The sequence below is a fragment of the Rattus norvegicus genome, chromosome 4, assembly GCF_021556685.1.
Source record: "Rattus norvegicus strain SHRSP/BbbUtx chromosome 4, alternate assembly SHRSP_T2T, whole genome shotgun sequence".
NCBI classification, from domain to species: Eukaryota; Metazoa; Chordata; class Mammalia; order Rodentia; family Muridae; genus Rattus; species Rattus norvegicus.
In genome coordinates this window covers 147,310,973-147,526,641 of record NC_141537.1, presented here as the reverse complement: position 1 = coordinate 147,526,641, position 215,669 = coordinate 147,310,973, and the positions used below count along the sequence as shown (strand labels likewise).

The window sequence follows — 215,669 nt, the reverse complement described above, 5'->3', positions numbered from 1 at the left end:
CAGTTCTAGAGGATCTGCTGCTCTCATCTGGCCTCCTCAGGAACTGCATGCACATGATGCACACGCACGCCTGTACTTATGCACGCCTTCAGGGAAAATGCCTGTACTTATAAAATTAAACAAAAAATAAATGATCTTTTAAACAAAAAAGAAAAAACAATATCTCTTCTTGCCAAGAAAGAAATCAGGGGACGATTAGAAATTCAAGACCAGCCACAGGACCCAGCCTTAAAAAGCAAAGGAAAAAGAAAAGAAAAAAAGAAAAGCAAAGCAAAGCAAAAGAGAACTGGAGTGATATCGTAAGTGGTTAAGAGTACTTACTGGCTGCTCTTCCAGAGGGCCCAGGTTTGGTTCCCAGCACTCACGTGGTAGTGTCTGTAGTCCCAGTTCCAGTCTATTTGATGCCTTCTTCTGGTCTCTGAGAGCATGTAGCACACAGACGTATGTGCCTGCAGATTCTCAAACACAGAAAATAAGAATAAATAAGTCGTAAAAACAAACAGAAGAAAGGGGACAATATTTTTGTTTTAGCTCATCCTGTTCATTGGTCTGAGTGATTTATAAATAAAAGACATTTATTTCTCATTATGTTGGAAGCCGGAACATGCAAGCCATCAGGAGATCTGGTGGGGGCTTGCTGTCCGGTCTATAGATGGCACCTTGTTGCTTTGTCTTCGTGAGGTAGAAGGGACCAAGGGGCTCCCTCTGGATCATTTACTATAAAACCAGCCCTATTGTTTGTGTGAAGTCCTCACAAGTCAGTCAGTTCCCAAAGGCCTCAACTCTTTATGTGTTTGCAGGACACCGGTCTTACTACATAGCCATGGCTGGAACTCACTGTATAGACCAGGTAGCCTTGAACACACAGATATCTGCCTGCCTCTGCCTCTGCCTCTGCCTCTGCCTCTGCCTCTGCCTCTGCCTCTGCCTCTGCCTCTGCCTCTGCCTCTGCCTCTGCCTCTGCCTCTGCCTCTGCCTCTGCCTCTGCCTCTGCCTCTGCCTCTGCCTCTGCCTCTGCCTCTGCCTCTGCCTCTGCCTCTGCCTCTGCCTCTGCCTGACATGTTAGTGTTTAAAGGCATATGGAACACACCTGAGTATGTTGAGTTTTTTTTTTTAAATATCATCATTGTAGGAAAACAATCAGACTCAAGCAAGATCTATGGAGTTTGTCACAGGATGCGTAGTGGGGTCAGTGTTAGGAATACAAACTGTGTAATTCATCATACCTAATGGAGAAAACGTATGGCTCTCTCAAGACTCTCCATAACAACATCACTTACAAAGCTCGCAGGACGTTAGAAACAGAGGAACACTCCCAGCAAGATAACTGTCGTTAGGAAGGAATAAAATCTTACATCTAACCTACTTCTTTGTGGTTATGTACATGCTAGGCACAGTTCTACCAATGCCATCACACTTAATGGCAAAATACTGAAAAATCTGAGCCAGATATGGTGTAATTCTAGCATTTGTGAGGCCAAGGCTATGGGAAATAAGTTTGAGGCTAGCCTGGGCTCTATATCCTGAAGCTGTTTCAAAACCAAAGCAAATACCCTGGACAATACAGACATATACTTTCTCCACTCTTACTCAGCATTATAATGGAACATTTAAATCTCTCCCCCAGGGTCAGCATGATGGCTCGTGGGTAAAGGAGCTTGCTGTATAAGCCTGACGACCTGAGTTCAATTCCTTGAAGTCACATAAAGATGGAAGGAAGAAGTCCTTTGACTTCTCCACATGTGCTGTGAGAAGCAAGTGCACTTCTGTGCACACATACTTCATCCTAGAGCTCCAGGCTGGAGCAGGAGGGTATTGAGTGTGAGGGCTGCCTGGGCTGCACAGCAAATCCCTGCCACCAATAAACAAAAGAAATGAAAAAATAATGGTAATAATAGTAATAATAATTTAAAAACCCAACAACTTCTCCAAAACAAACAACAGACATCCTCGAACTTGAAATAATATACAAAACCCTACTAGGTTTACTAAGTCATTTTACGAGGTCACAGGATACACAGCCAATTTAAAACAATGCATTTGGAGTTGGGGATTTGGCTTAGTGGTAGAGCGCTTGCCTAGCAAGCGCAAGGCCCTGGGTTCGGTCCCCAGCTCCGGAAAAAAAAATGCATTTATTACACTCAATGCACAATTGGAAATCACCGAGCACGGTGTAGTACCACTTGCAATATTGCAAAACGAAGCCATGAAGCAGATGTGACTGTCATAAACACTGGCAAGGTTGGTGTTCGGAAGAACAAAACACAGATCAGAGAAATCACAGCAGACGAAGACTGTGAGAGATGAGTATGCTTATGGATTAGAAGACTCGATACTGTTAAGTAAGGCAGGAGCCACCCCTGGATGTGATCTATAGATTAAGCGCGAGCCATTCGGAAATCCACTAGGAATGCTAGGAGAAACCAGTGATTTCTCAGAATTATGTAGGGAAGAGGACCAAAATGACTTTAAATTTTCATTACGTTAAAAAGTGTGTGTGTGTGTGTGTGTGTGTGTGTGTGTGTGTGTGTGTGTGTGTGTTGTGCTAATAGCATCCATGGAGAAGTCAGAGGACACCTTCTTGTGGGAGTTCGTTTTTCACCGTGTGGGCCCTGGATTGATCTCAGGTTGGCAGACTGTAAGAACCTTTACCCATTCCTCTGGCCCCAAAATGAGTTTTTAAAGAAACAGATTTAGAGAAGCCAGGCTTCCTGATATCAAGTCTCACTGCAGAACCACACTGGTCAAGGGGGAGTGACATTGGGAAAGTATGAATCAAGTTGATCACCACAAGGGAAGTGAGGTGGCTGATGGCTGCACAGCAGAGGTGGACCCGGAGAGATCACTACAAGTTTGAGGCCAACACGCTCTACACATTGAGTTCAGTCAGGCAGGACTACCCATGAGATCTGAAACAAAACAGCAAACAAACGAATTCATCAATGGAACAAAATAACCTACAGATAAAGATTCAAATATATGAGAAAAATTATGTTGATTTTGTTGTATGTGTATTGAGACAGGGGTGTCACTGTGTGATCCACACTGCCCTGGAATGGTTACAGCCCCTAAATTGGCCTGTAACTGGGGGTAGTAATCCTTCTGTTTTTCTGGAGATTATAGGTGTTAGCCAACACGTCCAACTGCGTTTCTTTCTTCTTCTTTTTTTTCTTTCAGTTTTGCGTGTTTTGTGTGTTTTTGTTACTGTCTTTTTGAAACAGGACCTCATATAGCCCAGGCTATACTCCAACTCTCAATGTAGCTGAGAGTCGAGGAACCCCTGATCCTCCCTTTTTACTTCTTAATTGCTGGGATTACAGATGTGAGCCTTTGCGCCTGACTCAAAAAAGTTTTAAAAAAATCTGTATTTTGAACTAATTTATATATAATAAAGTTCATGGAAGTAAAATACACAATTGAATGTTTTTACGTTCACATAGTTGTACAACTGTCCCCAGGTTAGCATACTTCCAACACCCGAAAAAGAAGCCATGTGGCCACCAGCAGGCCACTCCTCTCTCCCACCCCATCCCCAGGTAATCCCTCACCCACTTTCTGTCTCTGGAAAGTCTCTCAGCTTGATGCATCATCACGGAAGTGGGGTCCCAGAACGCTGTCTTTTGTGACTGGTTTCTGTCCCTTAGCTCACTGTTCTCACAATCCCTCCATTTCAGAGTGTAGTAACATTTCGTTCCTTTTTATCGTTTAGATATTGTTCTCTTGAGTGACTACATACATTTATTTTTTCCACTTTAGAAATATCATGAATAGTGCTGTATAGACTATTATATGAGTTGGGGTAGACATTTTTTTCTAAGAAAAGTTTCTTTCCTATTTGTGGTCACATGTGCACGTGCACACCCGCGCTTGTCACGTGTGTCTTACACATGTGAGTCCGGTAAAGGGGAGAAGAGAGCCAGATCCCCGGAAGCTAGGGTTGCAGGTGGTCATGAGCTGCCCAGTGTGGGTGCTGGAAACCTGACTCGGGTCCCCTTCAGAAGCAGGAAGTGCTCGTTAAGTACAGGGCTGCCTCTTCAGACCCAGGGATTTATTCACTTTGTAGTCTGGGCCTCGCTCTGCTCCCTAGGCTTCCTCAAACTTGAAATCCTGCCTCTACCCGTCATATGCTGGGGTCACAGGTGCGTGCCACCACACATGGCTTTTTTATTTTTGACAAAGGTATAATGACTATCCAAAAAAACGATTGTCTTTCTAACAAACTGTCCACAGTCACCACATACGCAAAGGGATGAATATCGAGGGGCGGGGGGGGGGGGGAGCTCAGTTGGCTGAGTGCTTGTCTGCCATTCCTGAAGCCCTGGGTTCAAGCCCCAGTACCGCATAAACAGGATGGTGGTGCACCGCTCTAATCCAAGCACACAGGGAGGTGGAAACAGGAGGATCAGAATTCAAGATCACTGTGAACTTCATCATAAGAAAAAATTAACTCAATGTGTATTATGGAGGCTTAATGTACAGAGTAAAACAAAATTTCTGGAAGAAAATGTAACATTGATCAGGCAAAATTTTCTTTTCTTTTTTTTTTTTCCAAAGGTTCCTATACACTTTATTTTTCTCATTTACTATTTTTTTTTCTTTTTTCTTTTTTTCGGAGCTGGGGACCAAACCCAGGGCCTTGCGCTTGCTAGGCAAGCGCTCTACCACTGAGCTAAATCCCCAACCCCTTCTCATTTACTATTAACTGTACTTTTTTTCTCTTTTTTTCTTTATTAACTTGAGTATTTCTTATTTACATTCCGATTGTTATTCCCTTACCCGGTTTCCGGGCCAACATCCCCCTAACCCCTTCCCCTCCCCTTTTACATGGGTGTTCCCCTCCCCATCCTCCCCCCATTTCCTCCCTCCCCCCAACAATCACGTTCACTGGGGGTTCAGTCTTGGTAGGACCAAGGGGTTCCCCTTCCACTGGTGCTCTTACTAGGCTATTCATTGCTACCTTTGAGGTCAGAGTCCAGGGTCAGTCCATGTATAGTCTTTAGGTAGTGACTTAGTCCCTGGAAGCTCTGGTTGCTTGGCATTGTTGTTCATATGGGGTCTCGAGCCTCTTCATGTTCTTCCAGTCCTTTCTCTGATTCCTTCAACGGGAGTCCCGTTCTCAGTTCAGTGGTTTGCTGCTGGCATTCGCCTATGTATTTGCCGTGTTCTGGCTGTGTCTCTCAGGAGAGATCTACATCCGGTTCCTGTCGGCCTGCACTTCTTTGCTTCATCCATCTTGTCTAATTGGGTGGCTGTATATGTATGGGCCACATGTGGGGCAGGCTCTGAATGGGTGTTCCTTTTGTGTCTGTTTTAATCTTTGCCTCTCTATTCCCTGCTAAGGGTATTCTTGTTCCCCTTTTAAAGAATGAGTGAAGCATTCACATTTTGATCATCCGTCTTGAGTTTCATTTGTTCTGTGCATCTAGGGTAATTCAAGCATTTGGGCTAATAGCCACTTATCAATGAGTGCATACCATTGTTTTTCTGTGATTGGGTTACCTCACTCAGGATGATATTTTCCAGTTCCAACCATTTGCCTATGAATTTCATAAAGTCATTGTTTTTGATAGCTGAGTAATATTCCACTGTGTAGATGTACCACATTTTCTGTATCCATTCCTCTGTTGAAGGGCATCTGGGTTCTTTTTTTTTTTTTTTTTTTGGTTCTTTTTTTCGGAGCTGGGGACCGAACCCAGGGCCTTGCGCTTCCTAGGTAAGCGCTCTACCACTGAGCTAAATCCCCAGTCCGGGCATCTGGGTTCTTTCCAGCTTCTGGCTATTATAAATAAGGCTGCGATGAACATAGTGGAGCATGTGTCTTTTTTATATGTTGGGGCATCTTTTGGGTATATGCCCAAGAGAGGTATAGCTGGATCCTCAGGTAGTTCAATGTCCAATTTTCTGAGGAACCTCCAGACTGATTTCCAGAGTGGTTGTAACAGTCCAGGCAAAATTTTCTTAAATATTGAGTCTGGATGGAAAGACAAAAACTAAGGGGACATGAGAGGGGAAAACTGCTCACGCTAGGGTTCTGCCTCACCGACCGAGTGAGATTCGAGAAACTAAAGCACAACTGACAACTCCAGGGTTAATGTCTGCTTTCCTAAGGACATCAACAAGAGTGTTTGAAACAACAGCTGGGGGGCTGGGGATTTAGCTCAGTGGTTAGAGCGCTTACCTAGGAAGCGCAAGGCCCTGGGTTCGGTCCCCAGCTCCGAAAAAAAGAACAAAAAAACAAACAAACAAAAAAAAAAAACAGCTGGATTGCGCTTGCTTAGGGGTCAGGATATCTGTGCCCATGAGCATCCCTAACTCTGGACAGCAAACCTTGAACCTCGAACCTCAGAAAACCACTCCACAACTTCACTAGACAGGAATTCTCTAAGAGGAACAAGTGAGCCAGGTTATCTGCTTTTACCTAAAGCTTAACCTGGTTAGTAGTCAAACCCTGTTCAACAGTAAGTACATCCTTTGAATCCTCTGGTCAAGGTGATATAAAGCCACAAAATCATAAATATAAATATGTATGCATATATGTTAAAGATGCACGATAAAGATGCATTGGTGGGGCTCTGTCTTGAGAAGTCTACACTCATTTCTTGGATTGTACTGTAATTTTTCTAAGCATGTCTGTCTCTGTCTTTGTGTCTCTGTGTCTCTCTGCCTCTGTGTCTCTGACTGACTCTGTCTCTGACTGTCTCTGTCTCTCTCTGTATCTATCTGTCTGTCTGTCTGTCAGTCTCTGCTTTCATTTTCCCTTATCTAGTGAATGCACTGACTGTTTCACTCTGACTCATCCTAAAATTCTTTTGGGCAGCATTGCCAAGGGTCTGGATTACTTGAATGGAGGGCCTTAAGAAGGAAAATCCCCAAGGCTGTCTGTGGCAAGATTCCTTACCATTACTGACAGATAATATATACTTAAAAATGTAATCAGTAAAAAAACAATATGTCAAATGGGAATTCATGAAAAGAAAGAACTTTTGCCTTTTTCAAAAGACACTGCTAAGCTATAGAGCAGCTCATGGTTTACACACGCCTATAATCCCCTACACTCAGGAAACTGAGGCAGGACCTTCAAGGCGGCCTGGGGTGAGACCCTATCTTATATGACAAATGGGACCAGTGAGACAGGTCCATGGGTAAAGACACTTACCACATCAATCTGATGATCTGAATTCGACCTCTAGGTTCCACAGTGGACAGAGAGAACTGAGTACTAAAATTAACCTCTCACCTCTATGAGTGTACCCTGGCCCACACAGCCGATGATGATGATGATGGTGGTGGTAATGATGGTGATGGTGGTGGTGGTGATGGTGATGGTGGTGGTGGTGATGATGATGGCAGTGGTGGTAGTGATAGTCAATTAAAACAAAATGACAAAAAGGAGATTGAAAAGATGAGTCACCAGTTGGGAAGCAATATTTACTACGTAAATGTAACAGAGAGGTCCCAACATTTCACACTAAGGGCATGTTGGTAAAGTAGAGCCCTGAGTTAAAGTCCCAGTGTCCATGCTTAAGAAACCAGGCATGCAGTCAGTCCTGCAGATCCAAAGCTGCAGGATCGTCATGACACAGGCAATGGCAAGGTATCCCAGAGGAGTCCCGGAGAGGATCCAGTATTGATAGTGTAGCAGAAGCAGAGGCCTTGAACCAGACTAACAATTCGTTCCAATGAACATTTGCAAGTAAAGATGTGTGTACTGTGGGACACACTGGGACACATTACAGCTTCCATAGCAAGATTTTGGGGGAGAGGTTTGCAAGTGTGGAGGGCAGATACAAAAGGATGGGGAGATGAGTGGAATTGAGGTGCATGATGTGAAATTCACAAAAATTTAAAAGTTAAAAGAAAAAAAAAGGAAAAGAAGCAATGTAAGGTAATGTGTTTGTAAACCCAGCCCTGAGGGTAGACACCCACAGATCCCTGGGGCAGATCCTTGGCTGGCCAGCCTAGACTTCTTGGTGAGTCTCGGGTTCCAGGGAAAGACTGTCTCAATAGACAAAGCAGACAACGCATACAGAATGACACTTAGAAGGGAAGGAGAGGGGAGAGAGTTAGGTCAGACATGGTGCTGTGGCTTTAATGCCAGCACTTTAGAGAAAGGCAGCTGGATCTTAGTGATTTTTGAGGTCAGCCTGTTTTACATAGTTAGCTCCAGGCTAATCAGTGAGATTTTTGTCTCATAAACAAAAAACAAAAAAACAAAAAAAGGAAAGGAGATTCCATTTCTAAATTGAAACCATAGTAGAATACACACTCAAAACCAAAGTGAAAAAAAAAAAACCACCCTTAATTGTGCCTGTAACTCTTGCTCTTGAGATAGTGGAGGCTAAAGAATCAGGGGTTCAAAGTTATCCTCTGCTAAATACAATGCTCAAGACTATTCTGGGCTACATGAAACCTTGTCTCAAAATCCTTCAGAAACCAATCAACCAGCCAGCCAGCCAGCCAGCCAGCCAATCAAACAAGTATCCTCATGCTTGGCACACACACACACACACACACACACACACACACACACACACACACACACACAAACCAATGAAGATGTGGAACAACTAGAACTTTCTGTTTCTGGTGGGGATACAAAATTGTATATCGATTGATTGATAGATGGATTGATCAAGACAGGGTCTTGCTATGTAGCCAAAGTTGACCTCAGACTCGTGATGTAGCCCAGGCTGGCCTCAAATTCTGTCAATACTCCTATGGTGATGTTTAGATTGTTTACACTAAAAACAGCCCAAATATCCCTCAAACGGCACACGGAGAAATAAACGAATCCATCCAAACAGTGCATCACTCATCTGCAGTCAAAATGGACCAACCACCCATGCACTCAGCAGTGTTGAACTGCAAGATTCCCAGTGACTCCATAAGGTACAGACTGGCATTTGCTAAGTATGTGACATTGTTTAAAGGGAACAATTAGGGCTGGAGGGATAGCTCAGTGGTTAAGAAAACTTGCTGATCTTCCAGAGGAACCGAGTTCAATCCCCAGCACCCACGTGGTGGCTCACAGCTGTCTGTAACTTTAATCTTAGGGTGTCTGGCACCCTCTTCTGATCTCTGTAGGCTCACACGTGGTGCTCATAGACACACTCAGGCACACACATCTACACATAAATATTAAAACAATAATAAAAGGTAAAACTCTATGAGCCACAGAGACGGTTGAGCAGATGACCTGAGTCCAACCCCCAGTACCCACATGGTGTAGGCAACAGCTGACAGCTGGATGTTGTCCACATATGCAGCACGTCTCTGGCAGCACTACTACAAATAAATAAATGTAGTAAAAAATAAAAGACAAAACACACCAAAGAGGAAAAAACAAATAAATGGCTGCCTGGGGCTCAAAGTGAGATGACGATCCAACATGGAAGGGACAGCAGGGAATTCTGGGAGCAGTGGAAATGTTCTGTCTATGAGAGTGGTTACACAGCTGCATGTTTTTGTCACTACTGAAAGACATGTGTGTTAAGTACCTAACTCTTAATAAACTTGGATTTAAAATATTGTGCTTAAAGGGCCTTAGATAGAAACACAACTAAAAAAATACACAAACGACCATAACAATGGCATAGTGTGTTCCAAACTAAAACCCTCTCCACTGTTTCTGTGTAGGTGGAGTAGAGACAGCCTAGTTTATTTTAGCTATTCTGTTAACGATGCATGTTTTAAAATGTAAGGATAAACAAAAAAGGGTAGAGATAAAATAAAGGCATCTCTTGCTCACCACCACCAATCTGCTATAGAAATCGAAACAGAGGGAAGCAGGGTTCTCACTGTCTCTGTTTTTGAGACAGAGTCTCATACAATCCAGGCTGGTCTCAAATTTGCTGAAGCTGTTCTTGAGTTTCTCATCTTCTTCCCAAGTGCTGGGATGGCAGTTGTGTTTGACCATGGGTGGGGAGTTCCCATCGATTTTGTTATTGTTTTGTTTGAGACAGGTTCTTGCTTTATATCCCAGACTGTTTTGAAACCCCATGACAAGCTTTAATCCATATTTTTTTTTCTTTCTTTTTTTCGGAGCTGGGGACTGAACCCAGGGCCTTGCTGCGCCCTACCACTGAGCCAAATCCCCAACCCCCTAGTCCATATTTTTTAAAAAGAAAAACAACAAAGTGAAACGCATTGACATCAAAAACCAATTTCCTAAAACACAAACAAAATACAATTCAACATCAGTATCTATGTGACAATTTAAAAAGTGTTTAAGTTTCTTAACTCAAAACGGTTTGGTACTGGCATAGGATGAACACAGATACGAAAGCAAGTAGGCCTTGAAGTTGGGATCCAGGTTGTGTTCCAACCTATGATGTGTAAGATGTTCCTCCTAGGGTTAAAACATTCCACCTTGCAGGAAGCTCCTTGAACTGGAAGCTAAACAACACAGAACAACTTCAGGAAGTCCCTGAAACTGAACAGGTTCGTCACACCCCTCTCTGACTGAGTAAGCAATAAAAGCTGAATCCCTCTCAGATGAAAGGGAGCTGGGCTGCAAGGAGACTCTTAGGCTGAGCTGCCAATACGACTCAGACAAGCTGGGCTACAATGAAAGCTCTGAACCCCAACAGCTCCCTGGAGGGGCAGAAAACAGCTTAGTTGGCTGGAAGAGGTTTAGACAAACTGAAACACCCCAGAAGGACACTCTCCAAACTGCTAAGGTGTCTGCAGTGTGCTTCTGGTTTCCCAGCTTTCTGAGTTGTCACTAGTGCTGGGGTGGGCTTTGATGATGTGGCTGTCTTTTAGTCATTTTTGCTGCATCAAGTAACCCCTTATCTATATTCCTATAACTAACCCCAATAAAATTCACTGGTTCACTAGGGTGGACTTTGATGGCATCTGTACTTTGGTCAGTAGTGGGCTCACTATCTGGGGTGAGCACATGTGTGTCTTGTGTCTCTCCAGGGAATGTTTTGTCCACAACAAAATGCTAAGTCATTGCTGTAAGTTATTGTCCCCTATGTTTAGTTTGTTTTTGAGACAGGGGCTCACCATGTAGCCTGGATGGCCTGAAACTCACTATGTATACCAAGCTGACCTTAACTCATAGAGATTCACCTGCCTCTGCCTCCCTAGTCCTGAGATTAAAAAGGCTTGTGCCAACACCTGGCTTCCCATTCCTTTCTGACTTGAGACAAAAAACTTGCTGAGTTGCCCAGGCTGGTCTTGAACTTGTGATCCTCACCTCAGCCTTAAATAGCCAGTCTGCATGGTATAGCAGGCTTAGTAAATCAGCTGACTTGTAACAAGATGCTAAAACCTCTGGAGAAAGGAAAGGCTTAGTTTAAAGTTGTTAGAAAACCTAGATCTCTGAAAAGATTGAACTGAGCGGGCCCTCGCTTTATACTATTCTGTTATTTACGTTCATCTTAGCCAGAGGCCAGGAAGTGATTGCTGCTTATTTTTTTTTTCTTTTTTCTTTTTTTCGGAGCTGGGGACCGAACCCAGGGCCTTGTGCTTGCTAGGCAAGCGCTCTACCACTGAGCTAAATCCTCAACCCCTGCTGCTTATTTTTTAGTGAAGCTTTTAAAAAAAGATTTGTTTTCATTTTTCTTCTCATTTCTTCTTTTTCTGTTAAATGTAAGTACACTGTCACTGTCTTCAGACACACCAGAAGAGGACATCAGATCCCATTACAGATGGATGTGAGTCACCATGTGGTTGCTGGGAATTGAACTCAGGACCTCTGGAAGAGCAGTCAGTGCTCTTAACCACAGAGCCATCTCTCCAGCCCTCATTTTATCTTAGACTATCTTATTACTTTATCTAATCTTAAAGTGGTATTTTAGGGGCGGCTTGGGAGATGTATCTCAGGGCCTCACTATGCTCACCACTGTGCTACACCTAGCCAACACTAGACTTGATTTCATCACTTCCTAAATTCTATCTGTCTTCCCAACTCTGGTAACTAAAAAGTCTAGGTGATATGAAATCCTGTTTATTTGATTTTAGTTTTTAGTGTGTGTGTGTGTGTGTGTGTGTGTGTGTGTGTGTGTGTGTGTGAAAGAGAGAGAGAGAGAGAGAGAGAGAGAGAGAGAGAGAGAGAGAGAGAGAGAGACCTCAGAGGCCAGAAGAGGACATCAGATCCTCTGGAGCTAGAATTACAGGTAAGCTGCCCTCTGTGGGTTCTGGGAACTGAACTTGGATCCTCTGTGTCTTAATTAGGATTATTATTGCTGTGATGAAACACCATGACTAAAAGCGACTCCGGGAGGAAAGGGTTTATTTGGCTTACTCTGTGACATCACTGTTCATCAATGTGGTGCTATGAATAAGAATCTCCCTCATAGCATACATTTGAAAACTTAGTCACCAGAAGATACCACTATTCAAAAGGATTAGGAGGTGTGGTCTTGGAGGAAGTGTGTCACTGGGGGTTGGGGGAGGGCTTTGAGGTTTCAAAAACCCATGCCAAACCCAGAGTCTCTCCCTTCCTCTCCCCTTTCTTTTCCCCCTCCCTCCTCCTCTCCCTCCCCCGCCCCCCCATGGATCAGGATGTAGCTCTCAGCCATTTCTCCAATGCTTACTTGCATGCTGCCATGCTCTCCCTTATAATGATATTGGACTAATCTCTAAACTGTAATCAAGCCTCCAATGACATGTTTTCTTTTATAAGAGTTGCCTTGGTCATGGTGTCTCTTCAACAATAAAACAGTGACTAAGACAATCATTGAAGGAAATCTGGACAGTAACTCAAGCAGGACAGGAACCTAGAGGCAGGAACTGCTAAAGAGGCCATGGAAGAATGCTGCTTACTAGCTTGCTCTTCTAGGCTTACTCAGTCTGCTTTCTTGTAGAACTCAGGACCACAAGCCCAGGGATGGGCTAAGCCTTCCCATAATAATCACTAGTTAATCACTAATTAAGAAAATGTCCTGGGGTTGGGGATTTAGCTCAGTGGTAGAGTGCTTGCCTAGCAACCGCAAGGCCCTGGGTTCGGTCCCCAGCTCCGAAAAAAAGAAAAAAGAAAAAGAAAAAAAAAAAAAGAAAATGTCCTACAGGCTGGCACACAGCCTGGTCTTATGGAGGCATTTTCTCTATTGAGGTTCCCTCTTCTCAGATGACTCTAGCTGTGTCAAGTTGACATAGATCCAGCCAGCACATTCTGTTACAGCAGAATATATTCTTAACCATGGAGCCATCTCTTCTGCCTCTTGCTTATTTTATTTCATAAATGTATGTGATGGTTTGAATGATAATGGCTCCCAGGGATTCATATGGTTTGAATGCTTGGTCTCCAGTTAGCGGAACTGTTTGGGAAGGATTAGGGGGTGTGGCCTTATTGGAGGAGTTGTAGCTTGTTGGAGAAGGTATGTCAGTAAAGGTGTGCTTTTCTCTTTCTCTCTGCCTGCTGCCTGCAGATGAGCATGTAAAGCTCTCAGCTACTGCTCCAGCACCATAGCTGTGTGCTTCCTGCCATGGTGATCACTGAAACTTCTAAACTGTAAGCAAACCAACTAAATGCTCCTCATGCTCAGTGAATCATAAAGACAATGCTATTAGTCAGGGTTCTCCAGAGAAACAGAATTGATAGAATAATTATCTATATTAAAGGGGGATTTATTAGATTGCCTTACTGTTTGGGTAGTTAATCAATGGCTGCCTTCGCCAGACAGGTTAACATCACAATAGCTGTCAGTCTTTGAGGCTGGATGCCTTAGCATTCCCAATTTGGTATTGACAATGGAGGGTGACTGGAGAGCCACTGGTCTTTAGTTTCTCATAGAAGATTGAAGAAGCTTGGCTCTGGTGTCAGTGATGGCGGCAGTGGCAGCAGCAGTGTGGATGAATACTATATCAATGGAAAAATCAAGTAGGCAAAAAGCAAATGATTTTCTTCCTCTGACCTCAGCATCTAAGGTTGGCACCATGAGGTGCCTTCCACATTTGGATAGCTCGTCCCACTTCCAGTGACCTGGTCAAGCAAAGTCCTTACAGATTCCAGAGACATGTCTCTTAGTCAATTCCAGATGCAGGCAAGCTGATCACCAAGACCAGCAATCAAAATGCCCCACCTCCTGTCTTCCTTCCTCTCTTCTTTATGTTTGTTTGCTTTAAGATAAATTCTCACTATATGGCTCAGGCTGTCTTCAAACATAGCTATTCTCCTGTCTTAATCTCCCAAGTGCTGGGATCATAGGTGTGCACCACCAGCCAAGGCTGGAATTTTTTTTTTAAGGCTGGAATTTTTAAAAACTAATTTATACTGTGGTCTTGGCCAGTCACCTGTTAGGTCTTTTAATTTGCCTGTGTATATTTATTTAATTTTGAGATAAGGTCTCAAAGTGTAGTTTCAGAGCCACTATGTAGGCCAAGCTGGCCTTAAACTTACAGAACATTTACCTGCCTCTGCCTTCCAAGTGCTGGGATTAAAGGCTTATGCCACTATGCTCACCTAGATTGTGTGTCTTAGCAGAAATCAACTTTCTTGCAGTTTCCTGAGGCCTCTCTGCTTATCCTTTTTGCTATGTCCTCATGTGCTGGTCTCTTGGTCTAAGTCAGTGGTTTTCAGCCTGTGGATAATGACCCCTTTGCCAAATGACCCTTTCACAGTGGCCACCTAAGACCATCTGCAGGTCAAATATTTATATTACGATTCACAACAATAACACAATTACAGTATGAAGCAGCAATGAAAATAATGTTATGGTTGGGCATCACCACAACATGAGGAACTGCATTAAAGGGCTGAAGCATAAGGAAGGTTGAGAACCACTGGTCTAAGTTCTGTCTGTGTCCTAACTTTTTTTGTAAGGATGCCAGTTACCAGATGTCCATACCGTGTAACTCATTTTCCCATGTCTCCTCAAGCCCTATCTGCAACTACAGTTACATCGCCAAGAGTTAGAACTTTAACATAGGGGCAGTGTGACAGAATTCAGCTCATTACGTGATGTCAAGGGCTTATTATAGGTATTAAATGGAACAGTACCAGTAAAGGTGGGGGACCTGGGTAGTAATAAGTCTAAGTGTGCACTTAGACAGGATACAGAGCTTTCTTGACTGGGATAGTGACTGGGTGAATCTGGGGACCTTCTGTTCTAGGTACTTCTCCACCCTGGTCCTTGCCTTATGGTCTCTTGACTTGATCTTTTTCTTTCCTCATTCCTTTTCTTTGTGTGTGTGTGTGTGTGTGTGTGTGTGTGTGTGTGTGCATGTGTGCGTGTGTGTGTGTGCGTGCGTGCGTGCGTGCGTGCGTGTGTGTGTGTGTGCGTGCGTGTGTGTGTGTGCGTGCGTGTGTGTGTGTGTGCGTGCGTGCGTGTGTGTGTGTGTGTGTGGTGTGTATGTGGTATGTGTGTGTGTGGTGTGTATGGATTGGCTTGTTACGTAGTTCAAGATAAACTTGACCTCCTGATCTTTCTGCCTTCATCTCCCAAGTGCTAGGGTTAAACGCATGTACCCTGATACTTAGTGGGCACATTCCTGGCTTCTCTGCCTGCTGCTGCTGCTGCTGCTGCTGCTGCTGCTGCTGCTGCTGCTGCTGCTGCTGCTGCTGCTGCCTGTCTGCCTTTGCAACCTCCCCATCCTCCTGCTTGCCCCTCGTGGTAATAAATCTCCTTTATGTTGAGAATTTGGTGTCTGCGTGTGTTCCTCCATTACAGAGGGAACCCAGGTCTCATGAACACCAGGAAAACACTCCACTGAACCACACCCACAGCCTTATAAATAGTGAGGCTCCTGTCATATTGCTGGTGACGTTGTCTTCCTCCTACCCCAGCCTCTGGAGCACTGGCATTGCAGGTACACACCACCATATTCCTTCCATCCTTGTTCTTTCTTGGTCCCCATGAGATGCTCTTCCATGAAGGGATCTCGCGGTAATTCTCTGCAACTGCTCTAAGTTCGACCTTTAAGATGGGACACATCCTGTCCCGTGCCCTTACAGCTCAGCAAAGTGCATCTCCAAGGCTCCTGCTGTATCTCTTCTTTGGAGATGTCATTTATTATTAAAATTTAATGATAATCACTTGTATTTATAGCCCTTTCTCCATTTACAAAGCTCTTTTCTATCCATTATCTCTTTTAATCCTCCCAGCATCTGTGAGGAGGAGGAAGTGTGTTTTTCTCTACTTTACAAATGAAGAAAATAAGACTCTCAAGAGTAACATCAGAACTTGGTGGGCTGAGGCAGGGGGATTGCTATAGTTGGAGACCTGCCAGGACTGCCTAGTAAAACCCAGACTAAAAGCAGCAGCAGCAGCAGCAGCAGCAGCAGCAGCAGCAGCAGCAGCAGCAGCAGCAGCAACAGCAGTAGCAGCAGCAAAAAGTCTGGGAGGAGTGCATACCTGTAGTCATGGCATTTGTGAGGCAGGAGGATCCCATCGAGTTCAATACCAACCTGGGAAATGTAGTGTTTATTTTCTGAGCCATACAGATCATATGTGGCAGAATTTGGCCTCACATTCTGGCCTTTTGGTTTTGAGTAGCTCATGTATTAGATATTCTTCTATTAAAACATCAAACAAAAGCCCACTGAAGCTGGTTAATGCATGCCTGCAATCCCAGCACTTGGAAGGTGGAGGCAGGAGGATCAGAAGTCTGAAGTCATCTTCAGTTACATCTTGAGTTCGATGCCAGCCTGGGTTACAGGAAACCCTGTCTCAGCAAATAATTAAATCAATATATAAGCTCCTGCTATCTCTTTTGGAGGAACGCAGATGAATTATTTAAGACTATTTAGATTGGAAACAACAACAGAACATAAGAGAAATTGGCTTCAGCACAAACCAAATTTACTGGCTTGCCCCAGGATTAACCTGGGAGCTGGGTGAGAAAGACTCTGTGGGACCAAAGCACCACTGTCAAAGAAGTGTGGACAGAACTTCACAGAGAGCCTCTGCTTTACAGAGAGAAACCACGACCCAGCCCTGCATGAACTCAGGGAACCTTTTGATGTCCTTTGGTTCTGGATGGCTCAGCTTGGCTCAGCGGGCTAGGAAGAGAATAATTAAAGACAAAGTGGGGAACAGAGCAGGGAGTAGCTTGGAAAGCACTCAAACCGGGAGCATCTGCAGCAGGACCCCTCTGTCCTCTCCTTCCTACATCCTCCCTCTCCTCTTGACTCCAGTACCCCTCGTGGAAGTGCCACACTTCAGGGGCCTCATCCCTGCTTATTAGATGGGCGAGTAAGTTCATGACAGGTTGACAGGGCAGTGCTCTCCTTCCATGGCACGTCAGTGTTCTTCCTAGGTTTGTATTCCCATCTGTAAAGTGGGAAGAGGGACTGAAGGAGATTCCTTGCCCTGCCCCTCCCGCTCATGCTTCTAGGACCACAGGATCCTCCGCAGGTGGAAAGGAAGGATCCTTCAAAGAGGGGAAAGAGAAACCAAACTCATGCCTGTACTCTGGCCCTAGGGATGGTGAATCCACATGGAGCTGAATCATTCTCTTTCTTTATAATTTGGGATTCAAAACACCTCTTTCTTATAAAGACATTAGGAGAGATGGCTCAGTGGTTAAACTGCTCTTCCAGAGGTCCTGAGTTCAAATCCCAGCAACCACATGATGGCTCACAACCATCTGTAATGAGAGCTCTCTTCTGGTGTGTCTGAAGACAGCTACAGTGTACTTATATATAATAAATAAATAAACCTTATGAAAACATTAAACAACAACAACCCCACCCTGTTACCACCGTTTCTTAAAAGTTGAAAATGCTGGTGTGGCATGTAGCTCTGTTAGTAGAAAGCTCTCCTAGTTTGATCTCCAGCACTGCACAGAGCAAGCGTGTTGGTGAACGCCTGTGATTTCAGCTCTTGAAAGTGGAAGCAGGAGGATTCCTGCATGTTCAAGGCTAACCTGCTCTAACATAGTGAGTTCCAGGCCAGCTAGAACTACTTAGCAAGGCCCTGTGTGAACGCACTCTCCCCAAAATGAGGCAGACTTTTACAAAATATATAATCAGAAAAAAAACCAAAAACCCAATAAAATGGGGCATAATTTGTCCACTTTACAGATGAGGAAACAGGTCCTGATAGCTCAAGTTCAAGGTTAGTGTTAGTTTGTCTGGGTTTCAAAGGCTAAGAAAAGACATGAGTCAAGCTGCCTCCCAAGAGTGTCCCTGGGGCGTTCTTTGGCCTAATCACCACCCTTGACTTTGAGGCTTTGTTGTTTAGATCTTCGAGATTTGCAAACTTCATGGCTTGCATGGGTTTGGGCACGGGGTGGGGGGCATGTAAAGAGAAAAAACCAACTTGTCAACCCCTTTCCCTCCTGTTTTTGGTACTCAGCCTGGGTCTTGTTCCCTGGCCCGATCTCCTTGTGCTGTGGGCCAAGGAATCCCCAAGGCTGGCGTGGGGTGTTAACAGTTTAGGAGTTTCCCTCTCCCAGGGGGGTGTTGACAGTTTCCTAGGAGACTCTGGAAACCTTCAAAGCCTCTAAGACGCAAAGGCGTGGAGGCAGAATGGAGAGACTGGAGGCATTGTCATAGATGGTAGGTGGTAATCTGGAATCAAGAGATTGAGTTCAACGCCTATCAAATAATACTCGTTTGATCCCTTCCCCCATTTCCACGGGCTTTGTGGGGGAGCTGGAACCCCACAACTCAGGCTGGTGAAAAGGAGTCCCAGTAGTCAGGAGGCCTGAAGTTGGGGCTGAGGTAGGGGCTGTGGCTCTGGCTGAGGGACCTCAGGGTCACCGTGCCTGACTGTATCTCTGGCTGTCAGGACCTGGAGGGTCCCTTCCCCTCCTCCTCCCCGTTCCATTCCCCTCAGTTCTTTACGCCGGCGCGGGAACGCGCCCCGGCCGCGCCGCGCCAGTGCACGGGAGCGCGCGCCTCGGCGCGGGAGCGCGTCCGGGAGAGCCGGAGCAAGATGGAGGCCGCGCAGAGGACGCCGCCTGAGCCACGGCAACCGCTGTCAGGAGCATCGAGCCCCGGAGCTTGAGCCCTGCCGGTCCCGGATCAGCCGCCCCGACTCGGCCCAGGTTGGTCTTCCCGCATCCCTTCTCCGCGGCCGCAGCCTCAGCGCGCGTCCGGCCTGGGCGCGGGGCAGCCACCCCCAAGCTTTGGCCCTACCCGGGGCCCAAGCCGCTCCCCCGCGCCCCGCACGGCCCCTGCCCACTGCCCGCCCCTCCAGGCCCAGACTGCCCGCTGGCCTCGATCGCTTGTTCCCTTGGCCTGGAAAGCCACTCTTCCCAGCCCTGGCCCGCCAATCCTACACAACCCCCAACCCCCATCAGCCGACATTCAGCACCGGCTTCTAAGGAGCACCCCCCAATCCCCGCCACGAGTGTAGACCCTGCAGTGTCAGCCCCCGATTCCACACTAGCCTCATCTTGATTCTAACACTTAACCCTGGGTACCAGCTCCTGTCTCCTGCCTGGCCCTACTGTAACCTTCCTCATGCCCTCAGTACCAGCCCCTGACAACCTCCTCTTCCTTATAGAGAAGCATCTATCCGCGTCGAGATCCCCTTTAGACACCCAGTCCCAGACCCTCTACCCCTAATAACAGCTCCAATATGCCCTTCCCAGTTCCCTCTATTCCGTGTCTGTTAATGCTTCAGTATTGATCTCATCTTTCATTACATCTCCCCACGTCCCCTTCTTAATCCAGCACCAGTTCCCAAGCCCCCTCTTGAACTCCCCCACGAGCACTTTCTGGGACCCCCCTACTTCCAGCTCCCATGTCCTCATCCCAGCCCCCCCAACTTTATCATGACTCCTTCTCAGACCCCCCAATAGGAGGCCTTTAAGTCGCCACCCCAACACTGTCATGACCCCCTCCTAGCTCCCCAGTCAGCCCCCAGGTCTCCAGCTCCGCCTCAGGCCCCGCCCTTGTGAGTTCCTTGACTCAGGGCTGCTTCTCGCGTGCGTCCCCAGCTCCCGCCCCGCATCCCGGTGGTCAGTCCTGGGCCGGCGGCCCCCTGTCAGCCGCCGCCGCCGGCCCCGCCCCCGGGCACCATGCTGCCCTCGCAGGAGGCCTCCAAGCTCTACCATGAGCACTACATGCGGAACTCGCGGGCCATCGGCGTGCTGTGGGCCATCTTCACCATCTGCTTCGCCATCATCAACGTGGTGGTCTTCATCCAGCCCTACTGGGTAGGCGACAGCGTGAGCACTCCCAAGCCTGGCTACTTCGGCCTCTTCCACTACTGCGTGGGCAGCGGGCTAGCGGGCCGCGAGCTCACCTGCCGGGGTTCTTTCACCGACTTCAGCACCATCCCGTCCAGCGCCTTCAAGGCGGCCGCCTTCTTCGTGTTGCTTTCCATGGTGCTGATTCTCGGCTGCATCACCTGCTTCGCTCTTTTCTTCTTCTGCAACACCGCCACTGTCTACAAGATCTGCGCCTGGATGCAGCTCCTGGCAGGTAGGGGAGGAGTGGGCTCAGGACCCTCAGCAAAGACGCTAGAGATCTTTCTTGGAAGAGTCAGAGCTAGATCCCTCTTCTCTGTGCTGAGACACTCACTTCCTGGCCAGCCCTCAGCAGCTATTGGGGAGAACATTCAACAACATAGAGCCACCTTAGGGCAGGGGACAATCCTTAGAATTGGCATTTGGGTCCGTCATCTTGGAAGTGCAGGGTCATCTGATGGATTAGCATTATGCTCGTGTTTTGGGGTGGGGGGGTCTCTGTTTGCTGCCTCTGAAGAGGACAATTTTTTTCCTGAGTGAGGGCGTACTATAAGTGTGATCAATTCCTGTTATGCTGAGGGAGGGTGTGTGTGTGTGATGCAGAAATCGGGGACTTGACAGGTTTGTCTTGGACCTTGAGCTCACTGACATTATTGACTCTTTTGAGGTTTCGTTTCTCATCTGTAAAATAATGCAGAGGAGAAACCCTGTCTTGAGAGTGGTGAGGCTAACTGTGGTGTTGGTACTGGGAAGATGTGTGTGGAAAGCTTGCAACATAAGCCTCTGAAAAGAAGGTTTCCATCCTTTCAAATGTACCCCTGACCCTTATTCAGGAAGGGTTCCGTGCCACAGTCAATGGCGATGAGTCCTTAGAAACCTCTGAACTGTGTGGCTGGGATGGTTATCTTCCCCTAAGGCTCAGGGACAGGCCTTTTGGGAATGAGAAATGCTGAGACAGTTTCCCCTGATCCATTACAGCCCTGTGTCCCCACCCACTCTTCGATCGCAGTCACATTTTGAAAACTCAGCAACCTGGGCATTTGCCTAATTGCAGGAAAGGAAAAGAGAGTTAGGCAGGGCAAAGTGAAGCCTGGGGATGGCAGGGTGGAGAAGATGGGTAGAGGATAGGGGAATGTTTAAAGCCTTCCAAGGCTGGGAAAGAAAAGGGAAGGCTTGATAGTGTGCATTAGAGATGCTTCTTTGCAGTAAGCACTTCCGGTCATTCAACAAGTGTTCAGCCTTCCAAAGGGGGCCCCCAAAGGAAAGGTGATTTTCAAGCAATCCCAATGCAGGGAGTCTTGTAGGGGCTTGGCTCTGTGTGCTCACCTGAGCCTCTCCATTGGAAAGAGATCTCCATCTTTTCAAGGAAGAATGTGAGTTTTTCAAAAGGGCTGGAAGTCACTCAAGGTCAACACAGTAGTGATCAAACTAAGACTGGTCACTTGGGCTGAAGGCCAGGTGTGGAGTCAAGCCCAGGAAGCTAATTTGCTTCTTCAAGTGGACTCTTACAAATGTAGGGAGGAATTTCTGTCCTGCCAGGGCATGTCCAAGGTCTGAAGATGGCTGATTGGAAGAAGGTAGTGAATATTCAGATATGGACATTGTTCTTTTCAAAAAGATTTCTTTTTATTTTTAATTATGTGTATATGTGTGGGGTAGTGATAAGGTACTTTCAAAGGCAGTTGAGTGTGGAGGCCAGAAGAGGGCCTTGGATCCTATGGAGCAGGAGTTACAAGTAGTTGTTAGGTGCCTGATATGAGTCCTGGGAACTGTGTTCAGGTCCTCTGAAAGAGCAGCTAGCATTCTTAAGCGTGGAGCGGTCTCTCCAGCCCTCAGATGTGGACTTGTCCTAATGGGACTCTTTAAGAACCATTGAAAAGAACAGAGAAAGAGAAATGGAGTGGGGATATTGTTCCGTGTTTCCCAGTGGTGCGTAGAGGTGACGCCGTGTGTTTCCTTTGTATTCTGTCCTGAAGGCAAGCTGGAAAGATATATGCTCATCTCGAAACCCAACTCATCAACTTTTATTTGGACCATGTGGATGGGGTGCTGACTGCTTGGCCCCCCAGTTCTCTGTAATCCGTGTGAGATTTCATGTTGGGATTTGATGGGCAGTCCGACGGTGCAGTCACTGAAATTCAGCAATCTTGGTGGTCACCGCCTTTAAACTCCACCTTCATTTCCCCGTTTCAGAGAGGCGATTGACCACAGACACGCGGAAGACTTACTCAAAGCCACCCCAGTATCTAGGGAATAAATACAGTCTATGGTCAGGTTTTGTTGGTGGTTGCTTGTTTGGTTGGTTGGTCGTTTGGTTTTGGCTTCCTGGTTCAAAAGCTCTTCCTTTCCTAAGGACTGAAGGAGGCAGCTGGCAGAGGTGATTGCATTTTCCTCAGAGATTTCTGGGTTCTCCAGATAAGTGACTGATACACATTGTTTAACCAAGTGGCATTAGGACACAGGCCAGCTTTGGACTGCAAGGCATGGGTTAAAAATGTCTCAACTTACAGTCTTTTCACTTGTTCATGCCGTTTACTTGGATCTTCATGCGTGCATGTGAGTGTGTGTGTGTGAGTGTGTGTGTGAGTGTGTGTGTGAGTGTGTGTGAGTGTGTGTGTGAGAGTGTGTGAGTGTGTGTGAGTGTGTGAGAGTGTGTGAGTGTGTGAGTGAGAGTGTGTGTGTGAGTGTGTGTGAGTGTGTGAGAGTGTGCGTGTGAGTGTGTGAGTGTGTGTGAGAGTGTGTGAGTGTGTGTGAGTGTGTGCGTGTGTGTGTGAGTGTGTGAGAGTGTGTGAGTGTGTGAGTGAGAGTGTGTGTGAGTGTGTGAGTAGTGTGTGTGAGTGTGTGTGTATGAGAGTGTGTGTGAGTGTGTGTGAGTGTGTGTGAGTGTGTGTGAGAGTGTGTGTGAGTGTGTGTGAGTGTGTGTGAGTGTGCGTGTGTGTGAGTGTGTGTGAGTGTGTGAGAGTGTGTGTGAGTGTGTGTGTGTGTGAGTGTGTGTGAGTGTGTGTGAGTGTGTGCGTGTGTGTGAGTGTGTGAGTGTGTGAGAGTGTGTGTGAGTGTGTGTGAGTGTGTGAGTGTGTGTGAGTGTGTGTGAGTGTGTGTGAGTGTGTGTGTGAGTATGTGTGAGTGTGTGTGTGTGTGTGTGTGTGTGTGTGTGTGTGTGTGTTGTGCTGCATGCATGGAAGTCAGAAGACAACCTGCAGGAGTTGGTTCTCTTTTCCCATCTCATGAGGCAACAGTTGGTTGGGCTTTGCGTTTTAAGGTCTGGTGGCAAGTGCTTTTATCCATTGAGCCATCTTGCCGACCTCCCTCATGGTCTTAAATAAGGCTTTTCAGTTTTAATCCCAGTTCTTCTCATCTGGGGCTGAGGGACAGTCAGTTGGTTGGGAGTGTATCTTTCAGCCTGTAGGACTCCTGCAAACAATTCTTTGTCTGAGATCACTATGCTCAGAAAATGAGCCATCACCCAAATTGACAGCCTAGGATCAAAAGCCTTGTTTGTTATTTTTTTTTCTTTTGCCTTGTTTGTCATATAGGAATTAGAGCACCTGTCACTTGATTCTTGTTCCTCTGGACTACCTCACCCCAAACATTTTGAAGAACACCTTCTCATTGGGACAGTACAGATCTCTCCCTTTCTCTCTCTCTCTCTCTCTCTCTCTCTCTCTCTCTCTCTCTCTCTCTCTCTCTCTCTCTCCCTCCCTCCCTCCCTCCCGCCCTTCCTCCCTCCCTCCCCATCTCTCTGAAACAGGGCCTCACTACTTAGCCAAGGCTGTCCTAGAACTCACTATGTTGACCAGGCTGGCCTCAAACTCACAGGCACCTGGTGTCATCTTGCCTCTCAAGTTCTTGGATAAAAGGTGTGAGCCACCATGCCTGGCTATGTTTTGTTCTTATTTCTTACCTATTCTGTTATCATCTTGTGTACAATGCTACAATGATGGGTGTCTTAGTCACTGTTCTAATGCTGTGAGAGACACCATGGTCGATGTAACTCTTCTAAAAGAAAGCATTTAATTGAGGGCTTGCTTACAGTTTCAGAGGTCAGTCCATTAGCATCGCAGTGGGGAGCATGGTGGCACACATGACAGGTGTGGCACTGGAGAATTGAGCACTACATCCTGATCTGTAGGCAGAAAGAGAGAGACTGAGTCTGGCATGTACTTTTGAAAACTCAAAGCTCACTCCCAACAACATGCTTCCCTCAACAAGGCCGCACTTTCCAATCCTTCTAATCCTTTGAAATAGTATCACTCACCGGACTAAGCATTCAAATACAACCACCTATGGGGACCATTCTATTCACACCACCATAATGGGGTACACAGGCTATGCCTGACTGTATCAGTGTTTCATTAACGAGTGAAAACCCAGACTTCCTCTTGGATTAGTTTGACTAAAGTTGAGTTCTTCACATCCCTCCCTGTCTCTTCTGTCTATGGTTACTGATCTCTAGTCTGCCTCTTGTGTGTCTGATCTGTCTGTCACTGTTGCCTGTGTTTGTCCTGTGTCTTGAATCTGTGCCTGTGTGTGTCCCTCACAAAGGGCTTTGCTCTATAGTTATTGAATAGCATGAAAAATATGGTATGGGGAGAATGAGAAAATCTTTATGGAAATCCTAACAGTGTTTTAGAAGGGAAAACCTCAGCTGCTTGAGAATAGCGCTAGATACTGCAAACTGATGTGATCAACCTATATTTACATGTGGCTTCCAACATCCATGAGATATTTATTGTATAAATGTCAACTGTTGACTGCATTCAGCAAATGATTACCACAACACATACATATGTGTGCATGCATACAATATTCTAGGTAGTAGCATATAAGAGTATACAACTTAAGATTAAATCTATGTATATTAGCCTAGGTTATAACATCTGGTTGCATGGGAAATCCAAGATATAGTAAGATTGGTTAAATTGTTCTTTTTTTGAATAATTTATTTTACATTCCAGATTTATTCCCCTCCCTGTCCACCCTCTGACTGTTCCACATCTCATACCTCCGCCCCTACTCCCGTTTCCACTAGGATGTCCCCACTCCCTTCCCTCCACCCGACCACACCTCTAAACTCCCTGGGCCCTTCAGTCTCTTGAGGGTGCGTCCTCCCTGACCGAACCCAGACCCAGGAGTCCTCTGCTGTATATGTGTTGGGGGCCTCATCTCAGCTGGTGAATGCTGCCTGGTTGGTGATCAGTGTTTAAGAGATCTCGGGGGTCCAGGTTAATTGAGACTGCTGGTCCTCCTACAGGGTCGCCCTCCTCCTCAGCTCCCTCCAGCTTTTCCCTAATCTAACCAGAGGGGTCAGCAGCTTCTGTTCATTGGTTGGGTGCACGTATCTGCATCTGAGTCTTTCAGCTGCTTACATTGTTCTTTTAAAGGCAGTTTAACCATAAACCAGAGCACACAGTTGGACAGCAGGTTAAGTACACAGTCTCAAATAATCTCAAGACGTATTATTGGCTCAGCTGCAAGGTCCCAATAAAGTTTTGTCCTTTCGTGGTCCAGAGAGACTTTCAGAAAAATGTACAACCACATCTGACACCAAGAATCTTAAGCCTATGACACGCAGTCCTTGCTCTTGGGAAGCTGACTTTCTACTTGGGTCTCGATATTGTCAGCAGCCCTGGAGTGCTGGGAAACAGAAACTCAGCTCAGACCACCAGAATCAAATGAGATAAGCAGCATTGGGTTTATTGTCTCATGCGATTTGAGAGTCGGGAGTTTCTGACTTCATAGTGGCTCCAGATCTTCAGGTGACAACAGAGGGACCCGCCTCTATCCCTTGGTTGCGCTGGCTCATTTAAAAACCCATTACCTCTTCCTTTTCATTTTCAATTTTATTTATTTTTATTTTATGTGCATTGGTGTTTTGCCTGCATGTATGTCTGTGTGAGGGAGTCAGAGCCCCTGGATACAGAGAGTTTGGAGCTGTAATATAGGTGCTGGGAATTGAACCCAGGTCCCCTGGTGGAGCAGCTAATGCTCCTAACCATTGAGCCATCTCTTCACCCTAGACCACTGCCTCTTAAAGGTGAAAAATAAAGTTACCAGTGGCTCCGACATAGCTTAAGCTTAGCAACGACTGTGGAAAATGAATGCCAACAGCCAAATGTGGTGGCACACATCTTAAATCCCAGCACTGGGGAGAGAGATAAAGGCAGTAGGATCTCTGTGAGTTTGAGGCTATCTAGTCTACATAGTGAGTTCTAGGGCAGCCAGGGATACAAAGAGAAACCCTGTCTCAAACATACACACACACACACACACACACACACACACACACACACAATGATGGCAGCTGAATCCTGTCAGCCCAACTCCTGCCGGGTAGCTGCCTCCTAATGAATCAGGGTGACTTTCCTTGTCCAAGAGCCAAATGTCCCTATCCCTGCAACACGAATCAATAGTGAGAAAGGCGAGTCCCCACACAGACTGTAAAAGAGGGAGTAAGATGACCACATACAGGTGTGCCCAACCCCTGGGGACTCTGATATGTTCTGAACTGCAAATGTAGATACTCAGTTGTCAAGGGTGGCTGTGGTTTCTCTGGGGATCAAGACTGGAGATGGTTGGTGGTGCAGGGTGTGGGCGAGCTCAGTCTGAATAGAGGAGCCACCTCTGATGTGTGTCGTATCTCTATTAGAGCAACAGATTCGAGATGGACAGATGAGTCCGCAGAGTGCCGGGCAGGGGAATTTGGACTTGAATGAGTGCTTAGAAGTTACTGTGACTGTTACAACTGCTCAAAAAACTATTAGCTTTGAGTGGTAGCCCAGGACTGTGATCCCAGAACAGGGTCAGCCTCATCTACATAGTGACTTAGAAGCCAACAGGGGCTACATGAGATCTGTCTCAAAAAGAAAAAAAAAAGTTAGCATATTCTAAGACTTCACCCAGCTAGTGACCGTGTGCTTAAAAGCCGTCTGTCCCAGGTCATAGATGTGCTGGGTCACGGAACCATTATTGTGATTCAGTCCTCCTACCTGAATTCAGAGGACAACTTTATGGAGGATTCTCCTCCTATCCCTTCGTGCCTTCTGGAGACAGCTCAGCTCCCCAGTTTGGAGGCAAGTGATCTCCCCCAGCCGTCTCATCTCCCAGTTTCTATGTCTTCACACTGTTGCCCCATCCTTGTGTTGCAGTGACTTGTCCAACCTCACACGTCTAGTCCAGAGGGGAAGCTGAGTCTCTGTGTGAGTACTAATGAGTCCAGAACCTTCTGTTGCTCAGCCGGAACAAGGGAGATGAATTCACAGTTGATGGTCGAGAACTGTAAGAGTCAGAAATGGGGCTGAGGATATATACCTGCAGGAAACATAGGAGACCCAAGCTGCAGCCTGGCTGGGGGCTGCGGGAGGAGCTAGTGTGTGGTGGCACATGCCAGCACCCGACAGACCTGAGGCAAGAGGATGGTGAGTTGGAGGACAATTTGGGGTACACTGTGGGACCCTATGTAAACGAAGCAGAAGAGCTGGGAATCTCTCTTCATCACTGCCCATCTACCACGCACGAGGCCTTGGGCTCAACCCCCTGGTGCCTCAGATATAATGAAATAGAAGAATGAGCGGATACTTCCCAGCTATGTGGTCTCAGACAAGTGGGTTTGCTCTCTAAATCTGGCTCCTTGTCTGCTTCCAAGGATGACAGAAAAGGTGGAACAATGGTTTCAAATGTGGCGCCCTGTATGTGGTCGGCACTTGAGACAGTCTGAGGGAAGCCGTTTGTGAAGGCTTTGCTGCTGAATTTGAACTCATTGCGATGACCACGAGACTTGAGAAGTCATCAGCCATCAGCAGAAGGGGAAAATTGTTGGCTTGCCTCACTCCCTTATGAATGGAGGAGGATGCCCAGAGAGAAGGAACAGCTGAATGGTCACACAGTGGGAACCTAGGCTTCTCTGTCCCCAGAAGGAAAAGGAGCCTGGCCCTGGTTCAGCCATTCGTGAGTGTGTGCCCGTGTCAGGCTTCACCTGGTGTGCAGAGACTGGCAGGAGAGGCGGAAGCTGAGTGCTAGCTTGTGCCATGCAGAGGCGAGCAGCTTCAAGCTGTGGCTATCACCAGGTCCTAGGCTGTGGGATCAGAGGTCACAGGAGTTGCCGTAACAGGAACTGAAGACATGCACTGTGTCCCTTTCCACCTCCTTTGGCTCAGGTTGCCTTTGGGAATGAATGATTTAATTATTTAGATAGGCTTTTGCTAGGGAGCCCCAGTTATAATTTAGCTCACAGTGATCCTCCTGCCTCAGCCTCTCTAGAGGTGGGAATACAGGCCCACATTATCACATCTGGATAAGCTTTAGACTTTATTCATACAGTTAAATTTAGCTGTTTAGTTACATTGAAAACACATTGATACACAAAATTTAGGAATCTTTAGTTACATTGCTAGCACATCTAGCATATGGGACTCCCTCCTTCTCTCTCTCTCTCTTTCTCTCTCTCTTTCTCTCTCTCTCTCTCTCTCTCTCTCTCTCTCTCTCTCTCTCTCTCTTTCTCTCTCTCTCTCTCTCCCTCTCCCCCTCCCCCTCTCCCTCTCCCTCTTTCTCTTCCCTAACTTCCTCTGTACATCGCTCTGCTGGGCTCTGGGAATGCTGGGTAACAGACCTTGCTCAGCGTCTTAGAGCTCAAAAGATGAAAGGGGTCTCCTACGGCACCCACATGAAGTGACCGGGTCACAGAGGTGCTCTAGGGTGCACAGCTAAGGACAGATGCACCTGCAGGCAGAATACTCATATAGGTTACATACGAAAACAAAACAATTCTTTACGTTTTTAGAAAAGTAGAGTAGACATTCACCCTTTCCCAGCTTCCAACACTTACATGACCAGTGCCTTAGGAGCCTGCAGCCAGAGCTTGAGCTGATGTTGTTGCGATGTCTCCCCAACAGGGGGCGTTATTCTTTAAGAGGCCCTTAGGTATTTAAACTGCTCCGGGATTAGAGTAGTTGATGATGAGGAAGCACGTGGAATGGAAAGTAAGGGGAAGAGATGACAGCAAGAGGCTTTCAGAAAAATAACCCAGCCTTGTCCACTGCACCCCCAGCCCAGCTCTGACTGCTTCTCCGTGCCTAAGTAACACAATGGGAGCCTCGGGCTGGAAGGCTGCACTCAGAATACAGTAGGTGCCTAATAAGTGCCTATTGCTTTGCTGTTGTTTTGGTTTTGGTACTTTTTATTTTTGAGATAACATCTTACTATATAGGCCTTCTGAAGTGAACCTCGTGGCAACCCTCCTGTCTTAGCCTTTCAAGTGCTGGGAGTATAGGCACAAGCCACCATGTCCCCACAAGTGTCCCATTGAAAGCATAAGTGAAGGATGGTGTCTAGGTCCTTACTCACTCTACCAGCCAGCTCCTTGGGAGGGAGCAGACACCTGGTGCTGAATTCTGATCAGCATAGTGGTTATGAGTTAGGATTGTTCCCATCGTTTTCTGAGTTTCCTTTCATATACGATGAGCAGACTCACAGAGTCTGGGTTGGTTTGTACTGCAGAAGCAGGATGTCACGTGGGGAATCTGCAATGAACAGAAGTTAATTTATTTTGGTTTGTTCAGACAGACTTTTGCTATGTAATCCAGGCTGGCCTCAAACTCATGGATATCCTGTGTCTGCCTCCTGAGTTCTGAGATCATGGACATATTATGTTTGTATATATTTATTTGTTCGTTTATTTACTTATATCTCAGGTAGCCCAGGCTGGCCTCAAATTCACTGCATAGCTGAGGGTAGCTTTGAACTCCTGCTTTCCCCTTTTCTCCTCTCCAAGCACTACAATTACAGGTGTGTGCTACCTTGTCTGGATAACATGGTTCCCCACCCCCTTGTTTTCCTGGTGATCATGGCTGTTTTCATGAAGCCATTTGTGAAAGTGTATATGTGTACGGTGTTAGAGATTGAGCCAGAACCTCACCCATGCTAGGCAAGCATGTTCTACTACTGAGCTATGTGCCCTGCTGGTTAATGGTTCTCGAGGCTGGACAGTGCAAGGCTGAGGAGCTGGTGATCTGGTAAGGGCTTGCATGCTGCTTGGTCACACTCAGAAGGCGTTACAGGGCTGGGAGCAGAGGGCACTGACTTCTGTGGGGATCTGCTTCTGCGGCAAGGGCCTGACGCTTCTGAAAGGTGCCCCACCTCTTTCCACATTGCCAATCAATTTTAAAATCCATGAGTCTGGGAAACATGCTTAAACTGTAACAAATAGGAGCCTTTGGAAGGTTGTTGTGGGCGCTGCTTTAGGACGCGCTTGTGATTGTTAATAGTTGCTCTGTGACCCGTGGTCGAATCCTTTTGCCACCAAAGCTCTGTGCTAGAGAAGAAGAGGAAGTGAAAGGTTGGAGGGGGATCTTTCCAATAACCTTCAGGGTCCAGCCTTGGAGCTGAGGCCTTACTTACAGGCCTCAGCAATCACTTTTAGGAGTAGGAGTGAGCAGGGCCTGGCATGGGTTTACGAAGCTCAGGGAGGATGAACTGTCTGAAGGCTTCCTAGGAGACAGGAGCTGAAAAACTGAAGTGAAAGGGAATGTCCAGGAGGCGGAAGGGAGAGAAACCCATTTGGGAGACCACTGGGTTTGTCTGTGGGCTGAGGCTAAGGCAGGTGCAAAGCTTTCTTTGTGGGTGGCCAAGCCTCTGAAGTAACATTCACAGAGGATACAAGAGGAGGGCTGTGTTTCTGGCAGAGAAAGATGAACTCCTCTCGGGGAAATGTTGATTTATGGGGCCCTAGGAGATGCATAAGGGGGAGAATCCAATAATGGCTCCATGTTTGGGTCTGGAGTAAGTCAAAGCTGAAGACCCGAAGTATCATCGCGTGAGTCTCAGTGTGAACAGAATTGCCCAGGGACAAGGTGCGGAAGGAGAGGAACATCTCAGGACACCGACCATCATAGAGCAGGCAGCAGAGAAGCCAGGGAAGGCGGCTAAGTGAGCAATAGCGGGCAGGTAGCAAGTGGGAAGCTGAGGCAGGGGCACAGGAGGCTGTTCGGGAGGGCGGAGGCATCAGCGTTACCTGGGATGGGCCGAGAACACTGGGACTTGTCCGTGTCCGTGCCCGTGTCAGTGATCGGACCCTGGCCGGTGGATGCCTAGCAAGTGCTCCACCGCTGTGGATCTTCAATCCTGAAAAGCCTGCACTCCATGGAAGTGACCTTCAAAACAAAGAAGGAGGCTGGGCATTTGCCTGTTATCCTTACTACTCAGGTCTGAGACAGGAGGATCATGACTTCAAAATGAGGAGAAATAAAGGAAAAGCTGAGGGAGTCTCTTTGTGGTAGACTTGCCTTATACTGAGGTGTGTGTGTGTGTGTGTGTGTGTGTGTGTGTGTGTGTGTGTGTGCATGTACACACACACAGGTGATAGGTGTCATCTTATTTTTTTTTTTTTTTTGAGACCAGGTATCTCGTTGGGACCAGGGCTCTCCACTTAGTCTAGGCTAGCTCACCAGAGAGCCTCAGAATCTCTCCTTCTGTTTCCCCAGCACTGGGATTCCAAGTACATCACTGCCAGACTCTTTAAAAGGTTCATTTTTTTTTTGTTCTTTTATTTAAAAAAAATAAATAGCAAGGGCACAGAGAGGAAAGTGGCAGACAGAGTAGGTATGAGTCTTGCAACCTCAGCAAGCACGCTGGGTGCCAGTGGCCTGAGTGTGCCAATTAAGACCATCATCAGAATGGGTGAAAACAACTGACTCACCTGTGCGCTGTCTGCTGAGAACCCACTTCAGCCCTAAAGAAACATGGGTCAGCAGTGAATATACGAGAACAGGCTTCCGTATCTGCAGTAACAGCAGTGGGGAGGTGGAGGCAGGAGGACTAGGAGTTTAGGGTCCTCCTTGGCTACATAGTGAGTTTGAGGCCAGCCTATGCTACATGAGTGAGACCTTGTTTTAAAACAAGAAGAAAAGAAAAGGAAAGAAGTCCAGCTGCCAGAGAGTCACTCCAAACACAGCGGACGCAGCAGGAGCATCGATCACGCCATCCAATAGCGGCTGGGGCCTAGTGCATTCGCCAGCCACAGGGAACACGTTTTCCTCAAGCTCCCATGGAACAGTCACCATAGCAGCCCTCGTTCCGGACTCAAAGCCATAGAGTTACAGAAGCTAGAAACCACACTGCGTCTGCCCTCAGAACAAAACCGACGTAAGCCAGAAGTAGCAGAAAGAAAGATGGAAGACTTGATCGCGTTCCGATATCAGAGAAATCTCGAATTTTTTTTTAAAGATGGGGGAATCTTACTGTACAGTCCAGGCTAGCCTTCTAGAACTTGCTAAATAGACCAGGCTAACCTGAAACTCACAGATGGTCATTTCTATCAAGGAACATGTAGATCGATACCAGCAGACAAATCACAAGAGTTCGGAAATGTTTGTAATTACATGGAAACACAACAGGATTTGTGAGCAGAAGAGCTAATAGGGAAAGTTGTAGCACTGACTGTAAACATTAGAAAAGAAACAAAGATCAATCCATATTGCAGTGCTGGGGATTGAACCTAGGGACTTGCACTTGCTAAACAGCTCTACTCCTGAGCTTCGTGCGTAGTCTCACATTTTGTTGTTGTTGTTTTTGTTCCTTTGCTTGTTTCATGGTTTTTCAAGATAGAGTTTCTCTGTGTAGCCCTGGCTGTCCTGGAACTCATCCTGTAGATCAGGCTGTCGTCGAACTCAGAGATCCGCCTGCCTCTGCCTCCCCAGTGCTAGGATTAAAGGCATACGGCATTACTGCCCAGCTTAAAAAAATTTTAAGCCACTCATTCAAGCCTCTATATCAATAAACTAGAAACAGGAAATCAAATTGAATTAATGATATTTTAGGGTGTGGAAATGCTGTGATTCATATGAGTTCCCTTGTAATAGATGTGTTCACACCTGTGTTGTAAAGACAGCTATGCGGTCAACCGATTGTATGTACTTTTTCCTATGCAAATACAGGGGAGAACTATGTACAAAAGCAGGGAGGAAGAGAGTAGGTTAGAGAGGAAAAAATTTCCAGCTTCTCTTGCAGCTAGATGTGGCTTCAAGAAAACAGATATAAATAGATTTAGGGGTAAGCATGTTCAAAAGCGGGAACACAGTATTGATATTGGTTACCACTCGCCCACCTTGTAACCTTGAGAAGTAGATACCACCATTTTTAGGATCATAAAACAGAGTTTCAGAGAGGTGAAGGGACTTCCCCAGTGACATACAGTTGAAAGTTTGTTAATAAACAAAAATGGCCAAGTGGTGGTGGCATATGCCTTTTTTTTTAAAGATTTATTCATTTATTATATATAAGTACACTGTAGCTGTCTTCAGACACACCAGAAGAGGGCATCAGATCTCTTTACAGATGGTTGTGAGCCACCATGTGGTTGCTGGGAATTGAACTCAGGACCTCTGGAAGAGTAGTCGGGTGCTCTTAACTGCTGAGCCATCTCTCCAGCCCTGGCACATCCTTTAATATAGGCATTTGGGAGGTGGAGGCAGGAGAATCTCTGTGAGTTTGAGGCCAGCCTGGTCTACAGAGTTAATTCCAGGGTAGCCAGGGCTGCACGCGCACACACACACACACACACACACACACACACACACACACACACACACACATCTTCAATCTTGAAAAATCAATAAACAAGTAGAAATGATTAAAATTAAAAGAAACAGTATTACATCTATTAGAACTAGATTTGCATGCAATTGGAAAACCCTAAATAATTATGGTTTAGTAATCTAAGCTTTTTAGTCTTTCTTTAGGAAGTTTTTTTATTTTTTAAAAAATGTTTAAATTTAATTTTATATTTTTGAAGATTTATTTTTATTCATGTATGTGTGTGTGTCTGTATGTGGTGTCCACAGAGACTAGGAGACAACATCCAATCCATGAAGCTCCTGTGATCTAGTGGGTGGAGGCTAGGGATGAAACTAAGCATCCAACAGCAGTCTGCAGGCTGAAGGTTGAGAACTCTTGCCGCAGGCTTGCCCTGCGTCTGTATCAGATTCAGGAGCAGCTGAGGTTCCAACCAGCATCTGACTTCTGAAAGAGGCTCACAGTCCACAGACCTCAGTGACCTCATCCGGCAGGTGTGAGTGCTGAAGCCTGTCTTGTCTGTGGTATGCCATCCCCATACTTGAGACGCTTGGGTGAGGCCGACTTATTCTGGTCCCCTCTCTCCCTCCAGACCCAAGAAAACCCATCTCAGCCTGGCTTTTCTGGAGTGGTTTGGCCTCTGGTTCTCTCCCCTTTCTAGAGAAGTCCCTGAGGCCCCATAGCCATCATCTGGAGCTCTACAGAGCCAAGGAGGTAGGGAGGCTGTCTCAGCGCTCTTCACCTTCCCCTGATGCTTCTGTCTCTGCTCCCAGTCTATTTCCTTTGAGACAGTCCTTCATATACATGACAACCAGTGAGTGACTTGATTTTTACGCCTCCTTTCATGCTGAAGATAGACATCATGCCTGCTTCTGTCTATGACACACTGCTCCTGTGGGCACAGTATGGGGTCAAGGATCCCAGAAATTTACTTGTGAGATGTTCAAGGGGAGAGGCAGAGACAGAGGCAGACAGGCAGGCAGAGGGGCAGAGGGGCAGAGGGGCAGAGGGGCAGAGGGGCAGAGGGGCAGAGGGGCAGAGGGGCAGAGGCAGAGGGAGAGAACACAGGATGAGGGGACAGATACAGAGATGGAAGATAAAAGAAGGAATAGAAAGGTCAAATGTCAAAAAAAAAGAAAGGTCAAATGTCAACTAAAAGAGAGAAAGGAGAGTTGAAGCTCAGACTTGAGCACAATGGGGGAAGGGGAGGGACAGGGGAGAGAGGGAAGGAAAAGAGCAAAAGCAGAGAAAAAGAGGGAAAGAGAGACCCAGCGGAGAAAAATGAGAGAAAAGTGTGTGTGTGTGTGTGTGTGTGTGTGTGTGTGTGTGTGTGTGTGTGTGTGTGTAGAGAGAGACAGAGAGGGAGGGAGGGAGGGAGAGAGCACTCGAAAGCGCAGGGAAGACAATCTTACTGAGGTCTCTACCCGTGCTGGAAAGGCGGAGGAAGCTAGAGCTCTGGGATACAGAACTGGTTTCCATGGAGATGAGGAAGCACCGGGAGCGAGGGAAAGCAGACTGCAGTGAGGCCAGCCACTCTGGCACCTAGGGAGAGAAGGGCGGGGAAGTAACTGAAGGGATGGTGTGTTTGTCCCCTGCCAGCTTCTAATCCCATTGCTGCCTTTGACCGGGGATGAGGAGACAAATCAAGGGCATCTAGGGAGAAAGACATCCAAGTCTCCTCCTCCTTTCCTCCTCTTACTCCTCCCCTCTCCATGTCAATGACAGAGCGCCTTAAGGTTTAGTCCCATGCTTACCTTTTGCTTTCCACAATTCCAAATTTAAATGCCTATGGGTGCCTGAAACTTCCAGGGTTAATCTCTGGCTCCTGTTCACCCCTCCCTGGGTGGGGTGGGGGGTTCTGCATTTGCTTCTCTATCTGTGCACCAAGGCACCTCTTCAGACTTTAATTCCCTAGCTCTCATGGCTTGGTTCTGCTGCAAAGCTGGAGATTTCTTTTATGCCCGACCATCACAGTGGGGGGTCCTGTCTCTGAGACTGAAGGCAGCCCTGGTAGAATGAGAGATTGATGGCAGTGCTGTTGGGGACATTACATCAGGCACGGAGGATGGGTGTGGGATGGAATCCAACTTGCAGAACTCTGGAGAGGGAGGAGGGGCTTAGGGAGCACTCTCGTACTGGAGATGGGGGAAGGAGTGTCAAGCCCTCCCCCCTCTCCTGTTGTGGGGACTGGATGGGCCACATATAGTGAACAGAATTGAGACAACCAAGTTAACATCACCTACTATCCAGGTTAAGCTCTTGGGTCTGGAGGAGTCAAGGGCCACCCAGCCCAAAAAGCTCTGTGCAAGCTGCAGACCTAATACTGGAGTGAGACTGAGCTGACCAAGTGTTTTCAGTTGCCTATTGAACCTGGTCCCTCCGATCGGCTTGCTATGGGGTCCTGTGTCACTCATAGACAACCCCGGTTACCAAAGGAATGAGATGATTGGTTCAGACTTGCCCCGCCCCCTCCCAGCCTAAGCTGCTGTTGGGAGAGTTTGGTAGTTTAACACAAGTGAGTAGATTGGATGAAGGAACTATTTTTGCAGGGCCATCCTGGCCTGCCCTCTCTACCTTTTCCTATCTCACCTGAAACCTACTGAATTGTTTCCTTATTTGTGTAATTATTATTCCTGTTATGACTAGGGGTTTTATTTTGTTTGTTTGCTGTTTTCTTTTTTTTTTTTTTTTGAGATGGTGTCATGTTGGCTAAATTGGCTTTGTAACTGTGTAGATGAAGATGATCTTGATTTATTGTATTTTATGTGTATACATGTTTTTCCTGAGTGCGTGTATGTGTACCGTGTGTGTGCAGTTCCTACAGAGGCCAGAAGAGGGTGTCTGGAACTGCTGTAATAGACAGTTGTGAACTGCCTTGTGGGTGCTGGGAACTGAACCCAGATCCTCTGCAAGGTCAGCAACTGCTTGTTATGACTAGTTTTGATATGAACAGTTAACATTATATGGAAGTTACTGTGCAAAACATTTTGAGGCCACCTGACATCTTTACAATCATTTGATAATACTCTTAACCACCCACATTTTACAGATTTGGAAACTGAGGCACAAAGATAAAGGAATTGAGGCTCACAAATCTAGCAGAGAGCTGGGCCAATATTTGAATCCTTAACTCTATACTGCAACCTTTCTCTCGCCTATGTAAGCTCAATGAGACACAGATCCAAGAGACTCCCTGAGCTCTGCTCTAGTGCCCGGCACACAGTAGGCCCTCAGCAAAGATTGAACAAGTTGGCACTTTGCTAAATGTCTCTAAAGCACCATGGCTCCCATTCTAAGAAAGCATAAGCCGGGCACCTCCCATCTCCCAGCCACAACTAGAGGTGGAGAATCTATGGGCTAGCCCTGCTCTTTTCCTCTGTTTGCCTAGCATCTTTGAATGAATGCGAAGTGTCAATGAACCCCTGTTGAATGAATAACAAAATTAAAACCAAAAACCAAAGACAAACTCATAAAAACTGAAGTGATGAGGACAGGGGAAAGTAAGAGGAACCAGAGACTGTCAGGGAGCGTAGCCTGGCATTGATATTTTCATATTCCCTTAAAGGCAGGGTGAATAAAGAGAGATCGAGGGTTCCAGTTTCTGCTTCTTTTGGGCCAACGTCTCTCTCCCAATGCATGAAAAGTAGTTACCACGCATTCAGATTGCTAGATGGGGCTGGGAGACTTCTCAGGACTCAGCCCCCACCCCACCCTCTCACTTCTAGGGAGTAATAATGCTTTCTCTTTCCTCCCAACTTGACCTCCATGTGGGTCCGGCTCCCGATGCCCAGCCCTGTGCCTCGTCTTGGGCTGCATGATCTTCCCTGATGGCTGGGATGCTGAGACCATCCGGGACATGTGCGGGGCCAAGACGGGGAAGTACTCCCTGGGGGACTGTTCGGTGCGCTGGGCGTACATTCTGGCCATTATCGGCATCCTCAACGCGCTCATCCTGTCCTTCCTCGCCTTCGTGCTGGGCAACCGGCAGACGGACCTGCTGCAGGAGGAGCTCAAACAGGAGAACAAAGGCAAGTGTGTGGACCAGAGGGCAAGGCCTGCTGCGGGGCAGGGAAAGACTTCTGCAGATGAAATAAAAGGAGTGAAGCAAAAATTACACACAGGGAGCTGGAGCGATAACTTGGCCATTCAGAGCACTGGCTGCTCTTCTAGAGGACCTGGGCTGATTCTCAACATACACATGAGGTCACAGGACCATCTTTAAGTCTAGTTCTACGGGATTGAACGTCGTCTTCTGGTCTCCCCTAGCACTGTACACACAGTGCACATAAATACACTCAAGCACCCATACACTTAAAATTTTAAAAAACGATTTTAAAAAGTTGTACACAGAGGCCATTAAGATGATTCAACAGTGAAAAGCATGATACCAAGCTCCGTGATCGGTGATCAGAGTTTGATCCCCAAGACCCTCATGGTGGAAGGAGATCCTGGAAAACTATCCTCTGGCTTACACACGCATGCATGCACGCACGCCGGGGTGGGGGGACAGAGAGACAGAAAGACAGAGAGAGACAGAGAGGCTTGCATGCGCTCAGGCATGCACGCATGTGCACTGAGACCCTGAAAATAATTAGCGAACAGAGGCTGAGGTTCAAAGGTTGTGGGTTCTCACCATCCCATGCCCCACACTGTGAAGTGAGGGGATAGAGGTGACTGAGAAACGGCACTCGGAGAGAGAAGAGGCAAGTTCAGAAGTGACGGAGCAGTGTGTTTCTTAAGCTCCAAACCAAGCAGAACTAAGGGATGCATGGCTTTAAACAAAAATTTAAAACATGGAAATGGGACCTTATTCCATACCAGGCTGGCTTGAACTTGACAGCGCTCCTCCTGCCTCAGCCTCCTACGTGTTTAGATTACAGGATAGAGCCACCATTCCCAGCACATTTTGTCGTTCTTTAGACAACATCTCACATACTCTGAGCTGGTGCTCAACTCACCAATATAACCAAAGATAACCTTACATTTCCTGTATGCTCACACTTTCAAGTACTCAGGTTATCAACCTATACCAACACAACAGGTATATACATGTATATATATATATATATATATATATATATATATATATATAAAATTTGTTCTTATATGAAATATAATGCTCCTTTAAATATATAATATATTTACGTATATTAAATTTATTTAATATCTACTTAATAATATATTTAAATTTTAACCAATGTATTTAAAATATATTAAAAACAAAGAAACAATGCAGCTGGAGTGAAAGCTCAGTAGTGAAAAGCACTTGTGGTTCTTCTAGAGGACCTAGGTTTGGTACCCAGCATTCAGGTTGAGCATCTCACAACTGCCTGTTGACTCTAGACCCTCTTCTGGCTTCCACAGGCATCTGTGTGAACATGCTAATACAGAGATACACACATGAATAAAAATCAATAATAATATTTTTGAGAAAGAAATGATAAATACAGAAGCTAGGAGGGTGGCCCTCCGGGATGGGGTCTGCAGGGGCGGAATCTAAGGCACGAGACTGGGACTCGTAGCATATGCAAATATCAGCGGCTGCAGCTTTGAATTGTACCATTCACAAAATTATTACGCCCTGCTGTGTAGCTGGTGTATTCCATATCACGTATATCAAGTAACAGTAAAATACAACAAAGAGATAATTTAGGGCCAATGATTTAGATAATCAAGATGGATTACAGGAGAGAGCCACCATTCCCAACACATTTTGTTGGTTTTATTGTTGTTATAAAACCCTGATAACTGAGTTTGCGTTTGATGCCTAGACCCCTTTGTGGAAGGAGAGACCCAAACCCACGGCTGTACTCCGATCTCACACACCCTCACGCTCACACGCAAATATAAACAATACATTTCATTTAATTAAAAAAATTTTCAGTCATACATACCTGCATAATCCCTGTTTTCTCTCACTGGCTTAGGAGGATTATGAGTTCAAGGCCAGCCTGAGCCACATAACAAGATCCTGTCTCAAAACAATAAGAAACAATTTACACAGAAAGCCCGAATCTCAGTGGTAACTGCGTTTAGCAGATTGGCACCCACACGTGTCATCTCACAGGTCAAATGGCGGATGATTTCATTCTCCTGTTAGGGAAGGTCTGAGGTTTCCTGATGTCGCTACAGTGAACGTCTTTCTTCTACCTCCACACACACATTCACAAGTTTATTTTGTTGGGAGGCTTCAGAAATAAAATATAATGACAGTGCCACATAATCTCCAAAGAGCTGAGTCCAAGCAGAGTCTCCTGACCCTGATGCCGGCCTACCCTTAGTGCTGAGAGAGGCATCGTAGTGGATGTTTGTGCTGTATGGGCACAGCGTCTCAGAGCAGTGGTTTCCATGGTTCAATCTATGTTTTAGCTTGTCCATTCCTTATAGTCATTTCTTAGGGTCTCTGTTCACCACACAATGGGCTTTAGTAATAACATACGTAGCTGTGTATCTACTCGTCTGGCCAGAGACCTCAGTGTTGTCTTGAAGTCTTGGATGGTGAGCACAGATTAGAGTGGAAGAGAGTGAAGCCTAGAAATCTCATGACCTCGCGTTTCAGTTTCCCATAAAACCAGGGTGACGAGAACAGATGTCTCTCAGGGCTGTCACATTGAGGAGAAAGTTTGTGTATGCAAATCGGCCAGAAGGGGCTGGCCCTTGGGGGATGCTCGAAGCTGTCAGTTCTCACAGGCTTCTGCAGGCAGGCATTATCGCTTTACAGATGATAAAAGGGTGGGACAGGGGAAGGTGCTCAGATGGAGGGAGAGCTTGCTCCAAGTTCTCGAAGTAGTGAAGTTAGGGATTGAATGCAGGTTCGAGTCCAGAATCAGGGTTCTACTCCACGGTCACACTACCTATCTCACAGTCCATCGAGGCCAGAGGTTTTCTGCCCCCTTTTATTACAGTCCTGGGACATTCCTCTGCTAATCGGACCTTAAAAGCTCCTACAGATCCCTCCCACCCTGTAGGTTCTTTGGTCTAGATTTGAGGTCAGGACCTACCCCCTGGTGGCAACTTCCAGAAGTGCAAGGCTAAGCCTATGCAGGTTCTCTGATGCTACTCTGGCAATGGGTAGGTAAAACTCTCAGTGGATGGGCTCATTCAGTGTCTTTCTCCTGTTTCCAGGTGGTTTCCTCACAAGTTCATCTACTTTAAAGACATGGCTCTGCTGTGTAGACTAGGATACACTGGAACTCACTATGTAGCCCAGGCTGTCTCCAAACCTGTGACAAGCTTTCTGCCTCACGCAGCCTCTTGAATGTTAAGATTAAGATGGGAGCCAATTTTCCCTGCTCACTGTTAAAATGATACGGGAGGCCAATCATGGCGGTCCATACCCATAAGCTTGGTACTCTGAAGGCAAAGGCAGGAGAATCAGGAGATCAGGGCTGGCCTCCGCTATCTTGTAAGTTCAAAGCCAGTCTAGGTTACAAGAGACTTAAAAACAACCCCTCTGTGCCCTGCCCCCCCCAAACCTACCCACACTAGTCTGGGACTCCAGCCATCTGCAGTCTTAACTGCTGTATGACGGTGGACAAGCCAAAGTACAAGCTAAACTAAGCCACTAGCATTTGCTGTGTGCCAAGTACTTATATGGCATCTCCTTTGACCCTTCAGAACAAACAGCCCTGTGAAGTGGGAGATCGTCTTTAATTTACATGTGACAGCTCACAGGTTACATGGTGTGCTCAAGGCTGACCTGCCAGCTAACGACTTGGTTGTAGTCACTTCCTGTTCATTTCTGTTTTGGGGAGTGGCTGAGGGGGCAGCTGTGACCTCAGAGGCTCTAATGTGTTTCTCTCTCTCTCTCTCTCTCTCTCTCTCTCTCTCTCTCTCTCTCTCTCTCTCTCTCTCTCTCCCCTTCCTTCCCTCCCTTCCTCCCACAGATTTTGTGGGCACTACAGTAAGTTCCGTGCTGCGGCCAGGAGGTGATGTCTCCGGTTGGGGAGTCCTACCATGCCCTGTTGCTCACACACAGGGACCCTGAAAGCCCGGGTTGTAGTTCCGGAGTTGGCCTGACCTCAGCATATCCTGTCTGCTGCCCTCTCATTCCTGCGTTCACGCTCCAGACCCACATCTCGAACCAACTGCACACGGACCTCCGGGCTCTGAAGAGAGGCAGGGGCTGGGTGGCAGCCTAGCAGAAGGCAGAGGCCCTTGAAATCCGGAGAGAGCCCGATTCTGGCCCTGCCTCCGTTGGACCTAGTGGAGCCTGGGTCGCCCTATCTGGTCCCGCGGTTTCCTTCCCTCCTGTGTAGACTAGCTGGAGGTCCCCGAGGAGACCCAGGGAAAGGAGGCTCTGCAGTGCAAGCTCCTTGGACCCCTTCAATCTGGAGGACTGGCTGCCGCGTCCTTGCCTGTCAGTCCTCATCTCCTAAAGAGACTTACTCAAGACACTGCCCCAGGAGGGCCAGACTCTTTCCTACTTTATTTTTATTTGCTGATGATGGTCCCACCACATCTGCCACAAAGCTCCAGGTGCCACCAGGCCCCAATGGGGCCTCCTCTGCCTCCCTCCTTCAAGTCTGCACCCAGGTCTCAAAGGAATCTGAGCCGTGCTGAGGGAGAAAAGATAGGGTCTTCCTTCCCGCTGGTAGTCCCTCATCACCTCAGAGTCTGAGGGGGAGACACGGGCTCTGAAGGCTGTGGGAGGAGGCAGCGGCTGGAGTTTGCCAACGTCCCAGCCTGGGCTTGGCCCGGCCTCTTCCCTACAGGGCTATCTCCTCAAGCCTGGCCTGTTTTGTACAGCATAGACTTCTCAGGCCCGTTGTCAGGGTTGGTGGCTGTGGAGAGGGGGCACAGAGGTGGGGACTTAGGGGATAGCCCTCTCCTTCTCATGCTTCCTACACCCTGGACATCTGCCAAGGGCAGAGACTGTCTTGCGTCTTTGATACTTTTCTGCCTAACTTGAACTTGCAGATCACCTCTGAACAGGGTACCCTTGTCCCCACCCCAGGCCCTGTTACCCCGTCCCTGCCTCTTTCTCCTCTTTGCCCACTTCTCGCCTTGCGATAAGCCCAGGGTCTGCAACCTCATGGGCAGTGCTTGGAGCTGAGGTAGGTGTGTGTGAGCGTGTGTGTGTGTGTGTGTGTGTGTGTGTGTGTGTGTGTGTGTGTGTCTGTGCGCGCGCGCGCGTGACTGTGTGCATGACTGTGTGCGTGTGCTTGTTTGTGTGTGTGTGTGTGTGTGTGTGTGTGTGTGTGTGTGTGTGTGTATGTGTTAGGGAAGGGCAGATGAGAAGATAGATCTCTCTTCCTCTCCTGCTGTGGGGGGCTACTCCCTCCCCCTTAGCAGAGAGAAAATGAGGGAGATTCCAGGTGGTTTTTTTTGTTGTTATTGTTGTTTTTTTTTTTTATTTTGTTGTTGTAGTTTTTGACCATCCTTGGTTACCTTATGGATCTGGTGGCAGAGCCATCTAATCATAGACAAGCCTTCAGTCCCCAGTGGAGGACCAGCAGACTAGCTTCATCGAACACAACGTCTCCTAGGACACGGCCTGCTGCCTGGTCCTTGTGTCGAGGAATGTGTGCCTCATATAGGCTGTACAGGAGGCTTCTCACTTCCGTGTGTTACGTGGGCCTCAGCCAGAGTGGAAGAGTGGCTAGTCCATGAGCTTGCTGTCCTTGTGTTCATTTTCATAGAACTTGGAGCTGAGTTAGGATTCCTGAGCAAGACCCACGGCCTAAGGTTGCCCCAGCAGGGCCCTAACTGGAATCTGATGTTGGTTCCTGGCAGAATTCCTGACATTTGGAACTTTCCAGATCCTATTTCCACATTTTCTCCTCTCCCCTCCCAAGCCTTGGCCACTGCCCTTGTATTCCCTAACCCTTGTCCCAACCTGGTCACTTCCTGGAGCCACAGTACTGGAGTCGTCTTCAGCAGGCAGCCAGGAGACTGGGAATGGGCAGGAGGGTAGGGGAAATTTGTCTGAAGAAGAAGGGAGTCAGTTCCTCAGCTTCAAACTGGAGGAGAGGGTTCAGGTAGTGACAAAAGGAGCAGGAGTGGGTGAGTGACTGGGAACTGGGCAGGGGCAAAGCCGGAGAAGGAAAGATGAGACAGGAGACATGGAAAGGGAGGGATGGTGGGAGAGAGAGAGAGAGAGAGAGAGAGAGAGAGAGAGGGAGCGCAGTGATGGAGAAGGAGAAATGAAGAACTGGAATGGGGTTTTCATGCATGGGCAGCCTGGGAAGTGGGAAATGGAGGTGTAATTCACACTAAGCAAGAACAAAACAAAGAGAATAAGGAAGGTAGTGGGGGGTGTGAAGAAATGCTGGGGTTTGGGGAGGGCAGCCCCATGTGTGTGCTTAGAGTCTGTTTTCCTAAGGGCAGCTGCTGCCTAAGGGGTCCCTTGTGCTTTGCCAGACGGGCTAGAATTGACCCCTCGGAGGCAGAGTGGCTGTAAGTCTGTGGCAGCTCTGATCCTTTGGAGAGGACTGTGTGTGTATAAGGGACCAGGCAGGCCAGGCTGTGTTAGAAGGGGGCTAATCAAGATGAGGAGGCAGAGAGACATGAGTTCCTTTTGGGGAGTAGTCACCCAGTGTTCTTGCCACCCTCCAGCCAACCAGTTGCTGCCCAGCGGTTCAGTGTGGAGTTTCAGGCTGGTGGGCTGAAGTCTGCAGTCTGCAGGAGCCCTAGGGTAGTGGGGGTGGGGGGTGGGGGGTGGAGAGGAGAGGTAGGGATGGGGACCAAAGTGTGCCTGGAAAACTTAGAAGTGTTAGGGATAGAGAAAATGAATGCTTCAGCCAAGAACTCAGGTGACGTTCCAACTGACCTCCTGGCAGATGACATGGTACAGTGAGGGCCAGTGAGCTGGCATTAGTCTTTGGGAAAGGATAGGTTGTGGAGATGAACATCTCCATTTCAGATCATCAACTAAGAGCTTCCTGAATGGGTGTCTGAAAATCCTCAGCCATTTGTGACTGGATGGGGAGGCTGCTGTCTGCTGTTACCGGATTTCTTTGCTCCTGGTAGAATGGAGGAAGCAGTTATAACTTCTGTGGGGTCCGGCCTCTGCTCCAGAGCACTGTTTAGACTGGTCCTTGGGGCTGTGGGAAGTAGAACGCTGCCCCCCAAGGACCAGAGCTATGGAGGAAAGCCGCCCCGAAAGCAGGAGGATGTGGGGGAAGATTACATTCTTCTGGGGCCTGCAAGAGCCAAGATGGTGGCTTGCAGATGGGGCTGTAGGATAAGGACAGGAAGCTTCTACAAGTTGAGTCCCTCTTGAGCACAGAGGGGCTAGTCCTCCTCCAGCCTCTGGTATGAACCGAAAAGGGAAACCCCCTTCCTGGAAGGGGTGGGCTCCTGGCACAAGGGGCTTCTGGGTCCTTGTCTGGCTCAGAACTTTCGGGTGGAGCAAGAGTCTTCCCGAGAGGTGAACCGGAGCCTGCAGCCCTCCCAGGACTCTGACTGGTCGTCCTCCAAGGACCTGTGCTGTGTGTTAGGGTAGTTCGGTGTTGTCTGCACCCCACTAGTTCTGTCTGAACGCGTCCTTGATGTTCACTGTCCAATTCGGTAACATTTCTTTTGGTCCCACCCCCTTCTGCTGCTGCTGGATTTGAGCTTCAGTGCAGGTGGAATGATGTTCAAATAAAGACACAATTTATATCACCCGTGCTGGCTGCTGCTCCTGAATCATGACCCAGGGCCTCATGGGTGGGATACAGTCTAACCCTTCATGTGAATGGTTGTATATTCATGGAGTGCTAATGTTCAGTGTGACTTAATGACAGTTTCTGTTACCATGGCATTAAGAAAATAAAACAAAACAAACAACAACAACAGCAACAGCAACAAACCTTTGGGCCTGGTGATACATAGAGCTCAGAAGACTGAAGCAGGAGGATTGTAAATTCGTGGCCATACTAGACTACATGAAGAGATCTAGTCTCAAGAAAGAAAAAGTGTCTGGGTATTTCCAAAGCATGACTGTGGCCCATGTTTCGAGCAGGAGCCTGAGTCCTGTCTGCATGTTCACTTTCAGCACCATCTTTCCTCAAGCATCTCTCACAGCCATGGTATTGGGACTGGAGGGATGGCTCAGCAGCGACAGACAAGGGCTTCTCTTCTCAAGGACCTGGGTTCAATTCCCAGCATCTAGGAGCATCTGCAACTCTAGCTCTAGGAGATCTGATAGCCTCCCTCTTCCAGTCTCCATGGGCACCAGGCATGTATGTAATATCAGCACATACATACATGCAGACAAAATGCCTTTGCACATTAAAAAAAAAAAAAAAGGCCAGACATGGTAGCACAGGCCTTTAATCCCAATACTTAGGAGGGAGGAGCGTGGTCTGTGAGTTTGGCAATAACCTGGCCTATGTTTCCAGTTCCAGACCAGCCAGGGCTATATAGCGAGATTATGGTGTGAGAGGGAGAGAAAGAGGAGGAGAGGGAGAGGGGGAGACCCAATAAATTAATAAATTAATTAATTAAAAGTATCTCATAGCCTGAGGTGGCTGCTGGTGCTCCAGTCCCTTGGTCTATGAGCCATTTGAAGCCGCCTGGAAATGCCACAGAACTGAGTCACCTGGCACATGTGATTGAAAGAGGCTGGAAACATGAACTGTTGCCAACGCAAGTGAAATCAGGGTTCTGTGACACGGCAAAAGGAGACACCAGCAGTCTGTGAACACTCTTGGTGACACAGTCTTGATTCTGCATACAGGACACTGACCATGGTCACAGTGCTCCACTCTTTAGTGAGGACTTGGGGCAGCCAGAATACTTCTTTCTAGAATAATACTTACACAAAGGGAAGAAAATCTAAGTCCACACTGAAGAGATGAGAATACCAACATTTACCACATTAAGTGGATGGTAAGGTGATTGGGGAACATGGGCAAGAGGCACAGTGACCAAATATTGCACACAAAGACTTGTCCTAAAAGTGCATCTGGATGTAGAGATGAACTGTCAAAATATGCAGGCTCTGATAAATGCTGACTTTTTGTCGGTGCTCTTAGGGGAGGTACCTAACATGGCTTCTGGTGGAATGTGTGCATCAGGATGGACGCTTACTGTGTGGAAACTCGAGTCAGGCAGGCCACAATGGAAAAGAAACCACTTGAGTGACAGGTAAGTGCATTATATCCCTGGGAGACTGAAAGCAGTGTGGGGAAGGTGAAGCACAAAATGTGATGTGTGGAAGGGTCAGAGATGAAGCTGGGGGTCAACAAAGGTCTGAAAAAGCTCAGAGTTAAGAGTAATGGAAGATTGCTTAATTATCTGGGGGAAGGTAGACCAGGGTCTACCCTGGCTGGCCTGAAACTTACTGTTTGGACCAGGCTAACTGGGAACCCAGAGGTCTGTTTGCCTCTGTCTCCCAAGTATAGAAATTAAAGGTGTACACCACCACCCCTGACAGGAATTGTTTGTCTTTTTGAGACACGGTCCTGGTGTGTAGTTCTGGCTTGACTGAACTCAGAGCAATCTTCTGACCTGAGTTGGTGAGTGCTGGAGTACAGTCGAATGCCACTGTGTCCGTTACATTTCTCTCACTGTCATACCAATGTGACCAAGGTAACTTGTAGAAGGAAGAGTTTATTTGAGGCCTCTGGCTCCAGAAGGTTGGAATACATGACGTCAGAGCAGAGCAGGTGGAGGAACCTGGGGCAGTTTCTAAGAGCTTAGAGCTTAGACTGCAAGCTGGACACAACACACTAGGAGTGACAGGACTTTTTGGAAATCTTTAAACCCCACCTCCAGTGACATACTCTGTCATCGAGGCCACAGCTCCTCCAAACAGGGACCAAGTATTCAAATACTGATGACTTAGAGGAGCCAGCTTTACCCAAACCACCACCGCTGCCTGCCATGACCAGAAGCATCTTAAACAGGGCTCACATTGTCAGGAAGGTTACTTTGGTGTGGTGATAATGAATGGGGCCAAAGGCAGTATTTTGGGAGGCTGGAGAGTTGGCTCAGTGGTTAAGAGCACTGGCTGATTCTCCAGAGGACCCAGGTTCAATTCTCAGTACCCACATGGCGACTCACAACTGTCTATAATTCCAGATCCAGGGCATCTGACAGACATACATGCAGGCAAAACACAAATGCACGTAAAAATAAATACAAATTTGAAAAAATAAAAATAATTTAAAAAAAGAGGACAGTTTTTGGATTGAGAGATGGCTCTGTAGGTAAAAGTGTCTACTGTTAAGCCCAATGACCTGAGTTGGATCCCTAGGACTCATATAGCACAAGGAGAGAACCAACTCCCAAAGGTTGTCATGTGATCTTCACCTGTGTACCGACCGTGGCTATGCCCTCCCCTAGATATAGATAGATAGATGTAAAAAAAATTATAAAATATGGAATGCTTCACAAATCTGTGTGTCATACTTGCACAGACATCATGCTGCTCTCTACATTGCTTCAAGTTTAGTAGATGTGCAGTCAAAGTTTGGATGACACAATTTAAAGAGGATAAGAGAGAGCTAGGCACCTGGGGTTAAGTGAGGTCAAGGCAGTAGATCTGGGAGAGGGAGGGAGTTCATGCTCTGGAGTGGAGCTGAGGACACTTGGCAACTTGTTTTGAGATAAAAGATAACAGTGTCAGTGACATTGAGAAAGACAAGGAGTTTGAAAAAAAATTTTTTTGAGGGACTAGAAAGATTTGCTAAGATGTCAGGAGACTTGTCTGACTAGTTGGTATGTGGGAGGCTCCCTTGACAGATTCAGGCCATGGGCAGCAGCACACAGGTCATAGTGGCAACCAGAGGTGTAGATGGGTCTACCCAAGGTGACTGCACAATGTAGAGAGAGCTGTCAGGGGAGGACAGAAGCTGCCTGGTGCAAAGACTGGTCAGAGGAAGAGATGCTCACAGAGAGAACAGAAGCATGCTAATTCATGAAGAACCCCAAGTGTACTGCTGTGGAAACCAGAGATGAGCAGAGAGGTCCAGCATTAAGGGGCTGGTGATGAGACCACCAGTGAGTTGGTAGAAGCGTTGGGGACAGTCAACGAGAGATTTTTTTCAGGGCAAGAGCAGTTGGGCCTGGCAGAGGAAGAACTGAGTGCTTCATGTTCTGCTACATAGACCCATGACCCAGTCAGGGATGAGGACCAGCTTTTTACCAGGAGGATGCAACAGGGTCTCTAAATCTGTGGGTGTTTTCAAAGCTCACAGGTGTGAGGAGGACTGTGAAAGGGGCCAGCTCTGTAGGAGTGGAAACCAGCCCAGAGTGCAGAGGTGGGGGCTGAAAAGAGGTCCTTTTGGGTTAGAGTTGGATCCCTGGCCTGATGAAGTCTATTTTCTTAGTGAAGCAAGAGGCTGGGATAGCAGTGGAGGTTAGAAATGGATGCTCAAGTAGCTAAGTCTGAGACAAGGTCTGGCAGGTGGCCATGGATCTGCCATAGTCCCAACTAACAGGTAGGAAGGCCAAGAAGGGAGCAGGTCTGCCCTGAGATCCAGAGTGGGTGTTAGACAAAGAGGGCCTGGAAAGAGGCTCATGGGAGGGGAAAATGGAGGAACGAAGACTCTCTCTCTCTCTCTCTCTCTCTCTCTCTCTCTCTCTCTCTCTCCCCTTCTCCCCCCCCCCGTGTGTGTGTGTGTGTGTGTGTGTGTGTGTGTGTGTGTGTGTGTGTGTGTGTGTGTGTTGTAAACTTTTTCAGGACAGGATTTCTGTCCTGTAACAGCCTTGGCAGTCCTGAACTTGCTCTGTAGACCAGGCTAGCCTAGAACTAACAGAGATCTGCCGAAAGGTGTGCACTATCACCACCCGGGGACTGAGGTTTCTGTGAAACAGAAGGAAGGACAAGAAGATTGTGAGGACAGACCCTAGATGGTCATCAAATATTCCCAGGAAAACTTTGAGAGGAACCTGTAAACAGTTTCCCCCAGTTGGCCTGGAGGGCAAGGCACTACAAAGCAGTCTAAGGATGTGAAGGCTTGCTAGAGAATGAAAAAAATAAGGTGATGAAAGGGTCTAGAGCAGGGATTCTCAACCTGTGGGTCAAGGACCCCTTTGAGTTAAAGGACTTTTTCACAGGGGTCACATAAGACCTTTGGAAAGCACAAATATTTACATTATGATTCATAACAGTAGCAAAATTACAATTATGAAGTAGCAATAAAAATAATTTATCACGGGGGGGTCACTACAAATGAAATATTGCATTAAAGGGTCGCACAGCACTAGGAAGGTTGAGAATCACTACGCTAAAGGAAGTAGTAAAAGACCCAGAGCCTCGGGAGGGAGGGTATTTTAATCTTGTGGACAAGATGCAACTGTCTGGGAAATTTAATGAGAACCTCGACACAACCAGATGAGAGGGATTAAGTAGTTATTTAAATGGCCTATAAGGATGAGGTGGTGTGTGTCTTGCAATCCTATCTCTTCCCACAAGGGAGGTAGAGGCAGGAGAATCATGAGTTCAAGGTCATCCTTGGCTAGGAGGAAGGATGAAGGAAGTAAGCCTCACCTACATGAGACCTACCTCTCCCTTCACACACACACACACACACACACACACACACACACACACACACACACACATACCACCCACACCACACACACACACCACACACACCACCCACACACACACACCACCCACACCACACACAGACACACCACACACACACACACACCACCCACATCACACACCACACACACACACACACACACCACCCACACCACACACACCACACACACCACACACACACACACACACGAGTGTGCGCACACACGCATGCACGCACAGTCTTCAGTGGAAGTGAGATCCTAATAAAGCCAATGGGTGAGATGAAGGGGGTAAGGTTTATCTATAAAGGAGAAGGGTGTTCTGAAAACATAGCAGAAAGGCCGTGAGAGAGTGACACGGGAGAAGTGGCTGCAGGGCAAGAATGGCGTGGGGAGCCAAGATAAAAAGCACACATTCACTGTGGGAGGTCAGTCCTGTGGTGAGACACATGAACGAGGGTAGGTTGATGTTGGCTGCTGCAGCCTTAATGGACAGATTCTGACTGCAGGATTTACTGTGTGGACTGGAATGTCTTCAAATTCATTCACTCACTCAACAAAGCACTTAATGAACATCCACCCTGGTCAGGCGTCTAGGCTATACATAACACTTGTGTGTTCATCAATCACCTCACACCAATTCCTAGTGCCTGTCACTAATTAAGCATTACAGAGATACAGCATAAAACAGACGTACAAGTTAATGAGTTATAATATAACCTTCAAAACACCATCAAAGAGAATCCTGTTAGACACCCCAGAAAAGGTTGGGTACAGATAGCCACCAACTTCTTTGTGCTGTTCAAGAACGAACGGCCTCAGCATTTTCTTCAGAGTGACTGTGGCTTGACTTGTACGGTAATCGCTTCCCCAGTATTTATGTTTCCTGTTTATGCTTCAACCAAAACTCTGAAAAATACAGCTTGTCCCTTTTAGAAATGAACTATCTTCCTCTACTTATGAGACCAAGTATCCAAAGTGGTCTTTGGCTGGCTTCCCTCTTGCTGGGTAATTCCTCTTACGTTTCAAAAAATATTGATAACGTGTGTTAATACCTTTGTGAGTTTCTGTGCACAAAGTGTATGTAAGAGCACCAAGATGCTGGAAGAGGGTGTCAGATGCCCTGGGGCTGGAGTGACAGGCATTGAGACACCATGTGGGTGCTGGAACTGATTCCAGGTCCTTTGGAAGAGCAGTAAGTGCTCTGAATTGTTGGGCCATTTCTCCAGGCCTGATTTTTACTTTTGTCTGTCTGCTTGGTTGGTTGGTTGGTTGGTTGGTTGCTTTTTTGAAAAAGCCAGGTATGGCTATGGTGTTCTGGTTGGCCGAGAGCTCTCTGTGCAGATTAGGTAGGTGTATTATTGGCAGTGATTTTACTGCCTTTGCTTGCCAACTGCTAAGATGATGGTGTTCAGTAGTATGTGAAGATTCTCTTGCTGAGTAGTTCGTTGCGTTTTGCCTTTTTGAAATTTCAGGCACATTGGTACCTGAACATCGATGCTTAGTCAAACTCAAACGTGTCATGTGTTTTACATTTTTTATTCTGTGTGTTTAGGTGTTTGGCTGCATGTATGTTTGTGCACCACGTGTATGTCTGGTGTCCACATACGCCAGAACTTCAGATCCCCTGGAACTGGAGTTTACAGATGGTTGTGAGCCACAATGTGGTGCTGGGAATCAAACCCGGGTCCTCTGGGATAGTAGCCAGTGCTCTCAACCATTGAGCCATCCCTCTAACTGCTGATATCCACATTTTAATGACTTCTCGATAGATTTTTCTTTTGAATCAAAAGATTATATAAATTCTGTTGTCAACATCTGCTGATACTTATTGTTAAGATCTTAAGTTCATCATGGGAATATTTCCATGAAGGAGAGCTTATACATTCTTGTAACTGCTGACATCTTCTGTACCAGTTTCAAAAACCTAAGGCTAGAAGATGATTAGAGATGGCTCAGTGGTTAGAAGATGACTAGAGGGATTGCTCAGTAGTTAGAAGATGACTAGAGGGACTGCTCAGTGGTTAGAAGATGACTAGAGGATCGCTCAGTGGTTAGAGGATGACTAGAGGGATGGCTCAGTGGTTAGAAGATGACTAGAGGGATTGCTCAGTGGTTAGAGGATGACTAGAGGGATGGCTCAGTGGTTAGAGGATGACTAGAGGGATGGCTCAGTGGTTAGAGGATGACTAGAGGGATGGCTCAGTGGTTAGAGGATGACTAGAGGGATGGCTCAGTGGTTAGAGGATGACTAGAGGGATTGCTCAGTGGTTAGAAGAGGACTAGAGGGATTGCTCAGTGGTTAGAAGAGGACTAGAGGGATTGCTCAGTGGTTAGAGGATGACTAGAGGGATTGCTCATTGGTTAGAAGATGACTAGAGGGATTGCTCATTGGTTAGAAGATGACTAGAGGGATTGCTCATTGGTTAGAGGATGACTAGAGGGATGGCTCAGTGGTTAGAGGATGACTAGAGGGATGGCTCAGTGGTTAGAGGATGACTAGAGGGATTGCTCAGTGGTTAGAGGATGACTAGAGGGATTGCTCAGTGGTTTAGAGTCCTCACTCACTACTCTACTGAAGGACTTGAGTTCAGTTCCTAGCTCCCACATGCCACCTCACAACTGTGGTTCTCAACCTTCCTAATGCTGAGACCCTTTAATACAGTTTTTTATGTTGTTATAACACCTAATCCTAAAATTATTTCATTGCTACTTCATAACTATAATTTTGCTACTGTTACGAATCATAATGTAAATATCTGATATGCAGGATATTGAATATATAATCTGCCAAAAGGCTCATGATCCACAGGTTGAGAACCTCTGGTCTACAGTCTAGGCTGGTCTCAAATTCAGTGATCCTCTTGTCTCAAGTGCTGGTGTAAGGAAGGCAGTCTGCCTCAGGATGTCCTGATATTGGTTTTCTGGGATTAAATCTACTAAGTATCTGTTCTAGTTTGCTTTCTGTTGCTGTGATGAAACACCATGACCAAAGCAATGCAGGGGGAAAGGGTTTATTTCAGCTTTTACTTTACAATTCATCACCTGGAGAAGCCAGGCAGGAACAGTAGCAGAGACCACACAGGAGTGCCACTGACTGGCTTAGCTAGTTTCTGACATAGCTTAGGCCAAGGGACCTAGGTATGATATAGCTCTCAGTAGGTGGGCCCTCCCACATCAATCAGTGTCTTAGGGTTTTATTGCTGTGAAGAGACACCTCTTATAAAGGAAAACATTTTAATTGAGGCTGGCTTATAGTTCCAGAGGTTTAGTTCTTTATTATCATGGAGGGAAATGTTGCAGCATGCAGGCAGACATGGTGCTAGAGAAGGTATATAGTTCTACATCTTGATCTGAAGGCAGGAGGGTGACTGAAACATTGGGTGTAGTTTGAGCATAGGAGACCTCAAAGTCCGTCCCCACAGTGACACACTTCCTCCAACAATGCCACATCTACTCTAAGAAGATCTTACCTCCTAATAGTGCCATTTCCTACAGGCCAAGCATTCAAGCACATGAATCTATGGGGCGGGGCATTCCTATTCAAACGACCACATTCCATTTCTTGGCCCACATAGGCTTGAAGCCATAACACAATGAAAAATTCATTTAGTCCAACGTCAAAAGTTCCATAGACTCAACAATTTTTAAAGTCCAAAGTTCAAAGTCTATTTTAAGATTCATGCAATCTATTATCTGTAACCCCCTATTAAACAAGAATAAGGAAATACTGGATCAAAGCAAGACTGAAAACTAGTTGGACAACTCCAAACTCTTCATCCACATCTGATGTCAAAATGTTCCTCAGCTCTCCAACTCCTTTCAGCTTTGTTGACTGAAACACACTTCATCTCGGGCTGGTTCCACTCCAGAGTTTTCCTCAGCAGGTATGCCATGGCTCTGGCATTTCTAACATCTTAGGGTCTCTGAGGCAGCCCAGGTTTAACTTTCACTTCATGCCATGGCCTCCCTAGGCTTCCATGCAGGGGCACCCCTGCCATACAACTGGCTTCAGTAACTTTCCTGTTTTGCTGCTGGCTGAGGCTGGAGCATGGCCCCCTTGTTCAATTCCATCTTCACCAGATTTCTGGTTTCCTTCACTGCCTAAGGTTGGGTATTCTGGAACTTCCTCTGTAGACCAGGCTGACCTTGAACTCAACAGATCTGCACTCTGTCTCCTGAGTGCTGGGATTAAAAGTGTGCAGTATCACACCTGCACCTAACCTTTCTTCAATCCTTTGACACAGATTGGAAGTTTAGCTGGGTGGGGCTTGTCCTGGTCACCACTCCCTTTATTCAACATCTAGCTTTTCTTTAATCTACTTATCTCTTTGAACACAGGATTTAGCCACATTCTTCCTGATGCCTTTTTCATTATAGTCTTTATAAACACGACTGCTTATAACCACAGGCTGTTTTGAAATCTCTACTGCCAAGGTAAAGCAGCTACATTTTTCAACAAAATATCACTGGGGCTGGAGAGATGGCTCAGCGGTTAAGAGCGCCCGACTGCTCTTCCAGAGGTCATGAGTTCAATTCCCAGCAACCACATGGTGGCTCACAACCATCTGTAAAGAGATCTGATGCCCTCTTCTGGTGTATCTGAAGACAGCTACAGTGTACTTATATATAATAAATAAATAAATCTTTAAAAAAAAATATCACAAGAATGGTCTCTAGCCAACATACTAAAATTCTTGTCCTCTGAAACTTGACTCAAGCCACACAGTTCAAATCACCCTCAGCATCATTGTTTTCTATGTTCCTACTAGGATGGCTGGCTGAGCCTCACTTAAAACATTCAACTGCTTTTCTTCTCTCTTTCTTTTCTTCCTTCCTTCCTTAAAAAGATTTATTTTGTGTATGTGAGAACACTGTTGCTGTCTTCAAACACACCAGAACAGGGCATCAGATCCCATTACAGATGAGGTTGTGAGCCACCATGTGGTTGCTGGGAACTGAACTCAGGACCTGTAAAAGAGCAGTCAATGCTCTTGACCACTGAACCACCTCTCCAACTCAACTGCTTTTTCTTAATTTCTTTCTTTCTTTTTTCTTTTTTTAAGATTTATTTATTTATTATATATACACTATTCTGCTGGAATACAAGCCCATAGGCCAGAAGAGGGCACCAAGATCACATTACAGGTGGTTGTGAGCTACCATGTGGTTGCTGGGAATTGAACTCAGGACCTTTTGAACAATAAGTGCTCTCAACCACTGAGCTATCTCTCCAGCCCTCAATTGCTTTTCTAATCCACAGTCCTGAAGTCTACATCCCTCAAAACGGAGGCATGGTCAAGCCTACCCTGGTATCAAATTGTCTTGTTTTGGGTTTTATTGCCACACCATGGCATGGCAACTCTATAAAGGAAGTATTTTAATTGAGGCTGGCTTATACTTTCAGAGGATTAGTCCATAATTATCAAGGCGGGAAACATGATATCATGCAGGCAGATATAGTGTTAGAGGAGTTGAGAGTTCTACATCCTGATCCAAAGGCAGGAGAAAAATACAGTGTGCCACACTGGGTGTAGCTTGAGCATAGGAGACTAACAAAGCCCACCCCACAGCAACATACTTCTTTCAACAAGGCCACACCTACTCCAACAAGGCCATACCTCATAATAGCGCCACTCCCTAGGGGCCAAGCATTCAAACAGCTGAGTCATAGACAAGGAGGCCATACCCATTCAAACCACCACTATCAGCCATCAAGGAAATGTCCAATAGACCATGCCCACAGGTCAGTCTGATAGTGGCAACTCCTCAGCTAAGGCTCCCTCTTCTCAGGTGACTCTAGTGTGTTAAAGTTGACAAAAATTAATCACGTATGTATTTTTTCCTAATTTGTAGCTTCAATTATCTTAGGACAGTTTTCTTCAATGGCAGCTTTTGTTGTTCTAGCGTCTCTTTGGTGCTTCTGTTCAAATGCCCAGGACACATACAATGGTATCTGTGCTAGCTATCGTTAGTACTGTCATTTAAACAAGCTTTATTTAAAGCAGTTTTAAATTCGTGGCGAAGACGATGGGAAATGGTCCTCATATTCCTAACCCAATGCAGAGCCATCCCCATCAGAGAGCTTCCTGAACAGATGTGGTGGTTGGAATATGCTTGGCTCAGGGAGTGGCCCTATTAGGAAGTGTGGCAATGTTGGAAGAAGTGTGTCACTGTTGGGGTGGGCTTTGGAGTTCTCATCCTATACTCAGGCTCTACCCATTTTGGAAGAAAGCTTGCTCCTAGCTGCCTGAGGATGCCAGTCTTTCCTGGCTGTCTTCGGATCAAAACGCAGAGCTCTCAGCTCCTTTTCCAGCACTATGTCTGCCTGTAGGCTGCCAGACTTCCTGCCATGATGATAATGGACTAAACCTCTGAATTGTAAGCCAGCCCTGATTAAATGTTTGTCTTTATAAGAGTTATTTTGGCCATGGTGTCACTTCACAGCTGGAAACCCTAACTAAGATAACAGGACTACTCAGCTCACGTGCTATGACTGATAAGCCTACACTAACCTTTTATTATTACATGAAGTCAACAGTTCACGTTAGGACTTCATGTCTTACATCCCATGAATATTGAGAAAGGTATGACACATATCCACTTGTGCATCAAACAAACAGTTTCACTTCCCCCAAACTACTCTCATCTCTCCCTGTCTCTCAACACCTCATCTTTTCACTGCCAATGCACCTTTCCCAGAATATCATAGATGGAACCGGACACTGTAGCTTTTCAGATTAGCTTCTTTCACACAGTAAAATCCCAGCCCTTGGGAGCAGAAGCAGGTGGATCTCTGAGTTCAAGGCCAGCCTGGTCTACAGAATGAGTTCCAGGATATCCAGGGCTTTATAGAGAAACCAGTCTTGAAAAACAAACACATTTAAGGATCTTCTCTGCATATGACTTCTAACAGATCATGTCTTCTTCCTGGAACTTGAGGTATGATTAAGAAACTACATATTCTAAATATGTTTTACATACATATACAGTCTGAGAGTTAACACATTCATCACATTTCTTATTTTATTTTTGTGGTGAGAACATTCTAAGTCCCCTCCCTAAAACAAATTCCAAGCCTCCATTTGTATACTGGGTCTGGATAACCTACTTATATTGTCTGTTGACCTCTGGCAACCACCCTTCTGCTTCTGACTTTGACTTTTAGACTCCACATGTAAGTGAACTCATGCAATGTTTGTCTGTGGCTGGCTTTTTTCACTTAACACGCTGTTCTAATAGGTAGGATTTCCGATTTGAAAGACTGAACATTGCTATGATCCCTTTCTCTTTTGTATAGACCTTCACCTAGCCAACTTTATTATGTTCTTTCTGATGCAAATGGAAATTTTATTTCTTCTGTGGGTTAAGTTACTGTGTAGAAATGTAACTTATGGGCTGGAAAGATGGCTCAGTGGTTAAGAGCACTGACTGTTCTTCCAGAGGTTCTGAGTTCAAATCCCAACAATCAAATGGTAGCTCACAACCATCTATAATGGAATCTGATGCCCTCTTCTGGTATGCCTGAAGACAGCAACAGTGTACTCATATAAATAAAATAATCTTTTTTTTTTTCTTTCTTTTTTTCTTTTATTTTTTTCGGAGCTGGGGACCGAACCCAGGGCCTTGTGCCCTACCACTGAGCTAAATCCCCAACCCCTAAATAAAATAATCGTAAAAGAAAACGTAACTTATTTTTGTAAGTTGGTTTGTTTTTGTTTAGACAGGGTCTCATGTAGCCCAGGCTTGCCTCAAACTTGCTTTGTAGCTCAGGATCACTGTGAACTGCTTCCCTCTCCCAATTTTTGGATCACAGGCTCATATAACTTTGATTTTGTATCTTTTTTTTTTTTTTTTTTTTTTTTTGGGAGCTGGGGATCGAACCCAGGGCCTCGCGCTTCCTAGGCAAGCGCTCTACCACTGAGCTAAATCCCCAACCCCTTGATTTTGTATCTTATTACTTCATTGTATTTGTAAATCTTGACACCAGGCTGGAGAGATGGCTCAGGAGTTAAGAGCACTGACTGCTCTTCCAGAGGTCCTGAGTTCAAATACCAGCAACCACATGGTGGCTCACAACCATCTGTAATGAGAACTGATGCCCACTTCTGGTGTGTCTTAAGACAGCTACAGTGTACTTACATGTAATAAATAAATAAATCTTAAAAAAAAAGATTTAAAAAAAAACCCAAAAAACCTGACACCATTTTGTTGAATCTTTAGAGGTTTCTGTATATAAGGTCAGATCACCCTCTCTGCACCAATATGTAGTCCAGGTTGGCCCACAACTCAAGATCCTTCTCACTTAGCCTTCCAAGTGCTCAGATTATGAGTGTTTATTGGTGTGCTTATGTTGAGCATAACATAAACCCCACTTGATTGGGATGCATTATTATTCTACTAATATACTGAATCCAGCTTGCAAACGCCTCACTTGGTATGGGAAGATGATGCATTTTCCAGGAAATTGACATAATTACAAAGTAAATGCCCTCCAGAAACGAGCCTGTGTTAGCCTCCCTGGGATTTATTTTTCTTAGTTATTCTGTATGTGCACAGTGGTACTTCATGGCTTTAGTTTCCAAGTCTCTCAGGATGTATGCTGAACACCTTTCCATACATGTTACTTGCCATGTGCATATACAGTGTTTGTTCCGATCTTTTGCCTGTTTTAGTTTTGTTTTTCGAGACAGGGTTTCTCTGTATAGACCTGGCTGTCCTGGAACTCACTTCTTAGACCAGGCTGACCTCAAACCCAGTGATCTGCCTGTCTCTGCCTCCCCAAGTGCGGGAAATAAAGGTGTGCACCACCACTGCCTGGCTTATCTTTGCCTGTTTTTAAAGAGGAATGCTTTTTCCCTGTTTGGTTTAGGTTTCTTTGTTCATTTTGGATTAACAGCCCTTTATCAGATAGCTTTTGCAATTCTATTTTCCCATAGTTCCTGGACAATGTCTGCTTCAGAGAACATGTTTTGTGAAGTCCATCTTGACAGTCATTTTTTTCATGGTTCACATCACTTACTGATTTAAAGCTACCTTCAGATTGGAGAGATGGTTTAGTGAGTTTAGGCACTTGCTGCCTACTCTGATGATCTCAGGTCAATCCTTGGGATCCACACGGTGGAAGGAGGGAACCGACTTTTGCCAACTCATCTTCTGACCTCCACATGTGCACAGCGGACATACATGGACATACATGTGTGCACACACACAGCAGAGAGAAATGTGGAAAATAGCCACAGTTATGTAAGGTTTCCCGATCTCGTTTCCACCTCTGCAGTGTGAGCTTTGCAGGTGTGCGCCCCCATACCCAGCTCTCCTCTTTTTTAGATTGATGCAGTTATCGCAGAACCATTTGGTGAGACAACTGTCTCTTCTTTGCTTTACATCTTTTTAAAGGTCAGACGAGCACACTCGTGATGACTTCTGGCTTCTGTCCTGTTCAGTGATCAATCTGCCAACTGTTTCATACTAACTCATACCAACGAACGCCATCATTTTTATAGGTGATAAAGTTAGGTCGTAGATGGCCAGAAATAACCTGCCAGAGCCTAACTTAGACTGCACTGATTAATCTATAGGATAGAAAAACTGCCATCTCCACCACACTCTGCCACTCTACCACTGTACACAAAACACCTTATCCCGCCAGTACATGAATTCTTTGATTTCTTTACCCATATCTTATGATCCCATGGATCTTCTATCTCCTAGTCGGACTTCTACCTACACATTTAATTTTATAAAAGAATGTAATTTAAGTGTATAGGTGATATTCTCCAAGACCTTCAGTGAAGTTCTTGAAGTTACAGATGATACTGGATATCCAGATGCTCCTCAAGTTAGGAGAGCTTAACTTAGGGCTTTAACTTCACAACATTAAACAACTATCCCATTCTTCATTTTCAGATGGCATTAAATTACACTAGGCAGGGGTTGGGGATGTAGCTCAGTGGTAGAGTGCTTGCCTAGCAAGCGCAAGGCCCTGGGTTCGGTCCCCAGCTCTGAAAAAAAGAAAAAAGAAAAAAAATTACACTAGGCATCTGACACTTAAGGCTAATGTGAACATCCTGAGAAGGGCTATGGTAGGTTAGGGTGACCTATGATGATCATTTGGTTAAGGGTATTAATAACATTTGACTTACACTACTTTCAACTTATATGTATGGGAAATTTCCCTGCATACTCTTTCTGTGTACTGCAGACTTGAAATACCCACAGAGGCCAGAAGAGGACGTCAGACTGCCTGGGAGTTACAAATGGTTACGTGTCGCTGCCCAAGTGCTAAGAATTGAACTGGGGTCCCTTAGAAGAGAAGTGCTCTTAACCTCTGAGCTGTTACTCCTTTTAATAGGAGTTAAGTTTGCTTACACTTGGAGAAAGGAGGCATGATATGACAAGATTTCCTCTCAAATTTGGGGGTACTCTCCTTTTTGGAATGTGTGTAAAGAACTTATAAAATATACAGCCTAAAAATCTGAGTAGTGGGAAAGCCAGCAGTCGGGTGATTTCTAGTAACAGTTTGGGCCCACAGTTTTCACATTTTCCTTGGTAGCAGTAAAATTTCAAAAAAAAAAAAAAAAAAAAAAAAAAAAAAAAAAAAAAAAGATGGATCTTTCTAAATTTTAATTTAAAAATTAGAAATGTGGGTTGGGGATTTAGCTCAGTGGTAGAGCGCTTGCCTAGCGAGCGCAAGGCCCTGGGTTCGGTCCCCAGTTCCGAAAAAAAAAAAAAAGAAAAAAAAAAAAAAACCAAAACAAACAAACAAAAAATTAGAAATGTGAATCCTCATTACATGTTACTAAAATGTCCATGATGACCGATGACATGGGCAGTAGGGCTAGGCCAGTGTTAGGAATGTGTGTGGCTCCACCATGAGACTAGTTTACACCATTAATATTGCTCAGCTTTGGGACTGGAGAGATGGCTCAGCCAATAAGAGCCCAGGCTGCTCTTGAGGATCAGAGTTCAATTCCAAACACACACATGGTAGCTCACAACTGTCTGTAACTCCAGTTCTAAGTGATCCTGTCCTCTTTTGGTCAGCACACACAGAACAGGGACACACGCTCACACATGCATGCAGATATTTAAAGCTCAGCTTCAACTTTTACCATGAGAAACAGGGCATCCGGTAACACAGGTGGCACTCGATAACAGCAGATACACCAATTGCCAATAAGAAGAGAACTGTTCTACCTTCTGATTTTGCATACAGAAGGTAAGCTGTCAGTGATTAAGTAAAAACACCTTTCATGTCTGTTAGGAAACACATTTATTCACAACAGAAGCCATGAAGCATGCCTCAACACTGCATTTCAGGTCTCATTTTCACCTTCCAGGGTCTGGCCTGATTCTTTCACAAAATTATGATAAATGCTACAATGAACGCTTGTTTTAAAGAGAGAACAATAACTTATTTTCCTCTTACCTGTGAGGCAGAATTAAGTGGTGGATTGTGACAGGTTATTTTATATATTCCTTGAACATCCACTCCAAGATACCCTAGGAATCCTTAGCTTCTAAGTACTTTAGGAACAATACGGTTACCATGTTTGAATATCTTACACATCAAAACACAGCTGGTTAGAGGCACTGAGTAAACTTCTGCCAATCAAATCCACTGCCAATTTCCTGCTGTGTAACTGCAATTTACACAGCAGTACCTGATTTCAGGTATTTCTTTATCTCTAGCACTGACATCTTAACAGGTGAGGGTTCTCTAGAGTATCAGGGTTATAGAATGAACCTCTTATAGAAAGAAAGGGAATTTATTAAAATGACTTACGGATAAAGTCCAGCTAACCCAACAGAAAGTCCAAGAATCCAGTAGTTGCACACTCCACATGGCTGGATGTCTCAGCAGGTCTTCAGTGTACCCTGGACTCTTGAAGAAGTAGGCTCTAGTGTCAGTCAAAGAATGGATCTGCTAGCAAGGCAAGGGCAAGTAGGCAAAGAACAAAGCTACCTTCTTCTATATCCTTACAAGCTTCTGGCAGAATGTATTGCTTGTATTAAAGATTAAAGGTATGTCTTCCTGCCTTAAGTTCCAGATTAAAGACATGCCAATTAAAAGGTGTTCCTTCCTACCTCAAAGATCTGGATTAGAAGTAGATATTCCTTCTTCAAAATAAAAGCCTCTCACAAGTGTGCCCTCCAATTTTGGATTTAGATAATCCCAGATGTAGCTAGGCTGACAACCAAGACTAGCCATCACAACAGCCACTGCACTGTTCGCTCAGATTGCTGCTATTGTCTGGAAACTGTTTTCTCAGTCTATTACTTTTTCCCTTGACAGGATCAAGACAATCTTAGCGAGTCACTGTAAGAAAACAACAACCAGGGTTGGGGATTTAGCTCAGTGGTAGAGCGCTTGCCTAGCAAGCACAAGGTCCTGGGTTCGGTCCCCAGCTCCAGGAAAAAAAAAAAAAAAAAAAAAAACAACCAGTAAAACATACTGGTAGATCATGCCACTTCTCCCCACTGCTGGGAATATGGACCCTCATTTAGGGGACCATAAGCTACAATCTACAAACCACATCTGATTTGCCACATACCTGTTTCTAGAAGTGCTGGTCACATACTGTTTACAGTTCCCAAGAGCTGAGTAAGGTAACAAATACCACGGCTTCCCCCATCTGCTCTAGTCCACCAGTAACTGGACTTTCAGCCAGCCCCTTTGCAGCTCCATCTCAATCTAACCTTCCCTGATGGAGCTTACATTTTCTGAAGGAAGTGGCATTACTAGAGTCCCCCACTCCCCAGACAGTAAGGTCTCAAGTTTCAGTGTCAACTCCTTGGAGACTTTTCCTGACCTAACAAATAAGCATGGCCCTTTCAACCACAGTGACCTGTCCAGAAAACACTGAGGTGGTTTCTTTCTTTCTTTCTTTTTTTGGTTTTTTTTCGGAGCTGGGGACCGAACCCAGGGCCTTGCACTTCCTAGGCAAGCGCTCTACCACTGAGCTAAATCCCCAACCCCACTGAGGTGGTTTCTAATGGGGAGAAAGTACATACCTTAAATCACCTAGTTTTTTGGCTCTGTAGTGTGACATTGTGGTTTACAAGTGTGTTGTAGGCCTCACAGATAGCTATCCCAGGATACATGTAGCACGCAGGGGCTTGGACGATCCTAGCTTTGTTAGCACCATCTAATAGCACCAGTCAGTAGCCAGAATGCTTTCCTTTCTTCTATTTGGCCTAAGCACGGTCCTGACCAAGGTCACAGAGCTGCTTCCCAGCCAGTTTCACCTGGTATTATTGGCCTTGATACTTACCATTGAAGACAAGTGTTGTTTCTTTTTCATGCAGGCTCAGTGTCAGGGGATTGCTTGTTTGTCCTGGGGTGCTTTTCCAAGGTATTTGGGGGTGCTTCAGTGTCTTGGGCTGCTGAGAGGCAGGTGACAGTTGGTGACAGTTGGCTTATTTAGACTGGGGTGTCCTCCAGTGATATGCACTTAGTTCCAAAGCTGCTGTTGGGGTTTGGAAAGAGTGGGTACTTCCACCTAATGCTTTTGGTGTCACCATGGGTAAAAACAAGTGTAATAAACTCGAAGTGTATATTAAAATTACACACTAGTGTTTCTCTCTCCCCTACACATAAGTTCTAGGAGAGAAAAGATCTTGCTTTGTTCAGACACATTTCCATTTTAATCAGCATGATATCCCTTTACCACGAATAATGGCTGGCATTGCCTTTAAATGAGAAACACCAATGTATAGCTGCTGAGTAAATTACAAACACCAGGACACTATTTCAAGTCAAGTCAGCTTCCAGAGGTGTGTTCTAACAGTGCAGGTTTGCATCAACACTGGCCTGGTGTCAATCACAGATGGCCAGAGGAGGGAAGACAAGTCGGGATTTCTGGTCCCATTCTAGGCAGAACTCCACTAACAGCAACCCAGGACAAGGATCCACCCTGTCTTTGGTCAGGAAAGGTTAAAGCAGGGAAAGTGATGTTGCAGAACTGAACAAATACATTCTTAACATTATGATGATTATGGTTAAGAATTTTATTATCAAAATTATTACATCTCTTGTGAAAGTTCAAATGTTACAGCAAGGTGTAAACACTCCACTTGAGGAAGAAGCGGTGCTCCTTCCCTTCCAAGAGCCCCCCTCCCCCCACCCTCCCCCCCAGAGGTCTGGTCTTGACAGCACCCTGCCCACACAGAGTGGCTGGGGTCTCTGCACGTGCCAGGCAGGGTGAGGGCCGCCTGCCCGCTGGCCTCTCCCTTCGGCTTTTAGCCAATGGGAGAATGCAAACCCCAGCCCAAATGGAGAGACATTTACATACGTTTTATATAATATACAAAGAAACCGGCATCCCAGGCAACATGATTTCCACTCCCAATGCTCTCCCAGACTGATGGGTTTGTAGGGAAAACAACAAAAAAGTACTATGCTGAAGGTTCAGCATTAAAAACAAATAAAAACAAATAAAACCAAAACAAAAAAAAATTCTCCCCTCATTTGAGCAAACACCTGATTTCAATTTTGAAAAGTGAAATTTTGTAACAGTCACACACAAAGAGAGAAGACTGTGCATATGATAGTTGTAGGTCAGGGCAGAAAGAAGGAGATGAAAGAGTCTAGGGAATGGGAAAGAAAACAATTAGAGGTAAGGAGGGAGACTCACAGTATATCTTGTCCAAAAGAAGTACGGTCCACTGCAGCACCAGGGATCACACTGTCATACACTCACTACCCTACCATGGTTATAGCTGAATACAAAATTAGATAAATAAAAACACGCCAGGTATTACAGTAAACAAGTGAAAGAAATAAGCTGGCAACCATATGGAATTTAAAAAGATTGTGTACCCCACCTGGGCTGGCTTCAGGGCTCCTCCAGGGGTGTACAACAGGCACAATGCACTGATGGGGAGAAGCCAGTCTGCTCTTTGTCTCTCATACAGAACAGTGTTAGGGGTATGGGTGACTTGTTAACTCTCTCACCTGCCCACTGTCATATAAGCATCCCCCATAGAAACGTGGGGCAGGCCCCACACACAATCACAGCCCTGTCGGTGCCACTCCGCAACCCTATCTGTCCCATTCTTACCCTGCAGTCATGAGTGCATGCTTTTCAGTCATGGAGGCCATCCTGCTCTTAGGACAGCAACTCCTGATTAACTGGGAATAGGAAAACTAAAATCCAAAGATTACCCAGACCACTGGATGCTTCCTAAAGTGGCCTGCCTCACTTCTCTACTTACTTCACAGGGTAATCACTAAGCTGTGAAACAACTTGGAAAGGAGGAGTGGATGGTAACAGCTGGAGCCCAGTCCATCCCAAATCTGCTCCCAAATACCCAGGAGCTCCTCCTCTCAGAGAGCCAGGCAAGCCTCAGTCAGAGTAGGCACCCAGCATTCCTCACCCTGCCCATTTCCTGGTGGCTATAAGACAAAGGTAGGGCACACTCCAGGTGGACACACCTTGACCATGCATCTGCTTTAGGAATGGTTGTCTCACAGTGGACATTTACATACCTACCTTTTTTTTTCTTAAGTGCATAAAACCCTAACACTACTCGGATGGCTTGGGGCTTTAAGATTGGCTCTTCCCACTTTTTTCTTTTGAAAAGAAAAAAAAATTATTATTTTTTTTTATTGAAAAAGATGTCCTTACTGCACAAGTGACTACAGGCTACAGGCAAGGATGGGAGACATAGGCTTCAACACAAGTCATTGCACTTAGAACCGTCGTTACTAACCGAAACACCATCTGCTTGTTAACAATGTACCCTTAACAGCAGGGAGAAACTTCTTCATAGTCTCTGCTTCAGACAAGATTTACATCTTTCTCCAAGGCCAGAGGCCAGTCATGACCACAAGTCTCATTTCTTGCTGACCAGACCCATTCCTCTGGCACCTTGTACCCCTCTTCCCCAGCAATATGCTCGGCCTTGATTCCAGAGGCAGCTGGAAGGAAGCAGCTATGGGCCCATTAAGTTCAGTTTGCCCATATCCAGAAGCCCTAGGAAAGTCCTGTCTGAGTCTTGACTCCTGACCCTTGCAATGGCTGGAGTCGGTACTGGTGTACACCCCCACTCCCACGATGTGGGTAGTGCTGTGAACTGGAAACCGCAGATACCCTGGAGGCCTGGTAGGCAGCTGACTGCCCAGCACTGGGCAGACTGATAGTCCGTAAGTCTGATGGCAATGACGACCTAGAGTTCTGAGGAAAGGAGGTGGAACTCAGAGTTCCTGTGCTGGACTGAGAAACCGAGTCTGAGGTCGGTGAGTCTGAGGGGCCCTGTGGGGTAGGGCTAGCAGCACTCGAAGAACAGCTCCTCCTTGGAAGATTGCTGCCAGTGCTGTTTCCAGAATGCGGCTGGCTGCTGTAATACCCTGGAGTCCCCGTAAATGGGGCCAACGAGTCTGTAGACACAGGGTGGGCAGGGCTGGGGTAGGACGTGGAAGAGAGGGATGATTCCGAAGAACCATGAGAGGGAGGGTTTCCAGGTCTCAGTGCAGTAGTTCGATAACTGTATCCTGGAGATTGGGTGGGATGTCCTCTAAAGGGGGATGAACTCTGCTGAAGGAGGCTTTGTGATTCTGTCCTCGGACTGTCACACTGCAGGAGCTTAACAGAGTTGGGAGGAAAGCATAAGGAGGTTAACTCTGTCCCTTCAATAACTTGAAGTGCTCGTAACATTCTACTTTGACTCTGAACATTAGCATGTATGTGCTGTAACAGTAACATGGAGGAGAGAGGATAACCAGTAGGAAAACATTCTTTCCTTCCACTGTGTGGGTTCTGGGGATTAAACTCAGGTCATCAGGCTTGATAGCAACTGCCTTTACTCACTGAGCCATCTCATTAGCCCGCTCCTCCCCCCAAACATTTTAATGGGTACCAGAAGCAGTACCAAATGGCAGTCTCTGATTAACGCATTTGCTTTACTGAGATCCCTGAGGTAAGCAGATGACTTACAGGGCTGCACTACGCACATGTTAGCAGCTGACAGTGTTATCACGACTATGCACACAGCATCTAAACTCCACAGGCACTTCTCTCTCTAGAGCCCAGAAGTTTCTTGACTTACCTGGTAGCTATATCTGGATGGGCTGTAAACAGTTGCTCCTTTAGAGAGTGCTGAGCTTAATGGCTCTGGGCCTTCTCCATCTGCAGGGTCTGGAAGGCATTACAAGAGTTAACTTGACTTCTTAGAATACATAGGAAATATATATCATTCAGTCAAATCATCAATACATGCTGATCTCTGTGAAAAAATGAGCGCAGCATGCCAGAAGGGCAAAGTAAGTGGTTAATTATGCGCTAAATTTTAAATGCCTCATCTTATTCTCGTCTCCTTCTTTCTCTTCATCCTTCATGAAGGTGGAGCTCCGCAACATTGGAGATGAGAGTTACAGAAAAGTATCCCTTGGGAAGAGAGCAGACAAAGAGCAAGCAATGCTAGATCTCGTGTATACTGTAGCCCAAAGAGTAAGACTGAACTGGAAGCTAGCATAAAGCAGAACCCAAGTATGTCAGAAACTGATTCACTTTATCCCAACATTTGCTGTGAACTGCAGACCTTCGCTCACCTGACTCTTTCTCTGTGATGTTGCTCTCCCACGTGGGAGATGGCTCTCCCTTTTGGGCAACTCTCACACTGCTTCGAAGAACCTTAGGGATGCTACCTCCTTCTCGGAGTCGTTCAACTGATGTAGGAACCATCCTGCAAAGGTACCAGAGTGTAAGTTTAAGCCACGGGAATAGAGGGTCAAGAGTCTGAAACAAACAACCATGATAAACATGGTGCAGCACAGACTCTTAAACCATCCTCACATTATTTTCTTCAGGACCTACTGAAAACAAGGCATTACCTCTGCTTCAAACGAGGTAATGTGTACAAGGAGGGGCAGTGAGAAAGCAATCTGGGAAAAGTAGAATAAAGATATTAACTTCTTTTAAACTCTCTTTGAATGTGAAATTCTTCCTCTGAAGACTTTTAGACTTTAGGATTTTTAGAGATTAATAAATATAATACTTTGGGACCTGTGTCGTCTTCCCCAGGGTCACTGTAAGATCCCATGCTCAAGGATCCCTGGAGCTTACTGGCTCTGGATTAATCAATGAGCTCCAGGTTCAGTGAGAGATCCTGTCTCATAAAATAAGGTGGGCTTGAGGCTCCAAATGTATAGCTATCCCACCTCTGAAAAAAGAACAGAACGAGTGCTGTACCCTTAGCTGTGATACATATGTATAATCCTAGCACTCAGAAAGCAGAGGCAGGTGGATCAAAGAGTTCAAGGCCAGTCTGGGCTACAGAGACCTTGCTTCAAAAATTACAAAAGAAAAAACAAAGCAAAACTATCTCATTCAATCCTGAGAACTTGTCATGAATATTGCTGATTTTTCATATCTTCTAAACGAGACAAGTCTTTTCAGAGCATCTTGCTGCTCTGTATATACTAGCAGCATGGGACAGTTCCTTTTGAATTAGAGGAGCCTAGACTTGGCAAGATGGTTCAGTGGTAAAGGTCAAGTCTAAAGATCCGAGTTCAACCTCCAGAACCAACATAGTGGCAGGGAAGAACAGATTCCTTTGAGTGTTCTCAACCTCCATATGCATGTATGAGTGACAAAGGGCGGGGGTGGTGGTGGTGAGGCTAATTTGACTGGACTGTTTACTTACCTTTCATCTAAATTAAACAGCATATGGACACTCAAAACCTCACAGTTCAGTAAGACTCTGAAGGGTGAGAATGTGGTTTATACTAACTAGCTGAACAGGACAGATTGCCTGCCTGTCTCAGATAAGTGCTCCAGAAGTTTTAGGTAAAACTGGAAATGAATGTATACCTGAATTTAATTATAAATTAAATTATAATTAAATATAAACTTACCATCTACTGCTGATGTTTTCTTGAGGTCTGCAGTGAGAGGAAGAAGTGCCCCTGGAATCTGATGGGCTTACCGCCTCCAAATGTGATGTAGAGGAATGAGATGGGGAAAACTTTTTGTGAGGGGATGAGGGGGTTCGGGCTGAGGATCCCTGCACACCATGGGCACCAGTGTCAGAAACAGAATTACTGCTGCCTTGCCCAGCTCCTGAAGACTTGCTTTTGCTCTGTGAAGAGTCACTTCCCCCACCAGAATTCTCCTTAGCTTCTTGTTTCCTTTTGCGGTACTCTAGCAAGGACACCTAGATGGGAAAAACAAACAGTATCATTTGGCTTACGACCAAAAGAAAAGATGGAGTCCAGGGTAAAGCAGTAGCAAGACATGCAAACAAAGCAGGCATCAACTATGACAACCTTTAATGTATTTTAAAACTCTCTGTCTGCGCATGCTGAATGCAGGTGCCTGAGTTGGAATACTCCCAGAGTTAGAGATACAGGCAACTGTGAACCATCTGATGTGGGTATTGGGAACCGAACTCTGATCCTCTGTATCAGCAGTATGTCCTCTTAATTACTGAGGGGTCTTTCCAGTCCATATAGAACAACCTTTTTCAGGTATAAAAAGGATCTGAGCAGTGCTACAGATTTAAGCCAATCAGAAAGTAGTGAGGACAAAAGAATATTCTAAACGTTATTTTTGAACAACAGTGCTCAAACAGAGTATATCATTTTACTTTCTTCAGAGAAACTTGTGAGATTACTATGGGGGCATCTATAAGAAGTAGGGAAGAAAAACAGAATGCTTTTGTATCCTGGAAAAAAGTTCTTGTCCTTAGAAACACATACTCCATCAAGAACAAACAAAAATAAACCACAATAAATAAGGTTCCACCAAGAAGAAAAAGCCAGTATTTCAGGGTTCTTCATAATATTCAAATTTTGAAGACATACAATGGGATTTAAGACTATCTGTATTACCTATAAGGGAATAGAGGTATTAAAGAACTAAAAAAAGAAGAAATTATTTTTGTTGATATACTCCAGCAACGCGTTTATAACCTGGAAATTTTTTCCCAATCCTCAAACCACCTTCTAATATATAATATAGTTTATAATATCTAATATAATTTTTTTCCTGCTATCACAAAAGATCCTTTTCCTATCCATTCACTACTGTATTCTATTGCCAATTAAACCTATTGTAGAACCTTGTTTTTTGGGTAATCTGTAGATTATATTATTCATTCCTTTTTGTGAGACAGGATCTTTGTAGCTCAGGCAGGCATTGGACTTAGGATCTTCCTACCCCAGTCTCCCAGGTCCTGATATCACAGGTATATGATATCAGATATCTGCTTTAGCTAAAATTAGCTTTAATTAAAATTTAATTAAAAAACAAAACCCACTTATTAATTATATGTAGGTCAAAGGACAACCTGGGGAAATGGTGCTTCCCTCTTACTGTGTGTCTTTGGGATCAAACTCAGCTTTCTCAGGCTTGAGAGTATGACCTTATTCACCCACATGTCCGTGCTTCCAGAGGGGGAAGAGGACGTGGGCTGCCCCACAGCTGGAGTGTTTGGTGTTTGTGAGCTGCCGCACATAGGTGTTAGGTCATGGCAGAGCAGTACGTGCTCTTACATGCAGAGCATCTCTCCAGACATCCAGTCCTTAGCTTTTTTTTTTTGTTAACATCTAGTACAAAAATCTGGCATATCACAGGTGCCCAAATATTTTAGAAATATTTCAGAAACAAATTCTAACTTCACCAAATAAAACCAGAAATGAAAATTGTATTTGTCATGTTATGTATTTTCAGTTAGTAACTGTTCTCTTAATCACTGAGGGGTCTTTCCAGTTACTTTTCACATGTAAGGTTTTGAGCCCCCATCATCATCCCTATTGTGTGATAGCGTTTCCTTTCCTATCCAAGGTGCTTTTAATTTGTGCCTAAGTGTAAAATATCACAAAAACAGCAGTAAATAATTTTGTGTGTGCATTTTTACATATAATCTTGGAGAACTTAATAAACTTGGATGATGAACATTGTGCAATTGAAATAAAGTCACAAGCCTCTATTTCAATGAGTATATAACTAGTTTCTCTGTGAAACTGTCAATACACAGTATACTCAGCCTTGGTAAGTCCTAACAATAAATACATCCAAGTCGCTATGAATTGAACCCAAAATAGTCCCCAAACAATAATATGTAAGGGATGGGCGGGGGGGGGGGGGAGAGTAGAGGGAAGCAGCTGTTAGGTTTTGTGATTTTTAGAAGAGGCATTAGAGGAAGCATTACTTACAAGCCTCAGGCCATGACAAGCTCTCTAAGGCCTGATCTACCCCACTGCTCTCTGCACCTGCTTCCTGGTTCTCCCTGGTATTCTAGCTGTAGTCAACTGTCAGTACCCATCTGCATCCCAGTGCAATGTCACAGACTGACTGTACAGTAACATCTTCCTCTAGATCTGTTGGCTGATTCCTACTCACTGTTTGCAATGTGGTTAAACCTGCCTGCCACCTCTCAATTTCTTTCCCTCAAATAAGCTAAATAAAAGACTTCCTGTTTATTCTTTAAACTATCCTTGTTAAGATGTGAACAACTCCTTTGGAGCAACTACCACTATTGTAATTCAGAATTTACTAATGGTATTTTCTAGTGATTCTGCTCTATTAGAGGCAATCTAATCTAGCATTTAATATTAACAACTAGATCGTGTAACATGGAATTAGAATCAGGATAGTACCCTTGCTCCTTTGTTTATTTGCTGTTGTTCAACAAGTTATTTAACTAGCTTTAGTTTTCTCATGTGCAAGATGGGAAATCCCCTAATTGTACAACCACTGTGATTACAAAATGAATTACTGAAACAAAACATGGGTTCTTATGTGGCTTGTGTTGGCAGGCACCCATGAAGGCCAGAGAGAGTATCAGATCCCCTGGAGCTGAAGTTACAAGCAGTGGTAAACCACCTCACAGGTGCTGGAAACTCAACTTGAGTCTTTTGGAAGAACAGTACATGCTCTTAACTGCTGACCCAGCTCTTTAGCATCTGGCATAGAACTTCTCAATCCTCCTGTCTCAACTTCACAAATGGGTGTGGGGACTACAGATGTGAAGAACTACATCTGTCTGAGAAAATACATCTGATGGTCTTAAAGCTATGTCCAAACTGAGTTCTATGATTAACACATCTTTCAGTATTCTTCTAGTGTGCTAGCCTTTCAGTTGCATACAACAGTTACGTAAAATTTGCTGTGTTTAAAAAGCCTGGGATGGCTTTAGTTTTCTGATCCCACTTGAACCTCCAGAATGCTAGGTTCATAGACATGTGCCCTAGGCCAGGTTGGGTATTTGCTGTACTTATATTTGGGAGGCTGGAGATGGAGACGGAGGTCTTACTCATGCTACACAAGTACTCTTTACTGACTACACTTCAGTCCTGCCGGCTACTCACAACACTTACCAGTTATACTAATAGAGTCTACTCAATTGATAAAGGCTGTGGCTGCCAAGACCGATGACTTGAGTTCAATCCCAGGACCCACATGGTAGAAGCAAAGAATTGATTCCCACAAGTAATCTTCTGACTTCTATATATCTGCCTTTGGCATGGTCATGCCCCCCACTGCCATAAACCAAAGAAGTAAATGTAATTAAATAAAAGAACTAATTTTCACAGGTCATAGCAAAGAGTAGGACAAGTGTTATGCACTGGGGCTTAGAAAGTTCTGAATTATCTGACTAATATTCTTTAAAAGAATAACATGAATACTTACCTTTTTCCTTTGTGGTGGGTTCTGAGGAGCAGATGGGACTCCTTCACAGGTCCTTTCACCACCAGGTGACATGGATCCCCGAGAGAGGTCTTTCATAAAGCCATGTTCATATCTGCTAGAAAAGCCTTCTGCAGGGGAACAATATCCTCCATCTAAATGTAAAGGCTTCCTGTCCCCCACCAAGGGAGACCCTCTATATAGTCCATCTGCTCGAGGCATAGCATTCAAAGGGGAGTAGGCGTACATCAAATTGAACTCTGTCCTAAACGCCTGGTCTGAGTTTCTCAGCAAGGTCTGAGGACCATCTCCACTCCTGCTTGGGAAGCCAGCCTCGGAGGTGGGAGCAACGGAGGGATGAGAAGTCAGGTCAGGATGACTGCAGTTGAGCAGGGAAGGCCTATCACCGCAGCTGTGAGTGCTGGAGTCTGGGTATCCCACTTTTGTCAAATCTAGGTCTTTTCGGTGACAAAGCTGAAAGAATAAAAATCAACAGAGATATGGGACGTGGTAGAAAAGAAAATGGGCATCAGGCAACTGTGCAAATATGGCTACTCTGTTCAGCCTCCACCAGGCTACTAGTCATCTGACAGCATTCTTGGGGGCTCGTAGTGTAGCTAGGGGGCATATCTGAGCGCCAAGCATAAACGCTACAGAAAGGACTTAAGTTGCTGGCTTCTGATGTTATATATTATTAAATTAGTGTCAATGGAAGGTGTGAGGGAAGGTGGAGAAAAGCAGGAGGTAGTTGAACAGCAAAGCATTCTCGGTAGGAGTAGCATTAAAGGTTGCAACCAATCCATTTCTCATTCACTTTTACCTTGAATTATATTTCTCATGGAACTTTCTGTCCTCTGCTATCTATCAATCTATCAAAGAACTGCTAAAGCCTACCGATGAAAAACACAGCAAAGGCTGAAATGCACCAGTGACAATAAAGCCCACCTACTACTGCTTATCCATATCACTTAACACCAAGATTTCCTCTACTAACCAGATCAATTGCCTAAAAAGACAGCTTACATATTTACACCCAACAAGGCACTCCAGAAGAAATGAAGGAAAGCCAAAGAGAGTTTGATTCCCTGAAGAATCTGCTCCTCTATCCCAAAGTCCAAACAGCTGGTCATATACAGAGCTGTCAGGTGAGCCCCAATAATAAATGGCTAACACGATACTGAGACAGTGCCTACTAAAGTCCAGGTTCCTTGTTAGCAGGCAGACGTTATTCATTATGTTAACAATGCTCTCATGCACACAGAATCTACATCCTTTGAAGATTCTCTTCGTTAATGAAACTCTTCAGCCATTCCTTCCCCCAAATGATGACAAAAGCAACCCCACAACATATACACAGCTACTCAATTTCCCATGGTCCTTTTTTACATAAGATTTACTCCACTTGCTATGAATGAGTGGCCGCCCTCCAGCCCAGTACACCCATTCACTCAGATTCCCAGTCCCCCCCCCCCCCGCCCCAATTCAGGAGCGGTCTCACGCACTCTCTCAGCTTGCATGTATGACTGAGATAGTATGGTAACTAGCTCAGGTGATAGGGACTTAGGCCTAAGTGCAGGGGAACCCTCAGGGGAAGATTATGTTCTAGGATGGAAAAAGCATCTTGTTATTTATCTTCTTTGGGTCAAGGAGCAAAATAGAAAACAAAGGCAAGCAAGGCTGTTAGCCACATGTTTTTGGGAGGGGGTTGGGAGTGAGGGTGGTTAAGACTGCATAGGGTAAACATTTAACTGCAGAAAGCATATCCACAGACATAGTGATTAGCTAAATGCTTCTTGGTGTCCTGGAAAGGACTTAAGGAAAACTGGTTATGAAGTTTCATGCTGTAAGTTGAACACCTCAAGAAGAACTCAGCAAAGAGGTGAAATGTTAGTGTTAAACTTTTTTCCATTTTAGAGGGCTTACAGTGTTTCCTACGGTGGGGTGCATACCCTACTCCTTATTCTTCCTAAAGGAACTCTGTTTCTTCACCTCATACTCCCTCTGATTATAGTCTTTCTTCATTCTCTTACTAGTTTCAGGCCTATCTAGAGGTATACCTGGGAACTAAGAGGAGAGAGATGGCCAGTTCCTTTAAGTGACAGTTATTCACCTGCACACATCTAGCAGAGTTAAAATCTATTGTACTTTAGGAACCACAAAACAAACAAACAAAAAAACCCCATAGCCTCCCACCCCACCATCATGCATATGTATATTTCTTCTGTGATTTACACAGGACAGGACCTTTAGCTGAGGCAATACCTCTCTAACACATGGGAACTGGAGAGTGAGCTCTTGATAAGATGGTGTGAAGGGCCACAAGAAAGTGATGATAGCAGCTATGACAAGGATTCAGGGTACCAGGCACCAGGGAAAGGGAGGGCTCTCAATGTACAGACTATCAACAATTGTGGCCCAGAAAGCAAACATGGGTGGGCTATGTTATGATAGGATATATGGAGCTGTTTCAGCAAAACAAGGTTTGGACAGTAATGTTTTTCAATGGGGAGTGTGCTGGGTATACAAAGCACTGAGCTCCTGTTTTCCATCTTTTTCTAGATTCTTTCCCCTCATTGTCTTTGACTGTGTACCTCCATCCCCTCAGTTCGAGATACGAACATGTTTCCTACTCAAAAGTTTTTTCCTCTCCATTTGAAGCTGGTTTTACTTTTGACACTTTTTGATATTTCACTGTCACTTTATTTTTCGAAACATTTTTTTGAAATACTATATTAACTTTAGGTGTATAGGCGGTCTGCCTGCCTGTATGCTTGTGTATCACATGCACACAATGCCAGGAAAGGTCAGAAGAGGGCATTAAATCCCCAGAGATGGGAGTAACAGATAGCTGTGAGGAACCATGTGGGTGTTCTGAGAATTAAAAATTGGGTCCTCTGGAACAACAAACAGTGCTCTTTGACCCACTCAAGTCGGGTGCTGGCTATGGAACTCTGGTATTCTGCAAGAGCAGCATAAGCTCTTGACTGTTCAGCTATCTTTAGCCCCTTGTTTTCATGTGTAGAAATTACATTCAGGCTTGGCAAGCAGTGCCTTTACTGCTGAGTTAGCCTGCCTCCTGGTATTTTAACATTATGCTTAGACTGAGAGTCACTAAACCCATGTTCTCTATCTTAAAATATCTTTTATTTACATGCCATTTATAGTTTTTAATAAAGAATCAAAAATGACACAGAAATATGATAATTTACCTAGAAAAACCAAATGTAACCAGGATGACATTTTTCCACTCAAAGGTTTTCTCTTCAGTAAGTTAATACTGGACTGAGTTAGAAGTAGAGCAGCACATTTTTCTGCTTTTCAGGTGCTGCTAGTGCCTTTAGAACCCAGGTGTTGTTAATCCTTACACAGTCATAAAAGTCTTAAGAGAAGTGTGATCTGTTAGATATTCAACTTTATCAAAGTGAAAGTCAGAGGTTTAGTGGGTAGATCAGGTCCTCTTCCCCCACAAATATCCATTTAATTAAAGCAACATGCAAACGAGTTTTAAAAACACATGCATTAAATTCACACCTGCCACTCGAACTTAAATATCAAAGTGGCTAAGTATAACAATTTTAGAAACAGCTAATACATATATTTCTAATGTAATCCAAGCATTTAATGTGTGTTACCAGTCTCTAGTCTACCTCAGTCCTAATACATTATAACAGGGAGGGGGAAAAATCACCTGGAGTAGGAAAACAAAATGAGGAGCAGCAGCTGATGTGAGCCCACTGTGCAGTCTGAGCTCCCAGGCTTGTGAAATCAAGTGGTACCACAGGCACCCGAACACCTCTTTTGACCAACACAAATAATAAAGATAAAGATCCTGTATGCTTACTACCTATGATTGTTGAGTGAAGGACGAAATGCAAAAAGAAAGCTGAAGAGATCATGGCAGTACTGCTGCTATTCTGGCAAGAACAGGGGCTGCCAAGACAAGAGGTTACCAGCTATCAGCCCACAGTGACTCTAGGTTAATGGGTTTTCATAGAGATGAAGGCAGACAGTTACAAACACCTGAAATGATATATTTGAAATGAAGAGGCATAAACAATGATTTTCATATCAATCACCCCAACAACAAAACCCCAATCACCTCAAACTGCAGAGGAGTGTTGGAACGACTAGCAGTAGTAAGAGATGTGATTGGTGAGAACATGAGGCTGTATCCATTTCGACACTCCTCTTCTCCTGGGTGAGTCTGGCCAGGTGTGGTCAGCTGGGGACTCTTTGAGCCTGAGCTGGGTGGGGGTGGTGTAACTGGAGACAGAGGCCGAAGCAACTTGGTGATATTCTGCTCCATCAGATAGCGAGACTTCCATTTCTTTAATGGGCTCAATAAGTCTGTGAAACACAAAGCTTGAATGAGAGCTGAATCATATCGTACCGGAAGGCTAGGTAGCAAAGGCACTAACCTCTAACCTGCAATGGATCCTACGCCTCACCCCTTTACACAATCTCTGCTAATTAAGTCAAAAGTCTAAATATACTTTTTTGGGGGTGGGACTAGGCGTGAGGTTTTTGAGATAAGGTCTTGCTGTGTAGCCCTGGCTGTCCTGTAACTTGCTTTGTAGATCAGACTGGCCTCTAACTCAGAGATCCGCCGGCCTTTGCCTGGATTATAGGCATTTGTCGCTACTGTCTGGCTGCCTAAACAAACTTCTAAGCACTACCATGAATATAGCTTATGGAGCATTTCGTGTCCCAGAGAACCTCCACGTGAATACAGACAATTTTAATGGTCAATGCCAATGTCAATCTTTTGGAGTGAAATATAAGTTTTCTTCCACTGCATTTTAGAGAATCTTAAACTTGTGCTATGTTGTTAAACCCACTCTCTATTTACTTCTACACTATCACCTGCAAGGTTGCCATACTTATATTGTCTTTTCATATTTATGGATGTACTCTTGCAGCAGCTCTTACAGCAAACACAACTGAGTAGGAGACACACATGATCTGTTATCCTTATCTAACTCCCAGTGTTCAAGTGCTGAACAAACACTAGGAGCTAGAAAAGAAAATGCTTTCTATTAAAAACTTTCCGGGGCTGGGGATTTAGCTCAGTGGTAGAGCGCTTACCTAGGAAGTGCAAGGCCCTGGGTTCGGTCCCCAGCTCCGAAAAAAAAGAACCAAAAAAAAACAAAAAAAAACAAAAAACAACAACAAAAAAAAAACAACAAAAAAACAAAAAAACTTTCCAACTATTTAAAAAAAAAAGTCCTTCTGATTAGGCTGACTCTGTATTCTTAGGTCCATTTAAAAAAGCAAGTTACTAAAGTTAAGTGACCATATTTTATGTACTGTCACTTTTTTAAGTGGACCTTCAGGATAAAACAAACCTAAGAGAAAAAATATATTTTTGACTAAAAGTGAGCAGTTACAGTTAAAAGATCATTTACTTAGTAGTATGTACTATATATGTACTACATGGCAAAGTTATCTATGTAATGCTCATTACACTTAAAGAGCTTTGAGAAAACATGCAGAATGTTTAATATAGGCTTCTTATTGGTATGATTAAGCTTGATTATAACCCTACCACTTTTGAGGCAGAGACAAGATTATCTCAAATTCTAGACCAGCCTGAGATACATAGGAGAGACCCTGCCTTAAAAAAAAAAAAAAGGCTCAAGTAGTTACAAGGAAGAGGCCTTTTGAGATGCTCTGACAAGTAAAGGTGCCTGCTATGCAATTCTGGAGCCCACATGAAGGTAGAAGATAACTGACTTCCAAAAATTGTCTTCTGAAGTCTACATGCATAGCGTGGCCCCTCAGGAATGACGATGAACACATAAATATCCTTCAAAGTAGGTAAAGTGAGATACAGTGTCGAAGGACTGTAGTGCTAGGGTGGCTGAAATAGAAACACTGCTCAAGACCAAGAGCTGAAGGCAAGCCTGGGCCTGAACAACACTATGATTCCATTTCTTAGAAAATAAAACAAGAACATCACTGTTTAGGTGATGCTTACTAGGCCTTGTATGGTGTGCTTGCTATAAAAATCCAGCATCTGTTACTATCATCACCCTGAACAAAGATGAAGACTGATGCATATAGAGACACTAAGCACATGGTAGCACCTGGTCCATGGTCCCAGCCTCATATGGTGCCAGGGATCAAATCTGGGACATCCTATACCTTAGACAAGCACTTTTATCAATAGACTTTCATCTCTAGTCATTCTGTAAACAGTATTAATAAGAGAATGTTAAATTGTAGCACCATGGCTTGGTGGAAACACTGATAATCATGATGAGGGATATGCTTGAGAAGATTCCTCTGGTGACAGTGTCAGTATGTGACTACAAGTGCAAAACTACTGGAGTTAGGAAAGTAGCCAATATAGAGGTGTGAGGTACTGAGTATGCTTAAATGGACAGAATTTTTTTCTTGTTTCTTAAGATTTTTCATTTCCCTATATTAAAAGAATACTTTTCCTCTTGGTCTTTATAGCATGTGTTGTTTTATCCTTTTTTAAAGGTGTTTAGGTACAAAAAACAAAACAAAAAACAAAAAACCAAATACCAAAACCACAAGCATGTAATTCAAGACTAATCTGCACAATAATTTTTAAGCATTTCTAAGGACTTCAAACCCAACCTTTAAGAACTCTGTACTGAGGGTTCAACAATGTAACTGCTAAATACATGTTATGATGAAGATTACCGTAGGAAAATTAGGGGAAACCACTACACAAATGAATGTGATATATATTTGATGATATTTGACAAACATTTAAGATGCTACACTCAACAAGCCCAATGACTGCCTAAATTTGTAGGTCAGCTGTCTTTGCTATTTGTTTTCCTTTTTGTTGTACAGTTGTCAAATATGTATTAACACACACACACACACACACACACACACACACACTCTCACTCTCTATTTTTTTAAAACCCTGCTTCAACACTTCCCAAGATTATGCAAGCATTTAAAGCCATACTACCCATTAATTAAAATGATTTTCTACAAATTTCTGTTAGTGAATAAAATTTTCTAAGTCTCTTTCTTTGGTGGTGGCATGTTTTTAAAATAGGGTCTTACTATTGTAAACGGAGCTGACCTTGAAGTGGCTGTGTAATTCAGACTGGCTTCAAACTAGTATCCTTCTGTCTTTGCCTTCGGAAAGTTGGACTCATGCCTGATTTATGAATACCCTTTAAAAATGGGTATGTGACATTAATTTCACCAAAATTTAACCTGTGTTGTATCATTAAGTATTTTCCCTTACTGCAACTGTTAAGTCTAACTATGACAAAAAACTGTGCTCTACTTATTTTTTTTTCTTTCTTTTTTTGGGAGCTGGGGACCGAACCCAGGGCCCTGTGCTTGCTAGGCAAGCGCTCTACCACTGAGCTAAATCCCCAACCTACTTATTTGTTTTGTTATTTGTTAGGACAACTACAGGGCTTTCAGTGTCTTTTTTTTTAAAGAATCACTTGAAGGTGGGAGTTAAACAAGCTTGAGAACGTTGAGTTTGAATCACCAATACTCATATATGAAAGGCCAGATATAGCTGCATTTTTGCCTGTAACTCTAGTGCCTGGGGTGGGCGATGGCTGGGTGCCAACCTAATGGAGGTTCAGTGAGACAGTGTTTCAAAAGAACAGCATGAAGAACAAAGCACCTGATCGTGTCCTCTGATCTGCGTGCACGCACACACCCACATTTATATATGCTCACTACCTCTGTATTTAGTGTGAATGATTTGCAATGTCCAGCTTACACTGTATGCTGGTCTTTAGAGTTATAAAAATAAAGATGTGGACTATAAAAAAAATAAATTGACCTTTTCAGTTTCTTCTTTCTGTAAAGTGGCTTTTCTAAGTGTTTCTCTGTGTAGCCTCGGTTATCCTGGAACTCACTTTGTAGACCAGGCTGGCTGCTGCCTCCCAAGTCCTAGGATTAAAAACCTGTGCTACCACTGTTGGCTAGTTTGTTTTTAAAATTTACTGAGGCTGGAGAGATGGCAGTGGTTAAGAGCATTGTCTACTGTTACAGAAGAACCAGGTTCAGGTGCCAGCACCCACATGGCAGTCCAGAGTCAACTATAACTCCAGTTTTAGGAAATCTAATGCTCTTCTGAACAACATGGGCACCAAGAAAACACGTGGTACACATACATATGTATAGACCAAACACTCATATATAAAAATTGAATCTAAATTTTTTTATTGTTTTAATTTTTTTTAGTTGAATTAATCTAACTACAATTTTGCATTTCTATCCTTGAACTATGAAAATACCACCTACTGGTCTATCACTTTTAGATAAACCAGTAGTTTTTAAAAATATTTTTTTTGTGCGTGCATGCATGCATGCGTGCGTGTGTGCGTGCGTGCATATGGATACATACAGGCTAAGTCATGTACTTGGAAGTCAAAGAACAACTTGGGGAGTTGATTTTCTCCTTCACCATGTGGGTCTCAAGGATTGAGCCCGGGTGTAAAGTGTGGCAGGAGGCTCCCACTCACTTTTTTTCTTTTTTTTTGTGGGCTCACAATATAAAGCCCAAACTGGTCTGTAAATCAGTGTTTGTATTTTGTGTTTGAGACAGGTCTCTAACTATGGCAATTCTCCTGCCAATCTCCCAAGTTTTGGGACTGTATATACAAAGCACCAATACTATCTTCTTTGAGGGTTGAAGAGAGGGACAACCATACATGCTGGGTAAGCACTCTAACACTTAGCTATATATCTTCTCTAATTTATACTTAAGGGAAAAAATGTGTGCATGTGTATGGCCATAGGATGACTTTTTGGAGTCGGTGCACTCCTTGCTGGAACAGGGCCCCTACTGCACAGTATATTCCAAGCTTGGCTTGCCCTGTGTTCTTCTGGCACATTCACCTGTCTCCACAAGCTCATCTTGCCACAGCAGTTCTCACATTAGTTGTACTTCACTGCATCCTGCTTTTTACATGGTTCTGGAATATGAATTCAGGTCCCCAGGCTTCAGTAGCAAGCACTTTCACTCACTGAGCCATCGCCCTGATCCCCTAAATTATACTTAAACTCTTAAGGAAGAAGTACATACAATTAACTTTAGGGCATTGATTTCGACTCCACCTTTCTAGTAGCAAATACCAATTAGCCTTTTTCCTTTGAAAATCTTTTGCAATTGAACAACTCTAATTCTCCTTCACTGATTTAAAATGAATCACATTTTCCCCACTAGACTATTATTACACTTTTTTTTTTGGTCCTTGTATATTTTAGTAAAATACTACTGAGCTACAATGCCCTCCTCCTAGCTTATTCCTCTTAGTTTTTAAAGATACAAGCCTTGTTTCTGAAAGTTATTCTATTTGCTATACAATACGTAACCAACATTAACACATACACTTTTTGGTGAGACAGGGTCTTGCAATGTTGCCTAGGTTGACCTCAAACTTGTATTTTTCTTTCTCAGTCTCTCTAGTACTAGACTGCAGGCACATACCACATCTACTGATGTTGATATTTTGTCTTTTTAAAAAACCTCTAAAACCAGAACTTTGTTGATATAATTGGGGGAGAGCACCCTCATGATTTCTTTCAGTTATTTAAGCTTTGATACCTTGCCCATATCTGAGAAACTTAAGGTTTCCAGTGTTCTCCACTATTTTTTTTTTTTTTTTGGTTCTTTTTTTCGGAGCTGGGGACCGAACCCAGGGCCTTGTGCTTCCTAGGTAAGCGCTCTACCACTGAGCTAAATCCCCAGCCCCCACTTTTTATTACTATAGTGAATAGGACATATTTCTTCATTTGTCCATCTTAATGTTGTAATAAAATGTTTACACACTGGTCCCAGCCAATTTTCTCAGCTTTTCTAGGAATCTAACTGTATTAACTGCATATGATAACAGCCACCCCTCTTTACTAGTACTTATACCTCCTTTGCGTTTGGAAGAGAGAAATATGCTTATAGCTAAAAATTCTAGAATGTCAAATAATAAAACAGTAGAGCAACTTGATAATTCACACATATATTTTAAAATTTGGTAGTGTGTACATGTGGGCAAATCTATGTGTGTGTGGGAGTGTATAGCTACATGTGGAAGCCAGAGGACATTAGATGTCTTCTGCTACTGTTTACACTTTGTACCTAGAGAAACTCTCCTACTGATATGAACCTCACTGTTTTGGCTAGCCAGCAAGCTCTGGAAATCTACCTGTTTCTGCTCCCCAAATGTGGTAATTATAGGAATACGCATCCATGCCTGGTTTTTTATATGGATTCTAGGAATTTAATCTGTTCAAGCATAAGATTCTTAGGCTTACATAGAAAGTATTCTTAAGCACTGAGCCATCTTCGTAGCTTTGATAGATTACTTCTGTACCCCTCTGAGACAGGGTTTCTATGTGTAGCCCTGGCTGTTCAAGAACTTGTTCTGGAACCCAGGTTGGCCTCTTTCTAGAGATCCGCCTGCCTCTGTCCTATGTGCTATGATTGAAGGCATATACGACCAAGCAAAGCTTGAGAGCGCATCTTAAAGATTAGTTTTCATAATGAATATAGCTGGCAAATGTTTTAAGATAAATTCATTAAAAAATTAAAACTCAGAACACAGCCATCCTAAGTACAAGATGCTTTTCAATAAAAAGTAGTACAATAAAAAAAATTCATTAAAAAATTATAAACATTTTATTATCAAATTCATGAGTGGCTATGTTACACTGCTCTCTCCATTTCAAATGTTAAAAAACAATTATCAAGCCGACTTTTCTGAGAGAATTGGTCACATATATTATCCTTTAATTTCCTTGAAGTTTCAAGAAGATAAGTAAATCTAATTTACTCTCCTTTTTTGTGGTCTTAAATCAGTTTGATAAAACAAAGGTAAACTATTTAAAAAATTGTAGACCCAGAGATCAAACCAAGGGTTTTTCTCATGGTTGGCAAGTATTATCATTGAGCAACAACCTCAAATCAATAATGCAAATTAAAAGGGCCTATGAGATGACTCAGAAAGTGAAGACTTGCTGCTAAGGCTGATTACTTAAGTTCAATCCTCAAGACCAACAAGTTCTGCCAGTTATCCTCTAAAACCTGCATGATTATCAAGTATATACAAGTACATGGGGAAGCACGTGTGTGCATGCACACACATACACCAAGTCAGGGTAAACTATCAAGATCGTGTATATGAAACACAGATCAAATAACAATTTCTTATTACTCTTTCATCAATTGGAGTTCTGGCTTTTAAAAAAAGTATATAATTTGCAACTATTAGTAATTATAAATATTTTTGCACCTAAATATTTGGTTTCTATATCTTGTATAACATCTAGAATTAGTGAGCTCAGGATTATATTTTTAAAGCACATGATGAATCTGAATAGACAGTTGGAATATTGTTATATCGTTTTTTACTGAAAATGTTTTTCTTACTATATTAACTCAAACACAGCATGATCAGAGAAACAAGAGTTAGTACTAATTGAATTAAGGTATTGGGTGGTGGCACATGCAGTCAGGAGAGTGAGGCAGGAAAAAGGCAAACTTGAAGCCTGCCAGGATTACATAGTGAAACCCTACCTCAAAATATAAATACAAAACACACCCAAAACCACCAACCACCAAAACATAAAGAAATCTAAAAATTTTAAGAAAAAGTATTTGAGTTCACTTAGAATTTGCATTGGCAAAAACCCAATTACTTTACAATCTCCCAAGTAATTAAAAACTTTTCTTTTTAGAAAGTAATTTTCTTTTTAGAGCGATATAGCATGTCCCTATTTCAAAGCCTAGTCTAGCTGTTCTGTTCCATGTTCTCATATGCCATGATAATTTAGCCACTAGTCCCACAGGAAAGCTAAGGGTATATTTTCAGCAATGTACTTTATTCCTCTCTTCGAAGTTTTATTTTAAAAACTTTAGATAAACTTAGAATCAAAATTTTAAAGATGGCTCTAGGAAACCATAGGAAAGAATATGGATGTATACTAGTCATTCTTTCTATTACTGAACACAGAATTTCCTTTATGCTCAAACTTGCAAAGTACTTCTTAGTATCATAGTTTGTATCATGTATCCAAGTATGGCTATTCCCAGGTAGTTTCTTTGCTTTGTTAAATTTGAGGATGACAAAAACCTGTCTTCATTCATTTTCTTAACTATTTCTTAAGTATTTAAGGGGTATTTACTTCTTTTTTTTTTTAAAGATTTATTCATTTTATTATAAATAAGTACACTGTAGCTGTCTTCAGATACACCTTGGATCTCTTTACGATGGTTGTGAGCCACCATGTGGTTGCTGGGAATTGAACTCAGGACCTCTGGAAGAGTAGTCGGGTACTCTTAACCGCTGAGCCACCTCTCCAGCCCGGGGTATTTACTTCTAACCAAGGATTTTATTTAACTGTTATTAGTTTTGAAATTTTCAGTTGATTATTAAGGTATTTCTAGGGATATATGCATGTTATTTACAAACGAACATCCCATCTCTTTGTCGTGACTTCTTATTTTTATTCAATTTTAGCTTTTAACAACCTTTGACATTTTCTTTTGAGATAACCTTACTATACATTCCAGGCTGGCCTGAAAGCCAAGATTTTTCATCAGTCTTGATTACTGGTATTACACATTAAGTGCAATTACACCAGTGTAAGAATTTAACATTTTTAATCTAGGTGGTTCATATGTGACAAGAAAGAGTATTTTATGAAGAATGACAGCAGTAATTAAGATTATGGATCTGCTATTGAACTAAGCACTCAGTTTATAGTGATGCTTAAGGGCAAGGTGTTTTCGGACAATGTTTCTCACTGCTTGCTAGAGAGAATAGAAATGTCATAAAGGTTGATGACTAACAGTGCTAGTTTAATTCCATTGAGGGTAAGTAACAAAGACAACTTCTCTCTGAGTGTGATAGCCAGGACATGTAGTCTGTTCTCCAAGATCAACTACATACATGTGCAACACACCCACTAGCTAGAGGAAGGCACACATAATAGTCCAATTCAGCTACTCTAGTTACACTCTAAAAGCTGTCAGTAAGTTGACACAAAGGAAAGCTTCCTCAAAATTTTTATTAAATTAAACCTGAATGAATGTCTTATTAGGTGAACAGATTAAAATCGAGATGAAAGTAGAATTGTAATATAAAGCAATTACTTACAAAATTCTTTTTTTTTTTTTTCCTTTTTTCTATTTTTCGGAGCTGGGGACCGAACCCAGGGCCTTGCGCTTGCTAGGCAAGCACTCTACCACTGAGCTAAATCCCCAACCCCTACAAAATTCTTTTAAATCCAACTTCATAATAATTACTCAGCAAGTCAACAAATGATGTTTTAAAAAACAAAAACAAAAACCTATAATCCCCTTATCACACAATGCAAAAAACCAAAGCAAAATGCTGAGGTATTACGTTAGCTGTAGCCTTAACGTGAGGTTTAGTAACTAATCTGTGTAGGTAAATTTTTTGTTGTTTCCTATTGAGACAGGGTCTTGCTTTTTACCCCACGCTGGCCTTGGACTTGAGCAATTCTTTTGTCTTATTTTGTCTTCCAAGTACTAGTATTCAAAATATCACCACACCTAGCTATAGCATTTCTGGATTACACAATATTCAGAAAATTGATCTGATTTTGAGTACCAGGGAGGATGTTTGGTATCAGCCTAGATTAAACAGAAAAACACTGTCTAATAAGCAAACAAACAAATAGGAGATCATAAGTCAATATACCAATGCTTTCAGCTATAAGCCTGCAATAGAACACTGTAGAAGACAATGGATCAGACCCCTTTTTTTTCAAAGTCATTTGGCTCATGTCCTTATGATTTAAAGACATGTTTGAAATCTCAGAAGTTTTATAGTTCTGGTAGGCAAGTTCTTTTGAAAAAACAAAATAACAATTTCTCAATGATGCCATTATTTCCAGCCCCTTTAGTCCCACCCAACAAACCACTTAAAATTTCCATTTGCTCCCCCTGAAGATTAGTGTTCCACCACTTTCTACTGTCTCCCCTTATAAATACAAATAAATATTTCCTAAACTTACTACGTTAAACGTATCTAACCTTTTTTATAACCATTTCTGTTGTTATCTGTATACTGTCTAGATCCTTCTTTGTCGTCCTGGGAAAACTGATCCCTGACTCGAGATCTTTCTCTTCCTCTGTAAAGACAGATGTAAATTAACTATTTAGAGAAAACACTATTTCTTTTTATATTATAGAACCAACACTGAAAATTTTACTGTGAACCTCAAATGATGACTGTTCATGTCAAGTTTAGAAAAGGATCACATACATACCTGCATTATCTTTACAGATACTAGAAGAATTACTATTCTCATTACTTTGGTATAGGTGCTGTGTTCTAGTCTCTTGGGGCACAGATGATGTCTGAGTCATCCCTTCTTCCAAAGCTTGCTTTATCCAGCGCTATGGGAGGTGGGGAGGGAAGAGAAGAAGAGAAACCCAGAGAATTTTCAATAACCATTTAAAAGACACCTATTTTCAGTGCACTAACCATATTGTTACACATTAATTGGTGAGAAATACAATACAAATACATTCACACAGTTTCATAGTGGTTCTGGACAGGGAGGATCCTCTCCATGCAACCAAGGTGGGCTTTGGTTGCTCTTTCCTTTCTCTTTAATGAAGATTAATTTTGAAATAGTGTCATGTAACGTAGGCTGGCCTCAAACTTCCTAAGTAGCTAAAGATGACCTTTAACTCATGATGCTTCGGCTCCACCTTCTGGGCTAAGATTATAGGCTTCTACCACAATACTAAGTTTATGCATGTGGTAATAGGGATTGGACCAAGGGAGACCCTCTACCAAGTTACAGTCCCCACAATCAAGTCAGTTTTTTCTACTAGGCAAAACTCTCACAGCTGTGGGTTTCTATCAACCAATAAAAAAAAAAAAGTATTTATTCAACTTTCTACACTGCCTAGGATAGTATAATTGCTGAAGATAGGCTGGTACTTTAATGATAATCTGTATATGAGCTTCTTTGCCCCCTGACTAGTTTGTACAAATAATGCCCCAGTAACTACAAATCACTGAGGAGGGAAGGGAAAAAAAAAGCTCTGAATAAAAAAGTGGAAGAAGGTTTTAAAGAATTCTTTCCACTTACTTTTTTTAGTAGCTAATATGTAAGCTAGATGGATGAGAAATAAAAAATTAAAGTCAGAAGAAAGCTTACAAAAACTATGGGGTAAGATTAGGTATTCTGTGGGTAAGGAAATTTATTCTGTGATTTTGTCTTTTTAATATACACAGTTGTAAGTTGCTCACCATTCTGTGGCTCTCCTGTCCTGACATAAGACAGATCCAATTTTGATAAACATTAATTTCAGCCAGACTGTCTCCAAATAGGAAAAGGTGAACTAGTATAATTTTATACCTTTAGAGAACATAACATAGGTCAGTAAATATTCTCCTCAACAGAGTAGTTATAGAAGATCTGTGGATAGTGGTTGATTAGAACCTGGGAAAACTCCAAGGAAACTTTACTATGAAAAATTCTCTATCATGTAAATATCTTTGTGGTTTACTAAGTTCACGAAAAAAGTAAACAGAGGTAAGTGGACACACACACACACACACACACACACACACACACACACACACACACACACATATTCAGAATCACTTGAATCACATTAATATTCTAGGACATGACAAGATGTCTAAAAAGCCAAGACCAAGAGTGATAGGTTCTTTTTTTTTTTTTGGTTCTTTTTTTCGGAGCCGGGGACCGAACCCAGGGCCTTGTGCTTCCTAGGTAAGCGCTCTACCACTGAGCTATAATCCCCAGCCCCGATATGTTCTTTATAGAGTCCCAACACACAGGTTATCAGAAGCACAGACCCTTAGGATGCACAGGAATATGCAAATATTAAATTTTATATTATATACAGTTTATTTTAAATTTATTTTTCGATTCAGAGCAGACAGGAACTCAAATCTGAGATCCCTATGTTTTCCTCAAGAAAAGGAAAAGAAAAAAGAAAAAAAAAGAGAAAATGTTACTAAAAAATATTTTCAGTGTAAGAAAGTCATATGAGTTTATATTTTAGATCTTAAAGACTAGGAAAAAAGGGAGCTTATATAAAACTAGATGGGACATTGAGAAGTAAGATGTCACCAGTCTTGTCTCTAAGGCTAAACAAAGCCAAATCAAGTAACCCTTTGTCAGTGTCCTCTTGATTTTTTATAATATTTAGGATTTATAAATATGGAACATTTTCTTCCTATGGATAAAAGATTACTTTCAAATTTTTATTCTATTCTGTTCACCTATGAAAATTCTATCTAGAATAACTAAAGTCTGAAAACAATTCTGTTTTCTGTAAAATATACTGAAGTGGAAAGGAGGTCCAAAGACAGGTAAGGCATGTTTGAAAAGGGGAGAGAACAGTGAAATAACAAAGTTTTGGAATGTAAAGACCTAGTTTGAAACCTGCTTTCCCAATTACTAGAGATGCCTTACTTTGGGCAATTTTCTGAACCCATTTCTGGTCCTGAGACTAAAAGACTAGGTTTAAACACTATAGCAAATGATCTCAAATATGCAAAGAAACCTTGTAGCATAGCACTGTAAAACTTTCTCAATGATTCAAGTGGCTCTGAATATATTTACCCACTCACTAATTTTTTACAGTATGTTTATGTTTAAAGAACAAATGATAACAACCTTTCAAAGGTAAATAAAACAATGCACACCATGGTAATTTTCTAAGGAATCTTGGATACCAAATGGTCTTTACATATGTCCAAATGACTTTATACAGAACAAAAAAGGACACTGAAGGCTCACATGTTTATTACAAAAGAAACACAATGAAGACAAAAAGAAAGTGTGTATATACTTTCCTACCTACCTGTTTGTCTCTCTGTCTGCCTATCTCAAACTTAACTGAATGTAGACAATCCTTAGGAGATTAATAAATGTCCTTGCAAATGAATAATCTGGGTACAAACATACAGATACGAACTTGTCCTATACTGCTTTTAACTTATGAAATGTTTAAAGATATTATGAAACAGAAGGTCTATTAGAAAGAATATATATTATTCTCTGGAGAGATGGCTCAGTGGTTTAGAGTGCAGTTGCTCTTGCAGGGGACCTAGGTTTAGTTACTAACACTCACATAGAGGACACGTGAAACTCCAACTCAACTCTGGCCCCTGGAATTTACCAGGCATGCATTGTGGCACACTTACATATATTCAGGGAAAATACCTACACACAAGAAAAAATTGATTCAGATTTCTAGCTTAAAAACAAAGCTTAGCCTGCCCAGAAAAAGATTATGTTGTATAATATAATCTGGTTTTTTTCTCCTAAGAAATATTAAAAAAGCAATTTAAACTGAATTCCAATGTAAATAACGGTAAGATGATCTTATGAGGCTGCCCTCAAACTTCTGATCCTTCTACCCCCACCTCTCCCAAGGGCAGGACAAGAAATCTGCACCATAACTACTGGGAACGGTATGGAAATACTCTTCCAACTGAGCCACATCACTGGTCATAACGAATAATTTCAAGATTAATTTTAATGAAGCAGCCTTGCTACGATAGTCTTTTTCTAAAAACAGTGAGTATACAGAGCTGAAGCTATAGCTTATTGATAAAGTGCTTGTCCAGCTTGTAGAAAAACCATGGCTGGATATCTAACCCTGCTTTAAAAAAAAGAAAATGGTGTGGGAGATAACTAAGGATGAGATTGGTCAGTCTTGAAGAATGCAATATGGAATTCAGTTAAATTCAATTTCTTTCTGTTTGTTGCCAATGGAGACACTACAAATATAACTGCCAAGTGTGTGGTTTATGGCTTTAATCCCAGCATCCAAGAAACAGAGGCAGGCAGATCTCCACGGAGTCTGAAATCAGTTTATTTTACATATATTTATAGACAAGCCAGGATTATTTTGATACTTTAAAAGTAAGTAAACAAGCAAAATACAAAACATAGCCAGGTAACAGGAACTCAAAGACAAAAGAACAGTAGGTAAAACGTTTGTTGCAAAGCCTGATAACCTCAATTTGATATAAAGGGGGAGACAATGGACTCCAGACTTACTCTCTGACATCCCTATGAGAACCACCTCCCTATACATAGTAATGAAACAGCAAAAACAAAAGCTCAAACAAAAAGATTTTCTATGTAAGTTATACTTTTAAACAAGTCTGTTTGCTTGGATATCTGCTAGTTGGAAAAGCAGAAAAGGAACAAAAAGATTGAAATCCTGCATAATTACCAATAAGGCATTTCAAAAGTTAGTTTAACCCTAAAAGTTAGTGTGTGCACTCTGTGTGTGTGCTTGGTTTTTCATGCAGGTCAGAAGAACCCATCAAATCTCCTGGAACTGGGATTACATACAGGCAGTTGTGAGCAGTAAGTGTTCTATCTAAAGTAATGAGGCATCTCTCCAAAACCCCTACTAACTCTTCTTAGACTCAAGAATATATTTTACAATCTGATAAAAGTAGATTTTACTACCTTCATAAAAATGCTTTACTGACTATCTACATCCCAATATTCTTTTTCCATTCTTTCTTATTCCTCTCTCACTCACTCTAATCTTCCTTTTTTTTTGTAATGAGCATGACTGTACTTATTTATTTTAAACTTAATAAGCATAGTTTCTATTAGGGCTGTCTGACCAGTGCCCGTTAATACTGAAGAATATAATAAACTGAGTTTATAGCCTTAGGGAAAGAGAGGGTCCTTCTTTTCTAATTTTCAACACTCCTCATAAAAGCAGTTAGGATTCTTCCATTACTTAAAAAAATATTACATTTTAAGAAATCATTATTTTGTGGAGGACTGCATATTTCATGTTTGTGTGGATGATAAAGGACAATTATATGAACAGGTCTTCTCCTTTCACTTTTACATGGGTTCTAGGATGAAATTCAGGGAGCTAGGCTTGTATGACAAGTATTTGTCATTTAGCCATCATATCAGCTTTCTATTTTACTCCTCCTGAAGAACTAAACAGTGTTTAGCTAGTCTGTAGGTAGACTGGGTCTGTTCTGCCATTCTAGATTTAGGGAGTTCTATCATGTTCCATAGCCAGTAAATCATGTTTTGTTTGGATTTTGCAGCCTAGGCTGTCAGCACAATACCCCCTTGCCTTAGCACACGTGACTACTATACCTGGTTATCATGGGTAATAGTGTTTTTGTACAACACACCATTTTCCTTTCCCGATAAACTCTTTGAGACCCCAGAGTGGTATAATAAATGAATTCCCTAGAGACCCAACTCCCCTTCGTTACCTAGACAAAATTCCTACAGTGATCAGATTTTTCAAAAACTTCGTATTGTTGTTACTTATGCCACCAAGTTACTTGATGTTACCGTATCATCCAACATTCCTTTGATAAGGACCTTGTAGTCAAATTTCTCAGAAAAATCTTCTACTGGGAGTTTTTCCCATACAAACTGAGTGGGTGAATTACTTTGTAGGATGTGCCATTTAGGCTTCTGCGCTTCCCTCATGCAGACTCCTGTTTTCTTCCTCCCCTTCCATACCCCATGCCATTCTGCTGATCCTTCATATTCCTGTCCCCAAGAAATAACTTATGTTCTTGGGGAAAGAAAAAAAAAATCTTTTAAGTTTGGAGGAACTAGGGAAGACCTGCTGGAGTTGAGACTGCATCACATCAAATAAGCTAAGGCAACATCCTCGTGTGTGACGGCAGCAGAGAGCATGGCAGACGCTGAGGGGGCAGCCTGAATCCAGATCTGAGGATTAGAGAAAAGGGGGTTCTAGGGAAAAAGAATTGTGCCCTGTATTTCTAAAATCACTAAAAAGCACTACAGGCTTAAAGTACAATCAATTTCCTAAACACCCTTGGAACATATGTACAAATGTGGGAATTAATAAAGTACATTCCCCAAAACAACTACCAAACACTACTGGTGCTAGACTCAAAACAATAATAACTAGAGTCCCAGAAAGGCAGGGAATGAGAGTCTAACCCATTGTTTTGAACCAAGTAACAGCAATTATAAGGTAATTTTTTTTTTGGTCTAAACTCCTTTAAGAAGTAATAGTAATTGATTACTTAGTTTCAACCAAAATCTTATCAATTTTTACGATTATCACCGTTCTCTAAATATTTGGGGCCCATCATCATACAATAGTGACAAATAGCCATGCTTTTAGTATCATAAAAGCACATGCAAAAGACATCCCCCCCATCGATTGCCTTGTGCTCTCAGTCAGTTAGTAACTTGAAAAGCTTCTAGGTATGGCCAGGTAAACAGTCACAAGTTTGAGCACCACAAATGCAGTATACATTCCAACTTGACCATAGTGGCTCCTGCAGAGTCTACTTCCATGTTTAACAACACAATACAAACTCACAAAGTTATCTAGAGATGCATGAATATCTAGACAATTATGTAAAATTTAACTATAAGCATCCTATAGTAATAAACATTTCCATCATGGGCAGGTGCAGGTACACACACACACACACACACACACACACACACACACACACACACACACACACACAGAGAGAGAGAGAGAGAGAGAGAGAGAGAGAGAGAGAGAGAGAGAGAGAGAGAGTGTGTGTGAGTGCAGACAAACACATACCTTCTTACAGGAGCTGAATGTGCCATCAGGCAGAAGGGGCCTTCGACGCCTCTCAGGCATAAAGGGTGAGCCAAAGCGAATGTAGTGTTTGGGGGTCGTACAAATTAATGGGGAATGAATAAGACCCGGTAGCATGTTCAGGGTTGTTGCCAATACAGTTGGGTCAGTGGTGATACGCAAAGGACACTCGACAGGGCATTCTTGCTTCTCTGCCTTGTCATTTAACCATTCTGTAACTAGATACTAAAGGTTTAAAAAACAAAACAAAACAAAACCCATTAATTATCACTGCATTTGTAACAGCTGCCAGAAGCAGTAGTGTAGTCCACAAATCAAACCCCAACTAAAAATTAGAAGAGATACAGCAACCATAGTGAAGATGAGTTGAGCATTCAGAGTGTTAGGGTATCTTTCCTTTATCTTTCCCATGCTCACGACAGAAAGAATACTTTATCAGTGATTTACGTTCTGTCTAAAATCAAGTGAACAAAAAGTAAGTAATATGGTTTCAGCTTTTAGTATAAACAACTTTTATCTAGAAATGTTTAATCTCATAATTCTAAGATTACTACTTCTCTGCGGATTACAGGCTCTCTTGCTTTACCATGATATCCTTACCGTATGAAATTTATATTGTCAACTTACCTTTTTGGTTTTGGGGTATTTAGATGCAGCACGATTGACATGGGATCCAGTAACTGATACCACAGTTGGGTCAGACCCTGTTAACGGTCTGCTCTCTCCTGAACTGTCTATATTTCCAGCTTCAGGAAGAGTTACTGAGTTGTTACTTCCTCCTTCTTCCAAGGCAGCTTGTGCGAGCTCTGCCTGTTGTGCGTTGGCCTGCTTCTGACGTTTTAGTCTTTGGGCTGAACTGGTCCGGTACCGAGAAATTCTACTCTTCGGTCGGGGTCTAGAAGGCTTAGCTGGAGGTGGTTTGGGGACTGGCTTTTCTGCCGCTACATCCTGTAACAATATCAAGGCCAAATGTTTACTAGAGACTTCTCTTCTACTTTAAAGACAGATCTCCCAGGCTGGCCTCTAGCTTACAATCCTCTTGCCTTAGCTTGCTGAGTTCTAGGATTAGACAAGATACCTCTCACCCAACATCAGGAATGTCTTACCTGTTTCTTACTTTTCTATCAATTTAAAGCATTCTAAATGATAATGGTGAGGGGATTTTCAATTAATCCTCAAGGCTGGAAAGATGAATCACCAATTAACACCACTCCACAAACTCTCTAACCAGTTTTAGTTTTAGATGGGGATCCAATCCCATCTTCTGGCCTCAGTGGGTAACAGGCACATACATAGTTCACATACATACATGTAACGGTTCACACATAAATATAAAAATAAATAAATATGAACTAGGCACTGTGTCGCATATCTTTAACCTTAGTACTCAGGAGGCAGAGGCACATAGACCTCTGTTAAGTTAAGGCCAGTCTGGTCTATAAAGTCAAGTTTCAGGCCAAGCGGGGATATATACAAAGACCCTGTCACAAAACAAAATTATTTTTTAAAAAATGTAATGTGTAAGTGCAAAATTTTATAAACTTTATCTTTATTACCTAAACAGACCAAAGATAAACAGCTGGCTTAGTTAACTTCTAATAGACATCTATAAAATAAAAATAGCTCAAAAGTCAGTTAAAGCTAGGTACCTATTATTAAGGTTCTTAGGGAAGACAATTCTTGTTTCTTTTCTTTTTTTCAGAGCTGGGGACTGAACCCAAGGCCTTGTGCTTGCTAGGCAAGCGCTCTCTTGTTTCTTTTCTACACCCAGAGGTTCTACGTTAAACTCTAGTCATTGCTAGGTCAGGGAAGAAACAGATAATCTTATCCTGAGAAGCCCCTGGAAGGTTAGGCATGTACCTGAGCTATTCAGAGATTCTGTGAGAGAAACCCAAAGATTTGCTTTCTCCCCTTAGAAATGGAGACTGAGCTAGGCAAAGTCTTTATGTTCAGTATGCATTCTCCCAAACCAACGGATTCCATGAACTTATAACAGTGCTTATCTAGGAGACACTTAGGTGCTAAGGGACTTTGTCATTCAAATGTTGACTTCACCTGTCTCTTTGCGTCCCACAAATCAGCTGCTGAGATCAAAATAGCTTATTCTGATACAAAGCAATGTTGAAAATACTAAAGTCTACCATTCCAAAAAAAAAAAAAAAAAAAAAAAAGACAACTGACATTAGAGAACACAAGACTTTTAAGAGTTTTTCCTCTTACCCCAGCATGGGAAGACCGCCGAGTATTCACACCAGTGCTCTGTGGGATGCTTGGGATGGCAATGTTTGTAACAGGGTTGTTAACTTCTGACTCGGGGGCTGCAGTTTTTGTCTCTTCTCCAACTCCTATCTCTGAACTGCTAGTAGTAATCTCTACGTCTGAGTTGCTCTGCTCTACAGGCTGATCCCGCCGTTTCTTTCTCTTCTCTAAAGTTTCAAAAGCATGCATGATGGCTTCAACCTTCCTATCTTCCCGAGTCTAGGCGGAAGAAGTATTAAAGACAACAACAAAAAGGGCATCAACCAGAAGCTATTTCAGAAGTAACATTAGTGGGGTTTACAAGAACTTATTCGAAGTATTTTTAAGACAGCATATGTATCACTAAACTTTAAGACAAAAATTTTAAAATTGTTTAAAATATAGAAAATGGTTGTAAAAGAAAGTAAATTTAAAAACTAAACATTTAAAAATAGGTGAGCTACACATGTTTTAGTGAATACAGTAACTATAACCAATTTCTGTCCTACTTTCAGAGTTGGAAAGCAGAGTAATTTGTCATTAAACTTCTTGTAAGCACAATTAAGAAATGTCTTTAAACAATCTAACAAAAAAATTACTATAGTTTGGATATGGACTGTGCCTCAAAGGCTTATGTTCAGTTAAAAGCTCAGAACTCAAGTGGTAAGAGCTACTGGGAGGCTGTGGAGACCCAGGAAGTGCACCTTATTGGAGGAAGCAAGTCCCTGGATGTCATGGGAGAGCGTATTCCAGCTTTGGCTTTTTTTTTTTTTTTTTTTTTACTTTTTTTTTGACTTTTTTTCCTCTCAGCTTCCCAGTAGCAAAGACATAAGCAAGTTTTCTTTGCAGTGGACTCCTACTTGCTCCCAAAACAATGAAGCCAACAGACTTGGATCTGTGAAACCTGAGCACAGGCAAACTTGGCCTCCTTTAAGTTGCTTTTCTTAGGCATTTCTGTCACAGGGATAGAGGGCTAACAATGCTGATACTCTTCCTATTCTCCCAGTAATTTGGGACCGAAGTCAAGACCTTGTGCATGCTGTACAACTATGCTATCAGCAACTTCGCTTGATTTTTAGTTTTTAAATATAAAAACAGAAAGCAAGAAACTTTGGACTTCATCAGCAAGTTTTAGGGAAATGCAACTGTTAGAGAAGGAAGTATCTTAAAGTCACTAACAGATAGTTATCATAAACTACTGTATGCATGCCTACATGTAGAAAAAGAAAAACTATAATGAGACCTACTTTGTGGTGAAATCTCAGAGTTAGAAAAAGTACAGAAACAGCTACTGGGTGGTACTTACCCTTCTGCTATGAGCTGAGTTCTCCTGGTCGTCTGTGGCCTCTTCTTTTTCTTCTTCCGGTTTTTCTTCTGGATTGTCAACTTCCTTTAAGACATAAACACTATTAGATCATATTCAAACTCTAAGCAGCAGCAATCTGCTTTATTCTGGCATCACTACCTCCCCATTCCTTTCTATGCTCTACGCTGGGAATTAAACCCAGACCCTTATACATACTAAGCAAGTGGTCTATGAGCGAAAGGATGCTTTAGTTTTGTTTGTATGTTTCTTGAGATAGGGACTTATATTGCCTAAGCTAGCCTCAAATTCATAATCACCCAGCCTCAGCCTTACAGATGCCAGGATTATGTGTGTGCATCACCATACCAGGCCCTAAAAGAACGTTTTTTGATATTATTACTTTTCTTTTTGAATTAGGTCTCATGTTGTTCTTTTTTCTTTTCGTTCATTCATTCCTTCCTTCTTTCTTTTCGTTCATTCATTCCTTCCTTCCTATCAAAATTCGTCTTTCAGCACAGGTTAGAACTCTTAGAACTCACAGAGATCCACATGCCTCCGTCTCTTGAATGCTGGAGTACTGTGCTACTATACCCTGGCTTTGTTCATGGTGATGTATGTAATAGCAGTGAATGTTTTAGCACAGCTCTCTAATACAACACATGGGATCAGACCATCCTGACTTGGCCAGGGAGATTACCTCATGCTCACTGGATACAGTTACTTTTTCTGGAACTTCTTGTGGTTGTGGGTCATGATTCTCTTCTGGAACCTCATTTTGCTGCTCCATCTCCAGCTCTTTCCGCCGTGCTTTTCTACGTCTGGTCTCTGCTCCAATGGTGGGAAAGCTAGGAGGTGGGAGTGGCAATTCTGCAGCATTGGGATTTCTTTTCTGTATGGGGCAATTCCGGTTTCCCTTGTGACAAGCACAGTCCACTTTGTAATTACTGTGCCAAAGAAACAACCAAAACTATGTCAGTATTCTTGAAAACAGAATATTATGGCATATTAACTATATACTTTATTGAAACACTGGTATAAGTTTCTCTGATGTTATTGACTAAATTAGATTTGGTATGATACTTTCAAAAAATATCCAGTTTTCCTGTATATCTCTACCTATAGCTTATGTACAGAATTGGAAAGAAAACAAACCACACTAAATCAGTTCTCCCTACTGCTTTTATTTTTCTTTCGGAGACAGGGTCTAGTTGGCCTGGAATGCCCTATGTAGACCAAAAGTGACCTCAAACTCACACAGATCCACATGCTTCTGCCTCCCATGTGCTAGAATTACATAGATTCTAGGTAAAAAAATATAGATCGAAGGCAAAAAAAAAAAGAAAGAAAAAGAAAAGAAAAGTGGGTGGGGCAAGAATTGGAAACAAATTAAAATCTTAATAAGGCCATCATGCTGGTAAAAATCTCTGAGGTCTTACCAATTACTATATTCATAATCAAATGCAATGGTGACTTCAGCATCCTTGGTGATAGCAGATACAGCATAGATACACAGGTGAATCATCCCATCTGCAATCATGTGTCTCACCTGTATGAACAAGACATTATGTTTGTCTTCAAAACCAAACTCAAGTTTTCCATAAATGGGAAAAGTGTGACCCCAGTAATTTCTGCCTCTTTTGAACAGTCTGCTATTTTATTACCTCTATCATTTCATGATAGCGCACTGATGAACAATTAGACTTCTTCGAAACATAAAAATCTAATGATATCAGAAATCAGGGTGAAACTATTATTTTTTATCTTAAAGGTATATGCATTCTTCAAAAGAATTAAAAATTCCTTAGCCTGCAAATCTTACTGCACTCTCTGTGAATACACCGACTAATGAATTTTAGAAATGTTCACAACTCTTTCCCACAACAGCAAAGAAAAATGGCTTAGCTGGACTTAACAACTATTACTACAAGTAATTTTTATTTTATTCCAGTCCAACTGATAGACTTCCTATTTAGTCTGTTTTACTTAATAGATATTAACTTGCTGTTTTTCATTTCTGTCGTCTTTAAAGAAAATCTATTTCTTGTCTTTATCCCATCTCCATATGGCACCACACTTCTGTTTTTTCATCTCTGCATTTAATACAACTATTAGCTACAGACCTTCATCTGGGTGGAGTTTTCAGATTGTTTCTTCAGTATATGTGTCCTTTGGTGGTTCCATTGAAAGGGAAGTTGTTAAAGATAGCTTACCTCTGCATTTGGTGTACAAGATCTTCTGATGAACCGAGCATCATTACCGAAAGTACGAGCATCGACACACATCTCTACACCATTGAATTTTGAGTAGAAGAGCACAAAGGGATATGGTCTAGGGATATAATTAAAATTCCTGTAATTCTCAACACACACAAAAGAGCCACCCCATGACTACAAATGTGATACATATGCTGACTCAATAAGGAACAGTCATTTGTAATACCTAAGCTAGGAAACACCAGACTTGTCTGCTTTTCATTAATGAATAAGCACAACGCAAGGAATACTGGGCATGGAAAGGAGACATCACCAGTGTATACACTATGTGTTCTGCAGATTTATTTGCCCTTTTGTACCAACAGCAAACAGACAAGAGTTTATGAATGACTCGGCAGCCAGAACCATGCAAGCCCTCAATGCTCAATGAATGATGTTCTTACTTTTTGAAGAAATGCCCATTGACCTCAAATTGTTGTCGTAACATGACTTTCCCACGATATTCTATTATAAGAGTGTCCAAAGCCAAATCTCTTGCAGCCCTCAGGATTTTCCGGTGCTTTTGAACACGGGTGACTCTTCCCAGCTGTAACTGAATAAAAACAGAGTGTTAACATTAAAGAATAGCAAGAGCAGTGTGGTAAACATTTACAGTGTTTCATAAGTGTTGGAAAAGATACCAACATTTTCTTTCAGGTTTTATCAGTGTGTTATGAAGCTTGGAGATCATTCTGACATAAGCTGAAGTTTCCAAAAAACACGGTCTAACTCGGGACCCCAGAGAAGGCAGACTAAAGAAGAACTTAAGATGTCAGTGGAGCTGTGTCTACATTATGCATTTATAGCTTTCTCTAAATCTTTACAATTCTTCATTTCTCAAACATGTTCCTAGACTTGTTACATGTTACTATAACTTGATTTTGGTCAAAGGTGATCCAGGAAGGTAGTTAATTTTTTATTTGGTAAGGAATAATAATTTTGTCCCATTCTGGTTCTTTCGGTATTAAAGTAATTTTAATCTCTTAGTGCCTTTAATGCTTTAGTTCTTACCTGCATTTGGGAACCAATTACTGTATTATTACAGGCCAGTTCAGTTTTATTAATAGTGTCTAAAATAGCAGGTTTGCCCACAAATTCCTTGTTTGAATGGAGATGTTGTTCAAGGGCATTCTGTACATCCGCACTGTACTGATTAGTGAAAGCTTCTTCATATTGATCAGTCCATAGTCTTATCCGATTTTCCCAGCCCTCAGTGGTATTTTCATCTAAATTCTGTGCTTCAGAGGGAGAATTCTGTAGAGAACAATGATCAACTGAATTAGTAAGAGATCACTCATGATCACGGGAGGCAGCATAAACAAGATTCTTATTTTTACTTGAACAGTTGGTTTAGTGTGAGAGCAATGGACTAAGATCAGGGGTTTTGGCTTGCATTATCAATAAACTGTGAGGTCTTGGACACTGTCAAATAAGAAAATCATCTGCCTGTTTATAAAGTGAGAAAATAATTTAGTCAGTCTCTTCATCGATTACTAGTTTCATGACCATTTTCAGTAATAAAATCAATCTATCAAGATTGACATCAAACTCCTTGGGGGGTATCATAAAAAGACAAAAAGAATTTTAAGTTGTCATAGCACATAAAATTTCAAAATAGACTAATATTCATCCGTGTTGTATAGCAGTACAAATGATTTGTCTTTGTATTAATTAGGAGAACGAGTCACCTATTATTTCTAATAGCAATACCTAGTTTACAGTCTTATCACCCACAGGGAAAGTCACCATTTGGAATCATTATCAAATAGACTGAATAATGTTCCATCATTCTATGTAAATTGCCACAGAATTACTTATCCAAATGTACTGAAGAAATACTGGTTTACTTTTACCTGTTCACTCACCTTGCTGGCCCAAAACACTAGCTAAGAGTTGTGTCTTGTAGGAAAGCTCTTCATTTTGAGATTAAAAATCCAAATGCTATTTTCTATATATTTCTATAGCTACTACCTGTATCTTTATGAAAGTTCTCCTTCAATCTGATGACAAAATTTATAACCCAACTTAAAAATTTTAAGATAATTAAAGCCCTTTTTTCTGATTTAAATTTTAAGGTTCCTACAAGGCTGTGTTGAAATTGTAAGCAAAATGAACGTGTATATAAACGTCTCTGAGAGAAACAGATGGCTTTCTAAAGGTTTTGAAAGTTGAGCTAGTTACAGTATTAGTTGATAGCAGAAAAACAAACAAACAAACAAACAAAACAAAGAGGGCCTTAGAGTTGAGGTCTACAGTTAGTCCCCAAATTCTATGAAAGGTCCTTCTTGGTAAATAAAATGAAATGAAATAAGCAGCTAAAATACATGTGGCAGGGGCTGGGGATTTAGCTCAGTGGTAGAGTGCTTACCTAGGAAGTGCAAGGCCCTGGGTTCGGTCCCCAGCTCCGAAGGGGGGGAAAAAAAATACATGTGGCAACTTCTAGATCTATCTCATTAAAGAACCTCTACATAAGAGATCAAACTTTCAAATTTCAGGTAATGTCACTTGACACTAATGACAACCTCAACTGGTGCTCCAACTAAATACAAAGTAATTCTAATAAGTTGATCCTAACTCAAGGATGTAATAGCCCACTTAAGAGATTTAGGGATATGAACACTTAAAAGAACCAAACTATAATTCAAACTGAAGCTCTTAAATCTTAAAACTTTTAGGAGGTATGTCGTGAACTTATTCATGGCAGAACAAAAGAAGATACAAGAAAGGACAACCAAAGAACCTTTCCTTTAATTTATTAAACCAACCAGTACAACAAAACCCAGCCAGTATCTGAAAAGTACAATAGTTTTCCAAACATATACACAGATACACACACATACAAACACATCCACAAGGCACTCCAATCCTACTATTTGATAAGCAGCACTACATAAATCTCCACCAAGAAAAGCCAAAAAATGCCAAGAAAAATAGTGCTTTTTCAAGAAGACTACCACACATTAACAACACCAATTTCCTACTAAAGAGTTATCCTTTCAATTGGTGAGTCAAAGTCAAAGTTGTCAAGGAGAGTTTACAAGGGAGCCTGGCTCATCACCAGAAAATTCTCCCTCCAGAGGTTGAGTCCAATCACTGGAATAAAATACACTAGCCTCATTTTGTTTTAAAAAACTGTGACTTACCCTCCACACCACCACAATGAAACAGAAATGTGAAAATACGTCATAAAATAGACAAGAACGTCCACTCTGGAGAAAAGCTTTGAGAAAACTGAATGGCAACATTACAACCTTGTGAAAAGCAGACTCCAAGATTTCCAGACCATCAATGTCAGAAAGAAGCCAACCAAAATGCAAGATCAAATGTAAAATGCAGCATCAGGAAAGGTTACCCCTTACCTTCATCCGTAAGGACTTCCGGGATCCCTCTCGAAATGCCTATCCCAAAGAGGAAAACAAGTAGAACAAAACAAAACTTGGTACCAAGAATGACAGTCATACCCATGTGACTAAAACTAAGGCACTAACCAGTATTCTATCCTGCCTCATTTTCTGTGAAACTCATACAACTGTAAACCTCAAACCATGGTCAAGAAAAAGGCACAGTTCAAAGGCTCATGAACACCAACATGAATTCCAATACTTTTATGGAACTAGACAATTAATAGGTAAGAACATGCACTACTTATATACTATACAAACTGCTGACACTGAGCAGAAAGTTATTACAATCCTTAAATTGCAGATTATCAGTTTTGAAATTAAGAAGGAGACAAAAGACCAATCCCCTTTATAAAGGGTGAGCAAGTGACCTAGCAGCAACCAAGTTGCTGTGATGGGGAAGAAAGGAAAGACAAATGTTTCTATCTAAGAGTACAGAAAAGTGACCAAGACAATAAGGAAACCTAGACCATTCAAGATAAATTTCCTCATGTTTTGTAGTTGTTTTGTCTAGATACAGGACAATCAATCAGCCCAATGACATGGGTCACCCATGTAACCAAGACAAGATTGCTTTGTGGCAAAGAAGTAGGGAGATGCTGGAAAGATAGTGGAAGACTAGATTTGAGGTTGCATCTCATGAGATTGTACCAGGAAGGGCTGGCATTCCATACCTGGGATGGTGGTTGAAGTAGAAGAAACTGAGCCTGTGGTGATGGTTACGTAGATTAGAAGAGAGTTTGATCTGTTTGTACATAATATTGATCAGCTGATTTTTTGAAAGTAGAAAAAAGTGGCCAAACACTGGCATCAAATTTCTTCAAAGAATTTTAGTGTATTTGTGCTCGAATCAAATGTTTGAGCTACTTCAGAATACTTCCATTCAAGGTTTGTTTTATACTGCATACCTTGATCTTCTTCGTCTTTGGTGCTGCACGACCCTTTTCTGGACTCTTTTTCCGCTTCTTGGGTTTGGTTCTTCTAACAGTTAAGGTGATGCTTGTAGGTGTGTGCTGTGTTGCTGTGTACAACACAGTGGAAGGAGAAAGCTCCTCATCCCAGCTTTCTGTTGCACTGCTATCCCCACCTGAACAAAGATGATTACACAGTTCAGGCACTAACATCGCCTTCTACACGTCTCACATCTGGTAAGTCATTAATTCTACATAGATCCCTAGACCCCCACCCTTTTCTGAAAACAAAGATTTGTTGTTGTTGGCATGAAGTTTCTAAGATTTATTCTATTCTGTATTCCATCTATTTTCCCCCCCTTCAAATTAGTCTCCACATTCTGCTGTCTTTAAATGGGTAACTTAACAAAAATAAGTAAATAAATAAATAAATAAATAATTTACAGTCAAAATGTGGGTTTAACCCACCTTCTGCTCACCTGATATGTTGTCCTGCTTCCGCCGATGAAGTCTAATAACCTTCCCCCTGCTCATTCCCCTAAAGAGGGAAAATAAACTTAAAGTAGTCCTTCCAGCAGCATGCAGCATATCACATCATACATGGGAGAAGTGTCTCTGCAGATACTACCCCTCCCTCCCACCTACCAAATGTTTCCAGGACATTAAATTTCATATCAAATTCAATAGCTTTAACATCAATCTCTCATTCCTTGTTGTCAGCAATTCTCACCTAGTGCAGAGAATTCGAGCCAAGGAGCACTAAGGAATCATCTACATTAACAAACACAAGAAAGAATACTTTGAGCTTTTCCCTACTGATAAGAAACCCTAATCCCAGCAACCCAGGTTTGAATTTAGATGAAACAGGATCTTACCTGCACTTGTCACAGTTGAGAAGGAAGCCATCCTGAGAAAGACCACAAGGACACCAGGTAGGAACAGTCTCTCCTTCAGAGTTCGGGCTGTCTCCACAGCGTTCCTCTACGGGCGACGGCAGGCCATTCAGGTCAGAACGAGGGATGATCGTCTGGACAGGGGGAGAAGCAGGAGGTGTCGGAGGAGGAGGGGCTCCGTAATTATGATCCTGAAAATAAGATTTTTTAAATCAACAGTGTCCAAACACTGGCCCCTCTCTCCCCTAAAGTATGGTACATATGGAAAGAAAGAAGAAAGTAGTACCCTTCGTTTTTTGGCTTCAACCAGGAAAGTGATAAAACAAAATGCCAAGGTCAACTGGGACATAAAAACAAGAACAATGATGCAGGGCTAGACGTCCGCTGGAGGCAGGGAAGTGCAAAAGGGGCAACTTCGTCATGCTGCATATAAACATTTCAAGAAAGTCACAATGTATAAGAATGGATTACACTCCAGGAAGATCACTGCTCTGGAGAGAAACAAGTGCATACTCACAGCATAAGGCAGTCCTCGACACCCATGCCTCTGAGTGGTCCCATAATTATGAGTGGAGTACAGGCTCTTCTCATTAACTGCTGGACTAGCCTCCACAGATTCAGGGCTGCACAAAGGCGAAAAGCAACGCATGATAGCATAACACCTACTCTTCTCTTAAACTAGCAGTTCACTTCCCATTCTAATCCCTTCTCTTTCCACAACCACCAGCCACTAGAATAAGAACTTAGTGAAAATCTGTTTAACATAACTAAGCCTATAAATAAGAGTGTTATTGAATGTGGATTTGTGTGTAACATGAAGCCAGTATAGGCAGATGTCTCAAGGCAGGCACCTGGGATACAAGGTGTCCCTAATGACAAACACAAACGTACCAGCAGAGCGGGGAGTTTCCCCTAGAGAAGCCACTCTGGGCTGGTTTAGACTCAGAACTATTCTTCTTAATTGGATCTCTTAATACTTCCATGAAACCTCACATGACATTTGCAGTGAGTGAGATGATGAAAGTGCCTTCTGCACTGCCCCAGGGACCAGGCCCTCTTCCATTCACTACCAAGACAGGATACCCTGAAGAAAGTACAGGCAAAAACAATGGCATCTTATATTTATCACACCTCTCATCTTGATGAACCACCAAATACCTTTTCACATATTAGAATTTCTCATCCACCAAGGACATGCAAGCATATTCAAGGACACAATTGTTAACAGCTGCATGATAATAACATAGAACTTCAAAATAAAACTGGATTTGGGAGTTAAATTTGTTTCATACTAGATACTAACTGTGATTACCATTATGAATCATCTATAATTTGGGTCTATATGTATTGATTCATGTAATATCTGTAATTATCAAACATGATCACCCCCTTTTTATAGAGGGAAGTGAAGCTGAGGTGGTGAGATTACATGATTTTTCTAAGTATGTATGCTTATAGAGTCAGGATTTAAAACAAAGACATCTCTGACTCAAAGCCTCCTCCTTTCCCATTATGCACTGCTTGAAAACAAGGTTAACACTCTATCTGTATACTGTATTTGAGGCCTTTAGGCCCAGGAACTCTCTCTTTTTTATTTTTATATTCAAGGTCATAAATTTAACATAAGTTTTACTTGATTAAAGAAAAAGGCATCCATAGCCAAGGATGAAATAGGTTTTTTCCTTGTTTCTTTACTTCAACTTTTGTTATCTGGTTCAGTTTTATGGACTTTTGAAGAATACATAAGGAATATAATTGTATGACTTGGCAGAAGTGAGAATGTTTTGTCTGTAATGTACATCAATCAGAAAAAAGATTCACCCATTAGCAACACCAATGGTCAGTGTTAACACAACTCTATAGAGATCACAGGGTTTTGGCGAATCAAATAATTCAGTTTGTTCCAAATAACCACCTTCCTGCTTCAAGATATACAAAACACACACACCAAGCAGGAGTACACCGTGCAGTTCAATGTAGCACATGAATGCTAAGTAAGGGAAGAAAGGAGACTGAGATGTGTATTGAACTCACCTAGTTATGGTCCACAACTGTGAGAAGGGGTCTTACTAACAACAGCAAAGGTCATTTCTAGGTGAGGAACTCAGACAGAGGAAAGTGTTCTCTGTTAGTGAGGTGCATGCACTTTAGTAATTGACAGGGTCTTCAAAATGGGAATTGGCAGTGGGGGTGGCTGGAAGGGCAATATATCAAGAATGCAGGTCAGTATTCTTGAGAAAAGGATGATCTGAACATGGGTCACTGAGGCAATTGGCTGAGTATTAGGAAACAGGTAGGGTTTCCTAAAATGAAACCAAAGGCAGACAAGCATTAATAAAATGAAGGTAGAATTTAGTTTTTATGATGGACAGTTAAAAGAAAATAATGGATTTATACACTGTTATTGACTATGTATGTTACTAGATAAGTAATTCAAAGGGCTGTACATAGTTTTATGTAGGGGATTTTATACCATTAAACACATGGGGTGAAATAAGAAAGTTGTTTATTAGAAATGAAGTTTTTTTGTGGGACAGGAAAAATAAAAGTTGCATGAAATAAAAGATGGCCATGGAGATGGAGCTATGCTGATTATATCTTACCCATCTCCAAACTGGGTAAATATGAACATATGCACTTCATGTGCAAGTCTAGGGAATAAAAATAAAACGTACATTGTGGGGTTAACAGGCCATCCTATTGCTCAGTAGTATGCAGTCAACTTCAAGCACAGCCATTTAAAATATTGTTATGCACACCTAATCTAAAATTTAAACATATTTTTAATGAGGAACTTTACAATGTCTACATGAGTTAGAAATTATACATTGATTTTTATGTGTATTTTAAAACACTGATTAAAATTTTACAGTATAGGATATGGGGAGGTAGCTCAGTGCTTATCCAGTCTGTTTGAGGACCTGGGTTCAAGCCTCAGGACCGCAAAAAACAACAAACAAAAAAGGAAGTATTAGGACTGCATGTCTTTATTAGACAACCATTTTATGCAAATGATTATATCCTTCTTTTGACTAAAATGATTTAAGAGTTGGGCATACATAGAGAAATTTGGCTCATAATAGATATATCCCATCAATTATGTGCAACGAACAATACTCAGCCTGACATTATAAGGGCATCTCTTCGAAAATAACTGGTATTTGGTCATCCAAGAGATGCAAAGATCTTTTTGTGGTTATTGTTATATCTACAAGTTTTCCTACAAGTAACTTTGTGCATGTATATAATTGCAAAATGTTAACAATCAAGAGTTAAAAATTTTATGAGGCAAGGTATAGGTTCTTCCTTGGTTAGATATGTTGCCCTGAATACCACATTTCATCTTGAGAGTTCTTGGAACAACGGTTAGGCATGATGAAGGACAAATATCATTAATAATTAGTAACAGACTAGCATATAAGCTAAATGATTGACCCTTTGTAAAACTAATCAACAAGAAATGTGAAATTGGTTGTTGAGCATAGTTATGAGAATTTTGTCTGGAGATACTGAATGAGAACCCTTAGAAAGTTCAAGGACACAGCACTGCAGTCATACTATAGGCTAGACTACGTTCATTCTTGAATTGCTCCTTGATTCCCCAGATCATATGTGCAGTTGTTATACTTGGAGGAAATTATCTGTTTAAAAATAACTGCTTTAGATCTTTTCCTTACCTACCAATTCCAAACGTACTCATTTAACCTCTTTACTTCTTATAAATAATAATGCTGTCTACTTATACATCATTTGTTAACACTGTAGTAGGTTATTTATGACTTTATAAAGACCTATAACCACTATACAATTGAGCTGGCTATCCAATAACACAGCAAGAGTTTTAAGCACTTTATTTTAGAGAAAAATTACACAATTGGAAGTCTCAGCTAATAGTATTTAACTAAATCTTGTTGGCATGCAAAAATCATAACCAAAACCAAACCACAAAAAAAAAAAAAACAACAAAAAACAAAAAAAGAAAACCAAAATAAAACCCCCCAAATGACAGCAACAAAGTAACAACAACAACAAAAAATCCTCTACAATAAAGAAAGACAACTAGTCATTCCTATACCCTCCCTCCTCCCATTGTTTTATGGGAATAAGCTTGAAAATGACTTTAAATTCCAGACTACCCCAGAATACCATATATTACTTCCCAGGGTAGTTTAATGTCTTCCTCTTTAAGGAACACAATAAAAGTCAACAGTAGGTAGCTTTATAAAGAGAGATACATGCTCTTTAATAATATCCTCAGTTTTAAGGAAACCACTATTAACAAGGGACGCCATTCAACCCAGAATTCTGGAACAGTCGCTTTGCTTTGCTGAAGGGGAAAGAATTCCCAGGGACTGAAAATGGCAAGAGAAACGGGAATTAGAGCAACACCCACCTCACTCAAGAAGTGGCTGTGGGATCAAGAGTCTGAACTGGACCTGAACATATTCAAAACACCAGGATTTTTCCAGCCCAGACCCTAATCCCTGGTACTGCCTGGAATAGACTTGGCTTCTGGGGGTGTGCTGCCCCCTAGGCCCCTTGGGTCTCTTTCGCTGGACTTTCACATCCTGGTGTAGTGCCACTTCGTCTTGAAAGGTAGGGGGCTTCCACTTCCTTTCTGTAAGCAAGGAAGATTGGGTACAAGGGAGGTAAAAGGACAAGAGGGGGGAATCTGTGAGCGGGGGCAATCTTGGACAACTTAAAAGAGAAGGGATACAAAAGGCTAAAAAATTTTAAACCGAGTAATATATAAAATTGTATAATGAAGGCCTACCTTCATTGTCATTTGGCATTTAAATTCTTCAAAGAACTGAGTCTATTTAAGGGATTGGGCCTTTCGACAAATTCTGAATTCCTAATGCTGCTCTTAGCTGAAAAAACAAATTTGGTACCACTGACTTTGAAGGTCCTCTTTCTAGGCAACGAATATTGTAAAAATAGATGATACAGCTCTCCACGTCTTCTACCCCAGAATGAGCTGGTTAAAAGCAGCCTGCCCATATAAAGTTTCAGCCCCTTTACTCTAGAATAATGGCAAGTACATAGGAAGAGGCCTTCAAAGAAAATCAGTCTGAAAGAAAACCTATCTCTTTTCATCAGAATAATTAACTCTTTAGAAGGAGGTGGTAACACCCACTTCATTTCAATCTTCCCCGCCCATAAAACAAAGGAAAATGTAATCACTGCTTTGCAACTTTGATTCTATTTACCCAGAAATCCCTCCTTAAAAGCTCCTTTCCTCCCCCTTCTAATTCCTTTGTCCCTCCAACTGGGGGTGGGGGGAGGGCAAGCCTAATGTTTTCTGAAGTGGGATAGGTTTTAAGAAAATATTACATATAGTTTATGACCTGCCCGGAAGAAATCCATCCTCACACAAGCTTGCAGCAATCCTATTATCTAGGAAATAGCACTTACTCTGATCCAGCAGCCATATCTGAGTACGATGTATCTGGTGTGGTGACTCCCAGAGGGATTGCAATGCTCATGACGTCCAAGACAGCAGAGGGTAGGAATCACGGGGTCCAATTAATGGAGACTGACCACTCAAAGAGTGGGGGTGAACTGCAGAGCCTCAGCCAACATGTTACGGACATGAGGAATCCTGCCACAGAAAATGAAAATATCCACTGACCAGAGAATTTTTTAAATTTATCTTAAATGCTGTTAAGGTGTTTTGTACTGTTAGAATAACAATTTTTGTGTTTGTGGTATCTCTGCACAGTGTGTATGCTTGAGAGTATTCATGTATGCACATGGAAAACCACAAGAGGATTCTGGCTGTCTTCCTCTAAGGCTCTCAAATCTTATTCCCTTGAGACAGGGTCTCTCATTGAACTGCAAAATCACCGTTTTGGCTGGGTTAGCAGGCTGGCCAGTAAGCTTGTAGGATCCACTTGTAGTATCTATGCCCACCAGTACTGGTTAGAGGTATGTGAAGCCACAGCCTCCTGTCTTCTTACATGGATGTTAGAGATTTGAATTCAGGTCCTCATAGTTGTACAAGTACTATTTATATTGTAAGCCATCTCTTTAGCTCCCTTAATAAAGTTAAAAAAAATTAAATCTAGGCTTACTATGTATTCTAATTTAACTAATGTTCTACAAAGGAGATTAGTAAAAAGTTACACTTACTTTTAAATTTCTATTTTCATTATTCTTTTTTCTGCCAAAGTGAAAATAGTCTGTGACTGGCTCACTAAAAACCACATGATCCTCACTCTATCTGTTCAGCAGATATACTTTTCCAGTAGTCTACGATATACCAAACAAATTTTTTAAGATTTAGGATGGTTATCAGAAGTATCCGAGAACTACTATTCTGTAATAGTTTCATTTAAACTTCTTCCAGGAAACCAATGAGCATAGTTGAATCAACACTCAGTTATTCCTTCTAATGTAAACCTGGTAGAAGATATCAATTGTTATACTCTGACTTGTTAAAAATCTGTTTTATTTGCATGTTGTACATTTTAAATGTACACAGTGCCCACAGAGGCCAGAAGAGGGCACTCAGAATGGAGTTTCAGACAGTTTTAAGCTGGTATGTGGGTGCTAGGTATTGAAACCAAGGTCCTGTAGATGAACAGCCCCTGTTTTTAATTTAATGCTGAGCCATTTCTCCAGCCCCTCTCTGACTTCTTTTAAATAGTCTTAACTATTAACTAATCTTAGAGATCATGTAATTATCTAAAACCCATAATTGTGCAGTAATATACACTGATAGATATGAATAAAAACAGAAATGAGAGGCTGGAGAGATGGTTCAGTGGAGAGCACTGGTTGCTCTTTCACAGGCCCTGAGTTCAATTCCCAGCAACCACATGGTGGCTCGTAGCAATCTGTATAATGGAATTTGAAGCCGCCTTTTTTTTTTTTTTTCCTTCTTTTTTCTTTTTTTCAGAGCTGGGAACCGAACCCAGGGCCTTGCACTTGCTAGTTAAGCGCTCTACCACTGAGCTAAATCCCCAACCCCTGAAGCCTTCTTCTGACATGCAGATAATACATGCAGATAGAGCAGCCATACATAAAATAAACAAATCTTTAAGAAAAAAACATAAAAGAGGGGGTGGAGAGAAGAAGCTAAGCATGTGTGGGTATAGAGGACATACAGAAATTTGTACCTCCTGCTCAATTGTTGTGACTTAATGACTTTAAAAGAATGTACTTTTTCTCTCTGAAAGGTAACTAAAATACTAAAGAACATTGCATGACAAAGATTATTTTGCATAAAAAAGCAGTGAATATACTTTGATTTGGTAACCATAAACTGGCATTGTTTAGGAAGAAAAAAACCAGTGAGTAGTAAATATGGGGAAAAAGCAGAATAAGACATTAGGAGGTAAAAAAGCAGTATCTGCATGATTCACATTAGTGGTTTCATATTAATGTAAAAAGAGCTATAAAAATGTATGTGTTTAGAAGTCAATAAAGGCAAAGGTCTAGACTAAAAAGGCTCTGGTAATTGATTTATTAATTTATTCAACAGTAGAAAGTCATCGGCCAGGCGGTGGTGGTGGTGACATAAGCCTTTGATCCAAGCACATAGTGGGAGAGGTGGGGGATCTCTTGAGTACAAGGCTAGCCTGGTGTACATGGTAAGCTCCCAGGACAGCCAGAGCTACCCAGAGAAACCCTGTCTCTAAAACTCAAAACGGAAAGAAGTCAAATAATTACCAATACTATTAAAAAATAGTTAAATAAAACAAAAAGTAGATGATTCCTAAATCAATTAGGAATTAATGAAAATTTTAAAGTTACTGATGAGACATGAATTTCATTTTGATAAATGACACTTTAATGTGGCAAAAGAAAACTAATTCTGAATGGTCAATTAGTCCAAAATTAAGACCACATAAAGGTATTACTTTTGCACCACTAGTTGAGAAAGCTACCACAGCAATAAATGAAAGCAGTTTTCTGTAGGACCTGGGCCTCTTCAAACAGGGTATGGCAAAATACCTGTTCTCATCAACTCAGGGTGACACTGTTAAGACTAAAAACTAAAATGAAGTCAATTTTCCTATCAACTTGACGTAATTTATGATCAGTGTGACTGCTGTACTTGCTGTCATTGAACCAACTTGCAAATAAATATCCATCCCCTCTTAAGTAGCTAAACAAGAATTCTCAAAGAACACCCAAACAATTGGGTAAATGACAAAAAATCTGCAAGTGGCAAAGCAAAGAGAACACCTACACATAAACCCAAAGAGCACATAGACGGGCACAACCTCTAATTTTAGTTAGACAATTTGCATTAAGAAAAGTCTGAAAGTTGTTTGACCTGATAAACACCGGAATCTATCAGATAACTTATGACTAATCAAAAGAATTCAAGTCATTCAAATCAAATCAAACCAGAAAAGGCCTTAAAATTATTCAACACTATTAATAATTTTTTGCTATTGCCACCACCAACATATATTCATAAAAATAAGTATTACCCATCTAACTGCCTATCATCTACAGACATACATACCTGAGCCTGATAGTTAATTTTTTCTCTCTGATAGTAACTTGAAAAATGATACATTACAAGGCAAAGATGAAAAGGTTACTTCAGGTAGTATCTCCTCTCAAAAATGAATAAATTATTTCTATATTACCTTATAAAATCCTAACACAATAGCTAGGCACACACCCAGTAATCCCAGCATTCAATAGACCAATGCAGAAGGCTCAAGAAAGGCAAGCCTGGACTATACAGTGAGACACTGTCTCAAATGCAGTGGTGAGATATTACACCAGCCATCTGAACAGTTGATACACAGCTTTAAGAAACATCAAGAAATTAGCCTATTAATTTTTCTTCATAAATTCTTTTCCCTCTTATCAAGTGTACTGCTGCTACTATTCTGACAAAGTCGATTTTAATAGGCCAACTTGATCATGTTGTCCTAAATCATAATGGAGTTTCTTTTTTTAATGTCTGTCTGTTTTTGATGGTCTTAACTTAATGTACATTTGTACACCAGAAAAGGACACCAGCTCCTATGAGGCTGTAGTTATAGATGATTGTGGGTGCTAGGAATTAAACTTAGGACTTTTGGAAGAACAGCCAGGGTTCTTAACTGCTAGGTTATCTCTCCAGCCCCATGACAAGGTTTCCTAATTCAAATTTTGATAATAACAAAATTCTTTTTATACAGTTCCTTCATTGAAAAAATGATGTGAAAATGTAGCTATTTAAATGATAAAGAACCTTTACTACATTATCTATATACAATCTTTTATTATATCTTATGTAAGAAAACATTTAGTTGGGTTTAATCAAGCTTATAGCTAGAGTAGCTATTAATTTAGTCTCCTAACTTGCAGATGTGTAAGAACTGTGTCTAGAAAAAAATAATTTCAAAAATATAATTTACTCCATTACTTAAATTCTTTTCACCAGAACACAAACCATGGCAGAGATTAAAAAAAAAAAAAAAAAGACCTTTTTTTTTTTAACCCCAAAGCTGTAGTTCCAAGGCTAAATATAAATACTATGCCTGACGTATCAAGAAGGATCAAGAAATGTTTACTGAGTAAACTCATCATGGTAACCAAATTCAACATTTACTAAAATTCAAAATACAACAAATGAAAAGGATTTGGGGCAGTCACCTTTGAGATCTCCCCAATTATATGCCAGTAGCTCTGAAACCCGAGAAAAGTCTGAAACACAACTTAATATATGAAGAAATATTGATATGCTCAAAAAGTGGAATGTTATAGATTAATAATTTTATTTCTGTATTGCCTTGTTAATCACCCTACTTTCCATTTAGAACTAAGCTTACCCCTTTAACTTGCATGCACCATTGCACACAAAATAACTAAGGGCAGGAAGAAAATAGCCTTGGTTTCCAAGTTGATGAGATACTGCCCTTCTCTTCCCTTCAATCAAAACTGTTTTCCGGGGGAATCCCAAGTTTTTCTGTCTTTCCTGGGGGTTCTTTACTCACCAATTCCAACCTCAGTAACTTTTGGGTTTTTTTTTTTTTTTTGGGAAATCGCTATAGCCTTGGCTCGCCTTCCCAAGTGCGATAATAATAGGCATACACCACCACATTCCAGTTTTACTTTGGACAAAAGGGTCTAGAAAAACACTAAATTATGACTCCTTCCTTTTCCCTCATTTCATTCCTGATAAAAAGTGGGGGCCAGGGGATCAGTTCTACCTGTGGTCAATTCCATCAACTTACTATATCCCCAAAAAGGAAGGAAAATAGGTAACCTATTAGATTTGGGGGAAAGAAGAGGAAGAAAGGAAGAGGTAGGTAATCAGTATTTCTTAAATTCATGTTTTCTTCACAAAGTCAAATATAGTACTGACCAAAATGAGCTTTCAATAACCAAAATAATAACAGGTCATAAACATGGACAGAGAGTTGTTCACGAGTCACCAATTATTAGAGGGCATGCCCTTTACATTTATGTTTTTTGTGTGTATGTGTTTCTCATTTTGAAAAATCTAGAAGACAAAGTAGTCTTTAGAAAAATACTCTCAAAAGTATACTCAAAATTTTAAAAAAAGGTTTGAAGGTAACAGTAAAAGGAAGAAATAAAATAGCCAAGTCTTCAGCAGCAGCAAGTAAGAGAAAAGACAGGCAAAATAATAGTATAGTTTCACATCAATTAACAATCCACCAGATCTACAGAATACTGAATCCACAAACAAACCCAGCCTGTCTTCCAATACTAAGTACTCTTTTGAGAGTTACCATTTATTTGTAGTTTCTGGACTTTTAAGAGATTTCAGAAGATATGTTATCAGACAGGTGAGGCGGAAGCAGCTGGGAGACAAGAGTCCAATAAACAGCCAATCCAATGAAAGAAACACACAAGTCTGCTTTAGCAATCCTGTGAAGAGGACTGGCAGGAAGAAGAGTGCTGCTTTAGAAAGAGAACCAGGCCTCATACGCTTCAGACAGTCTTTGTACTGAGGCTGTGGACCTTGGCCACTCTCCCAGAGATGATGCAATCCTGACTGAACAAGATCTGCTGCCAGACAAGAGATTGTTAGCAGCCTTTGCAGACAGCAACTCCGCCAAGAAGCAATCTCTGAGCAGCTCCCCATAAACCACCAGAATGTCAAATTTCTTCAATTTCAGTCTCTGATAAAATAAAAGGAATATTCCTACCACATACATCCCAAGCAAGCCCCTTTGCTAGAATGCCCTGTCTTACCTTGCTTTTCATTTAACTATGTTTATAATAACCACCACTCATAATTACATTTAAAATGAAACACCAAAAATATTTTTACTTTTAACAGAATTCTCTAGACATATTAACAATAAAACCTTTACAGTAAAAATTTATACTTATCTTCCTCAGTTTCCTATGAAAAACCAGGGATACCAAAGTCTCTTGTATAAAAACTGCCATGAAATCTGATCCACAATTATGAGTCAAAAAACTAAAGATAAATATTTAGGCTAATCTAGGGCCAGAGAGGTAAATTTTGTATTTCTGAAATTACATGGAACTCAGTACATAAAATGATGTCATCTAGTAGATAAAAAAGAAAACCTACTACTGCTTAGGTCAAGATAAAAGTTAAACAATGTATCTTTACAATGCCTCCTTTTCTAAGGGGCAGCATGACTTCAGATCTTACTAGAGTTAATGATTATAATCTTCCTTAGGTATTAGGTTTCTCATATATCAGACTGTTCTTACCTTGTTAAAAACCTTGTTAGTGAACTCCAACAAGAAGCCTCAAACCAAATTTCCTTTTAAAACCACCACCCTTAAACTAGGACGTAACTCAAAACTCAGGTATCCTACACATTTTTACCTGAAAACATTATGCTCAACCCTGTATTTACATGATTACATAATGAAAATTAACATGTCCAGCACAACTCTGAAAATTCTTTAGTAAATAAGTTAATGAGTAATTTAACTGAGCTAAGAGAGAAAATTTGTTCAAACAGAGACTGGGGGTGAAATCTGGTAGGATGCTTTGGTACCACCCAGCCCTAGCCTTGCACAAACTTGGCATAGCATTACAGGGCTATAATCCCAGGGCTTTGGTGGTAGAATTATCAGAAGTTCTAGGTTATGCTGGGTTACATATAGAAAATTTTGGGCAAATCTGGGATATGTGAGTCTTAGCTTAAAAAAAAATTACCTTCAGAAAAATTGCAAAGGGGTTGGGAAAAAAATAGTAATTTTATGATTTGATCTTTCAATCTGCTTATCTAAAATACTGTACATATAAGTTGAATCTTTTTTTAAATCATTTTTTCTTATGACTATAAAATTTAAAATGGGGGGTTTAAAGGGTGGGACTGGGAGGAGAGAGGGGAGGGGAGTGAAAGTAAATAAATGAAAAACATTTTTTTAATAGACTGGGAACTATTATGAGGTCTTTAAAATGTAGCTTCACTCTCCCATCAATTAACAATCCACCAGATCTAAAAAATACTGGATCCACTGACAAACCCAGCTTGTCCTCAACAACTTCTATTTTCTACGTTATACCTATACTTTATACTTCATTTAAACACACACACACACACACACACACACACACACACACACACAAAACACTTACTTCAAAATGCAAGTTGTTTTTTTTTACCAATAACCAGTTTTCTGCCGAACTCATGTACCATCTGAATTATATATGTATCCATTTCTAGCCAATACCCAACTATCCCAAGGGAAAAACCCAGCAATACCATACATAACATATTACTTTTTTTTTTTTTACCATGGGAGAAAAGGATACTAGGAAAAATGATTACATAAGGAGCTAGAACTTTTGTGATATAGCCCATAATTTAGTTCAATGACTTCAGAAACACTGTATTACACAAATGACTTCTAAAGTTATCAAAATAAAATACTCATTTTCTTTATTCCTGCTTTAAATTTCTGTGAATCCTGACATGGTCCCGACTAGCTTGGGATGCTCAAGCCAGGCCCAGTGTTTCATTATTTCTTCCTGCTGCCTATAAAGGCGGATGAAGAAGTTTCACCTCCTTCTCCAGCACTATGTCTGTTTATAGACTGCCATGCTTCCTGCCATGATGATAATGGACTAAACCTCTGAACTGTTAGCCAGTCCCAACTAAATGCCTTCCTGTCATTTATATAATGTCTCAAGTAGGTCCAACAGAAAGAAGATTGTCCTGCTCCTGATAACTCCAAGATACACATGGAGAAGAATCTGCAGCAGGATGTTTATGAAGCTTTTAGAATTAGGTAAGAATCTATAAAGAAAGAAGTGCTATCACTAATAACCTGGATGTGGCTAAAAATAGCTTTCACTTTTCCCAAACACCCAAAAAACGAAGGAAGAGGAAATGTGAAAAACATGACAAAGAAGTAAACAACTCCACAATAAAACCCAAACCGAAAAAACCCAAAAGGTACAGGTTGGGTGTGATGGTAAAAACTTCTAATCTCAGTCCTTGAAAGGAAATCTCTGTGAGTTCCAGGTCAACCTGGGCACACAGCGAGACCCTGTCTCAAAACAAAAACTAACAAACCGAACAGTAACAGGGAGAGAAAGGATAAATATTACATTAGTATTTAAGAATATTCAGAGATCTTGTAAAAAGTCCACCTAATTTAGACAATAGTATGTTGGGGTTAACTCTGAAGATAGGGAATACAGGCAAAAGATCCAGGAGTTGTAGAAAAAGAGAGAAACAGATTGGCATAAACTGAAATATGTGACTTAACAATTCAAGCCAAGATAAAATTTCCTTTTCATCTAACTCTTCTTTACCCTCTGGTTTCTTTAACTAAATTTACATTAATTATCTCCAGGGGATTCTGGATCTATAGTCAATGTCTGTAAAGCTTTGCTTACTATGAAGCAATTTAAGACCAATTAAAAAGAAATTCCTATTTATAATGGCTATGATAAAGGTCAAGCTGCATGTGGCAGTAGGAGAGGATAGGAAAAGAAGTTGGGTTAAGACCATATACCATGACAACAGATCTAAATAATGACCTTAAATTAGTAAGATTTTAAGAATCAGTATTTTATTCATTCTTTGGCATAAGGAAAAAAATTAATAGAATGCTGTTCATTGCACACTCATCGAGCCAAGGTTTAGAAGCCTTAGAGAAAGGTCTGAAGGCCTAAATTACGGAAAAATAACTTCTCAAATACTGGAAACTTTGGTTTTGGGATTCAAGAATACTTTGATCTGGGTGTCAAATATGACCCAATTATTAGGATCTATGGACTTCTACGTGTTAATGGGTAGGCCAGGTTTCAGCAGGGCAGTCAAAAAAGACTGCATTAGGGACACAGAATCAGCAAAGACCAAGTCACATGCAGTCACGTGCTGGTTCCAGCAGAAGTAAAATAAGATTATCCTGCTTGACAAATAAATTTTTTTCAGATAGCTAATAAAATCTTCTGAAAGAAATGGGGGAGGGGGCGTGTTAAAGGAAAATGTAAGGTTTCTAATAACCGAATAGGGATCTTTTCCTCAAGGAATTTAGATTCTATATGCAAGACTTCTGAGCCGAGCATGGTGGTACATGCCTTTAATATGAGGAGTCAGGAGGTAGAATCAGGTAAAAATCTCTGAGTTTGAGATCAGTCTGGTCTATACATCAGAGTTCCAAGTTAGCCAAAAGTTATATAGTAGGACCCCATCAAATCTCAATGCAGGCCAACTAGAATCGCCTACACAGTTGAGGATGGGATTGTCCTGCCTGGCAAATACATTTTATTAAAAAAGCCAATAAAATTTTCTCAGAAAAATGAAAAAAAAAATCAAGACTTCTGAGGTTCTGTCCTACTGTGCTCTTACAATCAGACGATACTTAAGCATTCTTTCTTACCAGAAATGTACTTTAATAGGCAGGAGAATCTCACACTTATGCTCTCCTCTTTCTAACAAATTCAGACCTTTTAGATTTTCAAACTCTGAAAGTTTACATTTTCTAAATAGTTATTTACACATACCATGAAGCATACATCATGAACACATGCTCAGATGTGCAATTATGAGTATGCAGATCAGAGGACAACTGACACCTGAAGTTATCATTATCAGTCCTTGATTTAGGTAGGGTCTCCTGTTCACTGCTGTGTATACATGCTGACAGGACTACATACTTCTGGTGATTCCCCTCTCTCTGCCTCTCTTATTATGGGCTGGGATAACAGACTGAACTGTGTCCAGCTTTGCATGGGTTTGCTCAAAATCAGCCCTCATGCTTGTAAGGCAAGTACCTTTAACCACTGAGACACTGCCAAGACTTTATCACTTTACAGACAAAACTATAATTTCAAAAAGATTAACTTAAGTACAGCTGAGTGGTTGAGTGCTTGCCTACCATTTAATAAACTCTGGGCTATATGATTAACAATGAAATGCAGGAAATTTACTCACAAAAAAGTCACACATATAGCAGAAAAGAAAATTAAGATTTTAATGTATAGCATTTATTAAACTAATTACTTTGGATAGCAATATCTAAATGAAAAGTGTGTTTTATTTACCAGCACTACACAAGTTCAGAATAAGACTCCCAGCTTTTTTGTATTATGCAGATTTACCTTGAGTTTTGTATTATGCAGATTTCCCACTTTTCTCTTTATTTATCATTGACAACAATCACTAATATAAACACAAAAGCTATCTGAAGGTGTGTTTTCCATCTTAGGTACTCGACAGGCTGATTTCAAACTCCAATCCACCTGCCTCTACCTCCTGCATGCTAATATAGGCGTGTACCAAAACACCCAGAGTTTTATATGGTGGTAGGAATCAAAGCTAAGGCTTTGTACATGGTAGATACGCACTGTTACTAACTAGCTGCATTATCAGCCTGCCCTGAAGCTGCTGCTTTTCTCCTCTCTCCTTCCCTCTTTCTTCTCCTCTTCCCCCTCCCCCTTTTTGAGAGACGGTCTCGCTATGTAGTCCTGGCTGGCCTAGAACTACTCAAACTCAGAGATCCTGCACATCCTCCACCCAAATGCTAGATTTAAGGTGTGGAATCATCTCCTTACCTGGTCCCCGAAGATGTTTCTTATCTCTTTAGATAATGTTTGTTTACCCATGTGCCAAGCATTGCATGCTCACAGCCACATACAAGACAAAAACTAAACCAAATCACACCAAACCAAAAAAACCTCTTGACTATGTTTCTTTCTATAATAACTGAGTCAAATTCTGAAAAGAAAGTAACATTCCTGACTGCCTAAAAGCCAATCCACTACAATTTTTTCTTACCCTAATAAAGGTAAGTATGACAGAAAAATTTCTCAAAACGAAGAAACGAGCTCGACCATGTATGTTCTGATTCCTGATGAAGTAGCTAAGGACATTAACACCAAAGAAACCTTAAGCATAATACTCTGACTCCCACTGCAGTTGTCTGGCTCTATCAGTAAAGACCCTTATAATTACAAAGATGCTTATAAAAAAGCATACAAACATAATCTATGTGTGATGGGCACATGGTTGTAATCCCAGAACATGAAGAGGCAAAGGCAGATGATTTTTTTTCTAAGTTTAAGTTAGTCTACATGAGCTATAAAGTGATACTATATCTCAGAAAAATCCAACATTAGAAGAGCATAAAAAAACAAAAAACCAGAAGTAAAATTCTCGTGCATCCTCTTAAAAGAGAAAAGAAATAGCCTGACTGGTTTGTAAACTGGTTTTTATATTTAACAGGACCTATCTTTGTATCCATATGTACTTCTTCAATGATACAGTAGCACTCTTCTATTGATTCATTATAATTTAAACGGTTCTTCTGCAGGCAGATGCTCACTGTTGCTTGTTTTTGGAACTCTGCAGTGCTGCACTGAACACCCATTCATGTACTTACTGAGAACTTTGTTTACACTATACACACAAGTCTTTGGGACAAACTGTTCTAAGGAGAACTGCTAAGATAGTATGAACATATCTCATAGTCTTAATGAACCATCCTCCAGAAAAGTAAAGTGATTTTACATTCCCACATACAATGGAGTTGACTAATAGGGTAAGATGGCTAAATGTTATTTAACCCCAGAATTATCTTATAGTAAGTTGTAACTTACTTAATTGGCAATACGAGAAGGCCTACATATTCTAACAACAAAGTTCATGGAGGGAGTCAAGATCATTACTTTTTTGCAAGGTTCAGATGAATAAAAAGCTTATGTAAGTCACCAACCAGTAGACCACTGAGTAATGTTCAGGTGTGAGTTGCACAAGTGCTTATTTAAAATGTTTTAATGGATGAATTATCCTAAATCACTTTAAATTATCTCATGAGTTTCTTTATTCATTACTAGGAATATAAATTTCTCATATGAAAGAACAAACATCATTTTTAAAAAAAGATTTATTTTATTTATTATATATAAGTACACTGTGGCTGTCTTCAGACACATCAGAAGAGGGCATCAGATCTCATTATAGATGGTTGTGAGCCACCACGGGGTTGCTGGGATTTGAACTCAGAACCTCTGGAAGAACAGTCAATGCTCTTAACCAATGAGCCATCTCTCTAGCCCGAACAAACATCTTTCTTATAAACTGTTTTGTGTCACATAAAAATAGGTAAAATATAGGAAAACAATCCTTCCAAACCAAGGAGAAAAAATGCATGCGGTGTTCTGTAAACTATTTCTGGAAAGATAAGAACTAGTTACATCACATCACTGGTGATCAGCTGCTCTTGTTTTTACTTAGTGGTTGGTCTCTTTGAGTACTTGGGGACTTTTGGGTGGTGACAGACTTCAAACAGAGACTCACCTACTCCACAGTAAAAAAAACAGCTCAGTAACAGCAGCTGAGTGTCAGAATAAAAACATTTAACTGTTTAGACTATTCCTATTTTAAATGTAAAGCCAGCATAACTTTTAAGTCCAGTTATCAGAAAGCAGGCCATAAATACTACCAATGAAAACAATACTGCATCACCCATTACCCAAGTAAACCTCATAACTGTAGACAATGAAACTAAACTTAGAATACTTGGTTATTTAAAGAGTCACAGTATTGGAGAGTAATAGCTACCTTAAAAAAAAAAAAAAAAGACAAACATTGGGGAAAACTTTGCCTTAGCAAAAACTAACTTATATTATCCACACCATATTACTGACAAAAATGCAGTCTTTGGGATGGAGAACATACCTCTTTCTCTAGAAGCCCACGAGAATGGTATTAGCTAGCTAGTAGTTTGGTCTGAGATCCAGGACCTTTGACAGTTCCTATCACAGCATCAAACATATTTAATTATAGGCAGCAAATATTTTTACAGAAGACCTTGAAATGAAAAACTTTGACGTAGATACTATTTTTGATCTTGTTTCAGAAAACAGTTCACTCACTGTATTTGGAACAAAATGTCTCAATGATTACTTGAAAATTTAGCTTCAGGACACTGATAAAATAATACTTTTGCTGAATTCCTATATGAAACATAACTATGACCACATACCATGTTAATTTTGTAGTTAATTGTATTGTATCCTGAATCATTTGTTGTTTTTCTGGCCATAGCCTAAAACAAGGATTGAATTCACTGAATGGAGTAAAACAAAGTATTTTAGAATTTCCAAGCATCAGCTATTTTCTTTTTTCACTAAAACGCCTTCTATTTTTTTTAATATTTCTTCAGCAAAATATTTCAAAATGAGTGTTTTGCCACTGGTTTGCAACTGATGACCCTTAACTCTTGGTGGCCCTGCCATCATCACCTCCCAAGTGTAGGATCTATACCACAGCACAGGATAAAACTTCATTTTAAACAATTCCATGTCCCAGGGACAGTGAGTAAAGACTGGTTAAAGACACTTGGTAAGAAGTATGATGATGGGGTTGTGGATTTGGCTCAGTGGTAGAGCGCTTGCCTAGCAAGCGCAAGGCCCTGGGTTCGGTTCCCAGCTCTGAAAAAAAGAAAAGAAAAAAAAAAAAAAAGACAGAAGTATGATGATGACTAGAGTTTAATTCCCAGGACCCATATGGTGGAACAGAACCAACTCCAGCAAGTTGTCTTCAGATCTCCACACGGGAGCTCGATTCATACACACAGAGCACATGCACACATTCACCAACCCCATAACAACACAGTCCATGCTCCAGACTTCAATAGTTCTCTTATAAACCAACATTAACAACTAAAATGCAGAAGATTCCAGTTTTGTGAGGATAAAACCAAAACCAAACAAGTAAAACCCCAAAAACTTTGAAAGTGCAAAATCTGACTAGTGTGGTGGTACATGCCTTTGGTATCAAAAATCAGAAGTCAGAGGCAATTAGATACCCTTGAGTTTGAGGCTGGCCTGGTCTAAATAGAGTTCCAGGAATACATAGAGAGAGCTTGTATCAAACAAACACAAATGCAAAAATTAATACTACTAGTTAGAAAAACACTCTAGAACTAAACTATGGAAAACTAGCAATATTGATTAAGATCCTTTATTTTCTGTTCTTATAGACTACTAGCAACGTATATCCTGGTTAATTACCACTTGCCACTAATAGTGATAAAATTAATAGGACTCTTCTATAAATTAAGGATTTCTTATTTTCAAGATTGCTTTTCAAATTACAAACTCCAACTCTTAGAAGAAACAAACACTGGTGCTCCATTTGCTTTAGTACTGATGATATTCAAACTTTAGCTAATTCCTGGATATTTGTTAACTAGCTTGTTTTTCTACCAGCTTTCAACCATAATATATTTTGCATGTTCTCTCTCTCTCTCTCTCTCTCTCTCTCTCTCTCTCTCTCTCTCTCTCTCTCTCTCTCTCTCTCTTACTTGAGTACATACACTGACAAATTCCTGCTGATCCTGCTTTAGTAAACTGTTCAAAAGAGACAATACATTGGTCCTTATTTTGGCTACCAACTTGTACATTCTAAATACACTCACAAAACAGAAAAGGCAAAGATAAATGTTAAGAGGTTGTGACCATTCCTTATGCTTCTAAATTTCAAATTCAGGAACTCTTTTGTGACTTTCAAACCTGTTACTCTTTTCTAAAAAGTTATTTTTAAAAAAAGCTTAAAGAGCAAATGGAGTGTTATACAAATAAAATCAAACTAGCTCCAGTGCCTATTAGTAAAGTTATTTGAATTCTCAAAAATGAGAACTGAATTTACAAATCATTTCTTTGCTCCCTAGGTGGGCTTCCTAATAGTTTGCTACCCTTTTCAGACCTAAAAATGAGCTGAATCTGGTATATGTTTGCTCTCTTGAGAAACAAATTCTAGGGTATCTGTAGTTCTAAAAATATTTTAAGGAGTGGTCACTGATATTCCTAAGGACCCGATAAAGACCATAAAATTTTTTCCTTAAAAATAAAACCAAAATATGATCTAAAGTATACAGAAGCTCAAGTTTTTGCTCTATATACCCTTTTCTGAACTGCAAGTAGCCTGGAATAAAGGCGGCTTGAAAGTGACCTATAGTGTATAGATATTCGGAAGAAGCTTTGTCTCCCATTACTGAGGAAATAAGAATTTGCAATCACTATAATAAGGGATAAGTCTCAATAACTTCCCACTCATTTCCTCTGACAAAGCAGCCTGAAGGAAAAATCAAAATGTATCCAAACAACAAATGAAAGAAAGTGCAGTCAAAGGTCCCAGAAATTGGGAAAATGACATGGTATAATGAAAAGATCTTGAAATCAACAGATCTGATATACTGTATATTATTTACCTGTGTGGACATCATTCTAATGAAATCTGCTTATAATCCTCCTCAGTGCATGGTTCTAAGAATTTAGCACCTTACACATTTTGGTATATAGCTTTCCAATACAAAAAGAACTAGAATAGGGGCCTAGATGAAAACAAACAAGGAACTCTTTTTCTTCTTCTAAGGCAACCATTTTTCCGTGAAGGTGAGGAACAGACAGTTTTGTTCCATGTCACTAATGATGCTAATGCTTTAGTAATACACAGGCATATTTAAGTACCAGGTCAGTTTTCTTTCAAGAGTCTTCAATATTTGGCATTGATCTGATATATTTATGAGATGCTTCACCAAAAATTCAGCCAATTCAAAGATCTAGTCTATACTTACTGAACATGTTATTAACAATCAACAAATTTACTTCCTCAATCTTCTAGTCCAGAAGGCTTTCCAAACTTTGTAAACTTTTTTAATACTTTAAAAATTGTGATATATTTCTGTTTGGTCTATAAAGGATGTTCCAGGACAGCCAAGACCACACCCCATTTCAAAACCAAAAGAAAACCAGAAAAACAAACAACCCCCCCTAATCTATCTATATTCTTTTATTGAGCTACTCCATTTTGTTGACTGGAAATATGTGATGGTCGGGAGAGATGAACTTGGCTCATAGTACATATAGTAAACAACAGAAAGAAACCAAAACATCTGATTCTGTTTGTTTCATTTTAAGATTGGACCTTATTCTGAAGCCCAGGCTGGCATCCAACTCTAAATAGTCTTCCTGTCTTACCTACACCAAGCACTCAGATTACAGGCATACCTGCTGGTTCTGCTACGTAGTCTGCTTGACCAGGTCCCACTCTATAAATACTTTTACTTAAGTTTAAAATGTTTTATGAGGAAGACTTTTAAACAGGCACAAAACTAAAATAATTTTAGTCCACCTAGTCATTATCCAGTTCTAACAAATCCTACAGTTAATTTTCATTCCAAAGTAAATCCCAGATAACCTATCAGTTCACAAACAATATTTCAATACACACCTCTATACCCCTCCCTCCCTCCCCCTTCCCCCTCTCTACCCCCCCCACCAGGAGAGGGCATCAGATCCCATTACAGATGGTTATGAGCCACCATGTGGTTGCTGGGAATTGAACTCAGGACCTCTGGAAGACTGAGCCATCTCTCCAGTCCTCAGCTTATACTTTTAGAAGAAAAAGTTGCTGAAGACCTTTTTGCTTGAGGGAGGACTTTAGTTTGCCATTTTGTCCTTTCCTACAATTCGTATATCTAAAATACTGTCATCTAGTAATTTTAGTATTCTTCAACCTCAAAATATTAAAAATACTAAAAATCATGAATAAAACCTGTCAAATTTTTTTATCTGTAAGTACTTTCAGCATACATAGTACCCTAAAACTACTTTGAAGACTTTAACTCCAAACAAAGGTTCAGTTATCCTTAAAGCTTTTTTCTATTAAAATAAAAAAAAAGGATCTTATTTATCACTGCAGGGGGTAGATACATATCATATCACAGATGTGGATGTCAGAGGACACCTTTTCTTTTTTAAGATTTATGTATGTATGTTAGTGCTCTGTCTTCATGAACACCAGAAGAGACATCAGATTCCACTACAGATGGTTGTGAGCTACCAAGTGGTTGCTGGGAATTGAACTCATGAGCTCTGGAAGAACAGACAGTGTTCTTTACTGCTGAGCCATCTCCCTAGACCCCAGAGGAACATCTTTTGGGATCTGGTGCTCACCTTTCAACTTTAAATGAGATCTAGAGACTGAATTCTAGTTAGGTATGCACGGCAAGAATTTTTAACCTGCTGATTACATTTCTGAAGTAAACACTGGCATATTTATAAAATGAGAGACCTGCCTAGTGTGATGATGAAAGCAAATAATCAAACTAAGAGTTGGAGGTAGTCAGATTCACAAATTCAAGGTTAAAGGAAGAGTGACTGGGGGTATAAGTTCTGTGGTAAAACAACTGCTAAGTACAGGAAAAGCCTTAGGTGTGAAGTCCATCCAAACCTGCCAGAAGCTTCAAATTTCAGCTAAGTACCAACTACTCCTTTTTTTTAAACAATTAGTTATTTTCATATAATCAATGGAATAATGAAAAACAGGCATTATTTACAACATACGAACATAATCCTAAGTAAGGTTTGATTTGCAGTTTAAAAACTAATCAGATACTCATAGCGGTTACTGATTATTCTGTACCAGCAAGTTTTTCTATACTCTATTTACTTGTAACATTTATAATAACAACTCTATGAGGAAAGTACTATTTCTATTAGGGCAAATTAAACTTGCAAAGACACTTGAATTAAAAAATTAGAATCTGCCTGGGCAGTGGTAATGCACGCCTTTAATCCCAGCTCTTGGGAGGCAGAGGCAGGTGGATCTCTGAGTTCCAGGATAGCCAGGGCTACACAGAGAAATCCTGTCTTGAAAAACAAACAAACAAACAAACAAACAAACAAACAAACAAACATCTGGGTCTGAAGAGATGGCTTAGCAGTTAATAAAGACTGCATACTACTCTTACAAAAGAATTAAGTTCAATTCCTAGCACAAATGTTGGGCTGCTCACAAATGCCTATAATTCCACCCTAGAAGATCCTGAACCTTCTTCTTGCCTTCAAGTACTTCAACTTTTTATTTTACTTCATTAACTTGTGCACACACATTAATAGGAGTACAACAGTAACATGAATCAAGGTCTATCCAATTTCGGAGCTCCCATCTCTTTTTGTGGGTGTTAAAGGAGGAACAACTCAAAAGTACCTATTTCTTTTCTTTTTAATTTAAATTTATGTTCGCAAATATACCTGTATATTCAGCATAGTCATCTCACGCCCCTCTTATTTCCCTTTTAGAACCTTCACATTCCTGTAATCACTATTTCCTCACCAATTCACCTGTTGTGATTTGGTATTGTAATAATGTTAGTAGTCTACTTACTACAACTTGATAGTGCTGAAATGTGAAACCATAACTCTTAGGATATCACAGTTAGCAAGAATAAAACATTTAACTGATTTTAAAACATCTGAATTCATCTGAAATTGAAGTGAAGTAAAAAGGTACATTTTTCTAAACATTCAAGAAATGTCTGAGGAGCTATTACAGCAGTGTCCACCAGAAACAATCATGATTTAGCATTTCAACAAACATTTTTAGAAAAAAAAAAAGATTCCTACCCCCAAATAAGTTATACTAAATCAAGAAATTCTGGTTTCACAATATCAACCAACTGGACACCCCAGAGCTCCCAGGGACTAAACCACCAACCAAAGAGTACACATAGAGCGACCCATGGCTCCATCTGCATAGTTAGCAGAAGATGGACTAGTTGAGCTAATGGGAGGAGAGGCCCTTGGTCCTGTGATGGCTTGATGCCTCAGTGTAGGGGAATGCCAGGGCAAGAAGGCAGGAGGGAGTGGGTGATGGGTGTGCACTCTCATGGAGGCAAGAGGTGGGGGTATTGGATAGGGGGTTTCCGGAGGGGAAACTGGCAAGGGGGATAACGTTTGAAATGTAGATAACGAAAATATCCAATTAAAAAAAAAAGAAATTCTGATTTCTAAGAAACTCTATGTCACTGCTTTTATGGCATAAAACTATTCGTTACTGAAAAATCTAAAATGAGATAGTTTTAAATAAACTAACTTCTTAGATACTTAAAACAGAAGTATTCTGAGAAAATACCATCTTGAAGGCCAGCAAGATGGCTCACATTTGATCTCCAGAATACATATGGCAAAGAAAACTGACTCACGAGTTAACTTCTGACTTCAGGCATGTAGATATGCATGCCTCCCCATAAATAAATGTAAATGCAAAGATTACTCTGATGTTTATAAGAATAGGTGAATTCTTAGTGTGTGACAGAAAGAGGACAGGGAAGAAGACCTTAGGGCTAGAAGCAGGATAGGTTGATCACACTTAGCTTTTTAAGTTTTACATAACTAAAAATTATGTTTTCATCTACTTGCAAAGCAAAAGGTAATACCTGAAAATTTTGAAAGTGAAATAAAGTGTCACTGGAAATTGGGAGTTAGGCACAGAAAAAAAGATCAGTTTACTGAATTTGAAATACCAGTGGTTAGGTGTTTTAAAAATAATTCATTTTTAAGCCTTATTTATTTAAAAGATCTAGACAGCATCAATTTAAGAACAATGAACAGTTCTTGTCTCTAAGGATCATTGACCATTAAAACAAACTAAGACTGTGTGGGACAACCAAAGTAGAAAGGAAGACCAGAGTTCTAGGTAAGCCTGTGTCAAAGACCCTGCCACAAAAGGAAAGGAAACACCCCCACTCCACACACTGACACAACCCAGAATCTTTGGAGTGAAAAATCGTAAAAATGATCCTAAAACGTTGAGTCATACCAGAACACTATAACTAGAAAGTAATGAAACAAGAAAGGAAGCTACTAAGGACGAATTGAAAGGATTTACTTAACCAACAGCTAAAGGCAGTACTGAATGTCAAAAATACAGCAGAACTCATTACACATTAAACATACTCAAAACCATGAGGCCATAATAGTAATACAAGGGGCACCTTGAGTTTCCCCTTTTCTGACTGTATGTCCATGAGGGTATGGATATCCTGTTTTCAGCTTACTGTGAAAATTAAAAGCGGTTTTGAAAAAATAGCTCTTTTATTTATTAAGATACTAAAGAGAAAACCTCATTTCAAGCTGGGTGCTGCTTATGAGAGCCTTTAATCCCAGCACTTAGGAGGCAGAGGCAGGCAGATCTCTGTAAATTAGGTGCCAACCTAGTCTACAGTGTAAGTTTCAGGACAGCCAGGGCTACACAGAGAAACCCTGTCTCAAAAAAAAAAAAAAAAAAAAAAACACAAAAAAAAACAAACAGGCATGTCAACAATACTCCTTATTTTTAAAAATCTTATTAGTGGTCTAGAGAGGTAGAGGTTAAGAGCACTGGCTGTTCTTCCAGAGGTTCTGAGTTCAATTCCCAGCAACAACAAGGTGGCTCATAACCATCTATAATGAGATTTGATGCCCTCTTCTGGCCTGCAGGCATAATGCTGTATACATAACAATTTTTTAAAAATCTTACTAGTAATTAAAAATTTTAAGGATTTATCTTTTATATGTATAGGGGTGCATGCCCAGGGAAGCTAAATGAAGGCACTTGTGAGCTATCTGCATAAGTGCCCGAAACTGAACTCTTACCCTGGAAGAGCAGCATATGCTCTGGATCACAAGCCATCTCTCCAGAATTATTCTGGTTTTAACTTCAAGTACTAAATCTTAGTGGAGAGAACTACTCAAGCACTAATTCTTTGGGAACTCAGTTTTTTAACACCTTAAAGTTTGAGGATAGTAGTTCTAGGCCACAAATATCAACAGCTGCTTAATATTAAATTAAGCAAATACCATGAAACTCAACAAAGTACACACTACCATTATAAAGTATGTCTGCAATCTACTTCATCACTAATTCATATGAAATATAGTATAAGGACAGTAAAATGTATTAATGACAACCTAACTTTTAAAATCCAGAAATTAGAAACTCTACAAACCCCATTAAAAAAAATATACACAAGACACCAAAGAGAAGGAAGTAAAACCTATAGACTCAAACTCAAGTGCAATATATTGTCCTTTCCTTAAAAAGCCATTTCTGTACCGGGTGTTCTGCTCGTATATATGTGTGAGAACCACAGACATGCCTGGTAACTGTGGAAGCCAGAAGGGGGATTCCCCTGGAACCAGACCCCCTGGAACTGGATTTACAGAGGGTTGTGAGCTACCTTTTGGATGCCGAGACCCCAACCCAGGCCCCTCTATAAAAGCAGCAAGTGCTCTTAACTACTGAGCCATTTCTCTAGTCCCATTATGGCCCTTATCTTAACCAAGTGAATGAAAAGGTTCCGCTGAAGAATTTAGGGCCTAGTGTATGCTAGGCACACGTTCTACCATGGAGCTACACCACCAATCCCCAAACAGGCCATTATTGTTGATGCTGCTGCTGCTTTGGGGCAGGGTCTCACTGCATTGGCCTGGAACTCACTTTGTAGACCAGGTGCCTTGAACTCAGAGTGCTGAGTGCCTCTGCCTCCAAGTGTTATGATTAGGCTTTAACCTATATAGGGTATTTTAAACTAACAATTCAAGCCAAAGGAAATACATTTTTCCTACTCTGCTGTTTTTAGAATTTTCATAATAAAGTTTTAAAAATTAATCTAATCTCTAGCTACTTCTTGCCATTCTACTAATGAAAGGAAAATAAATTCTAAAAATTGCTTACAGGGTAGAATAAGAGACCAACAGACAAATTCTAGGACAGAATCAGAACTCTACAAAAACTGGTTTGCTAGGTGGGGACTAAGGATTTCCTCCACAGGTTGGAGATCTGGCTCAGTGGTTAAAGAGCACTGACTGCTTTTCCAGAGGTCCTGAGTTCAAATCCCAGCAACCACATGGTGGCTCACAACCTTCTATAAAGGGATCTGATGCCCTCTTCTCGTGTGTCTGAAGACAGCTACTTACATATAATAAATAAATCTTAAAAAAAAAAAAAAAGGATTTCCTCCACAGTTGATGGTCTGTTCTACGGAAACTAAGATGTAGCATGGTCCCTCCTCTTAAAAGATTAAGAAAAATTATTTTAGGTCTAGGGTGCAGTGATAGAACACCTGCCTTTCCCCTCATTATTCTCAAAAAAGATAATCAGCTGAGGTGCTAGACAGACCAGAGTTCAATTCCTAGAACTCACATGGTGGCTTACAACCATCTGTAAATTCGACAACCTTGTCTGGCCTCTACAGGTTATCATGCATAATCATGGTGCACAAACATAGATGCAGGCAAGACACCCATAATTAGAAAATAGTAGAATTTAAAAAAATTAGTTGAATTCTTCGCACAATTATCTGCAACAGAAATGCATTACTATTATTACACATTTAGGCAAAACTAACTCATTCCACCAAAAAATTATTTTTCACCTCTCTTGTTTAACACATTGCCACTTTGTATAAGACTTATTTTTAAATTATATGCATATGAAAGTGGTTCCCTTGGAGGCCAGAAGAGGCCATCAGCTCTCCTAAAGTTTGAGTGTATTAGGAACCAAACTTGGATCCTTTATACAGTGGTTCTCAACATGTGGGTTGTGACTCCCTCAGGTCCCCTAAGACCATCGGAAAACATGGATATTTATGATTCCTAATAGTAGCAAAATTACAGGTATGAAGTAGCACCGAAAATAATTTTATGGTTGGAAGATCACCACATAAGAAACTGTACTAAAGAGTTGCAGCATTAGGACCTTATTGTAGAGAACCACTCCTGCAGAAGATCAAGAAATGCTCTTAATCCTGAGCTGTCCAGCTCTCACACTGCTGTTTTATAAAGTAGGGTATGCCTACTTCTTGTTGCTTTGTATATTATGCAAATTTCCAGCCATTCCTTTTCATACTAACAGTTCATAATACATTATAAGAGGAAAGTTAGACCAACCCAGAGACATATTTCTCAAAAAAGGCTAGATTTCTACTCAAATAATGAACTGATCCATTAAGACTAGCAATATTGTAAAGCCTAATGACCTAAGCATCAAGTATATGAGTGAAATAAAAACATTTGGTTCAGGTCACTTAAGCCCAAGATCCCAAAGTAAAAGTACCTTGGAGTTAGCTTTCTTATTTACTTGTTCTGTTATATAACAACACTAACTTCTGAGCAAAATACCTGATGTCAGCAGTTTACTTGTTTTGATTCTTTGGTACTTCTGCTTATTTATTGTGCAGTCAATAAAATGATTGTTTAACTTGTGAAGATTTTGTTTTAAAGATGTTTTTAAACATAGACACTCTTTCAATAAAAGTAGCCCAAACACAAGCATCCTAACAATTTCATATATTTTTAGCTTCATCTTAAAATGTTCTTTGACATAACCAACCTGTCCTTGTTTTGTACTTTTTATGAATTCAAGTTCTATTTGGTATAAATAAAAGTAAATTTGTCTAGAAAGAACAGAACTATTTTAAAAGACTTCAATTTTAGACTTGCTCCTACTTTTCCAGATCTGTTCTTAAAAAAAAAAGAAAAAAAGAAAAAAAAATCTAGCTAACATTTTCCAGGCTGTGGGCACAGAGAAACACACCTATCTCCATGGCTGAGACTATAGAATTTACGTGTTCATATAGCAATTTAATATTACACTTACCATGTAGTCAATATCACTGCCTCAAAAACCTATCTTTGTTCTGTGTTAGGGGATTAAATACTTTTCTTCAGAATAAAATTTAAGTTGTTTTGGCTGGGGATTTAGCTCAGCGGTAGAGCGCTTACCTAGGAAGCGCAAGGCCCTGGGTTCGGTCCCCAGCTCCGAAAAAAAAAAAAATTTAAGTTGTTTTAAGTAACCTTCTAGGCTCATATATAGCACTTGACAATACATGCAAGGTCCTGGGTTCAAATCTCAAAAACCACAAAAAGCACTCTTTTGATTCTATCTCAAATGTCCCAATAACCACATTTATTTTTAAAATAAATAAAACTATCTCCCCTTTAAAAACAAGTCAATTCTCAACAGTTCACAGTAAAAAAAAAAAAAAAGTAATACAAATAAATGCAGAGGAAAACTACTGCTAATATATCGATCCTTCCAGGCTCTTCTTCATAAGTAAAACCTTGGATATCAAGAGTGTTCCAGTTGACTGTTAACTGTTGGTTGCATCACACTCCTTCACAGAAGCCATGAAGACACAAAACTGTATGCTATAGCTGGTGATAGGAAATAGAATTTTTCAGTATGGGATAAAAATCAGAATGGGATAAAAATCAGAATAAGAATTAAATTTTAAAAAAAAGCTATGCACATTGCAAGAGAAAACAGCTTTCTAATACAAATCAACAACAAATGTAAACATAAAATAATGAAATCCCTGTGGACTGACACTAGCACAATCCTTGAAAACCCTAACCAGATCACAATGTCTAAGAATTACAAAGTTTTCACTCTTACTACAACAGCAGCACACATGCACCAGATGAATTATTGGGGGTCCAAGTCTCCACATTTCAGGAGTGAAGGAGAAAATTTGAGCACCAGAATAGAACAAAAATGATAAAAATTAAAATTTGCTTTTTGAGTAGTTTGGAAAAGGCTTAAAAGAATTCAGGTATGAAATATTTAAACAGCTATTTAATAATTATGTTAAAGAGGTCAACACAGACACACACACACACACACACACACACACACACACACACACACACAAAGGTTTAATGTTAATCTCCAATATAAACTACAAATACAAAATGGATTTCACCTTATGACACAGTGGCATCTGGTAGTGGTAAATAACATAAATAGTCAATGAAATATGCTTTAAAATCTTTCTGTAAGCTAAGAATCTGAAACAGGGTACCAAGAGAGGAAGACATAAGTTATTTGTCACTAGACTTTTAAGTATTAGCTTTAGAACATATAAACAAATCCACAGCCTACCGTAATATATAAACTACAGTAGCTCATTCAATTCCCCCCTTTGTCCTAGTTTCTTTTTTGCTGGGAAGAGGCGTAGTGAGATAATAATAGCAGGAAGTAAGGTGGAGCCGCAGCAAGATGAGGTGCTGTGTGTGCTTTACCTCCCTCCAATGCTGGCCTACTGCTACCTCGGTCTTACAAAAATGAAATTAGCTATTTGGAAAGCCCCAAGTTATAAATATTACTGGAATTAAGATGTAGTCTCCTACTTTCTCACTTTTGTCAGGGTTTGTTTTAGGTCTCTAGTTTGATTCAGTCAACAGATGCAATAAAAACCACATTTTAAGAGACTTCTAATGTTTTGCTAACACTAGGAATAGATATTTAGTAGAGAGACTGAGGCTAGAAGAACTAGCTTCCTTTTAGTCCTCACAAATCTATGGAAATAATCCATGGTAACAGACTGTGAAAAGAAAAGACCATCTAAATTTCTATAGTAATGTATAATATACCTCACTAGAGTTCATATTAATGTTGTTGCTATTTTGCTGATGAGAAACTTTTCCCAGCAGTGATAGTAACACAAATTTACTTTCTTGTTTGGGTGTGTGTGCACATGGGTATGCATGTTCCGGTCAGAGGACAACCTCATTTTATTTTTTAGGCATTCTTGCCCCACAACTCTTAGACAGGGCCTAAATTGGCCAAGTAGGCCAGGCTGACTGGTGTGGTGAGTAAGCCCTAGAGACCTGGTGTCTCTGCCTTCCCCCGGGCTGGAATTACAAGCATCCATTACCCATCACACACAATTTTTCGTGGGTTTGGAAGACTGAACTCAAGTGTTCTTTTTACAAATACCTGACCAACTGAGCCTTCTACCAAACTCTTAATTTTCTTTTTTCAGATCAAAATATTCTGTGTATTGTAACTGCCAAGACTGCCATACTTAAATAAAATGTTACATGGGCAACATGCTATATTTCTTTTTACAAAAGACAGAGAAAAACAAAACAAAACCAACAACACTACTTGATCAATGTACATTATATACAGTATTCTGATTATGTTAGCTTGCAACAATGTCTTCTTTGCTAATCCATAAAGAGAACAGTATTCTAGTTCTCTATTCCTTCAAACAACAGATGTGCTCTTGGAAGAACAGTTCAAGGATTTCTAAAAGTTAAACTCTATTAAGACAAACCATTTGTGGAAATGAGCTGTCATACACTACTTTATAAGGAAGAATCTTTTGTAATCTAAATAACTACTGTCTAATTTGTGAATGTAATTTTTAAGAAGAACTAGTATACATGTACCATTTGACATTTACTTTAAAAGTAGCTGACAGACTCTTAACCTTCTAATGACACCTTCAACAGGAACCTAATTTTGGCAGTTTCTCTCATGGTTTTGCCTATAAAAGAGATACAACTTACACACTCTAACACCATAATTTTCATTAAGTAATGAGCTAAATGCAATTACCTTTTGCTGAGATCTAAGCCCAAACTAATAGGATTGAGCCTAAAATAAAAGATGAGGACAAGTAGTAATCTCCAGAGCATATCAGATTCTGCAAAAGTAGGAGAAAGACTAAAACAATATGGTATTTGTGTGTGTGTGTGCGCGGGGGGGGGGGGGTGGTTTTTGGAAGTTTTCTGTTTGTTTTTTGATACAACAGTCTTATTCTATAGCTTGGCTGGCATCAATCTTTGGCTCAGCCTCTTGACTCAGTTTCCTGAGTACAGAATACAGATGGGAGCTAAAAGGCCCAGTTATAAAAATCCCTTTTCAGTACACATTTTACCCGATAATGATCAAACATTTAAATGTTGGACTGTGTTTTTCCTCTTACTAAAATAAAACCAAAGTTATAGCATGCAATTATCGCACAAAGGAAAACAGTACACCTTGTCAAATCCAAACCCAACTAAACATACTGCATATACTGAAATACAAATTTAATTCATACAGAATAGGTCATTCCAATCTTTATTATAATCTGCCTAGCAGATCCTCTAGACCTGGTCCTCTAAGGAGGCAACTTACATGTAGAAGGACAGGGAACATAGGACTCACTTTAATCCATACAAAGCTTTAGGATCTCCCCCCTCCCCTTGGAAGATAGAATAGGTTCTTTCAGATTTCTAGTATGTATGAAATTTGGGTTTAAAAGTATATGCTTGGCATAAATTCAAGGCTTAAGTGCTAACTAAAAACAGTTTATTTAATTGTAAACCAAAGTGAATAATCTCCTGGGGGGGGGGGGATCTCCTTTTGCCTTTCCTACCTCCGGCCCCTCCCCCACGAACACTGCTTCCCTGCTGTGCAAAGAGCCCTTTGTCCTGCCCCGCACTTATCTAGCTGTTTGGCCATATTGACAGGCCTACTGGAGGCATAATAAGGGAGTCAGTCTGACATAAGCAGCTGGCGATTTCAAACAAAAATCTCCCCTTTCTACCCACACCAAATCTTGCAGCAGAGAAGTCTGTGGCTCCTCCCATACTTCCACCTAGTTCTCAAATAGAGCAACAAGGAACTTGCATTTCTCCCTTGATTCTCTAATATAAATCAAAAACTTCCCTAGCCAGAATTCTTTAACTGGTTTTTTCTGTTGTTGTTGTTGTTATTGTTGTTTTGTGTTGTAATTCCCAACGTTAAGGCTAAAAGGTTTCCTCATCTCTGGGTGTATACATGTATGATTATCACTTCAATGTACCATGAAAACTCTGGGAAGCCTCATACTACAAGACAGAAAAGAGGGAAGTGGCAGGCAGAGACAGACACCCACACCCACACACCCACCCAAACAAAACTGACCAATATTCTTAGGGTTTTGAAAATTTCACTTTCCTGATAACATATCAAAGATACTTTATGGAAATTTACATTAAGGTATTTTCCTAGATATTCTGCAAAAAACAAAAACAAAAACAAAAAAAAAAAAACAGTAAGAGAAGGAAGGGGTTTGAAAACCCTTACTCGCCTTACTCGTAAGAAAAACATACAGACTGTACTTAATTTCACTCTTTGGTGTACCTCACAGCTCCCTTCTTCGATTACTGAGTAAGAACTCATCCAAGGGGTGCTTTCTAACAGAATCAACTCTCAGGGTTACTGGCATCTCTAATCAGTTTATAACAGTATAGAATGGGGCAATTTTGCTAAGATTACATGACTTAAAGTATACACAGATAAGTGAAAGAAAGGGTATTCCCTCTACCTTTTGCAACTTCCCTGAATCCAGCCACTAGAGAAACGAATCATAATACCAAGTGAAGGTCATGCCGTTTACTAGATGGGTTAGAATCTCTGGGGTCCAGAGTACTACAAACCTCTTATAAGTGTATTACTCTTCTAAGTCTACCTGAAAGGATACCTTAAATCAAATTATAAATGATTACCAGTTGAACTATTATATACACATATAATAAGTTCACTACTAGCTAGGCCTCCTAATTTCAAATTAAACTGACAAATCACTAGAGTTTAGCCAAAATTGTAATAAAATTTTATTTTACTTACATTACTGACTGCTATTGCCTTATGTTTCAAAGTTCCACCTTCGTCAAAAGGGTCAGAATAATTTCAGAAAGTATGCAGGCTCCTAGATACTAAACAGTATCAAAAGATGTAGACATTTTTAAGCATGCCAGTTCAAGTAATCCTTCTAAGAAAAAAGCCTCTTGATCTTCCAGAAATTATTATGACTACAATCAATTCAAAAAAACAGGAAGTAAAAGTAGTTATTACTTTCTAAGGAAACTTGTATGACCTATGGGATACAGCTCCTTATCCAAGTAACAGTAATATTACTACAACCATCTAAATCAATCACTAAGAGAGTTTTTTTTTTAATGGACTTGTTTTTAGCACTGGAAAAACAATATGACCCACATTTGTGAATGTAAAATACTCTCCATTTTTTTCTTCATTCTTTGCTACAAATACTAGAGCCATTACTACAAATGATAGATGTTTATGAGATCTAAATACATCCGTACAAAAACTGAACCAACAGAATCCTGAAGGAAAAGGTATTAGTTGTAGTAATAATCTTAGGGAAGAAAAAAACCCCTATGGTTTCATGTGTTGAACATACCTGGGAGATGGTGCACTTTCAAATATTCCTTGCCAGACAAACTACTTAAAAAGACTTAATCAACGATCACTGTGGTTCTGCTCAGATAGGGGCAGAGTGGACGTGGGGTAATTGAAGCTTAGAACAGACTCTTGCTGCCTTCTTAGTATCTTGAACTAAACTTATTCAATTTCTGAATATTCTTTCTGTGTTTCTGATGGATTATTGCCAAAACACATCTTTGTTCAGTGTAAAGTCTATATTCTAACACATACATGATTAATCCAGTTTATAAGTCAAATATCAGTGTATCTAATCTGAAGAGGTCTACAGATAAATTTAGAAATTAAGAACAAAACAAGCATTAATTCAAAGGCAGCTCTTTTCAGTTTAGGCATCCAATTATAGTAAGATGTTTAGTAGAACATCTATCTATTCATGAAGGTAAATATGGCCTAATATGGAGGGCCAAATACAAATCTGAAATGACTCACGCAATTAAAAGATGGAGGAAAACAAGTCAGTTACATTGGAAAAACAAAACAAAGATCCTCCTCACCCTATTCTTGTTCTCACAAAAATCTTTAATTACTATTTTAGTCTTTTAAAGAGGTTAAAAGGATCAAAAACTAATGAACTTTAAGTCCTGTGAAGGATAAAACCTTAGATAGTAACAAAAAGCTGCCAACCCCTCCCTAAACAAAAAACCCCAAGTCTTTAACTTTGATCCAGTTTTCAGATGCTGATATCCATAAATGGATACAGTTATGAATTGCTAATTCTGGTCTCTTCACTAGCAAAAAGCAAACCAGCTCAGCAGTGCCATTTCCCAGGAAAGCAAGCAAGGTTTCTTTCCAGTCCTGAGCAGCCATCGCTTAGTGCAGTTCCCTGCAGCCAACAGCATTAATGGACGCTGCACTGCTGTCCTTCCCTGGAGACAGCAGCCAGCACTACTCAAGCTTCTCACGTAGCAACCAGAGCTCCAGAGCCAGCAGCTGCCGCCGCCTTGTATACTCACTCCTGTGATCCAACACAGGAGCAACCTTTTCTTTACCCCACCCCCACTTCTTAACACATTTCTTTTTTTCTTTTTGGACAAGTGCTCCATGCTGGAAGGGTTGGAATTATGCTTTTAGAAAGAAACAATCCTAAGGTCACTGTTTCAAATTGAGATCTTTGATTAGAAAAAAAAAAATCAACGTATACCAAATTCCAAATATTCGTTTTAATTAAACCAGCAATTTGGGAGTAAGCATTAAGTTTTAGTTTTTAAAAGGTCAATTCCCCAAACATTCAGCAATCAAATTTAAATTTACAGCTAGGAACAAGAGCCTTAGGTCGTGTCCTACCAAAGAACATAATTTAATATTCTACATATGACAATCTGAATAACCTTAAAGCCTCTAATCTCATAACAGGCCACAAATTTTGGCCAGAGAACTAATGATCCTCCTGAGAAAACTGGAAGAAATCCAAGGAAAAGAAATTCCTGTGTCCTCCAAGCTCAGAAATCTCTAATTATGTCAGTATTCTCTGCTTTAGTCCTAGGTCAGATTGCACACATCTAAAATTACCTCTTATAGTTTTCTTCCTAGCGACCTAAACCATTATTAATATAAAATTAACCATCAAAACACTTTCCTCTCAATATGCTGCACACAAACCTCCTCCTGGAACCTCCTCCATCTGGATCCTCCCCAATCAAAAGTATAGGTATTTAACATATACCCAAGGAAGTAATGTAAACATGACCTTGGTCACAAATATGTCATCTAAAAACAATTTAGTCAAGATATGGAGGAAATTAGAGAACCTGAATCTTTTTAAGTATTCTGAGCACAGGAACAATTGGCAAAAAGAATTTAGGTATAGATAAAACCCAGAGCCCAGAGCTCTGGGCAAGAAATGAGTTGCTAGTGAACACGTTACACAAGTAACATGAGAAAGCAGAAAATGCAGGTCATACACGCACCCCTGACCCAGACCAGCAGGGTGGGCTGCTGCAGCATCAGTATAGAGGAGAAAGATCCTTATTCCTAAGAATGAAGGCAAAGGCGCCCTATAGAATAAATTAGCACAGAAGGGGCTTTCCCAGCAGTTGAAACTTTCCTTTAGAGCGATTCACCTACTAAAACCAGGGCTTTTGCCCACCACCATTCACCTAGGTCTTGGCTTGCACGCATAGAGGAAGAGGATTCATTAGGGGCACATTTCCCCCCCCCTTCTTTAAAGTCGTTCTTAAAAGATCGCTCTCCACGCCCTAGGCAGGAAAAACGACAAAATCTGGCTCAATTCCAGGCTAGAACCCTACAAATTCAACAGGGATATCGCAAAGATACTGGGGCATACGCCACAGGGAGTCCAAGAATGTGAGGTGGGGGTGGCGAAGGTAATGTCTTTGGTGTGGGAAAAGCAGCAGCCATCTGAGATAGGGACTGGAAAACCAAAGGGAAGGCGTTCAGGAAGATTATGGAGGGGAGGACTGGGCCCCCACGAGCGATCAGAGTTGTCACAAGGCCGCAAGAACAGGGGTGGAGGTGGGGGCTCAGGGACAGAAAAAAAAGTATGTGTATTTTGAGAGCAGGATTGAGAGGCCTCTCGTGAAAAGGATATAAACGTGAAGTAGGCAGTACCCAGAAAAAGAGGAGACTAGAGTAGGGGGAGGGGAAGAGTCCTGACCCAGGGAAGACATTAAAAAGGTAGTGGGGTCGACTAGATTAAGGGGAGCCTTTCTCCCTGGGCAAGAGGGGTGCAGTGGTGTGTAAAGGTAGCCGAGAAGATGAAAAGGGCAAGCATCTTCCTGCTACCAGCCTGGGGAGGCCCAGGCCCACGACACCGAGGAGAGGGAACGCTGGGAGACTGAGGTGACCCTTCTTCCCCCGGGGCCCGGTCGTGTGGTTCGGTGTCTCTTTTCTGTTGGACCCTTACCTTGACCCAGGCGCTGCCGGGGCCTGGGCCCGGGCTGCGGCGCACGGCACTCCCGGGAGGCAGCGAGACTCGAGTTAGGCCCAACGCGGCGCCACGGCGTTTCCTGGCCGGGAATGGCCCGTACCCGTGAGGTGGGGGTGGGGGGCAGAAAAGGCGGAGCGAGCCCAAGGCGGGGAGGGGGAGGGCCAGGGGCGGAGGGGGGCCGGCACTACTGTGTTGGCGGACTGGCGGGACTAGGGCTGCGTGAGTCTCTGAGCGCAGGCGGGCGGCGGCCGCCCCTCCCCCGGCGGCGGCAGCGGCGGCAGCGGCGGCAGCTCACTCAGCCCGCTGCCCGAGCGGAAACGCCACTGACCGCACGGGGATTCCCAGTGCCGGCGCCAGGGGCACGCGGGACACGCCCCCTCCCGCCGCGCCATTGGCCTCTCCGCCCACCGCCCCACACTTATTGGCCAGCTCGCCGCCAATCAGCGGAGGCTGCCGGGGCCGCCTAAAGAAGAGGCTGTGCTCTGGGGCTCCGGCTCCTCAGAGAGCCTCGGCTAGGTAGGGGATCGGGACTCTGGCGGGAGGGTGGCTTGGCGCGTTTGCGGGGGCGGGCGGCCGCGGTAGGCCCTCCAAGGACGGTGGAGCCGCTTTGTGGGACAGCTGGGTTCGATTCGTTAACCCTGGAAGGGGCAAGCGGGTGGTAGTCAGGAATCCGGCCGCCCTGCAGCAACCGGAGGGGGAGGGAGAAGGGAGCGGAAAAGTCTCCACCGGACGCGGCCATGGCTCCCACGGGGGGCGGAGAAGCGCTTCCGGTCGATGTCTCATCGCTGATTGGCTGCTTTTCCTCCCGCCGCGTGTGAAAACACAAATGGCGTGTTTTGGTTGGAGTGAGGCGCCTGTCAATTAACGGCTGCCGGAGTGCGCAGCCGCTGACTGCCTCGCTGTGCCCACTGGGTGGGGCGGGAGGTAGGTGGGGTGAGGCGAGCTGGACGTGCGGGCGCGGTCGGCCTCTGGCGGGGCGGGGGAGGGGAGGGTCAGCGAAAGTGGCTGGCGCGTGAGCGGCCTCCCACCCTCCCCTTCCTCTGGGGGAGTCGTTTTACCCGCCGCCGGCCTGGCCTCGTCATCTGATTGGCTCTCGGGGCTCAGAAAACTGGCCTTTGCAATTGGCCCGCGTTCATGCAAGTTCAGTCCCTAAGCTGGCTGGCGGGGGCGGCAGGGAGGCGCTCACAGGTTCCGGCCCTCCCCCCAGGCCCCGCGCCGCAGAGTCTGGCCCCGCGCCCCTGCGCAACGTGGCAGGAAGCGCGCGCTGGGGGCGGGGACGGGCGGTCGGTCTGAGCGGCGGGCGGGTGCAAACGGGATTCCTCCTTGAGTTGTGGCACTGAGGAACGTGCTGAACAAGACCTACATTGCACTCCAGGGAGTGGATGAAGGAGTTGGGGCTCAGTCGGGTTGTATTGGAGACAAGAAGCACTTGCTCTCCAAAAGTCGGTTTGAGTTATCATTAAGGGAGCTGCAGTGGAGTAGGCGGAGAAAAGGCCGCACCCTTCTCAGGACGGGGGAGGGGAGTGTTGCAATACCTTTCTGGGAGTTCTCTGCTGCCTCCTGTCTTCTGAGGACCGCCCTGGGCCTGGAAGATTCCCTTCCCCCTTCTTCCCTCGTGATCTGCAACTGGAGTCTTTCTGGAAGATAGGCGGGAGTCTTCTGGGCAGGCTTAAAGGCTAACCTGGTGCGTGGGGCGTTGTCCTGCAGAGGAATTGAACAGGTGTAAAATTGGAGGGGCAAGACTTCCCACAGATTTTCGATTGTGTTGTTAAGTATTGTAATAGGGGCAAATAAGGGAAATAGACTAGGCACTCACCTGGGGTTTTATGCAGCAAAACTACAGGTTATTATTGCTTGTGATCCGCCCTGGAGAATTTTTCACCGAGGTAGATTGAAGACATGCCCACCCAAATTTTAATATTCTTCCACTTGCGATCCTTGCTACAGTATGAAATTACAGTATCGTGAATTAGAATATATAAGCAGAATTTTAAGCATTTTAAAAGAGCCCAGTACTTCATGTCTGTCTCTCCCACTTCTGCAGCCCTATCAAAGGGTATTTTAGCACACTCATTTTAGCCCCATTTTCATTTGTTGTACTGGCTTATCCAATCCCTAGACAGAGCACTGGCATTCCCTCTCTCCTGATCTTAGAAGTCCGATGACTCATGAAACCAGACAGATTAGTTTCATACACCACAAATCGAGGCTGTAGCTGGGGCCTTTAACATTGCAGTTTTTTTATTCTTCAGTACACTTTGTTGATTCTTTGCCTTGATCTTGACTTCAGGTTCTATCACCACCCCCTCAGATGGTGTTCCACACTTGGGCCTATTCACAGTTCAGAGAGCTTTACAACAATAGATGTATTGAGAATCCAACCTAAAGTTCAGCTTTTTACTCCCATGAATGCCTCTTTCCTTTTTCTCCATTTATAAACTGAGCCATTTCCTGTTAATGGTTTACAGATGAATATCTCCTCCCCCAATATCACCTGATGTATCTTACATTTTGCCAGGCTTAGATTGTCTTAAAAGGTACATAAATTAACATGTGAAATTTACTCCTTAATGCTTCAGTGGATTTCATGAGTGCAGTACAGAAGACTGGTAATGGGCTAATAACTTTTATTTCATTATTTCTCATATACTCACTTAACTCTTGAGCTACATGGAATTGATTCCTGCTTACTAAAATCATTATACTCCTCTATAAAAGTTAGTTCCTTCTGGAATGCAGAATATATAAACTCTTAAAGGTTTAGTTGTTTGTCTTTCCTGACCTAAGGTCCAGTGAGCCTGTATTTTTTTCTATTTAAGCGGTGCTTTCTCTTGGACTGGCTTGACTCATGTTCATGTTATTGCTGATTTAAATGTGATTTTGCTAAGTATCTTCTGGACATAATTTTGCTTGACTTGTTGCCAGACACAAGTAAAATGGAGTAAGCAGCAAAAATGTATTTGTGAAGCTTGGTTTTTAGGGTGGTGTGCGCGGGTGCTATCCAGTAGAATTTACTGCAGTAATGGGATACTTTCTGTTTGTATTGTTCCAACATGGTAGCCAATAATCAAATTACTCTTTAAGCACTGGAAATGTTACCAAGGAACTAATTTTTATTTGAAGTGTAACTGTGGACAGAGGAGCCATAGCTGCAGACTTAAAAAAGCAATAAATAAAAATTGAACCTCTGGTAGACTATTTGTTTAAGCTGTTTGTTTTACTTAATTTTTGTTCTTCATCTATTCTAAGCGGAAAGCTTGTTTTCCATTACTAAACATGGAAGCAAGAACTGATGAACTTGGATTTCAAAAATTTAGGGCCAGAGTTTGGCCAGCCAGTGGTGGTGCATGCCTTTAATCCTTTATGCCTTTAATTTCAGCACTCTGGAGGCAGACACAGGCAGATCTCTGAGTTTGAGCCCAGCCTGGTCTACAGATGGAGTTCTATCTAGGACAGCCAGTGATACCCAGAGAAACCCTGCTATAAGAAAACAGAAAATTTAGGGAGCTGAGATTTCATAAAACTATAATTGAGGCAATTCCTACGAGCCACTGTGGAATTTTGCTAAATCTGCCTATCTTTCTGAGGTCTGGGTATTCTTTTTTTTTTTCTGTCTCTGCTGCTGGTCAAGTTAATTGACTCTTTTGACACTTTGTCTTTCTTTAAAGCCTCCTTCCCACCATGTGGTCTCCTGTTTGCCACATGTCTAACTTCCCATGGCTTAAATGGCATGGCTTTTTTGCCTTCTAAGGGCAGCTGCTGAGATTTGCAGCCTGATTTCCTGGGTGGGGTTGGGAATTCAAACTCTAAAATTGTCCTTTAAAAAATGTTTTTAAATGAGTTGTATAATAAAACAATAGTTATGAAGTGTGAGGTGGGACTAATGTTAAATGAGCCCCTTCCCTATAAAAGCTATTAAGCTATAAAAGCTATTTGTTTTCTATTTAACATTTTTTAAAAGTATGGTATGTTTAGGACCATATGTTTAGATTTTTAGTATACAGAGACTGTTGGATTGTTTAATCCGATTTTCTAGTCTCAAACCCAGGGAATCCAAATTCTGGGCAACCAAGGCCGGGTTTAAAAATTCTGTCTTTTCATGTTAATTTACTGTGAATATAAAAATGATTAGTGAGGCAGGGTCTCACTAATCTCTGGCTAACCTGCAACTAGCTATGTAGATTAAAGTTCTGCCTGCTGTCTCCTGAGTGCTGAGGTTAGAAGTGTTGACTAGTAGTAACTCAGCCTAAATTGTTTTTCTTCCCTCTTTAAACAACCAAATAACAAACCCAGAGTGAAAGGGAAAAACAAAATGTAGTAATACTTTTGGAACTTGCAGGACAGATTCTTCTAAGGGGTTTGGGTGATAATTGGTAAAATGTTTGTGTTTCAAGCAATGAAAACTTGAATGAAATCACCACAACCCACATTTTAAAAAAGCCAGGCCTGTTAGAGCATGTTTGAGGAATTCTAGGACTTGCTGTCCACACAAGCCTAGGTACCTAACAGGCTTCAGGCAAGTGAGAACATATCTCAAAAAACAAGGCAGACAACTAAGAAACTACAGTTAAGATTGCCTGTCTTTAAACTGTCTGCATACACACAGGGATTTTAAAATATTACAAAAAATATTTCATTCAAGTTTCTTCCATCAAATTAGGACACGGATTTCTCCAGTGAATAAGCAGAGTTGGAAACTAAACAAATGTTGGTCTTGTGATTTGTGAAATTAAGTTTTCGGGTTTTTTCTTTTCTTTTTTTTTCCGGAGCTGGGGGCCGAACCCAGGGCCTTGCACTTGCTAGGCAAGCACTCTACTACTGAGCTAAATCTCCAACCCCCAAGTTTTCATTTTCAAGTGATAGTTGAAGCCCAAGAGATACAGAACAAAGCTCTATTGTAAGGTCTGGTTTATACTCAGTTGCACTTCCTTTGGTTTCCCTGCACTAACCATTGCAACTATCCTGATCCTGTGCTGGGCTTGCCTTTTGCTGATGTTGTTTAAATAAACTTAGTTTCCTGCCGTGTGATTTTTATATACTTATGACAAAAATGTGTTATATATGTTAAACATTTGAACTTAGTGTAAAAGTTAGGTGTTTGTGGGTTTTGTTTTTAATTTTCAAAATTTGAGCTAGATAAGGCATTTTTACATGTCTTATGTTTGGTGGAACTGTGTAATTATGGTTTGCAACTGTTGGTCTAGAATGACGGTTGGGCCCAAGGGCAAGACTATTTGACCTAGCAGCCCTAACTATAGAGCACTTTGCCTGGGTCACAAGTCTAGTAGGAGTCAAGCATTTGACCTTGAAGTTGAGATATTTTGTTAGCCTATTGTATGCTAGTTTATATATTGGAGGACATACTTATCCAGAGGATATTCTTGGCTATTTTTGACTAAGTTAAGGAACTGATTCTGATTAACACTGTTAGTGAGCATCAAGTGCTCTTTAGGCTTGGATTGGAGTTGTGTTTTTCAGATATTGTAGACTCATTTTCCTTACCTTTCTCAAGGAAAAGTAAAAGCTGGCCTTTTTTTTTTTTAACTAACGGAGGCTGTTGGTACCAGTGGCACTTAAGCAACTTCCCATGGATATACTAGCAGATTGAGGGCCAGGAATAGAAATTGGCTAACTTACCAGTTATGCTACCTTTTTCTGATTTAAAAATACTGTTTTAGGAATACAGAGTGTCCTGTAAGGTTGGTGGTAAGTTTATAGGAACTTAAGTGGAGTAACTACTAATTTCTCTGAGAGGATAATTAAAAATTTTGACCAATTGTTGAGCCCCTGAGAATGGTCTCAGAACATCACTTCCCCTTAATGCCCTCAACCCTACACCATTTGGTCTCACTTGAATGTTGTCATGGCTCTTAACATCTTAATTAAGAATAGTAATTGTGTAATTATTGTTTTTCTTCCTTTAGATTGTTCCTTGAGGACAGGACAGTGCTTGTTTAAGACTGTATTCCTGCTGTCTGAGCAGTAACAGGTCTTCGAGATCAACATGATTTTCATAATCCCAAGATGTTGCCTTTTCCGTTCTCAGAAGCAAGCAGAGGCACGCTGATACTGTCACTATGTTGAATGCTGCTGTGCGGTTTGGATTTTTTTAAGGTAGTTTAGGTAGGAGGTATGTGTTTTGTATGAATTAAACTCTAAGTTACACCTTCCATAATTCATGCAGTGTTGTGCAATTGCCATTTTTAAGTCTTGCAGTTTTTTTCGTACATGAGGATAAAGGTGCTTTAGAGTGCTTAAATAGCGTGTCTTTTGCAACATACTATTTATTCATTTATTCATATTATTTATTTTACGCATATGAGAGTTTTGTCTGCATACATGTTTGTGAGCTATATGCATGCCTAGTGCTTGGTGAGATCAGAAGAGGGTGTTGGGTCCCTTGAAACTGTAGTTACAGGGGTTGTGACCCACCATGTGGCTGAAGTGAATTGAACCCAGCTTCTACAAGAGCAAAGAGTATTCTAAACCACTGAGCCATCTTTCCAGCTCCAACATACTAACTTCAGATAGTGTTGGAACCATCAATACTGTGTAGTCATTTTGAAGGGAGTCATTCCAGTGAGTGCTGGATTATTTTGAATGCTATGGAAGGAACATTTAAATGTTTCATAAAACAAAACTGTCAGAAGCTTCAAAGTAGAAATTAAAAAGCTGAAGTATTTCAGAAGGGAAACAAGCTACTTGCTGTATTAGTTAGAGAAATACATACTAGCTAAGAAAATTTAAAAACCATATACTTGACATTGCTGAGTATCTGCCAGATGAAAAGGAATGCTCAGAGTGGTTCTGTTGAGCAATATAACAACTTGTTATATTAAAGACTTTCCCACAGATTTAAACTCTAATCTGTAATTCATGTATGTATGTTACAAATGGATGAAACTTAAAACGTGGCTGGTCTTGTCACTGTGTTTGTATTTATGTGAAAGCTTGGCAATAAACTTATGTCCTAAAATGGTCAGTGTGGAATGACTTTTTAATCTATTGGTGAAAAACGAAGGAGGTGGTACCTTGGCACTGTTCATTGCCACTCATTTGTGGTATAAACCAAAGATGGGGGCATGCACATCGTGTTTTCAAAAACATCCTTCTGAAAGACTGACAAGTTTGGGTCATCACAGTTGGAATTGGGCATCCCTTTTGTCAGGAAGGGAGGGAGGTTGGCCTGTTACCTGTAAACTGCTGACAGGTATGATTAAATTCAAACTTAGAGGTAAATTGGAGGAAACTTGTACATTGTTAGTAGTGTAACAATTTCAACTCCAATGATTGATTGGTCATAACAAAAATGAACCTGGGCCAACTTCTGGAAGATGTATATAATAAATAACTCCATGATACATTGATTTCCAGCTGACCAATACCTATCCCCTATCAATTGAATACAGAGGATGAACATCATCTGAGCCTTTTAACCTAGAAATTCAAAATTTCAAACTCCTAGGTTAGTGTTCTCACTGAGCTACATCCCTGGCCCAGTCTTGAAAACAGGACTACCACCCTCACCCCCAAAATCTTAAATGTGATTGATGCTAGTGTTTCAAATTTTCAGGAATAGGTAAGGATTAGAAGGTTCCAAATTTTGAGAAATGACTTCTCTAGAAAGATGTACATGGTGAGCACTCAATGACTCCTAAAGAGCCTAGAAGACTGATACTGAACACACTGGACTGGGAAGTTTTACTTGAGAAAAGTATGTATTGCTTTTAGTAGGTAACAGAAAGCAGGTAGGAAGAACTTGGTGTCTTAAGTGGCTAACATCTTCACAACTTATAGAGCAAGAATGGAACTTTACCCTGATGCAAAAAAACAACAAAAAACAACCAAGAAATAAAGGTGACCATGGAGCTCAGGCTGCTCTAGTGGAGGACTTGAACTCACAGCCATCACCCACACCAGGCAGCTCCTAGACTGCCGATTAACTCCAGCTTTAGCCTCCACAGGCGCCTGCGCTGGTACACACACCTACACACAAACAATTTGAAAGTAAGCCTTTCACCTGGCGTGGTATTGCATATCTTTAATTCCCAACACTTGGCAGAGGCCAGCCAATGCTATGTGACAAAACCTTGTCTGGAGGAAAAAATTCATAGCTTATTTCCTATTGTTTCCATAGCAAAATTTACCAATCAAGAGATGGAAATGACAGTGTCCACTGTATTTGTAGTATCTTAAGTCTATTTTTTTATATACTTAATAGAATTAGGGATATGGTGAATTAGAGCACAAACCTGGTGTATTAACTTGAGAACTTAGCATAAAAAGTAGTTCATTTGTTCAGTAAATATTAAATGCTTACTTGCAGGAAATTGGTAAATGATAATGAAAACAGACAACCATCATTGTACATCTTGCTTCTGTGTTACCTTGGTTTGAGGTTTAAATGATTTCTTTTGTCAAAGATGGAAATTTAAGTTTATGTTCAATCAATAATTATTTTTGTCAACCACAAAATTGTCCATGTAAAGTGTAAAAACCTTAAAGCTTTCATAATCCCAGTTCATTCTCCAGTGAGTTGTTCCAAAAAGCCACTGGGTACTGACTATATGGTGCCAATGTGGATTCTGTTCTCAAAGAAGTACTGTCAGTGTCCTTTACTCTAAATAGAAACATCACATTGAAAATCTAAGCTGAAAGAAGCCAGACTCCAAAATGACTTTCTGTAAAGCTCAAACAGGGATTGCTTTAGGAGGCACTGTTAATGAACTGATAAGTAATGTAGCTATTTCATTTCCCATAGAACTATCTGAGGGAGAATCAGTACAAGAGAACAACAGAACAATGAGCTAGGCAGGAATAACAGGACTTCTAAGTCAGGAGGTCCATCCAACACCCACCTGTTGAGGGCACCAGACCTACATATTGTGCACAAACAGGGAGGTGATCTTCTCTCTTGTGTGGTACCTTGGCAAAACATTTCTTGTCCTGAGTAAGCTGTGCAGCTTACATTTTCATTTAAAAATAGATAGCTTCCCCCACCCCCAAAGACTATAGTCACACAGAGCATCTTTGTCCTCTTCAGGTTGTAATGTATTTATTTTAAGGTAGATGATAAACTGTAGGTCTTCAGGGATGCTCCAGTTTCTGAGATATTTGAGATGATCCATGTAAAGTGAAAAAACTTTAGACCAAGAACAGTAGGCTGCACAAGCAATAGAATATGGCCTAAAGTGTTCTGAAACTTAGAAACCAAGCAGTGTAGGCTTCTCAAGAAATACCATTACAATCACCTTGCTAACACTAATGCATTCTACAGTAGTTCAGCAGTGGAAGCTGTAATACTTGGTTACTTTTCTGTTATTTTTCTCCCAAAGCAAGTTCTTTATGCTGACGTTTCCAGTGTTAGGAACTGTTAAGTACTGCTAAATTGTCTTCATTCTTTGCTTTACCAAGGAGGGTCTTTTCCTCCATCTTGATCTGAAGGATGAACAAAGTCTTGAGGAGTGCGTTTTAGAAGATAAACTGCAGCATGAAGGCCCCCGATGTTCACCCAGACTGTATGGACCTTTCGCCACACATGTCCCATTCCAGATAATGCCTGGCACACAAAAAAAGCATAAAAGTCAGTAGGTTACCAGTGTGCTTCTAAAACAACCTGAAATCTTTCCACTTAAGAAATGCTGTGGGTGGGGGCGTAGAAAGTTGACTCAGAAATTAAGAGCACTTGCTGTTTTTGCAGAAGATCTGGGTTCAGTCTCTGGCACATTGTGGCTTACAACTATACTCCAATTCTAGAGGGTCAGCACCCTCTTCTGTTCTTTGAGGGCACCAGGCATGTATTTTGTGTATAAACAGGAAGATGAGTGATTTTTAACTCTCATGGGTAATACCTTGGTAAAACATTTCTTGTCCTGAGTAAGCAGTACAGCTCTACCTGTCCTTGGTCTACAGACACGGCTCATTTCCCGAAGGCAAGCTGGATAGAGATTCCAATTTCTCTTTTTGGAGCCCATCCTATAAAAGAGTAAAAACTGTTGCAAAAGATATATGATAGTTTCTTACATGAGATAAGAACAAAATCTGAGGTATGAAGAAGTCATCTTTTAAAGGCCAGAGCTTTAGTATTCTATGCCAATGAAGGAAACTGTTAGTGTTTATATAGAGAGTTTTCTATCAGAACTTTTTAACACCTTTGATTCATCTCATTGAAGACAAGCCACTGAGTAGAAATCCGTCCCAAGAAGCAAGTGCTCCTCAGCCTACAATGTGGAATAGGATCCCGTAATGGAACAGTGGATGAAATGAATTATGGTATATCTTTCTGATTGAGAAGACAGTACAATAAATAACATGTGAAATCATGCTATTTGTTTACAAAAGAAAAATCCAATTTCTACCTTTTTCCAAATGGCATGTCTGTTACAATAATATCCACAGAAGCAGTTCGCAGAGGGAGGTTGCAGATATCCCACTGAACAGCATCAATGGGCAAACCCCAGGATGTTTTTCTGTAGAGACAAAGGAAAGATATTTCAATATATTCTCCCAGGCTAATGAGATGTCTCAGCAAATAAAGACACTGGCCATTCAGCCTGATGACTTGAGTTTGATCCTTGGGGACAGTGGGGTACAAGGAGGGACCTAAATCCTTCAATTGGACTTTTAACCCCTACATTCATGTCCATACACAAATAAATGCAATAAAAGACAGTTAAAGTAATATAGTAAAATGTTAAAGTAATAAAGGAATATGTCCATAACTGAAATAAAGGGTTTTTTAAAAATGATTAAGACTGGTTTTCAAAGGATATATGGTTAAGAAAGCACCAAGGAAAATGAGCTTACATATTAAAAAAAAGTCAAAAAGGCCAGAGAAATGACCCAGCTGGCAAAGGTGTCTGCCCTAAGCCAGACAAATGGAATTTGATTCCTGGGACTCAGAGAAGGAAGGAGAGACCCAATTCCCACAAGTCATCCTCTGACTTCCACACCATGACATGTTACCCTCAGGCCTACACACTTACAGAAATAAACAGCCCAATCCAAAAGCCTTCAGAAGCAAAGGCAATTGGAGGATTTAAACAGGCCATGGCCACTAGTATAAATAACTGGTAATTTAGAAGTTACAGTAACAGTTTCCATGTTTCTTTCAACTCACATTGTTTTAATTAATTAAATCTGCTTTTGAAAGCAGGGTTTCTCTGTGTAGTTCTGCCTGTCCTGAAACTTGCTCTGTAGATCAGACTGGCCTCAGATCCATCTGCCTCTGCCTCTGGAATAAAGGCATGTGCCTTATCTAAATAATAAAATCTATACCATACTGTACGGTTTTGGAAAAGGACACAAAAAATAATGAACAAAAAAGGAGAAATAAGGGCTGGAGAGATAGCTCAGTGGTTAAGAGCACTGACGGCTCTTCCAGAGGACCTGAGTTCAATTCCCAGCAACTACATGGTGACTCACAACCATCTGTAATAGGATCTGATGCCCTCTTCTGGTGTCTGAAGACAGCTACAATGTACTTATAGATAATAAATAAATAAATCTTTTTTTTTTAAAGGAGAAATAAAATTATAATTAAGTATGGAAATGGTAATTAAATTAATTACAAATGTTTTTCAATAAGCTATATGGTATCTTCTCACTGTTCATTTGGCTAAGACAATGCCACAAAACACTGTAATGAATGATAATTCCAAGTCAGTATGGAGAAAGACTCAAAGGTGCAATGCAATCTTTGAAGTTAAACTTACCCATCTTTAATCTGGCTCTTAGTCAATAGAGATGAGATGTTATTTGCTGCTCTGTTCACTGCCAGTGGGTTGTTGTCCCCAGCAATATGGTAACAGTGAGACCACTCAGTAGCCCCCTATGAAACAGGAGTGTTGGTTAAACATGTCACAAGAAAAAAGGGGAAGTCACTATGGCCAACTCTTAATAACGTGGCAATCAGTGCCATTCGTTTCCTTGTCAGAAATGACCTCCCTGTTCTTCTGCCTGCTGAACTCTCACCCACTAGAAATGTGGCTCCAATGTTACCCACTATGACATCAGTGCCAGCCCTAGAAGCACTTTGTACACCTCTATTGCTGATTTAGACCATTTTAAACTATGTCACCTTTGCCTTCCAGGTAATACAGCAATTCTGTCCAGATAGGTCTAATATTTTATTCTATCCCTACCCAGCAACATATAAGGGACTACATTCCCTTAATTAACATGATTTTTAAAAATTAACCAAACTAGGCAGACCTATGCTGTCTTGGATTATAAGTTTAGCTTTTAAAAGATAACCACCATATCTCTGAAAAGATTTTGTAGTTAAGAAAAAAAAATGTCAGCAGCATATAAATGCCAAGCAGTGGCATATTTGTAAAACAAAGTGACATACAGTTCCTGCCACGATGACTTGCATGATAAATACAACACTTGATAACTGTATTTTGCCTAGACCCTTGAGGGTGATGACATTCTAGTCTCTAATTCTACAATGAATGCAAACAAAGTTATGTTCAAGTATGCCAGAAACTGGGTGGGGAGGGACACAAAGAACCCACAGAATAAAAGTCTCTCAGGTGATTTGTGCTTGCCAACCCTTTTTTAAATTATTTTAATGTTCAATCCATGGATTTCCTACCTCGGACTATATTTACAGTACTTGTAGATCTTAGTGCATTCCAGGCAGGTGTTAGATACTTTAGTGGGCACATCTATACACAGACCCTGCCAAGTTTCCATCATGTCTCAGCTAAAGTTCCTACATTGGTACTCTTAAGCCTATTTTATGTGGAAATGTCTCAGTCTGGATTTCCCCCCTTCTTTTTTCTGATGTCTACTTTGACTGCATGTTTCTTGATCCATGGTCACTTTACCTGCCATTTCGGAGATAAGTCATGGTTTAATGATGGGAAACTACAGTTTTGTTTCTAGAATTCTTAACTATGATAACTCACCTTTTTTTTTTTTTTAAAGATTTATTCATTCATTATATATAAGTACACTGTAGCTGTCTTCAGATACACCAGAAGAGGGAATCAGATCTCTTTACAGATGGTTGTGAGCTACCATGTGGTTGCTGGGAATTGATCTCAGGACCTCTGGAAGAGTAGTCGGGTGCTCTTAACTGCTGAGCCATCTCTCCAGCCCGATAACTCACCTCCTTGCTCAGATCTCAAGCAGTAGTCACTCTCTAGTCATCACTAGTGGAACATTCAAACTATTTGCATTTTCCTCTTGGATTTTAACTTCTGATTAAAGTCAGAGCATAGATTTTCTAATTACACTCTGGATTATTTTTCCCTTTGTGGGTTGCTCATCTTTCCAATTTCTGCCTCACTCAACACAATCTGTGGTACTCCTGTGTAGTTTCTTTTCCCTGGCTTTTGGTATAGTCTGGAACATTTCACTGTGTTAAACACAAAACTCGAAGTGACATTACGGTGACTTTTTGCATGGCCCCTTACATAGGTGACGTGGTTCAATCTTGAAGGTTCTCTACCTGCAAGATCGCTTCTCCATTGTGTACTGTGGCTCATGCCTGTAATACTAGTTCTTGGGAGAGGCTCAGGTAGGAGGACTACCATGAATTCAAGGTAAGCCTGTGCTACATACCAAGACCCTGCCTCAAAAGGGTTAAAAAATAAAAATAAAAACATCTTCCCATTTCTTATTTTGCCTCTATGTTTTGTTTTGTTCTTGCTTTGGTGACTGGCTTTCTCTGTGTAGCTCTGGCCCTCCTAGAACTCATAAGACATCCACCCACCTGCCTCTGCATGCCCAGTACTTTCTATAGTTTTTATTAGTGGTGTAGTAATTCTGAACGACGTTATTTATGGTTACTGGGTATGTAGCTATGTCCGACTTCCTAAAATAAGGTTTGTCTGTGTTCTAGAGGAGAAGGAGGTAGGTTTTTTTTTGAGTGTGAGGCCAGCCAGGGCTACATAGAGAGACCCTGTCTCCAAACAAAGAAACATAGAAAGACTTAGAGGTAGTGGGTTTATTTGTTTTTGTTTTATAGTACTGGAGAGCGAGCCCAGGACATCTGTCTGGCATGCTGGGCAGGTGCCCTAGCACTGAGCTGCAATACTGTGGTTCTCCTTCTCATAACTAACCTTGTTCACTGCAGGAACCTCTAATTATGGGGAGGTGAAAACCACCTTCTTCCAGTTTATGATCACTTCAGTTACCCTCTGCTGTTCAATCCAGTGCCTCGTCCATTTGTTACGGGGTGGGAGGGGGTCAGTTTGTTATTCTCAGCTCCTCTGTGATCCAGAAAACAGATTTCACAATCTAATCATATGGCACTTGGCTGTTTGAAATATGTGGTTACAATGCTTTGACAGAAGTTTTGTATGAGAATTTTTTTTTCAAACTTTTGGTTTTTTTCTCATTGGATCCAATTTGCCCACTAGGTCTAGAACATTTTGAATAGATTTTATTTTATGTAAAAATAAAAAGGTGTTATTACCTCTATTGGTATTGCCCCTGTTCCACACATTGGATCTACAATTACATCAGTAGGTTTAGGTTCACAGAGCCTGGAGGGAGAAAACAGTTCAGCACATGTGAAAATTAGCCAAAAATTGAGGCTTCCACAATAGAACTTCCTGAAGGTTAGAATTAAGAGCCTACTAGCATAGGATCAGCACACTGGCATGAAGGATCAGCAGTTCACAGTTTGAAAGTCAGCCTGGGACTGGCACTCAGTAGCAACATTCACCTATGTGTACAAGGCTTTTGGTGGTGAGAGGAAGAGAGATATTGATTGATTTGTTATCGTAGCACTCAGGAAGCTGAGGCAGTAAGATTTTTAGTGGACATCTGCTGACAACCAGACATTCAGTATCCTTTCATTTTTGGATTTAACTGTGGAGCTAAAGTCCTTAACAGAAATAATTGCTTTAACATTATACACTTGTTATTTCACTGAATGCTTTAAATAATCCTATTACCATTTAACAGACAAAGTGATGGAAAGAAACATTTTTCCTAGGACACAAAATAAGGAGAGTCAAGACCACAGGTCACTGTGAATAGCTTTAAATGTTACTTACCAGTCCTCAGGTCACTAAGTTTCATCTGATCAGTCTTTTCTATCCTGTTTGAGACCCTGCACCATGCATGCTAATAATCTTCCTCATAAGACAGATTCTTGGGCAAGCCTGTAATGCCAGCCATTGTTAATAGGCCAGGATTGAACACTTGATTAAATTATGTCACTCAAATCCTTTTAGGAATGTGGAATAAAGAGCAAGTAGCTTGGGGTTGTTTGAGCCAGTCATGTGCAGCAGGAAGTACGTGCATCCAAATGACGGGCAGCCACGTGCACAGGTGAATTAAGGAAGAGAGGACTAAGCAAGAACACATAAGCTTCTAGGAGACAGAAAAGCAGTCCTTTGCATTTTCTACCATCCTGTTTCTACACTTCTTAATTTTTAGCCTTTGTGTATATGGATGTATTACCTGCATGTATATCTTCATCACATGTGAGCATGGCCTGTCAAAGACAGAAGAGGGCATCTGATACCTTCAGGCAAGTTATTAACAATTGTGAGCCACCATGTTGGTGCTAGGAATTGAACCCAGGTTCTCTGGAAGAACAGCCATCTCTCTAGCCCCATAGTTTCTACCTTTCTTGAGATGCCTTCAAGGTTTTTTCGTGGATTTGATATAATCTTTGCTCATCTCTCCAACCATCCCAATCCTCAGTAATTATCCCTTCATGTCTATGTGTGCATGTGTATGTACACTTGTGTTTGCCAACATGCATGTGAAGGCCAGAAATCAGGGGCATCCCCCACCCCACCCCTGTTTTGTTTTTTTGAGAGAGGATCTCTACAGAGCTCCAGATTTCCTGGAACTCATGATGTAGACCAAGCTGGCCTTGAATTCACAGAAATCCCCCTGCCTCTGCTTCCTAAGTGCTGAGACTAAAGGTATGTGCCATCACACCCAGCTGAGCACCTTTCTCAATTGCTCTTTATCTCTTTTCCAAGAAAGTCCTTCACAACCTGGAGTTCACAAATTCAGTTAGAGCGGCTGGCTAGAAAGGCCAGGAGTCCTCCTGTGTCAGCCTCCTCAGTGCTAAGATCACTGACAATAGTGATGCTGGGAGGTTGGGTTCAGGCTTGTGTGGAAACTGCACTGGGCTATCTCCTCAGCCCAATCATTATTTTTTACTCTATTTAGTTTTTTAATACTAGCACTGAAATAACTTTGTATGCTGGCTCCTATTATCATGGTTAGAGGCAGATAATGTCTGTTCAGTGAATGAAGCTTAGGAGTGTTTCTTTTAAAGTTGTTTGTTACTAACATAATGTGTCCCAGTTGTGAGGCACTATAAAACCACATATGATCACGATAAAAGAGGAAGCAAAAATTGAAAAGGAAGAAATTGTAATTATATAACTCATTAGAACATGCCAGGAACTGTATAGAATAAGATAATCTGTTTATGTTTCTGCATTGTCATGAACTAAACTTTTTAATAAATATTTTTATATTTTATTTATATCTATGTGTTAATATGTATAAGTTACATGCATAGGCCAGAAGAGGGTATGGAGCTGGAATGGTAATGTCATCCTGATACCCACAGTGAGGTGGTAGGATACTAAATAATCTGGATCACACCCTCCCTACCCCCCCCCCCCAAAAAAAAAGATGGTAATGTGCCAGATATGGGAGCCTAGAATTGCTCTGGTCTTTTTGGAAAACAACTATTAAGAACTATTAACATCTCTATAACCCAAAGTCAGTCAGCACTTTTTTTTAAAGTATGTATATATGCTGGTGCCTACAGAAGACAGAGGTGTTGAATCCACTGGAGCTGAAGTTGCCGGTCATTGTTATCTACCAACCTGAACACTAGGAACCAAACTCAGGTCCTCTGCAAGAGCAGCATGCACTCTTAAACCTCTGAGCCATCTCTCTAGCATGAGTAAACCTTTTCTTTTCTTTTTTGTTCACATGAAACACTTCACAAATCTTTCTGTCACCTTTATACAGGGGCCATGCTAATCTTCTCTGTATTGATTTAGTTTTAGTATATGTGCTGCCAAACTGAGCACGTGAATAATCTTGGGCGTCCCATGTCAAGCCCATTTTGCAGTATTGAAATCTCAAGTGTAGGGGAAGTAAAAGAAACTTATGTGAGAGAGAAAACGCCAAGAACATAGGAATGTCAACAGTGGCAGGCTGCTTGCCCTGCACTTCTGTAACATTTAAAACTGTGAGTAAGTGGGGTGTGGTGTAAGTGTGTGATTCCAGCATTCAGGCTACCAAGTTGCATGCCACCACCATCACTCAACACACAAGTTCCATACTCACACATCGCAAGGATCTCATCTGCTTCACTGCAAAAACTAAAGCATAGCAAACTGGCTCCATTGCCTAAAAAGCACATCTTTCTCAACAGAAACAGCTCCTCACTAAAGACACACATACACACAACCACCACTCACACATTCTAATCAAGAATACTAATAAACCATCCACATGGGGCTTTCTGGATCAAAAGCTGACAACAGTGAATACTGGAATGGTAACTTTTTAATTCTAACCAAATTTTTTTTTTTAATTTTTAGAACATTTTTTTAAATTCAGAGCAAAGTGTTCATTACAATATGGACAACAAAACCTCCCTCTGTTACCTGAGCATCCCATAGGCAAGAGTTGACCTAAGAGTTGTAGGTCCAAAATGTGTAATATTTCTGCGATGGAGACTCTCCTCTGTCAGTGCAATAGCAACAATGACTTCATTATTGTGGATGTTCAGGAGAACCTATATCAAATTAGAAACAGACGAGAAAGTCAAGTCTTCAATCTGTACCTACTAACATGACCTTTAAATAAACAAAAGGGCCTTATCTGGCTTTGGTAGTACTACCTCCCAGGTGCTTTAGAGGCAGAGGCAGGTGGATCTGTGTGAGTTCAAGGCCAATCTGGTCTACACACTGAGTACCAGGACAGCCAGGACTAGAAAGAAAGACTTTGTCTCAAACAAAACAACAAAATAAATAAAAAGAAGGAGGTGTCTGATCCCTTAGAGCTGGAATTACAGATGATTTCAAGCTACTTACCATATGGCTGCTAGGAATTAACTTGTATCCTCTGAAAGAGCACCCAGTTCTTTTAACTGTGATCCATCTTGCAGCCCATACAAACTTTCTGACTATCTTTTCCCTGTTTACTATACAGTATGGAAAATTCATTTATTTATGTATTTACTTATGTTTGTATGTGGGTCTCCCCTGCTTTCTATACACACAGAGCAGAGAACACACACACACACACACACACACACACACACACACACACACACACACACACACGCTGCCTATCAGTAAGTTATCTCCCAGTTTTTATTATATGAACATATTTTGATGGTACGGGTTTAAATACGTATGTGTAGTTTTTTTCTACCATTCTTTCCCTCCTCAAATACAGGGTTTCTCTGTGTGACCCTGGCTGTCCTGGAACTCACTCTGTAAACTGCGTTGGCCTCAAACTCAAGAGATTTACCTGCCTCTGCCTCCCAAATGCTGGGATTAAAGGGTCTTGTGTGTGTTATTGTTGTTTTGTTTAAGATAGGGTTTCACTGTTCCCTCTGACTGGCCTGGAACTCACTATGTAGACCAGGCTGGCCTTCAAAGTAGAGATCTGCCAGTCTCTGTTTCTGAGTCTGGGATCCAAGGCATGTGCCACCACCCTTGGCCTACATATACTTCTTAAATTACTACTTTTTTTGGGAAAACACTTCAAACACTTTCACAGTGGACTCTCAATCATACTCTTTATCCAGAGTTGACACCATGCCACATTTGCTTTTAATTTGCTTTCCTAGTAGTTTTTTTTTTTTTTCTCCTTTTTCTTTTTTTGGGAGCTGGGGACCGAACCCAGGGCCTTGCATTTGCTAGGCAAGCGCTCTACCACTGAGCTAAATCCCCAACCCCTTTCCTAATAGTTTTAAACATCTGATTATGACTACATTTGTCCTAGTTTTCCTAACTCACAGATATTCTAAGAAGATAAAATGTTCCCAAGTCTTCCCCCTAGAATGTCCTCATCATAGCCTTACCAAAGGCAGAGGTCAAGAGCTGACACTCCAACATGCAAGGCCCTGCTGTACACATCTTATTCACATGGCCTCGTTTCCTATGAACCCCTCTGAGCCTGGGACACAGATACACCGTTCATATGCCCTGTCACATGAATTTCTGAGTTACAACGTAGCCCAGGCAGTATGGTTCCAGGGTTTGTCTTCTGTGCTACCTTGCAGACTTCTGGACATGGCTTTCTTTAGGCTCTTTGTTCTCATGGCAGCTGTGTAAGAAAATATGGAATGGGGAACTGTTCTGGTCTGACAATAAAAAAAAGTTACAAAGAAAATGACATGCCCCAGATTTGAGTATCCTAAAAGAAACAAAAATTGACTTCTTGGTAAAAATGTCAAATGTGAAGGACCTACATAAACCACCAGAAATTTCAAGAACTCCAATTACCATTATAAACATTAAGTCCCCCAGTAGTCACAAGGATAATCAAGCTAACAGGAGGCATTTGGTTTTAAGAACCTAGCTGACGTTAAAAAGAACAAAGCTGGCTCTAAGTGAGGATTAGCCCTAACGTCCTGACACAAGTTTCTGAAAATGCTATTCCACTATCTCCAACTAAGATTGAAGTAAGTTAATTTTAGATAAAGTTGCAATCTAGAAGTCCATATAATGTAGAAAATACTGTAAAAATGAGAAGACTGCGGATATAGCTTAGAAATAGTGCTTGTCCACATGTGCAAGGCTGTGGGTATGAGTCTAGCACTGAAATTTCAAAAAACAAAAAAGGAGTCACCTTTCTTCTGCTGGACATGGTAATGCCAAAGTCAGAGACACAGAGCACACCTGAGGGGCTGTGCAAGACAGGGTCTCTACATAGCCCTAGCTGTTTTGGAACTCACTACGTAAGCCAGACTTAGCTTGAAAAGGAAGTGATCATCTGCCTCTGCATGTTAGAACTAAAGGCGTGTGCCACCACTACTTGAGTTCTGACAGCCTCTATCCACTGAGCACTTACAGTAGCAAACACTAAACAGTTTCATCCGCCTTCCATATGAAAGACCCCAGCTTAGCAGCAGTAACGCCATTTTGCAAGGCTGTACTTAAGATGACTGGTTCAGGGAAAGGTTAGAACACTGAGTACACAGCAGCTGCCAAGCAGGATGTGTTTGGTTGAAGGCCTGGCAACAGGACGACTTCGGTTGAGCACCTGACAATGAAAAAAAGCCCCGGGAGAGGTCCCACACCCTGGTGGGGGGCCGAGTCAGTCGTTATGTTCCAAGAAGGTAGCTAAGAAACTTGCCCCCGGGCTGAACCCTTGGGGGGCCGAGTCAGCCGTTATGTTTCTGGAAGGTAGCTAGGAAACTTGCCCCCGGGCTAAACCCTTGCCATATTAGAATCCACCAATTATATCCCTGTAACCATGCATCTGCTTCTGTATGCTTGCTTCTGCTCCCCAAAATCCTATAAAAGCCCATCCTTGGTTCCGTGGGGCGCGCCAGTCCCCCGAGTGACTGAAGCGCCCGCAGGTGCCTGTGCCTGTGTATCCCGACAATAAACCAAATCCTCTTGCTGATTGCATCCTGTGGTGTCTCGGTCTGGTCTTTGGAGTTGGAGGGTCTCCATCCTGAGGGAAAGTTCTCCCTGAGAGCTTTTCACATAGAATAGACTTTAATACGCTATTATTGGCTTGATTTGAAACAGAGGCTCCAAGAGACAATCTCATTCAATTCTAGAGAGTTACTGAGTAAAACTTCCAATCTATACCTATCTACACAGGCCATGCTATCCCTAACATCCTCCTAGCTTTACTGTCACTGTTTAACATTCCCCATGCTACTACGTTTGTCTGGAAAGTTTACAAATGTATGAGACCTTTTTTTTCTTTTGTGGGTGACTGTGCTTAAGTCAGAAGTTTACATTGTCTTTCTACCAGTCTACCTTATATTTGAGACAGAGTCTCACTGAACCTGGATCTTGCTGTTTCAGCTGCTCTGCCCAACAAACTCCAGGGCACTGCCTGTCTCTAACTCTCTGACTCTTCCTTGCTAGGGTGAACATGCTTTTATATGGACGCTAGGCACCCAAACTCAAGTGTTCATTCTTGCTTAACAAACACTGGCCACTGAGCCATCTCCCCAGCCACATTACAGATCTTTTAGATCATCAATAAAAGCTAATACCCACCTCTACGTCAAAGTTGGTCATATCAGCCTTCCACTTAAAGTACTCTTGAACAGCACCTCCAAAACCTCTGGCAGCCTCGTTGGATGTAAAGCAATGCTTCTCTCCTGCTCTGTTGCAGGTGACTCTGAACTTCTGCACTTGCGGTTCAGCTTCTTCTCTTAAGCTTTGACCGTTTTCATCTTCGCCAGATGCCAAGACTTCCCCTATTAAGGTTGATATCTCTTCTTTGATGGCTGGATTTTCATAGTAGTCTAAGATATGTGGATCTGCCGCACCACTGGCAAGCTTCTTCTTACCGTCCTTCTCACCGGCATTGTCGCCCTGTCCACAGTCGGCCTTCTCTCTGCCTGCACTCTGATTGGCCTTTCTGCGCTTTGCCTTCTTCTTCTTGAAAGTGGTGTTAATTTGCCAGACTTTTAAAGGGTCCGACCATGGGAGTTTTCCAGCCAGTTCTTCAAAGTCTCTTAGAACTTCTTCCTGCAAATGATGGAGAATGAAACCCTTTTGTTTCTCACCATTTTAACAGAACAAGTAAGTCCCTACTTTCTTTGTAGACAACTCTGGTCCTTATGACAGGGACGGTGGGAGAGTACGGAGCAAAGGATAAACAAAATAATAGCTGCGATGAAGGAAATTACAGTTTCAATGTAAGTGAGGATATATAAACATTACATTACTAAAGCAGAATAGAGCAGAGGGCAGATCAGATGCACAGGACTGAGGAACTACCGTGAGGGGAAAGAGGTGGACAGAAGGCAGCAGACAGAAAGAAGATAAATGACTTTTAAATCTTCTGAATTTGGGCAAAAACTGGAAGAAGTCTAAAAATGTCATCTGTCCAGAGTTTAAATAATATGATTATCTCTTTGTTTTGTTTTGTTCGAGACAAGGTCTCTATAGCCCCAGCTTCCTGGAACTCATCGACAGACCAGGCTGGCCTAGAACTCACAAAGATTCACCTGCCTCTGTCCTGAATGGTGGGATTAAAGGTGTGTGCCACCGCACCTGGCTCACATGATTATCTTCTTAAACAGTAAATTTGGTGGTGCGGCCCCATGCAGTTCCTCTCTTCCACTTGGACTTTGCTTACAGTACTGAGTGCTGTCTACAGTCACTAGGCTAATGTACTTGCTTACTAGGAAGGCCACTCCTATAAGTACATGGTGAAAAGACCTTAACTCCCTTGACCTTTGCTATAGGCCACACACCTACACCAACAGAGCCATAGAAAGGGTGGTTAATATATAGCTGCCAGGCTAGGTTTATTGGCACAGACTTGTAATCCCAGTTTCTAAGGAACCTAAGGCAAGGTTACAGTTCGGGCCTTTCTGAGCTACAGAGTGGGTTCAGGCCCAACTTAGACAACATAGTAACATCATATCTCAAAATAAAAAGTAAGAGAGCAGGGATAGAGCTCAGTGGTTCAGTGTAAGGGGTTCTAAATTTAACTACTAGTACTCCAAGAGTAAACAACAAAGACACAGTTACTGGATAATGTGGTTAAATATTTAAATGTGAAATACGTGGGACTGCTATCCATAGAGCAAGCCAACCAGAGCTATACAATCTATATAAACATCTACAGTACAGATGGTTAAAGACTTAATAATTGAGAAGCCAGGTGTGGTGGTGCACACCTTTACTTCCAAACAGAGCAGACAGATCTCTGTGAGCTTGATTGAGGACAGCCTGGTCTACTAGGCTAGGTGTGGATACAGTGAGACTCTCTTTCAAAACAAAACAAAACCTTTCAGAAATTAAATGTTTCTAAGTCACTTCAGCCACATTTTACCCTCCAATCTAACAGTTAGTATGTTACAATGGGGTAGTTTGAAAATTCACTTTTAAAGTATCTTTTGCCTACATTTCACTGACTGTGCTTTCCTTGGTAAGTAATTCCAAAGCCTATGGTGCCATGAGGCCAGAGAGGAAGTAACGATTCTAACAACTCACTCAGTGGGATAAAAACTGTACTTCAATAAAACAATAAAAAAAAAAAAAAAGACAAAGGAAGAAGGAAAAGACCTGTTTATCTCCAGTCAATCCAGGGAGAACTCTTCCTCATGGTCTTACCCTCAGGAGCCTCTTACAAATGGCAGGCCCAAGAAAAACTGCCTCATTTCAAAATTCCAAAGTTCAAAACTTTATCAACATAGAACTTACAAAATAAATGCAGGGGAAGGAAACACCAGCATTTTGAAAGAATACTCACACTGGCCATAGAACACCATTAAGAAATATGATTTAAAGGCAAATCAAACAAAAGACAATGATATCAAAAATATGAGAAAATGTCTGGTTAATACAACCTCATAGCAGACTTAGAAGCAGAAATGAAATGAGGTGAGTCACCAGGACATGGAGTTTACAGAGTTTAAAGAAAATGTAAAATGAATGAATGAATGAATGAATGAAGTTAGGCAGATAGTGTTGTTTGTAACACTATTGTCGCACAAGTATGAGGACCGGAGTTCAGTTCCTCAGCACTCATTTTAAAAAGCAGGAATGGTGGTGTGTGCCTCGAAACCCAGTGCTGTGGCAGGGGAGACAGAAGAAGATTCCTAAGGTTTTCTTACCAGCCAGCCTATGTGACAGTGAGTGCTAGGATTACCAAGAGACCCTATCTTAAAATAATAAGGTGGAAGGGGCTACAAAGTGACTCTGCGATTAAGGCTACTTATTGTTACTGTAGAGGATCCAGTTTTGGACCCCATCACCCACATGGTGGTTTACAATGTCCATAACTTCAGTTCTAGGGGAAACAACTTCCTCAGTACACCAGGTACATGAACATACATACACCAGGGGAAATACTCACACACATTTAAACAATTAAAAACGAGAACAAGATGGGGATCTGTGTGCTCGCATACAGTTTTCATAGGAGCCTGCTGAAAAACAGGAAAGGATATGGAAAAAGCAAATAGTGTGGCAATGAGCAAAAGTTTAAAAATTGAAAAGAAACTGGTAAATAAGGAAAATAGTTAACATATACTTATGTACCTAAGACATTTCAAATTTACAACAATTCAAGGTATTTTCCAGAAAACATAACTGGACTGACATGTCCTGATAAGAAATTTCAACAATAAAAGACTCTTGAACTTAAAAGACTTCCAAGAAAGCTGGAGGTTTGCTTGTTGTTTGGTTATCACACACACACACACAAAATCAGAAAGCAACAGTAGAAGGAGAAATATTTAGCAAGATGAATTCAAATGAACAGACTATTATGCTCTTTCGAGAAGGGGAGACTAGTTCTTTACATCTGCTAACAGAGCATACAAAGACAACTCATTCCATTAAAAAAAAAATCACAAGAACCAGCCAGACATAATGGCTCATGCTCACAATCCCAGGAGGATCTCTTCACACTGGAGCCGAGCCTAGGCTACAGAGTAAAACAAGCACACAGCAAAGGCAAGAAGTACATCCTTACCACTTACCATAAGACTAATAAAAACAAAGTGTGGTTTGTGACTATAACGCAGAAGCAAAGTTACACACCAGCACACACAGGAAAGAGACTCAGTTTAACTTATCACTTATACTGACAGGTCAAAGGGAAGAAGTTAAAGCTGATAAAGAAAACTTAAAGGGCCAACTCTAAAAAAGTCCATAAAATCAGAAGGTAGGGTGGAAATGCAGAAAAAACACAACAATTTCATCTACAATGATAGCAGAAATATAAAAAAATGAAACTAGTAGGTTAAGTAGATAATACCAAGTTATATTTATAAAGCTAATAGCTGTAGATATATTGTGTGTACATACACACAATATATTTTATAAACACATATTTAAAAGTTGTAAACTATTAAAAAGCACAGCACAAGAACCAGATATGTTAGTGCACACCTTTAATCCCAGCATGCAGGAGACAGAGGCAGGTAGATTTCAGTGAACTCGAGGCCAGTTTATTCTACACAGTGAATTCTATGACAGCAGGTCTGCATAGGGTCAGCTTAGTGAGATCCTGTCTCAAACAAAAAACCTTTAAACCTCCAAAAGAGAGCAGTGCATAGTGTATGAAAATTAGTTATATAAAGAGAAATTTAAAAGAAAAAGAATGCATGATGAAATATGTAATATGAAAAAAACTAAGACCAAACAAACAGGAAACCACCCTGAAAATCTTACAGATCGGTCATACCAATCTGTATCAATGGGATCAAAGATAAACACGACCCTCAAAGGCTGTAGAATGGCTGAGAGCCTTGCTGATCTTGCAGAAGATCTCTGTTTGGTTCCCAGCATCTACATCAGGCAGCTCAAAACCACCTTAACTCCAGTTCCAGGGATCCAATGCTCTCTTCTGGCCTACTTGGGCACTGGCACATACACACATACACACATAAATAAAAACAGAATAAAATAAATTTAAAATAAGTAAATAAATAAATTTTAAACTAAAACAAGGCTTTATGGTGCTCCTACAAAACTGGGTTTGATACTTAGGACCCACATGATTAAATAAAAAAACTAATAAGCTGTCCTCTGACTTTTGTACATACACACTACAAACAGACAAACAGATAATGTGATCTACAAAGGTCTGAGGGGTGCAGATGTGGCTCAGTTGGTAGAGTGCTTGCTTACGACACACAAACCTCAGTACCTCATACGACACGCCCGGCCGAATATGCCTGCAATCCCCAGGACTCAGAAAGTGCAGGCACGAGGACCTGAAGATCAGTGCCATCCTCAGCTAAACAGCAAACCTGAAGTCAGCTAAGGAGGCACTGTTTAAAAAAAACAATTAGACAGGCATAGTGGCCCTCCCTTTAATTCCAGCACTTTCAAGGCTGAGGTAGTTAGATCTCTGAAGTCAAGGCCAGTCTGGTCTACACAGTAAGTTCCAGGATAATGAGGGCTCTGTAGAGAGACCCAATCTATGAACAAACAACTCCGCCCCAAAACACAGCAAAAAACAAATAAACTTTACCCATTATTTTATATGTTAATTTAATAAGAAACAAAATTAAATTTGTGTTTGTATTATACATGTGCATACTTTAAAAAAAATAAAAATGAGATTTCACTGGGGGATTGTGTGCAATTCACATTCGTAACCTGAAGGGCTTAATAATTTTTCATAGTTAAAACATTTCCTTAGCATAGACTTGAAAAATTTATCTTAGACCCCACTCTTGCCTTTGAAACTTTTATCAAAAATGTTGTGGGGTATGTGCTATATACACATTTTGGTGTGTATACATTTGTGCAAATGCATGTGCAAGTATGGTAGCCAGAGGCCAAAGTTAGTGTCTTGCCCTGACTGCTTTGCATCTCCCATTTTTTTTTCTTTTTTTTTTTTTTCGGAGCTGGGGACCGAACCCAGGGCCTTGTACCACTGAGCTAAATCCCCAACCCCTCCCATTTTTTTTTTTTTTTTTAAACACAGGGTTTCTTTGTGTAGTGCTGCCTATGCTAGAACTCACTCTGTAGCCCAGGCTGGCCTCTAACTCAGAGATCCTCCTGCTTCTGTCTCTCAGTGCTGGGATCAAAGGTATGAGCCACTATTGCCAGGTTGAATTCATTTTGTGAGCCGGGAATTCTGGCTGGGTAATAGTAGTGGCACAGGCCTTTAATCCCAGCACTCAAAGACAGGTTGATTTTTGAGGACAGCCCAGTCCACAGGATAGCCAAGGCTACACAGAGAAATCATGTCTCAAACAAACAACAACAATACAAAGAGATGAGACTTCACACTCAACTAGGCTGTCTCTTCTATTCCCTCAGTGAGGAAGTTGCATCTTGTACTGCCCCGCTCAGCTTTTATGCAGATGCTAGGGACGGAACTCCCAGTCCTGGCGCTTGTGCAGCAGATTCCTTACCAACAGTGACTTCCTTCCTCTGCCTTCAAGACCAGTGATTTCTAAGACAACCTTGAAAGGTTAACTCATGAAGACTTGTACTACAGCAAAGTCACCTCTTATTAGAGATCAGAACTGCCTCATCTATACAAGCTTTAAGATGAACTGGGGTTAGGGAGCAACACACACCTTTAATCCCAGCACTCAGGAGGCAGAGCTCTGTGAGTTCGACACAGCCTAGTTTACAGAACAAGTTCCAGGACAGCCAGGGAGCTACACAGAGAAACTACTCTCAAAAACAACAAAAAAATTAAGATGACAAAAATCCAAGAATTTAATAATGTTGGTAATTTAAATGCAAGAGAATTTATGACAGGATGCCTAATAACATTTATTCATGCAGAAAACCGAACTTCAAAATTTCCAAATACTCAGTCAAAAGACTGCCTCTAAAATTGTTTTAGGCATCATTCAGTTGGTAGTAACCATGAGAAGTCCCAAGAGTTAAGCCTGGGGATGTAGTTCAGTAGGAATGCTCACTTAGGATACAAAGGACAAGGGTTCAAACTACCAGGACAGCACTAAAGAAAGAAAATGAGTCTGAAGGATTATAATACTAACATTTCTAATGTTGAAAGTTATTTTTGTAGGCAATACAATTTTTAGTTATCTTCAATGGATATTCTTTTAGAGCTGTTTGAATGTTAGCCTTTTAGTTACTGTCAAAATTTTTTACAAGGATCTAATGAAGAAAGTGTTTTATCATTAAGCCCCTGATCAGTTTGATTCCTTTGGGGATACACTGGCTTGCCAAAATAATCTGGAAAATTAATAAAGAACAGTGAATTAGACAGCATTCCATAGTTCTTGTAAAAAAGATTAGCTCTAAATTAGACATTAATATAACATTGACGGGAAAAGTTTTAAGCACTTGATTCTGGAAACTAGGCCAGAAAGAGATACAGGAAAAAAGCCTGACATGTTACTGAGGTCTCTTTGCAACCTTCAGGTTAAACAGTGAAGAGTTAAATTTCAAAAAGTCAGTCACAAACAAAGTCCTGACATGCCTGAGAGAATTTGAGATAGGGCTCACTGGCCCCGGCTATCAGCCCCCAAGGACACTGGCCATCTGGAGCCACCCCCTCCCCTTCCTTCACTCCCTAAAGATGAGTCATCCCCCTGCTGAGTGAAATAAGTCACCCTACCCACATTGCTGAGATGCTAGATTACACATATTCTTTGCTGATGTAACTCCGAGCCAAAAGTAACTGTGCACCATTTGAATCGGCCAATTGTGTGTAACCTCTCGAAGTTCCCTGGCTTTCCCTATATAAACCACTGCCTTTGGAGGATTGAGGTCGACTATCTCCTGTGTGGGATATGTGACGGCCCGAGATCTCGTTAATAAACTGCCTCTTGTTGTTACATCAAGACCGGCTACTCGTGTTTCCTGGGGCTCTCCCAACCCAAGACTGGAGCGAGAGTCTCCCCAAGTTTGGGGATCTTTCAACAGCAGCTGGATATTTAGGCCTCAGATGATAAATACGGGCTGGAAGCGAAGCTGTTGTCCTAACGACTGAAGGGGATTAAAAGCTGCTTTGTCATCTCTTCAAAACAGGAAGCTAAAACAGGACAAAGCAAACCTGGGAGGGAATGCTACATGTTTCTGTCTTCTGTTCACACGCTGGAAGCAATTCTAGTTTCAAGCCACATGTACTATAGGTTGAGCTAATCTAAGACTTTTTCCCTGTAACTTTGGGTTTTGTTTTTTTTTAAAAAATGACTTTTAAAAGCAGTTTCTGCTTTTAAAGAGATTTCTGGATTTGAGTGAAAGGTTTACTGTGCTTGGCTCTTGTTTTCCTCTCAACATTGTAAAGAAATAAACCAACAGCAAAGCTAACTGACAGTGCTGACAAGCAGGCAGTGCACTTCAGAGAACAAGCCCTCTGAGAAAGCCTCGCTTGGGATAGCTCACCTTTGTAGCTTTGAACTGGTAATCTTTAAACTCCTCAACAACCACAAACAAGTTATCCACTGATCTCAGACAATGAACCTAAGGAGGAAAAACAAATGTCAGAAACGAACTTCTGGAAATACTTGTGAGTAACACAAGCTACCCACAGTTAAGTATTTAAAAGAAAGTAAGTACAAAATGGATTCATTTTTATCTTTCTGAGGCAGGGTCTCGCTATGTTGCTCTGGGTTGCCTCAAACTCATAGCTCCCCTGACTGGGTCTCCCCAGTACTTACAATATAGGAGTAAGCTATCACATCTGGCTACGTAAAATGGTTTAAAGCAGCACCTCAGGTCTGTATTCATATTTAAGTTTTTCCCATCCCGAGTGTGCCATGTCTTTGGTTACCCATTGATTCCTGCTCTTCCTCAGAGAAAGGGTCACTGGATAAAAGTGTACAGCCCAAAATGTCCTTTAGGCAACAACGCTGGTCTGGGGAAGGGAAAGTGGTAAACACAAGTGGGACTTTATCATACTTCTCTGGTTTCTTTTGGATATATACTGCAGGGATGAAGACCATGGATCTGAAAGCTGGATATACCAGTACATGCCTACAATCCCAGCTTTTTGGAGGTACAGCACCCTCAAGCTGTATGGTGAAATTCAGGCCAACTTGCCTACATCAGACTCTGTTTCAACTCCTACCTCTCCCCCACAAAAGAGAAACCACATACAGTTTAAGTTCTAGTTCTGTGATAGCTGAATTACTACAGGCAAACTACTTTTCTTCTTAAGCCTAATGATTGGTGACAATAGTGCCCAATCTTCATAAAACTGCTGAGGACATCAAGAAAATACTTGCTTACTAACAAATACCACAAGTATTGTGTGGGCACCTACTATATGTTATATGCTACTAGCTTGGGATACACTAGCAACACAAAACCTAAAGAGTCTCCAGATGATAATCCATGCCCTATGTCACTTGTGTTAATGAGAAATTTGGTAGCTTTTGTTTCAATGGGATGACAGTTTGCTAACCTTTGCTTCTCACCTGTAATCATGAATAATTACTTTTGATCAAGAATGTCTATGAAGGGGCTGGAGAAATGGCTCAGTGGTGAAGAGCACTGACCGCTCTTTCAGAGAACCCAGGTTCAATTCCCAGCACCTACACTGCAGCTCACAACTGTCTGTAACTCCAGTTCCAGAGGATCTGATACCCTCACATAAACATACGTTCAGGCAAACACCTATGCACATAAAATAAGAAGAAAAATCTTAAAAAACACAACAAAACGAAACCAATGTCTTTGACATGGATGAAAAGGAAAACCTCAGCTTTTATACTTACCCAGACTTCTGCTAAAGTAAATTTACGTACCATAGATAATGATATATATTTCATTTCAGTAAATAAGTCATCAGGAAATGCTGCGATCACTTCTAAACCATAGTAAACTAACACTAAAATGCACTAAACTGAATACACGTGATAAAGACATTATAAACACCAATACAGTCAATTTCACAAAGCAGTACACAATGGAAAATGCAGATACTTTAAGCAGAACAAAGTAAAGGATTCCCAAGGGGGGTCTATAAACCAGAAAAGTAATCATAAAGTAACCAAGTTAAAAGATTAAGTAATGTTTCGTTCAGACCTGAGCCAGACTTTCCACTGCAATATCAAAATATATCTTGCCCCGGTCTTTGCTGATTCTGCAGGATGACTTCAATTTCTCTCTCACTTCATCTGCAGCTGTTTGCTCAAACCCAGTAGGTACAGTGGCTCCAATGGTGACTTGGAGATGCTCAGACTCACTTCTGATGCCACTTTCTATCAAGGGCACCGGCTTCTTGTTCTCATGAAGGTTCATATCCAAGTGTTCTCTGGTAGCTTCTTGAGTGTCAGACATGATGGAAATGTTTCTAAAAGGTCTAACGGTTTCTAAAGGCAATACAGAAAAGAAAAAAGAAAAAGAATGCAGTCTCTTTTTATATTTCAATGTACGTACCAGAGTTAAAACTGTCATATAAATAAGGGCATGGATTACAGGCAATAAAACGTGATTAAACAAGCAATATACAGACTCATCAGGAGAAAAGACAAATCAAGAGTATTTCCACTGCATGCAGTACTTGGCTTAGGGTCATCTGTGTTGGTAAGCACCATCTTACACGTGCTAACATGAAAACAGAAGCTCCTGTATTGTCCTTTCAGCTTAGCAGTTCAGAATGTGAGGCGGTGGTGGTTCAGAGTTATGAGTTCTTGCCTACCACACTCCCAGGTTCAAATGACCCTAAAGCAAGTTAACCCTGCCTAGATTTGAACTGGAAACTAAATAGAACTCTTTCCCAAAGTTGGAAGGTTTTAATGAGAATAACACAGTAGTTCTAGACTAATGATCAAAACTTTTACTGTATTGGGGTGAGGTATTTATCCCACTCCCCCCGCCCCCCCCCCCCCGTATAGTCATGTGGGCAGTGACTTCCACTATCGAAACAAGATCTGAAAGCCTACTACATGGCGATGCTGAGATCCAATAATGTGCATTCCGGGGAGATCTTGGAAATATCTGAAGGTAGTAAAACGGTCTTCCTGTATGAATGTGTATGTAGGTCGAAGGGGCTGGATAGGTGTTACCGTGATGGAGGGTCCACACCTCCCACTAGATTTTCAAAAGCGTTGTGACTTAAGCTAACATCTTCTCTGTCCCTATGCTGTGCAAAAGACAGGACACAGAGGTTAAGGCGATTACACTGTGTCACTGTTCACCACTGTGAATGGAACTCCTACAGACAGGTAGGAGGATTGTGCGGACTGGAGGGAAATGTGCTTCTCACTCCCATCCTCGGTGAAGCCAGCCAGAGGCCAGACACTCCATCCTGGCACCGACCTACATAAAACTGTTGCTGTCCTCCCCTCCATCCCACCCACCGGGCCACTCCCACCCGCGGCCAGTTACCCGCTGCAAGCACAGACCCTTCCGGTCACCGCACCTGCGGGTTCAGCGCGCTCAGGGCACGCCGCCGGAAGCCACGTTGTCACCCCGGAAACGGAAATCAGGCCTTGGGGGTCAGGGTGCTCCCGCGCACGGCGTGGGCGAGTGTGCGCGTAAAGTTGTGCGCAGTTGGTTGCACTCTGAACCGGAACAGGAAGAGCGGCCGGCCGGTCCCCTGCCCGGAGGTAACCTCTGCGGAGGGCGCTCTCGTAGGGATCGCTGCATCATTTGTTGAGTTGCCTTTGCCTTAAGTAGCGAGCATTTGGATGAGACTGGGACTTGATTCCTTTTTTAAGGCCAGAGAAACCGAGTCTAAAGAGATTCTTTTCCCCCCCACACTCATTTTGCACAAAACTTTTTACTTGGAATTTGTTTTTTGAGATGGACGTCTCACTATGCAGCTCTGACTGGCCTGCTCGCCATGTCGACCAGGCTGTCCTGGAAATCACAGATATCCTTTGTTTGACTCGAGAATGCTGGGATTACAGGTGTGTGCCACCATACCCGACTTGATTTCTGAAAGGGCCAGCAAGCTGGGCTGTGACTAGAGTACAGCCAGAGCCTAGTCTGTGGTTTTCAAACTGCTTTTTTTATGTTGGCAGTTATTACACTATTTCATGTTTTTCCTTGTATTTCGAAGGTTATGTTTCATATATTTTAGTTACATTTACTTCATGTGTGTGGAGGGAGCTTGTGTGCCACACCTGAGGTCACAGGACAATTGCAGAAGTTGGTTCTCTTCCGCCATGTGGGTGCTCAAGTAATCAGGATTGGTAGCAAGTGCCTTTACCATCTAAGACGTCTCACCAGCCCCAAATGTAACATTTTAAAAGAGGCAACTTATAACACAACAAAAAGAGACAGCCGAATTTAAGAGGGAAAAAGCGATGGTGAAGAGATGGCTCAGTGATTAAGGCCTGCTCTTCCATAGAATTAAAGTTTGGTTCCCAGCCCTCACCCACATCAGGCTGCTCACAATGCCTGTAACTTCAGTTCAGGGGATCTGACGTCCGAGTCTGGCTCCAAGGGCACTGCAACACTGCGTGCATGATGCAAACATTCTCTCTCTGCCTCTCCCCTCACCTCACCAAATTTTTTCTTTTAGTTTTAAGTTTCAGTGGTGGCAGCAGCTATAGAGGCATGGAGCCACGCTGTCCTTATCAGCAGGGACAATGAGAAAGTTAAAACTAGATCCTTGCCTTGGATGCAGTGAGAAGGCTTGGAACCAGCCAGTATAACACAGTGTTGTAGTTTACTTAAAAAAAAAAAAAAAAAAAAAGAGGTCTGACATAGATGGCCCAGCAGGTAAAAGGTGTCTGTCATCAAGCCTCACCCATTCTGGTCACCAATTCTGGTCACCCTGAATTCCATCCCCAGGACCCACATTGTGGAAGGAGAGAACAGGCTCCCATAGGTGGCCCCTGACCTCCACAAGTGTGCCACGAGAACCTTACCTTCATAAATAGATGTTTGGGGAGAGGGTGGAAGCCAGATAGTGAGGCGTACACCTTTAATCTCAGCACTTGAGAGGCAGAAGCAGGTGAATCTCTGAGTTCGAGACCAGCCTGGTCTACAGAGTGAGTTCCAGGACAGCCAGGGCTACACAGACAGGAAAAAAAGAAGGAAGGGGAAAAAAAAAAAAAGCTGGAGAAATTGCTCAGCAGTTAAGAGCACTGACTGCTCTTCCAGAGGTCCTGAGTACAATTCCCAGCAACCACATGGTGGCTCACAACCATCTGTAATGAGATCTGATGCCCTCTTCCGGCTATCTGGTGACGGTGTACTCAAATACATTAAATAAATAAATCTTTCAAAAAAAAGTCCCGGGTTAAAAAACAAAACAAAAAAAGTAAAGAGCACCTGGAAGCATGGTGTAGGCCTCTCAAAAAAGAGCAAACTTCATTAAAGACAGTGTTAGCATAGGAAGCCTAGGGCATCTCAAATGGAAAAGAAAGCTTTTACCTTTATTTTTCATAAATGAGATTATAGGATGCTTCAGAAGTACTTAGGATGGAATTACAGTCTGTTAAAACCAGAAGCCACTAGGGTTCTAAAGGGGATCAGGACACGCCCTTTACTAAATGGAGTTTCTGGTGAGAGTTCTAGAAAATTATAGGTTCAGAGATGGAAAGGGAGAAAGACCTCAAGCAGTTGCTAGTTGTTTTGGAATTTGTGATTCCCAGCTGTTGAGAGGCTCCTTTTGCTTCTCAGGTCCTTGTAATTTCTCCTTTCTGTCCCGCTTCACAAAGAACTTTCATCAGAGCTTTTGGAAAAGGTACACAGAAGACCAATATAAGTACACGAATCAATGGTCTGCATCACCAATCATTAGGGAAATGTAGATTAACACTAACTTGATAATTACTCAAAAGGCAAGTTTGAAAAGCAAAAATCACCTCTCATGTTAGAGCAAGGATGTGGAGCAATGAAATCTCGCTGCTGTCAATGCGAACTGCTCCAACCATATTAGGATTCAGTTTATCTTTTCTGAAAAAGGTGTAACATATATTCACCATATTACCCATTCCACCAGCAAGCATATACGCAGAAGTGGAAACGTGTTCAAACAAATTGTTCACAAACACAGTGCATATAGCCTCCAACTAGAAACAGCCTAAATATCCACGAGGTGTTTGCACAGCAGGTTAGTACTTAGTCATTAAAAAGTACTGACGAAACTCTTTTTATTTTGTGGTGCCTGATAGCAAACCCAGTGCTTTGCATGTGCTAGGTAAGCACTCTACCATAAGCTGCTTCCTAAAATGTACTGAAGGACAGCGTGCTACAGCATGGACAAACCTGGGTGACATGTTAACTGAAAGAAGCTGGGTGCAAAAGACCACAGAGAGGCTGGGTGATAGTGACCTTTTTATCCTAGCATGTGAGAGACCATAGGTCCAGTCCCCTGTGACACACACACACACACACACACACAGAGAGAGAGAGAGAGAGAGAGAGAGAGAGAGAGAGAGAGAGAGAGAGAGAGAGAGAGCGCAAGCACAAACACAAACACATACCGAAAACCCACAGATTACAATTCCACTTATATTCAGTGTCTAGAAAAAGGTGAATACGGGGAGTGAGAAAGCAGGTTAGTATTGCTTGGGGTTAGAAGGAATTGGAGTGATGGGTAAAGGTTACTGGCTTTTCAAAGGATGTGAATGTTCTGCCGTTAGGTAGTAAAGGTAAGTTACACGCCTTTGTAAATGTACTAAGAAACAATGAATAATACACTTTAATAAAATTGTAAGTTTCATGTGAGTTTTATCTGGATGGAGGAAGCTCTGGATCTTATGAGAGGTTCACGTACAGTTTCTTCATCTGCAAAGTCATACTTCCCTCCTAGCATTGTTGGGAGACTTAAGTGAGATTAACACATTGCCAGCTACATGATAAATAAATGGCATTCTTAATAATAATTAAACAGTAGCTGGTGAAATGGCTCCGCATGTGGGAGTCCCACCACCAAACATGATGATCTGAGTTCCAGCCTCTGGACTTCGATGGTGTGGGGAGAAAACCAACTTCCACAGGTTGCCCTCTGACCTCCAGTGCTGATGGAGTTATATGTGTGTACACTGCACGCGCACGCGCGCATGCACGCGCACGCGCACACACACACACACACACACAATAATGGAAAAAATCAATGTAAATAAGATTATTAAATTCTGGTCAAATATTTATGTGTAAAAGTCTTTTATGTTGTTTATTTTTTTCTAAAAATGTACTCATTTGCTTATTTATTCTTATCTTAGGACTGTAAAAGGCAGTGAATATGGAGTTCCCTACTCCCCAGTTGTGAGGATAAATGGCCAGGCGGGAGAGATAACTCAGCACAGACCGAGACCTTAACATACTGAAGGATCAAAATACTGAAGAGACATTCTCTGGGCCTCAATGCCATCGCCTGTATGTCTAGTGTGTGTCTTTACACTGTCTAATAAGGTTCCACGAGTCGTATGTCAGGTCTGTCAATTTAGGCAACACTATACTGACCATTTATTATATGTCAGACATTTTTTAGGCCCTAGGTATACAGCAGTGGAGGGCAAGGGAGAGATCCTTAGGTGTCTGAAATATATTCTAATGAAAAAAGATAGCATGATAAACAATATATGGTAATGACATTCTTTGAGAATCAGTATTATGAAAAAAAAAAAAAAACTGTCAGGGTTGGAGTGTTCGAGATAGAGGGGAAAATTCATTGCTACTCCAGCAGGACAAGAAAGACCTCTTTGATAAGTCACAGAGCAGAGTCTGGAGCTTTCCAGAGCAGGTTCACAGTGTACAGATGGTTTAGAATTAACTAAGATACTTCTTAGGCTGAGGAAAATGGAGGAGTCAAATGTAACGAGAAGGGCAATGTTCACAATGCCTTACAGGTAAAAGCACACCGTTCCCGGGCTAGAAAGCTGCCTTTGTGGTGAGGACTACTTGCTGCTATTGTAGAACCAGAGGTCAGTTTCCAACACCAACATCGGATGGTTCACAGTCACTCTCAGCTCCAAGGGACCTGATACAGTCTTCTGGTCTCCAGACACAGCCACATACACACATGTACATACACACATTAAAAAAAAATAAAACTCGGGGTTGGGGATTTAGCTCAGTGGGAGAGCGCTTGCCTAGGAAGCGCAAGGCCCTGGGTTCGATCCCCAGCTCCGAAAAAAAAGAACCAAAAAAAAAAAAAAAAAACTCTAAAAATTCACCACTTTGGGACTGGGAGTATAGCTCAGTTGGCAAAGTGTTTGCTTCGTTTGCAAACTGGAGTTCATCTCCAGGATGTGGTGATGGTGCAGGCTTGTGATCCTAGCTCTTGGGAGATAGAGATTCAAGGTCATCCTCAGATACATGACAACTCAACTGGAACTATCTGATACCTTGTTTCAAACCCAAAAAAAGCAAACAACAAAATCTACCACTCTGGAGCCTATTATGAAAACAGTAACTAGACCATTTCTGTGGCCCAAGTAAGAGGTGATGATACTCAAACTTTAATTTTAGGGTTGGACATGGTGAGAGGTGTCAAGTTCTGATATATTCAGAAGGAATAGCAGTCATTGCTGATAGACTGGTTGTGGTTTCCAAAAGAAGATAAAAGAGGAAGTGTGTGGCCAGGCCTAACAAATTTGCTGTTTTAGACCAACCACATTCTGCTGATAGGTCCAAATGCTAAGAAACTTACACCAAAACGCCACCCATGAAGCCAACAGCATATTTTATTTCTAGTCTAGCTTATTAGAAAGATGAATATAATTTTAGTTTGTAGCATAAAGAACCCAAATATATGCTGTAAAAATAATGACTAAAATGGATCCTTGGTAGAAAGTGCCTATTTTGAATAAGTTACAGATATGTATAAAAACTGTAGCCTCTAGTTTGTAGCTCACAGTAGTGGTTCTATTAAGTTAAAGTTGGGCTGGAGAGATGGCTCAGTGGTTAGGAGCACTGACTGCTCTTCCAGAGGTCCTGAGTTCAATTCCCAGCAACCACATGGTGGCTCATAACCATCTGTAATGGGATCCGATGCCCTCTTCTGGTGTGTCTGAAGATAACAACATTATACCCACATACATGAAATAAATCTTAACAAAAAAAAAAAAAAAAAAGAAAAGAAAAAAGTCAAAGTCATCTCCAAATAAGCGAGTATGCCTTTACATGTTTTACATCTCTGTGTGTGTGCACGTACCTGCTTATTCTGTCACACCTGTGGAGGTCAGGGGACAAATGGCAGGGATTCATTCTCCCCCTCCACCATGTGGGTCCCAGCAAAGGAACTCAGGTAACCAAGGTTAGCAGCCTGCCTTTACTCCCTGAGCCATTTCTCTATCCTGCTTAAATTCTGTATAACTTAGATTAGACACAGAGCATCAAGTTTAAAGCTCAAAAGAAGCTGTCCCCAGGAACTTAGAGATCTGGTTTACACTAATATCCTCTTGCCGTTTCTTTCCCTTTTCAATTAATTGATTTATTTACTGACAGTACTAGACTTGAGTCCAGGGTCTCATGTGTGCTATGCTCCGTCACTGAGCCACTTCTCTGCTCCAGGATATTTGGTCACACCGTGACCCCCAAGGTTGTGTTATTTGCTGGGAAAACTTCCTAGTTGTAGTGTGGCTTACCCTTTAGCTTTAATCCCTTTGGCTGCAATACAGACATGCCCTTAGTGCACACCTTTAATCCCAAGGAATGAAAGTAAAGTTTGTTTGTAGAAGGAAGAAGCCATATTTGAAAGTGATATTAATTGGGTGGCAGACAGTGATGAATCAGAGAAAGATCTGACAGAATAGAATATGCCCAACTCTCACGAGAAGAGAGAGGAAAAAGAGGCTACTTAGAGAGCAGCACAGAGAAAGGGGAAGGAGTCAGTTTTACCAGGAGAGTTTTACAGGGACAGGTTGAAGAGAGAACAAACTAGACATAGGTTAAGACTGGATGGGCCAGGCAACAAGAAGGAGCTGGAAGAGTAGAACAGATTGCCAGAGTTAGTATGAGGCCAAGCAAAGCAATTCAAGAGCGGCTGAGAGAAGTCAGGTTGAATCAGTCAGCTTGGAGAGGCGTTTGAGTCAGAATAGCTGAGTTGAACCAGCCAGTCGAAGATCAGAAAGAACAAGAAAGGGCGGGTTTATTCAGCAGCAAGTCTCAGGGGCTGAAAACATTCTAAGCCTAGATAAGATTGCACAGAGGCTGGAAACTTCCAAGACTAGGCCTAGGAAAGCAGATGGAGGCAGAAAGCCTCAGAGACAATTTCTTCAGACAAATAAAAATTACTTTATACCAGCCTATTCTTTAAATAATGTATTATTATTGTCAAAGAGAGGGAGAGAGAGAGGTCGGGTTTCTCCTTCTGCTCTGTGTAGATTCCGGGGATTGAACTCATGTTACTAGACTTGCTTGGCAAGCGTTCTGCCCCATAAACCATCTTACTAGCCCCCTTCATCCGTTCTATCATTCTATGCTGCTGCTGCTGCTGTTGCTGCTGCTGCTGCTGCTGGTAGTGGTGGTGATATGAAGATGATGGTGATGGTGGTGGTGGTGGTAGTGGTGGTGGTGGTGGTGGTGGTGATGTCGATGATGGTGATGGTGATGGTGGTGGTGGTGATGATGATGTGGTGGTGGTGATGATGGTGGTGGTGGTGGTGGTGGTGGTGGTGGTGGTGGTGGTGGTGGTGGTGATGGTGGTGGTGATGTGTGTTTACATGTTATGGCTTGTTTGGAGGCCTGAGGATCATTTCGTAGAGTTGGTTCATTTCACCTTTATGTGGATTCCAGGGATCAAACTCAGATTGGGAAACTTCAGTAGCAAGGACTTTTGCTTCCAAGCTATCTCACACCCCAGGTCATTCTTAACGTAAAGCAAGGTGGCGGTTAGAAAACCACACAGTGCGTCCATCTCTCGTGTAGACACAAGAATTACTAGCTCTGTGCATTGCCAGGGTTGTTGTTTGGTTGGGTGGTTTCAGTTTAGTTCTGTTTTGTTTTCCGGTTACCTTCATGCCTCCAAACAACGTTTCCTTGCTTATAAATACTATCCCTTGCTTTTTGGTATTATTTGGTACTTGTCCATGTTTTCTACGGATTGTGGAGTGGTTCCTCAGTTGACTTTAACTTTTCCTTTATCCTAGTTTGTCTCTCTCTGTCATTACAGCTATAGCCCCCAAGAATTTATGTCTTAATGTTACATTTAACTTTAAGTGATACATATGTTTGAAACCTGTTTGTTTATTTATTTTTACAGTCTCATTCAGTAGCACTGGTTGGCCTAGAACTCATGGTCTTCCTGCTTCTGCCTCCCAGGTAATGAAATCACAAGTGTGCACTACCACACCCAGCTATGTCCTGTCAACAGTCTGTAGCAGTTCTCTGTCCTCTGTGCTGTAAGGTGAGGGCTTTATTAGCATTCTTGGCCTTCGATCCACATCTCCTCCCTTCTTTGTCCCTCTTGTCCATTTTGTTAAGAGATCCCGCCTGGCAGGTTGGGTTCCTGTGGGGATGTAACTGAAGGAAGGATGTGCCTGCACCTGCTTCTGTCTCAGGGAGCAGCTGAAATTCCATCTCCCCAAAGCAGCCTTCTGGGAACCTCTCTGGGAAAGGAGAGATGCGGCTACAATCCTATGAACGAAACAGCAGCCTCGTAGTCCATGAACCTTCACCTAAAGACCTTTGTCCTGCCGGGCGTTGACAACTAGGGGGAAAACAATCAGCTCTGGCCGTGTGCTGAACGAGCACTGGTTTATTTGCTTTTCCCACGCCCTTTCAAGCCAAAGGCAGTAAAACTTCTTCAGTAATATGACCCCTGTGAGAACTCCGAAAGGCATTAGTGACATCGCAGTGGATTTTTCAGAGTAAAGTGTGTGGATTTTCTCAGTTCTTCAGCAATTGCATAGTAACAAGCAGGTTGATCTGAAGTCACTTCTTCATTTTAAAGGAACTGTATTTTTACTGCAGTTGATGTATAGAAGGGGGATAAAGAAGGCGACGAGCCAGGCAGTGAAACAGCTCTGCCACCTAGCGGTTCCTCGAGCTGGAACACTTTGGCATTTCAAAGCACGAGGAGGTGAGGGGATTGAGCTAGTACAGGAAACAAATGCAGCAAATGACCTAACCTGGAAACTTCTATTTCCTCTTCCAATTGTCCAGTCAGAGATGAAAGAGACTGGCAAAGGAAATGGTGTCGGTAAACATGGATGGCCACCAGGTCTCTATCACAGAGTAATAGCTAGCTGCAAAGGGGACTCGAGGTGCAACAAAGGAGCAGACACAGGTCAAACTTGTGACAGTCTCTTTGGGAGTTGTCACTGCAGCAGTATTGGGGTCAGAGGCAAAGCTGACTGAGGCAGTGTCCACGGGGACAATGGGACAGTGACGAAGTCATAAGGACTTAGGCCACAGGAGCTCTCAGCACAGTGGTCTAGAGGCTGCAGTACACTGCTTGATTCAAGGCAAATAACTAGGACACTCAGGTTAACAATAGTAGGCAGTCCTTAGGCATGGCAGTAAACTCATTCCAAATGCCTCAATAGATTCCCAAATTCAAAGATACTGAATTTTTTTATAGAATGGCATAGAACTGACTTGAGGGTATCGGCCTGTATACTTTAAGGCATCCCTACATTGTAAATTCTATGTAAGTAGTCTGTACATGGGTAGTAAAGGTGTAATTGAAAAGAAGAATCCTTTCTGGCTGAGTCAATGAATGTAGAACCCATGAGAAAAGAGAGCTATCTGCATGTGTGTCCAGGCAGGGTCTTATCTCAGCGTTGTTTTAACTGTACATATCGTTATCAATCCCATTATTAAGGTGGTAAAACTGAGGCTAACTAGCCCAGTCATGGAGACAATGAGTCAGAACCAGCATTCAATTACAAACCAAAGTAATTTGCACCCCAGCATCTGAACTGCATCTTAAGTACTTTGTTTTCCCATCTTCTCAGAGGGAAAGGAACGCTGGCTTCTTTCCATCTAACCACTGCCCTCTCCTTTGAAAGACAGCTGTAAAGGGGTGATGAGCCACTCCTAGACCTGATGCCTGCGTTTCGGGGGTTATTTAGTCAGCCCAGCCTGGGGTTCCCTTAATCATACAACATGAGGGGAAATGGCGAATGTCTCATAAGTGGCTGTGAATAGTCACTGAAGTAATATAAAGGTTCTACAAAAATGGCTTCCAACAATCCTGGTATCCCTGCTTTCAACAAGGGGCATTGCCTGGGCTGGGTTTATGGCTCGCTTTGGCCTCTGGATTTGATTTGCTTCTCTAGAATGTGGCAATGTGGCAATATGACATGACCAATTCCAAGTGTGGGTCACGAGAGGCCTGGTAGCTTCTGTGTTTACTCTCTGTACTGTTCTTGCTACTTACTATGTGAGGAAGCCAAGCCTAAAGAATCTGTTTCGGGTCAGGGTCTGGTTTCCTTTAGATCCTCTTCCCTTGTGCTGATTGGGTTTTCGTCAATGTGGAACGACCTAGAGTCTTTTGGGAAGAGGGACCCTCAACGAGGAATTGCCTCCATCAGACTGGCCTAGAGCCACCTCTTTGGAGTCATTTGCTTGATTAATGATTGATGGCACTACCCCTGGGCCGGTGGGCCTGGGCTGTATAAGAAAGCAAACTGAGCAAACCGTGGAGAGCAAACCAGTAAGCAGCATCCCTCCATGGCCTCTGCTTCATTTCCTACCTCTAGGTTTCTAACTTGAGTTCCTGTCTTAGCTTCTCTCAGTGATAGACAGTGAGCCTTAAGTTGAAATAGACTGTGTTCTTCCCAAGTCATAGTATTATTACAGCAACTGAAGCAAAACTAGAAGAATTTTTCAATGTTTTTTCTTTCCTATATATTTGTCCCTGTCTTTCTGTTCCTATATATGGTTTTCCTCTTCTCTTCTTACTTTTTATTCTTCACTCTCTTTTCTGTTGCCAGGGATTAGACCAGGGCTTTGTGTATGCTGAGCACACATTCTGCCACTGGCCTGTACCTCCTGACGTTCCTATCTCCATTTCTTATTGGGATAACTAAATAAGCTATCCTCACTGAGAGGTAAACTCCATGTAGGACATGTGTAATGACTGCATTGAATTAAACAATGGGTGTAGAGCAATGTTTAACATAGATATGCTCACTAGCTGAAACAATCCAGTACTGGAATAAACCAGTCACATTATCTCTTAAAATGTTTGCTTACTTTTAGCCTACTTTTATTTAATGTTCCTTTCCTCCTCCTCTTCCTCTTCTTCCTCCTCCTCTTACTCCTCCTCCTCCTCCTCCTCCTCTTCCTCCTCTTCCTTCCCCTCTCTCTCTCTCTCTCTCCCCCCCCCCGCCCCCACCCCATGTCTTGCTATGTAGCACAGCAGCACAGGGTGGCCTCAGATTCATTACATAACCCAGTTTTATCATTTCTGTGATTTAAGAAAAAATGCTGAAAATGTATCTGTAAATCATGGTTGCTTGTAATTTTATTGCATATAAAACCATATAAAACTCTGCTGTTTGGAGCCGGAGAGATGGCTCAGTGGTTAAGAGCACTGGCTGCTCTTCCAGAGGACCCAGATTTGATTCCCAGCGCCCACGTGGGAATGGGAACTATCTGTAACTGCATATTTTGGGCGATATGACACCCTCATCTGGCCATGTGTTGCACAGACATACATGCAGATGAAACACCTATACATATAAAAGAAAATACAGCATTTAAACAAACAAACAAACAAACAAACAAAGAACCCTCTGCCATTGAGGAGAGGTCTGTTCTGGCGCTTGGGAAAACTTCAGTCAGAGGTTTCCATGAGTGGAATGGTGGGAAAGCCTGAGAGGGACCTGACCGAACATGTCTGTTAGCGTGTGGGTGTTTCTAGTGTCTGCTGGTGAGTAACTGCTCCTCTTGGCAGTGGAAATGCGAACCGAGTCGGGTAGGATTAATTAGCCAATCTTCTCCTCTTTTTCTAGATTAAAGAGTGGAAATGCACAGATGTGCAGCACAGCCATCCTTTCTCAGGCCACTTCTGTTAAGAACCTCTCGAAATGCAAGCTGGGTTGGCTGAACTCATATTTTATATCCTCTCCTAAGCTGTTTGTCAAGGTAATCATATACATTTTAGAAGCATGTCTTCCCAGGGCGAGATGGGAAAAGCAGTATTGATCTGCTAGCTGGATCATATGCACAGTCACCTGTATTTCCGTGCACAGGCCCTGAGGTAGGAAGGTCCTGCTTCTCTCTTCTACTAGCCTTTCGTCTTCAGAGGCACAGCACTGTGACTGCAGGCTAGTGGCTACAAGATAACTCACCCGAGTACCGAGCAATATTATCACAGTTCTCAACACAGCCGACCTCTTAGCTCTGCTAGTGTTAAACAGAGCAGCACATGCATTCTTCTGTCACCTAAGAACTGTGTTGTGGAAGTCAAGGTAGACGAAAGCACAAGTCTCTGACCTTCCCTGTCACCTTCCCGAAAGATTGCTTTCGGCTCCTTCCTTCCCCAAAGCATCTGATCATCTTAGGGGTCAGGCTTCTTTATACATAAACTAACCTAATTTCAGGGAAGAGATATTTTGAGTCATTTAGACTATTGGACTCTAAACTATACCTGCTGACCCCATTCTCCCTAGGCTGGCTCAGGACTTGGTAACAACAGAAGACAAGAGAGGAGCTGGCATGGTAGCAAACCTTTACTTAGCTCCAGCACTTTGACCTAGGGGGCAGAGGCAGACAGACCTCTGTGAGTCTGAGGCCAGCCTGGTCTACATATGAGTTCCAGGACAAGCAAGATGGGAGAGAGAGAGAAAGAGAGGGAGGGAGGGAGGGAGAGAGAGAGAGAGAGAGACAGAGAGAGAGGTGAGCTAAGCAAGAACATCATGGCATTTATGCATGAACAAAATGATCAAAAAGAGGAAAACAAAGTTATTTGAGGAGGAAGAGGAGAAACACCTGTGGAGGAGGCAAAAAGAGTCTTCTGAAGGACCGGAAACCCCCACAACCTATGTTCTCACATGTGCAGCGGAGAATTAGCACCATTGCCAAACTTCCTGAGCAATCGAGCATTTAAACACTTGGCAGTACCTCTTCTTTCCCTGCAAACATAAATGCTTAATCACCCTTAATAATTAACAGAGGAAGCTATTAAATACTTAGTCATGTGTGGAAAACGAAAGTCCTTGGTCTTACATGCTGTTTGCTTTAAGAATCAAAATTTGATTATTTTAATTTGGGGTGGGGGGAGAACTAATCCCGGGGACTCATGCATCCGTATAGGCAAACACCACTGAGCTGTATCCCAGCCCTTAAAAACAATTTCTTTTGGGACAGATTTTACTAAGTGGCTGAGACTGGACTGAAAGCCCTCTGTATTCCAGACAGTATTTGAATTTTCAGTCATCTTGTCTTAGCTTCCCAAGGAGGGGGGATTATAGACCTGTACCACCAAACTTGGCTATATTTTCACATTAAAAATATTTGTTATCTACGTGCGTGTGTGTGTGCGTGCGTGTGTGCGTGCATGCCTGCCTGCCTGCCTCTGTGTGTTCTTTTCAGGGTTACTATTGCTGTGATGGAGCACAATGACCAGAACAATGTGAGGAAGAGAAGCTTTACTCCGCTTACACTTCTACATCGCAATTCACCACCGAAGGAAGTCAGGACTGGGACATAAGCAGGGCAAGAATCTGTTGATAGGAGCCGATGCAGAGGCCGTGGAGGGATTCCACTTACTGGCTTGCTTCTCATGGCTTGCTCAGCCAGCTTTCTTATAGAAGCCAGGACCACCAGTTCAGGGATGGCTGATATCACCCACAATGGCCTGGGCCCGCCCCCATCACTAATTAAGAAAATGCTGCCAGTAGGGCATTTTCTCAATTGAGGTTCCCTCCTGAATTTAGCTTGTGTCAGGTTGGCATACAGATAGCCAGCTCAGGGTGTATATACACACAGGTGTCCAAGGAGGCCAGAGGAGGGCATTGGATAACCTGGACCTGGAGTAACAGGCAGTGGCGAGCTGCCCTATGTGACTGTTGGGAACTGAATTCTGTAATGGGAGACATTGTCTGGATGTCTGTGAATGCCTTATTTCTGAGCCTTCTCTGCTTTTCTGTACTTGAACCTAAAACTTTCTTCCTAGTTTCTGGCAACCGTCTAAGTTGCACATCACAGTGATCTCCCACAGTGGGAATGTAGTGTGGTCAAACCTTTCTGTCAGAGTGTTGGCCAACAGCTTCAGGGTTTTAAGAAGGTGCAGCATCTCTGGCTTTCCCAATCCCACAGGGAGAAAACATGAATATGATCATGAACTATGCATAAAGATGTTTGTTACAGTATATTTTTCTAAGATTAGGAAATACAGAGACATAATGGTGCTAATCATAAGATGGTACAGTTTAATAATGAAAACAAAGAGACTTACTGACATAGAAATTAATAACAAGACTAATTTTAAAAATAGGACATACAAGAATGTGTGTGATATAATCCTTTCCATCTGAAGAGGTATGCCCATTGAGGAAAAATGGCTGAAATGTGTGTGTGTGTGTGTGTGTGTGTGTGTGTGTGTGTGTGTGTGTATGTATATATATATATATATATATATATATATATATATATATATATATATATCAAACATCTGTAACAATATTTTTCCAAGATGTCTACAGTAGGTTTACTTCAACAAAAATTTTTAAAAAATGTTTGCATTACTGGGAACAAAAAAAAATACCTTGGCAGAAGTTAGAGATGAACAAGGGATGCTGGATTACAGCAGTTCAGGTGAGAAGCACTGTGAGTGAGAAACAAGGATTTGCTGGTAGAGGTGACTCAGAAATTGTGTGGACATACCCAGTACTCCTACCTATGAGATCAGTACTCCTATGAGAACAATAAACATAGGCCACGCCTGCAAGCTGGTGATAAAGTTAGTCTTTCAAAAGATGGGGTATGATTCATTGTCGCCCTTGCAGTGCTTCAAATACGTGTTTAAAGAAACATAGCTATCTTTGATGATTTTGGCTTTCAAACTTGTTTAACGGAACTGATGGAGGTCCAGGTGATGACCAGAATATGAGGACGGTGGGACTGGAAGGAAGTAATGAATTCAGTTTGAGAAACACAAGGTGTGAGGGGTTTGTGGGGCCTGTACTAAGCTGTCACTGTCTGGAACCCAGGTGTCTGCTCTGTAGGCACAGAACACAGAATCAGGAGTTTACATAATGGGTGCAAATCATAGTTAAAGCAGATAGGTAAAACTGAGGCGATACCCAGGCTTCTTGGAAGTGCACAGTAAAAGGAGCTGTGCAGGGGGTGTTACTGCTGAGTGCTTTGGGCAAGACAGGGGAGGCCACTGAGAAGGCTAAACAGAAGTAGGGAGCTAGGCCAGCCTGTAGTCAACTAGTCTGGGTTCAGGGCTCGACAAGACTGACCAGCTGGGCCAACTCTATGTTGCTTTCCTTTCAGCTTATGAGGACACCAGCAGGTTAGCATACAGCAAGCACAGTGACCAGTGCTCAGTTCTCCAAGGAGCTGTCACCACAGTCTGGGGTTAGGGAAGCCCCTTTTGTGTCTGATCTCTATTCACTGCCCTTCAGGGTGGGGATCACTCAAGTGTCTAAGTGCTTAGGATGGTTCCTGGTAGCGCCACTGGTACATGTGTGGTTTTTTTTTTTTTTTTTCCGGAGCTGGGGGTCAAACCCAGGGCCTTGCGCTTCCTAGGCAAGCGCTCTACCACTGAGCTAAATCCCCAATCCCGCATGTGTGGTTTTAAAGATTCCTACCTTTCCTTGTGTGCCTGGCTTGACAATGGCATACCAACAGTGGCCAGAGAGTTGAGAAGGAAAAGGAGGTCACCAGAGGAGAGAGTAAGAGGGAATTGTCCACATAGCAGATGTTGGAGAGGTCAAGTGCCACAGAGATAAAAATCCCCTACTTGGCCACTTAGAGGCGGTTGATAGTTGTATACACAGGGTCCCACCAGGTCCTTTTCATGTATGTGTTGGTGGGGTTTATGTGTGTACAAAATGCATTGGTGCACATTTTGCATGTATGCAGAAGCACCTGCACTTGTTCATGGTGAGGCCTGAGGGACAGGTATCACTTTCATCTTCCACCTTATTCATTGAATTGAAGTCTCTCAGTCAAACCCAGAACTGGCCTATCTGGCTAGTCTTAATAGCCAGTTTGCTCTGGGGATCTCTGTCCCCACCTTCCACAACTACAATTACAGGCAGGCCACTACTCCCTCCTGACAGTCACTTGGGTTCTGGACATCCAAACGCCGGTCCTCACACTTGTAGAGTCAGCACCTAACCATTGAGCTGTCTCCACAGCACTGGTTTTCATTTTTGTAAAAGAGAAACACAGTATTTATCTTAGCTTCTCAACTTTACTTTAAATTTAGATATAGCAATACTACTATGGTTAGCAGAATGTTGAGAAAACTCTGATTTAGAGGTCTGAGCAGTTTGGGGGGAAGGACTCCATCCGTGTGTGCTCTGTAGGTTGATGAGAAAACTCAGCACACATCTTTTGGGTTCACTGGTGAATTTAAGTTGACATTTGTAGCCATACTTCAATTTATGATTAGCAGAAGGCTTGGTACCCATTTTTCTTCCCTCAAAGGAGTCTCTGAATGGGGAAGGCATGTGTTAGAAGCACTGAGATGGGAGTGATGGCTCTTTGGTATAATTGGGCCAGCAGACTTTCTGCTTGGCGTCTCCTGCTTCCGCCATTTGAAATTCCCCTTGACCACAGGCATAGTGCTCCATTTGCTTCCACTGTCATACCCAGCTTTCACTGGGCCACTGATTTCCAGACTGCTCATCACTCACTGACCACACTGTCTGCTAGCCTCCTCTACATGCTGATCAGCACACAGCTCATTGGCTACAGCCTGTGTTGGTGGCGGCCTCTTCCCTCAGAAGGCCAGTCTCCAATCTCTTTCATGCTCTCAGGCATCTGAAAGACACACTTTCTCATGGGTATGTGCTTGTAGTTGAGCTCTGAGCTCTAGAGACACAGCTTACTGTTTTATGTATTTTTGCCATAGGAAACATGGGAGGAACAGTCTTACTGGGTTGAGGATAACCAGGCAATGTCCCTTTAGCATCTACAACATGCTGCTCTGACTAGCTCACCGCTATGACTTAATCGTTTGTCTCCCTCCATATTCCCATTCATATGGTGAAGTCCTAATCCCCAATAAGACTCTCTCTGAAGGGGTTGGGGATTTAGCTCAGTGGTAGAGCGCTTGCCTAGGAAGCGCAAGGCCCTGGGTTCGGTCCCCAGCTCTGAAAAAAAGAACCAAAAAAAAAAAAAAAAAAAAAAAAGACTCTCTCTGAAGATTGTGGTTTTTTTGTTTTGTTTTTTTTTTGTTTTTTTTGTTTTTTAAGAAGATAACTAATCTTAAGTGACAAGAAATGAGGTACTAATTGTGTGGGTCCCTGTCTGTCTGTCTGTCTGTCTATCTTCTATCTATTTATCTATCTATTCACTTGTCCCATGCAAACCAAGAGAGTCCTCACCAAAAACTAATCTCCAGAGCTGTGAGAAAATAATTTTCTCTCACTTAAGTCATTTGGTCTATGGTGCTTGGTTATGGCAGCCCAGGCTGAGTGAGACATTCATTTGCAAATCTTTTTCATTCATGATGGCCCCCTTGATTCCTCTGACAGTCTAGACTTTTTCTTTTTGAGGAACTTCTCAGTCCATCACCTCAGGTCATATAGTCCAGTCATGAACTGAACTTGGCACCTCTTTTACAGGACTCATGTCTCATGCATGTCAAGGAATTGGGCTGGGTACCAGTGTTATTGTTCCCACACTTCCCCAGTATATGAGAAACATGTGCTATCTCAAGTCACATGATAGAATCCGGGAGAGGTGAATGGCCCTCGGGTCTACAGGATGAACACGGTCTTGTAGAACATCCAGTTAACCTTACATGGGTTGAATACAAAGAAAGCTTTGAACCAGGTTTATGAGCACAGGAGTATACTTACTGGGTTTCTGTGAAGCAGAATGAAAGCATTAGGGATGCTTAGACTCTTCTAGAAGGGATGAGGCTGCTCCTTCTTGTCTGTCAAGTTAGCCTCCTTTAGGGCTCCACGCTGAAGCAACACAGATATCCCTATCTTCTCCCATCTGCTGTTGTTTATTACGATTTTCCGTCTGCTCCGAAGCAGGAGTGGGCAGAGAGGACTGAGGGGGAATCATGTGCTCTTTTAAAGGATGGAACCAAATATTAAATCCATAAACAAAACGGATTGAAGGGGAAAGAGTGAGTCGGAAATGATGACAGCAATGAGTGTCACCCTGGTGGAGGACCACCTTACAGGTGCCAACAGAGTGTTCGGTGATATATGTGGCTGTCCCTTACGGATGCCTCAAATCCAATCAGCATGATGGGATTCTTGAACTGCTGGTGCTTTGCCGCTCTCTGCTGCGCCCCCTTCCATTGTTCGCGCCCATCTAGCCCTTACGGTCATTTATACAGTGCAAGCTGATGACCCGTGGTGAGATTTCCCTTCCCTCTGCTGATAATGACCCTGTCACTCCAGGTTCCTGTTTCAGTGGAGCGTGAAGAGAGCTAGGCTGACTGATTGAGACTGAGCTGGAGTGAAATAGGGTTTCACTCAAGGGTCCATTAGCTTTTCAACATAATTGGCTCAGAGAGGGTGAAAACGAGTTCCTCGAGGAGGCTGCTTCTCAGGGTCAGCTTGCGAACCAGCATTTCCTGGGTCAGAGATATTGTATTTGGCCCACACTAGGCTTGAAACATCTAAAATGGGGATTTTTCCTGCTTTCCTTTAAAATCAAAGGGATCCTGGATCCATACCTGTTCCTGGGACTAGTGTTGGGTCGCCTGTTGTCCTTTGGTGAGGATGTGGCCACTACCCATGTGCTTGCCCTCATTTTACTGCTGCTCAGGCTCATGTTGGCTGTCACGAACGCTTGCTTGGATCTGTGTGCTTTGTTTGTCAAAAATAAAGAAACCAGCATTTACTGAGTGCTTTCTACACATGAACCATTGTGCCTTGTAATTTGCACAAATTACCTCTAAATCTTTTTAAGAATCCAGCGAGCTTTTTTAGAGGGGGTGGGGGTGTTTTGTTTTGTTTTGTTTTTTTGAGACAGGATTTCTCTGTGTAACCCTGGCTGTCATGGAATTTGCTCTGTTGACGGGCCAGGCCTCTAGCTATCAGAGATCTTCCTGCTTCTGCCTCCTGAGTGCTGGGATTAAAGGTGTACACCACCACTGCCCCACCAAATCCAGTGAGATTTAATCTCCATGACTACAGGGACCATCTTTTGCCACTGTAAGAGGACACTATGCCTAGCATAAGTGGAGCTACAAGGCAGGAGCTCAGAAGCATGTGTTGCAAAAATGCATAAATAATCAAGAAGACATTTTCATAAATAAGGAAGCCAAGGCCCAAAGTAGTTCAACAAGTTGATCAGAATTCAGATGGCTGGTGGGGGAAGCGGGGCACAGCTCGGATTCATAGAAGAGTATGGAGGAGAAGGGGAAAGGCCTTGGACCACCGTGGCTATGCATACAGAAGGCACACTTACTGAACTGATTGACAGTGATGCCCGGCATGTCCTCATTGGTACATTGAAAAGATTGCAAGGTTTTGTTTTAGTTTATAAATCTCCATCTGAAAGCTGATGGTTTTAGGTATCCAGAGCTTCAAGATTCTCCAAAGGGAAGATTATGTTTTACATGCAACAGGAAGAGTGTAATGTTTCTGTCCACAATCAACCTGGGCTGCATACATGGAGTCTGAGGCTTCCTTTACTGGAGGATGGTGCTTTCTACTGCCACAGTGCACAGAGATATATCAGAAACCTTCTTTATACAATCCACAAGAGTCCCCAAGGCTGGCTTAAAAGGCATAGCCTTTTCAAAGAGAAGGGGGAGTATTCTGGCCGAAGGAGAGAGGGTAAAGGTGACTTAGTTTCCAACTCAGTGCTGATGAATCCCAAGCTGGCGAGTCATTTTGATGTCTCACAGACAAATATCACAATTCAGAAAACTGCTGTATCCTCAAGTTGCACATCAAAAAAGGACATATTTTGTGTGTGTACACGTGTGCAGCGGTGCATGCATGTTGGGGATGTTGGGGTCAAATTCAGGGCCTCCCTCAGATAGGCACACACTCTACCACTAAGCTACACACCTAGCCTAATATGCCATACTTTTGTTCCCAAACCAGATTTTCTCCACCCCCCCCCCCCCCCCCCCGTCTATCTGTGGCTATTTATTCTTTCATTTCATAAGCTCCAAAGTTTGGGATTTTCTATCATTTTTTTCTCTTTATAAACTATATATTCAAATACTTTTCCATCAAATATCTCATCATATTCCTCCTCTCCTCCGTCCCACTCAAGGACAGCCTCTATACTTCAGATACGGCTGGGCTCTGTGTTTCTAGGCTCTTTCCTTTAATATCATTATATACTACCGTCAGATTCCTCTAAAACATCATGCCTCAACCCACGTCCCGAGTCTGTGTTATCTTCTCATGGCTTGGCATAGCATTTCCCAATGTGTGCTATGCAACACTTCAGCTCTGTGGGAAAGGAATAGGTGTTAAGTGAAAAACAGATTCTGGGATCAAACGCTAATGTTGAGAAAGTTATGAGTCACTTCTTTCCCGAGGGATGATTCATAGCTTTGATATGTTAATGTGCCTTATTACACAGCCTTCCTCAAGACGTGTGCTTTCACGGAGGCCTTTTTGGTAGAGAATTTCACTGGCCTTGATCCTCATGAAAAGCATTTGGGAAATACTGGTCCACCAATTCAAGTCCACACTCCCTGTGATGATTAATTTTACGTGTCAACTTGTCGGGACCATGGAATGCCTAAATATTTGGTCATCCATTATTTGGGGTATGTTTCTAGATGGTTCTAGCACTGAAATTGGTACACTTAGTAAAGCATATCCTTCTGCCTAAATTGAACAAAAAGACTAACAGGCAACTTTACTTGCCTGGCTACCTTTGGGCTGGAATGTTTTTTATTTTTTTTTTCTTTTTTCTCTCTGAACATCTGTTCTTCTTGGACCTCCAATTCCCCTTACAGATCTCTTATTATTTATTCTTACTGTGCATTTTTTGGTTCAGGTGTGTATGCTAGAGCATGCATGTGGAGGTTTGAGCACAGCTGTATGGAAAAGATTCTCTCCTTTTGCTTTATACGGATTCCAGAGATTGGACTCAGGTCATGAGTCTTGCCTTGCAAACACTTTACCTGCCATGCCCTCTCCCTGGCCCTCACCTTGCAGATCCTGAACCTTGGTGATCATGCAAGCTAATTCCTGTGAGTACGTATAAACACATAGACAGTCTCTGATTTATGAGAATTAGGCTTGTGATTGTTTGACCCTAAGATGGGTTTTATCAGGACGTAACTCCCATTGTGCTCCATGGAAGGAAACTGGAAATGAGCTGTTGCAAGAATGAATCTCTGGCTGGGATGAGACTCAGGGGTTAACCTGTGGAGGCCCTGAGCTAGATCCATAGCACTGGGGCAGGGGGAATGAGGTGGGGAGGTGGGATTCAACCTTTAATTCAAGGCCCAAGTGAAGTCCAATCGCTGCAGCTTAGAGTCATTTTCAGAGCAATTAAGATCCTGAAGGGTCTGCTGTACTCAGGGTACATAAGTCAGGTTCTCTGCGAGTGGGGATCTGGCATGAGTAGTATGTTAAGTTCTCCAGGTGTTTCCAGGACATAAACATGGTTTAAAATCAGTGCAGGTTGTCCTGATGCCTGGACCCCATCCTCAGTGTCTACTCAGTAGATTTGGGGTGGGCCCAAGAATTTGCATTTCTAACAGTTCTTGTGTGCTGCTGGCCTGGGGGGGGGGTATCTCACCTTGAGAGACTCTGTCGAGAAGGATCAGGGACCCAGGTCCCTAATGTAGACTCTGTGGAGTGAGGAAAACCTGGTAGGAGGCACATTAAAGGAGTAGCTGAAAGCATTACTTTGCATAGTAGCTACCAATTGGGGCCAGGCTTGGTGGCAGGTGCCGTTACCCATTGAATCAGTTCCACACAGTGTTTTTTTGCTAAAAATCAGTTAATCTTTTGAAACCAGAGATTTACTTATACATAGGCCTGGGATTGTAGCTCAGTTGGCAGAGTGCCTGTGTACCATGCAAGAAACCTTAGGCTTTATCCCTAGCCCGGCATGAAATGGACATAGTGGTGCACTCCTGCAATGCCAGCACTCGGGAGGTAAAGGTAGGAGGTTCCAGAGTCCACAGTCATCCATGGCTACAAAGCAAGTTGGAGGTCACCCTTGCCTACATGAGACAGTGTCTCAGTAAATAATAAACAAATAAATAACACCCCCCCCCAAAAAGGCCTAGGCCTCAGTAAACCTTTCAAATGAAGGTAGTCATACCAGTTAATACAGAAAAACTAATTAACTAGTAAAATGGTGGAAAGTGAAAGAAAAAATATTGGCTCAGGACCTCCAAGACCAAGTTCTCAGCACAAAGGAGATTTCTTTGTCCCAGAGGAACAGAGGGCAGGGAATCAGAGACAGACACAGGAGATAGAGGAAGAACAGGAAGGAAACAGGGGAGAAAGGGAAGGGGTATTTGGCCCCATGGGACAAAGGACTGCCTCTGGATAGAGAGGAGACAGACTAGGCACATAGGAAAATGGCAGTTTATAAAGGTACAAGGAGAAATCTGTGTTAGGATGAGGTGTTTAATTTTAATTGGATATGCTAATTAGGTGAGCCAAAGAGGGCTTTTGATTGCTGGACTTCAATACTTCGATAGCTGGACTTTGGTGGTTAGCCTCAGGAGGAAATGGACCTTGGGGGTTAGCTTTAGGAATGTAGTCTTAAGAGTTTTTAGCCAGGCAGAGGGAATGGGGGAGAAGGGCAAGGCGCTTGGGCTGGCCAGAGTCCCTTCAGAAACAGTATAGTAATTTTGATATCAGCTACTAAGTTGCAGGGTAACTTGTCACACAACAATAGCTAGCAGACAGAATTAGCAGAATCCCCATGGAACTACAATTTTTATGGCAAAAGCCCAGGCTCTAGCAGCTTTGGCAGGCTAAGATCAAGTCATTGGTAATGAGGAGACCAACAGCCTGAGGAATTTCCCCCTTAGAGACCTCCAATGAACAAAGTCAGATTCTTGACCACATTGAAGAAAAGAATTTCAGGACAAGCCAGTGTGAAACCAAGATAGCAGTGTTAAAAAATGTGAAGAGAGTGAGAGACACGTCAGGGTAATGCACATCCACGAGAAATAGGTGTGAGCTATGTGTCTTTGCAATGATATACTATTTATGTAATTTGGTGGTTTTCTAAGTTACTTAAAGTTAAGTTCTCTAAGTTACTAAGTTATTTAAAAGTTGTAATTTTTAAAAACAATTTAGTTTTATTCTTCTTAAATTATGTGTATAAATTTGTGCCCATACCTGGGTCTGTGCCTATAGATGCTACTGCACAGAGTCCAGAAGAGGTTGTCAGATCCCCCAGAGACGGAGTTACAGGGGACTTTGAACTGCCAGATGTGGGTACTGGACTCAGGTTCTCTCTTCAACACCCAGCCATCTCTCAAGGTCTTTGAAGAAAGTAGTTTACAACAAGGTTTAAACATCAACAAAGTTTAAAAATTAAGTAAAAATAGACAAGCTGATTTAATTATTCTTCTTAAAGAATTTTCCTTAGTAAATGAACTGATAAGGTGTTTTGTGAGTTATCTATTGGAACTTAGGAGGAGAGAGGAAGAATAGAACAGTTACATTCATGGCCACAAGCATTCAGGCCCTAAGCAAACACTTCTGTTTTCACTGTGTTTATTGGGCTTATGAGGAGTGTGGGTAACCCTAAAATAGCTTCTTTCCAGAGTGTGGGTGACCCCTAAATAGCTTCTTCAGTGAAATGTCCCATCCTAGCCTGGATAAAGAACTCCCAAAGGCTGTGTAGATGGTCTTCCCCTTCAGAGATAACTGTGCTTTGTGAATATTCTCATTTCTCAGGAGACCACATGCAGGGTCAGGGGTAGGGGGTTGGGGAAGGGGCAGAAATATATATCACTGGTCAAGTGTGATACCTAGAGGGAGAGTGCCTGGAGCCTTAGTTGAGGGGTCTTGCTGACTGTCAGTCAGTAAGCAGATGAATCACCAGCCTGGCCTTACCCTGGGGACACTGGATGAAAAACATTCAAGCCCTCCCTTTTGTTTGTTCTCTTTTTCTTTTTTTTTAAAAAATAGATTCATTCATTTTATTTTGCATGTGTGTGTGTGGCCTGCATGTCTGTTTGTGCATCACAGGCATGCTTGCTGTCTACAGAGGTCAGAGAGGGCATCATATCCCTTGGAACTGGAGTGATGATTGGATGTAAAACACCATGTGGGGGACTGGAAATCAGAAATAAGTGATCTTAAGCACTAAGTCATCTTGTCAGCCCCTCAAAGCATAGTCTATAACCATTATCCCAGTGACTCTGCTTGTCAGGTCAGGTGGAATTACATTCCCATGGTGCCCATGAAGAGAGTCTGAGAATCAGAGAGCCAAGGGACATCCTAGAGCTACACAGTAACAGAAGGAACAAGTCACTCTCTGCTTAGTCTGGGGCTTCCTTCCTTCCTTCCATCTGGGAAGCCAACTGTTAATTTTCCTAGGCCAAGAGGCTTGAGCCATCAAAGCCCAACTCTGCAAGTCAGCCAGTGAGCAGGATGTCTTTGGGCAGGATAGGTGGCTCAGCAGGTAAAGGTATTCGCTACGTGAGCCTGGAGACCTGAGTTTGTTCCCACGAACCGACTCCACTGATTACAGAGTTCACCTCTGATCTCCACACATGTGCTCACATACGCACATCATGTCCCCCATGTAATAAGTACATAAGTAAATGAATTTTAAGAGAAATAGGGTGGCTGTGAAATGGCTCTGTAGGTAAAGGTCTTTTGATCCCTGGAACCACATGGTGGAACAACTGACTCCTGACTCCTATGCTTGCTCTCTGATCTCTATATAAATACAGTGGCATGTATTTACACTTACACACACACAGTACATATTAATAAACATATACTTAGATATATATTAATTAAATATATTAAATTATACATTACACAAACCATATATTTGATTATCATATAATTAATATTATATTACACTATGCTAATATTATATATGCTAATATATAATTATATATTGATCATATTATAAAATGAACACACACACACACACACACACACACACACAGACACACATAAAGAGACTAGAGGGTAAGCATGGAAGTCAGTTGTTTTCCCACCCTGTGGTCCCAGGGATCAAATGCAGGCCTTCCAGTTTAGCAGCAAAGACCTTAACCATCTCACAGCTACCCTATTTTTCAAAAAATTTATATACTTATTTATATATAATAAATATACATTAACTGTTATATACAATGTATAATAATTATATAATTGCATATATATATACATATAAAAAAGAAGGGGAACCCTCTGTCCTGTGTTTCTCTCTGGGAACGTTTCTCTGACTAGCACATAGAAGCCCTAATGAGCCAGTGCTCCTCTGCCATTACCGTCTATTTCCAGAGCATCCCATGCTGCTGCTCTCCTCCCCGGCCAGGATGGTAATCTCTGATTGACCATCCGATATGGCATCTGTAGCTCTGTCCCAGCACATCACATCATCTTCGTCTCTTCTGTGTCTCCACTCTTTTAGATCTTGGGTGCTTTATTTTAGAGTGCCTGGGCTTCCTAGAGTGGCTTCAGTCTAGACTCTAGAGTGGCTGAGTGACTGATTGAATAGAGCTGAAATTCAGTGACATAGTTGCAAGATATGTTCAATTACACTAAAGCTTTTCTTTTAACTCTTTTATTTGGCAGTAATTACAGACTCCCGGGACTTCGGAATCTAAATCTACACACATGTTCTGGTTTGATCGCTACAGTGTTAGTGCCGGGAGGCAGGTGCTGTTATCAATGTCCTTATCTTCATATTTAAATGAGTGCCTGAGAATTTCCTTCCCATCGGAGATCCTGAGGTGGTGACTACAAGTTTTCCATTTTCCATCCAACAGCTGATTGTCGTTTCTATAGGGCTGGGGGTGGAACCCAGGGCCTTGTGTACTAGGCAAGAGTTCTGTTACTGAGCTACGGCCCCAGCCCCTAACAAACAGCTGACAGTTATTTGCTTTTCTTTCTTTCTTCTGACGTGTTTTCTCTTTGATGACAGAGCCCAAATCACGCTAAGATCTGACATGTAATAAACATCCAGTAACTGTTGATTTAAATTGAATTTCTGCTTTAGTAACTTAGAAGATATATATATAGGACTACTCTCTGGCAGAATGTTTGAAAATGTCATTTGGAAGTTGTGTATGGGCTGGCAAGGTGACTCAGCAGGAAAAGACACTTGCTGTGCAAGCTTGGTGAACTGAGTTCGATTCCCAGAACCCATGTAAAGGTGTAAGGAGAGAGCTGACCTTACAAAGTTGTCCTTTGACCTCCACACTTGGCTCCCTTTCCCCAGCCACCAATACATAACAAATAGGTTTAAAAGTTGTCGGGGTTGGGGCTGGGGATTTAGCTCAGTGGTAGAGCGCTTACCTAGGAAGCGCAAGGCCCTGGGTTCGGTCCCCAGCTCCAAAAAAAAAAGAAAAAAGAAAAAAAAAAGTTGTCTGGGAGTTGAGTGTGGGGTGCGCTCAGTGGCAGAATGCTTGCTCTGCACTCCATCGACATCCCTAAAAAAATCCCTAAACAAAGTCCCAGTGGTTATCTAGGATTCTAATCTATTATACTCTGATTGGTGACCAAATTTACCCTTATTCTTTAATCAAAACAGATTGGGGGTCAGGGTGGGGAAAGAGATAGACAGAGAGAATCAGAGTGAGGTGGAGAGGTCAGGGGTCTGAGAAAAGAGGTGAGTGAAATCTCTGCACAGGGGACCCTGCCTGAGAGAGGCAGAGGAGTGCAGGCTGTCCAATGGGGGGCAGCTTTGCTAATGGTGTGGGGCAAGGCAGAACGGAGGGGATTGAGAGTCAGGAAGAGGAGGGACCAGAGGGTGACTGAAACCAACGAGGAAGCAAGTCTAGAAATAAGAAAAATGGAGAGACCAAGAGGCTGCTGGGTTGACCAGAGCGGCTGCGGAACCACCTAGTGAGGCCAGGGAAACCAGGATCTCCTCATTTCAGCCTAGCCACCTCCAGAACATTTGATTGGTGCTTTTATCATCATCTGTGCTTCTCTTTTATAAAAACAAAAGGAAAAGTGTTTTTCAGTGAATGATTACTAATTTTAAGGCTGTCACCATCGACACAATGTGCTGGTATTCTAAAAACTGACCATAGCTGTCCTGTCACTGACAAGCAAGATTTTTTTCCTTACTGTTGCACCTCCTGATTTTGAGAGGGAACTACTCATGCAGAAGACATGTCTCCTGGAAGGAGTGGTGGGTTCTGAACCGTGTTTGGAGTGAGCAGGATTGCCTGGTCTAGGGCCATTCATATCTGTTAAGAGTGGCAGCTCCAGTAACAGTCTGTCTCCTGCTCCTTGCACCAAGTTCCTTTTGCTTGGGAGTGTGTTATTGAAGAGACGTTTAATTGTAGGTAAATGACCCTTGCCTTCTGTCATAATTGAAACTTCATCTGCTACAGTTAATACATTTCACAAACCAGTAAATCTTGAGGGGCAGGAACCCAGTGTGCTGTGAAGACAAAGGGAGGAAATAGTTTAATCTTCTCTTCTCTACAAATGGTTCACTTGTAAGCAGAAAGAGCTCTTTTGATACACTTTTTGTTTCTTGTAGTCTCTTTTTTCTCACAGAATCTGTTTGCAGATTGCTCCCTTTAGAGAAGAGTATGTGGAAGGGAGTGGGAGACTGTGTTCCTTCTCTGGGCATGGAATTTGTCTAGACTTGTGTACAACAAACACTGTTCAGTCTCACACCACATTGTGTTACTTTGGTAACCTTGGCAAACCACGGGCATCTCAGTGGCTTGACACCTCGCTCACTCATAAATTCAAGCTGTATCGGCTAGGTTCTGCTGAATATAAATCCCTTCCCAGTTTACTGGCCTCAGTCAACAATCACTTGTCATCGAGTGGTGGAGATGTATTCTGAGAAGTTGTTTGGTATGTGGACATCATCCTGTAGCACGTCTGTGTAACTAGCTCCCTGGGCAATGAAACCTTGTGAGGCCACATCATAGGTGTCTTTTGCTGACTGGGACATCATCAAGTGGGGCATGTTTACAGAACTTCCCATTGCTTTGTGGGTTCTTCGGGTAGATTTTTCTGCCATTTTTCTGTGAACTCTTGGCTGCGTTCACTTGGAAGGTTGACTGTCATCATTTGGGTTACAAAGGATGACTGAGCGGCTGCCTCTTCAGGGTCTTTCCCTTGGGGGCTTTGTCCCACTGTGGAGGTCTTGGATTTCCAAGGTAGAATTCTGCCTCTCAAAGGTAGAATCCACAAGTCGCCTGGGCTTACATAGTGTCCTTTCTCCCACAATCTGTCTGTCAAAGCAGGTCTCGAGGCCAGCTCAGATTTGAGGGATGGGAAATCTACTTGAAAGAAGGGATCCTGGGAGCTGGAGAAATGGTTCAAACCACCCAGAGCTCCGGTTCCAAAGGATCTGATACCCTCTCTGGCCTCTGTGGAGACCAGGCACTCAGGTGGTACACATACATTTATTTATTTAGGCAAACATTGATATACATAAAATAAAAAACAATAAATACAATTATAAAGAGAAGGAAGAGGAGGAGCCCCAAAGCATCGTGGCCAGCTTGTTCTATCTACCATATAACTAGGTAACTAAGAGAGGGTTATTATTAGGATTTATGGGGCTGGGGAAGGTGACCATCCTGAGATTTGAGGCTTTCATAGCCGCTACCTCTGTCTGTTATCTGTAGGGTACAGTGTATAGAAAAGTCTCCAGGCATTTTTGTACATGTCTATACAGTTGTATTACCTAGTCAACCCACATGGCCTCAAGCCTCATTTCTTCATCTTTTTTCCATTTATTTATTTATTCAGTTTACATTCGACCTCAGCCTCCCCCTCCTCCCATCATCTCTTTATCTTTAAGATGAGCTCAGCGATAGCATTTCTCAGACACATTGTGAAGTTTAAGTGAAACCTTCGTATATGGAAAAATGGTTTGCCTAGTACTTGATATAAGGTAGCCACTCAGATGAACAGCGATTTTTCTTATTATGTAGCTCAGGTTGCCTTAGAACTTATCCCATAGCCCATGCTGGTCTTGAAATCATGGATGTCTATCTGCCTCAGCATCTCCAGTGCTTGTGTTGATTGAACTCAGGTCCTCATGTATGCTAGTCGTGTGCTCCCCCACTCACTGACACGTATCCCTAGCTCAAGTGCCTTTATTTAAAATTCTTCACTCTGTGAGGCTGGGGAGATGGCTCAGTGGTTAAGAGCACTGAGGACCTGGGTTCAACTCCCAGCACCCACATGAACTGTCTGTAACTCTAGTTCTAGGGGATCCACTGCTTTCTTCTGGCCTCTTCCAGTACTGTCCACATGTATGTCCAGATATACATGCAGACAGAGCACCTATACACACAAAATAAAAACTTCCCTTCGAATGTGTCTTTTAGAAAGTTGTTAAATATAGAAAAGCAAAACAAGAAAAATATTTCAAATTGCTCAATGTCTCACTATCCAGATTTAGTTACTATTAATCTCTTGATAAAATCTATTTGTAGTCTAGCCTTTCTCATACATATGCACACATTAATAAATCTGTAGGGAGGAGAGGTAGATGAGAGGGAGTCATACAGAGTGGAAGTTAGATATAAAATCTGAAGGAAGAAACAGTAATACCCATCGGTTCTTGTCTGTGCATCTTATCCCAGTACAGAGAGTGGGTGCAGAGAGCCTGAAGTCTTAACACCACACCCAATTGCCAAATTGACAATAGTAATTCCCAAATGCTAAATTATGTCCCTCTAATAAATTTATTTTGTCCACTTCCAAGCATCTCCCTGTTATGCCGTGTTTCTCACTTGAACAGGCAGATCATTCTGTGCTTACTGCCTCAAATATCAGAGAAGGAATAAAATAAAACCAAGTGTAGATTTCCCCCCAGCATTTGGTTTCAAAAAACTTGAGGCATTCTGGGGAACATTAAGACATGGACATGGAAGCTAGGTATGGTACTCTATGGTGGTTATTCTGGCACTGGGGAGGCTGAATGGGGTAAGTAAAGCCAACCTGCATACAAACAAGCAAACTGGAGTGGTGAGACAGGCTTCGTGGGTAAGGGTGCTGGATACCACGCCAGAAAACCCCAGTGCAGTCCCCAAGACCCCCGTGAGAGAAGAATTGATTCCTGAAGGTTATACTCTGACCTGTGCACACACTGTGGCACAATTTCATTACACACATGTGCAAGCACACTCGTGTACACACACACACACACACACACACACACACACAAAGATATTGACATGGACAATGTGATAAGGGTAAGGACCTTGAAGGGGGGAGGGGGAGGACTCCCTCTCAGACCAGCAAAGGTTCTACTGTTTGGGGCAGGAAATGAGTAGAGATGGAGATAAGAAGACACGGTGTGATGAAAGTAGAGACACAGACAGTCACAGAGAGCAGGAAGCTGCACTTTCTTTTCCAGTCAGAGTCCTACGAACACAAAGGACACACCGGCAGATCGGGGGTTCCCGGTGTGGCTTAGTTTCTGCCATTCTGAAGGTGGTGGGACCTGGGAGAATGGAGCTGATAAACGAGCCAGACTAACGTCTCATGCAACAGCCAACTTTACTCAGAGCACCGGCCAGTTTATACTCTGAGGGTTAAGAGGAGTCACGTGACATCACAAGGGCAAGCCGCGGATGGCAGAAACATGCTTTTCCATAGAGGCAAATATCAAATAACCATGGCCAATTATAAGGAAGAATCTGAAGTAAACTCACTCCTATCTGCTACACATAGGAGGAGCACAAAACTCAGTCCTAAAACAGTTCTGTGTTTTAAAGACGCTGAGGTTACCAGACTCTCGCCTTGCTTTCTCACAAGCACTCAGAATTCTCATAGGGCTCCATTCCTGGACTGTGTTCCAACAGCTTAGAAACAAAGGGTGCTGGGCTGGAAGGTCTCAGGCAGTCTTGGGGGTGAGGCTTGTGCCAGTGGTGATTAATGATGCCTGCCTACGAGCCAGATAAAGTGATCGCAATCTCAACTGACTATTAACAGTGGGTAGACCATAGCAGGGATCAGAATGTACCCCTTCTAGTTTCCGTGGTTTCCCATAAGGTCCAGAGCTTAGAGGTGTTCCTTACCTTGGTGACATGTTTGCTGTCCTGTTCCAATACAGGCTAAACATGGATTTGCACAACTGCTTTACCCTCCAGTCAAATGTGATTACCTCGAACCCAGATGGGATGGAGAGTCATGACCAATGCCCGTATAAAGTGTTAGCTTGTGTCTGTAGCTGGGTACCACAGTGTGTTTACTGACTGGGTAAGATGTTGTTGAGCCTTTGACTCAGAGTCATGTCTTGCTTGATACTGAGGCCTGGGGTAGCCCTCTCTGCCTCAGAGGCCCTCACTATGTAGTCCCTGCTGACCCAGAAATACACATTCTCAGGCCCTGTCTCAAAATTACTGAATCACAGTCTATCAGAGGGTCCCTAAACATGGCTCAGTGTGAGAACCACTGTTTCACACCATTTTGACTTTCTTATCAACACCCCAGTCTCTCAGACTCAAACACAGTCAAGTCCCCTTTGTACATTTGACATTTGACTGGCTTCTGCTTGGGGCATCTGCACGTTATAAGCCTCTCCCAGGAAGTCAGGTAGCTTGCTTCCCTCCAGAGCTTTCCTTGCAACGATTCCACTTACATTTCGTTCCACTTAGGCTCCAGTTTCTGGGAAGAAACTGGGGGGATGAGAAACAGACCCCTTAGTGAGTAAATTCGGCAAAGGAATTCATGACAAGCTGACATGATCTTAAAGCTTCATATACTTCATCTCTGGGAGTTTGTGAGCCTCATGTAGCCTGCCTGGCACATCTCCTAGGGAAATGTGTAGCCAAAACCTCTCCCCTGTTTCTGGGTCAGGAAGTGATAGCACACAGATGGAATTTACAATGGGACCAAGCCAGTGGCCCCATCAAGGCTGCTCAGAAAAGGCCTTTTCATGGGCTCATTCAGTTATAATGAGCATTCCCCAGGCTCTCAGAAGGACTACTTCTGGCTGGCCCCTTTTCTTTTTCCTCGACTGCTTTCACTTTTTCATGGAGGACTGCCCCTTAAGGTCCACTGGGATTGGTACGAGCCTCGATTTGGCAGGAGAAAGGGAGAAGGAAGTACATGGTGGCCTACAAAATTGAATTACACCGCCTCCCTGGCCCCTTGCCTCAAAGAATAGACCTTTGTGCTCTGAAAGGCAGGGGAGTCCCAGTTTCTCAGGCTTAAAAAAAGCCAAAACAAAACAAGCTTTCTGCAGCCTTCTCTCTTCCTTAAGACGCTTAGTGGGGAGTAGTGAGAGGCCGAACAATGATGGAATCAAACGTTCTTTATTAAGCTTAGGAATTGCTTGCAAGGCAGGCTTTGAAACAAATGTATCTGATGCATTCCTTCAGAAGAACAAAAGTATCCGTTTGACTTGAAAATCCAACTTTTAAAACTCTGGGAAAAATTACCACACATTAAAAAAAAAAACAAAAAACAAACCAAGAAACAAAAAACCACCCTCCCCCCAACACTCCCCGGAAAAACAAAAATAAAAACAAAAAAGCAACAACCAAACCAACCAAGCAAGCAACAAATAAAGCAACAACGCAGCTTTTGGCTGTAGCTGGTGACCCACTTTTGTGAGATGCGCCACAGAGCAGAACAGCATTACCAAGGAGGAAATTGACCTTGGGAGTCTGTTGAGATGGCCTTCTGATAATAGACACAATTTAAGCCATTCATTTCTGTTTTCTTTTCCTTTCTTTGTTGGTCATTATTGAATGACAAAGCATAGTTAGAGGCTTTTTAAAAACAAACAAACAAACAAACAAACAAACAAACAACACCCCCCCCCAATTTCTCCCTGTTCAACCGTGATTGTTGACACAAGACCAGTATAAGATGGGGGCCTATCAACATGCTCTCACCGAGAGGGGAGGGACTTAGGCTGGCCCATCAGGCAGTTCATGGATGCTGGGGGGTGCAGAGGCATTTTCTTCAGTGGTATAACCACTGGCAAAATGCCCAGGCTGCTGTAAATAGTCCCGCATCATCCTGCTGTAACTATGCGAGCCTGATTAGTTAACACACTGGGGTTCTGACCCCCCATGGAAGCAGAAGAAGGACTGCAAGCTTTGGGGTACAGGGAAGAGGGAGGGGATCCTTGAGGAGACAAGAGAGGGTGATGAGGGCGAATGTGATCAAAACACATCATGTCCATGTATGAAGGTGTCAGAATGAAACCCATTGTTATGTATAGCTCATGTACGTTAATAAACCCAGAGAGGGGCAGCAAGATGGCTCAGTGGGTAGAGGAGCCGCTAAGCCTGACTCCTGAGTGTGATCCCTGGGTTCCATCTGGTGGAAGGAGAGAGCCTACAAGTTGTCCTCTGACCTCATATGCACTTTGGCATGACTTCATTACTATTATTATTGTTATTATTGTATTACAAGTTATTGATAATGGGATTTATCTTTTAGTTTCTTTAAAAAGGAGTCTCTTGTTTCTCTCAGAAGCAAAGCACTTTGAAGGGACACCATGGTCACCTCAGGAAATAGACCATTCTTTTAGCAACAGGAAGTACAAGCTAAGGAACACGCATTCCCACTTTCTTCTCAGGCAGGGAGGTTGCTGGCGACCCTGCTCCTCAGTTCATCTCTTGACAGCCAAGACTCGAACCTTAGTGCTCACAGCTGCTTTTAGTCCCCCGCCCAGGCATATGGCTCAGTAAGGTTTGTTAAATGAGCAGACGGAGGTCTGGGCACTTGGCTAGATGCATGGGTGTCAAAACTTCAGTACAGCTAACAGTCCACTTCTCAGAGTAACTTTGGAACACTGTGACTCGTGATCGTTTAATATGACATCAGTAACAAAGATGCCATCGCTGCTCTGATTGAAATAACCCGTCTAAAACTCAAGTTTTATCTGGGACTAAGGAGATGGCTCAGTGGTCAAGAGCACTGGTTGCTTTCAGAGGACCAAGATTCAGGCTCCCAGAACCCGAATAGCAGCTCACAACCATCCTTAACTCTAGTTCCTGGGGATCCAATGACTTCTGACCTCTATGGGCACTGCACACATATGGTGTCCAGACATCTATGGAGGCAAACCATCTATACATGAAATAAAGTTAAATCATTTCAAGAATAAGTGGTGGGACCTTTAGGAAGTGATTAGGTAATGAATGCTCATGAATGGATGAATGTAGGAGTATGTTCAGCCTCCTGTGTCCTCTCTCTATTGTCATGCAATGTTTTCTGCCAAGTTAAGACCCCAGCAGCTTTCATGGTATGAAATCCTTTATCTTGGCCTTTGCAGCCTGGAACCCTGAGGCAAATGAACTTCTATTGTTTATAAGTTACTCAGTCTGTAACATTGTTTCAACATTTTAAAACAGACTGAAATAAAGATCTCCTCCGCTTAGGAACCTCCATTACTCACCCACTATAGGGTTTGAGGTATTCTGTAACCCATTCAACACCCCAACCGTTACACCGCCCTTCTTGCATTCTCCTCCCATACTGGCTTTCTTGCAGTTTCTCCGACATAGTGGGTATCCACTTGACATCCTTAGTAATAGCTATCACATTCACCACCAGACAGAGGGCTTCTGTATGCCCAGCCTCTAAGTCAGTGGTTCTCAACCTGTGGCTTGTGCCCCCTTTGGGCCAGTGTCTAATAACCCTTTTACAGGGGTCATATATTAGATATTCTCCATACCAGATACTTATTACTTATAACTAGCAAAATTACAGTTAATGAAGTAGCAACAAAAATAATTGTATGGTAGGGGTCACCACAACATGAAGAACTGTATTAAAGCAGCATTAGGAAGGTTGAGAATCAAAGCAAGTCTTTGTTTAAAATACTGTTTTCTCTATGAGGTTCTATCAATGATTTCCCTAACGGTTTTTACTTTTCTTCCTCCTCATATTCTCCCTTGGCACTTACCCACTTTGAATATGGGTTATAATTGATACATTTTTGTTTAGAATGTATCTCCTCGGTGGCAGGGAATTTTGTCTGTCTTGTTTACTTCTGTACTGTGGTGGTCACTGCTGTGCCTGGAACACCACTTGGCACATAGAAGGAACTTGAAGGATAATTTAAGGCTACTCACTTGGTAGAGTGCTTGTCTAGTACACACAAGGCTGTGGGTTTGATCCAAGCCCAGATAAACTACAAGTGGATGGGTATACATGTAATCTCAGCACTTTGGAAGTGGAGGCAGAAGGATGAGAATTTCAAAGTCATTTTCAGCTACATAGCTAATTGAAGGTCAGCCTGGGTTACAGGAGATCTTGTCTCAAAACAAAGTTGTTAATGAATAAATAAATGAATGGAATTATATATGATAAACAGGATGGTCGGGAGCACACAGGAGCATGGAGGATAGATGTCTAACCCAGGTATGACAAGTAAGTGACCACAAAAGGGTAGAAAGCTGTTCAAGACTAGTACATTGCCTGGTTGTAGGCGCACAGGAAGGGAGAGCATAGAGTGTCCTGGCAACTAAAGAGATTTATCTTTTTATTTTGTTTGGTTTGGTTTTTCAAGACAGAGTTTCTATGTGTAGCTCTGGATGTCCTGGAACTCGTTTTGAAGTAGACCAGGCTGGCTTCGAACTCACAGAGATCCTCCTGCCTTTGCCTCACCAATGCTAGGATTGAAGGTGTATGCCACCATGGTTCAGAGGGGATTTATCTTGCTGTAGACCCCTCAAGCAAAGAGCTTGATCTCTTCCCACAGCTGGGGGTCTGTAGTTTCCTTACCTACAACTCTGGTACTTCTAGTTCTCAGGGCAGACCTGATGGCTGTAGAAATCAGCATCTTTTTTTTTTCTTTCTGGGCAAACATTTCTTTTCTGGGCAGCACTGGAGGCAGCCTGGCCCTATGCCCGGTCTGATAACCAGCCCTCAGTTACTTTCCCAGTGTCTGAGCCTTGCTCTTGGCAAATTTCATGCTCCTTGTGGCTCCAGCTGACCATGACCTAGGTGTAATGTCAGACGGTTTGCTTAGCTTCCAGTGACAAAGTTCATGTGTGCTCTACACATTGGAGAACGGGGTAGCGGCAACACACATCCATTTTGCTAGCCGCAGTAGAATGTTGCAGCTCTCAGCTCACCCCAGATAGCAGAGAGTTAACAGACAACGCACATGCCTGGTTTACAGCAGGGTAGGTAAGGTGGATATGTGGATGCTCCATCCTACCTACTCCTCCTCATCCCTCAGATCCCCAAGCATCACCCATGTTAGGAAATACTTCAGAGCAGGGGCAGATGAAACTTTGGCCTGAAAGCCAATCCCTGGGGGTCTGTTCTGAGTTTTTGTTAGTTCACTTTTGCTTTTGTTTTTGAAGCAGGGTCTCATTTTATAGCCTGGATTGGCTTGGACATGGCTCTCTAGACTTATACTGGCCCCAAACTCACAGAAGTCTGTCTCTTCCCTGCAGAGTGTTTAAATTGCAGGTCTGTAAACATCAAGCCCAATTAAGGTTCTTCTATTGAGCTATTAGCTGATTGTCACAGCCTCAGACCTTGTCACCTTGTACCACACCTAAGCAAAGGTAGGCTGTCTCTTGGATTAACTTTTATAGGATCGGCCCTTCCCAGAAACACCAGGAAACAGCTCATAAGGTGCCACTGCCTTCATGGAATAAGAATGTGTGGTAGTCAGCTTTTCATTTTTGTGACAAAATACCTTAGAAAATCAACTTATAATTATAAAGGAGGAAATTTATTTTAGCTTATGGTTTCAGGGGTTTTAATCCTGGTTACTTACCACATTGCCTTGGACTTTTAGTGAGGGGAACTATCATGGCTGAAGCACATGTTCACCTCACAATAGGGCAAATGAGAGAGAGAGAGAGAGAGAGAGAGAGAGAGAGAGAGAGAGAGAGAGAGAGAGAGAGAGAGAATGGGTCCAGGTTTCAAATATTTCCCAATGACCCCTATTAGGTTTCATCTTTTAAACATTCCACCATCTCTTGACAACAATATAGACTAGGGACCAAGCCTTCAACATATGGCCTCTGAGGGTTAATTTTATGTCTGCCCCTAACCCAATTACTGTGGCCAATTTCAATACTCAGTGTGGGGGTCTCTGTGACCACCAGGGCTTGCAAAAAAAAAAAAAAGATCTGAATGAGACAAGAGGCAACAAGACTCCATAGCTGCCTCTGGTTCAAACTTCTGGAATCTAACACCGGACAGTTTAGTTTAGTCATAGTTAAGCACAGCACATTTTTTGGAAAAAAAGTGTCCTGACGATAATTAACTCAATCTCCTGTGTAAAACAAAGCTTAAGCCCTGTTCACAGTGTAACTCTTTACAAAGTCATATTGTCTCTTCCGCCAAGACGGGTTCTATTGACTCAGAAACAATGCTCAAGATAAGGGTCTAGGGAGAAAGACTGAGATAAACACAAAAGTCTGTGGGAGTCAGGCGTGGCCTGGCCCTGCAGAAGGCAGAGTTTCCCCAGGCTGTTGTCAAGTCCACGTGACTCCTCCCCTAGCATTGGGTTCTATTAACTGAGAAACAATGCTCAAGATAAAGGATAGGAGGAAGAGTCTGCGGGAGTCAGGTGTGGCCTGGCCCTGCAGATAGCACAAGGTCACAGGACTATTAACGACATTCATTCCCAGCTTGCTGGGCAGAAAGCAGGTGTGCACCTCCCCCCAGGGAGGAGGCAAGCCTGTGTGGTTAACATTCCTGGTTTCTTTACTGCTTGCTTGGCTGTGAGCACAGGGCCTTGTGCCCTGTATACTCTGAGCCCTTATGCTGACCAGATCCACTCATGAAGTTAGAAGGTCAATAACCCCCCAAACAAACTTCTTAATTGAAAGAAGGCGAGCATGAGAAGGAAAAGAGAGATGTGGGTACCAAAAGGAGAAACAATGAGTGTTCGCTTGGTTGGGCATTGTACTTTCTGCTTATTTTTAAAAATAAAATTAAACTCAGTCCTGACAACTGCTTTATTTACCCATCTCCACTAGGAAGGACCCATTTATTTCAACCCGTTGGTCATGACAAAAGGAAATCTCTCAGTTTGGCACTGCTACTAACTAGCCTAATAATCCTAGAGAAATAATTTGCTTTTTAAAAAAAAAATCTTTATAACAAAAAGGACTTTTTTGGGTAGTTCCACCTGTTTGCTAAAAGAGACTTAATGAGTAGAGGTTGGTACTCTTGTATCTAACGACTGTAATACTGTGAACTAGCACATGACAAGTCCAGAAAATAGTGTTGGCATGGATAAGTAAACATTAAATTGAAGGTTAACTATGCCTTGGAATTTATCTCAGTTCCTTCTATATGAGGTGAATGTCATTGCCCTAGTGTCCAGGATTTTCTCTGGAAGCCCAGGATACTCTGTACAGCAATGTTCATTAGGAAGGTGTCCTAGGGATGCCAGTCAAATGGAGCAGGAAGGGACAACATTTCCAAGGTATCTGAAGTGTGGGAAGCAAGGAGAAAGGAATGTGAGGCAATGGGCTCTGCAGGGGTGAGGTAATGGGCTCTGCAGGGGTGAGGTAATGGGCTATGCAGGGGTGAGGTGATGGGCTCTGCAGGGGTGAGGTAATGGGCTCTGCAGGGGTGAGGTAATGGGCTCTGCAGGGGTGAGGTAATGGGCTCTGCAGGGGTGAGGTAATGGGCTATGCAGGGGTGAGGTGATGGGCTCTGCAGGGGTGAGGTAATGGGCTCTGCAGGGGTGAGGTGATGGGCTCTGCAGGGGTGAGGTAATGGGCTCTGCAGGGGTGAGGTAATGGGCTCTGCAGGGGTGAGGTGATGGGCTATGGAGGGGTGAGGTGATGGGCTATGCAGGGGTGAGGTAATGGGCTCTGCAGGGATGAGGTAATGGGCTATGCAGGGGTGAGGTGATTGACTATGCAGGGGTGAGGCAATGGGCTCTGCAGGGGTGAGGTAATGGGCTCTGCAGGGGTGAGGTAATGGGCTATGCAGGGGTGAGGTAATGGGCTCTGCAGGGGTGAGGTAATGGGCTATGCAGGGGTGAGGTGATTGACTATGCAGGGGTGAGGTGATGGGCTATGGAGGGGTGAGGTGATGGGCTATGGAGGGGTGAGGTGATGGGCTATGGAGGGGTGAGGTGATGGGCTCTGCAGGGGTGAGGCAATGGGCTGTGCAGGGATGAGGTGATGGGGATATATCCTGCAGAGACGGTTCAGTACTCACTGTTATACAAGAGCTGTTCCAAAAGTCAGTGGTGTAGTTCAACAGCAATGTACTGTTTCTCGTAAGTACTTGGTTTGACTAGGAGATCCTATGGGTATGGCCTAGCAATTCCCATGAGGCTGCTCAGTCCGGACACAAGAATGACTCCCTCTCCACTTGTGTTTTCTCATCCCACTTATCTATACTTCTTAGCCAGCGATTGGATTTCTAAGGGATGCCTTCAGTGGGGTCAGGTACCAATGAACAAGCACTCATCTGGACTGTGTTTGCTTTACATTTGGTTATGTTTCATTGACTAAAGTAAAATCTCATGGCCACCCAGAGTCAGGATGGGAGGGGAAGATGTACAAGGATGCAAAGACATCAGTGTTTGCACGGAGCCACCAAAGGAGGCTTACAAATCCCCATTGTAGACACACAGGACAGGAGAAGGTGGGCATGATCGATGCATTCCAGGGGATCTGACACCCTCTCCTGGCCTCCACAATCACTGGGCATGCAAGTGGTACAGAGACATGCTTGCAGGCAGAGCACCTGTACACATAAAATAAAATAAAATAAAATAAAATAAAATAAAATAAAAAAGACAGGAGACAACCCAGACAGGTTTAAAACCTTTTGAGGTTCTGCCACCCAGAGGGCACATCTGTTATATGACACACACAGACACACACAGACACACACAGACACACAGACACACAGACACACACACACACACACACACACACACACACACACACACACACACACACACACACACACACACTGTTTATCAGCAATCCCCCAAGTGAGTCTGTGTGCAAGCACAAGAAGTAGGATGGTGCTGTGACTGAACTTAGAAACCTCCTGGTTGTGAACGTGCAAGTTTGTTCAGTCCCACACTGAGCGATATTAGGAGTGTTCCCAGTGTTTACAATACTGATAAGCTTTTTATTGTTCTTATTTCAAATATACCCTTGAAATCTTCTGACGGTCTCTCTTTAGGACCTCTGGCAATCTTAATGAGTATGTCATCTGTGTTGGGTTCTTTCTGTCTTAGCTGTTTTGGTCATGGATTTGCATTTTGTTTTGGACTCCTAGTAGGAATCCATAAGTCGTTCTCAAGCAACAGACAAAAGACTTTTAAAATCTCCTTTCAACCCATTCACTAAATTATCTCTTAAAAATATCTACTGTATTATTTTTATGTGTATGTGTATCTGTGTATGGGTTTGTACATGTGAGTTCAGGTGACTTCAGAGTTCAGAAGAGGGCTTGGGATCCCCTGTATGGATGATTGACAGCTGCCTGATGTGGGTACTGGGGATGGAACTTGGATTTTATGCAAGATGGGCAAGTGCTCTAGATCACGGAGCCATCTTTTCAGTCCTCAACACACCTATTAAACATAACCTGCATTTGGTTAAGAAACACCTTCAATCCCTACGACATGGGATTGGGAGCCAGCCATACTCCTTGGCTGACTGAGTTGTAAGGAACTGTGGTTACCAGGTTACCCCGCCCTCCTTAAAGCAACGTCATACCATTAGCATTTCCAGCCCCTGTCCTATGGCTGGCTTGTGCATTCAGAGGTTAAGCTCTCTCCAGAAGTTAGGAATGACTGGGCTGGGGAAAGGTGAGTAGTGACAAAATCTATCTGTAACCACAAGTGGCTCTGCCACACTGTGTGGCCCGTCTCATATCAGGGCCATTTGTTCTGGGCAGAGCAGCACCATGGAAACAGTCACACTTCCTCCTCACTCCTGGTCTTGTTCTGCCTCTGCCCTTGATAGGAAACTTCTCAAAGGGAGGGACTCTCCTGGTGGTTTTGTGTGGTCCAAGTAACCTGCAGTGGTACCTGGGCCAAGATACTACACAGGGAATATTTGTTGAATGAATGAACAAATGAATGACCGATTAGTTGAGTGAGGAAAAGAGTAGGCAGGCACCTTGTGTAACAGACGGGTAATGTTCGAATGCTCAGGGTAGAGAAAGAGGAGTGACGAGGGATGAAGGGCGAGCCGGAGTTCATCATAAGATAAAATTTGGAGTGAGAAAACCAGGACTCAGATCTCAGCGAGGCTACTTGAACAGGTCAGGGAGAACCTTTGAACTTAATTCTTCTTTTACTCAAAAGGAACAGGAGTCAGCCAGAATTTGCTGAGTGCTCACTATGGGCTGTGCTAGGGCTGGGACATGGCTAGGGAAAGGAAGGAGTCTTTTGACACCGTGGAGGTGCACCGCACAGTTCAACTTCAAGGGAGAACTTCTGCAAGGGGTTCAGCTAGCTGTGGCCTCCTGAGCCTGGCTAGGATGCTCATGCCAAGGCCAGTCTCCTCTTGGGCTGTCTCCACAGTGACAGTTACACCAGTTGGAAGCTCTCCCTGCCCAGCCTCCTTCCCTCTCTCTTCATAGCGTCAGGACATATGGTTTGAGTCTCTCCTCGCCACCCCGGCTCCCTCTCCTCCACAAGTGTTTTGCCCAAGATGTCTCTTGCATGTTTAATTCCTTTTTTTTTAAAATTTTATGTATGTGAGTACACTGTCACTGACTTCAGACACACCAGAAGAGGGCATCGGACCCCATTACAGATGGCAGTGAGCCACCATGTGGTCGCTGGGTTAATTGAACTCAGGACTTCTGGATGAGCAGACAGTGTTCTTAACCGCTGAGCCATTTCTCTAGCCCGTTTAATTCTATCTGAACACCATCTTCTAGAAGGTCCAACCTGACAACTCTTTATTCTTCAGAATCTGAATGCTGGGCAACACAGGATAGCATGTGTTACTTACAGACCTTTAAGGATACAATGAGGTTATGTGGTGAAGGATTGTTGTGGACCTCTGTCCTCAAACATAGCCATCTCCATTGTCATCCGAGCAGCTGTGACTACTGTGGATGCTGCCTTGTAGAAGGAGCAGGTGGGGTAGGTCAGTGGCTCTCACCTGAGATTTCAGCCACTCCCATGCCTGCCTCTCTGCCAGCTGTGTATAATTCTGCTCCAGCTGCACATGGTCTCAGGACACACTAGAGCAGTGGAAATCCTGCATATCAGATATTTACATTACGATTCATAGCAGTAATTTAATAGTTATGAAGTAGCCATGAAATAATTTAATGCTTGGGGTCAACACAACATGAGGAACTATATTAAAGGGTCACAGCATTAGGGAGGTTGCAAACCACTGATCTAGAGTATATAGAACGTGAAAGGCGGGGGTGGGGACGGGGAAACGACTCCATCTATACAGCTATGGGGAAATCCATGTGTCAATGCAGCTGCTTTGAGGGTAACCCATGCTTCTGTAAGTAAGCCTCACAAACTGGTTGGTTCACCAAAGCAGACCTGGGGAGAATTGTTACTTTG

At 42.3% G+C, this 215,669-nt stretch overlaps 3 protein-coding genes, 3 long non-coding RNA genes and 2 other non-coding genes across 46 annotated transcripts; 4 read left to right on the top strand and 4 right to left on the bottom strand.

Annotated features, from left to right (window-relative positions):
* Nucleotides 1–18,799: 18,799 nt before the first annotated feature.
* Lhfpl4 (LHFPL tetraspan subfamily member 4) lies at nt 18,800–45,266 on the top strand. Of its 2 annotated transcripts, NM_181387.4 has the most exon segments (4): nt 18,808–18,942; nt 19,840–20,326; nt 37,446–37,682; nt 41,541–45,266. In NM_181387.4, coding segments are annotated over 3 exon segments (744 nt in total). In that variant the 5' UTR covers nt 18,808–18,942; nt 19,840–19,920; the 3' UTR covers nt 41,642–45,266.
* Nucleotides 45,267–47,957: 2,691 nt separating this feature from the next.
* On the bottom strand, nt 47,958–48,066 carry LOC147995020 (U6 spliceosomal RNA). Its single transcript, XR_015687298.1, has one exon. It is a non-coding gene; the product is annotated as a U6 spliceosomal RNA (small nuclear RNA).
* Nucleotides 48,067–55,793: 7,727 nt separating this feature from the next.
* On the top strand, nt 55,794–68,040 carry LOC147995019 (uncharacterized). Its single transcript, XR_015686947.1, has 3 exons — nt 55,794–55,861; nt 67,461–67,821; nt 67,928–68,040. It is a non-coding gene; the product is annotated as an uncharacterized LOC147995019 (long non-coding RNA).
* Nucleotides 64,114–141,808, bottom strand: Setd5 (SET domain containing 5). 29 transcript variants are annotated; one of them, XM_087656830.1, is made up of 26 exons: nt 141,460–141,574; nt 109,753–109,939; nt 108,731–108,955; nt 105,229–105,421; nt 104,855–104,960; nt 104,624–104,760; nt 104,320–104,528; nt 103,924–103,982; nt 103,442–103,620; nt 102,492–102,530; nt 100,144–100,386; nt 99,537–99,685; nt 99,091–99,208; nt 98,317–98,426; nt 97,578–97,824; nt 96,881–96,964; nt 95,557–95,814; nt 93,964–94,284; nt 93,319–93,561; nt 87,000–87,129; nt 76,849–77,096; nt 72,753–73,223; nt 68,975–69,273; nt 67,670–67,803; nt 67,168–67,256; nt 64,114–66,704 (listed from the first exon to the last, which is right to left on the bottom strand). In XM_087656830.1, the coding sequence occupies exons 6-26, from the start codon at nt 104,684–104,686 to the stop codon at nt 66,096–66,098; spliced, it is 4,302 nt and encodes a 1,433-aa protein (XP_087512956.1). In that variant the 5' UTR covers nt 104,687–104,760; nt 104,855–104,960; nt 105,229–105,421; nt 108,731–108,955; nt 109,753–109,939; nt 141,460–141,574; the 3' UTR covers nt 64,114–66,095.
* Nucleotides 141,809–141,958: 150 nt separating this feature from the next.
* Nucleotides 141,959–148,465, top strand: Thumpd3-as1 (THUMPD3 antisense RNA 1). 2 transcript variants are annotated; one of them, NR_132654.1, is made up of 2 exons: nt 141,959–141,999; nt 147,408–148,465. It is a non-coding gene; the product is annotated as a THUMPD3 antisense RNA 1 (long non-coding RNA). The 2 variants fall into 2 exon arrangements; NR_132653.1 differs by lacking the exon at nt 141,959–141,999 and adding an exon at nt 142,814–143,167.
* Nucleotides 148,466–150,512: 2,047 nt separating this feature from the next.
* Nucleotides 150,513–173,504, bottom strand: Thumpd3 (THUMP domain 3 tRNA guanosine methyltransferase). Of its 8 annotated transcripts, none has more exons than XM_087658876.1 (10): nt 172,979–173,504; nt 172,119–172,405; nt 170,475–170,552; nt 162,684–163,160; nt 159,096–159,226; nt 155,912–155,981; nt 153,198–153,313; nt 151,842–151,952; nt 151,335–151,458; nt 150,513–151,042 (listed from the first exon to the last, which is right to left on the bottom strand). In XM_087658876.1, the coding sequence occupies exons 2-10, from the start codon at nt 172,371–172,373 to the stop codon at nt 150,890–150,892; spliced, it is 1,515 nt and encodes a 504-aa protein (XP_087515002.1). In that variant the 5' UTR covers nt 172,374–172,405; nt 172,979–173,504; the 3' UTR covers nt 150,513–150,889. The 8 variants fall into 8 exon arrangements, with proteins under 8 accessions (XP_087515002.1, XP_087515006.1, XP_087515004.1 ...); XM_087658880.1 differs by having other exon boundaries at nt 151,379–151,458; XM_087658878.1 differs by having other exon boundaries at nt 151,379–151,458; nt 173,424–173,504.
* LOC120102586 (U6 spliceosomal RNA) lies at nt 158,407–158,513 on the bottom strand. Its single transcript, XR_015687426.1, has one exon. It is a non-coding gene; the product is annotated as a U6 spliceosomal RNA (small nuclear RNA).
* A 78-nt stretch (nt 173,505–173,582) lies between the features above and the next one.
* On the top strand, nt 173,583–199,198 carry LOC102548337 (uncharacterized). 2 transcript variants are annotated; one of them, XR_015686949.1, is made up of 4 exons: nt 173,583–173,644; nt 177,218–177,371; nt 184,901–185,033; nt 198,800–199,198. It is a non-coding gene; the product is annotated as an uncharacterized LOC102548337 (long non-coding RNA). The 2 variants fall into 2 exon arrangements; XR_015686948.1 differs by having other exon boundaries at nt 177,218–177,428.
* Nucleotides 199,199–215,669: the final 16,471 nt, after the last annotated feature.

Bases quoted from the DNA above. Each gene is read 5' to 3' on its own strand.
- Lhfpl4 (XM_087657887.1), top strand. From the start codon at position 19,921: ATGCTGCCCTCGCAGGAGGCCTCCAAGCTCTACCATGAGCACTACATG. The intron at 20,327-41,540 runs GTAGGGGAGGAG...TTCCTCCCACAG, and splicing joins CTGGATGCAGCTCCTGGCAG to ATTTTGTGGGCACTACAGTA.
- Setd5 (XM_087656817.1), bottom strand. From the start codon at position 105,320: ATGGAAGTATTAAGAGATCCAATTAAGAAGAATAGTTCTGAGTCTAAA. The intron at 100,387-102,491 runs GTAAGGGGTAAC...TGTTCTCTACAG, and splicing joins GGAAGTCCTTACGGATGAAG to AATTCTCCCTCTGAAGCACA. The intron at 67,257-67,669 runs GTGAGCGAAGGT...AATGCCTTCCAG, and splicing joins CATCACAGAGAAAGAGTCAG to ACCCTGCAGATGGAGAAGGC.
- Thumpd3 (XM_087658876.1), bottom strand. From the start codon at position 172,373: ATGTCTGACACTCAAGAAGCTACCAGAGAACACTTGGATATGAACCTT. The intron at 170,553-172,118 runs GTCTGAACGAAA...TTTCCTCCTTAG, and splicing joins CAGTGGAAAGTCTGGCTCAG to GTTCATTGTCTGAGATCAGT. The intron at 151,459-151,841 runs GTAGAAATTGGA...ACTCTTTTATAG, and splicing joins GACATGCCATTTGGAAAAAG to GATGGGCTCCAAAAAGAGAA.